At 46.5% G+C, this 268476-nt stretch overlaps 2 protein-coding genes across 2 annotated transcripts; one reads left to right on the forward strand and one right to left on the reverse strand.

Moving 5' to 3' along the window:
* Nucleotides 1–2366: 2366 nt before the first annotated feature.
* On the reverse strand, nucleotides 2367–31346 carry LOC128981071 (zinc finger CCCH-type antiviral protein 1-like). Its single transcript, XM_054399720.1, has 14 exons — nucleotides 31054–31346; nucleotides 28039–28171; nucleotides 23165–23417; nucleotides 22211–22339; nucleotides 21394–21855; nucleotides 19313–19414; nucleotides 15803–15926; nucleotides 13960–14125; nucleotides 11714–11834; nucleotides 11081–11177; nucleotides 9961–10039; nucleotides 4462–4592; nucleotides 3836–3987; nucleotides 2367–2650 (listed from the first exon to the last, which is right to left on the reverse strand). Exons 1-14 carry the CDS (start codon nucleotides 31344–31346, stop codon nucleotides 2367–2369), a joined length of 2526 nt encoding a protein of 841 aa, XP_054255695.1.
* Nucleotides 31347–62871: 31525 nt separating this feature from the next.
* ETV6 (ETS variant transcription factor 6) lies at nucleotides 62872–209258 on the forward strand. The gene is made up of 8 exons (XM_054399537.1): nucleotides 62872–62894; nucleotides 110100–110229; nucleotides 175923–176087; nucleotides 180493–180627; nucleotides 185409–185951; nucleotides 201196–201338; nucleotides 205031–205131; nucleotides 208862–209258. The coding sequence occupies exons 2-8, from the start codon at nucleotides 110193–110195 to the stop codon at nucleotides 208965–208967; spliced, it is 1230 nt and encodes a 409-aa protein (XP_054255512.1). The 5' UTR covers nucleotides 62872–62894; nucleotides 110100–110192; the 3' UTR covers nucleotides 208968–209258.
* The last annotated feature ends 59218 nt before the right edge of the window (nucleotides 209259–268476 follow it).

Here is a 268476-nt window from a genome sequence, read left to right on the forward strand (position 1 = left end):
CACCTTTTCAAGCATAACTGACACATGATTTACTTTAGTTCTAAGACAGTAATTTTAGTAAGATTTCCTAGTTTTATGCATTTCCCTATCCTCTTGATCACTTGCAAGCTTTGAGCAGTACAAATTCATATCAGAGAAACAAAGAATTGGGAGGTTAATTCCGTTACTGTAAAACTTATCTGAAAGCAAAACTTTGCTGCTCCTGTCCTTGGCAGCTGGTTCCCCTCTAGACAGCTTTGCACAGAGGGTCTTCAGCTCGATGAACTTACAAAGCCCCTAGTTCAGTTCAGTTCAGTAGAAGCTCTCCTAGAGTTTCTATATTTTCATCTGAGGCAATTAAAAAGGGCTGTTTGTCTTTGTCAGCGATGTACAAAGCTCCTAAAGCAAGTGTGGCAAGACACCAGGCCCAGGGAAGTTCTATCTAGGATCCCCCACAGCAACCCCAGAACACAAAGAGGAACCACACTTGCCCCTGAGCTCTCAGCAAGTTGCCCAACTCAATGTGGTCAACAAAACACGTGTATGAACTATCTTAGGACAGCACTGCTACCACTGGCCTGGAGAGAACACAACTGACCTGGAGAGAACATAACTGGCCTCTTCCAGTCATGTCCTGTTTCTGAGGACAACGAAAATTACCGTGTACAGATAGGACAGAAACTGTCAGTGCTTCTGAAGATGTTTCTCCAGTCCCTCAGCCTTTGCTAAGCAATTGTTCACGTTGAGAAAATAGGTGGCCACCTTCACTTAAAAGCCTGGCTTCTTGTGACACAGCCTGGAGAGACTTGTGGCCCTTAGTGGCAGCCAAACCACCACGTTTTTACTACTTGCTTGTGACTGTCAGGGTTTCACTCGAGCTCTACCACACCGAGTTACTGCAGATCTGCAAGAAGAATCTGATCCAACGATTTGCTGATCCAAACAGCAGCTGCCGTCGTAGAGATGAAACTTCTCTGCTGGAGAACTTACGACCTGGGCTTAAAATAAACTTTTCTCTTTGTTGCTTATTCATTTTAAACTTGAAAGGTACCATCCTTAAGAGGAAGCATTTTGAAAACTAAATCATTCTTACATACACTGACTTGGTGAGAACTGTGATAGACAAGAGGCTCAAGAACAGCTCTATTCTACACTGGAAAGAACCTGGCTACTACAAACCTGACAGCAGGCTTAAAAACCTCTGGACTGTTAATTTTTCCTCTTAATTGAACTGTTGGCAAAGAGAAATCCTCTCTACTCATTTCTAAGATGTACGTAAAATCATTTCCTCTCTACCCATTTCTAAGGTGTACTTAAAATCATTTCCTCTCTACTCTTTTCTAAGGTCTACTTGAAATTTTTTATTTCCTCTCTACTCTTTTTCTAAGGCGTACTTAAAATCATTTCCTCTCTACTCTTTTCTAAGGTCTACTTGAAATTTTTTATTTCCTCTCTACTCTTTTTCTAAGGTGTACTTAAAATCATTTCCTCTCTACTCTTTTCTAAGGTATACTTGAAATTTTTTATTTCCTCTCTACTCTTTTTCTAAGGCGTACTTAAAATCATTTCCTCTCTACTCTTTTCTAAGGTCTACTTGAAATTTTTTATTTCCTCTCTCTATTTTTTTTTCTAAGGTGTACTTAAAATCATTTCCTCTCTACTCTTTTCTAAGGTCTACTTGAAATTTTTTATTTCCTCTCTACTCTTTTTCTAAGGCATACTTAAAATCATTTCCTCTCTATTCTTTTCTAAGGTCTACTTGAAATTTTTTATTTCCTCTCTCTATTTTTTTTTCTAAGGTGTACTTAAAATCATTTCCTCTCTACTCTTTTCTAAGGTATACTTGAAATTTTTTATTTCCTCTCTACTCTTTTTCTAAGGCATACTTAAAATCATTTCCTCTCTATTCTTTTCTAAGGTCTACTTGAAATTTTTTATTTCCTCTCTCTATTTTTTTTTCTAAGGTGTACTTAAAATCATTTCCTCTCTACTCTTTTCTAAGGTCTACTTGAAATTTTTTATTTCCTCTCTACTTTTTTTCCTAAGGTGTACTTAAAATCATTTCCTCTCTACTCTTTTCTAAGGTGTACTTAAAATTATTTCCTCTCTACCCATTTCTAAGATGTACTTAAAATTGTTTGCCTATTTGATTTCCCGTCCCATTATTCTGATTTTTTTTTTCTTGCTCTAGTTATCCAACTGTCTATATGTTTCATTTAGGAGAGGAAGCAGACAAGGCAGTCAGTCTCACCTAGCTGAAACATCTGTTTTTCCAGGCCTCCTCACTCCAGAGTACCTTTGGATTAACATTCTAAAGGATTTGTCTTATAAAAGAAGTCATCAAGCATGAGAAAGTAAGATGAGGGATACAGACAGCTCTGCTCCCTTTAAGACAGGCTACATTTCTCTTCTAGTGCCCTATACTCTATGATGTACTCTGGGTAAATCTGGTACTTTTCAAAGACAACAAAGACAGAAGGGTTGAATTCGTTGTCCACACAGCTGTCATAAAACCGAAGGCTGCTAAGAGGCTTTGGTGGGGGGCGAACGTAGGCATCAGCGCCTCTGACGTAATCTCCAACCAGCACACGAGCCACGAACATGCTGCTGGTCTTCCCCACAGGCTGGCAGTACTCGTGGGAATAGGAAGCATCTCTAGCAAAGTAACTTCCTGGAAAATGGTAGGAAAAGGTAGTGATGAGGCATAATGGGTCAGGTGACAGCAAAAACTCAGCGTCCCCTGGCTTCGCAACAAGATGTTTGACTCAGCTTTCAGGTCTCCTCTTATGCAGTTCACATAATGCCATAGAGAAGGGATTTCACCACAGAAATTCCCTTTGGGATTTGCTGCATTAGGAATAATTCTTGCAAAAACCAGAACACGTGGAAACACTACAGGTAGGGGTAGTATGGTAAAGAAGAACACAGAGCTGGTGGAGCCAGACCTGAGCAGGGCCACAAGGGTGATCCAGGGACTGGAGCACCTCTGCTATGGGGCTGAGGGAGCTGGAGTTGTTTAGCCAGGAGAATAGAACACTCCAGGAGAACCTTAGAGCTGCCTTCCAGTACCTGAAAGGATCCTCCAGGAAGGCTGCAGAGGGACTTTTCCTAACGGTGTCTAGCAATAGGACAAGGGGGAATGGTTTGAAGCTGAAGGAGAGCAGGGTTAGACTGAATCTGAGGAAGTTCAATACGAGGGTGGTGAGACTCTGGAATAGGCTGTTCAAGGAGGCTGTGGCTGCCTCCTGCCTGGGGGTGTTGAGGGCCAGGTTGGATGAGGCCTTGAGCAGCTGAGTCCAGTTGAGAGGTGTCCCTGCCCATGGTGGGGAGGTTGGAGGAGATGATCTCTCAGGTCCCTTCCAACCTGAGCCATTCTAGGATTCCATGATTTCACTGCTGAATTTCCATTAAGATTTTGTATTTTAGGCATAGTTCTTTCAAAACCGAAAGCATATAAAACCCCACTACAGGTATGTCTGCTATGGTAAGAGGGACAGAGTGGAAAACATGAGGACCTGCCATGATCACACTGAGGGAATGCACACCTTTCCTGCTCATTGCCCTGATGACTAGAGGCCATTTCTCTGGCAAGTTCAAATTATGAACAGGAACCTTCAGAACACCCCACCTACAGCAAAGGAGGCTTTTCACATCCCTGCATGCTAACACCTTGTGAAAAGACTTACCCCTGCACCAAGCAAATCCTCCTCCTCTGCAGAGGGAAGGAAGATCACAATACTAACTCTAATTCCTACCTCTTCTTTTCACTCTGTATCTATATTTGAAGACTTCAAAACTTGGCTGTAGCATCAGGGGAGTTTGAGGAGATGTAATCACAGAGTCACTTCCTACATACCCTTCCCATAGTTAGTTCCATTGCTCCCACAAGTCCTCCAGTCAAAGTTGTGAAGGCAGATGGATTCCAGGAAGCTCCTCTTGGTTCCATGGAACAGGAGCTTTTCATTAACATCTTTCCCTCCATTTTCCCTCTTCATCTGCTCCTTTTGCCTAACAGAAAAATGCAGGGGAGGAGAGCATGAGGCATTGAAGCAAGAGGAGAAAGGGTTTTAAAAGCATATAACATAAATATCAGCTTAATGAGATCTCCCCTCTGCTTTCTCCCTCTCAGACTGGAAGATGAGACAGACTTAGCAGTATGATGAGCAGTCACAAGATGAGCAATATGCTGACAGCAGTGCCCAGCAATTCTAAATCCTTCTGGCTTTTGAAAGTGAATTAAGTAAGCACGGACATTCCTGCAGTCCCCACTGCATCAATCTCTTGCTGCTCTGTAGGGTCCTACTAGTGCTGCTTTAATGTCTCCTGTCTCTTTGCAGAGGTGTCCCTGCCCATGGTATAGAGGTTGGAGTAGATGAGCTCTCAGGTCCCTTCCAACTTAAGCCATTCTGTGTATCTATGAACATACAGGACACCAGCTCATGGAGACTCACTCCCCATAAGGATGAGGAAACAATTACTGACCACTGAAACACCTTCCAGAGGGATGGGTTCTGAATCCTCTCTATTTTAAGGACTTTGTAGTTTTTCATTGTTTGAAGGAAGAGCTGCTTTATTCTGTCGTATTCAGAGCTTGTATTACTGATCACCACTGCCTGTAAAAGAGAAACCAAAGCACAAAACATCAGGCTTTAGTGAGCTGGTAAGATGCAGAAGCCCAACTACAGCAGACAGACTTTCAGAAGAGTCCCCAGGTTACAGTTAGGAAGGTTAATTTAATGCTTTAGATTGTGACTCTGTGATTAGTTAGGACAGACAATATGACAAGCGGTATGCCACTCCTGCTTTGCAAGGGCACTTCACCTCTCTTTAGGAAGGATGCTGAAAGCAAAAGGATAAAGTGTTTATCCCAAGTAAGAGCTGGCACTTGTCACTTTACATCTCAAGGAAACAGGAATGTCACAAAGAAAACCTGAGTGACTGTTCCAGATAATATTAGTTTTCTATATAAAGCTGGTTAAGAACAGAAGCATCAGAATGTTAGGAAGAAGTTCTTCCCCACGAGGGTGGTGAGACACTGGAACAGGTGGCCCAGGGAGGTGGTGGAAGCCTCATCCCTGGAAGTTTTTAAGGACAGGCTGGATGTGGCTGTGAGCAACTCTGTGTCTCTGATCTTCTAGAACAAATACTTCTCTTCCATGAACTGGACTGAAAATACATAGTGCTGGTGGACTGACATCCCTTGTTACAGCTGTCTAAGCCCAGTGGGGACTCAACATCCCACCTAATCAAAGTTGTGTTAAGTAGGGGAGCTGCAGTGCTCATCCTAGGAAGGAGAAAGACACCAACACCTTAACCTGGCAAGCCAGAGCTCCACGTTCTAGAAGGCTGAGTTTAGAGAGGACATAAAACAGGATTTGTGTTTCACAGCTGCGTAGTAAGAATTGGAGTTCCACAGCCCTCTTGTGCATTAATCACAGAATCCTAGAATGGCTCAGGTTGGAAGGGACCTCAGAGATCATCTCCTCCAACCTCCCCACCATGCCCAGGGACACCTCTCAACTAGACTCAGCTGCTCAAGGCCTCATCCAACCTGGCCTTCAACACCCCCAGGCAGGAGGCAGCCACAGCCTCCCTGGGCAGCCTGTTCCAGAGTCTCACCACCCTCAGACTGAAGAACTTCTTCCTCAGATCCAGTCTAACCCTGCTCTCCCTTAGCTGCACACCATTCCCCCTTGTCCTGTCTCTAGCACCTTCAGGAAAAGTCCCTCTGCAGCCTTTCTGTAGGATCCCTTCAGCTATTGGAAGGCAGCTCTCAGGTCCCCCCCACCAGGAGTCTTCTCCAGCCTATCCAACCCCAGCTTCTCCAGCCTGTCCTCATAGCCCTTGGATCTTCTTTGTGGCCCTTAGTGATGAAGAGGCCTGTCATACAGAAGTCCCCTAAGGTTTAAGAATGAAGCCAGCTGCACAGAGAAGAATTATTTATTTGAATTTATTAAAAAAGCTCTTACAGAGTTGACATTTCCCATGTCCTATTACAAGAGTGTTTTCCAAAGCTTCTTTACAACACATAATCGGAATGGCTTCTATTATCTGCATGCTCTGTGACACCACAGCTCAAGTTGATCACCATCTCCTACAAGCTTACAATTGTGCCTCTATATCCCAGATATATTTATGCATACTCCTTTTTTTTTCTTTTCTCTTTTAAACTGAAAACATGCTTTTGTTGTCTGTTGCATGTTTTACTGAGGAGCTGTAACCTTTCTGTGTAAACCAGAGGGGCAGCCACATAGTGTAAGCCCAAATCTTCGAAGAAAGGTACTGGAGCAGCTCTGCTGTGGGGACAGGTTGAGGGAGCTGGGCTTGTTCAGCCTGAAGAAGGGAAGGCTCTGGGGGGACCTTAGAGCTGCCTCCCAGTACCTGAAGGGATTCTCCAGGAAGGCTGCAGAGGGACTTTCCATGAGGGTGTCTAGAGACAGGACAAGGGAGAATGGTTTGAAGCTGAGGGAGAGCAGGGTTAGACTGGAGCTGAGGAAGAAATTCTTCAGTACAAGGGTGGTGACACCCTGGAACAGGCTGCTCAGGGAGGCTGTGGCTGCCTACTGCCTGGGGGTGTTGAAGGCCAGGATGGATGAGGCTTTGAGCAGCTGAGTCTAGTTGAGAGGTGTCCCTGCCCATGGTGGGGAGATTAAAGGAGATGAACTCGAGGTCCCTTCCAACCTGAGCCATTCTGTGATTCAATTATTTAATCCTATGATGGTCTCCAGGCAGTAAAGCCAGCTCTCTTTTGCATGAAGACTTTGTGGGTTGCCCTTTTTTCCCCAAGGACACTTCCCTTGCTACTGAAGAGTAATGCCACATTGCTATTGCAGGTTGATACTTAGTAACAACAGAGAATCAGAGAATGGGAAGGGACCTCCAAAGCTCATCCAGTCCAACCCCCCTGCAGTCAGCAAGGACATCCTCCACTAGATGAGGTTGTTCAGAGCCTTGTCCAGCCTGACCTGGAATATCTCCAGAGGTGGAGCCTCAACTATCTCCCTGGGCAACCTGTAGCAGTGTTCCACCACCCTCATGCTAATGAAGTTTTTCTTAACAAACTTCTTTAGCATCTTTTCAGACCTGAAAAGAGAACATGAGCCTTTGCCAAGCCACTAGCAAGGGGTGGAGATTCTGAGGCAGAGAATCATCACTGTCCTGACAGCAGTCTCTGATAGCCTGAGCCTGTGCAAGAACAGCACTCTGAGATCAAACCCCTATCACGGAATCATAGAATGGTTTGGGTTGGAAGGGACCTCCAAAGGTCATCCAGTCCAATCCCATCTGCTTAGCTTTGCTTTTGGGAGGCTCCTATCAACAACAGTAACCCAACTAGAACTAATGAAGCAGAGACAGACTCCTTGCATTGCATCAGCTCCCATCCTGTTCTAGTACAGCAGCCTTTGGTGTGTGTGTGTCAGGATTCAGCATCACAGCTGCCACACAAAAACCAATTCTCTAAGCAAACCCACTGCACACATTGCTCAGCTGTACACTAAAGACACAACTGAAAACACAGCCTGAAGTTCAAGACAATTTGACAGAAAGCCCCAGGTCACTTGGTCACATCTTCCTTGGTCTAGTCAGTCACAGAAACATTCACAACTCTTTGTCAGTCCTCTTACTGCAGTGGGCCAGTGATGCCTGTATCAGGTGATAGGATGAGAGGGAAGGGCCTGAAACTGTGTCAGGGGAGGTTTAGGTTGGAGATCAGGAAAAATTTCTTTGCTGCAAGAGTGGTCAGGCATTGGAACTGACTACCCAGGGAGGTGGTGGAGTCATCATCCCTGGAGATGTTCAAGAAATGTGTGGCCATGGCACCTGGGGACAGGGTTTAGTGACTATGGTGGTGCTGGGTGGACGGTTGGACTCGATCTTAGAGAGCTTTTCCACCTGAAGCAATTCTAGGATTCTAGGTGGTGAATACAAATTCCTTTTATTTTGCCTTCCAAAGGTTTTCTGACTACTAATTCCACCTTGTCTGATACAGAAAGACTGAAGAAATCCAAATCCACTTGCCAGTTTGTTTTGCTGCTTGTCATTGTGCATTTCATACCCTCTGCTTTCTAGGGTGATTCTAAATGACTGAACAGCTTAAGACACTGCAACACTCCAAAAACAGTCCATGGTACCAAACCAGAGCTGCTCTTTGCAAGCAAAGACAACCTTCCCCCCATGTCACAGAGGGGTTCTCTTTTAAAATGGGTCACTTCCAGCGCAGCAAATTCTGCCAGGATTATTTGCCTGAAGAGAAGGGAGTTCATCGAGTCGGAACAGTCAGGTGGTCACCACATGCATGCAGAATCACAGCCAGCCTCAATATTACCTACTGCAAAAAAAGCAATCTTAGGGTCCCACAGAAATTGTTCATCTAGCCCAGGCTTCCACTTCTAGCTTCAGCTAGAGGTTACTCAGGGTTTTGTCACTTTTGAGGTACAGAATGAACTTTTCCTTTCCTATGAAAGGCACTCAGGTTAACAAGTGAGGATGGGCTGAGGGAGCTGGGGGTGTTCAGCCTGGAGAAGACTCCAGAGGAACCTTAGAGCTGCTTTCCAGTAGCTGAAGGGATCCTGCAGGAAGGCTGCAGAGGGACTTTTCCTGAGGGTGTCTAGAGACAGGACAAGGGGGAATGGTTTGAAGCTGAGGGAGAGCAGGGTTAGACTGGAGCTGAGGAAGAAGTTCTTCAGTCTGAGGGTGGTGAGACTCTGGAACAGGCTGCCCAGGGAGGCTGTGGCTGCCTCCTGCCTGGGGGTGTTGAAGGCCAGGTTGGATGAGGCCTTGAGCAGCTGAGTCTAGTTGAGAGGTGTCCCTGCCCATGGTGGGGAGGTTGGAGGAGATGAGCTCTGAGGTCCTTTCCAACCTGAGCCATTCTAGGATTCTATTTCCTTTGGTGCCAACTCAGCAAACTGAGCTCTGGGAAACAAGACAATTCTTCTGTTTCAGTACCACCAGCAACATCATGGATCTGCACATGCCATTCCAGGGCCTCTCCCACTCGTCTCATTCACTCCAGAAACACCACAACAAATGGACTCAACTGAAGTTTTCAGAGTAAATAAGGGAAGCACTTAAGTACATACAACTTGGAGGCCTATAAAGAACTCAGCTTCCTGTCTTCCTGCCCTGCTTGGGAAAAATTTAAGCTTGTCTTCATCAGTTAAGATACTGATAAGGCAAGAGCAGAGCTGATTACCCACAGCCTTTATTATTTTGACATAGCTCAAAATATACCAGGCCCAAAGCTTCAAAAGCTCTTGCTGGCAGATTCCCACACAAACTCAGAATGAGTTCATTCAGCAGGTGCTGGCTACCTGACACTTTGACAGCCTTGAAAAAGGAGGGGGTTTTGCTGATTGTGAAAGCCAGCTGTTTGTAGTGAGCCAATGTGCAGAGCAGTTTGGTTCAGTTTTTCCAACTGATTTTTTTCAGCACTGTATTTTGATGACTTTGCTGCACAGGTACTGATGTTACATGGAGCAAGGCATCACCCAGCACAAGAGGTGTAAAAGCACAACACAGACTAACTGAAACCAGCCCATGGAAGCTAAGAGACATTGTATTTCTGGTTCTCAGACTACACTAGGGGACATAAAACACAAAGAGAATGGCAATGAAAGCAGCCAGAAGGAATCCCCAGCCTGGAAATCTGGCATTACTTCTGTCCCATCTCTAGCCATCTAGGCTGGGCCAACAGAAATTGGTCAGCAGCATGCAAGATTGTGTGACAGAACTGACAAGGAATCACAGAACCACAGAATGTTAGAGGGTTGGAAGGGACCTGGGAAGATGATGCAGTCCAACACCTCTGCCAGAGCAGGATCACCTAGGGCAGCTCACACAGGAACACATCCAGGTGGGTTTTGAAATCTCTCCTGCCCCAGTGAATCCCTTCAGTTTAGTGTCATCCTACTTGGGATCATGCCTTTCCATTAGAACTACAAGAGGAGGGGCAAAAAAAGGGGAAAAAAAAAAAAAAGATACCTTGTATCCAAACTCGGGCAGTGCAGATGGATCCCAGTGGCTAGGACAGGTTTGATTTGGAATTGAAGAATCTCTCTGGCTGTTTGCAAACAGACAGGAAACAAGGTGTTAGTAACTCTGCTACTGCTCTGAACGTTCAGATTGGCAGTATCCTCTTTGACCAGATCCTATATTTGATAATAAACCACAAAAACTGGGGAACAGTCTTAGGCTGTGGGCTCTGCATGCTGCCATTCAATTGTCAAGAGTCCTCCTTCACTTGCTTTTGTAAGAAACAACTTTCCAGTGCCAGGCCTGTGGCAGTGGTACCTGCAGTAATCTGTATCCCAGACACCTGCTGATGCATAAAGCTGAGAGGCTGTGATGCAGCTTCTGATGCAGCAATATCTGTGTTCTTTCACAGGATCACAGAATGGTAGAGGTTGGAAGGGACCTCCAGAGATCATCCAGTGCAACCCCCCTGCCAGAGCAGAAGCTCCTAGAGCAGGTCACACAGGAACACATCCAGGTGGGTTTGGAATGTCTCCAGAGAAGGAGACTCCACTCCTCTCTGGGCAGCCTGCTCCAGGGCCCTGGCACCCTCACAGGGAAAAAGTTTTCCCTTCTGTTCCCGTGGCACCTCCTCTGCTCCAGCTTGCCCCCATTGCCCCTTGTCCTGTCCTTGGACATCCCTGAGCAGAGCCTGGCTCCATCCTCCCCACACTGCCCTGCACGTCTTTATCCCCAGGAATGAGGGCACCCCTCAGGCTGCTCTGCTCCAAGCTGCAGAGCCCCAGCTCCCTCAGCCTGGCCTCACAAGGAAACTGGACTCTCTCAAGCAGTTCCCTGAGGTCTTTCTTGAACTGAGGGGCCCAGAACTGGACACAATATTCCAGATGTGACCTCAGCAGGACAGAGTAGAGGGGCAAGAGAACTTCTCTCGACCTACTAACCACAGTCCTTCCAGTCCACCCCAGGCTGCCATTGGCCTTCTTGACCACAAGGGCACATGGCTGGCTCATGGGCACCCTGTTGTCCACCAGGACTCCCAGTTACTTTGCACAGTTGCTGCCAGTGCTGGCAGCCATTTTGCCTTACAACTACTTGTGAGATACAAAAGCCCACCAGGAGCATCATTTACCCTCGCTTGATCTTCTGCACATCTTCAGGAGACACAAACTTTGGCCGCCTGCAGACCTGCCTTCGGGTTTTGTAAGTGATGTTTTTCTGTGTCATCTCTTGAGGAGAAAAAAAGAAGGGAAAAGCCATTAATAGGTCTACATGATGGAGTCATTCATTAATGACATTCATTAATGAAGAGTGCATATTCATTGTCCATTTCATCTGCTGAAGAGCAGCCCCCCCAAAGTCTATGTAAGCTTCATCTCCTTCCTGTAACTGTTATTTAACTTGTACCTATCTTGCTTGCTCTCTTAAGTCATTTATGTTCTTTAAATGTTGCTCCAGCAGCACAGAAAGGTCCTCAGTTTTTCATTTTTACCATCCACAGGGTTAACTCAAAGCTTACTCTGACTTTATGTGAAGACTACGAACCTTTATTTCTGATCCAATCTAAGTCTGGATAGGGTTAAGGGATATGAGGGAAGGTTACTTTGTAAAGAACTTCCTCTGGGCCATCACTCCCTCACTTTCCCTTCCATTGAGTAAATCTGGTAGTATTAGAGAAGTCATAGCTTCTACAGGTAAGACAGCTTGCAAATGAGTCTTAGTAAAGCACTACAGAGTTGTAAAGGAGACCTTTTAAAATGAGTACCTTTAAAATTGAGCTCGTAGTGATGCAAGCCAGCCTGGAAAGATATGGCGGCATCTGGATCTGCTAGATACAAATTCTCAATAACAGCAGAAGGTGGTGATTTCACACTATCTCCTTCTCCCTTTGCAGGGGTGAGGGGAGAGGGGAAAAAAAAAGAGAAGAGTAATGAGTAAACATAGTCCGGACTAAATCCTGGAGAAGTAGTTTGGGTAGAGGGAAAGAGGCAAAGAGAAGGATGAAGAAGAATCTGCACAGAACTATAACGTGTGATTGCCAAACACTCCTAGCAGACACACAGACAGATGATTAGCAGTGATAGACACACACCAGTCCCGTTGCAATTTTTGTACTGTGCTGGGCTGAGGGAGAGTTAATTTTCTAAAGAGCAGCTGGTATAGTTCTGTGGTTTGGGTTTGTGAGGGAAACAAATGGTGGCAACCCAGGGATGTTGTTGTTATGCTGAGCGATGCTTACACTGAGTCAAGGCCTTTACTGCTGCTCACACCACCCCACCACAGTGAGTAGGCTGGGGGTGCAGAAGAAGCTGGGACAGCAGACCCCAACTGACCAAAGGATACCCTGTATCATCTTATGATCAGCACACAAAGCTGGGGTGAAAAGCAGGAAGGGGGCAGATGTTTGGAGTTACAGCATTTTGTCTTTCCAAACAACTCTCCTGTGTGACGGAACCTTGAGATGGCTAAGCACCAACTCGCTGATGTGAAGGCAGGGAAGTAGTTGTTTTGCTTTCCTTGTGTGTGCAGCTTTTGTTTTACCTATCAAACTGTCTTTATCTTGACCCACAAGTTTTCTCATTTTCACCCTTCCCATTCCCTCCCACGTCCCACGGAGGCAGCGTGAGTGAGCAGTTATGTGGTGCTTAGTTGCTGGCCAGGTGTGACAGATGCACTCAACTCCTTGACCAAACTAGGTGGTAGTTTGGTTCAGGCTTCAAAGGAAGCCTAGGCCTAAGCCATGAAGTTCTCTAGTTCTAACCTGTTCTCTGAAAGTCCACAGAGCAACTGGGTGACATGGTGAGCACTGATGCCTATCAGCCTGGGACCTGGATGATAGCTGGTGGCTCTTCCAAGCCTAATTAGTCGAGGAACAATGGAAGTGGCAAGTTGCAGGAGTCTCATGTGTACCTTTTCCATCCTATTTAATTTGACTATGAACCAATCACTTTGTTCCATAAATCACTGCACTGCCAGCCTGAGTCAGCTTTTTAGGAGCTCTCCCTGCTGAGAGGGAAGCTGCACAGCAGTGATCTCCCCTCGAGCCAGGACACTTCTCAAGGTTACTCCTTGAGACATCCCTTACTAACTGCAGATCTCCAGCACATAACCATGTGTTAAAGCACACCAAGATTTTGTATGGGCAACTCTGAATTATTCTTCTGTCCTTTGTGCAGTAAGTAATAGAGTGAAGCTAGCCAGCAGACTTCATCAAGTCTCACTCTTACAACATCCTGCTTCAGTAGAACTACTTTAGCTGCTGGCTCTGGTGGTGGTTCTTTAAACAGTCTAAAAATCTCCCTCATGACAAACTGGCACAGCTGGCAGAATCTCCATCTGCTCCACAACAGCGAAGTTAAACCACCTAGGCTGAACTCCCTAATGTACAAACCAATGTAGACTATGAGGGTATGCTGACAGAGATTCTGTCCTGCTGAAATCAAGGCCCAGCACTGCTCCATCATCTTTCCCTGTGTACTTCTCCACGTCCCTGGATCCCCTTTGTGCTCTGCAGCTATACTGGAAAGCAGGTGGGGAAAACTCATCTGCCTTGGGGGAAGGAGAGATTCCTCATTTCTTTTCCTGCATTTTTCACATTTTCTCATTAAAGAGGATTTGGCCAGCCAAGGGACATGGTAACAGATGACCTGATAGAGCGATCCTTGCACGTCCAAGGAAGCAGGACACTGCTTGGAAGAGAGACAAGACTCTGTGGCTCTGAGCAACTTGATCTAGTGTGAGGTGTCCCTGCCCATGGCAGGGAGGTTGGAACTAGATGATCCTTGAGATCCCTTCCAACCCTAACAATTCTATGATTCCATGATTCTAAGACTAATTCCTGAACAATTCCAAAGGCAATCTATCTCAAGGACAGTGGACACATGTTAAAGCTGGGCAGAAGCCATGGGCAGCCCCAAAAGGGAATTCACCTTGCTGAGTAAAGAGGGGTAGGGGGGAAGAGTCTCCAGATATTTCTTCAGAAGTGATTAGCAACACAGGGTGTGGACTCACCTCTTCTCCATATTTAATCCATTGTCCTAGGTCATTCTTCCAATACCAAATCCACTCCGTGGTCAGCACAAACGAGGGCTTTGTGACTGATGACGGTGTAGAGAGGCGGCGAAGCGAGAAGCAAGAGAGGGTCATTGTTTGGAAATTAATGCTCCTATCTGCCATGCTGCAAGGACAAATTCAGGTCATCAGAGCTCACACTGTGTATTTTATCCTCCATTCCCCAGTTCAAGCTGGTCTCGTTTTCCGTGACACAACGTGACTGCCCACACTGAATGCGGCTGGAAACAGAGGAGTGCTTCCCATAGCATGCACAGCAGCTCTCAGAGTTGTTCATCCTCAGAAGAGAACTAGGGGCTGTGAGACACCGCATGCCAGCTCAGTCCCTACTCAGAGGCTGCACTGACAGCTTAACAGAAACTTTGGAGCTACTCACACAATGTGGAAAAAGGGATTTCTGCAAGAAATAAGCACGGGCAGAGTGCTCTTGTGAGACCCCACCTCCAATCCTGCCTCCAGCTCTGGTGTCCCCAGCAGAAGAAGGACACAGAGTTGGTGGAGTGAGTCCAGAGCAGGGCCACAAAAATGATCCAAGGGCTGGAGCAGCTCTGCTATGAGGACAGGCTGAGGGAGCCGGGGGTGTTCAGCCTGGAGAAGAGGAGAAGGCACCTTAGAACTGCCTTCCAAGACCTGAAGGGATCCTACAGGAAGGCTGCAGGGGGTGTCTAGAGACAGGACAAGGGGGAATGGTTTGAAGCTGAGTGAGCAGGGTTAGACTGGAGCTGAGGAAGAAGTTCTTCGGTACAAGGGTGGTGACACTCTGGAAGAGGTTGCTCAGGGAGGCTGTGGCTGCCTCCTCCCTGGGGGTGTTCAAGGCCAGGCTGGATGAGGCCTTGATCAGCTGAGTCTAGTTGAGAGGTGTCCCTGCCCATGGTGGGAGGCTGGAGTAGATGATCTCTGAGCTCCCTTCCAACCTGAGCCATTCTAGGATTCTATGATTGTATGTGACTCAGTTTACCAGCAAGCACCTGCAGCTTATTAACTTCCTTGTTTTTCTGTAGTTCCAGAAGATGCAATCACAGCTGTCAGTCCTGAAAATAGCATTCATCTCTGGAACCACCTGGGCTCTTACTCCTGGGAGGCTTGAAAAATGAACTCTCAGAAAGACTTTGAAAGCAGCCTCTTCTTGGGAACCTTGGTCAAGATTTGTACCACCCAGCAGCCTAGTCAAGCTGCAAATCAAAATAATCTGTGTGAAGAGGCATAGGCCAAAATGATTATAGCATTTCATTGAGGCCAGACTTGGGGTCCCCTGCAAATCCAGGTGGCTTACAGAAAGGAATTAAAGGGAAAAATCAAAATAAAAAGATGGGCTGCTTACACAAAAGGCCATTCCACAACATTTTTCTAGGCACATTACAGATATTATTCTATTCTATTATTATTATCATAGATACTAGCTGTGTTAGGAAAGGAATAACCAGAGTGAAGGACCACCTGTGATTTGTTGTTAAAAGGCTCCACTTAATTATTAGTAGTAAATTACAATGCATTATCTGAAAGACTAATATTCTAAGTTTCACCCACTTCTTTTTATCATGTATAGAGCTTTAAATGAAAGATATTATTGTGTTAGTTTTAGAAGATGAAAATGGGCTGTTGCCATGCAATCACTCTGCTTTTAAAACAAGAAAAATTCCCATTTGAACATCCTCCCAGATTCTGAGAAGTGATGGAGGTCAGACATCTTTGGAAAGAAAGAGTTCTTCCTGCTTTCCTGGAAAAAAAGAAGAGTTTTTCCACAGGGGCTCAACCACATGCAAGAGGTGCAGCATCATGATACCTGCTGATGTTGGGATCACAATAGGCCTTTTCCACGTCCTCCATCATGGAAAGGTCACTCCAGGTGGTCCCATTATATATCTGCCATCGATATGGCAAATGGTAATGAACAGAGGTGCATTTATCTGTAAGGAAATCAAAGACAGTCAAGAGCTCTGCAGTAGTAAACACAGAGAGCAAGGCTGGGGGCGGGGAAGGAACAAGCATTTTTACCACTCTGGTTTTATCTCTTGGGCTTTGATATGAGCAACAAACACAGAGTGCTGAAAACACAAGTATGTTTGAACAGTAGAAGCATGTGTTTGTCTAGTCTTAACATAAACTCTCAGACTGTTAAATCTATTTCAAAGAAGCCACAACCTGCCCTCTCCTGAGACATCACACTGGCAGCTGGGAAAGCAGGGCCACAGACAGGAAGTGTGTGTCTGTGTGTTACACTTTCCCTCAATTTAAGAAGGATATTGAGATACTTGAACATGTCCAGAGAAGGGCAACGAGGCTGGGGAGAGGCCTTGAACACAAGCCCTACGAGGAGAGGCTGAAGGAGCTGGGGGTGTTTAGCCTGGAAGAGAGGAGGCTCAGGGGAGACCTCATTGCTGTCTACAACTACCTGAAATGAGGTTGTAGCCAGGTGGGGGTTGGTCTCTTCTCCCAGGCAATCAGCACCAGAACAAGAGGACACAGTCTCAAGCTGCGCCAGGGGAAGTTTAGGCTGGAGGTGAGGAGAAAGTTCTTCACAGAGAGAGTTGTTAGCCATTGGAATGTGCTGCCCAGGGAGGTGGTGGAGTCACCATCCCTGGAGGTGTTCAAGAGGGCATTGGATTTGGCACTTGGTGACATGGTTTAGTAGTCATGAGGTCTTGGGTGACAGGTTGGACTTTGATGATCCTTGAGGTCTTTTCCAACCTTATTGATTTTGTGAACACACCACCATGCTTCTCAGCTATAAAAAGTCTGGTCTACACATCACAGAAGGATGTACATATCACAGAAGGATCATGCATCTGTTGGAGAGGTGTGATGGTTTGAAACTGTCTTTTTAATTTTTCCTTGCAAAGTTCAGAACAGAGAAAGTGAAAGAATGTAAATAAGTCACTATTGGGTGTAAGAAAGCAAAATAAGGATTGTTCTAAACACTTCCATTGGATAGATAGAAATGTTTAAGAACTATTACCCAAAACAAAGTAGGCACTCTGCACATTCTGCGTTCGGCAGTGGGGGCAGTTGCTGGGCTGTCTGGCTGCTGTTTCTTCTTCTCTTCTGGCTGAAGATAACACGTACTGACCTTGGCAGCTAAGTTAACAACTTTCTGCTTAACTAACTCTGCTTCTCTGTCCAGGGGGGTCTGGGGGGAAGCTCCTGGGAGAGGGAGGCCCCTTTGGGAGTGTCCCTTTGGGGGGAAGCAAAGGGAAATTGGTTGTGCTTTTCTGTTGATTGTATATATTTGTAAATGTTGTGAATTTTGTATATTTGTACATATTCATTGCATTTCATTGTAGATTTTAGACTCTGCTTGTAAATACAGCCTTCATTTGCTTCCAGATTGGGCTAGCCTGGTTACTTGTTGGGGGGGGGGGGAATTTCAGTTCACACCGACACAAGAGGGTCCAAAACAGTGCCACAAAGATGGCTGAAGCACCCCTCCTGTGAGGACAGGCTAAGGGATTGGGTTTGTTCAGCCTGGAGAAGAGAAGGCTCTGGGGAAACATTATAGCAGCCTTCCGGTACCTGAAAGGGGCTACAGGAAAGCTGTAGGTGGTCTATAGAAACAGGTTAAGGGGGAATGGTTTGAAGCTCAGGAAGAGTAGGGTGGTGAGACTCTGGAATAGGCTGCCCAGGGAGGTTGTGGACTACTCATCCCTGGAAGTGTTTAAAACCAGGCTGGATGTGGCTTTGAGTAACCTGGTTTAGTAGGAGGTGTTCCTGTCCACGGCAAGGGTTTGGAACTAGATGATCTCTAAGGTGCCTTCCAACTCAAGGCACTCTATGACTCTAGGATAGAATTGGTTCTCTCTTTCCCTCAGTCCATTAGAACCTACAGGGTGGTTATCAAGGCCTGAATATTTCTTAGACCCAGCCCAACAAATGAGGCAGCATAAAGGACTGCAATGCTCCACAGAACATCCCCCAGAAGGGACCTAACACTCACCCCTGAACAAGCAGCTTGCTGCCTTCCTAACCAGACTGCTAGGCACTGTTGGGACTGTTGCTTTGCTTCTCACAATATGGAAAGCAGCAGCTTTTAGCTGCCTTGCATGCAAGACCTGCAACAGTGCTGTCTACCTTCCCCACAGCTAGAGGAAGGCTTTGGTGGTTTTTAAAACCACCTGTGTTTTCTATGCATGTTTGAGTTCAGACCTGCTGAGCACCCCTGCATGCGTGCATGCTGCTGGCCACAGGTAGAGGCTGACCTCCAGGCCTCCCTGCTGAGGGAAGCTGATGTACACCCCACATCCCAGTATGGACCAAACCTCTTCTTTACAACTTTTGAGCCAGATGTGGCAAAGCACTCCACCTCTCCAATCACCATTTGAGTTTAGCTATTTTGTGGTCACAGTCTGGCTGCTTCAGGCAGCAGTAGTGGTTAAAAAGTAAGCCCTGAAGTAACTTACTCATCTGCCTCTCAGAAAAGGAGCTTATGAGGGGAGGACTGCATCTTTACCAGAAGAAACCCACTACAGAAATGCTGAACACACACACACACACACCTTAGAGCAAACTTAGCTCTAAGCAAACAAAGCTTAGCAGCTTACTGCCCAGATCCTAAGCAAAAGCAAACAAACTCTGATCTGCTTTAAATGGATCTTACACCAAGACCAGGTGCTGATTAAAAAAGTAGTCCTTTAGAAAGGCCCTGGATGAGTGCATTGAAAGAAAATCTCACAGTACCTCCTCATAAGGAAGAGCCCAACCTGGGGGTTAAGCAACTGTTATGGGATAGCCTCCTAATCCAACTGTCCATGCTTTTATTTTTCTCCCAGACCTCAGTTATTGGCCACTCCTAGGTAGTTTTTGGACTGGATTATCTTTAGCTTAGCTGGTACAACTTCTGTGTTTTCTTAAGATGTTCCAACACCTCAGATCACTTTTGAAAGGACTTGCTGGAGGAGAATATGGCTTTTACCTGATGTATGTAGGATACTGCAGGAATAAAAGCTGACATCTTGTTATCAATTGTCAGTGATGACAGCACTGAGGCCAGCTCTTGAACTGATCTAATAGTTACAGAAAGTCTGACATTTAATACTGGAAGAGTTTTTGCCACAGAAACATACCCAACAGGACCAAACGAGGCCACAGATGGACTTTCTCTAGGAGAAAGGGTTTCACTCTATCCACTTGACTTTCACCTGATTATGTTTGTAATTCTGACAGTATTTGTTAGTGACTTGGAAACACAGTGAAGGAGTGGAAAGGCACCATCAGCACTGCCACTCCATGAGGCCACCACCAGCCTGAGCCACTGAGTGGGGAGCGGCTGTGCAGACCCTGCTCTCTGAAGAGAACTTACCATTATTTTTGCAGTACTTCCAAACATAGAACACACATATCTCATCACACTTTTCTTCTTTGGTGCTCTTTGAATCTTTAGCAGAGGAATCATCTTTTATATCTGCAGGAAAGAACACATCAGTCCTTATTTGTCCTTTGTACCAACACACAACCCTGTGAGAAAGACATTGGATTTGGGATTTCATCCCAGCAGTAACAAGGAGTTGACTACAGTAGCTAAGTCAAGCAGGATCTGACAATCTCCCATACAGCCCACTGCATGAGTTAGAGCTTTGTGACTGACCAGTGAACCCCTACAGAGGGAGAAGGTTCAGTGGAGGTGGCCAAGGACAAGGTCACCAAGCCCAGAAAGTAAGGCAGGGTGTGATTGACTGTGACTATTTCAAGGAGGCTGACTTTGTCTCCACACAAGGGGGACCAGAGAGTGGCCTTCATTGTAGTGTGGCAGTGTGAGCTGAGTGGATCAACCAGTGGTATAAATGTTTCTCACTCAGGTAGCCAGACCAATGTGGGGGTGAGTCAATATAGGCCTCAGCCCAGCACAGGGGTATCAAAACTAAGTATCTAACAAAAGGACTGTGAAGAGAGCAAGAGTCTTGAGCTGCTTCAACCCGCAGGCTGGGATAGAGTTAATTTTCTTCACAGCAGCTCACATGATGCTGTGTTTTAGCTTTCTGACCAAAGCACTGCTGATAACACACTAGCTTTTGCTGAGCAGTGTCTGCACAGCATCAAGGCCTTCTCTGTTTCTTAGCCTGCCTCCTGGTGAACAGACTGGGGGCTACACAATAGGATAGGAGGGGAGGATCCAAACTAACCAAAGAAATATTCCACACAAGATTATGCTCAGCAATAACATGGAAAAGAGGGAGTTTTAGGAGGGTTGGCCATCTTCTGCTCAGGGACTGGCTGGGCATCAGCCTATCCATGGGAGATGGTGAGTGATGCCTTTGTGTCACTTGATTTTCTTTGTTCTCTTCTTTCTTATTCCTCTTCCTTTTTGCTTCCCTCCTCCCCCATCCCATCTTGACCCTCAAGAGTTCTTGCATGATTTCTTTCTTTTTCCCCTGTTCTCCTAGGGACTGGGGGGAAGCAAAGCTAGTGGCTGCATGGTGCCTAGCTGCCCACCAGGGTTAACCCACAATACCTCTCAACATCAACTATTTTCAAGTAAATAAATCTGACATTATCATTACATCTGAAAGGAGCTGTTCAGGGAATATTGGACTCTTACAGGCTTTAAAGCCAAGGCCCTGCTGCCCAGGAGGACTTGGAGATCTGTGAGTTCCTGTTCCCTCATGGACAGGTACATGAGGACAACCACTTCACTGAGAGAGCTATATGCGTTCCCTGGGGAGAGAAGGCAAGGAAGGATATCACATGCACAGACACAACTCTGTCTGCTTCCCAGGAAGGAAGCATGGTCTCCAGAACAGTGCAGAGAGCAATCCCAGCTGTGCTGCACAATTCAGAGATCCATAGAATGGTTTGGGTTCAAAGGAACCTTAAAGATCATCCAGTTCCAACCCCCCTGCCACAGACAGGGACACCTTCCACTAGCCCAGGTTGCTCAAGGTGTCATCCAACCTGGCCTTCAACACCTTCGGGGAGGAGGCATCCACAACCTCCTTGGGCAACCTGTTCCAGTGTCTCACCACCCTCACTGTCAAAAATTTCTTCCTAATCTCCAGTTTAAATCTGCCCTCCTCAGGCTTCAATCCATTCCCTCTCATTCTGTCACTACAAGCCGTTGGAAAAAGTCCTTCTCCAGCTTTCTTGTAGGCCCCTTTCAGGTAATGGAAGGATGCTTTAAGGTCACCCTGGAGCCTTCTCTTCTCCAGGGTGAACAACCCCAACTCTCTGGCTGTGCCCACAGGGGAGGTTCTCCAGCCCTCTGATCATGCTTGGGCAGAAATCCCAACACTCTTCCAGAGGCCATCTAGCCCTATGGCTTTCAGCACAGGGTAAGGTAAGCACAAACTACACTCTGAACACCACAGGGAGCTTTGGGGCTGTATGAAACCAAATCCCAGTAAGAATCACTGATCTCAAGACTGGAAGGTTAGAACCAGTCCATACCTTCATCTTTAGCTCCAGCTCCTGTACCTTCATCTTTAGCTCCCGCTCCTTTACTTTCATCTTTAGCTCCCGCTCCTGTATTTTCATCTTTAGCTCCCCCTCCTGTATTTTCATCTTTAGCTCCAGCTCCTGTATTTTCATCTTTAGCTCCAGCTCCTGTACCTTCATCTTTAGCTCCAGCTCCTGTACCTTCATCTTTAGCTCCCGCTCCTTTACTTTCATCTTTAGCTCCCGCTCCTGTATTTTCATCTTTAGCTCCCCCTCCTGTATTTTCATCTTTAGCTCCAGCTCCTGTATTTTCATCTTTAGCTCCAGCTCCTGTATTTTCATCTTTAGCTCCAGCTCCTGTACCTTCATCTTTAGCTCCAGCTCCTGTCTTTACCTCAGGTAAAGCTGCATCTTTACCTCTGGCTTCTGTTGGCAACTGCTGCTGGCTCTGACGAAGTACATTGCTGTTGGGACCTGCATGAGAAGAATAAATGAAGAGCACTGCTGGAAGAGAACCTCAGCTAGCTGGCAACATCCCAATTTGTGTATTGAGGATTATGTCCATCACACAATCAATTGTACACCAGCACTCCACTGATGATACAACAGATTAGCAGTAAAGTACAAATCAGTTATCCACAGCCACGTAACAGCAGTTCTGCAATATTTTAGGCAATGGTAATGCACCTCCCCCTCCCACACAACTAGGCTTTGACTTACTCCATTTCTGAAAACAGATCACAATGGCAGAGGGAGAAAAAAAAACCCATACATGCTGTTAAAAAGGAAATAGAAAAGCTGATTGCACGTGGAAGTAGTTGTAACTTACCTAGATATTTATCTTCTGAAGGTGGCATCTGTGCTCTGGAGCTCACTGTTTGTGAAGGTAATCTCATATCTTTGCTTATTGCAGTAACTGTTTTTCTCATTACATTTGGTCTTGGTCTGTAGTTGGGTACTGAAAGTACAGCAAAGATGATTTGGTTTAGCTCTGAGATGAGGCAAGAATCACAGAATGTTAGGGGTTGGAAGGGACCTCCAGAGATCATCCAGTCCAACCCCCCTGCCAGAGCAGGAGCACCTAGAGCAGGTCACACAGGAACACATCCAGGTGGGTTTGGAATGTCTCCAGAGAAGGAGACTCCACAATCTCTCTGGGCAGCCTGCTCCAGGGCTCTGGCACCCTCACAAGGAAAATGTTTTCCCTTCTGTTCTTGTGGAACCTCTTCTGCTCCTGCTTGAAACCGTTGCCCTTTGTTCTGTCCTTGGACACCCCTGAGCAGAGCCTGGCTCCATCCTCCCCACACTGCCCTGCACATCTTTATCCCCAGGAATGAGGGCACCCCTCAGGCTCCTCTGCTCCAAGCTGCAGAGCCCCAGCTCCCTCAGCCTGGCCTCACAGGGAGATGTTCCACTGCCTTCAGGAGCTTTATTTGTGGCTCTGTGCTGGACTCTTTCAAGCAGTTCCCTGAGGTCCTTCTTGACCTGAGGGGCCCAGAACTGGGCACAATATTCCAGGTGTGGCCTCACCAGGGCAGAGCAGAGAGGCAGCAGAACTTCTTTCAATCTACTAAACAGAGTATCCACCCCAGGATGTCCTTGGCCTTCTTGGCCAGAAGGGCACATTGCTGGCTCATGGGCATCCTGTTGTCTACTGGGAGCCCCAGGTCCTTTTCCCCAGAGCTGCCCTCCAACAGTTCAGTCCCCAACCTCTACTGGTCCATGGCTTCAACCTCTACCCAACTCAAGATTCTATTTAAACCCAGCGTTTCTTCCAACTTACCTCTCTCCTTCTGCAGTTCCTTGTTGAACTCCACATGCTTGTGGTCATACACAATCTGGATCCTTGAAGCTGTGTTTGAATCAATGCCAACATCTTCCAAGAGTCTCAGTGCATGGGCATTCAAAAGGTTATGGGATCTCTTGCACATTAAAAATCTGCACTCCCCATGGAGGAAGTGTCGACAAACATGAAGCCTTTTGCAGTTGTTCTGCTGGTTGCAGGTCCCTTCCTTTCTGTTGTAAAACTGGCAGGTCTAGAAGCATGGAGGACAGGCACAACATGACATGGAAAAGCACATCAGATTCAGTCATCTTGTCATTTGCTCTATTCACATGCAGCTTTAACAGCAAACAGTGACTAGAAGAGGTGTGCTCATTTCTGGCACGGGTGAGAGGCATTTTCAGCTGACTCATGCATTCTCAGTTTTGAACTTGTGCAAGCAAAGGTGAAGGTTTGTTGTGTTCATTTTGGGTTTTTTTTCCCAAGAAAAATTAAAACCAAACCACCAAACATTCGTTATTGGCATTCCTAAGCAGGACAGTTGCATAGCAACTGAGTGTTTTGCAGTCATTCTAGGGAAAATCAAACCAAAAAGATCAAAACCCTAGCAAAGAACAAAGTGTACACACCCCATGTACACTGTGCCAGATGAGGCATTGTTTAATAGAACTGAAACTGCTTTTGCCTTTCCTGTTTGTAGAGCTTATTCTGCAATGAAGATCCAAAAATGAAACGAATGCCTTGAAATTAGAGTACTATGGAAAAAGCAAGGCACTTCTTTAGTCCTCTGCTCACCAGAAATGATGTGTGCAGTGAACTGGACCCAGAGAACAAACCCCACCCCAAAAACTCCTTCAAGTTGCTCACCAAGCACCACTGCAACACTCCTGCTCCTGCAGCACAGAGAAGCTGTAACAAGAAAGCTGCTCTGAGGAGGACATAGAGCTGTCACTGTCACTGATCCTCTCCTTATCCTATTGCAAGCATCAGAGACAGTTTTTATGTTGTGTTGCAACTGAATAGGTCCTTTCCAGCCCCTAACATTTTCTGTAGGCCTAAACAGATCTATAGATAAGAACTTCAGTATAATACCAATCACTGAAGGCTGCTGGTATCTGCCTGTTACTGGGATTAATTAAACAAGAAACAAACTTAATGTTTAGATGCAGCTGAGCAGGACAAAGATATTATTAATCCTCATTGCTCATCACCACCGTGCTTCTCAGATGTATTTTAAAACACTATGCATACCTCAAAAAATAAAATAACCAAAAAAAAAAAAAAAATCCATTTTGTCACAGCCCAGCACTGTCACAGCAGGGAAGAAGAAAACAACAGAACTGTTATGCCACAGATCAGGGGAGATCGTGACCTCCAAAAGAGAAGGATAACAGGACTCTTGTGATATCTTAACCAGGAACAACTATAGGCAGAACAGCTGAGGATATTCTTGGCCTTTAAGCAGCCAGACTCTGAAGAGAGCACTGCCTTTACAGACACACACAGGACCAGGCTGGATGATTCAGCCAAACGTAACAAAATCAATGTCTGGCATACACACCGGACAAAGGTTGCTTCAGAGAGAATAAATGGGCCAAAGTTGAGTGCCCTTTGGAAGGGGCAGATTTTGCACAAAACTGACTGCAATCATCCAGTCATTTCTCTCAGATTTGAGATCTGACCTCTCTAAACCCTCAAGCAACAAAATATGCAGGCCTATTGTCCTGCTTTCAGCTGGGAGAGAGTAAATTTTCTTCCCAGAAGCCAGGATGGTGCTGACGCTAACATCTGAGATGTTGCTAAGGAGCACTTAAGCTAAGCCAAGGCCCTTCCTATTTCATATGCTCTGCCAGAGAGGAGGAGTACAAGAAGGTGGGAGGAAGCATGGCCAGGACAGCTGATCCAAACTAGCCAAGGGGATATTCCATACCAGCATATTATGCCAGTATCTAAACTGGGGGGAGTGGGCTGGGAGGGGCAGATCACTACTCTGGGATGGCTGAGCATCCGTCAGCAGGTAGAATCATAGAATCAGTCAGGGTTGGAAGGGACCTCAAGGATCAGCCAGTTCCAACCCCCTGCCATGGGCAGGGGACACCTCACACTACAGCAGGCTGGCCAGAGCCTCATCCAGCCTGGCTGCAAACACCTCCAGGGATGGGGCCCCAACCACCTCCATGGGCAACCCATTCCAGGCTCTCACCACTCCCATGGGGAAGAACTTCTTCCTCATGTCCAGCCTGAATCTCGCTCCTTCCAGCTTTATTCCATTCCCCCCAGTCCTGTCACTACCTGAGATCCTAAAAAGTCCCTCCCCAGCTTTCTTGTAGGCCCCCTTAGGATACTGCAAAGCCACAATAAGGTCACCTCAGAGCCTTCTCTTCTCCAGACTGAACAGCCCCAACTCTCTCAGTCTGTCCTCATAGGAGAGGAGCTCCAGCCCTCTGCTCATCCTCGTGGCCCTTCTCTGGACATGTTCCAGCAAGTCCATATCCCTCTTGTAACAGGAGCTCCAGAACTGGATGCAGTACTCCAGGTGGAGTCTCAGCAGAGTGGAGCAGAGGGGGAGAATCACCTCCCTGGTAACTTCTCTTGCTGCAGCCCAGGCTCTGCTTGGCTCTCTGGGCTGCAAGTGCTCACTGCTGGCTCCTGTTGAGCTTCTCGTCTACCAGCACCCCCAAATCCCTCTCCTCAGGACTGCTCTCCAGCCAGTCCCTGCCCAGCCTGGATTTGTGCTTGGGATTGCCTTGACCCAGATGCAGGACCTTGCTCAGGTAGTGAGCAGCTGCATTGTGCATCACTTTGTGTTTCTTGGGGTTTATTTCTCTCTCTTTTTGTTACCTCCCTTTTCATTACTACAATTATTATAGTATTTCGTTTCATCATCACTACTATTATTATAGTCCAGTACAGAGCCACAAAAATGATGAAAAGAGTGGAACTTCTTCCTTACAAGGAGAGACTGAGGGAGCTGGGGCTCTTCAGCTTGGAGGAGACTGAGAGGTGACCTCATTGCTGTTGCTAAAGATGTGCAGGGGGAGTGCCCAGAGGCTGGAGCCAGGCTCTGCTGGGTGATGCCCAATGCCAGCACAAGGGGCAATGATGGAAGTTGAGGCATAGGAAGTTCCATGGAAACAGGAACAGGAGGAAGAATTATTTCCCTGTGAGGGTGACAGAACACTGGAATGGACTACCCAGGGGGGTTGTGGAGTCTCCCTCTCTGGAGATATTCAAGACTTGCCTGGATGTGTTCCTGTGTGATCTGCTCTGGGTGATCCTGCTGTGGCAGGGGGGTTGGACTGGATGATCTCTGGAGGTCCCTTCCAGCCCCTAACATTCTGTGATTACTATAGTGTTTTATTTCAATTACTGTTAGCTCAAACACACAAGTTTTACTTTCCTTTTCCTAACTCTCTTTCCATTGCCACCTGGGGCAGGGGGGAGTGAGAAGTAGAGTGAGCAGCTACGTGGTGCTTAGTGACTGGCTGTGGTTAAACCACCACATCTCTTTAGGATGAACAAGGAAATGGGCCCTCATGTACTAGTCTTTACCACTTCTTGGGGAAGAGACAGCAAATTGGGGCTTGGTCAGGCCTTTTATCCTGTAAGCATGCACAGTTACTGTGATCTTTCACTTCCCTGCTGCTTGCCTCACAGTCTGCTGAAGCTGCTGACTTCTTTTGTTTGCTTGTTTGGAGTAACTTTATGGCTCTCCTGTTGGGAAAACAGGAATGGCACACAAACAGGCTGTCAGACAGCAGGTCTTCTGCTGACAAATCACAGATGATGTGCCTTATCTAGTTGTAAGCCTTCTGGTATTTAGGTAAGCAATAAACTCCCCTGTGCTTAGCAGTTTTATTGCTTTGGATTTGTTTTGTTTTAAGTATGTGGCACTTTGTTCCCTTTGGTGCTTCCACACACAGCCATTCCCACTCACACTTAATTCAGGTTGATCTATTAGTACTGTCACATATCTGACTGGAGAGCTGGGCAGAAAAGAACCTAATGAGGTTCAACAAGGGTAAGTGCAGAGTCCTGCATCTGGGAAGGAAGAATAAACTGCACCAGTGCAGGTTGGGAGGTGATCTGCTAGAGAGCAGCCCTGTGGAGAAGAACCTGGGAGTGCTGGTGGGCAACAAGTTCTGCATGGGACAGCAATGTGCCCTGGTGGCCAAGAAGGCCAATGGGGTCCTGGGGTGCATTAGGAGGAGTGTGTCCAGCAGATCCAGGGAAGTTCTCCTCCCCCTCTACTCTGCCCTGGTGAAGCTACATCTGGAATACTGCATCTAGTTTTGGGCTCCCCAGTTCAGGAGGGAAAGAGATCTGCTGGAGAGAGTCCAATGGAGAGCTACCACAATGACGAAGGGACTGGAGCATTGCCCTATGAGGAGAGGCTGAGAGCCCTGGGGCTTTCTGGTCTGCAGAAGGGGGAGATTTAATAAATATGTATAACTATCTGAGGGCTGGGGGTCAAGAGGGAGGGGACAGGCTCTGCTCAGTCGCACCCTGTGATAGGACAAGGGGCAGTGGATAGAAACTCCAGCACAGGAGGTTCCACCTCAACATGAGGAGGAACTTCTTCACTGTGAGAGTCACAGAGCACTGGAACAGGCTGCCCAGAGAGGTTGTGGAGTCTTCTCTGGAGACTTTCAAGGCCTGTCTGGATGTGTTCCTGTGTGACCTATGCTAGCTTCTATGGTCCTGCTCTGGCAGGGGGGTTGGACTCGATGGCCTTCAGAAGTCCCTTCCAACCCCTGACATCCTGTGTTCCCGTGATCTTGACAGATTGAAATCGTGATCAGAACTCCACATTCTCTTGCCCTCTCTCATTCCTAATTAACAAAAGCTTCTCTTAAGGAATCAGTGCAACTCACATCAGGGAGGAAGAAAGGATCATTCTGGAGGAGCAGCACTCGCAGCTCATTCTCATCGAGGCCAGACAAGCCGTGGGTCTTCAGCACTTTTTTGTTCTCAGCACTGATGATGTCGTGTGAGTATTTACAAGCTCTGCAAGAAAACACACAGAAATATCAACCTTTACTTCTTCAGGCAAGTTGATTTAAAGAAGGATCTCAGATAACACGTGGAAAAATAACACAAGAACGGCAGGGAGAGTTGCAAACACACTCAAGTGTACAAAAACATACACAGCATTCAAGTTGTTGTCTGTCCTTGTGTGTTTGACAAGTAGAATATCTGTGTTCAGGTAACACAGGCCTGTGATAGACTCAGAGATGTGCTTGGGATTCCTGCCCTACTGTGGGAAAGCAAAAGTGAAATGGCTCACTACCCCTGCACAAATTCCTGAAATACAAACAGCAAGGTGCAAGCAGCAGGTTTGGTGATCCTCTAGCACAAACTGACCTTCCTGCTGCCAGCATCCTCACTTACAGAATCACAGAATTGTTAGGGTTGGAAGGGGCCTCAAGGATCATCCAGTTCCAACCCCCCTGCCATGGGCAGGGACACCTCACACTAGATCAGGTTGCCCACAGCCATATCCAGCCTGGCCTTAAAAACTTCCAAGGATGAGGGTTCTACCACTTGAGTGCCTCTGCCTGGGTGCTGCTTTAGTGATCCTCTGGTTGGCAAGGGAAGAAAAATAAATTTACTCTTTGCATTTCATCCATGGATTGTGGTTGCTCCTGCATCCTGACTGAGCCACCTCACACCATGTGCAGCTTGGGAAAAGACATAGAGAGAAAGGAAGCTTGGCAAAAGTTTCTGTAAACATTCTGTAATCAGAGAATGCACCAAAGAGCATAATAACTGTGAAATACATTCATGGTATTGTCCCCATTTTATACATTGGGATGTCCAGACCACTTCTAAGAAAGCTAATAGCACAGATGTGAAGCCAACTCTGTCTGCCCTACCTGTATCTGTTAATCCATTGGACTCAAGTCTCTGTTCCTTTTATCCTTTCAGCCTCCTTCTGTACAGACTTGTGTAGATATTCTGTCCCTGACCCCCTTAGGAATGTGTTGGACAGAGTCCTTTGTGGAACACCAGGCTGGAACACCTCTGCTATGAGGACAGGCTGAGGGAGCTGGGCTTGTTCAGCCTAGAGAAAAGAAGACTCCAGGGGGACCTTAGAGCTGCCTTCCAATACCTGGAGGGTATTCCTCCAGGTAGGCTGCAGAGGGACTTTTCCTGAGGCTGTCTAGAGACAGGACAAGGGGGGTGGTTTGAAGCTGAAGAAAAGTAGGTTTAGACTGGATCTTAAGAAGAAGTTCTTCAGCATGAGGGTGGTGAGACTCTGGAACAGGCTGCCCAGGGAGGTTGTGGCTGCCTCCTGCCTGGGGGTGTTGGAGGCCAGTTTGGATGAGGCCTTGAGTAGCTGAATCTAATTGAGAGGTGTCCCTGCCCATGGTGGGGAGGTTGGAGGAGATGATCTCTGAGGTCCCTTCCAACCTGAGCCATTCTAGGATTGTAAGCAAATAAACAAGCAGAAGTGTGCCATCTTTGATCCTGAGAAATGTCTGTCTAAGGATATTAGATTCTGTAGGCACTTGATTAATGGATATAAAGGTAAGTGAGCTACAGAGTATTCAAAATGAGAGCCAAAGTGTTCCTCCAGAGTTAACTTCAGATTCTACTGACAGTCATCTGGTGACCTACATCACTTGAGTACATCACTCTAAATCAAGGGTTGAAAGAGTCCACATACAATGATAACTAATCAGATGCATTTGCAAATACAGCAGTGAAACATTACTTGCCAGATACAAGCTAAAAATGGGTTTAACTAGTGGAGGATGTCCCTGCTCTCTGCAAGGGGGCTGGACTAGATGACCTTAGGAGGTCCCTTCCAACCCTCACCACTCCATGATTCCATGACTCCATTTCACTGGGGTAGGAGAAAGAATCTGGTCGGGTATCTGCACATTACTAACACTGCAACAGTGGGTGACATGAGGGCTTTGGGGGCTTAAACTGGTAATTCTTCTATCAGAGCTCACTGCTGCCATGAGGTTGTAGCAAGATGGGAGTCAAGTCTCTTTTCCCAAGTAACAAGCAACAGGACAAGAGGAAATGGCCTCAGGTTGCACCAAAGGAAGTTTAAGTTGGATATTAAGCCAAATTTTTTTCACCATAAAGGTTGTCACTGACAAGCTTCTAGTTTTCACTTCTGCATTTATGTTTGGTTCCTCTCATTGCTCTTTTTTTCAAACTAGGTACCACCTTGGGACAGCTTGCTCCTAGAGAGGCCACCAGGTCTATCTTTCTTGCAAGTTCTCTATAGATCCAGAAGGCAGGATTGATGGAGATGGGAAATTAAACACTGCTCCTCACAGAAATGGCTGTAAGGGGAGCAGTGGCTAACAGCAAAGTGCAATGTTTGCACTTCCTAGATTAAAACCAGACAGAATCCCAGCAGTTTGCTGGGGTTTTTTTACTACAGAAATATTTGTGAACAGTTTAATAGAATCATAGAAATTCTCTTCCTGGAGAAGGCTCTAGAGAGACCTAATAGCAGCCTTCCAGGGGCCTCCAGGATGGAGAGAGACTGTGTACAAAGGCCTGCACTGACAGGATGAGGGGCAATAGCTTCAAACTAGAGAAGGGCAGGTTTAGACTGGACGTTAGGAAGAAGTTCTGCACCATGAGGGTAATGGAACACTGGAACAGGTTGCCTGGGGAGGTGTTTGCGGCGATGTTCAGATCGCTACCCGACCTCCCCGCCACATCCCCCACCTCATACACTGGCACGATGCCACTCGGTATGGAACATCCCTTCGGCCAGTCCGGGACGGGAAGCGGCCGATGGATACCGCCGAGCCGCCCCGGGCCAGCCCCGACGGCCACCGGCTCTCGGTGCAAGCCCTGAGAGGATCGGGTGTGGATGTGGGGGGGTGTGGGGGGTACCTCCCCACGCCGGCACTCACCTGGGCCCCAGGTTGCATCTGTCCATAAGGTAGAGCTTGCAGAGGTGCAGCCGCTCGCAGCCCTCGCACTCCTTGCGGGGACACAGCCGCACGGGCGACACGGCCAGGACCCGGGCGCTGCCAGCGCCGTCGCCCCGCTGCACCAGGAAGCTCTGAGGGCCAGCCGCCGACAGAGTTTCCTCCAGCTGCTGCGCCGAGAGACCGACATGCTGCTGGAGTTCCGACAGCCCCAGCTGCCCGCCGTGGGCGCACAAGGTCTTGGTGAGGAAGCAGCACACCGCGGGGTCGCTCATCGTTGTCCCTCTGCCTCAGCGCGACGGGACGGAACGGGAAGGGAGGAGGTGGTGCGGGGCGTGACTCTGCTGCTCGAAGAGGCGCGGCGGGAATCGAAACCAAAAGGGCCGAGGCAGGCTGAGCAGCCGGTGGGGCTGCGGCGAGGGAGGACCTAGGCGTGAAGGCGGGGAGGTAGCGAGGGCGTGCCGAGGGGGGAAGGCGGGAAGGTAACGAGGGCGTGCCGAGGGGAGAAGGCGGGAAGGTAACGAGGGAGTGCCGAGGAGGGAAGGCGGGAAGGTAACGAGGGAGTGCCGAGGAGGGAAGGCCGGAAGGTAACGAGGGAGTGCCGAGGAGGGAAGATTCCTCGCTGGAAACCAGCCGCGAGACAAATGATGATAGAAGCGATTGAAAGGGAAGTGGAGCTCCCTTGTTTTAAGTGCTGCTGGAAAAGGACCTGGGAGTGTTGGCTGAGCATGAGCCAGCAGTGTGCCCCGGTGGCCAAGGCGGCCAGCACCATCCTGGCCTGGATCAGGACTGCTGTGGCCAGCAGGAGTGGGGAAGTGATCATGCACTCTACTCAGCAGTAGTGAGGCTGCAGCTTGAGTACTGGCTTCAGTTTTGGGCCCCTCACTACCAAAAAAAAAAGAAACACATTTGAGTTTGCTGAGTAGATCCAGAGAAGGACAACAGAGCTGGTGAAGAGTCTGGAGAACAGCTCTTACAAGAAGCAGCTGAAGGAACTGAGTTTAGCCTAGAAAAAAGTAGCCTGAGAAGAGACCCTAACACTCTCTACAACTACTTGAAAGGAGATTGTAGCAAGGTGGGAGTCAGCCTGTGCTCCCAAGTAACAAGCAACAGGACGAGAGGCAGCAGCAATCCAGGGTGTTCCTGGATTGCATAGATGACGACTTCCTCTTCCAAATGGTAGAGGAACCAACAAGAAAAGGTGCTGTGCTGGACCTTGTTCTCACCAACAGGGAAGGGCTGGTGACCAGTGTGAGGCTCAGGGACAGCCTTGGCTGCAGTGGCCGTGAAGCAGTTGAATTTAAGATCCTCAGGGCAACCTGGAGGATATATTCTAAGCTTACAACCCTAGACTTTAGGCATGCAGACTTTGATGGCTTCAAGGATCTGCTGGCCAAAGTGTTGTGGGATGAAGCCCTAGAGGGAAGAGGGGCCCAGGACAGCTGCTCAGTATTCAAGGACCACCTCCTCTGTGTCCAGGAGCAATGTATACCAACAAAGAGAAAAGCAGGGGAGAATGCTGGGAGACCTGCCTGGCTGAGCAAGGAGCTGCTGGACATGCTATCACTTAAAAGGAAACTACAAGGAGTGGAAGAAAGGACAGATAGAATGGGAGGTATATAAGGAATCTGCCCAAGCAGCAAGAGCCCTGGTTAGGAAAGCCAAGGCACAGTTTGAATTGAATCTAGCCAGGGAGGTCAAAGGGAACACGAAGAATTTCTACAGTTATATTAATGGTAAAAAGAAGACTAGGGAAGGTGTGGGCCCCCTCAGAAAGGAAACAGGTGAAATGGTCACAAGTGACATGGAAAAGGCTGAGGTTCTCAATGACTTCTTTACCTCAGTCTTCACTGCAAAGGCCTCCAGCTACACTCCTGGAGTCATGGAAGATAATGGCAGGGACTGAAGAACCTGAAAGTGTTCAAGTCCATGGGACCCAACGGGATACACCCACAGGTACTGAGAGAACTGGCAGGTGAGGTTGCTAAACCCCTCTCTATTATATTCCAAAGGTCATGGCAGTCTGGTGGAAGTCCCCACTGACTGGAAAAGGGGAAACAACTGCCATTTTCAAAAAGGGTAGGAAGGAAGAACCAGGGAACTACAGGCCAGTCAGTCTCACCTCTGTGCCTGGTAAGATCATGGAGCAGATTCTCCTGAAGGCACTACTGACACAGAAGAATAGTGAAGAGGTGATTTGGTACACTCAGCATGGCTTCACCAAGGGCAAATCCTGCCTGACAAACCTGGTGGCCTTCTGTGAACAGGTCACAACATTAATAGATGAGGGGAGAGCAACTGATGTCATTTACCTGGACCTGAGCAAAGCCTTCCACACTGTCCCACACCACAGCCTGGTCTCCAAACTGGTGACACATGGGTTTGATGGGTGGACCATGAGATGAATAAAGAACTGCCTTGATGGCTGCACCCAAAGAGTGGCTGTCAATGGCTCCATGTCCCAGTGGAGGCCAGGGACAAGCTGAGTCCTTCAGGGATCAGTCCTGGGACCAGTCCTGTTCGACATCTTTGTTGGTGACATGGACAGTGGCATTGAGGCACCCTCAGTAGGTTTGCTGATGACACCAAGCTGTGTGGTGCAGCAGACAGGCTGGAGGGAAGGGATCCATCCAGAGGGACCTGGACAGGCTGCAGAGCTGGGCCCATGACAACCTAATGAGGTTCAACAAGACCAAGTGCAAGGTCCTGCAGCTGGGTCAAGGCAATCCCAAGCACAAGTATAGGCTGGGCAGGGTCTGGCTGGAGAGCAGCCCTGAGGAGAGGGACATCAGGGTGCTGGTAGATGATGAAGCTCAACAGGAGCCAGCAGTGAGCACTTGCAGCTCAGAAAGCCAACCAGAGCCTGGGCTGCATCCGGAGGAGTGTGGCCAGCAGGGCCAGGGAGGGGATTCTCCCCCTCTGCTCCACTCTGCTGAGACCCCACCTGGAGTACTGCATCCAGTTCTGGAGCCTCTATTACAAGAGGGGTATGGACATGCTGGAAGGTGTCCAGAGAAGGGCCATGACGATGATCAGAGGGAGGGAGCTCCTCTCTTATGAGGAGAGACTGAAAGAGTTGGGGCTGAGAAGGCTCTGAGGTGACCTTCTTGTGGCCTTCCAGTATCTGAAGGGGGCCTACAAGAAAGCTGGGGAGGGACTTTTTAGGCTATCAGGTAGTAGCAGGACTAGGGGGAATGGAATAAAGCTGGAAGTGGGGAGATTCAGGCTGGATGTGAGGAAGAAGTTCTTCCCTATGAGAGTGGTGAGACCCTGGAGTGGGTTGCCCATGGAGGTGTATGAGGCGCCATCCCTGGAGGTGTTTGCAGCCAGGCTGGATGAGGCTCTGGCCAGCCTGCTGTAGTGTGAGGTGTCCCTGCCCATGGCAGGGGGGTTGGAACTGGATGATCCTCGTGGTCCCTTCCAACCCTGACTGACTCTATGATTCTAAGAGGAAATGGCATCAAGTCGCACTGAAGGAAGTTTAGGTTGGATATTAAGAAGAATTTCTACACTGAAAGGGTTGTCAAGCAGTCGAAAAGGCATGTCAGGACAGTGGTGGAGTTGTTATCCCTGCAGGTATTTAAAAGATGTGTAGGTGTGGTGCTTTGGGAGAGAGTTTAGTGGTGAGATAAGCAGTGTTGGGTTAATGGTTGGACTCCGTGATCTTAAAGGTCACTTCTAACCAAAACAATTCTATGATTCTTTTCTGTTTCTGATGTTGATGTTGAGCTGCTGCCTGGATGAAATTCCATGTAAAGTACTGTTACTGGATCATATATCACATATGGATCCCAGCTAGTCCCTCCCAGGGTGTCTAAATAGAGCAGAGCCCCTACATAGAGCAGAACCTCAATATCAGCTGAAGTATTTCCTCACCTCCCTGCTAACTTCTGCTCTCTCTACCTATACATAACACCGACACAAATGCAGTAGGGAGCATCAGGCCAATAATGTGAGATAAAAACTTAGCATACCCAAATAATTGTAGTATTTATGTAGCAATGACACTGATTTTCTTTCTTCCAGTTTGGAAGTCAGCTGCTAATCAATGCTGGTTGCAGCAGTGGGTGTTCTGGAGGGGGTATGAAGCAGAGAGCTTCCTGTTAATGCTGATTTAGGGCTCAAAAAAATCCGTGGGACTGTGGAGAAACACAGTGAAGGCTGAATCAGAAAGATGGGAAGAAGCCTGAGTACTAGATCCATTTGAGCTTTTTGTACTCAGGCTCACTAGCAATGCAAGCTTAAGGAGCAATTAGCGTCAGTTCCTCCTTCTGGATCAGGAAGTTAACCTCAAAAATAAAGTGAATGCCAGCCTGTGTTGCCTGATACTGACACCTGATTTGAAAGGCATGTGAAACTACACAGTCACAATCACAATTCAGGTCACAGAAAGAGAACCACGTCAAGGAAAAATACCAAGGTGGTCCTTTGGTCTGGTTTGTTGCACTTTCTTTGTTGAATGAAAGGATATGGAAGGATCTTTTCATTGGGCATGCTTCTCCATGTTTGCCCTCTTGCTATGATACTTAAAGAAATAAAGTCATTTTTATAAAAAGCAATAGGAATGGAGAGTTAGAAGGAGGAGTTTCCTGCATGAGTTCTAGCTTTAGCAAAGTAAATTGATAATTCTGGGCTAGTTTTTGTTCCAGGCAGGCATATATGCATGCTCAGATTGTCAACAGGTTGCTGAGGACAATAAAACTCAGATTCATGCTCAATGTAGTTTCAGGACTGACAGATAAGGTAGAAAATGATTCAGGCAGTTGAGTCAGCAATGTATTGCCAACTCTAAAGAGTAGATAAGAATCGTGAGTCAGGCAAACCTTTCAGTTGTTTGCTTAAAGACACTTTCCACTAGACTAGAACAAACTTCTTCAGTGAAAGGGTTCTCAAAGACTGGAATAGGCTCTCCAGGGAGGTGGTTGAATCTCCATCCCTGGGGGTGTTTAAAAGATGCATAGATAGGAGGCTAATGCATGTGGTTTAGTACCAGACTTGGCAGAGGTAGAGAATGGTTGGACTCAATGATCAAAGGTCTTTTCCAACCAAGATGATTCTCTAAGTATTGATTGGTACGAGTGAAGCACGAATGGAAATGGGCATATGTAAGCACCCCAAGAAAGACCAGAACAAAGGTTGAAAGAAAGGCTTGTGTTGATAACCAAGGACACAATATAAGGCAGTAAAAATGAGAAATATGTTTCTTCTCAAAACAGACTTGCAGTCTGTAGCACAGAAAACTCATCTGCACAGGACTCTGCTGTCTGCCAGCTGCATGTGGCAGGAAGATAGAGCATCACAAATGCCATTTCTTTTTCAGTCCTGCCAGAAGCAGACATAGCCTCAGAAACTCAAAACAAACTCACACAGAAAGTGGGCACACAATTTGCCTGAAGTGTGTGAAGGCAGGAGTATAGAATCATTAAGGTTGGAAAAGAGCTCTAAGATCATCAAATGCAACCAAGTAACCAGGCTGTGAAGCACAAGGATGACACAATAGTGACTGTTGGGTTGTATTGTCTTTCATACCCAGTTCTCAAGAGATTCCATAAGGATGAAACAGTTGGTGCCCATAGAATCACCTGGGTTAGAAGGGACCTCCCAAGGTCTTCTAGTCCAACCCCCCTGCAGTGAGCAGAGACATTCCCTACTAGATCAGGTCACCCAGAGCCCTGTCGAGCCTCACCTTCAAGATCTCCAGGGATGGGGCCTCAACTACCACTCTGGGCAACCTGTTGCCATGTTTACACCCCTCATGCTGAAGATCTTGTTCCTAACATGCAATCCAAATCTGCTCTTCTCTCATTTCAAACCGTTGCCCCTTGTCCTATCACTGCAGGCCTTTGCAAATAGTCCCTCTGCAGCCTTCTGAGATGTCCCCTTCAGGCACTGGAAGCTTACTATTAGGTCCCTCCAGAGCCTTCTCCAGGCTGAACAACCCCAGCTGCCTCATCCTGTCTTGGTAGCAGAGGTGCTCCAGCACACGCAAGCACAGGTCATGTCCAGAACTGCTGGGCACACACACTTCACTGCTTGTGATTGTGGGGTTTGACAGTGTGAATGAAGTTGAATAAATTGAAAGAGCCTTAATGAAAGTGAGTGAAAGCATGAATAGCAAAAGGCACAAGCTGGAATATAAGCAATTCCATTTAGGTATTAGGATTTATTTATTTTTTTACCAGAGTGTGGCCACTCAGGCAAACTGGACGAGAAAGGATATGAGATCTCCATCCTTGGAGGTGTTTGAGTCTCAGCTGGACACAACCCTAGGCAGCCTGAGCTGATTAGACCTGCTGTGAAAAGGCAGTTGGATTAGATACCTCTGGAGGTCATTCCAGCCAAAATTATTCTGTGACGCTATGAGGTTTTTTTAAGACCATCTTCTTTCCTGGAAGCATTAACATACACTGCATTGACTGTCAGATTTGGGGAGTGCTCATGAAAGAGGAGGGAGAGGGATTTCCCCTCCCAGGTTAGTTGTTTAACACCTTAGGTATTTATTTGCTTGTGCGTCTTGGAGGGAATTTGCTTTTGGCCACAGCCTGTTGTACAGTTCTTGTAGGCATGTCTTCTATTCTGTTATGCATTACTCATAGCAGGCAGCAGGGTCTGAATTAAGACTCCACCAGCTTAACTAAGATTTCTGTGCTGAAACTTAATAATCTCAGCACAACAAAAGGTGAGACATATAGTGAGAGATGAAGATGGATGTTAAGAACAAGTTCTTTGCCATGAGGGTGGTGGAACACTGGAACAGGTTGATTGGGGAGGTGGTTGAGGCTCCTTCCCTGGAGATATTCAAGGTGAGGCTCAACAAGGCTCTGGGCAACCTGATCTAGTTGAAGATGTCCCTGCTGACTGCAGGGGGATTGGACTAGATGACCTTTGGAGGTCCCTTCCAACCCAGACCGTTCTATGATTCTATGAAATAAAGAGACATAAGTTTAAAACAGTTCCTAATCATCAGGAAAGCTTGCATGAAGGAACAAACTTGGCAGATTTTCAAACCACTCTGTGAGATCTAAGTGGCAGGATGTATGTTGGAGCTTCCTCCTAAGGAAAGGAGATTCTCTCTTTAAGCATGTTTTGTGCATGGGCATTCGTAAGCCAAATCCAACAACTGGTTCCTTCTCAGGGTGTACTTGTCAATCTTTTTGTGTGAGAATATAGTAATAGAGGAGCATTGCACTTGCCTTACTCTATCACCATGAGCCATGGTGATGTCAAAGACTAAACCTTTAGATATCTTGGGAGATGCAGCCTGTTGTGCTGTTGCCTTTGAAGAAGACTTGATGTTGAAGCATCTCAAAACCTATTGTACAAGCTCTGCAAAGCTGACTGCTCCTGTTGTTCCATTAGAAGGGACTGCTTACCCTTCCTTACTTTAAACCATCACGTACTTGCTTTGCTCTTAGTTCAGCACCCAGCTCTACAATTTACCAATGGTAACTGTCAACTTGTCAACTGTTGGCCTCTGCAGATCCTTCAGATAAACCTCTCACACACAAAACTGCTTTCTCTTTGTGTAAGTGGTATAAGCAAGAGTATCTTACTGAATTCCCTCAACAAGGTGATCTAACCATGCCCTCCATTGTGCAGTACTCTTCCTGCAGCTGTGACTGCGGGGTTAAATGTGACCATCAGCACCCTGGCAGCATTCACTGCCCATCCCTGGGCTGCTTGGACTCTCGGCCAACACTGATAAGCAGCTGCCCAGCCTTGAACAGGGTTCTCTTAGCCAAAGCTGGGAGGTTTTTCTGTCAGGGCTGCTGCTGCTTCTCCTGGGAATTGTGTTTAAGCCAAGAGTCTCATCCCTCTCTCCTGCCTGTGCTGGGCTGCAGCTGTATTGGAGCATGCCTCTGCCTGGCTGCTGGCAAGTGGTGTGCAGCGGTGGCCACTCAGAGGGCTACAGCTTCTCTCAGTATTCGGCTGCTGCACTGCACTGCAGCTGTCAGGGAGCAGTGGGCAGCGGGCCCAGCAGCATGGCACAGCAATAAGGTGAGCCAAGCTGTGAGTGACCCTGACACAGAGTAGCGTCCAGGGAGATTCTTCTGTGGTGAAGACTGAACCTATCCTGCTGACAGCTCCCAAGCTGGATTTGGTCCATGGGTACTTCCATCAAATCCACTCCCTTTATGTCTTGAGAAAGCTTCCTATGGCCTGTCAGCCATGCTTTGGGACTTCTCCTGTGCCTCTCCACTGTACCTGTGCTAGGCTTCTAGGGCTAGAAACCATCATGGCCACCATGGCTATTCAGTGCATTCCCAGCAAGAGAAAAAGGAAGTTGTATCATATGCAATACAAAATCTTGAAGAATCCACCAACAGAGGAAAATTTAACCATATGGCCCCAAAGGAACAGGCTGATCAGGTGCTGTGGCAGTCATTCCTGTTCCTTAGTTTTCTGTTGTTGGTTTGTGGGGTTTTTTTAGGAGAAGAAGGTCTTCTTTTCAGCGATCTCAACTTTCCACAGAATTAGTAAAGCATTCAGGTTTTGAGAAGGTTATCAGAGTCAGCAACCACCAAAACAAAATTTGACATAGTTTTCAGCTGCCTCTCTGGTAGTACTAGCAGGAAACCCCAGATTCGAAGCTTATAGACCAGCCAAGTCTGTCACTAAATTGCTCCAGTGGGTGGGGGATTGCCATATGAAATCCTATCCCTTTGCTAGGGGGACCATTCCTACAGCCTCTGCAGAACCTAGAGTCACTGTAGCTAAAACTCTACTTTATCAGCATGGACTGTGCAAATGTCAGCCTACAATTCATGGGCAAGTGTATTCAGCTTGCTTTTGAACTGTTTCCAGTCACTGTTTTTGTTGTCTTCATGGTGGAAGAAAATTTTCACAGCTGTCTTTAAAGACCTTTATTTTCTGCATTGCACACCAAGTGGTCTTTTGACTCATCTGTTCAGTCCTTTCTGGACTAGCAGTTCCCTACAAGTTTTCCTAGTTCAGAAAGCTTGTGGGTTTTTTACTGTTTATTGTCATTTAGAAAATCTGAATGCCTTTGCAGTCACTAGGGATGAAAGCTCTTGGGTTTTTTTTTTTTCTGTATTGCTGTCCACTGTGGGGAGTACTTGTACCAGAGAAGCTTTTCTGGAAGGACTCACGTTGTCCAAGGCATGTATTAGTTACTCAGACAACAAACATTCTACAGCTTCAATTGATGTTCTGCTGATAGGTTTGACATGGAATGAGGCAATGTCACAGCTTATAAATATGAATCATAAAATGGTTTGGGTTGGAAGGGATCTCCAAAGTTCAATGATGCAGGAAGGCAGTGGGTCAAAGACTGATCAGAAGTTAGGGACCAAATACATGGTGATGACATAGTAAAAATTGTGTTATGTCACAGCTGCCCTGCTTCTCCTGGGTTAAAAACAGCCCATGGGTGAGGTGCAGCTGCTGGTGGATTTGTAACCACTAGATGGAACCCGAAGACTTTGCATTAATTCACCCATCAGCTGTAGGGAGTTAGTCATGGTTTTAGGTTGGGCTGGGGTTCTGGTAGCAATGTCAACACCTGTGCCTGTGCTCAGCAGCATAAGGCTTGTGTGGAAGTACAATGAGTGTTCCCAAAATACGGGTAATCCATTTACCCCAGTGAGCAGCAACACTGAATGTTTTATGTCCAAGCTGTGGAATTGGTGGTGGTTTCTGCTGCATGGCACAAAACCTTCTGATAACTTCACAAAGAGTTCTGGAATACATCTTCCATTAGACAGGCCACCAGCATGTGATTTGGGGTAAGTCATTTAAACTGCTTGTGACTTGGTTCCCACATCACTAAAGTAAGTTTTGAAACTGTCTATGTTGAAGTGTGCTGAGTGTCCAGCAGATGATTCCTGAAATAGTTTCATCCTCTCAAGTGGGGTACATTGTGCCAATTATTATTAAAGAATAACCAACATCACAAAGCTGAGAGGCCCCAGGCAAGATCAGGTCTGTGTTGCACTGTGCCTTGTACAAAGAGAGTAAGAGGAGTTCCTTCCCTTAAGCAGGTTACAGTCTTCATAGGAAGAACATACCAAGGGACAAAGAGGGCAAGCAGTGCCCTAGAAAATGCAAACAAACCATTGCTTGACATGAGAGAATTCAAAGGGAAAAGAGCAGCTGGGCAGCTAGTGTGAAGCTGACCCAGCATCACTGATGGTGTGAGCTTACAGCAATTTATACCAGCTAAGGATGTACCTAAGGTAAGTGAAGTGTGTTTCTTAATGTCATATTCAAAGCCTAGCCTGAAGTTGGAGCAGATTTTCAGAATCCTAATGACAAGGCTTTCCTTTTCATGTGCTTGTTTGCCCACCAGCCAGCCTTTTGTGAAGCCCTGATGGCTGTCACCCAGGTCCTCATTATTTTCCATGCACTTTAGCACAGTTACCAGGAGGATCATCTCCATGATCTCACCTGGCACAGAGGTGACACTGCTCTGTACTTCCCTGGGCTCTTTTTGCTCCCCTTTTTAAAAAAGGGGGTTTGTTTCCCTTTTCCAGTCTGTGGAAACTTTGCCAGACTGCCATGACTTCTCAAATATGATGGCCAGTGGCCTAGCAACCTCAGCCACCAGATCCTTCAGGACCCATGGATGTATATTTTGTCAGGTCCCACAGACTTGTGCACCTTCAGGTTCTCTAGGTGTTCTTGGACCTGATCTGCAATTACTGTGGATGGTGTTCTCCACTTTCCCAGACCCAGACATTGCCCTCTGTGACTTGAGTGGTTGAGGCACTTGAAGACTGAACCAAAGAAGCCATTAAGCACTTCAGCCTTTTCCATATCCTTGGTAACCAGGGCACCTGATTCCCTCTGGAGGGGCCCCACATTCACTCTTACTTTCCTTTTCTCCCTGACATACCTGTAAAATCCTTTTCTGTTAGCTTTCATGTCCCTGGCCAGATTTAATTCTGCCAGGGCTTTAGCTTTCCTGACCTGGTTTCTGGTTTCCTGAACAATTTCCTTGTATTTGTTCCAGGTTACCTGTCTTTGCTTCCACCCCTTGTTGATTCCCCCCCACAGGCTTTTGCAAACAGTCCCTCTCCAGCCTTCTTGTAGCCCCTTTCAGCTACTGGCAGGCTGCTCTTAGGTCTCCCTGGAGCTTTCTCTTCTCCAGGCTGAGCACCCCCAGCTCCCTCAGCCTGTCCTCATAGCAGAGGTGCTCCATCCCCCTGATCATCTTTGTGGACCCTCTCCATCAGGTCCATGTCCTTCCTGTGTTGAGGGCTTCAGAGCTGGACACAGCACTGCAGGTGAGGTCTCCCCAGAGCAGATGGGCAGAATCCCCTCTCACCATCTCTGTCCACACTGCTTTTGATGCAGCTCAGGCTGCCATTGGCCTTCTTGGCTGCAAGTGCACACTGTTGGCTCCTGTCCAGCTTTTCACCCACCAGCACCCCCAGGTCCTTTTCTGCAGGGCTGCTCTCAGTCTCATCCTCCCCCAGCCTGTGTTGATATCTAGGATTGCCCCAACCTAGGTGCAGGACCTTACACTTTGCCTTATTGAACCTCATGAGGTTCTCCTCAGCCTACCTCTGCAGCCTGTCCAAGCCCCTAACCTTGTTAGTGTAGTGATTTAACTAGGGTAATAGCTTCCCTTTCCCAGCAAGGTTAATTAGCCAGTGCAACCTTCTCTAAGGTTACCTGCAGTGCTCTGGGCATCTCTGGTTATCCCATCACAGCAGGCACTGTCCAGATGCAGACTGTTTCTGCCTGGCAGTGGGCAGGAAGCCTGCATCCAGCAGTTCCCCTCACTGGAATGCCAAGGCAGCATATTTGTTAGCATCTCATCCATGGATGAAGATGCAGAACTTTTGCAGAACTGAATGTGCACGATGTGGCTGACTGGAGTTCTTTGTGAATGAAGGAAGCCCCTTTCTGCTGTGCCTTAAGCTGCATTAGCCTTCATCTCCCAGTGAGGCTTGCCAGCTTTCTCTGCTCTCAGACAGAGCACACCAGGCTTTCGTCAGGGCTCAGACAGGAGAAATCCTGTGCTATAGACAGGCCAGCAAATTAGCCCCTAGACATCTCTCTTGGCTTTGAGCCCTTTCTAGCTTAGGAGAAACTACCAGATGTGCCCCTTTGCTGTTTTGCTCCGAGCTTATTACAGGTTTCTTGGCAGGGGAAATTAGCAAAGTCTCCTTAGCATCTGTCTTTTCCAGCCAAAGAGGAGTCACATGCAGGCAAGCTCCTCAGCCCTGGCTATCTGATCTCATTTGGACACAGATCCCTGTAAGTTCACCACTCAGACTGTTTCCCCCCTTTGCCACTTTGCCAGCCCCAGCTGGTCCTCCCAGGTGTATGTACCTTTTCTTCCACAGGGAAAACAAACTTGCTGTGTGTCAATGCCTTTGTGGCACTGCTCCAGAGAATTTGCAATGGGTTTAGATGAAGAGCCAGGGGAAAAAAAAAAAAAAAAAAAAAAAGTTAAATAGGGAAAAAAACACAAACAAACACAAAAAAACCCAAGCAAACAGCTGAAAAAAACTCTAAGGCTTTAGTTTTATTTCTTTAATGGTGGTAAAAGGAGCCATGGATATGTTGTCAGTCAGTTGCCATGGTTACTCATTTTTCTTGAAGCCTCAGGTCCTATAGCACAGTAATTACCTGAGAAACCTGGTGCTTGCTTTGAAAGAAATTATCATAACAGCTGTGGATTAAGGCATGAAATGCTCGTTCTAAGAGGATAAACAAGGTAGTTAAAAAACTAACACACATGAAACACAAAAATCCCCAACAGAATCAGATGCATGGATGTGAAGAATGACAGCTGACCAGGTCTTATCCTGGGTGGCACATTCCTATACAAGATCATTTGATCATAGAATGGTCTGGGTTGGAAGGGACCACCAAAGGTTATCTAGTCCAACTACCCCTGCAGTAAGCAGCAGCATCCTCAACTAAATCAGGCTTCCCAGAGCCCTGTCCAGCCTCACCTTGAATATAGAAGACCAATGGCATCCTGGCCTGCATCAGGAATAGTGTGGCCAGCAGGAGCAGGGAAGTCATTCTGCCCTGTGCCCAGCACTGGTTAGACTACACCTTGAGTGCTGTGTCCAGTTCTGGGCTCCTCAGTTTAAGAAAGATGTTGAGTTGCTTGAATGTGTCCAGAGAAGGGCAGCAAGGCTGGGGAGGGATCTGGAGCACAGCCCTGTGAGGAGAGGCTGAGGGAGCTGGGGGTGTTTAGCCTGGAGAAGAGGAGGCTCAGGGCAGACCTCATTGCTGTCTGCACCTACCTGAAGGGAGGTTGTAGCCAGGTGGGGGTTGGTCTCTTCTCCCAGGCAACCAGTGACAGAACAAGAGGACACAGTCTCAAGCTGCACCAGGGGAGCTTTGGGCTGGATGTGAGGAAGAAATTCTTCCCAGAAAGAGGGATTGTCCCTTGGAATGTGCTGCCCAGGGAAATGGTGGAGTCACTGTCCCTGGAAGTGTTTAAGAAAAGACTGGATGAGGTGCTTGGTGCCATGGTTTAGTTGCTTAGATGGTGTTGGGTGATAGGTTGGACTTGATGATCTCTGAGGTCTTTTCCAACCTGGTTAATTCTATGATTCTGTGATCTCCAGGGATGGGGCCCCAACCACCTCCCCGGGCAATCTCAGTGTCAATCAGTGTGACAAGAGCCCATGCCAAACCTACTCACAGAATCAACCAGATTGGAAGAGACCTCCAAGATCATCAAGTCCAATCAATCAACCAACCCTAACTAGTCAACTAGACCCTGGCACTAAGTGCCTCATCCAGGCTCTTCTTAAACACCTCCAGGGACGTGGACTCCACCCCCTTCCCAGGCAGCCCATTCCAATGGCCAATCTCTCTTTCTGTGAAGAACTCCTTTCTAAGATCAAGCCTAAACTTCCCCCTAGAGAGCTTGAGACTGTGTCCTATTTTCTGTTGCTGGTTGCCTGGGAGAAGAGATCAACACCCACCTGCCTACAACCTCCCTTCAGGTAGTTGTAAACAGCAATAAGGTCCCCCCTGAGCCTCCTCTTCTCCAGGCTAAACAACCTCAGTTACTTAAACAACAAGGAAGGGAAACCCCACCCTCTCTGCCAGGCCATGCACCAAAGGCCAAGCCATCCAGCTATGAAAAGAGGAAGGTCTTTTCCTGCTCCTCTCCCCCAGCTGCATCACTTTGGCTCCAGCACAGGCAGAAGCAGGCTGTCATGTTGGGCTTTGAACTCGAGAGTTATGAGCACTTAGAGCAGGCAAGGAGAGGTTAATCACAGATCCCTCATTTGGCAAAGCACCATCACCAAGTCAATTTTGCTGGTGATGTTTTAGAGCTTGCTGTTTAAGTGTCTACACGGGGGCAAACCCTTCATCACTGATCAGCCATTATCATGATTGATAATCACAGGGTCTCCTTACACTGTTAAACCCATTGGGTGAAAAACACATTCTGTAATGTGAGACAATGACTTTGCAGGTCTTGTTGACTTGTAGTAGCTTCGATATCGACAGTGAATTCTAGAATTCTAGAAAAAAACAACACCACTACCACTTTACATCTGTTTCTTTCACCAACAGAATATTTTTGGGACTCAAGATGTCTAACAGCAGGGTAATGAGCTATAGAAGACTTCTACCTAGGATGTGGAAGAGTTACTTCTCCCTGGAGGGACTTTGAATGAAGATAGAAGGAGAATGAGACTCTGGAACAGGTTGCCAAGGGAGGCTGTGGCTGCCTCCTCCCCGAGGGTGTTGTAGGCCAGGTTGGAGAGGCCCTTCAGCAGCTGAATCTAGTTGAGGGATGTCCCTGCCATCCCTCAGTAGATGAGCTCTGAGGTCCCTTCCAACTTAAGCCATTATAGAATTCTGTGATTTCATTTTCTGAAGAAGCTGGTCTTACTGAGGCTCACACTGTTGGAGATTGAGGCAGCAGTTATGGGAAGTCTGTACATCCTGTGAAATACATTGGAGCGGACGAGGTAATCACAATGATGTTAGATATTGAAGTTATTGGGATTTATTCCAGTTTTATGCTGATATAAATCCCATGATAAGCCACTGGCCTCATTACAACAGAAGTCAGGATCCTGTAACTGCAGCTCAGAGGGAGCCAGACAGCACCACTTCCTCTGCTGGATATAGTTTTAGCCTTGGAGCTGAGATGGACCTGCTATGGTAATCTGAAGCAAAGGCAAATACACTCCAAGCACAAATGGGATATCCTAGAATATACATTTGCATTACATTGGCTGCTATAGTCAGTGGAGACAAAGAGGTAATTCATCATGCTCTGGTATCAGAACAAACAGCTAAGAATATTAATCTGGGAACTAACCATTCAGGTTGTGTGAATGGGCAGGGATACCAATTGAAATCTTGGCAGGTAATGTTAATCAGGTAAATTTGACATGACAACAGTGATTTCTGCACTGAGTCAGGGGCTGCTCCATGCATTGTGCCACTGGCTTCTCCATATGGACTACTTTTGAAATACTAAACAGAAGGCTTTGGCCTTTCTGTGGCAAATGGAGGGGGGGAAAATCCAACCAATTGCAATTAATCAAATTATATGATAGCCAAAACAAAGAAAAGATGAAACTCCCATTTAAAATGTAATCAAAGGCCTTGTAATATGACACAGATTAATTCCTTACAATTAAGGGATGCAACATCAGTGCCCATGGGGAAAGGCAGAACAATAAATTTCTAGTGCCAGACACTCCAGAGACTGTTTATTTAAAATGCATGAAGATTTACACTCCACTAATCTCATTATGAACCCCTACATAGGAAACACGGGTTGAAGCACATCAGACAATGAAATTGGACCTTCAAAGATGATCACACTCATAAGGATCTTCTCTTAAAATAGAGAGAGCAAGACACTTGATATTGTGCAACACCTGGTCCCAGCAAGTAATCCTGTTAGAAAACATCGGTGCTGTTAGACTTGTTTAACGAGCAGCTTCTCTTCCAGGATTCCTTTTCAACTGAAAGCCATCATTAACACCTGTCAGATCCACAGAAACACATTCACCTTTCAAGTCGTGTCACCAGGTTGTGTTAGAGCTTATGTGAGTTCTGAATTTGTGTCTCTGAGGGTGGTAAATTAAAGGACAAAGTAACCCTTTTCTCCTACCAAGCAATAATATCTAGCTCCTGTGCTATCCAGCTTCCGTGCTGTCATTTCCCTCTGTATGTGTTCAGCTGCTTTACCACCACTCTCCTTTATGTTTTGTGAGAAAGCTCTAACAGAGGGCTGATAGAAAGCTCTAACATGCTCAAATTCCCCCAGCAAGCTACTAAACCCCAAGCTTTTGTGTTCTCTGGGACCCTGGAGGTAAGGATGGCACAGTGGTACCACGCTGCTGCTGCTGCTGACACCGTGAGGGTTGCAGAGCCTGGTTGCTGGGGCTGACCAATGCTTTCAGGCACATTGGACAAGTTTATGATCAGCAGTAGGCAAAGTGGCAACTTTGATTCAAAGTCATGAGCCTGTTTGAAAGGCCTGAGGAGCTGCTCTAATCTCTTTTATCAGCTGTCCGTCATGATTTGAGGACAATTGCCCAGCTGGGCACTTCATCCACTATGGCTCACTGCACTCAGGTAATAGGATTGCCAGACACATAGATCTGTCTTCATCATGCCACATCAGCACATGCTCTGCACCAGCATCTCAAACTGTTGCAGCTCCTGGAGCTCAGATCAAAGATTTGTGCTTTCCAGCTGGTGCAAAGAGGCCAGGGAGGTTCTCCCACAGCTAGGCATGTTTCAGCACAAACACTGCTGGAACACGAAGCAGGCACATGCCTGATCTATCTCCTGGTTATCTGCAGGATCAGGGTATGCATACAGCCATCATGTTGCAACCCAGTTAGGGCCTCAGCAAGTACTGAAGTTAGTGCTGGGAGAGCCAGAGCAATTCAAGGCTCTGGCCTGGTTCAAGCACACAGACGTGCCAAGCCTCAGCAGCAGAGTGTAAAATTCATGCTCCTATTTTACCAGTCCCTATTGCAGCCTTTGCTGCTGTTTCTCTGCTTTTTGCCCAGGGGCTACCTCGTTATGTTCTGGTTACCACACACCCACTGACCCACCACACATGCCCTGTGAGCTCTAAAGCTGTGCAAGGCAATTGCAGACCCACCCAGATGGCAGGATGATGAGAAACCTCCCTGGGGTCACAAACACTTTTTTAACTCTTCCAGTCCTTGCCACAGAATCACAGCATATATCTAGTTGGAAGAGACCTTCAAGATCATCCAGTCCCACCCCATAAGTTCTTGCTGCTCCTTGGGAAATGAGCTCCTGGCCTTGCTGCAACTTCTGTTGGGCAGAAGGCAAATGTCTCTGCAGGAGTCTCTGCGTTGGGAGTGTCAGTCCAGAAAGATGTGGATGGACTGCTATGCAACCTGGCATTTTTATATGGTCATGCAGTCAAAACTATTCCTGAACTCAATGTGGCATCACCCATGTGCGAGAGCTAAGAGGTGCAACGTCAGTTTTACAGCTGTACAGCTGAGGTGCTGAAAGACAAAATGCCTAGTTCAGGGGAACTGCCATTCTAACATTTTAATCTCAAGATGACACAGGAATGTCTCATCCCCCAAGAGACATCTTCAAAGTAGGAATCAGGGCCCATTCTAATACAGCTGGTGTATCATGACAGCAAGAGGAGATGACCCCACTTGGCTTCATGCACTGGACCAGCAGAGGACCAGCACGTTTGCAAGTGTCAGCCTTTGCATGTGAGGGAACTGCTTCCTTCAGTGTACCCAGGACAGACAGAGAGTGAATGACACCTCCTGATGCAGCTCTACACGGCAGCTCTTTTGTGGTGCAGCAACACCACTTTGCTTGTGTAAAGCAAGTGACCGAAGAGACTTTTTTGTCTGGGTCAGAGATGCAAAGTGTCCAAAGTAGATGATGGAGTTCAGGGCACTCCTGCAGATGGAGGACTGTGGTGTTAACGGTGGCCAGAGGGTGGTAGCACTGCACAGCTGATGTCATGGCCTTCTGTGCCAGGAGGAAAGAGAGGGTGAGGGAGCCTTTGATACACTTAAGAAGTGATGAAGTTGGAATAAATGGTGGAAAATTTAATACTAAAAGAGTGTTACTAAAAATAGCCCTTATCTTTTATAGTGCTCTTTCTTGATTCCTTCAGGAATATTGTGTCCAGTTCTGGGCCCCTCAGGTCAGGAAGGACCTCAGGGAACTGCTTGAGAGAGTCCAGCACAGAGCCACAAATAAAGCTGCTGAAGGCAGTGGAACATCTCCCTGTGAGGCCAGGCTGAGGGAGCTGGGGCTCTGCAGCTTGGAGCAGAGCAGCCTGAGGGGTGCCCTCATTCCTGGGGATAAAGATGTGCAGGGCAGTGTGGGGAGGATGGAGCCAGGCTCTGCTCAGGGATGTCCAGTGACAGGACAAGAGGCAATGGGGGCAAGCTGGAGCAGAGGAGGTGCCATGGGAACAGAAGGAGAAACTTTTCCCTGTGAGGGTGCCAGAGCCCTGGAGCAGGCTGCCCAGAGAGATTGTGGAGTCTCCTTCTCTGGAGACATTCCAAACCCACCTGGATGTGTTCCTGTGTGACCTGCTCTAGGTGCTCCTGCTCTGGCAGGGGGGTTGGACTGGATGATCTTTCAAGGTCCCTTCCAACCCCTGCCATTCTGTGATTCTGTGATTCTGTGAATGACACTGCTTTTCTCCTCTCGTTTTATACTGGAGGATGCTTCTCTTCTCTCCACAGGCTAAAAATAGCTGCAGCTTCTTCATTTCATGTGAGGAAAAGGAGGAAGCAGAGGTGAGAAAAGGTGGGGTTTGAAATTAAGAGTAACTTTTACAAAAGCATCTCACTTTCTTGGGCACTACAAACACTGTACTAACCTCAGACAGTTCAATCCTCCAGTAGTGCTGGTGGCTATTCTCTGGGCTTAGAATCAGAGAATTGTCAGGGTTGGAAGGGACGTCAAGGATCATCTAGTTCCAGCCCCCCTGCCACGGACAGGGACACCTAACACTACATCAGCTTGCTCAGAGCCACATCCAGCCTGACCTTCAAAATCTCCAGGGATGAGGCTTCTACTACCTCCCTGGGCAACCTCTTCCAGTGTTTCACCACCCTCATGGTGAAGAATTTCTTCTTTCTGCTTTTTCAGATGATGGCCCTTCTGGAGTGGCAGCCACAGGCCGTCACACACTTCCTGCCCTGTGGCACACAATGACTGCAAACAAATGACCCTACCAGGATGGTGCTCACATGCAGCTTCCAGATGATCGTAGGTACCTTCCAACTGAAATATTCCAGACTAGTCCATCTCAAAGCACTTTGAGAATCTAAGAATAGTTGAGGTTTGAAAGTCTTGTGGAGTACTGGCATCTTGTAGGTACAAACTGTTCACCTTGGTGACGCTGAAAGGAGGAAAACTGAGGAAATAACTTGTGTAAGGGCAGAGATGACACTGATGCTAGTGTTAGGACTATTGTGACACACCTATTTGTCCACGTAGTGGTGTGTTTGCCTCCTACTATTCCTTAGCTTGTAGATCAAGGCAGAGAAGATCCAAAGCTCACTACCTCCAACCTGTCATTTTACTTGGCATTGTAGGTGCCAGAGGCCTGGAGCAGGCTGCCCAGAGAGGTTGTGGAATCTCCTTCTCTGGAGACATTCCAAATCCACCTGGGTGTGTTCCTGTGTGACCTGCCTTGGGTGCTCCTGCTCTGGCAGATGGGTTTGGACTGGATGATCTTTGGAGGTCCCTTCCAACCCCTCACATCCTGTGATTCTGTGATTCTAGAGCTACAAAAAGTACATTTGGGCTGCTGACATTGGTTGTCTCTTCTCTTTTTCTCTCCTTTTACCACTGAGAGCTCTGTGTCCCTGTCTGTCCTGCCTCTGTTTCAAGTTGCATTTATTATAATACTTCAAACCAGAATAATGCGTTGGCTTTGCTGCGTGACCAGAGGCAAGGAGCTTTGCTGCTCTGAGCCTCAGTTCTCCCATAGGTGTGAAAAGGTAGCCATGCTCCCTCTGCTCTCTGGAGGGCTCTGAGATCTCCAGCTGCTGTGCAGGAGACAATAGTGTGATTGTAACTGCCCCATGGAAGACCCCATGCTCAGTGGCATTTCTTGTCTGCCTCCCAATGCAACAGCTTTCAAGTGCTGCCATGCACACTCTTGCTGGATTTTTCTCACATTCCCCATTCCCTTCTCACTACTTTTTCCTTTCTTGCTGCCTCTCTTAGGAAAATCCAACTTCCTTATTGACCCATTTTCCTCCCCTGTCATTGGGTTCTGGTGTATTGGCTCCCTTCCCTTCGCAGCTGCTTGTATCAATAGTTACTTCACCACCACCCCCTTTCCTGGTCTCCTCCTCTGAAATTCCCTCTCAGCCCTGACACTTTCTCTAGAAAGAGCCGCAGGCTATTTCTAACCTTCCTTCTCTCATCAAAGTGCTTGAGAAATCAGCTCACTTTCATCTCTCAGCAGGGAGGCTGCCACACCACCACTGTGGTTCGCAGGCTGGGCTGGGCTGGGAACTGGGAGCTTCTGGTTGGTGACGGCGGCACCGCCACTGACTCACCACCTGGCCTTTGGCAAGCCACTTCCCTCTCTCCTCTGCTGGCTCTACAACAGGAGTGATAACTATGCACTTACTTCACATGGGTGTTGTAAACTTTTAATTACCACTTGTAAGATGCTATCTGAGAGTGAAATGTCTCTTTATCTCTTGCAGTGGTAGCTGTGACCACTGCAGTCTGCGTTTAGTTCAGGCCCTGGCATATTAAAATGTCTTCCCCAGGCAGTTAAAGCCTTCGCTCCTCCTGGTCACAAAGGTCCCTGTGCCATAGTCCTCTGACAGAGTCGTTTCCTTGGCTGCAGGCTGTTTCCCCTGGATAACAAGCAGGGAGGCTGAATTCCCCTCCAGATAAGTCACCTATCCAGCTGCTCCTTCAAATATTCTCTCCCTTTCTTTTCCACTGAATTTTCAAATGAGGCCTCTCCTGAACTAAAATCCTGGTCCTTCTCTCAACTACCTTTTCCATCCTCACCCACTGCCTTACTCCTCCCTTTACAGCTGCTATGGCTGACAGGACTTGTCCAAGCCACCCTCCCTCTCTCCTCCTTCCTGGCTGCCCTCTCAACGTGTCCTGACTGGCACAACCCAAGACAGCCTCTGCTTTCCTCAGGCAGTGGTCACAAAGATGAGTCTGTCTAGTCAGATGCTTATCCACCCAAGAGGGTGGGGATGGGCAGTGGACCATGTGCCAGGCAGATGGCAGTGACAATGCTGCCATCCCACCATTGTCCAAGTGAGGAAGCATAGGTCGTGAAGAGAGCACAAGGAAGTGAACAAGATGTCCACAGACCAAAGCCTCTGTCCTCCTGTGCAGGTACATGGGGGCTTCTCAGTCTGGTCCTCCAGCACCACCCATTCCCAGCATTAAGTAGGAGCAGATGCATCCTCACATACTGCCCTGAACAGTGCTCAAGCTGAAATCAAGAGGAAGGGGCTGGGGTCCCTCTGTAGCGACCAGAGACCTGTGCAGATTTGGGCTCAATAAGGTCAGGCCTTGGCACCAAGGTCCACCTACCTCTGATGCCTCTTCTCAGTCATCTCCCAAGCTAACATTGGAGTCAGCTCAAATTTCCAGTCTTGATTCCACCACTCTGTACACACCCCAAAAGAAAATCATCAGTGACTCGAGCTGATTACCAGCTCTTCCCTGTGAGGGGATGATCAGCTTGGTCAGATGGAGACTGCAGAATATGCAGTGCCTGAAGAAGCTGCAGTTAACCCTTCTGGTTGCAGGCCTGTATTTGGAAATAGAATATAACAGAAACAAAGGCAGGGCAGTCAGAATTGTCTTGGTTATTTTTTGGTGTTCTTGGCCAAAATCTTTGTCTTTGGGGTGTCTTTGGCAGTTTCTGAGCTCAAGTTGTAAAAGGAAGTGAGGATGGAGTAAGACCTGGGAGTGGAAACTGTTTGCTGCTCAGCCACAGAGAGGCTACTGCCTATCCATAATGCATGCACTCTAAACTATATCCATAAATGTCAGGCATGAGTTAAGAGGCTCTAAAATCCTACATCATGATGCCACTGCAACTACTGGAAATAAAAGCAGATAAATCACAACTCTGTGCAACAAGCTGTGCTCACTGTGTTTTTTTCGGTTGCTGGGATTCCATTCTGTCATTTGTTGAGCATACACTACCCTCATTTAGCGTTCAGTTGAGTTTCATTTTCCTTTTTCCCATTTTGCTTTTTCCATTTTCTTTCTCTGTTTTCCTTTCCCCTTTTTCTTTTTCCCTTTTCCTCTTTTCCTTTTTCCATTTTCCTCTTTTCCTTTTTCCATTTTCCTTTTTCTATATTCCTTTCCCCTTTTCCTTTTTCCCTTTCACCTTTTCCTTTTCCCCTTTCCCCTTTCCCTTTTCCTTTTCCACCTTTCCTCTTTCCATTTTCCCTTTTCCTCTTCTCTATTCCTTTTTCCTTTCTCCCTTTTCTTTTTTTCCATTTTCCTTTCTCCTTTCCTCTTTTCTTTTCTCCCTTTTGTTTTCCTTTTTCTTTTTTCTGTTTTCTCTTTTCCTTTTTTTCCATTTCCTTTTTCCTTCTCCATTTTCCTGTTGCCTTTTTTCTCTTCCTGTTTTCCTTTTTCTCTTTCCCCCTTTTTCTGTTTTCCATTTTAACATTACCCTTTTCCCCTTTTATTTTTTCCCCTTTTCCCTATTCCTTTTCTTTGCTTGAGTTTCCCTTTCAGCCCACTGGCTTTCCAACTAAGTGGTTATTCTGCTGTAAGCACCTACCCTGATGGGTGCAGGACTGGGCAGAAAGTTGCTGGCTTTCCTCAGGCTTAGAGCAGCAGTTCCCTTCCCCCCCCCCCCCCCCCCCCCGAAATACAGGACAATTGTAAGCAGACTGACTGCTGTTGCTCTTATAATGCTACTCCTCACATGAGAATATGAGTATTAAATCTAGGAGACAGTGTTTATCTGGCAGGGAAACAATTTGTGTCACTCATTTAGTGCCAGCAAGACAGAGAGTTACGACAGGGATGACAGAGTGTGCAGCACTGCTTCCAACAGGCTCCACAGCAGCAATCCTGGCACTCCATGGAAAAACTGATGCTAAAAAAGGAGGGAGGGGGTGGTGAGCCTGTGAGAATATTACTAAGAGAGAGGACTGGGCGGGGGGGGGGGGGGGAGGGTGTGAGAAAAATTTGCTTCACCTTTGCAGCTGAGGTAAGTGAAATGGAGAAGGAAAAAGCAGTCACTACATGAAAACTAGAGATCAATTTGGATTTATCTGGCAGAGAATTTGAGCTCTGTCCCTTCAGCTTCTTTTTTTTTGTTTGTTTGTTTTAGTTTAAAATGCTTTTTGGTAACAGAATATAACTAGATGGGTTTTTTTTCAGCTTCTATCATGAGTTTCATCATATATCTTATTATTCTTTAATTTTCCTGGGGTGACTCATGCAATTATATGTGAAATAAGAAGGCAAGTGGGAAGGTGGGAAGACAGGGACAGAGGGAGAGAGAGGAAAAAAATAACAATGAAGAAAAGAAGGATGGAAAGAGAAGAAAAAAAACATTTCTAGCACTTAAAATCTGGGAGAGAATTTTGAAAACACATACAAGACAAACCATAGAGACAAGATAAGAAAATACAGACATCAAAATTACAGAATTTTCCAGAGTCATTTTTCCCCTCAAAATCACAATATGTTGAGGTGAGAAGAAACTACCTCATTGTTCTGAAGTCCTAAGACTGTCAATATTGACATGCACTTCATTGTTCCAGACTATGCAAGAACAAGTAGAGGCTGGGGGCTGATCTGTTGGAAGGCAGCTCTGGGAAAAAGGACCTGGGGTCCTGGTGGACAGCAGGATGCCCATGAGCCAGCAATGTGCCCGCAGAAGGCCAATGGCATCCTGGGGTGGATTAGAAGGGCTGTGGTTAATAAGTGAGGAGAGGTTCTCTTCCCCCTCTGCTCTGCCCTGGTGGGACCACACCTAGAATATTGTGTCCAGTTCTGGGCCCCTCAGTTCAAGAAGGACCTCAAAGAACTGCTTGAAAGAGTCCAGCACAAAGCCATAAAGATGCTGAGGGCAGTGGAACATCTCCCTGCTGAGGAAAGGCTGAGAGTTGGGTCTCTAGCTTGGAAGAGACTGAGGGGTGACCTCATTTATGTTTCTTCTCCAAAGAGCCTCCAATACAGTCTGCCTGGCCTTGCCCAACTCCAACCACAAGCAGAGGTCCCCTACTTTTAGTCCTTGGCCCTTGCATGCCTAGTGGCACTTCAGTGCTTTCTGTCAGGGCAAGGTTTTGTAGGGTCAGGGCAAGGACCAGTGCCTGGCCAAGCTCTTGTCTCTTTGATAGTGAACAAGAGGGCTACTAGCATGAGCTGATGGCAGAAGCTGCATCTGTGGCTCTGAGCAACCCCCAGATTCCAGTTATCCCTGCCAGTCTCCATCTGCTTGCACCACAGCGAGGAGAAGGAGCTAGCTCTAAACACAGGGATGCACGCACACAGACACACAGATGATACAGTGCTTGGTTACCTTGCTAACAAGCAGCTGCTGACACAACCAAAGTGGGGGGTTGTGTGACCTGCACAGCACAGCAGTGTGGGATGGGGCACTTTCACAGGGTGCTAGTCCTGCAAACGTTGCTTTCTGGCACTATAGTGCAAGCAAAACACTAGAAGAGGTAAACATGGACTTGGCTGCTACAGTCTTGTGGTGCTATGGTCTTGCTCTACCATGCTCTATGGTATGAGGGGCCTCACAGAATCACAGAACATTAGGGGTTGGAAGGGACTTTGAAAGGTCATCTAGTACAAACCCCTGCCAGAGCAGGAGCACCTAGAACAGGTCACGCAGGAACACATCCAGGCAGGTTTTGAAGTCTCCAGAGAAGGAGACTGCAGAACCTCTCTGGGCAGCCTGTTCCAGTGCAAGTTTAGCCCAGCCTGATAGTCAGGTTTAGCTATTGCCAGCTTGATGTCACTTGAGTTGGTGTGCTCAGGAGGTCTGTCAGGGCTACTCACTGCCTCATTTTTACGTGCTGCAACATGAAAGCATGCACCAGGACTAGCACTGTCAACATGTGTCTGAGCAATGCCTTGTGCAACAAAGTTTGCTTTTCAAACATGGCTATGAACTGGTCTCTCAGAAGACGCTGCACTGCTTTGAACAATGAAGAGGAATTAAATCACTACAGTCTTCAATCTCCCTCCCTCTTTCTCCTAACAGAGTAGTCACACAGCAGCAGCAGAAGAAAAGTTTCTCTTACTTACAGAAGCAATATACCAGATGATTCAAAATAATCCAGTCTGTGATGGTGTGTGAGGATGCCACTGCTTAGAGCATCAAGCCTGTTCAGGCTAGGTCTTTTTCTCCCATTTTTGCTGCTGAATGGGTGTCATAGAAGGAGCTTTGCACTTCCATTTTGATTGTTGTGGGTTTCTGAACCTAATGCCTGCAGTTTTAAGGAATGCATTAGAGTTGCTATTTTGTTAAAAACAAAGAAATAAAAAGCCAAACAAATCTTTTAGCAAAACCATTTTATTGTTGCAGATCATAGAATGGTTTGAGTTGGAAGGGAGCTTAAAGATCATCCAGTTCCAACTCCACTGCCATGGGCAGGGACACCTTCCACTAGCCCAGGTTGCTCAAGGCCTCATCAAATCTGGCCTTGACCACTTCCAGGAGGTGGAATCCACAACCTCCCTGGGCAATCTGTTCCAGTGTCTCCCCACCCTCACTGTAAAGAATTTCTTCCTAATCTCCAGTGTAAATCTCTCCTCTTTCAGCTTCAATCCATTCCCTCTCATCCTGTCAATACAAGCTCTTGTAAAAAGTCCCTCCTTAGCTCTCCTGTAGCTCCCTAAGCTGCTCCAAGGTCTCCCTGCAGCCTTCTCTTCTCCAGGCTGAACAGCCCCAACTGTCCCAACCTGTCCTCATAGGGGAGGTTCTCCAGCCTTCTGTTCATCTTCATGGCCTCCTGTGGACCTGCTCCAACTGTTCAATGTCCTTCTTGTGTTGGAGTTGCCTGCAGGAAGCCACATGAAGTCCTCATCAGTCCATGACAGCCTTAACCTGCCTTTCTGTATGTGCATCCCATAGGATTTGGGACTTCTACCACAAGAAACATTAACCTGGCTGAATCTTGGCAAAAGGATTTGCCTAAGAGTATGAAGTGAAAGCTAATCTTACTGCCAATGATCAGAAGCAGCATAACTGATGCAGACCAGGGCCATAAAATGCAATTTGGTTTCAGAAACCAGTTTGGGAAGAGAAAAAGCAGTGTAATGCTGTATGTGCAATGGGGATCACTTCCAAAGCACATCTATGCACCAATGCTCATGGATTTACTGGTGTGTCCTCAAAACTCTGTTGCACATTAACCTCAATGTATTCTTGCATATTCTTAGAGTTTACTACTGTCTCCCACTGTGTTTTGTTCCTGAAGAGCCTGATCCTGTCCCTCAATCTGGAATTCATCTCTGTTGAGGGTCAGTAATGCCAGCAGACCCATCCTATAATACCAAGTGACTGCTCCAACATTGGAAGACAAAAATAAAACTAGTAATACAAATGAAGCAAAGAAGTGAGTCAGTTAACTTCTGCTGGGGAAAGATATAAAGGGAAGGAAAAGCTAACGCTGGAGAAACAGCAAAATGAGTTAGTGACAATTGGGCACTAATGAGTGCCTTTGCAAATATTAAAAGGAAAAAAAATGCTACCATGAACAAAGTCTCCTTCATAAAAGCAAGGTGAGGTCAACAATTACTCGACAAATGTGTAAGGTACTGCTCTCTGCTGCTGAAACTAGAAAACCAGCACACAGAAGAAGAAATTAAACCTTTGGCTTTCAGCTGGATGTAGGTTTCCAAGGGTCTAACTCCCCTGGAGAAAAAAGTTCCAACATCCTTTAGGGACATGTGGACAAAAACTAGCCTAGCTGTTGAGAAAGTGCAGGTGGGAAGAGACCCAGAGGCTCATGGGTGTGAAAGAGGTCCAGATGGAAGCTGGTGTGCAGATGCTCTACTGTGGACAGAAAAGGAAGGCTCCCAATGAAAGGTTGGTTTGCCTCTGTTTCTTCTGGGCTTGCCCCGCTTTCAGGACATCACAAGGAGGAAGAACATGCTTCTACCTATGGGATTGCTCATCCTGGTGCTGTCACAGGATCACAGGATGTTAGAGGTTGGAAGGGACCTCAGGAGATCGTCTAGTCCAACCTCCCTGCCAGAGCAGGACCATAGAATCCAGCACAGGTCACACAGAAATGCATCCAGACAGGCCTTGAAAGTCTCCAGAGAAGGAGACTCCACAACCCCTCTGGGCAGCCTGTTCCAGTGCTCTGTGACCCTCCCAGTGAAGAAGTTCCTCCTCATGTTGAGGTGGAACCTCCTGTGCTGCAGTTTCTCTCCATTGCCCCTTGTTCTATCACAGGGTGCAAGTGAGCAGAGCCTGTCCCCTCCCTCTTGACACCCTCAGCCCTCAGATATTTATAAACATTTATTAAATCCCCTCTCAGTCTTCTCTTCTGCAGAATAAACAGCCCCAGGTCTCAGCCTCTCCTCATAGGGCAGTGCTCCAGTCCCTTCATCCTCCTGGTAGCTCTCCATTGGACTCTCTCTAGTAGATTCCTGTCCCTCTTGAACTGGGGAGCCCAAAACTGGGTGCAATATTCCAGGTGAGGTCTGCAGCAGGGCAGAGTAGAGGGGGAGGAGAACCTCCCCCGATCTGCTGGACACACTCCTCTTAATGCTCCCCAGGATCCCATTGACCACAAGGGCACATCGCTGTCCCAAAGGGACTTGTTATCCACCAGGACTCCCAGATCCTTCTCCACAGGGCTGCTCTCTAGCAGATCACCTTCTAACCTGTACTGGTCCAGTTTATTCTTCCTTCCCAGATGCAGGACTCTGCACTTACCCTTGTTGAACCTCATTATGTTCCTCTCTGCCCAGCTCTCCAGTCTGTCCAAGTCCCCCAACATGCCACCCATCTCCCTGGGAGAGCCCTAAGCAAGGTAGGAACTTGGCCTCACTCCAGAGGCCAGAGTACGGTTACCTTTTGCTTGCATCAGCATTGCCACCATTTAGGCAAGCAAAAAGTCAGGGGATTTCTGGGGAGGGTGTTGATGAAAGGTGGCTCTGTGGCACAGCAAATCCTGCTTTTAACTAAAGGGTCCTCCCTGGAGATAAGCTAAAGAGTAGCCTCTGGGTGAGAGGGAAGAAAACTAACTTGGGAGTCTGTTCAACGTTTAATAGGAGCTAATGGATTTCCTTTCTGCTCTGTGCAATCTCCATGTGGTGTGGATCTAAAGGGGAGCTGACAGCTAGAGGAGCTTTCTTCTTGTATTTCCAGAGCCATTGTCCTGCAACCACAGATCATCCTGCTCACCAGGAGACTTGGTAGCATTTTTCCTTTCCTGCACAGAGTGGCAGCCAGGACCACATCACATAGTCTGCGGTCTCAAGAGATGGAATTAATGAGAGGAACTGAGAGAAATCAGGTCAAAGAAACAAGGGCTGATTCAAGTTAAGAAGCTAATGCATTACAAGGAGTTTAGCTTTCCTTGTTCAAAGATGTTCTCCACTCACTGTGGCTAGCATGAGCCTGGTTGAGGCTTATCTGCTTTTGTTGGCAAGGGCAGACCAGAGAGTGGTGTGGCATGTGTTTTGTCCAGCCGTGTTTCCTTCCCCAGCTTTCTTACAGCAGCTTCAATGGGGTTGACTTCTGACTGGAAAAGTGCCTGTGGCCTTCTGTACACATTCACCTTTTGTTGGTCCCTACCTTTTCTAGTTCCTGTCCACTGCACTCACATTTAGTGGAACAGTGTTTTTAAAAAGAACGAATGGAGCTGGAAGAGAACAGCTCTAAACCAAACTGTGATCTTGGCTAGATACTTGCCACCATTCATACTGGTTGAAAAGTCTGCCAAGACAGATCAAGGCCTATGTTTGTAAGGGCTATTAATCAAAGCAGGAGGAACAGCAGATATCAGTGACCCCAGAAAGAGCAGATGTTGAAACTGCAGGCAGGAAAATAAGACTCACGACACATAGCTTCACCACAATCTCTGTGGGGAAAAACAGATTGCAGTTGTAGTACAGGAGGGAACACTGAGGAGTAACAGGACCAGATCTGATTCATGGCAACGGCAGGTGACAAATTTTGTAGAAGCTTCTGAGGCAACTTGGAGACAAATTAAACTGTGATGGGGGGTTGGCTGTGTTCACAAAGGATCAGGCAGCTACTCGTCCCTAAATGCAGGCATCTGTGGGCTGAGACAATGACTGATGGGACAGGAATCAGAGAAGAGTCATGACAATGATAAAGTGGCTGCAAGGACTGATTAATGAAAGGAGAAAAAAAAATAAATGAATGGCAATGGCTAGGAAAATGTGTGATACCTGAATGCAAGGCACAAACTGCCAGGAAGGAGAAAGAGGAGTGCAATACATGGTTATAACTCAGCTGATTATACCCAATTACTATTGAGTGAAACTGGACAAATGAAAACATTGGCCAAATATCTTCTTGACCATAGGCCTTGCCAGACTGTGAAACAGTCTCCAAAAAAAGAGATGGAAGTCCGTAAGGCATTTAAAACAAAAGCAGAGAGAGCAATCAGGCATGTCCTCTACTAGCAGGGGAGTGAGATAGGTGACCTAACAGGCCTTTCCCACCTCCAATGTCTACATTTAACACAAAGAATCACACCCCACCCCCCCAGCTTCCCATGAGATACAAAGTAATGACTCAGCACTTGGGGAGAGCCAGGAGTAGAATGGGAAAACCTAGTAGTGATGAAGCCGAGAAAACAGCAGAGAGGAGAGCAGCACTGTGAAAGTAACAGAGATGCCACAGCTCTACTCCAGCAGCTCAGCCGCACTGAGGGAAGCCAGGTAAATATGAATCTTTTATTATTCACTCAGCCCTGTAATATAAGTGCCACTGGTTGCTAGGCTGATAGGGAATAGTTCCTACCCTGTCTCTTCCATGTTTGGTTTCAGTGATTGGCCAAAACAAAGCTGTAAGTGCCTGCAGAAGGTTGTTCCTTGTTTGCACAATGGCCTACTGTAGCCTGCCAAAGGATGCCTACTGGATGTTGTCTACCTGGACTTAACTGAAGCCCTTGACACTGTCTCCCACAGCTTCCTCCTAGAGAAGCTGGTGGCTCATGGCATAGACCGGTGGACTCTTTGCTGGGTAAAAACCAGCTGGGTGGCTGAGCCCAGAGTCGTGGTGAACATAATTAAGTCCAGCTGATGGCTGGTCGCAAGCAGTGTACCCCAGGGCTCAGTTTGGGGGCAAATCTTGTTTAATATGTTTATCAGTCATGTGGATGAAGGAATTGAGCAATGCCTCAGTAAGTTTGCAAATGACACCAGACTGGGTGGGAGTGTTGATCTGCTCGAAGGTAGGAAGGGTCTGTAGTGGGATTTGGACAGGCTGGATCGATGGATAGTGGTCAGTTGTAGGAGGTTTTCCAAGGCCAAGCGCCGGGTCCTGCTCTTCGGTCACAACAACCCCGTGGAATGCTACAGGCTTGGGGCAGAGTGGCTGCAAAGTTGTCCAGCAGAAAAGGGCCTGGGGGTGCTGGAAAGTTGCCCATGGGACGGCTATCTTCCGGTTGGAGGGCGGGCGCATCGCGCTGCTCCTTCGGTGTCTTTAGTGGGAGTCCTGTGGGGCGGCGGCCGAGGCCGGGCCGAGTCGGACAGCGAATGGGGTTGGGCGGAGGAAAAACACGGGCCCGCGGTGCCTCCCCGGACTTCCCGTGCCCCGCGGTAACCCGAGCCTCATTTCCTGGTCGAGGCTCTTAAAGGGGCAGCCCCGGCGGTGGAACAAAGGGCATTGTGCTGCCCGCGGGCCGGCAATCCGCCCCCACCCCCCTCCCCACTGTGGCGTCCGCTCACCCCGCTGCCCGGCCCGGCGCTAACTGTCGGTACCGGCGAGCGGCGCTTAAAGGGCCCGCCCGACCCCGGCGCGGCACCTCGCCAAGTCAAAGGACACTCAGTAAGATGACGCGACCGCATCGCGTCCTTCCAGCCTCCTCTCCGCTGTGACCGGCCCGCATCGGCACCCGAGGGCGCCGGCAGCTCCGTCGGGCCCGCGCCTCTACCCCTGCCGCGGGGCACCGCCACCGCCGCTGGTGAGGAGGGGAGGAGCGAAGGCTGGATGGCGACGGCCGCCGTTCGTGCCGGCGGCTGCCTCCTACCGGAACGGCCCCTTTAAGGGGCGGTGCTGAGTGCCGGGAACCCACGTCAGTTTCGGCCCTGAAACTCCGGATCAATGAGAGACGCGGGGCGGGGCGCAGGTCCTGGCCAGGCCTGGCCCGGCCCCTGCCGCCTTTCGGTTTCTCTCTTCCAGGAAGGAAAACAGCGGCGGGGAGCAGGGCCGCGCCGCAGCCCCCGCCCCTGCCGCTGCCCCGCGCCGCCGCTCCCCCGCTCCCGCTTCTCTCCTCCCCTCGCCCCCCCGCCTCCGCTCCCCGTGCCGCGCGCGCGTACCGGCTCGCAGACGGGGCAGGGAGCGCGCGCGGTCACACGCGCAGAGCCACAGGCGCGTGCTGGGGGGGGGGAGGCGGGAGCGATTGCGCGGAGCAGCGGCGCTGAGGAGAGGACTCCGGTGGCGGGGCGCCTCTCCCCCCACCTCCCGGGCAGCTCTGCGGGCCGCGCCGTGCCCGCCGCCGAGCAATGGTGGCGGCAGTAACTTCCCCTTGAGAGGGACGGGCCGCGTTGAGCCACCGGGCCGGGAAACGAGCGGAAAGTGGGGAAAGCCCGAGAACTTCCCGTCCGCCCGCGCCCGCCCGCCCCGCCGGGCTTCGCCGTTTCCCTCCTGAGAGATGTCTGAGGCTCCTGCTCAGTGCTTTATCAAGGTAAAGCCCCGGTCCTCTGTCCCTTCTGTTCCTCTGTCCCTCCCTGTGTCTGGCCGTCCTCTATCAGCGCGGGACGCGCCCGCCGGCGCCTCAGGGCGGTGGGCGCTGTGTTCAGCCCAGGGTTATTTGGATGAAAAGAACTGATGAGTCCTCTTATGGTTTGGTTTTTTTTTTTTTTTCGGATTCTCTCTCTCTTTTTTTTTTTTTTTTTTTTTTTACCCGCGTGAAGGGCGGCCGTGGGCTGTGGTGGGGGTCAGGGTCCCCCTCCATGTCTGTGGGTCGAGCAGCAGCCCCTAGCCGTGGCAATCTGGAACGCGGAGCTCCCCGCGCTGGAGGGCGGCCCGGGGGAGGCGGACACGGGAACTCAGCTCCCGTCGGTTGTCAGCGCCTTGTATCTGCCCTGGGGGAACACAGCACAGCAGAACCGCCTCGTTCGTGATTTCACGGTGTGGCTCTTCACGGCGGGAGCCGGCGACGCGATGAGCGCTTTAAATGGAGCCCCGGAGCCCGGCCCGGCCTGGCCTGGGCTGCCGCAGGGCTGGCTGCTCGTCGTTCTCCGACAGTAACTTAGCAGAAAGTTTCCTGCCATCAGGGAGATGCAGCCGCTGCTGCTCCCACCAACACTGGGTTGTCGGGCTTGCGTTTTAATTGTTTTTTTCTTTTTAAAAATCACGTTATTAGTACATTTTATCCCTGCACTTAACTGGCATCACTAGCCGGTGAGCAGGGGGGGCAGTCGGGGCTGTGCAGCTTGGCCCCGCTCTGCCAGAGTTCTGGGAATGTGTTTCTTTATGGTTTGTCCTGTTGAAGAATGGGTTGCCCCGTGAAGTTTCTCCTAAGTGGAAGTGGTATGAAGCTGAGACAATGGGAACCAAACTGAGTTTCCTTTTTTGTCCAGACCCTTCCTCTCGAGGAAATTCCCGATGGAAACAGTTCTTTCCTCTCTCCTTCCCTCAACCCTTAGTTTTGTTTCAGTCATGCATTTTCTTCAGGAGTCGTTTTGCCTTGTTGCCAGCCAGAAATCTCCTGTCTGCTTGCAACTTAGAATGCTTTAGCGGTTTTCTCTCCCTGCCTGGAAGGAAAAAGTGACTTCCAGACTCTAAGGGGAAGAGTCTGGAATAAACAATTATTCAGCTTAACAGCACAACACTTTTTTGCCTGCTTGTCATACATGCGTGCATTTATAGTGGGCATCTTGCATCCTATATGGTGTGAGCACGATTTGAAAGCTTCTGTGTGTATTTTCTTTTCCTGAGTTAAATGTGTTCAGACCTGTGTTCCATGAAGTCTTGTGACTTAGAGAGTCAGGTTTGACTTTTCATGGACAAATCATGCGTGTGTTACAGTATGGCAACATACTAATGCAGGCCAAATGTGTACAATTAACTAAGCAGATCTGTGGATGTAAAATGAATTATGACTACTGCATTTTCTAGTAAACTCTGGAAACCCTGTGGAAAGGTAGGTTGTGTCCTCTGGACAGGAGAACACAGATGAATGTCACAAAGTAGTGTCATGTGGGTTGTCTTTCCTTATTTTCAAGGTGTCGTTTTGAAAACAGGAGGTTTACTTCTGCTCTTACTGAAGTCAGCAACAGCACTAGTGTTGATTTCAGGATCCTTAAAACTTCCCTACCCTCAGTAAGATGTATTACAGAATCATACTGTAAGGGATGAGCTCCATAGCAGGAGAGATGCAATCAAACTTCTGTTTGAACCTTGAAATTATGAAAACGCAACTTTCCCGTGCATTTAGACAGAAATTGGGAAACTGAATTTATTTTTTTTTAATAAATTGATTCTAAACATCATGGTCTGAAATTGCTTTTATTTTTTAATGTGTAGTTTGTGTACATGCTTGCTGCCCCTTGCACTTACCTTTGTCTGAGGACAGGCGCTACTGTTACTGGTTTATCTGGTGATGAATAGTTTAAAATACAGAAAGTATGTCTTTTCAGACAGAAAAAGACAGAGTTTTAAATAATAGCATTTATTCACCAGTAAAACCGTCCTGGCTTTCTCTTCAGCTTTTCTAACAACCAGCCAGGCAAAGGGGGTTGTCATCAGCAGCTGGATTCAACAGGAGTCGTTTAAAATGGTTGTGTGGTCATACAAGTAGGATTGCTTATTTCTTCCCCCTACCAGGCTGGCTTGCAGCATGGAGCATGAGGTCAGGGCAGAGGAGCAAGCTTCCCACCCTGCTCCAACTTCACTGTTCTGAAAAGCAGACAAATGTTGGGCTGCAAAAGTGTCTCTGAGTTTCATTAGGAGCCTGTGAACTGGAAGTGGTGGTGCTAGTAGATGTATTTTGTGTTTTTCTTTCCTTTCCTCCCCCAACACAGGGCAAGGGTGCATGCAGTAAATGCCACAGCAGCTGAGGTGATAAACCATGGAAGGCTTCAGTAGGAGGAAGTGAAGGCTAGAGCTTTGTTTATGTCCCAACTCCTCAGTGCACTGTACCCCTTATCTCATCTTGTTAGAGATCTGTAATAAGGTTTAGGAAAACCTGGGAGGAAGTGAAGTTTTGACATATATTTAACAACTGGTAATTAATATAAACTTGCAATAATATCTCAGTTCATGTCAAGTACTTATCAGTAGGTATGTGTGATTGTGTATTGATGCGTGATTGCTTTGTGGCAAGTATGTGTGCTTACTCACATTAATTCTTTCTCCAAGAGAGGAGAAATACAACACCTAATATCCTGATCTTGCCAACACTTGGGTGTGTGCTTGCTGGGCTGATGGCAAGGAAGTTAAGTGGCTTTAAAACTAAGGAGAGAAGTCATTGCTAGGGTCCACAAATCAGCGTTCACTACAACTTAGAGCATCAGTGTACTCTGTATGAAGTGATAGGCCTTGCGCTTGTGGCAGACTCCAGCCTGAGATGGCCTGAGGGCTTTGACTTTGAGATGAGTTAGGAAGGGATACATGGTGCGGTTTTCTCATGTGGACATGTTGAGATGTCTATGCTGGTAGTGAACTTGTTCTTCTGATCCTGGGCCATAGTAGTTAGCTGATATTGTCATCATTAATTGTGCCATGATGTTGGCACTTCCTTCTAACACTATTGGCAAGTGATGCTTAGAGCTTCACCTCTCCTCCCTCATATGGGAGAACTGAGACACAGGGAGGGTATAAACATCTTGTCAAAGGCTCACGTGAGAGCAAAAGCACAAAGGGAAACAGGACTGAAGGTATGGACACAGATGATGTTTTCATGATTAAGTTCCATGTGGTGATGAGTTCTGTTTAAAAACTCACCTGGAAGTTTCCGATTGTGAGGATCTCTCTCTTTTAATACCTGGAGAATTACCACCATGGTGTCATATGGAGGCTTAAAATTCAACAAGCCAAGTAGAAAGATCCCACAGGGCACAGTTCAATTTGTTTTTCAAGTATTTATGGACCTGGCACTTTCAGTTGCTTAGTTTGATTTACCATGCGACGCTACAAACAATTGCACTGCACAAATGTGGAGTTGTGGTGGGACTAAAACTGGGAATGTGGAAGGGGATCAGCTGCTTCAGATCTCCTAGATCAGTGCTTCTCCAAACCCAGGCTCCCTTGCCTGTGCCTGGCTGATGTTTGAGCAGAGCACTCCCTGTGAGTTAAGTTTCACAGCTGACTCCAGTGGAGATTTTATGCAGCTTTCTCTTGCAGCCAGCTCTATAGACTGGCCCTTGTGATTGCATGGACATGGCCGAAGTCAACCCAGTATCCTGTGGCTTGAGGACTTGTCTCACTGGTGCTCATTTTGGATTCAAGGATGTACTTTGTAATCATTTAAAAAAAAGGAAGGAAGGAAGGAGTGAAAAAGACTGAATATGTAAGATGAAGGGCAAAGAATCAGCTGTTTGAGCTTTCAATCTTAACTGGCTTCCTCTGATTTACTTGACTTCTAAGTAGTGCTTTATGTCTCCTAATGCTTCATTGATGCAGTATTTGCAAAGAGCTGTCTCCCACTGAAGTCTTTCTCTGCTGAGTGACTGTTCAGCACTGCATATCCAGAATCCTGGTGCCCTTAACCAAGGCTGAGAATCTGTTAAAGTGGGGTATGTTCCTTAATATTTATTAGCAAACTCGTGTCCTAGGAGGAGGATCCTTCCGTTAGTGTCAATGACAAAACTCTCATTAAGTTCAGTGCCTTTAGGATTGAATGGGAGAAGGCCAGTGTTTAGAAGTACCTATTATTTAACACCTGATTAATCACTTAACTCCTTGGCATCAGCTAAATTTAATCTCTCTGAAGCAAAATTTTACTAACAGTGCCCCAATTAAGCACTGGTCATTACTATTCACTGTGTCATTACCAGATAAGTCAGTTTCCTGGGAGGTAACCCATTAAAACGGCAGCACCAATCTGAAATGCCCCAATTAAGCAGAGGATACTTTAAGGATAATTTACATGCATATTGCACCTTACATCTCCAAGTGCCTTTTGGAGGGAGGTGGCTGATAGAAATGATAATAAGCAGGAGAGGAAGTCCTCTGCAGGTACACAGAAATAAGCTTGGTGCTTTTCAGAAGAGTTATCTGGGTCCTTGAGTGTTTTCCTTCTGAAATCTTCTGACAGAAGCTTTCCTCAATACTGTGTGAAAAAAGACCTAAAGCAACCTGTATTTTTGGCCAGTAGTGTGGTTCTGACCTATAATCCAAACTTTTGGTGGATTTGAGGGGATTTATGCATGCCTTTGTTTTGAGAGTTGTGGTTCAGTGCCTTCAGATGGGCATCCCGAGAGAGACAGCAACTCCAAAGCCAGTGTTTCTGAAAATGTTTGCTTTGGCCTTTGCTTTTCCAGTCTGTGAAACAGGCTTAAAATGATAATGAACTTGCCTCTGCAGGGCAGTAGTGAGGCTTAGTATTTGTAATGCAGCATGTGCTTATTACAGAAACCAGTGACGGAGTGATCTGATTTGTTCCTGGCTTTTTAGTTCATGCAGTGTTTGAGGGCAGGGGGTGCAGCTGTTGTTGACCTTTTGGCTTTTTTGGTAGAGGTTCCTTACCTTTGCTAAGCAGTTGGAGAGAGCAAGGTATTGTGGCTTCACTGTGACACAATCATCTGTGGGCAGGGTAGTCTGCTCACACTGGATGTGGCTTTGGGAAAGCTGGGTGCGTGGTTCATGTATAGCTGTTCTGCCACAATCCTGCTCCTGGCCCAGGGCAGGAGCGTGTGGGAGGGATGGCAGCCAGATGTGGCTGCCAGAGGAATCCCCATTGCCTTCCACTGACCACCATCCTTGTCAGGGCTCCCTGCAGCTGAGCACAGAGCAGGCTGCTACTCAGTTGTACAAGGTGTCATTTTTCCTTGAGGGTAGGAGGGCATTCCTCTGTTAGATCAGGTATGCCTTCATCATCTGACAAGGGAGGACCCACTGGCAAGGCTAGTGGCTGGTGGTCAGCTGCTAGTGTTGTCACAACAAATAATTTTTTATGTCTCAATGTGTGTTTTGAGGGGAGGAGGCCACCCAGGGCAGCCCATGGGTGGGATGTTCCTCTAGGCCAGACCAAGCCCAGGTGTGTGCTCAGGGTCAGTCTGAGCAAAGAGACCAGACAGGTCACCAAAACTCCTGTGCCTTTAACAGCAAAGTTGTGGCAACTGATTGCTGCTGTTGTGGGTTATTTTTCAGGTCTACAACCCAAGCGAAATTTAGACCATATTGGTTCTGGTGTTGCTGACTTGTCTTCAGGCAGTATTTTGTTGAGAGCACAGAGGATAGCTACTTTCTTTATCCTCTTCTTTAGTAACATATGGAACTCAAGGCAAGATTCTGTGATTATACTGATTTTTTTTTTCCTCTCCAAAAATGCCACTGCTGGCAGGAGAATAAATGCAGAAAACTCCAGCTGAAGTTTCCCTTCTTTATGGAATGTCTGGAGCAGCAGTAAATAAAAGATTTTGAAAGGAGTTAAGGTTTTCACTGATAGATGGTATTGTATCCTCTTCTGTAATACCACAGAGCTCCAAAGTGAACTGGGTACAGCAGTTAAGGAAAGCTATAAAGGATTCTTCATCTAGATGATTTTCCAAAGGTTATTCCACATCCAGTTTCTTTGCTTCAGTGTTGTTTTTGTACAGTTAGCAAACACTGTCCTGATTAAGACAATCTGGAGAGAAAATGGGTCTGAAAGAGAGAGAGATTCTTATTGCTGGTTTTTGATGGCTCCTTTGCACGCAGAAATACACAGCACTGTAAATCATTTTAAAGATGTCTAATGCCAAGAACAGCATTGGGTGTGATTGCAAGAGTTAAGTGTCAGTACAACTCCACAAAAAGACTTTGGATGTGACAACCAGACTTTACATGTTAAACTGTTAACAGATGGGCAATATTAAATCCAGAGTTTGGATGTTTAACTTTAAAATACAATTAAATGTGGTTATAAATAGGAGCAATGACTGATTTTCTTGGTGTTAGGGGATTTTTTTTTTTTGCTTTGTTTTGGCGTTGTTGTTTGTTTGTTTTGTAAGGTTTTTGTTTGCTTTGTGGTGGGTTTTTTTGTGTTTTGTTTTAATTTTCTAGCTAGCTCAGGTATGGTCTTATCAATCTTAGAAATTGTTTTGAAACAATTGAGAGTTTCATCTGGAGGAAATCAGCTTCTATCCAGTAAGGAGCATCCTTTAAACTGATGGAATGCAGCAAAGAGAGATCTTTGTATAGTTTGAGTTTCAACAGAGTATAGCTGAAATAATTTTTCCATTTTGTGTTCAGTGTGATCCTCTGACACATCTATGAACAGAAACTAGGAATGTTTTCTAAATGTTATGGAATTCTGTGGAAATCCAGGAGCTTGGAGTTCTACCAGATAAATGAAATAGATAAAAATGCCAGAGATAGTAGTACTAGAATTGGGAGGCAGATTTAACCACTTATAGGGCTATTGCAAGGCATTCAGTATTGGCAAACCACATTTTCCTTCTCCTTACCCATTTTTTCTTAAAAGGTCTTCATGTAAAAATGGTTTCTGTCATTGATGGACCACTGTGAAGGTCTGATGACGTGCTTGGAGGTCAACTGAAACCAACCCAGCATTACAGCTCCCTCCTGCTTTCTAGGAACTCCTTTGAGGTCTGTGTTGGAATTCTTCCCTATGACACAAGTAACCCTTTTTTCTACCTGTGGATTAGGTCTGGCAATTGTTTCACCATGTTGCCTCTTGAACAGCAAGTTCTCATCTCCTTGCCTGCCCTGTGCTTTAAAACATGGGCAAAGCAAAGCCTTCTTAGACCTGTCCAGGAGTTGAGATTACAGATGGAAGAGTGCAAGGAACTGAAGGCGCTGTTGGTGAAGGTGGTGTTCTCAGACATCATTGAAGGCTACCAGAAATATCATTCCCTGGCAGATGGATCCTCCTTGCCACATCTGTCAGAAGCTGCTTGGCTATTTCCAGCAGGCACCACTTTGTGAGACTGGCTGTAACTTGAAGCCTGCAGAGAGGTGGGGGTGGTGCTGATGGGCCATTGTTATCTGTGCCACTGCTTTTCTGCTCTGATCTCAGCAGCCTCACCCCATCTGCAGAGAATCAGCTCCCTCCAGTTTAAAGCAGCACTATGCTGGGTCAGGCAGCCTGGTGTAGGCACATGTAGGTGCCAGGTTCCCAACTGGGGCTGTGCTGTGAGGGCGGAGTGATGGACCCACCATCTGCCTGGAGGTGAGGAAATGAAGGGCTGAACTGTTTTCACAGAGAGCTGAGGATGCCATTCATTCCTGATAAGTCCCAGGGTGCCAGGAAGAGCATCAAGCTGCAGTAACAGGAGTGCTGATGGGTGTAAAAGATACTTCTCAGCTGGCAGTCTGAGTGGTTGTGTCACTGTAAAATGGCTTGAGCAAATGGGCTCTATGGAAGAGGGCTTGGGAAGGCTCTGGGAAGTGGCTTCCAGGGGAAGAAGGTTATGGGCTGTAAAATGTTTTGTGACATGTGGCCTGAGATGTGTATCTCACACTGCACAGTAAACAGTGGGCTCAGACACACTGCAGATAGTGTCTTAGCAAGCTACCTCACACCAGCTGAGTCATCAGAGCCATCCATGTGCTGCCTTTTTTGCTTCCCAAGTGGGACAAATGACAACTTCTTTGGAATCTCAGAGTAAGAACAGAGTGAATTAATAGCATGTGCACAGCCAATTAGTACAACCAGCTGAACCATGTTGATGGGCAGTGGAACTCACTGCTGCAGGATGCTGTGGAGGCTAAAGATGTAAAGAGGGAAGATATTAAACCTAGCATCCGGTGTGGTGGAGCAGCACCCCTGTAATTACACAGGAGAAAGATTACTTTTTCTGTCTCTTAAGCCTTTCCTGAAACAGAGACTTCTTATCTTTTGAGAATGTGATCCAGGCAAAATAAATTTGCACTGATGTATAGGCATCCAGATGCTTCAGTGTAAAATCTTGCACCCTGGAAGGCTCATCTGAAGTGCTTGTTAGTCTCCTCCAAATTGTTTCCTAGGTCTCAGCCCCAGCAGCCTTGATTTTGAGAACACTAGTTAATTGTAAGTGGGAAGAGAGCAAAGGAAGTATTTGTGTCTGTGGCTCAGGTTACTGAAGTCTGGATTGCTAGGACCAGCAAGAGATGGGCTTTGTTGCCTTAATTACCCAGATTCAAACGAGAGAGGGAAAATCCTCCAGAGAACACATGGAAGAGGAATTGCAGATCAGCATTTGAAAAGGGCAAGTTTTCTGGTTATGGAGAAGAGAGGTTGTTTGCTCCTAGGAGCCAAATGTGAGTTGACCTATGCTTTTCCAAAGGTCTCCCAGTTCCCATTATCACCCATGTGAAATGTGTTCCCCAAGCATTAACTCTTTTTCACAGATGTGACAAATGATGTTCCAACCAGAGCTTGCAGCCATGGCCACAAGAGTTGCTGCCTTCACTGCCTGGCCAAATGCTGCAAGCAGTCACAGAACTGGCTCACTTGCTAAGAAATGCTGTCACTGGTGCATCACACTTTGATTTGGATCACTTTGTTCCTTCTCTTTTTTATTTTCTTTTCTTTATTTTTTCTTTTTTTTTTTTCCTTTTCCCTCTTCTTTTTTCCTTATTTTTTCTTCCTTCCCCCCCTTCTTTTTCTTCTACCCCCCTCCTTTTCTCTCCCCTTATTTTTCTTTTTTCCTTCTTTCTTTTTTTTTAATTTTAGCAGAAGAATCGATACACAAAATCAGTTCCAATATTATTTTGCGAGTATTCTTTCACTATTTAAGTGATCAGATAGCCTCATACAGGCTTAGTTAGGTTTTTATTTTGGAAAATAACAAATTACTTCGTTTCCTAGATAATTGATTTTTATTTTACTTTTTTTTATCCTTACATTTTCCATGCTCTTTGTGATAGACTGCAGTTGGCTTTGCAAGTGCAGCCTCTTCCATCAAAACCCTGAGCATTAAAAGCAGTTCTAAAATCAAAAGTTTTGCTAACTGTACAGGAAAATGAAGAATCTAGTGTTTTTGGAGGTAATACTACTTAATAATGAGAAGCATTTTTATTAAGGAAATGAACTGTTTTGTTGTTTGGTTTTTTGTTTTTCATTGCACTGATTGTTTCTTGTCATGCTGAATCCAGTATTAGATTTTGCTCCCTCATCTCTGATTTTCATTTGTTGACTGGAGGAAGAAAACAAGCTTCCAGTTTCTGTAACTCTAAAGCATTTTCCTACTTTGGGGAAACTGGTCATGGGAATGAGCTAAGTGACTAAACTGAAAGAGGAAAATATTCTCTCTTTATCTGTTGCCAAAAGCTGGCTTCAGTCTTTGGCAGACTTAGGCTTGTTCAGGACTTACGTGCTTTGGCACAAAGTTTTACACTTGGGATTTACCTTTAGTATTATTTTTTGCTGTAACAGTTATGATTTGATCTCAATATACTTTTTTGTAATTGACATTCCCCCCTCCAATCTTGAAATATTAGAAGTGACTTAGAAAACCTTCACATATATAGGCATAATGCCTTGGTGGATCTTGAATGCAGTACTTGTCAGAACCTCCTTCTGTCCTCTGCATGTTATCCTCTATACTCAGTTTGCGTTTCATAGAATCATAGAATGGTCTAGGCTGAAAGGGACCTCCAAAGCTCATGTAGTCCAACCCCCTCTGCAGTCAGCAGGGACATCCTCCATTAAATCAGGTTGCCCAAAGCCCTGTCAAGCCTCATGTTGAATATCATCAGGGATGGAGCCTCAACTACTTCCCTGGGCAACCTGTTGCAGTGTTCCACTACCCACTAGAACTTGTTCCATTAGAACTTATTCCTAACATCCTTTAATGCTTTAGTGGTGAGACCTATGTTCTTCAGCTGTGGAGGGCTGAAATAATGGAAAATCAGCTGACTTGAGGGTTATTTCTCTAGTGTAGCTTGAAGGTTTGGCTTTGCAAATGAGGGGAAGCAGTTGTGGATGCAGAAAAAGCTTCCTGGTTTCCAATGAAACCAAAACCCTTACAGTGTTAGTGGTCCTGGTAAGAAAAAGCTCTGAAAAAAACAGGTTTTCACTTGTCCTGTAACAGAGTTGTCTGTATGCTTTCTAAGTTATTTGGAAGTCTCCCTTCACTCAATGTTTTATGTTTGTTGTCACAGCCAGTTTCCTGTGAGGGAGGGAACTGCTATTGCCCCACTTTATGGATGGGGAGTGGAGTAGCTTCATGTAGCCTCTCTGTACCTATAACTGCAGCAAAATACTGCTGAGCTCTCCAGCTCTAGTCTTCTTGGTCCTTTTGCCTTCTGCCTGCCTGGTACTCCCTCTCACTGTTTCCTTGGCAGATGATGTTGTACTTAGGCTGGCCTGTCCAATCACTCATGCTTGCCCTTCTCACCCTAGCAGGGTGAGAACGGCAAGCATGAGTGATTGGACAGGCCAGCACCCTCACTCTAGCAGGGTGAGAACCTCACAGCCCTACTTTGTGTCCCAAGCATGTGAAGAGTTAAGTGGCCTTGTTGAAATGGTGACATATAATGGTGAACTTAAATACTGATGAAAGAGAGGGCTACTTTCCTTCAGTCTGGACTTTCCTAATTCCCTGTTTTCTATCCGTGGCCCACAGAGCACACTGTCATATGCAAAGTACTCATTCAACTGTATGGGCTGTGGCTTCCTTTTTCTTGAAAAGAGGAAAACTCTCTCCCCTGAACAACAACTGAAGTTCTATAGCTTCCTTAGTTAAAAAAATAAATGTAGGTAGACCCAGGTTGGTACAGCAGTGAAGACAGTGTGAAAGCTGTGGATAGAAGACATTGAGATAGCTCCTTTGATGGTTTTCATACAGAGGAAGCTGAGCAGCTGGCCTGGAGTAGGGCTTGGAGCATGTTTAAATGTAAGCATTGCAGTGAGTATATGCGCATTTCAATTGTCATTCAAAGGAAAAAACCCAACAGATAACAGAAACCAACAAACTTGGATAATTAATTAAGGGAATTAATTAGTAGAGCTTGTTAGAATGACAACTTCTGGGGATAGAGGAAGTTTTATTTTTGGGGGGTTGCTTTCCATACAATACATGAGAGGCAGAGAGCCTGAACAGTTTTGAGTGGTCAGCACAATTTTTCTTGCCCACTATTCAGATGATTTGCTCCAAAAATAAATGGCTTGGTTAGTATTTATGCTTCTGGAAAGAAAATGTTTACATATACTTAACATTCTTTGTTCACAATTTGGCCCTTTGTTTTTTCTGAGGAACAAACTATTGTAGTTTAGAAAGCTCCACCACATGCTGGTGGTGATAAGAGCTGAGGTGAGCAGTCCTGCACTTCAGGGTGGGAGCTTCTGTCTTGATTTCCACCAGAGCTCCCTGAGTGTACCTCTCTCAGCCCAGCCAGGCACACAACTTGGAAGATAATCAGCACTGATGCAAGATGTGAGCTTTGATATAGGGTGGCTCTCCATGCCTATGTAGATAGGGAACTGTTTGAACCAAACAGAGATCTGGTATCTAGGTTTCTATATATCTGCTCTAAGCTGTGGGATGGGAGCTTAGTGGAGGAAGAAAAACAGGAGCCAGGGAAATAGAATGGGATTGACAGTAAAGGAATGAAGAAGAGAGGAGTTTGCTGTGGCAGCAACTGCAGGCAGCTGGGCCACAAACTCTTGTGGAAGTCACAAAGACTTGCTTTAGAAGGTCATGAGAGGCAGAGGCAAGGAGAAGCTGAAATGGAAAGGGTAATTTCTCATTAGTTGGGAGCAGGGAGGATCAGATGGAAGCAGCCAGCAATGTTAAAGTGGGAGATGTTTTCACACAACATACAGGGAGGTTATCAAACCAAGCCAAGAGCTGTGATACAAGCAATTGATTTCAAAAGACAGTTCATGGTAGGTAGACCTATTTGGGCCCATTAATTGCACACATACAGCTGTAGTCCTTGCCTCAAAAAGACTCTACCTATGGGTTGCTGGGGGAGTGTGCAAGGGAGGGTTTATTCCTGAGCATTTCCTGTTGGGTGTTGTTGGAGGTGTTACTAGCTTAGACAGACCTTTGGGCTGAGCAGAACTCCTCTGCTTTGCCATTTTCATTGAGGGCTTTCACACTTTGGTGCTAGACTCCACAGGTGCCTCTGAGAAGTAGAAGAATAACGGCTGAGAGATCCTCGTATGTGAATCAGGGCTTCTGGTCTGTTTCTTGATTTGTTGTGATGTAACCTGACCATCTGAAATTCATGAGGCAAACATTCTTCAGTTACGAAGTTCACTCTGGGGAAAATTCTTGGGGATTTTCCTGTCCTTGAATCTCCTCTTGGGCAGTGATACCATTTATTGGCATACAGTGCCATGACCTGGTTTACTTCTCCAGGTTTTTCCCAAGATTGGGCTGACAGAAGGTGGAAAAAATAATTAGATTCTTAGACAAATCAAATGCTACGTGCTGTGGCAGCCACACCCCTTCTGATGGCAGATAAGGGACAAGTGAACACAGTTCCTTGCAGGATGAGGATGAGTTTGCTGGGATGGCACAAACACGTCACCGCATGACTGTGTGGCTGTTGAACAAGTGTTATACAATATGGGGACAGTTCCAGCACTTCCATTAATTTATTCCATGAGCATGCCTGAAACCTGCTTTGGAGTGACTGTCTTGGTTTGATAGTTTTATCTCTTTGCCTTTCAGTACTTGACTCTTCAAGTTCCTAGTAGCTGAGAAAATTGAGCAGGAAGTGTTGTTTACTGAGTACCTGGATTTGATTTTTCTACACATAACAATTAAGAAATTAGTAAGCCTGTGGACAAGACCTTCTTGTGATGCCCTCTCTACATCAGATCTTTTCCTTCAGTGCAAGCTGGGCTGTTCTCTAAACTCTGCTTATCCTGTGCTTTTTAGGATATCAGGTAGTGACAGGACTAGGGGGAATGGAACAAAGCTGGAAGTGGGTAGATTCAAACTGGAAATAAGGAAGAAGTTCTTCCCCATGAGAGTGGTGAAACCCTGGAATGGGTTGCCCAGGGAGGTGGTTGAGGCCCCATCCCTGGAGGTGTTTAAGGCCAGGCTGGATGAGGCTCTGGCCAGCCTGATCCAGCGTGAGGTATCCCTGCCCATGGCAGGGGTTTTGGAACTAGATGATCCTTGACTTCCAACCCTGACTGATTTTATGATGAAGTTAGTGGGCAGTTAGAGCTAGAAAGGTGAGTTGACTAAAAGGAAAAAGGCAAACCTGTAAATGCTCATGTGTCCTTCTTTACCAAGCCCCACACCTAGAATGGTGTCCTGCAGCAGGCAGGTACCATAGCAGCTTGCTGTCACCTGCCTGTCTCTTGGCTGAACTTAACTGTGATGTCTGTGCTGCACAACCTTCTCACTTTTAACTGTCCCTCAAGTCCTGTGCCACCACACTGGCTTGGATGGTTCCTCTGGGGACAGGCTCTTCCTTTGCTGTTCCCAAGTGCTGCCTATAGCACCTTAACACCTGAAGCTGTTATACCCCTTATCAATGCAGTAAAACAGAGCTGGAAATTCCCAGGTGATGCTGATAGCTGAAAGAAATTAATTTTATGATTCCATACAAAAGTGAATTAAAGTATGTCTGTATACCACATGCAGTCAGGACATGCACTTTCCTAGCCCAGTGGGAAGTGCTGGATTAGTTGCCCAGGTTTTGTAGATCATCTTTAATTTCTAACTGATGTGCTGTCTTTTTGTACTCTACTACTTAATTCCTGTATTTTTCACTCAGGCTTTGGGTTATTGGTAGGGTTTATGGTGCTACAGGAATAGGTGCTGGAATGCCACCTGTGGAAAATGAACAGTGAGCACTGTTAGCACTTTTGAATGCAGAAGCAGGGCTAAATTTTCATGCCTGCCTTTTGTAGTGCTCAGCCTGATCCCTTCTCCCTTTTCCAAATGGATTCATGTCACCATGCTGTGCTTTCCTTCAGGTTTATATCTCAAGTTTTACCTCACCTTCCATGTGCTTGAAGCTGCAGTCCTTAAAAGTGGTGGTGACAAGGCTACTGGGAAAAAAACCCCAGCCCTTGGAGATTGCAAAGTCTGTTTGTTCTTTCAGACACTTGAAATAGGAGCTAAATGATGTGCTTGGTTTTAGAAAGCAGCAGTATTCTATCTGATCTTGTCCTTCCAATGGAAAAAACAGGTGGGGGTTTGATAATCTTTATCAAAGTACAGTGGTAAACTCAGAGTGATTTAGATTGTTAATGGAAAGTCCTTTAACTTTGATTTCTTACCAGTGTGTCAGATGAAGGGAGAAACTTAGCCCGTCTGCTTTCCCACTGCCACTTGCCTTGGATCTGCCTAAACCAAAAAGGCAGTGTACAGATCCCAGCATGCAGAAGTAGCAGGCTGCTTGTGTGGCCAGGTCATTAACTTCCTTCCCTCCATTTTCCATTTCAGGTCCTGCTGCTGTCCATTGTCAATTATTCTGGCCATGGGCTCATTAAGAAGCCCTAAACACCAAGCATTTTCCAGGCACGAGTCATTTGTGGCGAGATGTTTATTTTTTCCCCTGGCTAACTAGAGTGGAGCCTTCTCCTGGTTTGCTCCTTTGTCTGCTTTGTCATTTCCCTTCTCACAGGGTGAGAGTACTCTCCCTAAACCCTGCTCTATTTGTTGCTGGGAGGTGCATGCAGTAGGTCATGGGCTATAAGGTCAGCTGTGCTGTAACCTCTTTTCTTTTGAAGTACAGTGGGATTTGGCACCATAAGAGGCGAGGTTCTTTAAGCAGGTATATGCTCAAGTTGTGGTGAGGCAAGTGAAAACTGTGACTTGAGCAGGGAGCCTGGGTCTTCATCCCAAGTTAAGCGTCCCGTTTCCTGAATTTTTCTATGGTGTGGCTGTATGATATTTTCATACTGTCCTTCCCTGCCTTCAGCAGTATCTCTGTGAAGGAGTATTTGCCCAAGTCTGACTTTGGGGTGCTGTGAAGCTCATTACTTCTCCCTGGGCTTTTAAAGGCGCTACAAAAGCTCACCATCGGCATTTTGCTGAAGTAGTTCAGCGAGGCTCTTAATTCAAGATAAGGTGGTGGCACCCTGAAAGATCTTGTGCCACCCTTCCCTTTCCTCTTCCTGTGGGCTGGCACAAATGTTTGGGCGGATGTGCATTTGATAGGGCAGAGATCTGAATTAAAATGGACAGCTTGTGCTAGCACAAGGCAGGGCATGGTGTGGAGGTGGGAACGAGGAGCTGGGAACATGAGGAGGGCAGGGCACGTTTTTTAGTGGCAGTGCCAGTTGATCTGGGATTAAAGCACTGATGAAACTGAATAAAACTTTGGCCAGATCCGTGTTACCTGACATCAAAACCCAAAGCTGTTCAAGATTAACACCCACTTTCTTTACAAGAATTGTCCCTTCAGGCTAGATAGAGTAGCTACAGGAAAAGTGGTCACTGGTTCAGCAAAACATGGTGGGTCCTGGGCCAAGAAGCTTTCTCTGGCTTTTTTTATGCCAGTAGACAACAAGGATCTGAAGAAACAAGGTTTGCTCTTCTAGTGTGAAGAATAGAGCTGTCGCCAGGAGGTATGAGTGAGCCTTCTGGTATCAGTGTGAGACCCCACTGCTGTCACCTGCAGCCTTCAAACCATACTGTGACTTGCTTTGCAGTTTTGAACATAATTCGGTTGTGCCATTTAGGTTTGACTGTAGGAAAACACTGCTTATGTTGTACACTTGCATGTATTGAGTCTTCTGAGATAGACTGGCTGGATGCCACCCCCCCCACTTCCATTGCAAATTTATGCTGTTCAGTTCTGCTGATGCAGACGGAAGGTCTGGACCTGTTTAACCATGCAGCAAAGCATGAAGGCTTTCTGGGTCAGGGGAGGAAGTTCATCCCGAGTGCCTAATCTAGGGGTCATTTCAGAGTTTCAATTATCTATTAAAATGATGTCCTCAAGACATACAAATATGGAAATGATCCATCCAGTCCATAAATTCCAGCTCTTTATGAGCCATGTTTACCACATCTTTTCTGGGAACTTGGTATACATGCCCTCTATATGGTGTGAAAGGTATCTGTGGCATCCTTCTGTAGCAAACTAGGTCAGGTCATAGATCTTGTTTTTATTTTTCTTGTATCTTCTATGGTGGCCTTGCAACGTGGTTATAAAAATATACCAGCCTGGCACAAGAACCCTGAAGAGGGATGATAGGTTTGGGCTAAAGGTAGTGTATGGAGATACTAGAGGTTGTAGTTCAGTCCCTGCTTTGCCACTGCATTCTCTGTGACCTTGAAGTCATTTAATGTGATTGCCCCTCCATAAAGCATTAACACCTAGCAAAATGGGAGTCAGATCATAGGTGAAAACTGCTTGTGCCTCTTTAGTACAAATAATAATGATCTTGCCCTAGCCCCTTGCTAGGATGGTGAATGTTGTGGGATTATTTGCAGTAGGATGCTGAGTTGAACAGTACTGAGGTATGATTTTTGTGTAGTTGGCCTTTTTTTTTTTTTTTTTGCCTTTTCTCCCCCCTTCTGTTTTAAATCTTATCTGAAGAACTCCTGAAAATACCACTGTGTTGGTTGATGCATGAGCCTGAACCATGGCTAGGATAATTTACTTAAAATGTAAAGAAAATTCATATTAATATCTGCACAGTTATAGAACTGCCAAGCTATCAGTTTGATATCATCCCCATATTGGTGATTTTAGTGAAATGATTCCTTCCAGCTGATAGCAACTTAGATGATTGTTGTACTGAAGACTTGAAAAATTCTCCCCTCTCCAACATGACTTGAAAACTAAAACTTCTGCAGCTAAAAGAGGGAAGAAGTCACTCTTCAAGACATAAGTATTTACTAGACATTAGAAGGCAATCTTGTTGTATTGGGCCATATATCTGTGTGTTCCACTGAGGATTTGTCTGAAGCCTGCAGTAACAAATGAGCAAGAGATTACTGATGAAGGAGAACTCTATTAGTCAGTGGCACTGACCATAATGAAAGCTAGTCAAGAGGCATTTTGTCATACAGTTAGCACCACTGCTTTGAATTCATTTTTGAAAGTTTGAACATGAGGGGGAAAAATGTCTTTGGTTTAAAAAAAACCAACAACAACAACAACTAACCTCTTCTATGTCCGGTCAGGGATTTGTTAACTATCAGTGTTGGTTTTTTTCTAATTACTATTAGCTTTTATTCTGAGGTATTCTCTTACAAAGCAGAATGATTTAGCATTTCAGAACTACATACTTCATTTGTCTTTTCCTGACTCAGCCTGAGGAATTTGGCTGAAACAATACTTTCCCCTCAGAATACAGATATGTTTTCTAACAAGGACGATTTCTGTTCAGCAGATGATGGAACCAACAGCAACAAAAATAGGAAATGATGGTACAAAGCAGCAGCAGTGCCTTCCTGCCTTCCTGCCTTCCTGCCTTCCTGCCTTCCTGCCTTCCTGCCTTCCTGCCTTCCTGCCTTCCTGCCTTCCTTGGTCAGAAGCCATGAGCAGAGTCCATTGCATGTCATTAACCTGTGTTTTATTTACACCTTATCTGTGACACCTGCATGGCAGGCATATAATAGACCCTCCAAATTTTTTTGTCCTTGACCCACCCACTCAACTACCTCTCCATATTGCCTGTCCAGTCTCCAGTAACACTGGTGACTGTCTAAAGCTGTGTAGATGCTGTATTGTTTGAGCCTGTGTGATGTCTCTGTCTGACAGGTGGCCTGGTTGGGGAGGGAGGTGACTCCTTGACCATTCTCACTCCCAACCAGTGGGTAGCACTGATGCTGTTGCTCCTTTGCAGCTGCAAGAAGTGACTTGCTGTCTGATTTCCAGTATCCTCCCCTGCTCTGGCTCAAGAGTTTGCATCTTGAGGCTCAACAGATTCTAAGGCTGACCTTGCCTGGATGAGTCATCTTGTCTTTTTGATGTGTGTGCACTACTGATGAGCAAGAAAGGAACCAGGGATACTTGCTGGCTGTGATACAAGGCTGCTTTCCACTGCCCTGTCTCAGTGCATCAGATGGACTCATCTTCTTCCTCTCAAACCTCTGCATTGCCTGTAAGTTGGAAAACTAACTGGGCTCACATACTGAGGAAGAGTTTATGTCCCACTCACCCCCTGCAAAATGTAAACCATTCAGAATATCTCTGACAAGTATGACATTGATGCAGGAACTGCTTCATTAGTTTGGTCCACTGCTATCCACATGTTGTCCAGGCATTTGGCTATTAGTTTATTACCATTTCCTTCTATGTACTATGTTTGGAAGAAATCTCCATTTGTTGTAAAATCCCTTTCAGATTTATTTGAAGTGCTTGTCTGCTTTTTTTTTGTCTCTTGTTCTATCTTAGATTGCCTCTTTCTTCTATCACCCCTTGCTGAACACTCTGCACCATACAAATGTACTTAGGTGCCAAAGCAGAATCATAGAATCATCAGGGTTGGAAGGGACCTCAAGGATCATCTAGTTCCAACCCCTCTGACATGGGCAGGGACACTTCCCAGTAGATCAGGTTGCCCAGAGCCACATCCAGCCTGGCCTTAAAAACTTTCAAGGATGGGGTTTCCACCACCTCTTTGGACAGCCTATTTCAGTGTCTCACCACCCTTATGGTGAAGAACTTCTTCCTAATGTTTAAGTAGACTGGTAGTACTAGTAGAGGAACTGTTCAGCATGGACTGAATGGATGTCAGAGAGTGAAGAGGTCCAATGCTGAATATTTTAGTTTTGTTTAATTTGAAAAAGGAAAGAAGCCTTAGCTAGAACAGTTCCCTATGAATCGATAGCCACCAGCTCTTGGAACACTCTAATTACCAGAGAGAACTCCTAAATATCTGAAAGTGAAATTTAAGATTTGTGTGAAAGTAAATGACTTAAGAATGGAAATCCTTGATTTAGAAATGCAGCTTTCCTACTAGTTTTGCTGAATGACTGCCCACTGCCCTTCCTGGTTCTCTGAACTGAAGTCCTGCTAGTGTGGTTTCTCAGCTCTGGTAAGGGAGAGCAGCTCTGACCTGACAGTCACCTCCCAGGCATTAGTCCTTTCCTTTTCCTTTACTAGATTCAAATGGTCAATGTTTGCCACCCTGTTTGAGGACAGGCACTTTCCAAGCTGCAGCAGCTGTTGGTACAGAATCTACAACCTTCTTAGTTTGTTTGAGCAGTTGGGTAGAAGATTTTGGAGGTGCTCCTGGTGGGCTTACTGAAGTTTGAGTGTCTTTTTTTTTTTATTGTTGTTATTATTTGATCCATCCTTAAATGAGATCAGCTCAAGCAATGTTATTGTGCAATTTTTACTTGAGACCAGTAGAGCAGACAGGGAGAGGTGTGTGTTTGTGTGGGAGGATGTTTTCAGCCCTGTAAATAGTAATCTCCAACTCCTTGCAGGTCACTCATTTCTTTCTTCTCCCAAAGACTGTTCCTGCATGTTTCACTGGTGAGATGAGGTTTTCTTTGGAAGTTAGGTGCCAATTTCGGCTTCGCTTGGAAGCTTTATGAAAAGGTGGTTGAAATGCTGGGGAGGAAGCTCTATTTGAGCATCTTCCCCTGCTTGTGGAGTGTCACTGTGAGGAACTGCAGGTTCTTAAATGCATTGAGGAAGGGCAGGGGATTAAGTTCCTGGAAGAGTTTTCTTTCCCTGGGAGACTCCTGAGGAATTTTGCTTGCACTTGTAGCCACTTTGTGGTGAGTACAAACGCACCTCTCTCTGCACTTCTTGGAACTGGGGCTTGTTCACTACTTAAACCTCAAGTAGTGGTGTTGTGTGTTTTTGTGTACCCCTCCTGACTCCCACGATCCTGTGGTTATGGTGGATTTTTGGCCACCTATGGTCTGAAGCACAGTTGCTGAGGACTCTGTGTGTGTGTAAGAATAGCAGATTAGAAAATGAGAGGTTGAGAGGCTCAAAGAGCTTCCTGAAAGTGTGGGAGTACAGGCCAGAGAAAGGAAGAGAAGTCTTTTTGAAGCTGTATCAGTGCTTTACAGGGACAAGAATAGCAGGCAGAGCGTATTGACATAGGAGCCTGAGGATAGATGTGGTTGTGTAGCACAGCCTTAATGCTGTAAAAATCACCACCATCCACTAATGAAACATTCTTCCAGCATGAGTGCAGTGTGACCAGTATGGCTGTGTCCACAGTCCTCACTTCTGGTGGCACAGCTGCATTAGTCAGACCTGATGGGTCTGGGTAGCCTGCACGTGTCTGTGCTGTACGTGCAGCCCTTCCAAATGCCATGGAAGAGGTGTGGGGAGCAGCTCAGAGCACGTCCTGGGATGAGCACTGCCCCTGTCAGGAGACAGCAGACAGCTGGGTGTTCTCTTGCAGATCTGTCATAGGTATGGTTCATGCTTAGGTACTGGTCCATTGGTGCATGGATCCTTCCTCCAGCTCCTGCAAGGTTCTTCCCAAGAAGGATTAACTGTAGTGGGTGGTAACTAGGACTTGAGTCCTTGGTGGAGTGAGGCCTAGCTTTTGTTTTATGTTTCAGCCTCAGTTTCCAAATGCTTTATGAAGCAAATCAGTGTAATTTGCTGGTTTTCTGATGGATAAACTGAGGCAGAGAGGAGCAGTGATGAAAGAGAAACAGCTTATTTAGCATCTGCCATCCTGAGATAGAAGTAGCAACCTGGTTTGTTGTAGCTCACTGCTTTGGGCACTTGTTCAGCAATACGTTTAAGCACAGCTTAGTAATAAGCTCTGCAGTAGCTACCTTACCATTCCCTCTTTGCAGAGCATCATAAGCAGTACTGCCCACTGTACCTGAAGTGCAGGGCTGTTCCCCCTGAACCAACCTGTTAGCATCACCCAAGCTGTCAGCTGGGAGAAAACTCTCTTTGCGGGTGTAAAGGATGGCAACATCTGGCCTGTAGAACCCATCTTATCATTAAAAATGCAGGAGATGGAGCAAAGAGTCATCTTTACAGTGTCAAAGTGTTACCAGTTGGGTTGCAGGAGATGTCAGGACAAGTTTGTTTCTCTCCAGTTGGCTCTTGGAGCCAGCTGACTTCAAAAGGAACTCCTGAGCCTCCAGGTGGGCTCAGCACAATGACACAATGGCAGCACAGGGGCACCAAGCAAACATTTTCATACAGCAGTGTAAGGACCCCTGTAAGTCATGCCTTGAGCATTTAAATGATGTAGTACCTCTGTTTAAAAAAAAAAAAAAACAAAAAACCAACCAACCAACAACCTAAACCAACAACAAGCCCCAAACCAAAGGAGCAACGACTGTTCCAATATATCCACTTGCCTGTTTTCAAAGGGAGCTTCAGTCTTAGCAATTGGCCTGACAAAAAGTGTTTCATGATTATGCTAAGAGGCAGACTTGGGTCAGCACTGGAAGCTGCTTTAATGAAGAGCAGCAATTTATTGTTGCAAGAAAATCACCTTTTCCAGCACTTCAGCTCAGGAACTGTCTGTAGAGTAGTGGGATTATTGTGCCTAGGAAGAGTGTTACAGCTCCATTTGCTGCTTGAGTTCTCCTCATACATCATGTGAGACACCATTCTTTTGTTTTCCTCTATGGGCCAGCCTCAGTTCAGTATGTCCCTGTGGGCATTTTGATCATCTTAAGGACTTTGCTGCTAATTCTGGAAGGATATGATTCAGAACTTTCACCTGGGTTGGATTTTCTCAATAAGATTGTTTATGAGACAATGAATTTCAGGATGATATCTCAGGAATTTATATGCTTTAGTTTCTTTCCATCTATAGGTCCAGGATTTTTTTGTGAGTGTTGCAGCCTTAGCATCAGGACTTGATCCATTCTGCTTAGAACTAATGGGGGTTTCCATTACTAATTGCCACTGACATAAATTCCAGCTAATAAATTTGGGAACAACGTGTTGCATTTGTTATTGTTAGCTGCTACATTAAGTGTATATACCATAGTGTTATGTGCAATGTATGCTGTTGCCTGGCACATTTGCCTTGAAGTAATGTTATCTTCTAAAATTGGAGACTACTGTGTGAATTATAGAACCATAGAATGGTTTGGGTCCTCCAAAGGTCATCTAGCCCAACTTGAATATCTCCAGGGATGAGGCCTCAACCACCTCCCTGGGCAGCCTGTTGCAGTGTTCCACCACCCTCATGATGCAGAACTTGTTCCTCACATCCAATCTAAATCTGCTCTGCTCTTGTTTCAAACCATTGCCCCTCGTCCTGTCACTGCAGGCTTTTGCAGACACTCCCTCAGCAGCTGCCTTGTAGCCCCCTTCAGGTACTGGCAGGCTGCTCTTAGGTCTCCCTGGAGCTTTCTCTTCTCCAGGCTGAACAACTCCATCTCCCTCAGCCTGTCCTTGTAGCACCCAATCATTTTGGTGGCCCTTCTCTGGACCCTGCTCCATCAGGTCCATGTGCTTCCTGTGCTGGATACAGTGCTCCAGGTGAGAATTTGGTCTCTAGAGAGTTAGTCTGAAGGAGACTTTTTCTCTTTTTTTGGGCCAGTCCTGCAGACAGCTGGATTTTCTTATGGGTGACTCCAGAGCTCTGTGTGTTCTTTCTCTGCCTCTATATCCCCTGCTTTTAGGAAAAAAGGAGGGGGAGGGAAGAGAGAGAAAAGAAACAACTCCCAAAAAGGCAAAACAAAACAAACCAATCCCCCAAAAGAGAAACAAAAGGAAGCAGGTGGGGGGAAATGCTGCTCTGTTGTCTTGTAGTGCTAGAAGGCTTTTAACTCTGCTGTTGCCTGTCCTCAACACACCTTGTTGCACAGAATGAGAGTCCAAGCTTGGATGGTGTCCTCTGTGCTGTTTGAAACATGTAGATAACTTAGTTTCCATGGAGGAGAACCAGTTGCTGTGAAGCGCTCTGGGGAGTGAACTGAAGGTGAGTGCAGGGTAAAAGAGATAGAGGGAAGAAGAGAGCTTAATCACTGCCATAAAGGTACTACCCAGTTGGGAAGTATGAGGTTAATACTCCCTTCTGTAGCCAAAGGGTTAAGGATTATTTACATAACATCTGCATAATGATTTATTAGAAGACTAAATTACATTTATTATCCTGTTAGAAGTCTAGAGCCATAAAACAAGGAGTATTTTCTATTTGTTCTCTTATTTTGGGCTATTCAGAGGGCAGATGAAACTGATAGTTCAGGAAGGGATTGCTCATCTCTGCAACATACCAGGAGGTCAGCATTAGCAACTAACTGAGCCCAGCTGAAAAAAGAGAAAGGAGAAAGGAATATATTCCCCCCTCTTAGGAACCTGCAATTTGTCAGACAAATTTTGAGACTTGTTTTTAACTCAGGTCATTGCCATACACAATATTGTAGTAAAAAATTCTGCTAAACTTTAATAACCAAATCAGATTTGTGCTAAACCTGTGTGATTTTTGTGATTTAGGCCTGGGTCCTTTAAATATCTACAGAAACTTTCTGGGCCTGCACTTGGTTTTGGCCAAATATAGGTTGAATATCTTAATGGTTTGAGGGTGAAATAATTGGAAACATTTATGTTTACAGTGATGATTGTGGCTAAAAGACAGCTCTCGATCTGAACATTCCCAAATTTGGAAGTCTGAAATCCACATCTGGATAGAATTTTTAGATGGAAAGATTTTTATTCTTTAAACAAAAAAAATAAAAAGAAAAAAAAATCACTGATATATAAACAACCACAAAGTAAATCCCTCAGGAAAGACAGAACATGGTGTGGAGTGAAATCCTGTTTTTTGGGGGGGGGGTGTGTTTGTTGTTGTTTTTGTTTTTTAAGAAATTGTAGTGCTTCTCATCTTGGTGTCCTTAATTCACACCACTGATTTCAGATTGCTTCAGTACAAAAAGAGAGTAGTATTTTCAAAGCAAAGTATAGATCATGGCTGAACATGCTTTGAAACTTGGACAGCCTCTCAATGAGAAAGTTAAGGGTTAAAAATTTCCTCTGTCTGCTTGTGATGCATAGATCATAGAATAGACTCATAGAATGGTTTGGGTTGAAAGGGACCTCCAAAGGTCATCTAGCCCAACCCCCCTGCAGTCAGCAGGGACATCTTCCACTAGAGCAGGTTGCTCAGAGCCTTGTCCAGCCTCACCTTCAGGGTCTCCAGGGATGAGGCCTCAACTTCCTCCCTGGGCAACCCATTCCACCACCCTCACGATGCAGAACTTGTTCCTCACATCCAATCTAAATCTCCTCTTCTCTCGTTTCAAACCATTGCCCCTCATCCTGTCACTGAAGGCCTTTACAAACAGTCCCTCTGCAGCCTTCTTGTAGCCTCCTTCAGGCACTGGATGGCAGCTTGTAGGTCTTCCCAGAGCCTTTACTTCTTCAGAGGGTGGTTGAGCACTGGAACAGGTTGCACAGAGAGGTAGTTGAGGTCCCATCCCTGGAGATATTCAAGGTGAGGCTTGATGGGGCTCTGGGCAACCTGATCTAGTTGAGCATGTCCCTGCTGGCTGGAGAGGGATTGGACTAGGTGACCTTTAGAGGTCCCTTCCAACCTGGGTGATTCTAGGATTCTTGTGTGTTTAGGTGTTCCTTTACCACCCTAACTTTCCTGTGCTGGTTCATACACCACACGTTTGCACCTTGACAGCATTCATTCCAGGCAGTGCACAGGACAGCTTTTAGAAACCCACATGATCATGTATTAACTTTAAAGCATGCACATCAGAAATGAAGCAACAACAAAACAGTTAAACTGAGGCTTATTCTTTCCCACACAAATTCATGCACAAATACGGAATTTTCAGGAAGAAATGAATTAGTGTTTGTCTGCCTTTTATTTATTTATTTAATTAATTAACTTAATACCCTGGATATGGTATGTGTTCTTACACGTGTAGGGCCTTCATTACATTGAACTAGAACTAATATTAAGTGGTACTTCCTGTGAAAACATCAAAAGAAATTGTTTTTTAATAGATTTTTCCTTTGTAATAATAATAAAAAAGTTCTTTTCTAATCCATTTTCAGCAGAAACACATTTTTCCATAGCTACAAGGACTTGTTTTGTTAATCAGAAACAGAAGATCAGCCCCTTCTCTGTATTACTTCCCTTCTTAATAGCTTTGCTCTGTATATCTGGCCTAAAAGCTGTATTGTGTCCTCAGCTTTCATCAGTTAAGGTAGATATGGAAGCCTAGCAACAGGTGACTGGATTGGAGTCAGAGAAATCTGTTGAAGACCTGGTTAGAGGTGATGTTCTGGCTGCAATTAATCCAGACTGAAGAGGTGCTGCTTTAAGTACTTATCACCATATTATTTCTCCTTTCCACTTTCACCCCACATCTGCCTACAAAAGGCTCAACTTTGCCTCTGTAATTGCTTTCTGATCCAGTGGTATCAAAATTACCAGTTGGGGTTGCTGTGTGTGTTTGTTTAGGGCTTTTTGGTGGTGGTGGTTTTTTTTGTTTTTGTCTTAATATATTCTGTGTATCAGATTTTTTTTTTTAGTTTAAAAGTTATTTTCTCTAAATGGTGAAATTAGGAAGCTGAGGTTCCCTTCTCAGTGGGATTTACCACCCACTGGTCCTAGGGTCTGTCATGGTTTCCTGAGCCAGATTTTCTCTGTATCTAAAGCCTAATTTCTTAGTGGCATCTATGTAGTGCGCTAAGGATGTTGATGAAAAAGCGAAGAAGTTAAGACTGCAAGCTAACTCTGTTTTTAAAATAGCAGAAAATTTATTTTTCCATTATACTAAAATATGGAAAGCAGATGGTAAGAATTTTTGGAAATGGGAGTTACTTTATTTGTTGGTGGAACAGGGTTTGTTCTGGAGAGGGTATATGGGTGGGAGATGGACTTGATTCATAACCTCTGGTGCTAAGGGAGCCATCCCAGATATGTCTGAACCCACACTGCAGCCCAAGCTCAAAGGAGTTCACAGAAACTGCCTTAGATGAGGTGTGTTGTCCTACCTAAGTAAAAGCCATTCCAGAGTTTGCTCTCTGGAGCCTCTTTCTCTTTGTATATCCTTTAGAAGTGCCAGTCCCTTCACTGTTCAGCTCCTTGAGTTGTGGCACCTTGAAGTGGCAGCCAATGCTGCCACAGGTTGGGTGAGTATCCCTCCTCCCAGATGTGCCTACCATGCTTCAGTGTCCCTACACATGGCATTGGCTGTGCAGGGGTGGTGGTGAAAGGGAGCTGGGCCACTTCCTTTGACTCTGCTGCTGGCCAGAGGTGAACTTGGAAAGACTCTTCTCTTGCTTATGAGCTAATAAGGTAGGGGTAAGATGCCTTTGAAAGGCTCTGCTAACACGATGCGTTGTGACTGGCCGTGTGTGTGCACCTCAGATCAGCCCAGGACTATCCAAACCTAGTTGATGTTAGAGGGACATTTTGCCAAGAGGCCACACTTTCTCACATCCGTGGAGGGGAGGAATGTGCCCAAGCTGAAGCCAGCATAACAAGTGCAGCTGCTGGTTGCCATCCTTCCATTGGCTGGGTGTGGGGCAATTCCGTATGCCTGGCCTCACCCCATCCCAGGCCTTGCTGGTGCAAACTCTCACCATTTCTAGCACAGGGTTTGCTTTGTGGCAGAGCCCTGTTCTGAGGGTAGATGGGGATGAAGAGATTGCTCTCTGTTGTAGCCTGAACTGTGGTATTAACTTACTTGTGGCATACAGCATGGTTTAGGAGCTCTATAGCTGATGTGCCATTCCTGTCTGCCTGTAGGCAGGGTTTCAGGTTCAGGTAATTGAAATTCTCCCCTAGCAGCTTTAATCAGTGGGTAGTTCATTGTCATGCTGTATCTGTGATCCCAGCATGGCTTGGGATGACCTGTCTGCTGGCTTGGTTGGGCAGAATTACTACCCGAGCTAAGGAGGTCTTCCTTTAAAGCCCAGGCTCCTCTGCCTCTCCAGCTATTGCATGTGTACTCTGTATGCTAATATTCATCAGCCTCATCATCAGCTTTGCAACATCTGCTCAGCTTCGGTTTTTGTCCCCCTGCTAGCTACCGAGGAAGTGACTGTGCTTTCCAAAAGGGCAGGGGAAGGAAGGGAGGAAAAGAGCTAAAGCTAAAGGGCTTGTCAGCCTGGTGGTGCAGTGTCTCTTCTTTCAGGCCCCTTCTTTTGTACTAAATTTAACTGTTCTTGCACTACATAGCAGCATGTAGTCTGGAAACTGTCTCTGTTTCCTGCTGATTTAATGTTTTTGCTAGGAAGAACATGTCACAGGACTTGAGATAGGGTTAGGCACTGAGCATGGGGATTAATGGAATAACCATGGTGAGAGACAGGCTTGTTCTGTCTCTCAGCTCTGGCTGAAGGGAGGTAGCTGTGACCTATCTTGTAGCAACAGGCTTTTCCTTCAGTGCTAGAGCCCTTGCACCACAGTTTAGCTGCCTTCCAAAACTGTCTCGCACTGAACATTTATTAGGGGCTCTGTGATAAGATGCTTGCAATTTGACAGAAGCAGGTGGCACTGGTTTCAAAGGAAATAATTGGAAAACTTGAGACAAGGTTTTTACTTGACAGAATTCTGCATTGGCATAGCTGAGAGAGGTAGGAGAGGTCTTTGGTGGCTTTTCTTTACAAATGGTGTCATCATGAGAGCAGTATCTTTTCACATCTTGAGAGCCTGCCTGTCCTTGCTGCTAATGCCCCACCTGAAATCCTAACCTACTCATGGGTGACATTAGACACACTTCAGCAGAAGCAAGCTGTGAGGAGAAGTGTGAACAGCCATCCCCATGGTAAAGAGATTAAGAAGAGTCCAAGTTTGTTTAATCTGTGGTTCAAGTACTTTTAAGGGGCAAAACCATGTCCCTGTTGTCTGGAATCCCATTTTCTGCATGAAGCTTGAAGAAAATGAGGCCAAAGTTCAAGCAGACTTTGGGGTTTTACCATGGGGAAGTAGATCTGTTGCATCAGTGTAACTAAAATTTAACTGAAGAAATAATCTGCACCTTTTTTTTTTTTTTCTTCTGTAAGATTCCCCCCCCATTGGTCACAGAGTCTTTGAATAGAGATTTATGTTTCTACATCCTAACTGAATGACAGCAACAAAACAGCGTTATGACAGCTGCTGTATTTACAACCGTCCTTATAGTGCTCATACATCACATGGAATAATCAAGGATGGACTTTTTTCTTACATAATCCTGCAGATTTCTGAAGACTGAGATGGCACTTTGTCTTTAGAAAGAGTTTTTATAGATGCAACAGAGAATTGTGACCTCAAGAGCCATGCAAGAGCAGAGAGGCTCCATGTGGCCTTAAGCATTTTGCTCTCCTCAGCAATCACAGCTGATTTTTAGGCTTTTGTTATCTACACCAGCGTGGCAGATAATACTATGGACAGCTATGGTTTTATAAGCTGGGGTTGTTTAGTCTGGAGAGGAGAAGGCTGAGGGGAGATCTTAACTGCTCCCTACAGCTGCCTGCCAGGAGGTTGGAGTGAGGCTGGTGTTGGTCTTTTGTCCCAGGTAGCCAGGGACAGGATGAGAGGAAATGAGTTTGAGTTATGCCAGGGGAGGTTTAGGTTGGACATGAAGAAAAACTTGAGTGAGAGAGTGGTGAGGGGTTGGAACAGGCTGCCTAGGGAGGTGATGGAGTTGTCATCCCTGGGAGGTGTTTAAGAAGCTGTAGATGTGGTGCTTCCAGAGATGGTTTAGTGGTCATGGGAGTCGGGTTATGGTTGGACGTGATGGACTTGGAGGTCTTTTCCAGCCTTTGTGATTCTATATATATGTTTAGAAGTTAGGCCCATCTTTCAGAGTGCTGATGAGTTACCTACTCTAGGACTAGATTTGATGTCAGTGTGCATAAATGAACAGAGCTTTCTCTCCACCACGCTTTGTTTGCTGAAATTCCCGCCTCTGAAATGGATAGGTAGGAAAAGCTACAAAGAAAAAGGCAAACAGTCATGTAGATGTTAATGTCCTTTAAAGATACAAATTACCCACATAAATCTGTGTCAGGGAACAAAGCACTTGCACCTGGGATTACCGTCATTGCTGCCTGGAGTTTAGGAATAACCTCCTGGGGAAAGGGGAGGGCTAGGTATTTTAAATGTATACATAATATGTGAGAACACAGATTGCACCGTTTGTGCCAGATTTTTTGGCTTTGGAGAGTGTGGTGTGGGTGGTTTTTGGGTGAATATTGGTGTAGATTGCATGCCTTACATAGCATCATGTAGTAGAAAAAACCCAAAACAGCTTGAAAGAGTGACCACTAAAGATTTGTCCTCACTGCTCTGGCAGTATGCCCTGTAACTCTGGTTTACTCTCTGCCCCTTCTCCTGTTTCTATGCACATCCTTACCTCCACAAGAGTCTCGCTTTCTCCTTAAGTGGTTGCAACTCCTTGTCACCAAAGCTCAAGTTAGGAAAACAGTAGTGAGCAAGCCTAGTTACATGAACTCTCCAGGTGCAGATGCAATCACTGTGTTGAGCTAATCAAATGTCTGTTTAACCTGAGGGTCGCTTTTTCTTGAGTTTGATCCCCCAGTGGTTTCAAGTACCTGGACTTTGCTCTGGAGCAGATAAAGAGCACTCATGCATTTCCTTCTGCCTAGCCTGCTTTGGGATTGTAACTCCTGGTGGCAGGGTGGTAAGGGATGACAATTAAATTGCTGCAGTTGTTTATTAAACCTTGAGCTTCGACTGGACAGAATTTTGTGGTCCAGTATGAATGGAAATGAAGAGATTATGACTGACTCCCATTAACTAACAGTTGTAAAATTTACTAGCCAACATTTGCTTCAGGACAACTGCTCTGAGTGATTTTCCTAGGCTGTTGGACCACTTTTGAGACTGATGGCATGCCTTATGTTTGGTGTAGGGTCTTGTGTAGTGCCTGTTCTCATGAGTACTGAGATTAGTTGGAATTAATACAGGACAAATGACCTCTAGTATAGCAATGAGTTTTATCAGAGAATTCCTATTGAGTTGTGTCTCTGTGAAGAATGGGTGTCAGCTTTGTCTAAGTAATTGCTCCAGATGCAGCTAATGTTAATGGCTCCATAGTGGCCAAAATAAATGTTTCCAGTTTGGTTTAATCACAAGGACTAATTTTGCTAGGAATAAAAGGGTTTTCTGGCAGAAGGAATACTTGCCTCCTTCATTGTATTCATAGGCACCTGTAGGTATTCTGCATAGTGAACCTGCACTCATGCTTTGGTGTCTGTTCTGAAGGGCTTGCTGAGGTACAGGGATTTGCAGCTGTGTCTGAAATCTGCACATCTAGTGCCTTTAGAACTTTTTATTTTCATGGGGGGGGAACCCCACTGCCTTTAATAAAAAAGGTATTTGTGCTTTTTCTGACTTCATAGTTTTTACAGTTAAGCCTTGAAGATATTTCCTGCTTTACAGACTAGGGGGCTTGTGATGCTTTTTCCCTCTTGCTGTCATGGGTGTCTTTTGTTTCCTTTCTGTCCTCATCAGTGAGATCTGTTTCTTCTCCATGTTCTCTTCTATATCTGGAGCTGTCAGTGCTTCCCATTTTTCTTTACTCCCATGCACTAGAGAATTCATGCCCCTAAATTCTCAACTGTCTCTTAGTAACAAGCTTCCTCATTCTCTCCCCAAACGAGGAGCTCTGTGTACACCTAATAACGATTTCTGTTGTGCCCAGAGTGCTAGATGCATCTCCCAATGGGGCTGATGCTTCTTTGTTTCTTTGATCCGTTTTGTAATTATGATCTTAACTATGGCAAGGGGTACTGTCCTGCTGCAATGTACCACAACCTACATCAGCATCCAGCTATTGCAAGTAATAGGAGTAGGTATTTTGCTCACTACAGATGCCATTGTCTCCATTTCCCACTTCTGCTGTTTCCAATGTTCAGCAGAACTTGTGATTCCCTGTGTCAGTGGCAATGCACATGCGAGCTCCCAGTCTTTTTAAGATCAGTTCATGCAACAAAGGTGAAGGTGCTGCATTTATTTTTGCACTCTTGCAGGCTGAGATGAGTTTCAGCACAGGTTCTTGATTATTACTGTGGATTTTGACATGGAGGTTGAAGTTGTAATGGTGAGAGGTAACATAAGTGTACATGCACACATGTTGAAAGACAGCAGAGCTTTGCCTGGAAGCCTGGACACTCTTCCACCTACATCAACTAATCCAAGAAAAAGTCCTATGTTTCCATGCAAGCCAGGCTGCTCTGCATTGAAATGTGTCAGTAGCTTTAGCATTTCCAGTCTGGGGCCTTGGATTATTGTGTTTTTGTTGGAACCCTAGCAATCTGGAGAATAAGAAGAGGAGAAGTTTTCTAGGTAAATCTAGCTGTTTGTGACAGTTCACAGTTCTGTAATTTAGCACTGACTTAGCAGGCAGGAGGCAAGTGGAATGGGTGCTATCTGGAAGATCAGTGCAGTTTGTAGCATGGATTATCATCCTGCTGCCCATACAGTGTGCACTGCTCTGTCCCATGTGGATTGGCTTAGCCTGGAACCAAGAACCATGCCTAGCATCAGTGGCATGGCTGTGTGTCTGAGCCTGAAAGTGTCTGGTGGGTGCATGCTGTAGTGGAGGAATCTGTGTAGGATGGCTGCAGCCAGAGGAGTGTGGGCAGCAGGGCAAGAGAGGGGATTCTGCCCCTTGATTCTGCTCTGCTGAGACCCCACCTCCAATCCTGCCTCCAGTTCTGGTGTCCCCAGCAGAAGGACAACACAGAGCAGTTGGAGTCCAGAGGAGGGTCACAAAGATGATCCAAGGGCTGGAGCACCTCTGCTGGGAGGGCAGGCTGTGGGAGCTGGGGTTGTTCAGCCTGGAGAAGAGAAGACTCGGGGGGGGACTTGCCTTCCAATATTTGAAGGGATCCTCCAGGAAGGCTGCAGAGGGACTTTTTTTTGAGGGTGTCTAGAGATAGGACAAGGGGGAATGGTTTGAAGCTGAGGGAGAGCAGGGTTAGACTGGAGCTGAGGATGGTGAGACTCTGGAACAGGCTGCCCAGGGAGGCTGTGGCTGCCTCCTGCCTGGGGGTGTTGAAGGCCAGGCTGGATGAAGCCTTGAGCAGCTGAGTCTGGTTGAGAAATGTCCCTGCCCATGGTGGGGAGGTTGGAGTAGATGATCTCTGAGGTCCCTTCCAACCTGAGCCATTCTAGAATTATGTCCATAAGGTCTGATGCACAAAAGTTTTAAGCATCCAGGCTGTTAGGAGGGATCCTTTCTCGTACTGCTATGTGGTTATGAATGTAGATATTATGGATGCCTTCCAGTTGTTGCCACAGAGGGAGCTGGACCACATGAAGACACCTTACAAGCCATGAGGATGGTGTTTCTGTGGGGCTGGCTGTTCTGACGGAAGCTGTTTTAAGGGGTCCCAAACAACTTCTTCTCTCATGTAGCTGGAACCTGGGGATTTTTTTTTTTCTCTGCTTGCAGATGTGTAAAGCTGTGGTGCCCGTTCACTTGTTGTGCAGTGAGCTTGTAAATCCCTCATAAACTGTAAATCACTTTGGGATCCTCACAGCTGACAGGCAGATCCTGTATAAGCTCATCACCCAGCCTGCTGAGGCAGCCCTGCAAAGCCCAAGCCTTCAGGAGCAAAACCAGTTGCCAAAGAAGCAGGTGTGTCAGCTTTAAAAGCAGCCCGTGAGGAGCAGCTGTAAGCTTGAACTTTGCCCATTTATTTGCTCAGGGTTTTATCTCATCCCTTTATTATACAGCCCAGTGAAAATGAATATTTACCATGTCAGTTAAACTGAGGCCATCTGAGTGGCAGGCTCTGTGAGTGCTAAGTGGCCTCATGGGTGAGAGAGCAGAGTGATAGGAAAGTGTTGGAAGGGAAGGCCATGATTTCTGTGCCATCAGAGAAGATAGGGACACCTGAGTCAACAGTGGGCACCCAGGGCTGTGTGGGTAGGGTGACTAGTTTGGCACACTTGATTGGTTTTTCTTTATTTGAGTTTTTTTGTTTGTTTCTTTTTAATTTCTCCCACCCCCCTTTTTTTTTTCTTTAATTTTTTCCTCACACCCATAGCATTTTCATCCTGACATCAGAGCAAGACAAGGATGCTCTGGCCAGAAAGCTAAACTCAGATGTTGTTTTTCATTCTGCTTCAGGATTTTGAATGTGGATAGCAAAAAACTAATATCAAAACAGAAATTTCTTCTGAATCAAAGACCAAATGTTCCACTTGGAAAGCTCTACAGTGTGCTGCTGCTGTTCTTGAGAGAAGTTATTCTGAAAAAAAAAAAAAAACAAACCCAACAAACCTCAATGTGTTCAAAGACCCCTCCATGTAGTAACTGAAAAAGATATTTTTGGTAGAATGTTTTGATTTTTAGCAAGATTGCATGTATTGAGGGAAACGTTTACCGTCAAATTGGTTACCATTTCTGGTCTTCAGATCCCTGGCAATGGACTTAGAGCCAGGCAGCTGCAATTGCTGCATTATCCTTTTTTGTCCAATGCATTATAGGAGGGTAAAGAAGCTAATTTTCTAGGATTAGGAGCTGTTTGGTGCTGGAGGTAAGGAATCCATATTCACATGCAGCAGCCCAGCCTTGGTTGGGAAGCAAGCACATGTACATAGTGGAAGAGACATGACCTTAAACATGTCCAGAGAAGGGCCATGAGGATAATCAGAGGGCTGGAGCTCCTCCCCTGTGAGGACAGGCTGAGAGAGCTGGGGTTGTTCAGTTTGGAGAAGAGAAGACTTTATTGTGGCCTTCCTGTATCTGAAGGGGACCTACAAGAAAGCTGGGGAGGGACTTTTTAGGGTGTCAGGCAGTGATAGGACTGGGGGTAATGAAACAAAACTAGAAATTGGTAGATTCAGATTGGATGTTAGGAAGAAATTCTTCACCATGAGGTGGTGACACACTGGAACAGGTTGCCTAAGGAGACTGTAAAAGCCTCATCCCTGGAGGTTTGTAAGGCCAGGCTGGATGTGGCTGTGAGCAACCTGCTGTAGTGTGAGGTGTCCCTGCCCATGGCAGGGGAGTTGGAACTGGCTGATCCTTGAGGTCCCTTCCAACCCTGGAAATTTTGTGATTCTAATATGCAGGGAGCCAGCTGGATTCTCAGACCTGCTTTCTGTCCATGGCTCTGCCTGCCTTGAGCAGTTTGACTGCTCTGTGCCTTCAATTCTTGTTTCATCTGTGCAGAACTTATTTCTTTAGATTTAAAAACAATGTGAAGTGGGACTGCCCCTCGCTATTCAAAACTGCTCTACTTCAACACAGTCTTAATAGCAAACATAACCATGGGCTGTGGATATTCACAATAAATTTAGGGTAGTTTTTGATTTTTTTTTTTTTTCAACTACAATACCAAGGGCTGATCCTTGGGCCTATATAACCAAACGTTTTCCTTATTTGCTTTCTGTTATTCTGCCTTTCGAAGGACTTTGTGGAAAAGAAAGCAGCATAAAAATCACACAACCGGTTTGGCAGGTCCTGTATAAACAGGAGGAATGCCAGGAAAAGGCTCGAGTCTTTGTTGCCAGCTTTAAAAAAAAAAAAAAAAAAGGAGGAAAATGTGATTATTTTTTTTCCTAATGTAAATCTCAGCCATTCCTATGTGTGAGCAGGGCTGTGTGGAAGGGCATGTGGTGGCGGGGGCTTGAGGGATGCTTGGTAGGAGGAACATGTGTGTCCTCAAATGCTAGGAATGTTCCTTTTCCTGGGCAATTGTCCCAGTCACCTCCTTGGCTGTAGGAACAGAAGAAGTGTTTTGTCATGCTTCTTGTAAGTAGGTTTGCTTTTTTTTTTTTTTTTTTTTTTTTTTTTCTCTTCATCCCCCACCTTCTCTGACAGTCTCACAGCTCAGCTCCGGTGTTAAACACACCCAGCTTGATTAGATGGGGGTGATTGATGCCCCCCTTGGTTTGCTTTGCCTGTGCCAGCAGAAAGCTGGTGCTGGTTTGTAAGGCTGTTTAAGCTGCGAGCTGGGTTGGGTAAGGAGACCCTGCCTTCCTAACTGGATCTGTGCTGTTGTGTAACTGTGGGAAGGGTTGGAGTGCCCTCTGTCCTGATTCTTGTGGCAGAGGAGGGACGGGCTCACAATTCTCTTCAGATGCAGGCCATCTCTGTTACCACTTGGGAGCTGAAAGATTTCAGTCAGTGCTTTGACAAGGAGGAGCATTAGAAATCAGAAGTATTTAAAATCAATGCTAAACTGCAAGGTGAAATCCTTCTCAGAGCTTTTGCTCATCACTTCTCATTTGTCTTCATCTTTCTGTTTCCAGAGTGAAACATGGCCATGTGTGTGGAGGGTCACCATAGGGTTTGGGCAACCTGCTGCTGCTTCCTGCACCTCTGTTCCTAGTTGTAAAGTGCGGTTCAAAAAGATCCTTCCTCTGGTATTTCTCTGTCTTGACTACTTTGTCTGTGAGCTGTTTAGGGCTGTTTTCTGCTTGGTGTTTCTGCAGTGCCTCAGTTTGCCTCCGAGTGCTGTCACTCTATAAATGTCAGGCCCTAACAATTGGATTCAGGTCCCAGGAGAGTTCTTAGGACAGAATATTGTTTTCTGAGGTCTCAAAGATGGTTTTTGCTTGGTGCCTGTGTTCCTGATGAACTGTCCACCTAGTCTGCATATGCTTTGTTCCCTCCACGTGTCAAGGTGGGTGTAATAACACTGCTCTTCAGTGCAAGAAAGGGGTAAAGGTATTACAGGACATAGTTAAGCAGTGTAATAGTGAGCACCATGGACAAGCCTTCAGACTGAGTCAAAATGGGCCCAGGACTAGCACTTGACTCTTTTTCTTCCAGATGGCTGAAATTTACCCCATTTCAGCTGTCTGAGTCCCCAAGCTTGTCATTTACGTAGTCAGGCAATATCTGCAGTTCATGAGCAGTCTATGGTAAGGGTGGAGTGGCTCTCGCTTCAGTGTCAATTCAGTCATGAACCAGCAATGCTTGGCTATGAAAACAAGCCAAAGATAACCTGAGTGAAACCTCAACACTTTTCATCTGCCAGGAGCAACATCATAACCAATGCTTTGGGATTATGAGGTGAAACAAAATAATAATTTAAGGAAGAACAAAAAGCAATGCAAAGGTTGAAAGGAACAATTAAAACGGTTGGGAAACTTAACGAACAGGAAAAGCTATGGCAGAAGGAAAGCAGCTAAAGTGAGATATTTTTCTTCATAGCCATCCCAGAGCTTGACAGACCTGTGGACTCAGCGTTCTCCTATTGCCCTGCTGGCACATGGGCAATGAGGACTGCAGTAATGCCACAGCTTGTTTTGGAGAGTCAGTAGCAGCTCTAGGAACAGGCTCCTGCCCTTCTCAGAGGTTTCTCTTTAAACCTCTTCAGTGGAGCTTGTGTTTTGCAGTGTGACATCTGCTTCCTAGCCCCATACAGCACCAATATGCAGGGAGTGATCCACTTCTTGTTCCCCTTCTGAGTGCTGGGAGTGCCACTGGAATTTACGGAGTGAAGGAGTAAGGGCTGTGTGTGGGGCGTACCCTGTCACATGGACAGGTCGTACCTGGAAGGCATCTCTTGTTTTCAGAGCAGTTTGGAAAGGATTGCTAATAGCTCTCCTTACACAACAGAATATTCACCCACTTAGTTCATTACTTATTAGCTTCAGGCAGGGACATTGCAGATTTGTTAATGGTAATGGCCAAATCATTAGAGTGTACAGCATTAATGGAGGAGAAAGCATTTAATAAAGAGCCATCACTGGACCCTGTCATTGTCCCTGGAACACAGACTAAATTGTTGAATTCAGGCTCTTCTTTCATTCTGCCATCTGCACCTTCTTAAAAGGATGGCTTGCTCAGGAGCTTCACCTTCTTTCACACACATGTGAAAGTTCACCTCTTCTTTTGAATCAGGTATATTGTACCATGCACAGCTGCTTCTGTACAAACAGACTTAAAAAGTCTCCTTAAAGTTCTGCCAGTCCAAATAGTTCTGTGCTGGAAGGACCATGCTGGAAAGGAAATAAAAGATTTTGTTGTGTCTCAAATTATCTCCCAGGTGGTTTACTTTTTTCTGAGTAATATCCTGTGACTGATGCATTGATCAGCAAGGGTTTAATTTCTTCTCATTTGCAGTCTCATGCCCATAGACTGCCTTCTGGTGGAACTTTCCAAAAGCTGCTGAAGAGCTTGTTAAACTGTGAAAAAATAACCTCATTCTTGTACAGGTTGACCTGCCTGCAGGTGTTCCTTGATTTTATGTAACTCAGCTTCCTTCAGTGGTCTCTCACTGCATCTTAATGTTTTAAACACAGCTTCTCATTAGCTCATCCTTCTGCAATATGTCTTCCAGATTATTTTCCCTTTTCTCCATTTTTATTTCCTTTTGGCTGTTGAGCTGTTATCTGTCATATCTCTGTTTCTGTAGTTCATTTATTCCTTCCTTACAAGCTAGGCCTTCTGACTGTTGTAAAATTGTCTATCTCACATAGACACCTCTGAGTGTCTGTGTTTATATATATGATGCAGAATGAAGAGCCTGCAGATGTGCAGGATGCAATGTTCTAAGTGAAATCCTACCAGCTGTTTTTTATATACTGTGTCAGACAGAGCTGATCTTGTGGTGTTCATGTTCAAATGGCTAGAATAAGTGAAAGAGTGGGAGAGGAAGATTGTAATTGATATTTTTTTCATATCCAGTTTCTGTACAGTCAGAAGGTCAGTGCAAGTATGGTCCTTTTTAGGAACTCCTTCTGCATTTAATATGCTAGGAGTCAAATAATCAGAATCACAGAATGTTAGGGGTTGGAAGGGACCTCCAGAGATCATCCAGTCCAAGCCCCCTGCCAGAGCAGAATCATCCAGGGCAAGTCACACAGGAACACATGCAGGTGGGTTTGGAATGTCTCTGGAGAAGGAAGCTCCACGACCTCTCTGGGGCAGCCTGCTCCAAGGCTCTGTTACCCTCTCAGGGATAAAGTTTTCCCTTCTGTTCCTGTGGAGCCTCTTCTGCTCTGGCTTGCACTCATTGCCCCTTGTCCTGTAAGTGTTCTTCTGATACTTAATAGTGGCAATCATCCATTGCCACTTGTTTCAGGACTAGCTTATTAAGACAGTCTTTGAGTATTTTATTTGGCTGTATTTCTGTCTCTGTGGATTCTGTTCAGTTTTCCTGAGCACGCAAGTGGATCTGCCCATTTTTTCCCCAGCAGCCCTTACTATAGCTGTCCTCTTCCTGAGCTGGCCTAGATTCCCTCCGGAAAGTTGCTTTTGCTTGCTTAAAGGTGGTGTTGAACATGGAGATGTAGCACATTCCCTGTCATACTCTGTATACTGAGTTACTTTTGCAGTACTTCAGCCTTTAGGAGAAGCAACTGTAGGGTATTAGGGTTAGACCAGGTTTCTCTATATATTTGGTGTGTCCTTTCTCAGGGAAAGTCTGCCAGAAGTCTGAAGAGTGATGAAATGCTGTCATGGAAATGTGATAGTGCTGGGTATGCTCACAGTGTTTTCTTTGCTCGTGAGGAAAGTTGTAAAGATGTCAGCCTTGCAAGGTTAAACTGTTGTTGCACACCATAGTAAGTAGGTGCAACAAGTTCTGTGGTCTGAAAGGGTTTTTCAGTGCCAGAACCCAAGCTTGCAGTCAGGGTTGTGTTCTCAGTGCCTCCAGCAGTAGATGGGAGAGACATTCTCATGCTCACCAGAGTAGGCACCTCCGTGATCACACATAAACAACTTTTTTGGAGTCTGTTGTAGTAGCTGATTTTGGGGTGTGCCCATACTTTCAAATGGTAACAGAGGATAATTATAGCACGTGATGATGCAATTTGTTTCCAAACAGCCATAGATACACATTGTTCACCCCCAGGTTCACACTCATTTCATAGAGTTAAGGAGAGAGAGCAAACTGAAGTGACTGAACTGAAGAAGATAAAGATTGAGGCCCATATGTGGACTTTACTTCCACTACTGTAAATCAGAACTGGAATAATAGTTTCAAAAACACTTGAGAATTTTGCAGATACAGATGGGAGCAAATTCCAGCCATACAATGGGACCAAGAAGGGGCATTTCTTTTTTTTTTTATTTTTAATTCTATTTCTATAATGTGTATTTCAGAGTGTTGTAGCTTCTCAGTAATTTTGTTTCCATCAGTGACTGAGGACTAAAAGAAGATCTGACTTTTATGTGAATTACTCTGCCTTGATTTTTCCACTACTTGCCTGATGGGCATGTAGATAATCCATGGCGGTGAATGAGGTGACCTTGCCCATGTGATGGTTCTGACCTGTGGTTCATCCTATGGCGATATTTGATATCCCCTGGTGTGAAGGATCCTCCTGTTCACAGTAAAAATGATCAGAAAGCACCACTCACCCTGTGCAGAAAGTGCAGAAATGATGCTTGTGCTGGAGATGTTTGAATTCACAGCAGCGTTGCAGCTTACCACTGCAGTGACAGCTCCCTAGTGCAACTCTTGCACTGCTGTGCCAGCCCTCAGACATTGCAGAATGGCTTCAGGATTCTCCTTTCCCATAACACGTGAGAGGGCAGCTCCCTGTTCACAATATGTCTCCCCTTAGTTTTCCCATCTCGGTTTCATGGCCTGCAGAAATTTTGCATTGAAATGAGAGCATGACTCCAGTCACGGGTGTTGAGGGTGTGAATTCCCACGTGTACAGGCAGGGTTGTACAACCACCGTACGCTGCTGAGACGAGGTTCCCTTAGCGCTCCCTGCTTTAGAAAAGAGAACGTGAAAATCTCGTAGCACACAACTATCTAAGCCTGCTAAAGGCTCTTTGTTGCCCTCCCTGCTTCCCTGCTGCTTACTCCCTGGCCACAGTACTTCAAAGCTTCATGTGAGTGGCTTTTTTCCCAGCTGTGCAGTAAACACTTTCCTTTCTTGGAGCTTTCCGAGGTGCTTTCCGCTAAGGGACTGTGCTAGCAAAATCATGGTGTAGGTGCAAAAGGAGTTGTCCCGTGGATCAGAGCAGTGGTCCTCCTTTCTCTATGCCCTATTTAAACAGAGGTCAGCAGCAAGTTCTTTGGAGGAATGATCCAGGGACACCCCAGTAACACAAATTTTGGAGTTGCACGTGGAAAGGAGCTGGGGGCAGGTAGTTTCTTAATGTCAGACAGCTGAACCTACGAGTGATTTCTGCCTTGAAGTTGTAGGTCAGGTGGGCTAAGACCCAGCTTTACTGCATCTTCTTGGAGCCTCACTGCAGAAGGGCGGGTGCAAGGGTCTCCCACTTAGGTAGGGCTTTACAGCTCTTTTTTGATGATTTCACCTCCAAATTCTGAACCAGAAGCTGTCTGCCATGTAGATTTGTGCTGCCTAGCTGGGGTATCTATGGATAACACTGTTTGTTATTCACATAAATGAATAATCTTTCCCTGACTCTTGTTGAGCTTTTTGCCTTATTGCTGTTTTTTTAGTCTTACCTGAAACTATCTTCCCCAGCCTCTTTCTACTCTTCATTCCACCATTCTAGCAGTGACCTCAGTGAAGAAATGCTTTTGGAGCATGTGGTTCATTTAGTTGGGTTTTTTGCTTAATTTATATTTGCTAATTTGAGCTATTTTGCAGTTGCTTAGACAATAACACAGCCATATCATGGCGTTTTCAACAACATTGACCTCTGCAAGCTGCCTTTTCACAATATTGGAGTGCATCAATAGTGCTGTCTGTACGATTTTCATTTAATTAGAACAGTGCCTATAATTTGGAGAGAAGCATGAGCTTCACCACTGTCTCCTTTCCCCTTCCCTTTCATGATGAACTGTTGTACCTCTGTGGTTCGTGGTTTGTTTTGTTGTTTTTGGTTTTTTTTTTTTTTTTTTAATTTGCTTGAGTAAGGATTGAGACATGAGAAGGTAGCCATCTCCTGCCCCTCTGTTCTGGGAGGTTTGTCAGAGACAGGCTGAAGGGAAGAGGCAGAGAGGAACTGAGCTTCGCAGAATCGCTAAGGTCACGGAGACAATCTCTGCTCTGTGTGCAGGAAATGAGATGTTAATCTTTTCCCAGTGCTGCTTTGCATAAGGTCCATTCCAGAGAGCTGTGTTTGTTTTAATTTCTCTAATTACTGATAGTGTGCTGATTATACTGCCAGAGATTTGACGTGAATTGCTATATTAATGGGATCAAAAATGAGGAGAAGTCTGCCATGGAAATTAAGAAGATGACAGCAACAGGGGGAAGGGAGAGAAATGGAGAGTTTAATTTATACCCTAGTACTGCACAGCTCTACTTTGCTGTTTCTGGAGCACGATCCTTTGTCTCTGGCAGAAGTTGCAATATGCAAGCTATGACCAAAATTCCCAAATATTTTAATTTTCTACCTGGTGCCATGTGGTCTCTTAGGGGATTTGATTTCTCCCCTCCTTTCTATGTTAAACCCATCTCCCATGTAAGCCCATGTAACTCATCTGATAGTAGTCTCTGGGACTTTTGTATCCAGCTATAGTGTTGCGTACAAAACATCAGTGAACCCTGCTTCTGTCTTCCTTCCCTTTCCTCTTCCCCTCACTTGCTTCCATAGTGATTGATTTACTTTAATCTGTTGCTGTCATTCCCTGTGCTACTCTGCAGCTGGTTTGCTATCATTGCCTTGCTGAGTGCCTAGATGTGCAGGATCTTCTGAATCTTCTTTGCAAGCACCTCATTCCTCCTCAACAATCATTTTCTCTAACGCCACTTACTCCTTTCTTTTGTATCCAAAGCACCTGCTCCTAGGAGGATCCACAATAGCAAACCCAGAGTCTGGGTTTTTTGTACCCTCTTGACTTGGGGTATACCATGCTGTGTCCAAAACACCAGCTTTCACCATAGGTTTCAAAGCTGGATTATAACAAGCTATAAGGGCGTGTTACTCAGGAGTTTTTAAGCCTAGGGCTTCTCCAGAAATTAGAGGGCACCAGAACATCTGCACACCTGCTAGTGCTGCCTTCTCTGAGCTGGAAGCTTCCCTTAAAGCAGTGTCCTGCAAACTCTGTCCTGCAAGTAAGCAAGGATGGCCTATGAGGACATTACAGGTACCTAGGTACATTCTCTTTTACTTCTAGTCTGTTAGTTACCTCAGTATGAATCACTCTGTCTTCACCTGCCTGCTTCTCTGGGGAGAAGGGGGAGTCTGTGCTGTTTGGAGAGGAGGAGATAAATATCAAATGCAACAAGACAGGCACAGAGTGGCACAGGTACACCAGCAACCTGCAGGGCAAATGTGTGTCAACTTTCACTCTTGGTTAATCTTGCCCTGTCTAGTATCATCACAGGCAGTATGGGAGTAAGTTTTTACTTATTGGTAAGAGTCATCTGCCTTTTCTGTCTAGCACAGGGTATTTGCAGACTGCATGAACTGTTTTGGTTTCCTGAAAGCTGCTGCATAGCTCATGCATTTCTTTGCTTTATCAATTAAAAGAAGGTGGTTTAGTGCATCACCTTCTCAGCTGCTGAAGTAGTGATGTCACTGGGACAGCCTGAGAGCTTGCTTAGCGTGCCTCTTGCGTGTTTTCTTTTTATTTTCTGCCAAAAACTTGACTGTACATTGTGCCTGCCATCTGAGTGAAATTAATAAAGGGGAAAAAAGACTATTGGACTGCAAGCTGGAGAACACTGGTGATGAAAACTGCTGTTTGGATTTTTAGAAGGGCCTAACTTTAGCAATAACATGAAGCTATTTTTACCTTGAAGCCTTACTCAGCCTCAAATATTAGACATTTTTTAAAAGATAACTACAATTTTAGTTTTTCATTCTTTCATTTTTTTTATTATTATTTTACCAATATGAATGATTTGTGTTCCTGGTAGAATTTTCTAACTGCTCATGTAGATTTTTTTTTTTTTTTTTTTCTCCTGCAAGGGATTTACCCCAATTCTTCAAACTGAAATCTGATGGCTTTGGGAGTCCAGTCAACTGTTACGTGCTCTCCTACTAGATAGTAGTAATCAATTATAGCTTTGGAGTGACCTTCCTTTCTCAGTTCTGGAATATTTAGTGGTTTGTGCTTTTTTAGTACAGAGAAAACAAAACCATAACTTGTCTGGATTCTTTCCAATGTGTTTCAATCTATCCCTGCTAGATTAGGCAGGTGAAAACAGGACCTTGCTCTCAGCAGATCTGCCTGTTTTCTGGGTGGCACTGTTGGAGCACCAGCCACTAGAGTTAACCTCAAGGAGGTTCTCCACAGAGGTTGACTTAATGCATCTCTTGAGTTACTTGCAGTCAAGGTGAAATTTCATGGTGAAAGTTTCCTGACTCACTCTGAGCTGAAGAAGACTTTAAAAAGTGATGACAGCAAGCAATAAGCCAACTGTTTTATCCACCTCATTGTGGCTACTGGGAAAATACTTGGGAGATGCTGTTTTCAGGTTGTTTGGGGCTGACTGGTCACTTGTGGGTTTAAGTGTTTATAGAGTCCCCTGGCAGGTGGTGAATCTGGAAACTGGCAGTGCCAAGGTTTCTCCTAGCACTCAAGAACAGCAATCTCAAAGGACCACACCAAATTACATTGATTTAGGTTCTTTTACCAGCAGAAGAAGCTGCATGCAAGGCTTTTTGCTGAAGTACATAACAAGGTTCATACTGATTCTTCTATCAGCACTACCTGTCCTTCCAAGCTGTTGCATGAATAACCCTACCACTGACCCTTTACTCTTGGCCTTAATGCAAAGGGAAATATTAAACTGACTGGTTAAGAAACTTGGCAAAAATCCTAAGATTGAATAACCTTAGAAATGTGAGATACCAGCCATGGTTTTGTTTGATGAATCCCACAGGGAGAAGCACCAGGCAGTTCTGAAGCTGTGAAGATGAAAGCAAATCTAATCTCAGTCTTGTGAGCACAACAGGTACCTCCTGGAAGCATGACTCTAAAAGGCCTCTAAAAGCCTGGAGGAGCCAACATGAGCTTTTGCAGCTGTGTGGGCAGGAGTTGCATGTGGCTAAAGCACAGAGCTGCAGCAGGTTGCAGAACTGGACTGATTTTTGCAGTTCTGCATCCAGCCATGTTACTGACTCATGCTGCAAACAGAGATGAAGCTCATTTTTCCACAAGCCCAGTGCCTTGACCTGCCTGTGACATTGCCATTCCACACCTTTTATAAGTCTGGCCCAGATAGTTCCAAGGGCTGCTCTTTCAGGATGCACTTGTTAAATGTATTGCTACTGAGAGTCACATGCTGTCCCTTTTCAAGACAGCTTAACTCAGAAATTACTTAGCTCATTTGAGCTTTGCTCTGTCTGTAACTCAGGTTGGCTGTGTGTCTAATAAAAAGAAAAAGACTTACCTAATGTCTGTAAATTGCTTTGATATTTGGGTTAAAGGTGCTGGAAGAAATGCAGGATTAGTAAGAGAGGGCATTTCAAAGGCACTAACAAGAGTCAGAGAGCTAACTCCTCTTGGTGCCTTGTAAAACGTGTCTGCAAATTCCCACACTACTGTGGACATTCAAGGGGTGCAGAGAAAAATAATAACTGTATTTCCACAACTCTGGGGGGTTTAACTATTGCCTTCTTAGGAATACTAGGAAACAATGAATCAAGTGTATTTATAAGGGTAAACCTCAGGGCAGCTGGCTTGGAATAAATGAGGTTACCATATACACCTTTAGGAGGTTAATCAGTGTAGAAAGGAAGGCAGCAGGTACTGAAAGCTTAACATCTTAGTTTGATAGAGCACCTCCTGAGTGCTGAGGGAAGTGCATGGGCTTCTAGATTTGTGTCCTCTGCTTGCACTTTCCTCCTGCTGTGGGCCAGTGAGAAGGCCCTTCAAAACCACTTAGCCCTTGTCTTTGAAGCTGTGATTCAGTGTTTCTGTGAGCATGAAATGGCACCTGAGGGTGGATCCTGTGTTCCTCAGGAGGGAGGAAAGGACTTTAGGTCTCCTATCTATCCTCTAGTGCCTGTTTGCAGAGGCAAATATCCATGTGGCTATGTTTCAGCAAGTGTAAATACCTAATTCAATAAACAAAACTATCAGCTGCAACGTGGTTCAATTATCTGAGCTGTGGATCGCAGCAGGAAGCATTAGGAAGTGGCTGATCTGGTTGTGAATTGTTGCTGGTGTGTGCACCAGTGATGAGAAGGTGCAGTGAGGCTGAAGAATGGACAGAGAGCTGCACCTTGCAGGAACACGAAGCACAGTGTCAGCAGGGAAGGAGTTGCGTAAGTGGAAAGCAGAAGAATGTTTTGTGGCTCCACAGGTGTGTCTGTCACCTCATCTCAATAAACATCCCAGTTAGTTAACTAAGAAAAGCAAAATTCCTATGATCTCATGGATTTCTGTGGCTTGGACAGTGATGGGTAGACAGGAGCTGAGTAGACACAGTAAGATGTCAAAGGATTTTGTGGGAGACTGAACTAATTGCAGTTTAAAAAGTACTGAGCTGAAAGCCCCAGGAGCTGTACCTGCAGAAGTAACATGGTGATGGCAGAGCGAGCCCATCCTGGCTTCCCCACTCCATCTAAACCCAGAATCTTCAGCATAGTTTATTCTCTGCCATGACAGTCAGCAGTGGTGGCCATAGTGTAGGGGTGGGACTGCAGACATGAAGGTGAAACTTCTGGTTCTGCATGAGCTCCTGTGCAGCAAGCTGACAGCAGCCCCTTGCACCAGAATGGTCTGGGCTTGCTTTGAAATGGTGGCTGAGAGAGACAAGACTTTCGAGGTGCTCTGTGTCCCATCCCATTTCTTTTTGGACATGTCACCTCATCTGTCTGAAGGGTTTTCTGCTTTGGTACATTTAGTTATTTATTCCTGTTGTACAAACCTCTCCTTCCCTCGGTGGGGAGGGTGCTACTGTTCTGTCCATCACCCTCACTCGAGTTCCCTGCCATACACTTGTGATAATGGTGTGGTTTGCAGTGGAAGTTGTTGCCTCCTCTTGTTCCAGCACCAAGTTTGTATTTTCCATTGGCCAGAAATCAGGGTCAGGGTGGGGAGCTGCAAGCATATTCTCTTGTAGCTGCCCAGAAATGAAAGTAGCTCCTTTTATTTCCCATCTGGATGTGTATGGATGAAAATCTAGGCTGTTTGCACTGCCATCATAAAGTGCCAGCCACACTGCTCTGGGCATTGCCTTCCAGGAAGCACATGGTAATGATTTTAATTTTTTTTAATGCTCCTGTAAAATTATGGCTATGTTTATTTGCAAAGGGTATGATTTGTGCTGTTATTGGAGTACAGGATTAGAATATGGAGGAATTTTCCCATCAGATCAGATGAAATTTCAGCCTCAAATTTCTTGGCAGGCATTTTCAGAAATAACACCCTAAGAGTGACAACTATGAAATTAATCCTACGTTTGCAGGTTGCTCTTCAACTCTGTTTGACTTCTTCATATAGCTGCTTTCTGTGTGCTGACTTTGCTTACTTGGTTACAAGTTAAAGTACTTCAAAGAAAGTGCTAATAACTAGTTTAGGCAAGAAAAAAAAAAAAAAGTGGTGCTTTGCTCAGTGGTAAATGAAGTAGTTTTTAGTGAGGGAGTATGGCTTTCTTCAGCAGCGACAAAACTAGTTGCTTAAGGTTTTTTGAACTGCCACGAAGGAATAAAGTGTTAAATACTTACTAAAGTTGCTTGGGTTGTGACTGGTTTGTCAGCACAAGATGAAGTGGTTTTGGCACTGTCTGCAAACGATACTCACCCATGCATCAGGCAGTTGCTGCCAGCTTTTTCACCCGTGTAAAACCCTCAGTCTCCTCACTTGCGTGTCACTTCCCTTTCCTCCCTTGGCAAATTTCTGAGAAGATCCTTGGAAACTTCACAGCCCTTTTTAAAAATTAAACTGCTTGCCTTACAAGCAGTTAGGAGCCCAGTTGGGTAGCAGGCAACCTGCACAGTGCTTGCCCACAAGCGTGCTGTGCTCCGTGGCTGCCTGGGCAGCTGGGTGCATCACCAGTGCTGCTCACCCCCACACCATGCATACTTCCTTCCTTCCTTCCACCCACTTCCCCCCCTGCCTTGGTTTCACACCTCTGTTCCAAAGTTCACGTTGTCCTCTCTTCTCTCTTCCCCCCCACCCCACACCCCCGCTTTCTTTTTAACAGCAGGAAAGAATTTCGTACACCCCTCCAGCGAGCCCGGTTCCAAATTACACCTCCTCGTCACCACTACATGTCCCAGTGCCTCGAGCCATCAGGATGGAGGAAGACCCGATCCGACTGCCCGCACACCTGCGTGAGTGTCAGCACTGAGCCTTCTCCTCTGCGGGGGGTTGAGCAGGGCATGGGGCAGGCTGAGAAGGTGTTTCTGGTTTTATGGAAGACAGCAAGGAAGCCCCCTGGCTTTAGGCTTCTTTCAAAGCTCTGCCTGGTTTGATTTTTCTAAATATTCCATTTAGCCAAAGGAAATGGCTCTTAAATAAATCCACTACCACCCCCGGCCCCCCAGTGTCAAGAATTTGTCTCATTTCTCATGGGGCAGGCACAAAAGTGGAAGTTTAATTTTGGCAGGAAGTGCTGTGTTTCCTTCCACAGTAAGGGAATTGCTCAGCCGTGTACTGCAACCCAAGGTAAGGGTTTCACAAACTGCAGCAAGTGGAGAATATTTCTGCTGTGGCTGTTTCTCAGGTTGTTACAGATCGCAGTATTCAATGCTCCTGGTGTCCATTCTCTCTACTACAGTGTGTGCTGACAGAGGTGGTGGTAGAGGGGGAGGAAGGAGCTTAGCTGTCATGCACAAAAGGATGCTGCAAAAGAGGAAGGGCTATCACTGACACTGGGACTAGAGCTTGGGGCAAAACAAGAGCCAGACGCTTCCTTGCTGAGGTGATTTAATGTTTGAGGAATAGGAAAGGCCAAGGGCTTTTGGCCAGCGAGAGGTGAATTAGTAAGATAGGATGGAGACAAGGAAGAGTGGAATTTTCCTTTTTGGAGGGGAAGCAGTTCTGATGTAAATTGAGAGGCTTTGAGTAAACTTCTGTCAGGTGTTACTTTTCTGGGGTACTGGAGCTGAGCAACAAGGCCAGGAGCAGACCTAACCTTGTGTATCGTCATCTGACAAATGGCTTTGGGATTTCAAGGCAGGGCAAGAAGTCATACTCATTCCTGTCCTCATCTGTCTCCCAGGCACACTCCTTTTCTTGATGCAGACTGTGCTCCCAGCACTTCCGTAATCCTGTGCTCACTCCCTTGCTCTGCCCCACTCATTGCCCGTGCTGCCTTCTGCATGGTCCTGTTATTGCCTACCACTGCTTCTTACTTTCCTGCCCCTGCTACAACATTGCCCAGGCTGTACCTGTTCTGTGCTTTCAGACTGGGAGCAGGAGCTAGTGCTGCGGCATGTCTGACTGTGTCTGGTCACTGCCCAAGTAACCATGAACTCCCAGACCCTGCTTGCCTGTGGCCTTCTGCCTGGTCCTCCAGCCCAGGGAGGACTTGCTACCACACTTACAAGGCATTTCTATGCTTAGCTCAAAGCTTAGACACAGGAGAACAAACACAAGCAGTTCTTCTTCAGGAATTTTCTTTCTCACTGGTGTTTTTAATCCCCAAGATATTTTCATTTCTCATTGCCTTGGTTGTTATTATTTACTTTTCCTGTGGGAGCCACTGCCTGTTCTCTCCACAGTTAGGTCCATGGCTGGCTTTCCAGTTACTTCTGCCTTCCACTGTGCAACTGGGAAATGCACAAGGCAGGAAGGCAGAGACCCTTGACACTGAAAAGGGTGAGGCTCATTGTTTACTACCTGCTTCCTTCCTGTCAGCATGCCAGCATACTAGGTGGTGTAGAGCTTGTAAGGCTTCCTCTCAGTGAAGACTTTTCATCCAGTATTGTCAGGTGTGATTCAACCTTTCATCTTGATTTTTGTTTTGGTTTTTCTTTTCTTTTGATTGGCACATTTTTAAACTTGAAAGGAGGCTTCTTTCCCATTAGTGTTTCCACACCAGTATGACTTGTTGTAGTGTAAAAACACAGACAATTAATCATTAAATATCTGTGGAATATTATTGCACAAAGTTAGTGGCTCGGGTCACAAACAACATGGAGCACATTTACATAGCTTTACTAGTTCATCATCATCATCATCACAGAATGGTTCAGGTTGGAAGGAATCTCAGAGCTCATCTAATCCAACCTCCCCCACCATGGGCAGGGACACCTCTCAACCAGACTTGTCTGCTCAAGGCCTCATCCAGCCTGGCCTTCAGCACCACCAGGGTGGAGGTGGCATCCACAATCCCCTTGGGCAGCCAACTCCAGAGTCTCACCATTCTCATACTGAAGAAGTTCTTCCAAAGATCCAGTCTAACCCTGCTCTTTCTCAGCTTCAAACCATTCCCCCTTGTCCTGTCTCTAGACACCCTGATGGAAAGTTCCTCTGCAGCCTTCTTAGAGGATCCCTCCAGGGACTGGAAGGCAGCTCTAAGGTGCCCCCAAGTCTTCTCTAGGCTGAACAACCACAGCTCCCTCAGCCTATTTTGTAGCTAAGTATGCAGTCATTATTGATCCACTTCTACCAACCACCAGATCCAAACACAGTTGGAACCATTGTATAAAGTATAGAGATGAAGAGCTACAGCAGAAGGGAACATTGCTCGTTCCCAAAACAATCTCTGCTGTCAGCTGAGTTACAGAGCATCACTAACACACTCCTGTGTTCAGGTCCAGCAGCTATTTGAGCTGCAGCATGTTACGCAGAAAGATTTTTGCTCTTCATATAAAGATTTCAGTGACGGAGAGAATATAAGGTCTCAAGACGTTCTTTCATTGCTTAATTAGCCTTCTTATTTGCCTTTTTTTTTTTTTGAGTGCCCTATTTATAGTTTGGATTAGTCAAGCTTCAGTTTCCAACTATTAGATCTCATTATCTCCTTTCCTGCTAAATATTGTCAAAAGACTACTCCTGATAGAGGTGCTTTTAGATAAAGTCACTTCTTAACCTTTTCTTGGCTAAAGTTGATAGGAAGAGAAGTTCTTAAGGCTGCCAATCTTCCTGTAAAGCTTCCAGATTTCAGATTCTGTTTGTATCATGTCTGCCAACTGTTTCCTACTTCAGACATCCTTCTGAAAGTGAGGACAACAGAACTGAAGAACATATTCCAATAGTCTTCCTAATACCAGGTATAGATATAACTAAGCATGTCTTGGATCTCAGATCATGAGGTTTAAAAGGTATTAACATGAGATTTTGCAATTCCTGCATCAGTTCCTCTCATTTTATGTTTTTTTCGTTTGTTTTAGAGATGTCTGTGAGACATCCATCTCAATCCAAACTGCCTTAGAAGTCAGGCAAAGTAGTTAATTTCTAGTTCAGGCTGTGATATACTGTGTGTGAAGATTTGGGTTAGGTTGACAAAGACCAAGGGTGTTCTAGGCATGCAGTTTGGTTTGGTACCAGCTTTGTTGTTGTTTTTGTTGATTAGGTGTAGGGTAATAACTTCTTTCCACCCTCACTGGTTCTAGTGCAACAGGGAGATAATGATAAGTTCTTCCAGTCACATACAGAGCTGATAGCTTGTCAGGCTCCACTTAATGCCATCAGAATGTCATGGAAGTTACTGAAATAAAGGCAGAGTTAAGTCCTATCCCATAAAACTTCATTTCTGCCAGCTTTCAAGTTCAAGAGCTGCTACAGATGCCACTGAAAACAGCAGCTGGCCCAAGCGAAGGTAAAACTGGAGACAAACATTCCAGATGGAATGTGAAAAGCACTGTGTGGATTCTGACAGTGTTTTATGTCTTCCTATTAGAAATTTCACTGTTTCTAATTTTTAAGAGCACTCTGAAGGTGGTGACAGCCAATAGAATCATGATAATTAGTAGAGCAATTTCCTTTGGTGCAATAAATTATTTCTCACTGTTTGGTGAGCAAATGGGTCCCAGTTATGCTGAGCTGATTTGATCCAGAGACTGGAAGAGGGAGAAGTGCAAATTTTAGAAGGCTGGGATGCAGATCTCTCTTTGTTACGAGCATGTAAAGGATCAACACAGCTAGAAATACAGAAAACCCTCTTTTCCTGAGGGTATTGTGAAGGCACTTTCCCCTACTCACATTTTCTTGTTCTAATGAGCTGCTTTCTTCCTAGCCTGTCCTATTCCTACAGTGGAAAGGTCTAATGTGTTTGATCCTGACTTTAAATCTCTGGGAGAGTGAGAATAATTTTCTGGTAAAATACACCCTTCTCTCATGCTGGAAGAGACTTCCCTGTAAGGGATTTGTGACCCGTGCTTTTAAACATACTTGTTTGGCTAACATTTACCTAGTAACTGAGGATTGGGGGTGTTGTAAAGAAACTGAGTAGGGAGCTGGAGGATTTGCTTTCCTCTGTTTTAGGGACAGTGATCTGCAGTTTGCTCTTTGTCCCTCATCGCATGCTGTGGTAGCTTTGTAGCACACCCAATCCCCACTAGACTGCACTGAAGATGGAAGGAGTCTTTGGAAAACAAAGATGTTCATCAAGGGTTCAAGAGAAGGAAGTTCAGCTCTCGCATAAAGCTCTGCCCTTGGTGCCTCCTGCAACCTTGGGCATCTTGTTTTAGTTTCCCTACTGTAAAATCAAAAAGCCATGAGTGCAAAGACTCAAAGTTTTGAATATTAGTACAATGACTGTCCAGATATTGTGATGATGAAGAATGCTAAGATATAGGTAGAAGTCATCTGAAACTATTTACACACCCCTTATCTGTGAGGAAACCTACTCCATATTACCACAGAGAAAAAGTTAGTTTTTTTTCTTTTTTTTTTCTTTGAATTCAAACCAATCATTTTGTCTTCTGTGGTACAGTGTCATTAGTTACTAATTTTGTGCTGTGGCAAATACTTTGTGATAAAAAGTTCTTGGAACTGGGTAAGGGATACAGCATTTAAGAGACTGGTAAGAGAAACCTTCACTGTGCCTGTTAACATGTTCTGAATCAGAGAAAATGGCTTTTCCCTTTTGTGTAACATGCAAGATGAAAATAAGGTGGTTTTCATTCTACAACAGCACCCCTAAATATGTGCTGAAGGTTTCATGGTTTTCTTTGTCTCCTTCAAGATAAAACTTCAGCAAGAGACACAGAAATGCCAGTGCTGAAAAAGGACTTTTGCTTGCTCTGATGCTGTGCAGCAGCATTCCCTCCTTGCACATTTTGTACAGTCTGATTTTTATCTCTGAAGGGCATCTTCCCTTGGGAAATGCTTGTGTGTTTGTTTATGGAGATGGACTTCATGGGCAAAGATTCCACAGTGTTTTCTATTGATACAAGCATGAACAAGAGTTCACTTCTTCCTCTGAACTAATTACTCTTGTTGAGTGTTGGCATCCCTCAGACGCCTGCAGCCCATTGTCAGAGCAAGGCACATACTTTGGTCTGCTTTTCTGTACATATGAAGCAATTCTTGGCAGCAACTAATTTTTCTTGATGTTGCCTTTTTTTTCCTGAACCTCCCAGCAGTCTGCATGATGTTGAGAGTAAAATGACACATTCTAGAGGTACTCTTGTGCAACCCGATCCAGACAAACCTTCCTTAGCAGGGCAGCTGGGCTGAAAGATCTCTAGAGGACACTTATCAACTGCTGCCATTCTGTACCTGCATCACCTCTTGGCTGCCCTCACTTTCCAAGATGGGTCATGGTGATGGGGAAGCTGCAGACTTATTTGTAAAATCATTTGAGTACTTTTTGTTTCAGATTTAGGCTTTAGGTGTCTTTGCTTTTCCACTGCACAGTATGTTCCATGCTGCAGAATTTTCTGAACTTCAGAATATTCCAGACCTGGTTGCATGCAGTTAGTGAGACCATGATTTTTAATTTATTTCAGTGTCTCTGTGTTGCTGGTAGTTACTCTCTGGTTTACTACCCTCGTTAAGGAGGACAGAAGGGAAATTTGTTTAGTTTTCTACAGTGGTTATATTAAAGCCTTCAGGTGTTAGACAAATGCTACATGGGAATCTTTCTGCTTGCCTATTTGTATTGGTATTTGATACTCTGATTCAGAGCTTCTTTCTCCTAATCACACAGTGTTGTTTACATGCATCATTTGTGCTTTAAGGGCACCACTTTTCCTTCTTTCTTTTTTTTTTTCTTTTAAAGGAATGCAGGAAACAATTAAGCGAAGGAGGAGGAAACAACAATGCTGTCAGGGTTGCCAAGGATCCATTTTTTCTGTTTAGTGTCTATTAATTATGCTGCTCCTTTTATTAATCCTTTGGCACCTGTTAATTATTCTACAATTTTGGCTAGCAGCTGGAAAGCCACTTTGAAGCATTAAGCATATTGTTATTTAGTTAATAGAATATTCAATGCATTGAACTGAATGTATGTAGTGAGACAGGGAGAAAAAAATTCCCTTCACCCTAAGCCACATTTAGAGTAGCATGCAATAAAAATATTTACTTTGGAAGGAACTTTGTGGAACAAAACTGAGTGATGCACATACAGGGAAAAGAAAATAAAAGCTGCATAAGACAAAAGGACTGTGGGAGGTGGCCAGAATGTCAAATTAATGACTCTGAGACTAATGCTGGTCACACTGAAACGAATGTTTAAATTCCCACTGATTTTTAGTGGGATCTGGACTGGCTTCTTTCTCAGATGACTGACTTTTTCCAGCCCTCTCTTTGCTCCTCTCTGACATTATGGCCACTTTACTTTGTTCCTCCCACTTATTGTCCTTTATGTACTTGCCTTTCCTCCTCATCTGCCTTCCACCTTCATTCTCTGTCTGGGTAGCTAGTACTTGCCTAACCAATCCCACCCCCCTACAATAAAATAGATCAAATAAAATGAAGCCAGGACAGTGGCCCTGCTTGCTACCAGCTGACTGTTGTCAGTGTTTAATCTTCTTGATGTTGCATCGTCTTCCACCACAAGTGTTTCTTGCACATTTATATTGTGAGATGTGCAGGGCAGAGCCCATCTGCTTCCTCCGCTCAGCAGTGCCTCCTGGTCATCCAATTCATAGCTCCTAATCATCTGCTGACAGGCTGACTGGGCTGTGGCAATCCCAGCCACCCATTGTGTCAGCTTCAGTGACCATTACTTTGGTCAGCCCTAATAAAGTGACTGGACCTGATTCCTTCACCATTTTGAGTTACATCCAGTTGTTAGGCAAATGGGATGAAAATTACAAGCCAGGGAGATGTAATTTATGCCTGCCTCTTTCCTGAGGTGGCTGCTTCCACAGGCTGCCTCAGGTGCCCATCTAAATTCATTACTCCAGCCTGCCTCCTGGGTGTTTCTTACAGTGAATCTCAGGCCAGCTTCGAAGCAATCATATGGCCAGGCAGTTTGGATGGGTGGGAAGCCCAGGTTCAGCCCTGCATCATGGCTGGGAGGAGTGAAACTTCGTTACTGATCCAGCTGGGAAAGCGGTGGCATCTGGATCAGGAAAATCCTGCTTTACGCTTTTCTGGCACTGTTTTTGTTCATTGCTTGTGGGAAACAGAGCCCTTTGTCACCAGGTTTGCATCAGGGTGACTCAGGGCCACTTCAGTTGTCACCCTTGATGTAAACAGCTGGTGAGTTGAACCCTAAATGTGTTAGCTCCTTACTACTGCCTGGTGACTGTGGCAGAGATATCCAGGTTAAGTGTGAAAAAAGTTGTCATAACAGCCCAGTGCTGTGAGCTGGCTTCTGCTTCTTGAGAGAGACGAGTGGGATTTTTGTCATTTGTTTGTTTGTTGCTTTTTTATGTACCTGGAAGTAAGCAGACAGAATTAACACAGTGGTTTTGTGCACTGACAGCCCCCAGTGGGAGTATGTGGAGGGAAGAGATCCTTCCTGTCCCAGTGGGAACTTGCAGAGGAGGGCAAGAGACTTGTGTGGGAGTGGCAGCAGTGCTAAGCCAGTCTTTTGCTCTCCTGGAAAGCATCACTTCAAGGTTTAAAATGTCCAAAACACAGACTCACCTCCATTCAGAAGGAAAGGGATCCCTGTTGCTTTAATCTGGGATTCAAGCCGATCCCTTCTGGAATTCCCCTGGAAAGTGTGGGGAGGAATAAGAAGCAAAAGCAGCAGCAGGACATTTATGGTATTGCTGGGTTTGAGGCATTTTTAGCTTTGTCTTAAAGGGACACCATTGAGATCAGTGAACCTAAAATTAGCTTGCTTTCTCTTTCCATTCCAAATGTGTCTTTATTTATGTTATGTTATAAATGCATCCATGGTTTTTTGTTGTTTATTGGTTTGGCTTTTTGTTTTTAAGGAAATAAAATTAGCATAAAGAACCCAGCACTCATAAATAGCTCTACAATTAAAGAAGAGAAACTGCTTGTAAGCCATGACTAACAGCTCCACAATAACAAACCATTCTGTGGTGAGAGCCTTGCAACAAAACCCAAGAGTGGTAGGAAAAACCCTGTGGAAACAACATAGCAAGTATGCCATGGCCACTGCCCTAATAAAGAACAGAGCTGAGCCTCTGGATGGTGAAAGAGAGCACCACTGTCCACCACTGGGAGGTTGGGGCACATCATATATGAGGAGAAACCTTCTTAGCTTCAAGGTGCCAGGGATTGATGTAGTAGGCCAAGTGTGTACACCTCTGCTATGAGGAGAGGCTGAGGGAGCTGGAATTGTTCAACCTGGAGAAGAGAAGACTCTGGGGGCACCTTAGAGCTGCCTTCCAGTATCTGAAGGGATCCTACAGGAAGGCTGCAGAGGGACTTTCCATCAGGGTGTCTAGAGACAGGACAAGGGGGAATGATTTGAAGCTGAGAAAGAGCAGGGTTAGACTGGATCTTAAGAAGAACTTCTTCAGTATGAGGATGGTGAGACTCTGGAGTTGGCTGCCACCTCCACTCTGGGGGTGTTGAAGGCCAGGTTGGATGAGGCCTTGAGCAGCTGAGTCTAGTTGAGAAGTGGAGTGGGGGAGGTTGGATTAGATGAGCTCTGAGATCCCTTCCAACCTGAGCCATTCTGTGGTGAATAGTTGTAGGGTTAGTGATGTTGTGAGTTAATAATCACCATGGATTAGCTTTCCAGAGGCCAAGCATTAGGACACTTGCTCAGCCCCAAATCTTTGCTAACAAGCCTATACGCATAAAAATCATAGTCTGGGAAGAACCCTAAGCACCCTGTGTGTGCCTGTCTGCTTTTGATCTCCATGTGCTTTTGTATTCCATTGAATAAAAGTGTCCATTCTGCACTGACAGCAGGGTCAAATAGCTCTGGCAGTGGTGCACACCAGAAGTTGAAAATGTTAAATCACACCTTGACAAGTTACAGTGAAATTATCTCTAGTGATTAACCAACTTATCCTTCCTGCCTTTAGAGTCCACAGCCACAGTATGGGGTGCTCTGTAGTCACTGGATAGGTAAAGCTAGGAGCTCTCAGGCAGAAGTCTCAGTTCTGGGAGTTGGTTTGGAGACAACACAAGCTTCCCATTGGAGCGTTTACTGAGTGGATCCTTGTAGCCAGAGGAAGACTATCCAAGTCCCAGGGTTACTTGTAGCACAAAATCCCATTTGTTGCAAAATACTGAACCTTCTCTGCAGGCAAGAAATATTGTACACATGTCCTACGTGGCTTTTGCCCTCTCCTGGTGCTCTGACATGCAGCAGGAGATGGTATCTCTGCATGGCCTTTTGTCATGACATAGTCCCTTCCCAAAGGGAGAGTGGTAGTTTCAGTGGCTTTTGGACTGGGCATGCTGTGGGGTGGAGGAGGAAGCAGTTAACTGGGTGATGGAAATTAAGTTGGGAGAGTCTGACAACTACATTGGCCACTGGGAAGACCTGGTCTGAACAAGGCAAGTTGTAGTCAACAGCACAAGAGTGAGCTCCATGCCAGAGTGATACATTTTACAAATGCTTTCTGGTAAGGATGAGCTCTAGCAACACACTCACATACTGTAATGCTGGTAGTGAAATTGCACTCTCTCAGCATCCTGCAAGAAAAGATTTATTTTCTTAACTTGCTGATGTGTTCTGTGCATTCTCCCTCTTTCAGTTCTCTAGAGGCATTTTTGTTTGTTTGTTTGTTTTCATAAAGTACTTTAAAGATTTTTGTTTGCAGAACAAACCTCCTGAAGGGGCTGTGACCTGGTCAGAGCGCTGACATTTTGGCTTTAACCCACCAGAACCAAAAAACCCACCAAATACTATCGAAGGGAAATTTCCTTTTTGGGTTTTTGTATCTGTGAAAGAATTTCCCGTGTAGGCAGGCAGTAATTCCTAGCTACATACTTCCTGATAAGGAAACAGCTCCAATGAAAATGCAGCTATAAATAGCTACCTTTCTATTTCTATAAAATGTAGGGAGATTTGTGTAGCCTTTATTTCAAAGTGGAGGTAGAAAGGGACACTGTAGGATAAGAGGCTTAGGTTTGGCACCCATTGACTTTCCAGATCAACAAATGAAGATGTTTAATCTGCATCTGTACATTTAATTCTATCAACTTCAGATGTCTGATTGTTTCTGTTCGTCCTCGCAGTGGTGTAAAAGGGAAAAAAAAAAAAGAAATCTTTTTAGATGGTGAACATAAATTGCATTTTTACTTCCTCATGAAAGAAAAGTATTTCCTGCTTTAAGCAGCATTCGTGATGCTTTGCTATATTGCTGTATTTTAGTGCTTCTCTTTCTATATAGTTTCTAAGGTGCTTTGTCATCCCAGAGTAAGTAGCAGGATTGTCAGCTGCATTATTCATGTTTGCTATGGATGTGCTGTGGCAAATTTGTAGTTAGACATAAATCCCCCTTTTTTCCCAAAGTAACTTGCTGGGACAGTTTTGTGCTGGGGCAATTCTGATTTTTCTACATTTTTCTCCCGCTTTTTAATGGCTCTTTTTCACATGTATTTTTTTAATGTCTTTTACTTTGCTTTTCTTTGTTCTTTTAACAAGACCAAATGACAGTTATCTTCAGGGAAAAAAACAAAACAAATCATTGATTGCCTACACAAAAAATTACAGAGAGAAATACATTTGGTACAAGAGTTAGTGTGGAAATAGTTTTACAGGTTAGATTTCAGGACAGCTGTGCCTGGAATTCAGCTGTGCCTGGAATTCAGCTGTACCTGTTGCTGTTGGGAGAGCTCTCCCTAGTTTTTCTGGGGGGACTGAGGTGCCCTTGGTGGGCTCCTGGCCATATGGTGCCAATTACACCATGCCCAAATCCCCTGTAAGGGTGAAGGTGCAGCTTTCTCAGTGCCAGGAGTCAGTGAAGGGTGGAGACTCAGCACAGTGCAGAGGAATGTCCCTTTTCCTCCTCTTCCTCTCCCTTTGTCTTTCCAGCGATTTCACAGAGTCTTAGGATTTGTGGCCAAATCCTACCTGTGAGGGCATTCAGCTGCTGTGGGTCCCTGCTCTTGGGCTGCTGGTTGTGCTCCCAGCTGGCCTCTGGGCTCTGTCCCAGCAGTTTGCACAAGGGTGCAGCTGGTGGAAGATCTGCCTTGTCCTTATCCTTCAGTATTTGCTTGAAGGCCCTGACAGGGCTCAGCCTGTGTCCCTCTTCAAATGTTGCTCTCCTAGCCTGTGAGCAGATCACTTGTGCTCAGTTTTCCTTTGTAAGTACCTGAAAGTGTTTGACCTTCCTCCTCCTGTGCTCCTCTCTTGGCTGCCCCAAGAAGGTTGATCTGTGTGTGCAGGCCTTGCCACATCTTCTCAACAGGCCTGTGGAACAGGCACAATTAATACGGTGTTAATTAACTATGGGGAGAACTTGCTGCTGGCACAAGAACCAAGGCTTGCAGCTTATAAAGTGAGCTTTGATGCTGAGCTTTAAAGAAGGTTTCCATCAACTGAAGCCAGCAGAGTGCTTGGGTGATATTTAAACCCTCCCTCTGTAGTTTCCAGAGCTCACAGGTCTGCTACCCTGTGCTCTAACAAAGCAGCGGTGGCAAAGGAGGGTTCAGAAAGCACAACCATGGATTGACCCGCAGGAGTCCTAGGTGGAAACATTGGGACTGAACCAGAAATGGTTTGCCAAGGCAGCTTAGCAGATGCTTGCAGCATGAAAAGAGAGTTACTGTGTGGACCCAGAAGTGGGAGAAATATGGCTGACCTCAGCAACTCCCATGGCTTTTTATCCAGAATACGTGTGTGTGTGTGTGTGTGTGAGTAAATGTGTAGGTTTGCACTGTACTTCTACTTGCTTGGCCAGTGTCTGGGAGAAGAGAGCTGCAGGAATGACTCTGCCTCTTTGTTTTTATGCAATACTGAGAATTTCTCCCTTTCTACTTCCTCCTTCTGGCTAGTGCAGAAGGAAGTAGTCCCTGTCCCTGCCAGTCCACAAACCAGTTACTCATTTCAGTTCTGCCGCTCAGGTGAGTCGTGGTGTATTTCCTACTGGGGGAAATCTCCCTTTATGTCTAAAAGTTCCTCCTAGCTATTCTCTCTTTTGTTCTTGTTTCTTCCAAGCTAATCTGCCTCCTTCATTGTTTAATCTCCTCGCTGGCTTTCGCTTCCTCTCTGTGCTTCAGCAAAGGCATTTTGTCAGAACCCCCTCCCTGTACACAGATCCTTCTTTGTTCCCTTCTCCCCAACCCCTTTTTTTTTTTATGTTGTTGTTCTTTGTATTTTTCTTCCTTGGAAACTTCCTTAGTAGTCTTACCACCTCTGAACGTTCAGCTGTACTACTCTGGGTTGCTGGGTGTGTAATTGTTTAAGGCACCTTGATGTTTTTATTAGAGGTTGGTTGTTTTTTTACTGCTCTTTAAATCCTAATAAGCAGTGGTGACAAATACTGTTATTAAATACAGGAGGTTTGTTTCATCACTGCTCTCTACAGTTTGCTTGAGGGTTTTCACTTGTTGAAAGTGAGTGTAACCAAATCACAGGAATCATTCTCTACTTCCACTTGGTGGTGTTCTCAGTGATGCAATGCAGGGTGGAGGGTGGTAGAGAATAGGCCACAAGCAGTAGTAGTAGTAGTAGTTCAAAGTGTGGTGCAAAAGTTGCAGCCTTAGAGCTCAGCAAAATAGGAACAAGGGATAGTGTTCCATGTCTGTAAAAGCTGGAACATTTACAGTCCTCATCCAATTTTTTACACCCTCTCTCAGTTTTAAAATCGAGCAGAGGGACTAAGAGGAATAGCAGGGTTAACAGTGACAGCGAGCTGGGTTTGTGATAGGCAGACCTGAAGCAGCTGGGTTGCTTTTGGCCTCCTGCCACACAACGATCAGTGTGTGCAACAGTGAAGGCAAAAATCTCAGAAAGGTTGGTGCCTGATTCAGTTCAACAGAACACCCAGAAGTCAATCCAGATGTCTTTCAGATTGCTTGTGGTAAGTTCTCCGTAATGATGATTTTCTTGTGGAGGTTCTGGCACAACCCAGCTAGTCCAGAATGGTTATCCTGAGAGGACAGCTTCTCACCAGTGGCCTTTCTCATGCTCCATCATTGCAGTACAAAAATCCCACTTAAACTCAGGAAAGAGTTAACAATCAGAAATTGTTTCAAAGCTGAGAAGTTTTGATTTATTATTTTTAAAGTCTGACAAAGTTCAGGTATCTTTGTGTAGATGGATTTAGATCCTGCAGAAAGAAGGCTTGCTCAAGGACTTAAGTTTTATGCACAGAGGCTATTGCTCTCCCTTTTTCTCTTGGAGCTAATAAACACCTGCAGTGTCTTACAACCATTTATTTTAGGCAAAGTTGTAAAATTAGGGCCTATGATCAGAAAAAAGTGGCTGCAGAAGATGGTGGAAGGAGCCTTTTGTGCCACAATCCCAGCCCAGCAGGCTCGCAATGCTGTCCTCCCCGCATATCTGCTGAGTCAAGAAAGCACCAGAGGCCCAGGTTTGAACTGGTTTTTCAATCCATTTTTATTGGATTGAGTATAGAGAATCATCAGTGTTGCATATGGTTTGACATTTCTTCAGTTGGCTTACATTTGTAGATCATAGAATCCTACAGTGGCTCAGGCTGGAAGGGACCTCAGAGCTCATCTCCTCCAACCTCCCCACCATGGCCAGGGACACCTCTCAACTAGACTCAGCTGCTCAAAGCCTCATCCAGCCTGGCCTTCAACACCCCCAGGCAGGAGGCAGCCACAGCCTCCCTGGGCAGCCTGTTCCAGAGTCTCACCACCCTCAGACTGAAGAACTTCTTCCTCAGCTCCAGTCTAACCCTGCTCTCCCTCAGCTTCAAACCATCCCCCCTTGTCCTGTCTCTAGACACCCTCATGAAAAGTCCCTCTGAGGTTCCTTCCAGCTTAAGCTATTCTATGATTCTGTGGTAATTCATACAGGACCACAGTGTAGAGAAATGTCATCCAGAAGGATGTTGTGGCCAGAAGGATGTTGTGGTTGTTCAGCAGAAAACAATTGTTGATGTGAGTAGCTCATTACTTTTTTTGTGTGTGTGGTTTTACAGTGAAACCTGTGAATCTACATTGAATGTAGAATTAAGCAAAGATACTTGTCAAAAATCAGTCACCAGTCTTGTTTAGCAACTCTATATTGAATTGCACCAGCATTGTTAGGAAGTAGAAGTTTTAGCACAGTCACACTGTAGCTCATGAACCTTTAGGGAGGTTTCTTAACACCTTGAGTTTGTTCAAAGTCAAGCATGCTCAGCGTGTGCTGGGTCATTTTTAATATGAAAGAGGACCTAGCTAGACTAATTCCCCAGGTTTCTCATTCCCAAGAAACTAAAGGGAGGAACAGGACTTTGCAGTTTGAGGAAAAGGAACGGGTTGGCAGGGAGAATGTTGCCATGTGGCTATGAAATCATACTTGATGTGGAGAAGGTGACCAGGGAATGGTTACTGGCAGTTCCTCACAGAAGAGCAAATCCTTTATTCCTTACTTTTTCTCTTTTTTTTTTTGCTTATGCAGCCACAACTGAAGACATTTGGTGAGATGGGTTTGTGATCTTTTCTAGTATGGCAGTTTTTGTATTCTACCCCATCTCATAAGCATCTCCAGTGATTTGACAGCATTGTGGATGCCATCCAAGCAGATCTGTATTCAGTATGCATATGCTATGCCAGAGGGCTCTTTGAGGTGATAACTAACTCATCAGCTAGAGGCCACGGATAAAAGTTAAGTGGGGGGGATTTGCCTTTAAGCAGTTCTGACAAAAGTCTCTTTACACACCAGCTGACTGAATCACTGAATGTAATGCCAAGGGCAGCAGTAGGAAAAAAAGTCATGTAAATTAGCTGGCAAGAGAACAGGGCAAAGCTATCTGGTGAAGGAGGGAATGGGAGAGGAGGGCAGGCAGCCACCTGCTGGAGCTTGGGCTTCAAGGACCAGATCTCCCCCATCAAGGGTTTGAAAGATAAATTTTGAAGTTGAGACTGAGGGGAAAACATGGAGAGTCTCTCTCCCTAGCATACAGGCCTCCAGTGGACTGTGTTCACCCCCCTGTGTGATTCTTTTATTCCTAGCTCTGTCTTCCCCACAGGTCCTCAAAGCGCTTCTTTCGTTTTCCTGCTCTTGCACAGCCCAAGATCCAGTTCAGCCTGTGCCCCCCTGTCTCATCCATGCAATACAAGTTTCAGTTCTGCTTCCTCTCTCTTGCCCCAAATGACAGTTTGGGTTTCTGGGCATAGTTATTAGTCAGTATTACTTATGATTTGAAATGGGAAATGAAAAACTAACTGGAAGTTTGGCAGTGCTTCTGGTCGGTGTCCCCTCTCCTAAGGTGCTTCATATGTTGTTATTCACTCTGGCCTGGATGTCCTTGGCTTTGTCTCACTTAATGATTCAGAAGATACCTGTGAGTTTCATTTTCCCTGCCCATTCTCTCTGTATATTTTCACCTCCTTTCTACTTTGCTTGCAAGTCTTTACTGCGAAAGTTCATTAAATAAACCCCACAGTATGTGTAAGGGACAGAGTGAAGTCTCTGCTGTGTCTCCTCCCTGTGAGGAAAGGCTGAGGGAGCTGGGGGTATTTAGCCTGGAGAAGAGGAGGCTCAGGGGAGACCTCATTGCTCTCTACAACTACCTGAAGGGAGGTTGTAGCCAGGTGGGGGTTGGTCTCTTCTCCCAGGCAGCAACCAGCAACAGAACAAGAGGACACAGTCTCAAGCTGTGCCAGGGGAGGTTTAGGCTTGGGGTGAGGAGAAAGTTCTTCCCAGAAAAAGTAATTGTCCCTTGGAATGTGCTGCCCAGGGAGGTGGTGGAGTCAGCATCCCTGAAGGTGTTCAAAAAAAGCTTGGCTGTGGCACTTGGAGCCATGGTTTAGTTGTCAGGAGGTGTTAGGAATGATAGGTTGGACTTGATGATCTCTGAGGTCTTTTCCAACCTGATTGATTCTGTGAGTTCTGGTGCAGATTTCCCCTCTGATTTCCAAGTAGAGGATTAGAGTACTTTGAGAAGCTTTCTTTACAGGTTTCCCTTCTCTTTCCCTGCTTGTTCTCTCTCTGTGTCCTGTGCCTCTCTCCTGAATAGAAAGAATTTTTACTACTGAAACCTCAGCAACCTGACAGTCTTTGGGGAGGGAGGAGCAGGAGAAAAGCTGGGTGCAGTGGGGTCTCTGCATGCCTCTGCAAGGGCAGAGCTGCTGATCCCTGCATGCTGGCTGCAGTAAGCAGCCAGGGTGTTTGCAGGGCTTGCATGCCAGAGTCTCTTCAAACAGCTCTGCTCAAAGGCATGAGCTGGGCTCACTTCTGAGGGAAATTTCCTTTTTGGGGAAGTTGCTGCAAAGGAATTTCCTGTGTGGGCAGACAGAGCTTCCTGACTTGAAGGCTTCTTGGAAGGGAAACCGTTTCATAATGAAATGATAAATTAAAGACATACCAGCCTGGTTCGCTTCAAAACAGCTATTGAGAGAGCTCAGGCAGTGCACCATTATCCTCCCGCGCAGAGGGAAAATAAATTGCATCCTGACAGGATTCTCTGTAGTGGAGCATATCCTTCCCCACAGCCTTTCTCCCTCTATGTCTTGCTTTCCTTTCCTACCCTCCCCATTTTTCCCCTCCTCTTTTCCCCCTCCCCCACTATTTGCTGCCTCCTTATGTATCTTCTGCAGCTCCCACTAATCAACAGGCAGATGAGCTTGATGTTGGAGGTGGTTTGCTAGATGCACTCCTTTCCCCATGGAAAAGCTTTGCCTCCAGCCCTGGAAGTCATAGAATCACAGAATTGTTAGGGTTGGAAGGGACCTCAAGGATCAGCCAGTTCCAACCCTCCTGCCATGGGCAGGGACACCTCACACTACAGCAGGTTGCTCACAGCCACATCCAGCCTGGCCTTAAACTCCTCCAGGGAAGAGGTTTCCACCACCTCCCTCAGCAACCTCTTCCAGTGTCTCACCACCCTCATGGGAAAAACTTCTTCCTAACATCCAGTCTGAATCTACCCATTTCTAGTTTTTTCCATTCTTCCTAGTCCTATCACTCCCTGACACCCTCAAAAGTCTCTCCCCAGCTTTCTTTTAGTCCCCTTCAGATACTGCAAGGCCACAAGAAGGTCTCCTGGGAGCCTTCTCTTCTCCAGACTGAACAGCCACAACTCTCTCAGTCTGTCCTCACAGGAGAGGGGCTACAGCCCTCTGATCATCCTCGTGGTCCTTCTCTGGACACACTCCAGCACATCCCTTGATGCAAGGCATGGAACTGACACATGGCTGCCCTGAAAGCTGGGTGACGTGGCTACTGGTGTGATTGTGGCAAGGAGAAATTAGGAGTATCAACAAAGTTTAATTCAGTGCCTATAATAAGGAATGTCTTAGTGTAGTCATGCAAATAGCTGGGAGGGAGGGTTTCAGATAACTATTTCCTGTTAAATAAGAGGAAAAAGGGACCTTTGCTCGTTCCCAACCAAGACAATGGAGGTGGGGCATCCCCAGAGAGCTTGGGCTGTTACAGCTGACTTTTCAGTAGGCACAAAGCAGGTAGTGTTGTTTTCCTGCTCTGCACTATCCTAATCTGTTGAAAAGTGAAGATAAAGACCTTGTGGCTCCCCATGCCCTAAGGGCTGCCTGTAGATGCAAGCTGAAGTGCTCTGGGTGAAGAGCTTCAGTTAAACTGCTTGAGCTGCTGTGTGTGTATTGAAGATACAATTTCAGGAGGCATGGACATAGGGGAAACACACAAGCAAGAGCTTCACATCACCTTTGTAGCTGTTTTGTCAGCTACAGCATCTGTAAGCTTGATGGGTGATGCTGCTCACGGTACCCAGTTCCACAAAGTGATCTGATGTATACTGCTACAGGTGTGGCATCAGCATTTTCTTTTCTCTGTTGAGAAAAGGCCTTTATTCCCTGCCTCTAATTTGGCTGCCTATTATTCTTTACAAGCTGCTTTAATTCTTTACAAGAGTCTCCTAGCTGGTGTGCATTATGTGCCTTGCTGTGCCACCAAGGTCCTACCCCTCTCCATGGCTTAGGGGAGTTTCTTGGGAATTTTGCATGTGATACATCTTTTTATCTATCTATCTATCTATCTATAAAATTTTGGCAGTTTTTACCTTCTCCTTTAATACTTGGCAATGCCATCCTGCAGCACTTGGAATGCAAATCTAATACTCTGCTGTGCCCAGGGCTAGCTTACAGTGGTCCAAAGAGATGCTGCTGCTTAAATGAGTTCTGAAGGATCTGTCCTAAGAAGGCTGTGCCAGCCTTTTAGCCACAGGAGATCCTTAGAGAAACAGACTTCTGCTCTATGGTACTAGACTCTCTTCTTCATTCAGATGGGTAACTAAGCAAGACTGAGTTGAAAACTAAATGGTTCAGAGCAGAAGGATCCTCAGCATGGCTGGCATTTTGAGGTACTTTTGTTCCTAAACCACTAGAAGTTGTATGGAAGTACTTTGCTCTGCTGAGACCCCCACCTCCAATACTGAACCCAGTACTGATGTTCTCAGCATAAGAAGGACACAGAGCTGTAGGAGTGAGTCCAGAGGAGGCCACAAAGATGATGCAAGGGCTGGAGCACCTCTGCTGGGAGGACAGGGTGAGGGAGCTGGGGGTGTTCAACCTGGAGAGGAGAAGACTCTGGGAATGTCTTAGAGCTGCCTTCCAATCCCTGAAGGGATCCTGCAGGAAGGCTGCAGAGGGACTTTACCTGAGGGTGTCTAGAGACAGGACAAGGGGGAATGGTTTGAAGCTGAAGGAGAGCAGGGTTAGACTGGATCTGAGGAAGAAGTTCTTCAGTCTGAGGGTGGTGGTAGTCTGGAATAGGCTACCCAGGGAGGCTGTGGCTGCCTCCTTCCTGGGGGTGTTCAGAGCCAGGTTGGATGAGGCCTTGATCAGCTGAGTCTAGTTGAGAGGTGTCCCTGCCCATGGTGGGGAGGTTGGAGTAGATGATCTCTGAGGTCCCTTCCAACCTGAGCCATTCTAGGATTCTATGAAATGAAAATGCTCAGTATAGTTGTAAGTGGTACTGGTCTCAAGAAGATACTTTCTTTGGTCAAAGTATAGATCAGCAGGGAACAGTGTGGAACTACCTGCTTTGTTTTAAATATATTTTGTAAGACACCTGAAAATTGTCATTAGCAGTGCTATCACTGGTAGAGGTAGATTTGGAGTTGAGGATGGTCTCTGAGAAAGAGCTTCCCTGACAATGCCTGTTCAGCTGGAGAGGGCTTGGAAAATGAATTTTTAGCCTTTGTCCAGTGTGGATGGCATGTCATGGATGGGGCCTTCTGTGGGCTATTTGACAGGCTTGGTATTCAGCCCCTTTCATGTCATGGAGCTGTGAGGCACCCAGAAGTGCACTATGCAATCTGCCTGCATAGGGTGGGTAAACACTGAGCTCAGGACTTTTATGCTGTCACCACCTTTTGATAGCATTAAATTAATGGTTCAGATCAATATGCCATGTACACTGCATAAGTTGTTCCTCTTTCTGCCCTTGCTAATGCTTTTTGTTCAGCTCATCTCCTCCTGAAGAAACTTCACTGTGTTTTCTCTGTTCCCTGCCTTTTTCTTGTGCTAGGGTGATGTGCTCCTCAATTTGTGTGCTTGGCACAGCCTCAACTCCTCCTGGTATTTGCCATCCCAAACTCTAAACATCCAATATCACACAGTCACAGAATGGGCTGGGTTTGGAGGGACATCTGCAGTCAGCATCTTCCACTAGATCGGGTTGCCCTGATCAGCCCTGACCAGCCTCACCTTGAATATCTCCAGGGATGGGTCTTCAACTACCTCCCTGGGCGACCTGTTGCAGTGTTTCAGCACCCTCCTGGTGCAGAATTTGTTCCTCAAATCCAATCTAAATCTGCTCTTCTCTCATTTCAAACCATTGCGCCTTGACTTGTCCCTGCAGGCCTTTGCAAGCAGTCCCTCTGCAGCCTTCTTGTAGCCCCCTTCAGGGACTGGCAGGCTGCTCTAAGGTCTGCCTGAGGCCTTCTCTTCTGCAGGCTGAACAACGCCAGCTGCCTCAGCCTGTCCTCATAGCAGAGGTTTTCCAGCCCCCTGATCATTCTGGTGGCTCTCCTCGGGGCCTGCTCCATCAGGTCCATGTCCTTCCTGTGCTGAGAGCTCCAGAGCTGGACACAGGACTTAGGTGAGGTCTCACCAGAGCAGCTTTCCTCCCCAAAGAACAGGGAACTCATTTCTCTTGCCTGCTTTTTTTTTGAGTGAAAACGAAACAGAACTGCTTCTAATCTGCTCAGAACTAAAACCTGTGTAACCTCTGCAGTGGCAGCAGCTGTAGCCACAGTGGGAGGAAATGTGAGTGGAAGCACAATGGTCGAGCTGCACGTAGGACAGAACAGTTCACCAAGTATTTTTTTCTGTAGCAGAAGTTTGCATTGTTAATCAGGTGCTACTCCAAGCTCACTGTTCAGCTTAATGATAGTGAGTTCCAGTAAAACACCAGGGGAAGGACACTTAATTTGTGCTGGATTTTTATTGCTTTAAATGTCCACACTATTTGTTCCTGGCATGATATCAAGAGTGCTGGAAGGAAATGAGGTAGAAAAAGGACACGAAAATCACAATTACATGGCTGATCTCTAAGGATATTGTTCCCACTTCTGCATGGGAAGACCAGAGATTCCTAGTAGATGTTCCTGCAGGGTTGGCAGAAGGTGGAAACTTTATATTTCATTTCTGACAATAGGGAGTCAATAGGGAATTATCCAATCAGCTAAAAACTATCAGTGATGGAGTTGAAATAAATTGTGGGCAATTATTGCTATCACAGGAACAGCTCTTAAAATGCCTTTGAGGATGAAGGGAAGACTGGAGAGGTGAAGTAGAATGCATCTTACTACTCTTGAGTTCTGTCCCATCATGTAGCATCCATTTCTGCTTGAAAGAGAAAACTGGAGATGCTGATGGGTATTATGCATGTCCCCACTCCAGAACACTACTTTTTGTTGCATGGTTGTCTGCTTTGGTGGAATTTCTGTGGTGTCCCTTGTGGCACAATTAAGTCTCACCTGTAGGAGGCTGGCATTCAGCCTCCGTTTTCCTCGGTGGAAGTTTCCCCCTTCTGAATTACACTGACTCAGGACCACTCAAAACATCTGCTTGTGGGATGCTTATGCCAAACATTGACAGACATTTCTCTCCTCTGCTGCCTGCTTCTCCTGGTATTGAGGAGAAGCTGCACAGAGAACGTGCAATGTTTTTGAAAGCTCAGCAGATAGCATTGGAAAAGTTGGGGGAAGAATATGTGAGTCGAAGATCAATTCAGAGTAGCCGTTCTTTGGATTCTTCTCCTGCTCTGTGCTGCAGGCTGTCTGGAGTGTAACTGGTATTTTATCAAGCTGGATCTCTCCCTCCCCATTTGAAATGCTTCCTTTTTCACCTCAGCGCAATTTACAATCACAGGGGCTATTGCAGCAAGAAATGTTAACAGGAAAGATCTGTAAACACTCCAACTGTGTTTGACTTCCTCTAAATATCTATATGTTTGTGTTGAAGGAGTTAGTCAATTCAGAGTAAAATAAAGCTTTCCAGTCAGCCCTGGGAGAGCCTGCCTGGGAGATAAGTTCATCTCCTGGGGATCTGGAGGGAGCAGAGCTGACGTGTGCAGCAGTGCTGGCTGGTGTGTTGCCCAAGCTGTCACTATGACAGCATTTCAACATGGCAGCAGCAACGGCTCTGCATCAGCTGCATTTGCTTCCCATGAGAAAGAGATTGGCGGGGAGAAACCCTGAAGTTGAAAGTGAGAATTATGGACATGAGTTTCCTCTCTTGTACAATCCCTATTTAGGAGTTTCCACTCCTGTGCCTGGTTGTGTATTAAAATGCTTTGCTTCTGAACTGCTGAAGGGAACAGAGTGATTTTCTCCAGGCTAACAGAGCTGGAGTTGCTCAGCCTAGAAGAGAAGACTCTGGGGGGACCTTAGAGCTGCCTTCCAGTACCTGAAGGGATCCTTCAGGAAGGCTGCAGAGGGACTTTTCCTGAGGCTGTTTAGAGACAGGACAAGGGGGAATGGTTTGAAGCTGAGGCAGAGCAGGGTTAGATTGGAGCTTAGGAAGAAGTTCTTCAGTACCAGGATGGTGAGACTCTGGAACAGGCTGCCCAGGGAGGTTGTGGCTGCCTCCTCTCTGTGGGTGTTGAAGGCCAGGCTGGATGAGAGCAGCCAAGTCTGTTTGAGAGGTGTCCCTGCCCATGGTGGGTAAGTTGGAGTAGATGATCTCTGAGGTCGCTTCCAACCTGAGCCATTGTAGGAGATTCACCTTTGCCTAGCTAGACTAATGTGAGCATGACTGTCTGGGTTAAATGTTTTTGGAGATGGAGAGTTAGCCTTTCTGAAGCAGGTGAAGAGAAGTGATGTCTCTTCATGCTGGCTCTTGTTGCTTGTATCTCTAAAATACTTGAAGAGACACAAAGTGGTATTTTTCTTAGGGAAATTTCCTCTCTAAGGAAATTAGTCATATAAAATAATAATTATTATTTTTCAATCCAGTAAGAGTCAAGGGAGTGCCCTGATTACACATTTCCTGGAAAAGGCCATTGGTGACGTACCATTGACTAATGAAATGTCTCTGGTTCTGTTCTGTTAACTATTTAAAAAGGCAAAAGTGTTTTAAACATACAGCTCTTCACCATTTCCTTTCTTGTTTAGCCCCCCATCATTAGCAGCTACAGATTTGTGGCTCTGATTGAAAAAACTCAAAATAAGTCAAATCAAAGCCTGCTTGCCACCAGGTTGGGGCTGTGCAGCTTAATGCCACAACCTGAAATGCAGGAAGGAAGAAGAGAAGCACAAAAGAGGCAGAACAAACATTGCAGCAATTCAGTCAGATTTCCCATGAAAACCAGGATGATGCTTTAGCTACTAGTGAGCAGCAGCCCTCAAAGAGCTTTGTAGTCCCTGCAGAGGTGTTAGGCATGGAGTTTTGTGGCTGTGTGAGAGATTCTGGGCAAGAAAGAGAGGAGCAGGCCTTTCTAGCATGCATTAAACCAGTATCCAGGAAATCTGGGAGTTGGGTGAGCCAGAACTTCTGAATACCATTTTAGCTGTTATGTCTAAGACTCTGGGAATTGTGTTGCTTATGCTCAGAAGAGCATGACTTGTGACTGCAAATTGTTCAACTCAAAATGACCTCCAAGCCTTACTGGAAGTCAACTTAAGGGGCAAAAAAAAAAAAAAAAAAAGAGAAAATCCCTCCCTACTTCTACCAAGAGACTTTTCAGTTTTCAAATCATCGTAGTGCAACGTTTTGTTTTGAGTTTAACCCCCAGCAATATCAACATGAGAGAATTATGCAAACAAGGAAATTTCCATGGGCTGAATTGCACAATATCCAGAAACAATCCGAGTTGTTAAATAAACATGAGCCCTGGTGCCTTAGCAGTGAAGGGCTCTGCACTCTCTGTAGATGTTGGAGCAGAGAGAATAAATGCACCTTTCTTTTTCCCACTTTATTGACTGAACACACAAGTGGGTATGAATAGTACCTGGCTAAGTGTTTGTGTGCAGTGCCAAACCACAGGGGTTGTTCTGAGGGCCTAATGCATGAGATTCACCCTGCAGTCAAAGAAGCAGCTCAAGGAGTGAGATAGGAGCAGTGCTGCTATGGGTGTTGAAGCTGTGCATTGAGTCTGCCATTAGTTTCCTAGTGCATTACAGCTTTTCCTTTGTGCTTCCATAGGATTCTGTGCAGTCTGTGAGGACAGCTAGCTCTAGGATAGAATAAGAGTTCCTGATTCCACCACAAAGATTTCTGTGAAGGATGCAACACAGGCACCAACCTGCCAGTGATCTGCATTTCGACTTTCAGCAATCAAATAACCTTCTCTTCTCACCCAGAAGCTTTAAGTTTGCCCACCAGTCTGTATCCCAGGTATGCTCCTACAAATGAACTGCTGGGCTGTATTTCTTTGCTGGTGTTGCCAGTGTATAAATTCACATCACCCCAGTCAGGCATGTTATGCCTGTAAGGGCAGAATGCCTTTTTCATTTCTCAGTACCATAGCTTTCATTATTACAAAAGTGTTTGACTATGGCAGGGATGAGTCTTACAGAAATTAAGATAATTAAGTGATTAAGGTAAGTAAAAACTCAGTGCCAACCTCACTTTGCATGAATGAAAACCAAACCCAGTAATGGCCAGGAACAAATTGGGCTGGGGTATGTAAAGTGTGTAGCTGTCAGAGGAGGGAGGTTCTAGAGGAGCCATCCAGCAGGATTAGTGGCTCAAGTAGTCTAAGCAGCTGATGGAGCTCGAGCTATTTTAAGTGGGATTATTACAGAGAGGATTCAACTTGGGTATGCTTTCTGGAAGGTAAGGTGGTTCAACTAGAGGTCTCTTCTACCCTAATGCCTTGTGGTCTGAAAGTTCTTGTGTGCTGCTCAAACAAATCTGGAGTTCTTGGTGAAGTACTCCAAGTCAAGATTTAGGAGGCTGCCTGAGTTGTGTGCAGAATGTGAGCTTTATTGACTTTCCTTTGGTTAGCACATGCCTCCAAACCCCTTGTTCCATGCAGAGTGTAGGTATCTGTGCTTGTGGAAGGGATTAGAGTTCAGACTGAGGAGAGAGAGGTGAGATAAGCAAAATGAGTAGGGCAGTGATGGTGCCCCTGTATTTGGCCCTGGTGAGGCCACAGCTTGAATATTTGGTTCAGTTCTGGGTGTCACAGGATAGGAAAGACATTGAGGGGCTGGAGGGTGTCCAGAGAAGAGGCTGGAGAGGAATTTGGAGGGCACCACACGAGGAGATGCTGAGGGAGCTGGGATTGTTCAAGATGGAGAAGGCTGAAGGGAGATTTTACTGCTCTCTACAGCTAACTTGAAAGGAGGCTGGAGTCAGGCTGATGTTGGTCTCTTCTCCCAAGTAAGCAGCAACAGGACAAGAGGAAATGGGTTTGAATTACGCCAGGGGAGGTTTAGGTTGGACATGGGGAAAAACTTCTTGAGTGAGAGAGTGGTGAGGGGTTGGAACAGGCTGCCCAGGGAGGTGGTGGAGTTGCCATCCCTGTTGAAGAAGCTGTAGATGAGGTGCTTCAGAACATGGTTCAGTGGTCACAGGAGTTGGGTTATGGTTGGACTTGATGATCTTAAAGGTCTTTTCCAGCCTTGGTGAGTCTGTGAGTCTCTGATTACAAATGAAGTTCAGGAATTACAAAGTGTTTTCTGTGAAACCAAGAGGGGAGGGAAGGGGAGGCAAGCTACCTCCACTCTGCTCTCTGAAAAAAGAAGAATGGGGATCCAGGCATAAGCTACCTGCATTGGCACGGAAGAGTAGCATATTTGGCATTCTGTCACTTGCAGATGTGGGCAAAAGACATTATTGCAGCAGCAGAAGTTGATTTTCTGAAGGCTCAGTCAATGAATATGAATGAATCAATATTCTCTTACATTTTATTGGGTGATAATCAGCTGGTGAGACTCCTCAGCAGAGTGAGGGATGTGGTTTCTTTATCTAACTGTCAAGCAGAGAGGTTATGTGTTATTCTTCACTTGCTTGAGTCGGTCCATGGCTCACATTATTGGTAAAAATTCTCCCATTTGATGTATTTAATGATTATCAAACCTCTGCAATCCTTTACTGCCTGTTGACAGATTATTGCAGGATGCTGCTCACTTTCCCTACCTAGGAAAAAGTCCTTTGCTAGAATAAACACATTAATTATTAGGAACTATTTTGAAGCTCACTGATGAAAGATTCTTCTTTCCACTATCTCCAGACTATTAGCAATAATTGTAGCTGAAGAGGATGGAAGAATGGGGAATATGGCTCAGAGGGAATTGACAGCAGTTAATCTAACAGTCTTGTCTGTAGTCTAAAAGAGCTGTGACCATTTGAGTAAAAGGTTCTGAATGCAGGAGCAAAACTTTGCACTGAGCAGTGCTGAGAGAAGGTGGAGTCCTGTGATTATCTCACCACAGCTGTGTTGTACGCTACAGCAGGTCTGTAGCATACAACAAGAACACTGGGCTGGAGCACCTCTGCTATGAGGACAGGCTGAGGGAGCTGGGGTTGTTCAGCCTGGAGAGGAGAAGATCCTGGGGGCACTTTGCAATCCCTGAAGGGATCCTGCAGGAAGGCTGCAGAGGGACTTTCCCTGAGGGTGTCTAGAGGCAGGACAAGGAGGAATGGTTTGAAGCTGAGGGTGAGCAGGGTTAGACTGGAGCTGAGGAAGAACTTCTGCAGTACAAGGATGGTGAGACTCTGGAATAGGCTGCCCAGGGAGGCTGTGGATGTTTCCTCCCTGGGGGTGTTGAAGGCCAGGTTGGATGAGGCCTTGAGCAGCTGAGTCAAGAGGTGTCCCTGCCCACAGTGGGGAGGTTGGAGTAGATGATCTCTGATGTCCCCTCCAACCTAAACCGTTCTATGAATCTGTGATGAACACAGGATAGCACAGAGCAAATAAAATGTGATCCAGGGAGATCTTTCATCATTTGTAGTTATCAGGACTTTGAATATGGCTACACTGTTGACAGCTTAATTGTGCTGCATGGTCCCTTCTCCAAATGATCACAAGAGGCAGTGTGCAGTGTCAGAGATGATGGCTGCATTTGGGAGATGCTCTGGACAATTGCTGTGAGTTAAGCTCCATGGATTGGGTTCTCACTGCTAGTGGTGAATGTGTGCATTGGGCAATTCAGACTGAGCAGCTCTGATGTTTCTTCCTATGTGGGATTTTGTTGCAAATTTCTCTTCAAGCACATAAAAAAAACATGCAGGTTTTGTATTTTCCTCAGGGTTTCTGTGTTATGGAAGTCAATATAATCTTTATTAATTTTAGAAGGTACTGATTTGACTGGGTTTGATGGAGAGGTGATTTCAATCTTAGCGATGTCATTTCAGAAGGTCAGCAATGGAATGGATCTGCAGCAATACAGAACCTGTGCAGAAGGAAAAGGAGAATTAATCTGGGGTGTTTGAGATCAGTACCAAAATGTATCATTTGTCTCATATTAAAGGCTTTAACATCTATACACTTAATTACTTCCCTTTTATTACCTCACACTATTGGTAGTTTACTGAGCTGTGTGGTTTCTATCAATCACAGACTTTCAGCAGGTAAATATAGAATCATAGAATTATAAATGGTTTGGGTTGAGAGGGACCTCCAAAGATCATGTAGTCCAATTCCTTCTGCAGTCAGAGGGGACCCTCTCGACTGGATCAGCCTTGTTGAGCCTCACCTTGAGTCTGTCCAGGGATGGGTCCTCAACTACCTCCCAGGACAACCTGTTCCAGTGTTCCACCACTCTCATGCTAAAGAGCTTGTTCCTAACATCCAATCTAAATCTACTCTTCTGTGGTTTGAAGCCATTGCTCCTTGTCCTATCACTGCAGGCATTTGTAAACAGTCTCTCTCTGTCCTTTTTGGAGGCCCCCTTCAGGTACTGGAAGGTCATTATTTGGTCTACCTGGAGCCTTCTCTCCAGTCATACAAAGATGACTTCTAAACACATAAAGAGATGGCTATTGAAATAAACAACAAAGAAAAGTAGCTGTCTTTGAAACCCCAAGCTCTTTGACAGTCCCATAGAAGTGCCTTCAAAAGAAGAGTTAGGAAAGGCATAAAGTTGTTGCTAGTTTAACGAAGACTCAACAGAATCAGTCCAGTGATGCACAGAAATTTGCAGCCAGGCTAAGGAAAGGCCATAAGATTTTCATAGTCTAGGTGTCTTCAGAGCTTTATAAAAGAATGAAACAATGCTGCTGGGTTTACTTCTGAGCCAGGATTTCCAGTCCATTATTTCCTGTGAGGCTCTTTGCTGTTCTTAAAGTTACAGAAATTGGGAAGTTCATTCTGAGTCTACTACTCCTATGGCCCTGGTCCTGCTTCATCACATTCCATGCTTGATAGAAACAAAGCACTTAAACTGGGTTCTCCTTTGCAGAAGTAATAAGGCAGGTGGATGAGGGCATCTGAGGCAGCACTGGAGGAACTGTCCTGGTGAGATGATCCATGTCCTTGGACTCTAAGCATCTCATGCAGCCACTAGCAATGAAAAACTTCAGTTGCATAAGCTGTAGTTACAAGGTCTGAAGCTGCTTCTTCAACAGCTTTTTCTAATTCATCACTTTCCCACTTTGCCTACCATACTCCTGAACATACTAGATTTCCAAGGTGTTTCCAAGATGGGGTCCTTATAAGAAGAGCAGAATAACAAAGTTAAAACTACCCAAACCCCAAAAGACAGTTGCTGTCTTCTGGGGTTTGGGTAGTTTTAACTTCTGCTCTTTTTACTGTGTTTAGGCTCTCCAAAACCCACAAGATGGCCTAGCAGATGGGGCCTAAAGACCATGTAATGTGCATCACAGACCCACTAAACATCAATTTTTATTCCAGTCATGGATCAGTCTAAGGGGGAAATGGGAGGTGAGGGCAGAAGGGAGAACAAGCTGGCTATGGGGAACACTAATAAATTTGGTCTGAGTCCAAATCATGCTAGCAGTGATCAGAAATAAACACTTGGTGGTGATTCAGTGGCTTCTGTTAAATGAAGGGATGGTTTCTGTCCTGGCTCCAGTGAAGAACTGTCCCTGAGCTTCCATCCCCCATCATTAAATGAAGTGTAGGTGTAGCTGAGCGCTCAGGACTATTGTCAGGCCAGGGGGACTCGGAGTAAAACAGGTTATCACAGCTCCAGCTGACCTTTCTTTGTCAGGGTTAGCCCATGGCTCAGGCAAAGGCATGTAAACTAGCTCTTCTCTCGTGGTAGAGGCCTTGTTGGTCTTCAGAGCTGGTGCTTCCTGCTTTCCCACAACACTGAAATCCCTACTGATGCAGAAGTGTCATCAAAAAGTGATAGAGAAAACTTAACTGAATGGTGCAACAGCAAAAGGGGGAGGGGAGCCAAGAGAAACCCCCACTTGTCAGCTGAACAAATTACAAAATGAGAAAAGTCAGCATTTTGTCAGTCACTCTCCCCCATCCCCCAAGCATTTCCTTCACGGCTAGGACTTTACTCACCAGTAAAACAACAATAACAAAACATGTACGAGGAGTCCAGCCATCAACTATCCTAATTCTCTTCAGCACAGCAAGACGCTCTTCAACAAATAACCATTAAGAGATTAAGCCTCTTTTATGAACAAATTGTTTGGTATGCTGAAGGCAATTTGTTTGACATTGTTTTTGCAGGATTAAGGAGTTGAAGACCTTGACAACATGCTAATTGTACCTGACAGAGAGGCAGTATTAAAGCCTTGCTTAAAACTCCATGCTGTTGACAAAAGTAGCATTCACAGAAGATAACCTGTTAATGTAGTCCTTGGTTTGGCTGCTAATAAAAGCAAGTGAGTGTGTATCATGATGATGCTTTTCATCCCAAGATTCCTAAATGCCATTTTCTCTGAGGATCTTCCAAAAGCCATACCTGTTCTTCCATCTGCACACTGACTGTTGGCAGAATTTCTTTTTCCACTGTGCAAATATACAGGCTGAGAAATTCCTCTGTGTTAAAACTAAGGTTTGGAGAAAAACACAGAATTGTCAGGGTTGGAAGAGGCCTCAAGGATCATCTACTTCCAACCCCCTTGCCATGGGCAGGGACACTTCCCACTAGATCAGATTGCCCAGAGCCACATCCAACCTGGCCTTAAATACTTCCAGGGATGAGGCTTCCACCACCTCCCTGGGCAGCCTGTTCCAGTATCTCACCACTATTATGGTGAAGAACTCCCTTCTAGAGGTCTAATCTAAATCTCCCCTCCTCAAGCTTGGATCAATTTGTCCTACTCCTAAACCTAACATCCTGACACCCTAAAAAGTCCCTCCCCAGCCTTCTTGTAGCCCACTTCACATACTGAAAGGCCACAGTAAGGTCTCCTCAGAGCCTTCTCTTCTCCAAACGGAACAGCCCCAACTCTCTCAGCCTGTCCTCATAGGAGAGGAACTCCAGTCCTCTGCTCATCCTCGTGGCCCTTGTCTGGACATGCTCCAGCATAGTGGGTTTTGTTTTTCTTTTGTATTTAATTTTACCTGGGTCCTTTTCTTGATCAGAATCTTTGTACAGCAACTTGAACACTTCAGGAGGTTTCAAGGGAGCTGTGTGGAAACTGGAATATGAGATGGCACTGATTTACTGTGGCAGTGCCGCTTTAAACCAGCCTGAAGTGCTCATAAAGCCGTGGGTCTAGGTAAAGTTTAATAGCCTGTTTAAGGGCTTGCTCACACCACTCTCATGGGCTGGTTATTGTTGGTGTGGGGGGAATTTCAGCTCACACCGACATGCTCACAGCAGCTTTAGTCTAATGAGCGAGCATGCACAGAGTCCCAGTCAAACTGAGTCTTCTGCTGCTGCGTCTGAGTTGTTGCCAGTCTGGTAAGCCCACACTGGCTGCAGCTGAAGCAGTAAGTGCAGAGCAGAGATGTTGTTGACAGTATGAGACAGAGAATCCAGTAATCCTCATCTGTGTTCTCCAAAGCAGTAACAAGCATACTGCCCACAGCCTGATAGCAGTACTTCATCTCTTAGGATGTTCTTCTCTTCTTTTTAAAGCAGCTGGTTTAGCAGCCTGAAGCCTCTGCTCCTCAAAAGGAAAAGCATGCAGGGAAAAAAGGAGCAGGGAAGCAATTTTTCCTGAAGCTTATTTCCTGGTAAGGCGCAGTTTTCAGCTACAGAAGGATGTATGGGGCAGAGAGAAATCCTGTAAACATGTTAGCATTTGCCAGAGCTCCCTGAGCTTTTGCCTTTGCCTAAATCCCATGGGACACATTTACTGTGGCTCATTGTCCTCTCAGAGGGACTTCTTAGTAAATAGTGAATTCCATACATACACGAAGAGAAAGAGAAAAGAAGTCAAAACCAAAACCAACCCTGAATCTCCATTATTTCCTCCCCCTGCTTTATGAAATACTTCTAATCTAAAAATGATGGAAGCTGAGATCATCCCAAGAAAAGTTAGAATAAACGTGACTGGGAAAAAGTCCCCTTGGGAAGTGGTTTCAATCTGCTGCTGCTGCTGTGTGAAAGCTTTCTGACTGCTCTCTGCAGCTGAACAGGTACCAATAAAATACAGCTCAGGAGAAGGAGACAACTTTTTCTTAAGAGGCATGATGGGGGGGGATCAAAAGAAGTCAAGTGGCAGTAAACTGTGTGTCAGTGATTGGCTTTACTATGTATCTGCCCAGGATCTGTTGTTTGGGTTTTTTAAGTGTAAGGAGGAAAAATCCTGCTCTGCTAACTTGCTCAAGCAAGGTCCTCACCCACAGCAGAATAAAGGCAGTGGTTGGTGGATGTCTGACTGTGTCCTGGGTTAACACAGCCCCCTCTCAGCAGCCCCAGTCCCCCAACACAGACTGGAGGGGAAGTAACACACAAAAAGCTCTCTGGGTTGAGATAAAGAGAGTTTAATGAGATGCTAAGATGCACAATAACCTCAGCCTGTTCACAGAAAAGGCAGCAAAACACAGAAGCAACATCAGAATCCAGCAATAAAATGGTTCCCCTGACCCACAGCCAGCCCAGCAGAAAAGTCCAGCACCATAAAAGCTGAAACTTGGAAGCCTCTCATGTTACAATCTGAACTTCAAGCCCCATAATACTTTGCTCCAGCCAGCACTTTGCTCTTGAAGCTGACACGGTGCTGTGCAGCAGGAGCAGGTTCAGCTGAAGCCATGGCAGGATGGTCTGTGTAGGGGGTGTGCGTGAACGTATCTAACCCTGAACCTGAGGTCTCCATGTTCTGACTTCCACTCATGACACTGAGCAGATAGTGTCACATCCCTCTGAGCTGGATGCAGAAGCAGACTCCATACACCAAGCCAGCACAGGAGATGTCCTCTGCAGCTTGTCCAAAGAAGCTCATCCAGAGTTCAACAAGAGTTCATATCCCTGGTGCTGGTCATTGCTTTACAGTCAGCATCACCCAAGCTTCTGCCATAAGGGCCATTATGGTTTTCAACTGACCCCTGGGTTTGGGTGCTGGTTTCTGGCTTTTACCCTTACTCTACTGTAAGGGGGGTGCTGCACACCTGCTCTGCTAGTGTGGTCTTTGGCCACTTTGGGGGTTAGGTAACAGTAGGTTAGGAAGCAGAGAAAAGAGAGCTGAGGTTATGACTTCGAGGTAACAGCCATGAGTTTTTTTCCACATGCCAACCTTCCATGTAAGTCATCCACTGAGAGAGGCTGGAGGTTGTGGATGTTTCTCCTGAGCCTGCCTAGGACTGTTGGAAGAGCACCATACTGAGCTCAGGTATTGCTGTGGGTGGGATGGTGTCAGGGAATAAAGAGTAGGGCAAAGAGCTCTGGCAGACACTTGCTATCAGTCTGGAGTTCACAGCAAGCCAAGGCTCCTGTTTGTCACTGGAGGACAGGTCAGGAGCTGTCTTGTCTCACCTGTCTATCTTTTCCTGTTCCTTTGCTCTAAACCCCATCCAAGTCCTTGGCAAACTGTTGTTGGAAGCAGAGAAGAAAAAGCTGTGGTATTTTCTTCCTACTGGGCCTGTTCCCTGGTGGTTTCCTTAGGAGGGCACATTTCAGTGGTCACAGGCTGTAACCTCCAAGACTGCTGTGCTCCACTCTGAGAGTGGTTCCTGCAATACAGCCCCTGCTCACATCTCTAAACGCATCTCATTGCATCTCAGCTTTTGTTTGGTCTTTTGGTTCAGGGAAATGCTCTTAGAAATGCTTCTGATTATTAATAGTAAGCTTTGACCATTAGGATTTCACCAGGAGGTTTGTTTTTCTGAAACAAGAATGAGGTGCTGAATGAGGTCACCCTACCAACAATTCTTCTGGCTTATTGATTGTCTGGGATGTGCATTTATGAGCAGCTGATAAATAAGTGAGAAGGATCTTCTTGTGCTGTAGGTCATAGCAGGTCTCAGGTCTTGTCTAGTAGGAATAAGTGAAGGGGCTAGCAGTGTATGCATCTAGTAAGTCCATGTTCTTGCTTTATAGCTGGGTGTAGTGATTGAGTTCTTTAGGTCATCTGCTTCATGAACTGTTGATGATTTGCAGAAATCCAGATTTCCTCTGTGGATTTTCAAAGATGGATCTTGATCAAGTAGCCAGTCATGGTCCTGGTATGATGCATTTCATCTGTGCTGTGCACTCCACCTATATCAGAAGCTGCAGTCACCCTCGTGCAGCTTTGTACTCTGTTTCTTTTGCTTTCCCTTTGTTTACTTGCAGCTGGGTGTGTTTAAGGATATATTTAAAATTCAGAGCCTTTATGTTTCACTGTCTGAGAATGGGAGAGGAAGACAGGGAGCTGCCAATGAGGAAACAGTGTCTGAAAGCTTGAAGAATGGAAATAGTGAGAAGTCAGGCACATTTTTAGAGAGATGTAATGGGGAAAACAAAATCCTATTGCAAATCTTAATGGCCCTAACAGTCTTGGAACCTTGAGTGGAAACTAACCCCAGGTACTTCCATATGGACAAATGATTCCAGTATCAAATTCCAAGTCCTCTACCATTAGTGCAGTGCCCACAGCAGATTTTTTACAAGTAAGGGCAATGACTTTTCCTAGGTAGGGTGTAACACTGGCACCTCCAACATAACAAACTCTCTGGTCCAGAGAGCAAAATATTCCAGTAAATGGTGTGTTTGTGTAGCCAGAGTATAATAAAGAGATTGCTGAAGCTTTCAGGGCTTGTCTTGCAGCAAGGATTGCTCTGAAGTCTCCTCATTGCCTTGGGGATTTCTTTTTTTTCTCTCTACAAATACTTTGTCCAAAGCAAATCACCTCTGAAAAATAAAATTACTTGTTCTTTATTTTCAGTGATCTGTTTTGCTAGGAGCCTAAAGAAAAGGTTTTGTCCCTGAACCTGCACATTTGAACTCTGGTGATCTTGACTGACCCGATCTAATGTTTGATAACAGAACATAACATTTCTATTGCTGGCATAGGGATGTATCACCTGTGCTGCCTCAGTCTCCCAGGCATGCCAGCAGCTCCTAGACTGCATTAGGCAGAACCTTGCAAGTAGGTTGAATGAGGAGGTCATTCCCTTCTGTGATGGTTTGAAACTGCCTTTTTAATTTTTCCTTGCAAAGTTCAGAACAGAGAAAGTGAAAGAATGTAAATAAGTCACTATTGGGTGTAAGAAAGCAAAATAAGGATTGTTCTAAACACTTCCATTGGATAGATAGAAATGTTTAAGAACTATTACCCAAAACAAAGTAGGCACTCTGCACATTCTGCGTTCGGCAGTGGGGGCAGTTGCTGGGCTGTCTGGGTGCTGTTTCTTCTTCTCTTCTGGCTGAATATAACACACTGACCTTGGCAGCTAAGTTAACAACTTTCTGCTTAACTAACTCTGCTTCTCTGTCCTGGGGGGTCTGGGGGGGAAGCTCCTGGGAGAGGGAGGCCCCTTTGGGAGGGTCCCCTTGGGGGGAAGCAAAGGGAGATCGGTTGTGCTTTTCTGTTGATTGTATATATTTGTGAATGTTGTGAATTTTGTATGTTTGTACATATTCATTGCATTTCATGGTAGATTTTAGACTTTGCTTGTGAATACAGCTTTTCGTTTGCTTCCAGACTGAGCTAGCCTGGTTATTGTTGGTGGGGGGGGAATTTCAGCTCACACCGACACACCTTCTGTGCATCCCTGGTTAGATCATATCTGGAGCACTTTGTCCTGTCCTGGGCTCCCCAGTGTGAGATAGTCTGCATTGACATCCTGGAGGAAGTCCAGTGAAGGGCCATGAGGTTGATTGAGGGACTGGAGCATCCCTGTGAGGAGAGGCTGAGAGTGCTCCAGCTGCTTATCCCCAGTAAAAGAAGGCTGGGGGGTATCTCATCAGTGTGCATAAATATTGGATGGAAGAGTCAAGACAGAGTCAACTCTTCTCTTTGGTGTGCAGTGACAGTGGGCACAAGCTGAAACACGAAATGCTCAGTTCTGGCCAGCATTGTTTTATCAGGGGCTGGGCTCAGAGGAGATCTCTGGAGACAACTTCTAACTTCAGCTGTTCTGTGATTCTGTGCAGGCTGATGAACCCTGGGAAAAGCTTATAGTAAGGAACCTCATGTTACTGCTGTTACCCTTGGTCTGCTGGGAGGCTAAAATAAACCAGGCAAAAGTAGTTGAGGAGCTAGGGAGAAGAGGACTGAAGGGGTCTGCAGTTCTAGCTGAGTTTCAGAACACAGGCATTCACTCATTATTTGGAAATGTACTCTACAGGATGCCATCTGCTCCCTTTATTTTCCTAGTTCACTCAGCTCATTCAAAAGTTCTGTCTTTTAGGTGGGATAGGAAGCTCAGCTCTCCCTTCTTGCTACTTAGGACAGATTATAGGCTGAAGTAGTGTCAAATTGAAATTTATGAGGAGAGACACATTTACGGAGATCACAGAATTCAAGTGAGAAGGGATGCCAGGAGGTCTCTACTCCAACCTCCTGATAAAAGCAGGGTCACCTACAAGGACAGGCAGTGTCCCTCAGTGCTTTATCAAGTTAGATCTTTTAAATCTCCAAGGATGGAGATTGCACAATGTCTGTGGGCAACCCTGCCTCAGTGCAAGTGTCCTAATTGTGAAATAGGTTTTCCAATCAGAATCTTTTGCTCTTAAACTTTTGTGTGTGTGTGTTTATGTGATTGAAAGCAACAAAGTAGCCTTGGGGGGTTTTCAGGAGAGTTTAAGCAATCAGGATCTCTTACACTCTCAGGTACTTCTGGAAGTACCCTAGTACCCTAGGCCCTTTCTTTATGTTGAAGCATGAAAGTGCACCTGAAAATCTTACCCACTGTCTCCCGGCCTTCATGACTTTTAGGAATTTCCAAGCTGGAACTTCGTTAACTTTCTTGCATTTGTAAGGAATGGCTTCTCTGGAGATACTCGAAACCCACCTGGATGCATTCCTGTGTGACCTGCTCTAAGTGATGCTGCTCTGGCAGGGGGGGTTGGACTGGATGATCTCAGGAGGTCCCTTCTAACCCCTAACATTCTGTGACTTAAGATTTGGAGAAGCTTTGATTGCAGCAGGGTGTGTCTAGTGAAATGTAACTGGAGCCTTTATTTATTTATTTTTGAGTCACTTTCTTCTGTTAACTTCGCTGATGATAGTAATGATGAGGTAAGATGAGAACTAGGGCCATGATTAAGGGCTGCTGTGAGGACAGGCTGAAGGAGCTGGGATTGCTCAGCCTTGAGAAGAAAAGACTCCAGGGGGACCTTAGAGCTGCATTCCAATATCTGAAGGGATCCTCCGAGAAGGCTGCAGAGGGACTTTTCCTGAGGGTGTCTAGAGACAGGACAAAGGGGAATGGTTTGAAGCTGAGGGAGTTCTTCAGTCTGAGGGTGGTGAGACTCTGGAACAGGCTGCCCAGGGAGGCTGTGGCTGCCTCCTGCCTGGGGGTGTTGAAGGCCAGGCTGGAAGAGGCCTTGAGCAGCTGAGTCAAGAGGTGTCCCTGCCCATGGTGGGGAGGTTGGAGGAGATGAGCTCTGAGGTCCCTTCCAACCTGAGCCATTCTAGGAGTCCATGATTCTATGAAAAATGAACCCTGTTGGAGTTGGGTAATGCCATAAAAGCCTTTGCAGGGATTCCTGTGATGACCTTTAAGCCTCTGGCTGGTCTCTGGTGAGATCTAATATGTCAGCTCCCATCTGCCTACATGCTAGCAAGCTTGAGGTGGCCATGGGTGTCTGAAATAAAGGACATTTCTGACACCTGACTGAAGTTGTGTGGTGAAAACCTGCCCTGGTGGAAGTCAACAGCAGAGCTCACAAGGAAGTCTTTGGGGGCAGCACTTGAGGATGGTTGCAGTGAGGGTTTCTGGTAGCTGTGGTCCCACCAGGGCTGCAGTGCATGCCTCAGCCATGCCTGGCTGGGAACACCTGCCAAGGCAGCAGTACCTGCCTCTCCTTGTCCCTTGGGGAAGTACCTTCTGTGAGACAACAAAGTCCTCAAATGTCTGAGCTCTGAGATCACTTCCAACCTGAGCCATTCTAGGATTCCATGAAGTTTGCAAAGAGAGGAAAGATTCAGAATTTCCTGCACATTGCCTTATACGCCTAGGAAATGGCATCAGTAAAATGTTTTTAAAAGCCAAAGAAAAAGTTGTGTGTGGAATCTTAAAAATATTGTGCCTGTGTGCACCAAACAGGCTTTATTTCTGCACAGTGTTTAGGGCAGAAAACCTCATGAGTCAGTTGCAGTAGCATATTTTCTATATTTTTCTATATTTTGATGTGTTCCAGAGGTTAATTTGGTCCTGCTTGTTACCCTCCCCATAACTGTTGGGGTTTGGGTTTTGGGGTTTTTTTTGTGGCAGTGTTTGCTTTTGCTCTGTCCGTTTCTTGTTGTTCTTAAGAAGAGATATTTGCCAAAACAAATGGATGTGAGTGATAAAAGCTAAGAGGAATGTCTGTTGGACCACAGGAAATTTCCTGTGCAGGAAGAGATCTTGGGAACTTCCTGTGGAGTGGGGCATTGTGGGTGTGTTGGCAGAAGTCCCTTGACCACAGCTGCAATTAAGTAGAAGAGGGTGGAAAACAGTCAGTGCTGCCTTTTGCTGTCATTGAGTTCAAGAAAGGAGCCTGAACTGGATACTTAAAACAGGCACTGCATGAGCAAACGTTAAATCAGAGCTGGGGGTGTGCAGGTGATCACTCTCATAGCCAAGCAGCCAGGCAAATGAGAATGGTGCAGAATTCCAGGTCACCTCTGCTCATGCTCCCATCCTTCATTCCCACTTACAGACTAACTGGGAGTACATGAGGGTATCCCAGAGATTGATGCTGCTAAAAGATTTCAGCAAGCTTGGTCCCACATGGCTAAGAATGAAATGTGTCCTTGGACCCTGCATTTTGTGCACCACTGTGTCCTGGTACCTTGCAGTACTTGGGAAACATTTCTAGTCAGCCTGTGCCCTCCAGCAGGCTTTTCCTATATCAGGACTGTCCCTGCATCTTCCATGAGGGTCCCCAGTGTGTCCCTCTTGCAATGGGGACACCAGAACTAGACCCTACCTTGAATACTTCATCCAGTTCTGGGGTCCCCAGCATAAGAAGGACACAGAGCTGTAGGAGTGAGTCCAGAGGAGGCCACAAAGGTGATGCAAGGGCTGGAGCAGCTCTGCTGTGAGGACAGGCTGAGGGAGCTGGGGGTGTTCAGCCTGGAGAGGAGAAGGCTCTGGGGGGCACTTCAGAGCTGCCTGCCAGTACCTGAAGGGATCCTGCAGGAAGGCTGCAGAGGGACTTTTCCTGAGGGTGTCTAGAGACAGGACAAGGGGGAATGGTTTGAAGCTGAGGGAGAGCAGGGTTAGACTGGATCTTGGGAAGAAGCTCTTCAGTATGGGTGTGGTGGCACTTTGGAACAGGCTGTGTGATTCTTTTCAGGCAAGTTCACATCTTCACGTGAGCCATATCCCATGTGCTGCATTAAATCTGTCTGCTGGCAGAAGCTTGTGTTCACTGCCAGGTGTTCAGCATGGAAGACCCTTATTTTTAGATCATCTTCATTTTTCCTTTTAGCAGATGTGCATCTCTTTCCTCTTCTCTCCAAGGTGAAACTTGCAGGGGGCAGGGGAACTGCTGTGGAGAGAGGATTTGAGGAGAAAAAAACAAAGAGGGGTATAGCATGCTGACATAGACTGGTGTATTAAAAAAGGAGAGGAGAGACAACTGGGTAATAGGAGGAAATGAGTGTAGTTCACAGGGCAGAAAGAGAGGGGAAGAGAAAGAGCGAGCCACCAGAAGTGCAGATTTTGTAGGAAGAGAAACTGGATGGTCAGCTGGAGACAAACACATTTCTTCTACCAGTATGTTGAGAGCATGATCAGATCTTACACAAGGGGGAATTTGTGGAGCAGGGAGTGTCAAACCCATTAGGTGATGGCCAAGTGAGCTCAGTATGGAGACTGTGAAGACAGTCATAGCCCTATGCCTGCATCCTGCCCTTGACCTCACTGGAGGATGACAGAATCACAGAGTATTAGGGGTTGGAAGGCACCTCCAGAGATCATCCAGTCCAACCCCCCCCTGCCAGAGCAGCATCACTTAGGGCAGGTCACACAGGAACACATCCAGGTGGGTTTTCAAAGTCTCCAGAGGAGAAGGTGCCATAGAAGAGGCCACTGAAGAAGTGGTGCTTGAGGTCTGTGCTCTCTGCAGGGAAAGGTGGCATTAAGGCTGTTGAGTCCCTTCAGAGAGGTCAAACAGCAGCTGACCATAACATTTGGACTTCAGCCTTGTGAGGCAACGCAGAGAATCATAGAATGTTTTGGCTGGAAGAGACCTTTAAGATAGCTTAAGCATAATGGTGTCATCTGGTGATTTCTAAGGGCCAGCTTCTCAGGTAGCATGACTCTCCTCACAAAACTGGGTCCTGTGACCTAGCCCCCTTGCTCATGCTGCTTCAGCAGTTGGCTGCTTTCTTCCAGCTGTCCGTGTGCACTTCTCTTTGTTTGCTCACTGAGTGCTTCCCCACAGGAAATTTCCTGTGATGGAAAACTGTGGGGAAGCTTCCTGTCAGCAGAGGTGCTGCAGGGGGCAGATAACGGAGACTGCGAAGCCCACAAACCACAGCAGCTGAGGAGGCATCGTCACCTGCTGCTTTCTGCTGAGGGAGGCTGCCTGACAGGAAGAGTCAGCTGCTTTCTTGAGTGGTGTGGGGTGATGGGACAGGGAAAACCCACGGCTGCTGTTGGCTGATGAAGGCTTTGCTGAGGCTGGGCACTGGAGGTGGTTGCTCCCAGATCCTCAGAAGCTATGCATTAATTCTTGATAGGACAGCTAGGTCAGCAGTTCTCAGGCTCTGGAGAAGGCCTGTCCCGTTGTGAGCTGGGTGGCTCTGCAGAGGAAAAAGCTTAAGGAGGGCCCCTACCTTTTGATAATGTTGCCTATCTCCTATCAGCTGCTTTCATGAAGAGGGAGGGTCCTGCAATCATACCATTTTTGAGCCAATGGCTGTACTTGGCAGCTCCTGCAGAACCACTTTATATCCCTTACTGGGATTTGCTCTTGCACTGGTACAGAATGAGTGATCTGGCTGGTAAGTAGCTGTTGCTGCTACTGACACCCCAGGCTCCAGCAGCGTCCTCTTGTCATTTGGGCAGGGGTTATGGCTTGGCAAAACTGGATCTTGGTGCCTTCCTAGGAACAGTGGCCTGCAAAGGTGCAACAGTGATGTAGTCAGTCCAAGGCTGACAGCACAAACTCTGCTTGGAGAGGGCACCCTGATGCAAGAGAGCTCTTCAGGCTAAGGCACACAATTCCATGGTCATCACATTGCCCATGTGGTTAGGTGGTACCTTGAGGAGCTCTGAGGACATTCAGGTACTTGCAAATAACCTATAATTTTCCACAGCTCTTGCCTTGCTGTGCCTCTGGTTCCTCATACACAAGACCATGATGAAAGTGCTTCTTTCTGCCCCCAGTGACATCTCTGTCCAGATCAGTGACTGGATAAGGAGGTAGAACTTCAGAGCTGTCCATCTGTCAGCACAGAGGTATGCCTGCCCCATCAACAATACCTTGAGCTTCCCTCTCACCAAACAACCCTCAGCCCTCCACAGTCTCTTTCAACTCCTCAGAATGTTTCCTCTGCCTGAGCTTTTCATTGTCTGCTGTATCCATCTCTACCATACAATGATTTTTGCATTACCCCCACAGATTTACTGGGTACTGCTAACATTCCTTAAACCTCCTCTTTGGGAGTACTCTCATGAAGAGATCTTCAGGATCACTTGCCTAAATATTGCTTATACACGATCACACAGAATCACAGAATGTTAGGGGTTGGAAAATCATCCAGTCCAACCCCCCTGCCAGAGCAGAATCATTCAGGGCAGGTCACACAGGAACACATCCAGATGGGTTTTCAAAGTCTCCAGAGAAGGAGACCTCTCTGGGCAGCCCATTACAGTGTTTTGTCACCCTCACAGTTCACATGGAACCTCCTCTGCTCCAGCTTGCCCCCATTGCCTCTTGTCCTGTCACTGGACATCCCTGAGCAGAGCCTGGCTCCATCCTCCCCACACTGCCCTGCACATCTTTATCCCCAGGAATGAGGGCACCCCTCAGGCTCCTCTGCTCCAAGCTGCAGAGCCCCAGCTCCCTCAGTCTGTCTTCAGCAGGCAGCTGTTCCACAGTGGGGTTTGTCGTTTGCATGCAGTCCTCTTCTATATGTTGATTTATACCAGGAACCTGTGAGAATTCTTATCAAAAGATGGAAAAGAGAAGAATCTTTTGCCCTGAATGTTCCTGCTTTTCTTCAGGGCTCAGCCACTTGAATCTGGTGAGGAAGGTTAGAAATTCAAGTTCAGGTCACATTAAATTGAACTATGATGTCCTTTAGGGACTTCTTTAGGGCTGCTCCCTCTGGGCTAGGGAAGGCAGGTGTTCAAAGCTTTTAGGTTTCAATGTGGCATAATTGCAGGGCAGCCTTCATTCAGCCAGCAGTAACTGCTGCAGTGTGAGCCCTGGGCTTGACTCACAAGTGTGTGCAGGCTGCCTGACTGGCCCAGCCACTCACTCACTGGGGTGGTGAGACTCATCAGCTGCCTCTTGTTTCTTCACTGATGGGGGACCCCAAATTGCAAATGCTGCTTCTCAGCTATGGGGCAGGCAGGAATGAGGCACTGCTGCTGGTCTCTTGGTAGGGCAAAGAAATGGTTTTGGGGTTATATGTAGCCATCAGTCCCAGTGTGGTGTCACCTGCCATGGATTGAAGGTGTCCAGGAAAAATGTCAAGCTCTTTTTGTGGGGTGAATGACTGCACTGCTTGTTTTTCAGGTTTCTAGACTCTTCCCATGGTTAAGAACATGATCTGGGTAGTTGTACTACTTTCTCACTTTTTTAACTGCTGTCGTTGAGAATTTCTTTGCCGGGACAGAGAACAGTACATTGGTGTTGAACTCTCAACATGTCTGGTACCCTAAGATTTGAAGGAAGAGAAACAGTCTCTGCTGTGCTCTGGGTACCTCTCTCTACTGGACTGTGTAGGTGAGAAAGGAGCCTACAAAGGCAAAAATAAGATCTCAAATTCAGGGGGCAAAGGGAGGAGGCTGGTCAAGGAGCTTTGTGCACAGGCACAATCAGAAGTGGAAAGAGAAGGACTTGCAGTCGAGCTGGGAGGATGCATTTCTTAATCTTGTCCTTCCTCTGCTGTCACATGCATCTGCTGCACATCTGCTGGCAAAATGGGTCAGGATATCTCCTGCCCTCCTGGTAGTGCTGGTCCCTGTAACAGGTGACAGCATGTTCCTGCTGCTAGCAGCTGCCACTTCAGTGGCAGAGGTCTGTAGGTTAGATCTGAAAGTGCTGGCCCTGCTGGTGACCCATGCAGGTTTCATTATGATGCCATGGTGGAATTTCTGAGGGGTGGGGTTTTTTTGATCACTTCTGGTACTTAAAGGAAAAAATTACTCTCAACATATGTATTCTGCATTGCAGCTACTAAGGTTGTGAAGGTGAGGAAATGTCAGAATTAATGTTGCCTGTGTGTACACTGATCCCTCAGTCACTTGGGCTTTGCCTATGCATCAGCACAGGCAGAGGTTAGCAAAGTGTGGGCTCCAGAGGCTGTGTGAGTAGCTCCACTGATACAAGAGGAAAGGAGATAAACCTATAGTCAGTAGAGAGGATAATTGTAGGAGAAAGCAGGGACTCCTGGTCTGCTCACTGCCATCTCAGCATGAAAAGTGTTTTTGCAGCTTGCAGGTTGTCCATAACCACATCAGCTTTGGTTACTACAGCTGAGCTGGAAGGATTGTCTTGGAGAGTGTGAGAGTTTCTTCCTGGCTGCATTCAGCATGTGTGCGTTTGCCAGGTCAGAAGTGGTTTGTCCCAAGTCACCTATGAAGCCTGCAGTTCATAGATTCATAGATTTATAGAATAGTTTGGGTTGGAAGGGACCTTAGAGATCATCCAGTTCCAACCTCCTGCTATGGGCAGGGACACCTCCCACCAGCCCAGGTTGCTCAAGGCCTCATCCAGCCTGGCCTTGAACACCTCCAGGGAGGGGGCATCCACAATCTCCCTGGGCAACCTGTTCCAGTGTCTCACCACCCTCACTGGAAAGAATTTCTTCCTAATCTCCAGTCTAAATCTTCAATCTTTCAGCTCAAAGCCATTGCCCCTGGTCCTATCACTACAAGCCCTTCCCAGCACTCCTGTAGTGCCCTTCAGGTACAGGAAGGCTGCTCTAAGGTCTCCCTGGAGTTGAACTTGGCTTTTCCCAGTCCCTTGACCGATATCTTCCTTGCTATAAGATTCTTCCTTTTCCAACAATGCACAGACCTACCTTCTCTTCCATTCATATTCCATATCCCTGTGGCAAATAACTCAGTCATTTGCATGGGAGTGTAAGAGTAGGAAAAGTATTGACTATCTTTTTAGCAGTCTGTAATGTAATTGAGCAGATGGAAAAAATGAGGAGGAGAGAGCCAGCTTTCTGCAGACCACCACCATGTGCTTTGCAGGCTGGAGCTGGAGTGTTGGTAAGATAAAAACTAAGTGAAACAGTGCAAAGCTTGCTGCACAGATGTGCTTGCTCTCAAGCTGGACATGCACTCATGAGAGAACCTGCAGTCAAAACCACTCATATCAAGAGTGAGCTCTTCCATTGACTGTATTAGGCTTTGGCTTAAACCTTGTTGTGTCCTAAGATGTTTGGCTCAGAGATCTTCCTAGTATGGTGTTTGTCAAGTGTGTTTGTGGTGCTGGGGAGGTGATACATAAACCTCAGCACCATGAGCTTGGACAGACTGAGTCAGTGTGCTGTGGAAAGTGCAGGACAAAGCACTGCATTGTTCATTCCAAAGGAGTAATGTGGTTTCAATCATTTCTAATGCTTAAATAATACACTAGAAAATCTTCTTGATGTGTTGTGTAAACAGAATAAAGTATTAAGAAAATTAGAGTTTGCTAAGGATTGGCTATTAAATGTTTTCAGCTCAAGGCTGCAAGAAATGATCCTAACTGGCAGATTAGTAAACTGAGAATTTGCAGTGTTGGTATTTGTAAATACAACTGGTGAGGTTCAGAAGTGAAGTCATTCATAGAGCTCATCTGTCAGTAAACCTTCTTGACATTAATCTTTAATACTATAAAAGCTGTCTTTGAAACAAGATTCTTCTTAGAAGAGGTCACACTACAACATTTTTACTTTTATTCCAACATATTCAAGGTTGGGGGGATGGGGGGATAATAAAAGTGCTTTTAGCAATGATTCTCAAACCAATTCTCCTAACAGTATGGAAAACCTTGCTTACCCCAAAACCTGGCTTACCCCCAAACTCAAAGCAGACATTCCAGTTAGGAAAGCAGAGCACCAAAAGGTGGTTGCCTCTTGAATGCAGTGGATTAATGGCAGCCTGGAAATGTCACCCTTTTTTGCCTTTGTAGTTTATTCAGTGGATCTTATTTTGTGCACTCAAACATTTGTTAGCTCACCAGTCTCCTGACTACCCCATCAACTCCTCTTTTTTCCTCTTTACACCCATGGAGACCAAGGTGCTGGCTCCTATAGCAAGATGTGTGATGTTCACCCATCCTAGCTGTTTTATTTAGCTTCCATGAACTGGAGATTTGGAGAAAATGCCAATAAACTCCATCCTCTCAATAGCTCTGCATAGAGATTGCAGTCTAAGGACAACAATATCATTGCTCTCCTCTTTGTCTGCATTACCAAGCACACTGGGGTCCTGCTTTATGATTGCAACTGAGACACTACAGTTCTGCAGAATAATAGTGCAGGCCTATTGAATTAGATGATGAAGATCATTTGATTTCAAGGACCAGGGCCTCACTGTGTGAGCTGCTGCGCTTGGTGTAGTAATTGTGTTCTGCCTGTCTGTACAAACAAGGCATCAGGCCCACAGACTTACAGACACTAGACAGTTTTAAACTGCAATGACCAACAAGGCAAGAGCTTGTGTTGTTAGTGAGATTTTAGAATGTTTAGAAATTTCAGCATAATCCTTTCCAGCAGAAGAAACATGGAATTAAAGAGACATTTCCCTCCCCTCCACCCCCCCAAGTCAATAATATGTATTCAAAACAAAAGAAAACAACTTAATTTAACACATCTAAGTGCAGGGTTCTACACATTGGCCACAACAACCCCATGCAGTGCTACATCCTGGGGACAGAGTGGCTGGAGAGCAGCCAGGCAGAAAGGGACCTGGGGGTGCTGGTTGACAGCAGCTGAACAGGAGCCAGCAGTGTGCCCAGGTGGCCAAGAAGGCCAATGGCATCCTGGCCTGCATCAGGAAGAGTGTGGCCAGCAGGAGCAGGGAAGTCATTCTGCCCTGTGCTCAGCACTGGTCAGGCCACACCTTGAGTGCTGTGTCCAGTTCTGGGCTCCTCAGTTTAAGAAAGATGTTGAGATGCTGGAACATGTCCAGAGAAGGGCAATGAGGCTGGGGAGGGGTCTGGAGCAGAGCCCTGTGAGGAGAGGCTGAGGGAGCTGGGGGTGTTTAGCCTGGAGAAGAGGAGGCTCAGGGGAGACCTCATTGCTCTCTACAGCTACCTGAAGGGAGGTTGTAGCCAGGTGGGGGTTGGTCTCTTCTCCCAGGCAACCAGCAGCAGAACAAGAGGACACAGTCTCAGGCTGTGCAGGGGGAAGTTTAGGCTTGATCTTAGAAAGAAGTTCTTCCCAGAAATAGAGATTGGCCATTGGAATGGGCTGCCCAGGGAGGGGGTAGGGTTAGCATCCCTAGAGATGTTTAAGAAGAGAGTGGATGAGGCACGGTCTAGTGCCATGGTCTAGTTGATTAGTTAGGGTTTGGGTGATCATTTGGACTTGATCATCTCTGAGGTCTCTTCCAACCTGATTGATTCTGTGATTCCGTAACTGCATCCAGTTCTGGTGTTCCCATGAAGAAGCTGTTGGTCCTCCCTGGGCAACCTATTCCAGAGTCTCACCACCATTGTTCTGAAGAACTTCTTCCTCAGATCCAGTCTAACCCTGCTCTGCCTTAGCTTCAGACCATTCTCCCTTGTTCTGTCTCTAGACACCCACAAGAAAAGTCCCTCTGCAGCCTTCCTGGAGGATCCCTTCAGGGACTGCAAGGCAGCTCTAAGGTCCCCCCAGAGTTTTCTCTTCTCCAAGCTGAACGCCCCCAGCTCCCTCAGCCTGTCCTCACAGCAGAGCTGCTCCAGCCCTTGCATCATCTTTGTGGCCTCCTCTGGACTCACTCCAACAGCTCTGTGTCCTTCTTCTGCTGGGGACACCAGAACTGGAGGCAGGATTGGAGGTGGGGTCTCAGCAGAGCAGAGTCAAGGGGCAGAATCCCCTCTCTTGCCCTGCTGCCCACACTCCTCTGGATGCAGCCTGGGGTACAGCCCAGGTAAGGTTTTCCTAGGATGTATCCTAGGTAAAGTTTTTCTAGGGCTTCTCTGAGACATGGAGAAATGCTTGATAACTGATGAAATGGAGAGAGAAAGAAAAAGAAGAGAAAAAAAATATGGCAAAGGGTAGAGTTATGCAAATAACCTTATCAGGGCAAGCAAAAGGCTTCTCTGTCGTGTCTGCCAATTAGGAAATAGCAGCTCTGGACATACTCAACTCCATCTTCCTGAGGAGATGCAGCTTTAGCCTGTGATGTTGGCAACCACACTGTGAAAGGAGAGTAAAAATTGTCTCCACTTCTGTGTCTTTTTAAGCAGTTGGCAGAGACACCAAATGAATTCTGGACAGGGCAGGTACCCTAATAGTTATCCCAGTACCACTTTTGCAATTTCATCTGGGTTCTAGCAACCCAAGAGAGCAAAGCAACCACTAGGCTGTGACAGGGATACAGAAATAGTCCCAGATTTCTTTGCAGGCCCTGTTGTCCCTCCATCCTGACTCTCATTGTGGAGAGAGAAGTGATGTGGAAACGCTTGCTGCTGTTCCGCCCAGCTCAGCCTGCCTGGTCCAGGTGTGCTTCTTTCTTCTTTTTTTTTAACCTCCTAGGATTCAATCCACCCTCAGTGTTGGTCAGGCTGAATGGAAGCACAGGAAAGCAGCAGGTCTTCTTCTGCAGCCTTTTCCAAGTGTGCCAAGATTTGTGAAGTGTTTTGATAACACAAAAGGAAGACACTGTGTTGAGAATTAGTAACTCAACCTGCTGATAGTCTGAGAAATGTTTCTCTCCCTGTTGGTGCCTTACCCACTACTCTCAGCCCTGCAGGTAAATTACCAAGATTGCCTCAGATTTCCACAGGAGCTTTTCAGGGTTGAAAGGCAGCATTTTGAAAACTTGAGCAGGTATTCACAGATTGCTCTGGGTTGGGAGGGACCCTCAAAGGTCATGTTGTCCAGCCCCCCTGCAGTCAGCAGGGACACTGCTCACTCGTTTAGCTTTCAGCTGAGTGAAGTCAGTCCGTGGTCAGTGTTGTGTGCTCCTGAGGATTTCTCACAGCTAGAGCTTGACTGTGCCCAAACGGTCTGGGGACAGCCAGAGGCTATGGTCAGATGAATGGGGCAGCTGAAATGTGATGCTCTGGATTGAGTGCACACCCTGGCAGTGCATCAAGTGTGTAAGTGCTGCTTCATTCGAGTTGTTGCTTCTCAGGCAATACCTGTGAGCAGCATTACTTAAGGGCAGAGACTGAAAAAGCAGTGTGAGCTCTCTGCATGTTGAAGCAGAGCAGCATGCAGAAATAAGAATCCAAACATTTTGTCTTTCTCTCCTTATTCCTGTAGTAAGAGAGAGAACGTCCTGGGTGGAAGAACAGGGTTTAGTGGAGGATAATAGAGCGGGCAGAAACATGTGCATGAAACATGCCAGGGTGCAGGGCTGTGGGACCAGCACCCAGTGGGATGCTGCAGAGAGAGGCATTCCTTAGTGCCCAACAAAGCTCTGAGCCTTAAAGCCTCTTCTTGTTGCATGGAGGTGCAGGCTGTGCCAAAAAAAATCAACGTGGGTGTTCAGAATAATCACTAAACTGAACTAGAGAGAGAACCTGAAAGCTTGGTGCAGAGGAGCTGTGTTCCTTCTGTCCCAGTTGGGGTCAACTCTCCTTCCTCTGTGAAGGGTAGGGTCTGAGGGCTGTAGTCATGTCTGTGTCTTTGGAAAAACCAAAACCAGCAGGAAAACCACTGTCACAAGAGATGCTGGTACTTAATGGGCAGCTTGGGGCTGAATTCTCTGCTGATTTGCCTTCTGCTGTGAAGATCATAGACTCGTAGAATGGTTCAAGTTGGAAGGGACCTCCAAAGGTCATCTAGGCCAACACTGCTGCAGTCAGGTTGGACTGGAGCAGGTTGCTCAAAGCCTTGTCCAGCCTCACCTTGAATATCTCCAGTGCTGGGGCTTCAACTACCTCCCTGGGCACCCTGTTGCAGTATTCCTCCACCCTCATGCTAAACAACTAATCTAAATCTGCTCTGCTCTCATTTCAAACCATTGCCCCTTGTCCTGTCCCTGCAGGCCTTTGCAAACAGTCCCTCTGCAGCCTTCTTGGAGCCCCCTTCAGCTACTGGCAGGCTGCTATTAGGTCCCCCTAGAGTCTTCTCTTCTCCAGGCTGAACATTCCCAGCTCCCTCACCCTGTCCTCATAGCAGAGGTGTTCCAGCCTCCTGAACATTTTCATGGCCCTCCTCTGGACTTGCTCCATCAGGTCCATGTCCTTCCTGTGTTGAGGGCTCTGGAGCTGGATGCAGCACTGCAGGTGAGATCTCAGCAGAGCAAAGTGGCAGAATCCCCTCTCTCCATCTCTGCTTTTGCTGCAGCTCAGGCTGCCATTGACCTTCCTTGTGTGCTCTAAGTGTCTTCTCTGGACACAGAACTGAAGCAAGCAGTGTGCCCAGATGCACAGAACAGGAGCGCTTCTTCAGGCTAGCAGTTGTCAGAACTGCTGCAAGGATGCTGTTTAGCGATGAAGGGGAGGCAGTGAAGTGACCCCTGTCTGTGCACCTGCCCTTCTCTTAAACACCTAGAGTTCAGGGAGAGAAGGGGAAAAGCAGAGTCACAGTGCTGTGATTGTTCTTGTTGGATGCATGCTGCTCACTGCTTGTTTTCTTTCTGATAACATCGAGGTGTTTACATGCAAAGAAAAGCCTCCCCTTGCCGAATCAGCCCCCGCCTCCTCCTCCTCCTACCTGATTCCATCAGCAGAGTTGCAAAATCAAGACTGTGACAGCACTGAATGAAAAGGGGTGAGGCTGAGCCGACAAAAGGAATCTCCTCTTCACACAGGGTGCACACCTCCTGGGTAGTAGAGTGAAGAGGAAATCTAGAAAGAAATCAAAACAAGCCATCAGCAAGACGTCTTTTTCAGGATTAATTACAATGGGCTTGTTCAGTCTGGAGAGCAGGAGGCTTGAGGGGAGACCTCATCCCTCTACAACTCCCTGAAAGGAGGTTGGAATGAGGAGGGGACATCCTCTTCTCCTTGATGACAAGCAACAGGAGTAGAGGAAGCTGCACCAGGGTAGGTTCAGGATGGATGTTAGAAAATACTTCTTCATTGGAAGGGTTCTCAAACATTGGAATGGTCTGCCCGGGGCAGTGCTGGAGTCACCATCCCTGGGAGTGTTCAAGTGCCATGTGGACCTGGTGCTTAGGGACATGGTTTAGTGCTGGGTTAAGGTTTGGACTGGGTGATCTTGGAGGTCTCTTCCCACCAGATATATTTTGTGATTCTGTTTTCATTTGAGGATAATCATCAAGTGTTTCAGGACCTAGATTAACAAACTTGGTCAGACCAGGGAAGAGACTATTGAACAGGAGCAACCCAACAGTTGCACATTCCAGCTGATTCAGAGGAAAGTGTAAGGAAGAAACACTCTAATTTCCTGAGCACACACAATCTGAATCCATATGCTTTATGTTTATTATCTGCCAGAGTGGTGTGAGACATGTAGAGTCTGTTTTTTAGGGCTTCATGGGAAAATTTTTGGCACTTTGTGCTCCCTAATGTCATTTGGTGTGAAATTGCTGGAGAAGACTTCTCCCCCCATTCAATCTGACAATGTGCCCGTGTCTGCATTTCTGTACCATGCTGTCAGTGCTAAGCCAGCTGACCCCAGTAATGTGAAAAAATCAAAATCATGTTCAGAAGTAAAGCATTTCAGAAAAGTAATTTTCCCCTTGTAGTTTGTTAAGAAGAAAAGCAAGGCCTGGAGCGTCAGCTTGCTCTGCATTGACGGCCTGGATTAACTTAGGGATTTCTGTACTGCAGGAGCTATGACAGCAGGCACGAAGGGAAGAGTTAGGGCAGAAGATAGCCTTTCCTGAAAGCACAGCTCACTCTCTTGCCCTGCTGTGCATGCTTGCTTCCTGCCTTTTCACTTCCCAAGTCTGTCTGTCTTCTTGCACCATTCCCTTCCATCTCCCACCCAAACCCAAGTACACTTGGAGCCATAGCCTGAGAGCCTCTGCAGTCAAGTCCAGTCTGGACTTGACTCTTGTGCTCTACTTAACCAAGAAGATTCCCCTCCTCTGATCTAATACTGAACAGCATTTCCAAAAATTGCTGTTGCTGGTACAGTTGGCAAAAGCAGAAGTGATGGTGCCCCTGTACTTGGCCCTGCACAGCTTGAGCACTGGATTCAGTTCTGGGTACCACAGGATAGGAAAGGGGGGCTGGAGGGTGTCCAGAGAAGAGCAGTGAGACTGGGGAGGGATTTGGTGGGCATCATACGAGAAGAGGCTGAGGGAGCTGGGGTTGTTCAGTCTGGAGAAGAAAAGGTTGAGGGGAGACCTCATTGCTCTCTGCAGCTACCTGCCAAGGAGGTTGGAGTGAGGCTGGTGTTGGTCTGTTCTCCCAGGTAACCAGCAACAGGATGAGAGGAAATGGGTTTGAGTTGTGCCTGGGGAGGTTTAGGTTGGACATGAGGAAAAACTTTAGTGAGCGAGTGGTGAGGGGTTGGAACAGGCTGCCCAGGGAGGTGGTGGAGTCACCATCTCTGGAGGTGTTGAAGAAGCTGTGGTGCTTCAGGACATGGTTTAGTGGTCATGGGAGTTGGGTTGCAGTTGGACTCTGTGATCTTAAATGTGTCTTCCAGCCTTGGTGATTCTGTGATTCTCTGATTCATGTGTGACACAATCATTTTAACCAAAGAGGGGATATTTAGGCAAGTGTCTCTTAGTAGGACAAAAGGTACAAGTCCAGGTCCATGAGCAGTAGGTCCAGATGGTGGGGTTTTAAAAGGATATTCCATCTTGTGCAGGTTGGTTGTGTGAGAGCAGAAACTTAAGATGATTTGAAAGGTATGATACAAGAGCATGAAGCTCAACTGCTTTGGACTTTGTAAACCACGCAACTCTTGAAGCATTGGAAGAACAGGAAAGAAGTTACTACTTTAGACACCCCTGTGGCTTTCCTGACTTCAGCATGGTTGTGACTGGCTGAGGTTCTGTGACTAGGAGTGTTGTGTGAACAGACCCACCTATGAATCTGGCTTCCTGCAACAGATGAGATGTAATTTGACAAGTGTCTTTCACAGAGCTGGCTGAAATATGGGGGAGCACTGCTAGGGAAATGTTAGTTAGACAAGTTGAAGAAAAATTATTTCAACTCCATTTTCACAATATCCTCTTAGGAAAGAGTGTTTGGGGATTCCAGCAGTTTCTATCGGTTCCCAGGGGGTTCAGCATTGTTTGCACCATCAAGCTGTTCACTTTGCTTGTGCTGTGCATTCAATCACTTCCCTCTCTGTTTACAGTGTCCTCCAAGCAGGGCCTCCTCCTTACTCAACGTTTTTCACTCCCTGGCACAACTCTCAGCCATGTACATAAGCCATGAGATGTTACTAAATATTTCTGAAGTGCTATCATTGGCTTCTTTCACAAGACTTAAACTAAGAAAAATAAGGTTGCTGCCCCTCACCCTTTCAAAAGAGAGGGCTCTGTTAGTGGGTCTGAGAGGGGTAACTTTCTCACCCCTCCCTGCTGATCCCACCTCAGCTGTGGTACTCCCAGCTGCAGCACACAACACCCCTCTCAAGAGACAGGGGCCCCTTTTCCCCCAGCACATCTGCAGCAGTTTGTTGGCAATAGGAAGCACAGGGCTGGCCACCCTTCCTGTGCCAGTCACAGCCTGGGCTGCAGCAAAAGCAGTGTGGCCAGAGATGGAGAGAGGGGATGCTGCCACTTTGCTCTGGTGAGACCTCACCTGCCGTGCTGCATCCAGCTCTGGAGCCCTCAACACAGGAAGGACATGGACCTGATGGAGCAGGCCCAGAGGAGGGCCATGAAAATGTTCAGGAGGTTGGAGCAGCTCTGCTATGAGGACAGGGTGAGGGAGCTGGGGGTGTTCAGCCTGGAGAACAGACTCTAAGGGGACCTAATAGCAGCCTGCCAATAGCTGAAGGGGGCTCCAAGAAGGCTGCAGAGGGACTGTTTGCAAAGGCCTGCAAGGACAGGACAAGGGGCAGTGGTTTGAAATGAGAGAAGAGCAATTCTTTCATTTCTTCTGCAAGTTCTTTGCAGCGATGGTGGCTGTGCACTGCAACAGGTTGCTGAGAGAGGTGATTGAGGCCCCGTCCCTGGAGATATTCAAGGTGAGGCTCTGGGTGACCTGATCTAGTAGAGGATGCTGACTGCAGAGAGGGGTTGGACTAGATGATCTTTCAAGGTCCCTTCCAACCCAGGTGATTCTGTGAGTCTATGAAATGAGGAGTGGTGAGAAGGACAGCCCAGGACAGCTCCACTGCTGGCAGAGTCTCTAGATGTTTAGCAGAGTAGGTTCACTGAGTATTGTGAATCTGGAGTGGTATCAGTTACCTACCATTTCTTGGTATGCAGCCTCTCTCACAGCACCTTTACCTTTGCAAGCAACCTGAAAAGCAGGATGAGACAGACCTTGTGGATTATCTCATCCATTTGTTTCTGTTCTATTCAAAGCTTGATCCTCTGCGTAGGTAAATTACTTACCTCTGTTGACACTGCAATCATTTTTTCAACCCCAGAAGCAAGCCTTTCTTGGTGACATCAGCAAGACTAACCCCAATAAGACATCAGTGACATGACATGTTCTACAATTGCAGCTGAAGCATTTCCTCCCTTCTCTGTCACCACATCCAGCTGTTGTTCTGTTTTGCAATTTGCCACCTCCCTGCCTGTTACTGCAGTGATGCTCTCAGAAAGCTGACTAGCAGAAACCAACATGCATTTATACTGGGGATCCTCAGTGACAGGACATAAAGTTGAACATAGGAAGTCCCATGTAAACCTGAGAGGGGACTTCTTTACTTTGAGGGTGACCAACCACTGGCACAGCCTGCCTGGAGACGTGGAGTCTCTTGTCTCTGGAGACTTTCAAGGCCCACTGGGATGTGTTCCTGTGTGATCCGCTTTAGCTGACCCTGCTTTGGCAGAGAGGTTGGACTTGATCTTCAGAGGTCACTTCCAACCCCTGCCATTCTGTGATTCCTCCCCCCATTGCACTTGCACACCAAGGGGGGTGGCCAGAAAACACTACCAAGACAGCTCAGCCACTGAACACATCTTGTATGATCTGTGGCCTGGAAGGAGCTAACTGGAAGGACAGCAGAGTGGTTGCAGACATCCCAGCTGGCCCCTTTCTTACCAGACAGAGTAACAGAAAGGAATATTGATGCACTGAGTTCAGGAGAGCTGGTATCTCCCTCAAGCACAGGACTCCAGCAAGACCTGTAGGAAGTCAGAGTGGAGAAACTGAAGGTGTGTGTTTCTGAGATCTGAGGCTGTCACAGAGTGGTAGCCATAGCTCAGACAGTGTCTCTCTCTGCTGCAGTGAGAGGTGAGTTGGTGTCACAGCTGTCCAGGAATCTGCTGATGCCATAATACCCACAGTGCCCATGTGTAGTACCCATGCATGACCTAGCCACCATAGTCAGGCAGGCTGTGCTGAAGAGGCATCCTGTGCTCAAGCCCTTGTTATGGTTGGCACCTCAGGGAGCTAGCTCCCCAGGGATGACTGCAAGTGCTGCATCCATGCCTCTGAGTACAGGAGGCACACGGCCATGAGACACAAAGCACAGCATCCTAGCTCCAATCTGAGAGGCTCCTGATTAGGTTCTTGCCTGCCATCCTAATTAATAAAGTTGGTTTCTGATTCCTTGGGCAATATTTGGTAGTGACCCCATACAAAAGAATGCCTCAACTTTGGAAGACTTGCCCAGGAATGCTAAGTGAAAGCCAGTTTTTTGGGGGGGGCTACTATGAGAGTAGGTGTGCTACTAACTGTGCTGACTAACTTCAGAGCAAGCAGGAGTTAAACTCTGGAGAGGAAGCAATTCTGAAGCTGCAGCGAAGATAATCATGATAATTTATCACCTGATAATCAAAGAGCAGGCACTTAATTTGTACTCATTATCAATGTATTTCAAGCACAAGTACCTCAGTACCAGAAGCTTTTCTGTGGATGTGTTGCAGTGGAAGGGTAGAGATAAAGGGCTCCATGCAGTGCAGTTCCTTCTCCTGTCTGGATGATATGGAGCAGAGGAGTTTGGAGTCCCATCTCAGTGGCCTCCTCATCTCCCTGGAGTGGAAGAGGACTCCTGGAATTCAGAACTATTGTTTTAAGCACTTGACCTTTCTCTAGGACAGCAGAAATGACTGACCAAGAATGACTTGCAGAAATGACTGACCGAGAGCTACAGGGATTTGGTTCATTAAGGAACCACCAAGAACTGAAGCTGAATCTGGAGGTTTGAACCATGTCATATGCTGAGACCTGGCTTTTACCTCCAAAGCCCAAGATGTGGCTCAGAGCTGAGAACAGCATGCAGTCTCCAGAGCTGTCATTTGCCCCATTTCCCCCAGGTGTTTAACATTTAATGCCACCTGAAGGCAGGCCTTTGCATAAAGCACGGAAGGACTCATCTACTGGTGACCTGAAGCTTTTGTAACCCTCCTGGATTAGGAGTCTGAAGGAGAAGGCCTGCATAAGCCAAGAGATGGAGGTCCAGAAGTGCATTCAGTTCCAGCAGAAGCATGCCCTGCTTTTACCACATGCTGGTGGTAAGATTTTCTCTGCACTGATTTGCTTAATGGTTAGAGGCAAAGTAAGGCTGGGTGCTGGCTGTGCTGCCAAAATCTGCTTTTACAGTAGCAGCACAAAGTGCAGCTGCAGCTCACAAGGCCTGGAGCCTCCAGGCTGAGGAAGCCAACAGATGACATCTTGCTGTCACGGCGTAGCCTGCTCTGTGCTGGAGCTGGCCTCACGTTCCCTGGAAACATCCTGGCAAACATGCTCCTTGTATGCACCCCTCTCCCCTCCCCAGCTCTCACAATCACAGCTGAGCAAGGAAACAAAGTCCTAGCCAAAATTCCTCGAGGGAAAGGGACCCAACTTCTTCAGGATGTGAAGCTCTGAGAACAAAATCTCCTTATGAGAAGAAAGCAGCTCCTTAATACAGGAGGATTACAATGCCTTGCTGTGTTGGTGGTGGCGTTTTGCTGGCACGTGAAACTGAGGTTTCAAAACTTTCCACTTGGTTCAGCTGTGCAAAAAGGACTTCCACAGCCTCTCCCTTCTGAAACAGTCACCTCTAAGCTTGCAGCCACTGGAAGAGCAAGGTGACCTAGTTGATGATAGGTTGAATTGATAAATTGCTGAAAGGAGCCATCTTCATTTTAGCAGCTGTATTCAGTGCAGGTAGCAGCTAATACTTCTGTTTCCCCCATCCTTCTGGAGTGTTGATGAAGTACCTAAACTTGGCACTTTCTGTCCAGCAGCAGCCTCACTGCTGCACACTGTAAGCATGGTAATGATGGCAGCAGCCCTCTCTGCTCTGCAGTAGTCAGGCAGCAGGCAAAAGGCTGAGGTAAAACCATCTGTAACTCAATAGTCTGCTATGAGGACAGGTTGAGGGAAATGGGCTTGTTCAGCCTGGAGAAGAGAAGACTCTGGGGGGACCTTAGAGCTGCCCTGCAGTCCCTGAAGGGATCCTCCAGGAAGGCTGCAGAGGGACTTTTCCTGAGGGTGTCTAGAGACAGGACAAGAAGGAATGGTTTGCAACTGAGGGGGAGCAGGGTTAGACTGGAGCTTAGGAAGTTCTTCAGTCTGAGGGTGGTGAGACTCTGGAACAGGCTGCCCAGGGAGGCTGTGGCTGCCTCCTCCCTGGGGGTGTTGAAGGCCAGGTTGGATGAGGCCTTGAGCAGCTGAGTCTAGTGGAGAGGTGTCCCTGGGCATGGTGGGGAGGTTGGAGGAGATGAGCTCTGAGGTCCTTTCCAAACTAAGTCATTCTAGGATTCTGTGACTACCAAGATCAATTTATTTCTAATTATTTACAAATCTTCACCACCCCAGCCAGGGATTGAGGCCATATTGTGTCAAAAGAAAGAAACAGCAGGTTTCTAAATACAGATTTCATTTTTTTACCTTAAATTACTGTTGCCAGGGTGCACCAAGTGATACCAGTGGGGAGGAAAAGTAGATGTTAAGGATGTAAAGGTACTCTGCATTTGTGCACTAGTAAAGAGGAGCAGAACAGGATTTAGTCCCTCTTAGAACAGATTTGGTGTCCAATGACTTTTTGCTTCACATCCACAGACCAGATGTAACAACCTGATCTGCCTGCAGTTGGAAGCTGCTGTGTAGTGTAGGTACAGGAGTTACTAAAAGTAGCACCAGCAGTGGCTGTTATCCACTACAGGAAAACTGTAAGGAATATTTTTTTAGATCTGAAGTTTACCCTGGGTTCAGACAAATTGGTTTGAAACAATGAAGCGTTGCTGAGAAGAAAACTAAAGTTTTTATGACCTCCTTGACCTCTGCTTGCTCCTGGCAGCATGGTCTTCTGAACTAGCTAACCCATGCCATCATGGGGCTGAGCTCCTTTTGTTTAGGAGATAGTTTTTGCACATACAAGGGAAAAAAGCAACAGAGGACATTTCTTTCAGCTCCTTTTGGAAGGGAGCCTTAGGAAAGCAGTGTCTGCTCCATGGAAAACAGCCAAAAATTGGTTGAGCAGGAGTCAGGAGTGGATTAAGACTATAAACTGGGAGCACATCCAAACCACCATTTCCCCATTCCCCATCCCCCTGCCAGATGCTTGTGTTGCACAAGGCACTCTGATAGGGGTACAGTGGTCATCTTCACTCTCTGCCTGTGGGCACAATGTGAGCAAGGAGAGAGAGGTCATCTGGGACCCAAGCAAATTCTTTGCCAAGTGTGTTGTCCACAGTAGCAGCTGAATGGCTGTAGGCAGCCAAAGAGCATTGTACTATCCATGGCTCAGACCCACTCTTCTGCTCTGGCCTTCTCTAAATGTGGTGCACAGGTGCAAAATGACAGCCTTCATCCTGCCCTGGAAGGAGAGCTCTTCTCAGACTTCAAGGAAGGTGTTGCTAACACCATGAAAGGAAGCTGAAGTCATTCTGCACAGCTCTTGGAAGTTCTTGGACATGGCTCATGGAATGAGCACCCAGAAAACAGGCTGATCTTTTCATCACTGCATTAGCTCGTAGCTTTTCCCTTCCAGAACTTCAGACCCTTCAAATTCCAGTATCTAGCATGGTTTGCCCCACCTTGGGTGAATTCTCTTTCCAGGCTGCAAACTGCCTGTCATCAGCAGGTAAAGTGCCCCAGCACTGTAACATTTTCTGTGAGTGATCCCAAAGTGGGGCAGCTCACAGAGGAAAGAGGGCTACATCCCAGCTGCTTTTTCTGCAAGATACTCATGGTGATGCAGGTGGAAACAGAAAGGAGAGGGGTGTCTGGTAAGGGTGAGGTACTGATTTAATTTGCCAGAAATACAGCACAACTGTCAGGTTAAGTTACTGAGGTTGCATTTGAGACTTTGTTCTGTAATCAGGTTCAGCTCTGAGGACTTCAGGAGTTGATTTCCAGTGTTCAGGGACTTTTCTGACTGTTGCTGGGACACGGGGTCTTAGGCATGGCAGAGTGATTTTGTGTCAGAGAGTTACTTCATTCAAAGAAAAGGGTTTGGCTATAGAGTGAGAGAAAATATGTGCTTGGTCTTTAATGCTGTAGAGTGTGGCCTTTCCCCCCCTCCTTTCCTGCTTATACAGGCTGTGGATTTTGTGGGGGTTTTGTTCTGGTGACTTCATCTGCCACCATTAATCAGTGAGCTCCCTCAGCCCAGCAAGCTAATTTACAGTCCTGCTCGTGCATTTGATCAGCAAATGCAAACCATGTGTAATGTCAGCAGGTCAGGGGAGGTGATGGAACGTGGGATTTTCACCTCAGTTCCAGAAAGGGCCCTAGCTGCTTCCAGGAAGCTGAGCTTGGCACTGGGTGTGGGGAATTGAAAAGATTTATTTCCCTCTGCGAGAGCTTAGAGCTTGATCATTCTAATCAAGCATTTTCCAATCAATATGTTTCTTACAGGCCTTCCAAAGGCTGCATTAGAAAAGCAATTTTATTTATTTTATGGCCCTGAAGCCCTGAGGCATCTGGGTGCAGCAACTTTCCAAGGTCTCTGTACAGACTGTGAGAAGGGAAGGGCTGGGTCACAGGGCACCATGCTAGAAAAACCTGGGCTGGTGCTTCACGAGGCTTGTTTCTGTGCAGGCCCCAGGGAAGACACTTGTACTTGTTCAACAGGACAGCAGGAGCCTCTGCCTTTTAGTTCAGATTACTACAGAGAAAAACTGTTTCACCCTGTTTCCAGCAGTGTAGGAAGCTTCCTAGAGCCTTGTCATTCTGATTCCAGGCAGTTTCAGACCTTTTTAAAGGACTTGCAAGCCTCACTGGGGTCTCCCTTCCTCCCCATCACATGACTCCCCTGTTCCCTATCCAATTTCCTTAACAGGACCTGTAAAGGTGGATTTTCATCTGCTGCCATCTATTTCTGTTGTACCAGTTTGTACTCAACTCCCAGATCATTTGCTGAGGATTAGCCAGGATTAACCTTTTCTTCCTTTTCTACCTTTACTTACCTCTGGGCCTTGAAACTGCAGAGCTCAGTCCCTGCAGGCCAGCAGCAATGAATGGCCACTGCTTCTCCACTACCTGGGTCAAGTGGCACCTGCTGGAAAGAGCAAGTGGTCAGGCACATCACCGTACACCAGACCTCTGTCCCCTACTCATAACAGCAAGTGCAGGGGCCACCAGCAATACAGGATTTATCCTGTGGTAGGGCTGCATCTTCAACATGCATGCCAACTCCAGAGCAGGTCCAGAAGGCAGGAATTTAGGCTGTCCCTCTTCATGGAGGTAGCTAAGCACACCACAACTCTCTGTTGCCAGCCGAGGAGTTAGGCTTCCTGAGAAAGCAAGGGCCTTAATCTTCCTACCTTCCCCTTCCATAGCTGAGGTAGTCCTGAATAGCTGCTGAGTACCCTGTGGGTGGGAGCCTGCCAGTGCTGGTAGCTCAAGGGAAGACACAGTGGTAAGAAATTGGTGCAGCAGTTCCAGGAGAGCTAGTGTCAAATTCCTGCTTCAGCATCCAGCTTGGGCTTCTGTTTGAAAGCTCCTTCAGTGTGTTCAGCACAGTGCTGCTGAGCTGCAGGGAGCAGCACTAGTGGTTTGTGCTGTCTGGTCTGAGCCTGATACCAGAACAGGGCCCCTGGTTCTGCAAGCAGCAATCAGCAGCTCTGAGCAGAGACCCAGAGAGCAGCATGGACAGCACAGTGGGACTATTGGACTGTAGCTGGGCAGCATTTCACACTTTGGAAGCATTTCATACATTAACTGGCCCATGACACCTCTTAGCATTTCCCTCAATCTAGCTTTCTAAATGAACAAGTGAGACAGAAGGAAGGGACATTTGCCAGTGGAATGTGCTGCCCAGGGAGGTGGTGGAGTCACCATCCCTGGAGGTGGTCAAAAAAGGATTGGATGTGGCACTGGAAGCCAGGGTTTAGTTAGTCATGAGGTGCTGAGTGATAGGCTGGACTTGATGATCTCTGAGGTCTTTTCCAACCTTGTTGATTCTATGATTCAAAGACATGAGAGAAGTTGCTTTGGCAGAGCCTAGAAAGACTTCTGAATCTAATCCTCTGTTTTTCCTCCAGACTTTGTTACCTTTACCAAAAAATGAAGAGGAAAGCACAACCTCATGCCCCTCTCCTGCTTGACACACACTACCATATGCAGAACCAGGCATTATGCTTTATGGGTAACGTGGAAGAATTTGGTTAATTAATGACAAAAAAAGAGAGATCACTTCCTCAGGAGCCAGCTGGTAGCAGATAGGCAAGTCTCTTGAACTTCTCCAGCTACAGTCAGAGCTGTCCTGCCTGATGCTGCCAATGATGATGCATCTGTTTGTAGGATGAGAGGAAATGGCCTCAAATTGCACCAGGGGAGCTTTAAGTTGAGTATTAGAAGAAACTTCCTCACTGAAAAGGTTCATAGACACTGGAAATAAGCTCTCCAGGGAGGTGGTTGAATCACCATGCCTGGAGGTGTTTAAAAGACAAATGGATGTGGTGCTAGGGGACATGGTTTAACACTTGGTAGAGTTAGATACTGGTTGGACTTGATGATCTTAAAGGTTTTTTCCAATCCAAACAATTTTATGATCTGTCCCTGGCTGTTTGGAAACCAGCTTCCCATTTGCACACGTTGGCCCCTTTGCCCAGCTCTACCAGTCAGTTTTTGGCATGGGAGCAAGACCAATTCTGTCTGCCCTGCAAAAAAGAGGAGTAAATGAGATCTCTATCTTTGTCCTCTTCTTGTCTCTTCACCCTGCTGTAAGGATGGTGTGCCCTGCTGAAGTGGAACAAGAAGTTGGATGGTACTTGCCGTGAATGCTGTTTCTGTCATGCTTGCTTCTTGCCTGGCTCCATCCTCATAGTGAAACTAAAATGGAGCAGCAGCTCTGAGGGGTGCTGTGCATCACACTTTGCATCAGATTTGTGTCTTCAGAGTGTTCCACAATGAGTCAAGGTGAAAACAGCCCACGGGACACAATACTTCATGGGTTTGCTGTGCCTGTTACCTACACTGTAGTGTAAGGCACATCCCCTGCCTTCCAAAGCAAAGGAGGAGGTGCTGAACTGGGGTCCTTTGCAAGATTCAACATCAGCCACATCTCTGCAAAAAAACAAAGCTGTAACCCCACTAGAAGTTTGTGGTCAGGCACAAATAGTGCTGGCTTTATAGTTCTATGTATGAAAGGTTATACTAGGTGAACAGAGCACACTGCTTTTCCAACCTCAAAGCCTGACCATGCTTAAGTTTCCTGAAAGGCTCACCATCAAAAGGAGTGAGCTCTAGAGACCATCCTAGAATGGCTCAGGTTGGAAGGGACCTCATAGCTCAACTCCTCCAACCTCCCCAACATGGGCATGGACACCTCTCAACTAGACTCAGCTGCTCAAGGCCTCATCCAACCTGGCCTTCAACACCCCCAGGCATCAGGCAGCCACAACCTCCCTGGACACAATATTCCAGAGTCTCACCACCCTTGTACTGAAGAACTTCTTCCTAAGCCCCAGTCTAACTCTGTTCTCCCTCAGCTCAAACCATTCCCCCTTGTCCTGTCACCAGACCAATGCATTCTGCTGTGTGTGTGCATGTGTGCAACTGCCTGGACATATGTAGAGTTGGACTTGCAGAAGCAGGTGTGAATTACCCCACTGACCTCTCTTCATTGTACTTGGTTTGGCTGCCCAAGAACAGAAAGGAAGGGAGAGTGGATTTCTTTTGCAGCCCAGATGGTTAGCAGCCTGTGCCCTGGAGCATGAGAATCCATCACAGGTAGCTGTTGTGCAACAGGTGCTACAAACAGGACTTGGGGTGAGGAATAACCAACAGAAGTGGGTGATCTATTAAGACACAACTGCTCCAGCCTGCAGCATTAGAAAGGTGAGCATGAATTTTGCTCCCTGTTTAATGCATGTCAGACTGTCAGATTCTAAAGGTGTCCATAAATTGTTGTGTTTCACTCTGCTGGAGGTGGTGCTTGGAAGCTGAAAGAAGACAGCCTAAAGAATATGCTGGGTGTCACAAAGCCAGGTTCTGATGGGTGACCTTTGTTTGTCTAACCTGCTTTCAGCTATTGACTTCAACAAGTTCTTGTTGTTTATTTTCACACTGCACAGATAGGAAGATCCAGGTGGGGGATGCTTGCCAGATTTCAGCCAGTGGAGCAGTGGCAGGGGTGGGAGCAGAGCCAGCTCTGACTCTAAGGTCAAAACTCACTCTCTGAAGTCTGTGATGACGCTGACCACTGGGAGAAAGGCAACATCCCCTGTGTCTGATCCACACCTAATGAAAGCAGCAAAGCACAGTTGGTTCAGCAGGCAAAACTCTGTCCTCGTTTCCTAGCCCAGCACTGATTTTCCTCACTGTTTTCTGCCTGGTCAATATCCTTGTTAGCTGTTAGCTTTCACAGAGACTAAAACTGGGGAGATAAAAAGAGCCTGTTTTCCTTTACCATAAGCATGACAATAAAAGAGAAGATGGAGAGAGGAAAATAACAGCATCTAGACAAGAAAACTGTCTGAGCAGGATTAGTTTTTCTTTCACAGAGAGTACAGGAAAGCTTTTTCAGGACCTACTGATAGCTGTGGATGCTGTGCTGTAAAATCCTTCAGCTGCAAAGCCAACACTCTGGTGCCCTTGTTTTCACAGAACCAACTGCTTCTTCTTATGAAAGGGTAAAGAAGGGGGGATCCAAGTTTATTCAATGCTGTACTACACATAAAAGAATTATTTTTTTTATAGCAGCTTCTGAAGCACTTCAGCAACACTGCTCAGCACCCACAGAAAAGCCTCATGGGGCTGATCTGCTTCAGGCTCACAAGGCAGGTGGGTATGCAGTGGAGGCAGGCAACTAGAGATGGGATCTAGGTGATCCTGTTCTAGCAGGGGGATTGGACTAGATGATCTTCAGAGGTCCCCTCCAACCCCTACCATTCTGTGGTCATGTTTTTCAGAAGAAACTGGCTTCCCAGGAAAGTGGCAGGGCAGGGAGGGAAGGAGATGAGAGAAGAGGCAGTCCAACTAGGGAAAAGGAGGTAGCTTGTTTTATGGCACTTTATGTCTTCCAAACACAGTGTAATGATTGAATTACGGTATCACCCAGTGAGTGGAGAGATGTGGCACATCCACCTGCTGATTTTACTGACAGCCAGCCTGACTTAGAAGGGCTGCTTGCTGATTCTCAGCAACTAGAAGCCCTAGGTCATAGAATCACAGAGATCATCTACTCCAACCCCCCTGCCATGGCCAGGGACCCCCCCCCCCCCAGCTAAACTTGGCTGCTCAAGCCCTCAGAGTTGTGTGAGAGAGGTCATACAACTCTAGGATTTTCCTCACAAGCTTTGGAGATGCTGCTGAAACTCAGCAGAGATCTGATTTGCAGTGTGAAGCATTGGGCCTGCTTCAGGTTTGCCAGCACAGCACACGTGGCTTGTCCCAGGCTGTGTGGCTTATTTGGCTGTTCTGGATCTAGTGCTGATGGATCTAAACATCTCTTCAACCATGGTGCTTTTGTATGAGTTGAGTGGAGGGCAAAAATCCCCTGTTACCAGAACTTAGGGAACATTGCTCTGTGTTTGTATGGGGAGGGCTTCAATTGTGATATTGTTATCTTTACTGGAGCCAGCACCTCATGGGAAGCTATCACAGAGCTCTGTCCATGTTGCCCTGATTTTTCCACTGCTGTGTTACTTTGCTTCGTGCCTCTTGTTGGGAAGTCCACATCAGCAGCCAGTTAGATTTCCGCATGGCAGTGCTGCTTTAGGAAATTCATTGTTGGCAAGGCAAAGGAAGAGGCAGAAGCAGCCATGCAGGAGTATTTCAAGCGTTCCTGGGGTGGTCTTTTGAACTCTTTCCTACATTTTGGTCTGGCTGCATCATGCCTGGCTTCTTGCTTTTTGAGCTGCAGTCAGTGTGCTCATGCATGCTGCCAAACAGTGGCCTGGGGGCTGGGTTTCTGCAGAAACAGCCAGGAGATGAACCTCAGACTGGCATTTGGGATGGCAGTTGCTGTGTCTCTGAGCAGATCTACAGCTCACCCCAGGCCCCAGAAAAAAGAAAGGTCCTGCAAAAAACTCTGACCCCAGTAAGCAGACCTTAATTCAACAGGGGGAAGAGAACTGAAGTCCTTCATCAATAAATAAATGCTACTGCTTGTGTCTGTGTGGCACATAACAGTGCTTCAGGGGTGGCTGGAAGCCAGTGGAAATTCTTGTTACTGCCTTGCAGACATCTCTTCCTAAGGTCAGCTCTAACCCTTTCTCAGGCTCCATCTCAATTCCTTCTCCAGCTGAGATTTAGTACTGTGTGCAGCTGTGGCTCTGGGACTTTCCAAAGCCACTGTCTAGGAATCTGGCAGAGTGCAGCTCTCTGCATGGGACCTTTTGCTAGAACAGAAAAACAAGTAAAAACCAAACTGAAACAGAGCAGGAAAACTCTCCCAGGTTTCTTTTAGTGCTTGCAGGAGGAGAGTAATCAGCTCTCAGGGCATGGTGTGCCAGGAAGGAAATTTCTTCCCATGTGCAGCATACAATCAGCCAGGTGGCGTATGAGGAAGGGAGGTTCATCTTCCTCTGAAGCGTGAGGCATTACCCCATGCCAGAGGCTCTGTACCAGAGATCTGACCAGATACAGCAAATTTTATGTTCTAGGCACAGTGTGAAGCTTTCATTTCTGTGTAACACATTGTAGCAAGTCAAACAATGAGTCATCTCAAGGGGAAAAGAGGAAGGAAGGCTTTTATCTCCCAGTGGACTGGAGATAATCTCTCTACCTGGGTATAAAAAGCTCTTTACCGCACTGCCTCCTCTCCAGGGGAGGAGAGTTGGTTTACATTTGTCTGTAAAACAGGTATTGAATTGTGTCACCTCCCAAGCCTCTGCCAGGGCCTAGTGAAGGTATTGGGCAAAAGGTCTTTTGATGGTAACTTGGTTTGGCCCCTGTGGGTTAACGCAGTAGTTTTGACTGTTTGTGCTGTACAAACAGCTGGCTGGGAGAAAGGGAGTGCCAGATAGTCTTTACCATGAGGGTGGTGGAACACTGGTACAGGTTGCCCAGGGAGGTAGCTGAGGCCCCATGCCTGGAGATATTCAAGGTGAGGCTTGACAAGGCTCTGGGCAACCTGCTCTAGGGAAGGATGTCCCTACTGACTGCAGGGGGGTTGGACTGGATGAGCTTAGGAGATCCCTTCCAACCCAAACCGTTCTATGATTCTCCTTGGAGCCCTGGAAACTCTGTGGCCAGACCAAACATACCTGCTGTTTTGCTACCAAATGGCACACCACCCTTCTGTGGGCAGAGGGCATTGCTAAGATGTTCTCACTGCACAGGAGCCACAAGCTAAAGTAGTGCCAAAGGTGCCACAGCCTCAGTGCTTGCTTTCCCCTCCAGTGCGGGGTTAGCATCTGCTAGTGTGATGGCATCTGGGGTCTGAGCACACCTTGCTTAGCCATACCTGCACGGAGCACCACTCAACAGAGCTTGTGTCTAGCAGCCCCTCTTTACAGACCTCAGCCTCCTGGAGGGGGAGGTATGGCCACAGCTCTTCTGCAGCTGGCCATGTTTCATTAGCCTTGGTCGATGACTTTAGGAGAGAGCCTGGCTCTCCTCTGTGACAGGATACACACCGAGGGTGCATGGGACCAAGGACTTTAGCCTCCTGCTTCTGCACCCCAGAAGGAGCTGGAGAAAAATTCCATTTCTCAGTAGAAATCTGTAATGAAATAATGTCCTAGAAGGTTTTCTCAGTTCTTGTTTCTTAACATGTCACAGACAAACCAAGGTGCCTAAACTAATGAAGTATTTCACAGTCCAGTGCTTAAAGCAATTCAGTGTCAAGCTGGTTCTCCTCTCCTACACCTTCCTCTGAGACTTTGCACATGATGGTCTGGGGTCAGAGGGGGATTCACTGATGGCTGCCAGTTTTCCCATGCCTTGTCTTAGTTTGGTAACACAATCACTGTCTTCTCCTGCCACAGGTTTGCAGCCCATTTACTGGAGCAGGGAGGATGTGGCACAGTGGCTCAGGTGGGCGGAGAAGGAGTTCTCCTTGAGGCCGATCGAGAGCAGCACTTTCGAGATGAACGGCAAGGCTCTGCTGCTCCTCACCAAAGAGGACTTTCGATACAGGTCTCCTCATTCAGGTGAGGCTCATTCACAGGGGCTGTGACTGGGAAGAGAGAGAAAGCTGGCATGAAATCTGGAGAGGGTCAGAGGACAAAACAGTCACATTTGTTGTGGTTGGCTGGGCAAGAGGAGGAGACTGGGTACAGAGACACTTGCATGAGGCAAGGACAAAAAGGACAAGGAGGAAATGAAGTCCTGGTACACCTGAATGGTAGGCAAATTGGAATGCAAATCCAGCCCCAAACATGCAGTGTTTTCCCAGCTGAAACTCCCTGCAGAACTCCCAGAAAAGAAGCTTCTGTGGCAGCACTGTGTGACTTACAGCTCTTCCCTGCAAAGGCTTATCTTTCACAGCCCCAGCTACAGCAGCAAGTTAATCAAGTGCTCCAGCCTCTTTAACAGTCTCATATTAGCATTTTGCCTCACAGTTGCCTTGGCTGACGTGCTGCTTAAAAGTGATTGCAAAACTCCTCCCTGGGGGACCTTTCTTCTATTCAACAGCCCCTGTGGGCTTTGCTTTATTTTGCCATATTCTCTCATGTGCTGGAGTTGAGTCCAGCCCAAGACAGAGCACAGACAGGTGTGTGAATCAGTCTTCCTATTGATCAAATTATGTCTTCATTTATTCACAAAGAAGATTTAGAAATGTGTCTGTTGCCTGCATTTCTATCCCCTGTGGTGCGTCTGCTCCAGTTTTACAGTCAAAGTAAGCCCCTGCCCTCCTTTGTCAGAGATGTTTAACTGAATGTGAGTTGTGAGCTTTTCCTTCGTGACCACACGAGGTGCTCCTGGTAAAAATAAAGGCTGTAACTCAGTCAGCACAGGTGAGTGAAGAGTCTGGACCACGTGGTGACAGAACTGCTGTGAGGAGGCTTCCAGTGCAAGGCTCACGAGGTGCAGAAGCACAGCTGGTACTGCTTGCATCCAGCTGATACATACGCTGTGGCACCGACTCTGCATCAGGCTGCTTGGTGACTACCTTGAACACACCCCCAGAACCATCCTCCTGCAGAATCTGCCTCACTAACTGGGACTTGTTTGGTGTACACCAAGCTTTCTAAGCACAGGACTAATGTTGTGTGGAAGGAGATGCCACACATGAACAGTGTAATACAGCAGTGAAAAGTGATGCCTGGAAACAGCTTTTTTTTTTTTTTCTTTCTGGTACACTACTTTGAGTCATTACATTAACAAATGAGCCCTGCTTAAGGCAAGAGGAATATTGAAAGTGGGGATGTGGACAGGGACTGTAAGGGACACTTGAGTGCAACTGCCCTTATCACCCCAGTGCCTCACTGCCTACAAGTTATGCCCCTGCTCTGTGTGCTCTGAGGGCACTTGAAATGAGTAGGATTCAAATGTTTGTGGGCTGGAACAGGAGCATTCCCAGAGAGAAGCCTTGGGCTCGCATGCAGAAGGTTAAGCTCTTACTTACCTAAATTTGGAATGAAACAACCAAAGGAAAGGCTTCCTCCCTCACTTTTTTTCTCTCTTCCTTCACTCTAGGTATTCCCCACTGATAATAAACCTTTAAGAGGATATCTCAGTCAGTTGCTAAAAATTTAGATGACTGAGGTAAAGGGACATTAAGTCAACACTTCCCAGAAATGAACCGTGTGTGACATTTAAGAAGTATAGAATGATGTTTGCCATAGAGGCATTGAGTTGATTTCAAGATTGCAGCTGCATCAAAGCTTTGTCCTTTCCCCTCCTGGTTAAAGCAGGAGAGCCACATCTACTCCCTTGCAGTGCTCCTTGCAGTAAATGGACCCACAGCCCCACAGCTGTATTTCTGTTTAGGGCTGGCCAGGGAAAGGAGACAGCAGAGAGGGGAGACCATGAAAAACACTTTGCACCTTCTTGACTAGCATTGCTGCACGTGGGTGATTGAAGAAGCAGAGCTGTTTTATCAGGTACAAAAAACCACCCAGCTTTCTGAGCATTTTCACCAGTCTGTCAGGCCAAATCAAAAGAGGTACAAATTTTCTACCTTAGAGCTGGGAGTGTTGCAGCACTAGCTGTGATTATGCCACTTTTGCATTCAAAAATGCAAATGATGTGGTAAAATCACTCTTTAGCCTTTCAGGTAGTAAACAAGGCAAAGGTAACTTGGATCTTGAGGCTTTGTTTTTAATTAGAGCTTCAGGTATTGCAATCATCTCTTAAAAATGCCCTAAAGTCACTGCTGAGACAGTAAAAGCAGCCAGAATGGTAAAAATAAAGGAAGCTGAGCTATGGAAAGCAGAATGGCTTTGACTGTTTCACACTAAGACACTAACAAATAGAGCCCTGGAAGTTTATGGAGACAAAGGACAAATGGTGCAGAGTTTACAATCTCGTAGCAACAGCTACTGGAAAACCCACACACACCTGAGAAAGCTCTGCCAGAAAATGCAAGGGTCCTAACTGCAACTTCACTGAGTTCTTTTCAAAATAATCTGTGATTGCTGCAGCCTGTTCCTCTGTAATGTCAGCAGTGACAAACAAAAGCCGCAGAATTTAAAAGATGAGAGAATTCCTACCCTGTGTGGTGCATCTCACTTGGGCATGTGCAACCAGTTACATCAGACAGAATGTGCAAGGTCCTGCAGCTGGGTTGGGCCAGTCCCAGGCACAAATTCAGGATGGGTGCAGAGCTGGTTTAGGGCAGCTCTGAAGAAAGAGACTTGTGGGTGTTGGTTGCTGAGAAGCTCCCCAGGAGCCAGCAGTGCCCTCATGCAGCCCAGAAGGCAGCTGTGTGCTGGGCTGCAGCCAGAGGAGTGTGGGCAGCAGGGCAAGAGAGGGGATTCTGCCCCTTGACTCTGCTCTGCTGAGACCCCACCTCCAATCCTGCCTCCAGGTCTGGTGTCCCCAGCAGAAGAAGGACACAGAGCTGTTGGAGTGAGTCCAGAGGAGGCCACAAAGATGATGCAAGGGCTGGAGCAGCTCTGCTGGGAGGACAGGCTGAGGGAGCTGCAGGGGGACCTTAGAGTAGCTTGGCAATCCCTGAAGGGATCCTCCAGGAAGGCTGCAGAGGGACTTTTCCTATGGGTGTCTAGAGACAGGAGAAGGGGGAATGGTTGGAAGCTGAGGGAGAGCAGGGTTAGACTGGAGTTCAGGAAGAAGTTCTTCAGTGAGACTCTGTGGTGAGACTCTGGAATAGGCTGCACAGGGGAGGTTCAAGACCAGGTTGGATGAGGCCTTGGGCAGCCAAGTCTAGCTAAGAGACATCCCTTCCCATGGTGGGGAGGTTGGAGCAGATGATCTGTGAGGTCCTTTCCAACCTGAGCCATTCTGTGATTCTTTGTGTTTGATGCAGATGTTGGAGGGCCATCAGTACCAGATTTACATCAAAAGCCACAAAATAAGCAGTTAGTACATTAGTGTCCTAGGCATGGTGGTGACATACATGTACCACTGAGGAAAGACACAACAATTCTGGGGCCAGGGGCCTGTCTGCAGCCCCAAAAGAAGCAGGCATCTGGATCACTTCATGCAAGAATGTGTCAGCTTGGTGCAGGAAGTTCTTGCAGTGGTAACCCAGCACCTCACAGGGTTTATTTGCCCATCCAGAGCACCAGGTCTGCTGTGTTTGGTTCCTTATTCTGCATCATGTCCATAGTCCAATACTGCATGTCACAGTGAGCTCCTTACAGATTCCAGCAGCTAGACATACTTGGCTTTGGGATCCTATTTGGGCTTTTCAGCAGCCCAAGCCATGACACCAGAAGTGATGGACAGAAGTTCCTAAGGCATCTCTAGCACTTAAGCAACTCCAGGAGTTGTTAGCACAGCAAGGTTGGTTGGAATCCTTAAATCTCTCCTTAAATCTCTTTAGAGTCTTTGAGTCCATCCCAAAGTAACTTGTCAAAGTGAGAGTGGGTTCCTGGAGTGGAGTTTCTTAGTGGCAGACTGGCTCTGGCCTTCAGAGTGTTGCACAGAGTGTTTTTACAGTGCCTTCTGCCTCTCCCCCCATGAAGCCTGAACTGTTCAGTATCTAAAGCAAAGCACCAGCTTTGCTCCCAGCAACTCTCTGCATCAACCCCAGGCTCTGCATTTAAGATTTCCATGTCCTGATGCAGCTATATAAAACCCAAGCCTATGATAAGGTAAGACACTGAACTGACTACCACTTGTGAAGTTTGAGAGCTCTTGAATGGGCAGTCACAGCCTGAAAAAACCCTTTGCATTAGAGTAAGAAAAGCCATGCCATGTCCTTCTCCCATTTTTCCAGTCACACCATGTGGAGCTTTGCTTTTGTTTTTGTTTTTTCCCATTCAGGGAAGAACCTGGCAAAACAGTGAAATGTAGGATTTTATTGCAAGCATTTTGGGGTCTGAAAGGAGCACCCAGGAGCCCTGAATTCCTGCATCAGATGGCTAAATGAGTCTTCTCAGCAGTATGTAGGTTTTCATTTCCTTTTTCCTGCTGTGTGTTTTCCAGGTGATGTTTTGTATGAACTCCTGCAGCATATCCTGAAGCAAAGGAAAGCTCGTATGCTCTTCACACCATTCTTCCACCCTGGGAACTCCATCCATGCTCAGCCAGAGGTTGTATTACACCAGAACCATGATGAAGGTAACTGTCTTGTTTTTAGAGGAGCTGCCATTATGGAGACAAGTAGGGTAAAGCTGTGAGGAATTATAGAATTACAGAATGGCTCAGGTTGGAAGGGACCTCAGAGCTCATGTCCAACCTCCCCACCATGCATAGGAACACTTCTCAACTGAACTTAGCTGCTCGAGGCCTAATCCAGCCTGGTCTTCAGCACCCCCAGGGAGGAGTCATGCATAGCCTCCTAAAAAAATATAGAGCCCAAGCATTTTAAAATATCCTTTCCATGACAGCATTGTGCAGAAGTCTTTTTTTTTTTTTAATTAAAAAAAAAAATCAGGCAAAGGTAGTGTCATTCTAAGTAAACAGGGCAAGAGACTAGAAGTGAGTAAGGATATCACCCTAATCCCTGCTAACTGGAGAAAAGATGCACAAATGGTTTCAAGATTCAACACTGAGATTGCAAGAGAAGGTTGAGGGGTGCTGTCAGACCTGTCCAGGTTGCACATGGCCAAGCTGAGCAGGCCAGAATCAAACACTCTGTAGTGTTTCCACACAGCTGTGTAAATATTGCAGATTAGAAGAGGGTGCTGCAGGTCAGGCTGAAGTTGAATTGGCCAATGTTGCCCTAGTGTAGGAAGATAGACACTTCCTAGAGGCCATTTTTTCCTGAAGCTTGGCATTCATGCACGAGTGTCCCATTTCCAAATCTCACACAGAAATGCCAGCTGCCCTCCCAAACACCCCTGCAGCAAAGATCTGGGGCAGCTTTCACTCCAGAGAGGATTTCACAAGGAGGTTTAGTTGGCTTCATGTGTGTCACTTAGAAGTTCCTTGCAATCCAGTCCAACTCCTGTCAGAGCAAGGATGATTCAGAAAGAACTTTGCTCTCTTTCTCCCAATGCTGTGGCTGCTGGTGGCAGTACTGGTTTTACTTAGAGAGCTCTGTACTGTTACTCAAAACTTTCCTTTATAAGAGCAAAAATTAACTCTTGCTTTTCTGTGAGAGGGAACTTTTAAAAGAGCAGAAAAAACTCCAGCTTGCCTGCCATAATGCTCTGAGCAATCAGAAAACCTCTGCCAAGAATTTATGGGCAGAGTAATTTATTCATTTACGTACTGTGACATTCCTTTCTCCTTCCTGTCCCACAGTCACTTGGCAGAAACCAGCACAGTGAAGTTTACCATTCTGCCTCAGCAGAATGCAGCTTAGTGAAAAAGGAGAATGAATGTGAGAAGCAGAGTTTAACCCTGCCTGACTCACAAACTGCAAACTGTTACTTTGGCACAGTTTTCAGTGACTGAAGTTCATAAGCAATGGATCTCTGTTAGGATCCTTCCTGACCCCAGTGATCTTTCTCCATTTTCTCCTTCCAGTTCTCTTGCCCATTTCCCAAGAGATTACATATTTGTGATCCTCCTCCTAAATGCTTTCACTTTAAGGTAGTTAATCCATAATCAGATGAGACCAAGCTCCACATCTAGTGTAGTTAGTCAAAGTGGGTTTGACTGTTGGAAATCAGCTGATTGATAGCAGTTCAGGGGATCTCCAGGATGCACTGGCTTGGAACCTGCCCTGTGGGCATCAGTCCCTGTCCCTGCAGAGGGGTAAGCATTGAAGAGTGAATGACCTACATCTCCAGTGGTCCTTCTGACTCAGCACTGAGTCACTTGATGGGATGACATACAGGAAGCTTGCACTGTCATTCCCTGCACTGCTTTTATGGGCAAGCAAAGAGTGCCAGTCGTTGTGACTGTCACACTGGCGATTGCTCACTGCCAGCCCCACCCATCCCTACATGGATCTGACAGGTCTGCAGTTTTCCTGGGAGCTGAATTCCCTTTCACACCTTTCCCTTCAAGAAAAGAGTGTTGGTCACTCAGAATTAAGAGCCAGACTGATAATGTGGGTCTGTTCCCACAGGAAATTATATACCATATGTTGCTCAACTTACAGTCATCAGAGCTGGCAGGGAGCGGTGAATGTGATGAGGATTTGATTCTGTTCTGGGTCATTCATGGCAGTAGAACAACTTGGAGTTGAGATTGAATTGTTTTATGGTAAACTTCAGTCATTAAGGGGTTCCTTAGTTAATTATTGAAAGAGAAAGCTCCTGGAGGGAAGTGAACCCTGGTGTGTATCCATTTGTGCTTTTTCCTCTTTCTGCTTTTAAAAGAGTTCCTTGGTCCCTACCTTCTCTCCAGCCTGTCCTGGTTCAGGATCACCGTAGTTTGGGAGCAGGTAGATAGGTTCTGCTTGGAGCTTGTCAGAGCCAGCTGATGTTTGCAGGGGGCTTGGTGGAAATCATAGCAGGGCATTCATTTGTGCTTTCAGGATAGCTGCTCCACACAGCCAGGGCACTTTAAGTAAGACAAAGGTTACAAGCTTCTGGTCTGTATTTACAGGCCAAGAATGAGAACAGAGCATGTGACTGTACAGTGATGGGGGTGGATGATATATAGAAGATAGGACAATGAATCTGGGGAGTTGGTTTTCTTTCTGTTGTGCAAAGAAAGGAGACTTTAAGGGAAAACAGCCACAGAAGCAGGAATAGCTGTAAATGAATTCCTCTTTGGTCTTCACATCACTTGGGCTAGTCCATGTTAGCTGGCCACATGGTATTTAAAACTGTTTGGGTTTAAACAAGAACAGTTCCACATCCTCCAGCTGTTTCATTGTGAGTACCTTAAACAGCTCTACAAATGCATTTTTCTGGGACCACAAGTGTGTGAAATAGGAGCTCTGGAGCCAGGTAGTTTCTGCCTGGTTTTCCTGTAGACTTAGCATCCTGAGTAGGCAAAAGGATTGTCACTGCCTGCCACTGTATTTTCTCAGGACTAGAGCTTATTCTGACCAGGCCTTTCCCTAGATAAGTGCTGATCCCTCTCCTGATGCCTGCCCGGGTTCCAGGGCAATGGGAGTCCCTGGGTCTTCACCTGCACAGGATCTTTAGCAAGTATCCCTGCCTTGAAAAGAGAGCAAGAGAATCAGAGCAAATGGAGTGAGCAAAGGGGCAGCCACAAACAGGCAGCTGCTTGTTTCACTTGTTGACATGGACCCAGGAGTTTCCTTCTCTTATCATCCAAGGCTTTCAACAAACAGAAATTTGAGCTTGCTTTTTCAGATAAAAACCTGTTAGTCACTGCACTCTGGGGGTTTTTGTCCTCTTTCTTAGTAATTTCCCAAGTCCAAGTCAATGGCCTGAGCTGAGCTGGAACTTTGCACTGTTTGTGTCAAGCATTTCCTTTTGTGGGTGGATAGTTGGTACCTAAAGACACTGACCCAGAGCTGTGGTTTCTCTTGGCTCTACTGTGAGGGATCACAGCTGGGGAAGTATGCTCCTGCAAAAGTGATGCTAGAAATCCTCCTGCTGAAGAAATGGACATGCAGGTATGGGGCAACCCATCAGCAGACAGCACGGGCAAAAGAAAACAAGGGGGAAAAACCCTTCTGAATATGTTACATGCTCTTAAATGTGGGATAAAATTTAAATCCCAGAATGGCTCAGGCTGGAAGGGACCTCAGAGCTCAACTCCTCCAACCTCCCCACCATGGGCAGGGACACCTCTCAACTAGACTCAGCTGCTCAAGGCCTCATCCAGCCTGGCCTTCAACACCCCCAGGCAGGAGGCAGCCACAGCCTCCCTGGGCAGCCGATTCCAGAGTCCTATCACTGAAGAACTTCTTCCTAAGATCCAGTCTAATCTTCCCAAGATCCAGCCTAAACTTCAGCCACTGTTTCTCAAAGAGCTTCCTCCTTCTGGTTTTGTTTAGATAACCCCATCCATATTTCAGACTAAAATATTCTTTCCCTTGACCCATGCCTCTACCAGCTAAAAATTAGTACTCAATATTTTGCTGGAGATATTTTCCTTGCCTTACAGTGCTGATCTTGGTACAATAACCAGAACCACTTGTAGAGACATGGATGGCAGGAGATAAGTTTCAAAGCATTTGCACAGAAGCCCAGTTAGTGCAGCTGAATCAGATCTTGCTTTCTTCATGTGTGTTCCAGGCAGCTTCTCAAAATGGGATTTCCACATTTCCCCAGGAACAGCCCTCACATGGTGGTGCAGTGAGAACGTTTTTAGTTCTGATTTCATTCTGTTTAGGACTCTGCATTCAAATGGCATTTTATTGGGCAACTCTAGGTCACACTAAAACATTTCCAAGCTGACAGCAGTATCATAGAAACAGAATAGCTTAGGTTGGAAGGGACCTCAGAGCTCATCTCCAAGCTCCCCACCATGACGAGGGCTACCTCTCAACTAGACTCAGCTGACCAAGGCCTCATCCAACCTGGCCTTCAACACCCCCAGGCAGGAGGCAGCCACAGCCTCCCTGGGCAGCCTATTCCAGAGCCTCACCACCCTGGTACTGAAGAACTTCCTAAGATCCAGTCTGACCCTGCTCTCCCTCAGCTTCAAACCATTCCCCCTTGTCCTGTCTCTAGACACCCTCAGGAAAAGTCCCTCTGCAGCCTTCCTGCAGGATCCCTTCAGGTACTGGAAAGCAGCTCTCAGGTCCCCCTGGACTCTCCTCTTCTCCAGGCTGAACAACCCCAGCTCCCTCACCCTGCCCTCCCAGTAGAGATGCTTTAGCCCTTGCATCATCTTTGTTGCCTCCTCTGGACTCTCTCCAACAGTTCTGTGCCTTCTTTATGCTGGAGACACCAGAACTGGAGGCAGGATTGGAGGTGGGGTCGAGGTGGGGTATCCAGTAAGCCAAGCTACCAGTGTGAGTCAGATCCTACTCCGTGATCACAACAATCTGTATTTTTTGTGGTTTGTTTTTTTCTCCACAGATAACTTTGTCCAGAGACCTTCAAGACCATCCACAGAATCAGTCCACCACAACCCCCCCACCATTGAACTGTTGCACCGTTCTAGGTCACCCATCACCAACAATCACCGTCCATCACCAGACCCCGATCAGTGTCCGCTCAAGTCCCCTATGGACAACACTATCCGTCACCTCTCCCCAGCTGACAGGGTGCCAGGAGCCAGGCATCAGCAAGAGAACAACCACCAGGAGTCCTATCCTCTCTCAGTGTCCCCCATAGAAAACAACCACTGCCCACCTCCTTCGGAGGTGCTTCAGAAGCCCTCCAGCCCTCGCCAGGAGAACACCAGGGTCATCCAGCTGATGCCCAGCCCCATCATGCATCCTTTGATACTGAACCCCAGGCACTCCGACTTCAAACCACCCAGGTTCCCTGAGGATGGGCTGCACAGGGATGTAAAGCCAATCAACCTGTCCCACCGGGAAGAGTTAGCTTATATGAACCACATCATGGTGTCTGTGTCTCCTCCCGAGGACCACGCCATGCCCATTGGAAGAATAGCAGGTAAGTGGCATTCTCCAGGCTGCACCAAAGCTATTCATTCACAAGTGTGCTGTGCTCCATGTCTCCTTCTGCTCTGTCACCTCAGGAGTTCACTGGCACTCTGCAGGTTCCAGCACTTGTGTGGTTCAGAGAGTTAAATGGGAGTAAAGCAGTTTCAGGAGAGGCAGGCAGAGGGGCAGAAGTGACTTGCTTCTGACCACAGAATGCGTAATGGGTACTGAAACTTTTGTCTTGACGCTCTCTGCCTCCCTGTCCACTAGCAAGCCACTTGTTTCCCAAGATAAGGATCTCCAAAGCCTTGTCCTGCAGAGAGGTGGTTTTCCAAGAGCTGCATTCACATTGATGTCCAGTCCTATGGAAAGCAAAAAACCTTCTTGACCTTTGAGATAACACAGTCTCAAGCTCACTATTCTGGGGATGGTTGGACTGTTAAAATACCACCTCTGAGTCCTACATTGAAGGCTTTCCTGTGCTTCTCACACCAGGATTGTCCCTTCTTACAGGAACAAGGTTGCCTTTGTCCCACACAAACCACAGGCACTGTCTCATCTTTGTGATCATAAATAACTGACATCACAACAGCTGAGTCAGGAAGCTGAGCCTACAGAAAATGGGGGTTTGTGTTTGAAAGGCAGCTGTAAATAGACAGGGAGAGGTCGGAAGAAAAGGGGAATCCACCTTCAGGAATATGCTGGATGCCCCAAGAAGCAATTTCTTTAGAGAGCTGTAAATGCACACCACACTCAAATCCATCCCATGCATTTGTGTCAGCAGTGAGCTAAGGTGAGACCCAGCTGCTGTGTCCACAGAAGGACCTTTCAACAGACCTTGTCCTGTTTTGTGCTTAGTGCCTGAAATTTGTTCCAGGTGTGGTGCTGCCAGAGCCTTAATGAGCAAGAGTTTTTGTTTTCTTCAGACCTAACACTTTAAATTCAGAGAGTAGACATCTCACCATCTAGGGCTACACCAAGCACAGGGGCCATGCTCCTTTCCCATCAGGGAGATGGGTTACAGGAATTCATATTTTGACACTTTTGCCCTCCTGCTATTTGTATTTCTCCTTTTGGTTTTTACTTCCCACACTATTCCCAGCCAGTAAAGAAATAAATGTCATGGCACAGAAGATGCTTTACTGGTTGCATCACTGGAGATCTCCTTCCCATAAGGCACTCCTGGAAGATCAGGCAGCTTCTTCATTTTTATTTTTCTGAAGGAAAGGTTCTCTAAAAATGAAGCCTAGACTAAAAAGAATACAGGAAGGAATCTGGAGAGCAGGTGGTGATGTAAGTTTTCTCATTAGGCCCAGAAATTTTCTTACATGCTTTGGAACCTTTGGTTTCTGTAGGTTGTGCACTGGGTCCAGTGACACCAGCCCTGTAACAGTTACAGGCAGTACCTGTAACTGGTACTGCCATGGCCTTGCCATCTCTGCTGTTCGCAGGACACCAGAGCCTAAGCCTGTGGATACTTGGGCCTAACAGAGTTGCTTGGCAAGTGTGGAGCAGTTGGGAGTGCTGGACACAGGCTGCATTTGCACACTTAGCTGCTTTCACTTGTGCTCTTGTGGTGTTGGTTAGATCCACCAGCATGGGTGGGTCATCTGAAAGCGCTGCTGAAGTATTTCATGCCAGAAAGACCCAAAGTGTACTCAGGCATTCAGCTCAGGTGAAAGGCAGTGCTTTCTGGCCAGGGATCAGGGCATTTCACAGCTGGTAGTTGGCAGCATCTTAGACTTCTGCTGAATTTCACAGAATCATAGAATTGTCTGGCTTGGAAGGGACCTCAAGGATCATCTAGTTCAAAATCCGCCCCCCATTGGCAGGGACACTTGTCATTAGACCAGGTTGCCCAGAGCCACGTCCAGCCTGGCCTTAAAATCCTCCAGGGATGGGGCTTCTACCACCTGCCTGGGCAACCTGTTCCAGTGTCTCACCACCCTCATGGGGAAGAACTTCCTGTCTAGTCTAAATGTCTAATCTAAATCTGCCCTGCTCTAGCTTGGATCCATTGCCCCCCCCCCCAAGTCCTATCACTCCCTGACACCCTCAAAAGTCCCTCCCCAGCTTTCTTGTAGCCCCCTTCAGATACTGGAAGGCCACAAGAAGGTCTTCTCAGAGCCTTTTCTTCTCCAAACTGAACTGAATTTGCCACTGTTCTTCCATCAGTACCCCATATCCTCTACTTATAAATGCCCACATGCCTCACTTGCTGTACAGGCCCGGGCTGCTGCTGTTCTCCTTGGGTTGTGACAGCTCCTGAATTGTAGCTGGACCCTGTAAAGAGCTCACAGCCATTTAAAGGTGACAAAACCTGGGTTACCACCAAAAATGTAGAGAGCCTGTGTTTCATACCTGAAGCCAACTTCATCAGTGCTACTGAACTCAATAGCATTCAGTTCAAATCCAAACCTGCTTCCCACCCATTTCACCACCTCCAATTCAGAGCTATTACTATTATGTCATTTCATTTTAAGATCCTTTCTTTTTATGTCAGCATTTCTTTTAGGGTGTCAGGTAATGATAGGACTAGGGAGAATGGAGCAAAAATAGAAATGGGTAGATTCAGATTGGATGTTAGGAAGAAGTTTTACACCATGAGGGTGGTGAGACACTGGAACAGGTTGCCCAGGGAGGTGGTGGAAGCCTCACCCCTGGAGGGTTTTAACTCCAGGCTGGATGTGGCTGTGAGCCACCTGACCTGATGGAAAGCATCCCTGCCTATGGCAGGGGGACTGGAAATGGCTGATCCTTGAGGTCCCTTCCAACCCTAACAATTCTATGATTCTATTTCCCACCTGGCTGTGATTATCTCCCCTGACACTGCTATAGTTAACAGGGAGGCTTTTGACTATCAGTGGCTTGCCACTTGGATTTGAGGGAGACCATGAAAATCACACCACTTAGCTCTTGAACTGCACACACACATCAATTAAAGAGAGCTTCTTAAAAGCCCCTGCCATTAGTTCTGTGTTATGGATGAGGAACACTGATGGGTTGCGTGATGAAAAGATTTACCAACAGTCCGGTGCCAGAGCTAAGCACTTAGCACAGGATCACAGAATAGCAGAGGTTGGAAGGGACCTCCAGAGATCATCCAGTCCAACCCCCCTGCCAGAGCAGCAGCACCCAGGGCAGGTCACACAGGAGCACACCCAGGTGGGTTTGGAATGTCTGCAGAGAAGGAGACTCCACAATCTCTCTGGGCAGCCTGCTCCAGGGCTCTGGCACCCTCACAGGGAAAAAGTTTTCCCTTCTGTTCCCATGGCACCTCCTCTGCTCCAGCTTGCCCCCATTGCCCCTTGCCCCCATTGCCCCTTGTCCTGTCCTTGGACATCCCTGAGCAGAGCCTGGCTCCATCCTCCCCACACTGCCCTGCACATCTTTATCCCCAGGAATGAGGGCACCCCTCAGGCTCCTCTGCTCCAAGCTGCAGAGCCCCAGCTCCCTCAGCCTGGCCTCACAGGGAGATGTTCCACTGCCTTCAGCAGCTTTGTGGCTCTGTGCTGGACTCTCTCAAGCAGTTCCCTGAGGTCCTTCCTGACCTGAGGGGCCCAGAACTGGACAAAATATTCCAGATGTGGCCTCAGCAGGGCAGAGCAGAGGGGCAGGAGAACATCTCTTGACCCTACTAGCCACACCCTGATCAGAGTGGTGAGGAGAGAGCAGTAACTTTCTGCTGGCTGAACCATTAGCATGCAGGTGATTTCCAGGAGGGATAATGAAGAGGAACAGCTACCAGGGAAGTACTGTGGGCTGCTGACTGAAACATTGGGCTGTGTCCCAAAACGTGTTTTATTGCCAGCTCTTCCTGGATGGAAGAGTCCTCCCAGCCTCATGAACCTGTTCACTGGTAGGCAGAGCCTGCTTTTCCATGCAGCATTCAGTTGCTTGGTGCTGAGAAAGAAACCAAAGGTTGTGCTTGCTCTGTTTTCAGGAGGCTGATCAGTGGAGCGCTGGGATTCCAGTCAGACAAAATAATGACCTCTGCACACTGGCTTGACTAATCTTTCCTACCTTTTAATGTAATATGGTTTCTCAAAATATTAGTTTTACTGGTAAAGCACTTTCCCTCTTATAGCAAGGAACTTCAGTTTGAAGGTCTTTTCCTCTAATGCCATTTTATGCTCTTCTAGCAAAGCAGGAGGCATGAAGTATCTTTAGTTGCTCATTAAGGTCCATATATTATTCATCAATGGCTGGAGCTGATTTTTAGAATGATGTTGAACTCTCTTCTCAGCACAGTATGCATGAGTCTGGTCTGGAACTTTGGCAGGACTAGAGGTCATTGAGACACTGAGGTGCTGGAGGGTGTGCAGAGAAGAGCAGTGAGGCTGGGGAGGGGTTGGGAGGGCATCATACAAAGAGAGGCTGAGGGAGCTGGGGTTTAGTCTGGAGAGGAGAAGGTTGAGGGAAGACCTTATTGCTCTTTACAGGTGCCTGAGAGGAGGTTGGAGTGAGGCTGGTGTTGGTCTCTTCTCCCAAGTAAGGAGTGACAGGATGAGAAGAAATGGGTTTGAGTTGTTCCAGGGGAGGTTTAGGGACATGAGGAAAAACTTCTTGAGTTGAGAGGGTGGTGAGGGGTTGGAACAGGCTGCCCAAGGAGGTGGTGGAGTTGCCATCCCTGGGAGGTGTTCAAGAAGCTGTAGATGGATGTGATGCTTGGTGGTCATGGTGGTCACGGTAGCTGGGATGTGGTTGGACTTGATGATCTTAAAGGTCTTTTCCAGCCTTCATGATTCTATGATTGTGTTGGGATGATCCAAAGGCAGACTTGCAGGACCTTGTAGATACAGCAGACAATGGTGAAACTAAGTCACTCAGGCAGCAATAATCATCTCACTACTTTAAAATATTGAAGTATTAAAAACCCCTCAGAAGTGGAGTTTAGCAGGGTGGGGTTTTGGACAGTTTCCTGCACTGGAACTGCTAATTCAAAGCAGCAACAGTGTTTGGTGGTAGTCACTCCTACCTTGAACTCTAGCAAGCAGGCAGGCTGGCTGGCTGATTGTTAGCTCTAAGAGTCCATCTTGGTTCTCCCCAAATAGTCTCCAAGGATTTCACTCTGGGAGGGAATTTTTTTTTTTTTTAATGCAGTTGCAGTTTCAGTCAGGAGAGGTGTCTGAAATTAGCTCTTCCACAGAATGGAAATTCCACTCCCCATCCAGCTCTGAGTGGGAGGGGTTTGTTATCAGACATTTGAGGACTTTGTTGTCTCACAGAAGGTACTTCCCCAAGGGACAAGGAGAGGCAGGTACTGCTGCCTTGGCAGGTGTTCCCAGCCAGGCATGGCTGAGGCATGCACTGCAGCCCTGGTGGGACCACAGCTACCAGAAAACCTCACTGCAACCATCCTCAAGTGCTGCCCCCAAAGACTTCCTTGTGAGCTCTGCTGTTGACTTCCACCAGGGCAGGTTTTCACCACACAACTTCAGTCAGGTGTCAGAAATGTCCTTTATTTCAGACACCCATGGCCACCTCAAGCTTGCTAGCATGTAGGCAGATGGGAGCTGACATATTAGATCTCACCAGAGACCAGCCAGAGGCTTAAAGGTCATCACAGGAATCCCTGCAAAGGCTTTTATGGCATTACCCAACTCCAACAGGGTTCATTTTTCATAGAATCATGGACTCCTAGAATGGCTCAGGTTGGAAGGGACCTCAGAGCTCATCTCCTCCAACCTCCCCACCATGGGCAGGGACACCTCTCAACTAGACTCAGCTGCTCAAGGCCTCTTCCAGCCCAGCCTTCAACACCCCCAGGCAGGAGGCAGCCACAGCCTCCCTGGGCAGCCTGTTCCAGAGTCTCACCACCCTCCTGCTGAAGAACTTCTTCCTCAGCTCCAGTCTAACCCTGCTCTTCCTCAGCTTCAAACCATTCCCTTTTGTCCTGTCTCTAGACACCCTCAGGAAAAGTCCCTCTGCAGCCTTCCTGCAGGATCCCTTCAGCTATTGGAAGGCAGTTCTAAGGTTCCCCTGGAGTCTTCCCTTCTCCAGGCTGAACAAGCCCAGCCCCCTCAGCCTGTCCTCCCAGCAGAGGTGCTCCAGCCCTTGGATCATCTTTGTGGCCTCCTCTGGACTCACTCCAGCACCTCTCTATCCTTACGATTTTTGTTGTTTTGTCACAGAAGTTGACTGACAAACATCCGACTGGACCTGATGACATTCTGGTATTTACCTCACTTTTGATTCAGTCACTTAGAACTCACTGATACACTTCAGGATGTTTCTTGTGAGGATACACTGCTGGGCAGGTTCCTGGGATGTCCATCTCCCAGTTTCCTTTTCTCTACCTGCTTTGGGACTGAAAGGCTTCTTCATTACTGCTTGGCACTGAAACCTTGGGCACAACAAGCTCTTTTCTTGAGCATCACCCAGTACAGATGCTAATCAAACAGGTGTGTAGGTGTGAAATGCAAAGTGCTGTAGAGCAGTGCTGGGTGCTACTGGACCTTCCCTCAGGGGCCTTCTGGAGTTGGGACCCGATAAACCCCATGAAGCTCCAGGTTCACTCTGTGCTGCAGCCCTCTCCCCGTTCCTACAAGCAGTGTAGAAGGGTGGTGTTGCTATGCCCTGCCTGCCCCACCCTGCCATCACTTTGGATCCTGTTCTGCACTTGGGGGGAAGTCTGCAGGCAGGGCAGTCTTGTGCCTGTTGCCTGCTGACTGTTCTTAGCAGCTGGGTTCCCCTAGCAGCTGGGCTCTATCTGACTTTATGAGCTGCCTGATTTGTTTCTTCCCCTTCAGGAGCCTGAGGAGAAGCCAGGTAATGTTTAAACTGCTCTGAGGCACTGAATTGGTTTGACCCACAAAGCTATTGACTGCTGTTGCAATGAGGACAGGCAAGATTCTTACCCTGCCAAAGCCATGCAAGAGATCTGACTGCAGCTTGGCTTCTGGCTTGCCTCAGCCTCTCAGCCTGCCACCCATGGAAGAGTACAGGGGTGCAGCATGAACCCTGCATGTGTGTAAGCAACCTGTCAGTAAAAAACAGTCTGACAGTTGAGACTGAAAATGCTGTCCCTGCTAGGAGTGCATCAGCTAGGAGTGACTCATGTTGTACTCGCAGCTACAAACAGCACTTAGGCTGGGCGTGGGCTGTGTGTTAGCTCTGAGCACAGAGAGGTCTTCCCATAGCTCTGTAGGGATGGTAGCTTGGTTGTTTCCTGTTGGAAAGGGAACAGGCTGAAGGATTCTCCTACCCTTTTGTTTGAAAAACTTCCATCACTTCTCATAACTTGCAGGAGAGGGGAAGGAGAGGTTAGCTGAGTGAGTCTTTCACAAACATACTGCTGAAAAAAGACCTGCTATTCGATTAAGACTTTTGATTGTCTTTACTTTGGAGTTGAGCTGGAAAGCTTCTTTCAAAGAAGGAGAAGAACACAAACTCAACTGCTGGAGTTCTTAGATTCATAACACTGGAAATGCAGAGCTAAAACATCACAAGTCACCACACTTCAAAACGTGGCACCTTGCTCATCACAGTGTCCTCAACTTCTGTAGTAGGACCAGAGCCCCTGCAACTGCATTTGCTCCAGAAGTATCCATGTGACATTTATGACAGCAAAACCCTTTGTGTAGATGCAGCTACACCACATTTGTTTATTTTCCTCTCTGTACAGCATAGCTCTATAGGCACAGACACAGTTACTACACAATGGACATGCTGAGTGGAGGGTGGGAAAAGGGGCACAGAATTGTTACACCTTTGGAGTAAATGGGATAAACCCAAAGAAATCTCGCTGTGAGGATAGGCTGAGAGAGCTGGAGAAGTCTGGAGAAGAGAAGACTCCGGGGGGAACTTAGAGCTGCCTTCCAGTCCCTGAAGGGATCCTACAGGGAGGCTGCAGAGGGACTTTTCCTGAGGGTGTCTGAAGGCAGGACAAGGGGGAATGGTTTGAAGCTGAGGAAGAGCAGGGTTAGACTGGAGCTGAGGAAGAAGTTCTTCAGTAGGAGGGTGGTGAGACTCTGGAATAGGCTGCCCAGGGAGGTTGTGGCTGCCTCCTGCCTGGGAGTGTTGAAGGCCAGGTTGGATGAGGCCTTGATCAGCTGAGTCTAGTTGAGAGGTGTCCCTGCCCATGGTGGGAGGTTGGAGGAGATGAGCTCTGAGGTCCCTTCCAAATGGAGCCATCCTAGGATTCTATGGTTCTATGATACAGTCACTTGGTGGCTGGTGACTTTATCCCGGAATCAGAGTGCTGCTTTGTAAACAGAAACCTTCTACCAGAAAGTCACTTCCATGGACAGACATGTCCACATGACCTGCTGTGGCACTTGATACTGGGATGAGGCTGTGCCAGCCAGGTCTGTGACGTGTCTTGTTTTACAGCCACCTCCATCCTACCTGCAGAGGTACAGGAGCAAGAATTGCAGTCAGGACTTGTTCTGGTCCCCACAGAAGCTAGGACTTCCCAAGCCACTGGAAGGCTCTATCATTTAGATTTCTTCCTTCGTGTTGCTGTAGTGCAGCACCTACATGCCATGGTTAGAGACACATGCTAAGTGGGCTCAGAGCACCCTCAGTCTCCACTAGCGTCAGCCCCATGCTAAACACCTGGTGAAGAAACTATCCTGTGACTGAGAACATGCCCCCTGTTTTCCTTGGGGATTGCACACTTCCTTCAGGCTGAGCTGAGCAAAAACCACAGGAGGTTTCCTTAGCAAGATAGATGGAGGAGTGCTCTCCAGCACTGTGGTGAGGCAGGAAAAGAACACCACTTTACTAACACTGGAGACGCTGTCTGTCTGGTGGAGGCAGGAGCATGGAATGGGAGAACAGGGCAAAAAAATCAGTCATGATTTCATGCTTCAGCTTTCAGAGTTCAGCTTGCAAATTCTCCATCTATCAAGCTGTTCACATATCCTTTGTGATCCGAGTGCTCTGTTCTACAGTCTCATGAGGGATAAGAACCTTTCGGATCCTCCTTCCCCTTACAAGATTTTAGTGCCAAAGACAGAGCTTGGCCTCATCTTGCTGTGTTACTTCTGCAAGCTCACAGCACAACTGCTTGCAGGATGGCAGCCTCAGGTTCCTGCTCTCCCACTCGGCGCTGGGTACGAGGCAGAAGCGGTGCACAACTGTTGCATTGTGAGATCTGGCATCCTCTCTCCTCAGCCCCAGCTTGAATTTACTGAGCTGAACAAACAGTTGTCTGTCAAGAGGTTTCTCCACATAGAAACATTGGCTGTACTGTACCAGCTTCCCATCCTGCTTCCCACAGCAGCAAGCATCCCCAGAAAGAATTCTCTTTTCCCTCAATAACCTGGACAGGGATCAGCATACAGGGATGAGTAGGACTGCTCCCATCTCAGGATCAGTGTTCCCCCAATCCTCAGTGCCATTTAACCACTTCATCATGAGACTTGGCTACTTTTTTGGCTTCATGTTGTCTATTCAGATAAGTGTGCAGCTACTGAGGATGGGTTATCTCCACACAGCAGTAATCCTACTGCAGCAGGCCCTTCTGTCTTAGTTTGCTGTCAGTTGTTCTCCCAGGATTTCTTTTGCTATGGAAGAGGCTTCCAGCAAGAACAGAAGAGCTGATTTGATAAGATCCAGCCATGTGTCTTCTTTCTCCTTGGCACCAGCTTTGTCTTATCTCCCTCCATTTGTTTGATGAGAGCAAGTTCTCACTGGAGTAGTCCTAACCATACTCCTCTAACAAACAAGAGTCCCAGCCAGCCTGATGAGCTTCGTGTGCCAGTTAGACAGCTCCAAGGTCCACTTGGGTCATGCAGAAAGCTGTGCCTGCTGCACTGTACAGGATGTGGTTAAAGTGCAGCTGGAGTTCACCTCCATGGCAAGCCTAAACCTGAACTCAGGAGCTGTCTTCCTTTGTGATTTGCTGGTTCTGGCTTAAACAAGTAGCAATGGTCTTCTCTGAGACTTACTGATCTTCTCCAGTAAGGGGGATGATCACAGGCTGAGGGTCCATGGGGCCTTCTAAGCATCTCCCTCTTTCTTCCCTGCCCTCACCTTCTCTTCCAGTGTAGTCTTGCCAGCTTCTTCGTGCAGCCTGCAGCATTCTGTAGATCATCTGGCAAGCAGATTCAGCTCTGATACAGCAGAAAGCCAGCTGGTGTTTTCTGCAGGGCTTTTGTCTTCTGTTTAAGTGATTTAAGTCAGCTCACAGCAAAATCTTCCATGGAGCCAGCACAAGGTAAGCAGCAGGAGAAAGGGAGGACTAAATGGAAGGGAGGTCATGACCTTCTCACAGCACCTGTGGACAGCTGAATTTGACCAGTTCATCACTTTGGTAGCCTGAGCATCACCTTGTTAGCTCTCCTAACCACACTTCAGGTGTGCTTCAGGAAACCTGAGCAGCAGTGAACAGCGTTTGCTTGCTTCACTGTACACAAATGCAGCCTTAGCACAAATCACCTTGTAAAATAAAGGGGCCTGGGCTTGGGAGAGCTCCTCAGCTGGTAGAAATCCCAGAATCATTTCATTCAGATGATGTCATGCTGGAGAAATTTTAGGCTAAGCTACTCAGCATGGGGTAAGGCCACAGCTGGTGCCAGAGGAAGCATGACAACGTGACTTTGGCAGGGTCTCTTCCTCCCTGAAGTCATGTTAGTGTCCAGCATGACTCTGTGCAGGTCAGCCATCAGCCAGACCCAGTGCATTTTCTGTAATGAATGATGTGGGTGAGTCCCCTGAAACTTCTCTGTAATGCAGAGAGGGTTTTGGTAGCTGGCACGTGAAGAGGGCCAGCACTGCTCCTGACCTGAGGGCATCACTTAAACCAGAGGGGTCTCAGTTGTGTGTAGCAGATACTGCAGGGCAAGGCAATGTTAGGTTCCAAACCAAAGAGGCCTCCAGCACGTGTATGCCTGTGCATGATGTGGTCTAAGGGAGCACAGACACAAGACTCCCAGTACTGCAGCATCAAGAGTACTCAGCTTGTGCCTGCTACAGCCAGGTGACTCCAGAGCATTCATCACGACTGCACAAGTGTCAAAAGACTAAGAACCTAAGGTCATAGAATCATAGAATGGTTTGGTTGGAAGAGGGCTCCTAAGGCCATCTACTCCAACCCCCCTGCAGTCAGCAGGGGCATCTTCCACTAGATCAGGTTGCCCAGTCTTGTAGAGCCTCACCTTGAATATCTCCAGGAATAGGGCCTCAACTACCTCCCTGGGCAACCTGTTGTAGTGTTCCAGCACCCTCCTGGTGCAGAACTTGTTCCTCACATCCAATCTAAATCTGCTCTGCTCTCATTTCAAACCATTGCCCCTCATCCTGTCTCTGCAGGTCTTTGCAAACAGTCTCTCTGCAGCCTTTTTATAGCCCCCTTCAGCTACTGGAAGGCTGCTCTTAGGTCACCCTGGAGCCTTCTCTTCTGCAGGCTGAACACCCCCAACTCCCTCAGCCTGTCCTCATAGCAGAGGTGCTGCAGCCCCCTGATCAATTTCATGTCCTTCCTCTGGACTTGCTCCATCAGGTCCATGTCTTTTCTGTGTTGAGGGCTTCCAGAACTGGAGCTCCAGGTGAGGTCTCAGCAGAGCAGAGTGGCAGAATCCCCTCTCTCCATCTGCTGGCCATGCTGCTTGTGCTGCAGCCCAAGATGCATCATGCTGAGATGCCATTTGAGTTGGAAGGGATGGATGTACTGCTATCATGTAGCCATTAGGAAGTTTTGTTGTCTGTGGGGAAGGTTTTGCCTGTGGACTCAGAAGGATATTTGAAATGAAGGGTCTGTAATGCAGGCTTCCTCTCACAGTGTCTGTTTGTTTGACTGTCACAAGGGATTTTTAATGACAGTATTACTGCAGAAAGCTGCACCATGCCTCTCCACTTGAAGGTAGAGTTTGCCCTCGTTCCCAGCCACACAGTTGAGCCTTGCCCAGTAGCACAGCTGAGAAGGTGGTGGGAGCTGGAAATCTCAGCTTCCAGGAGCCCTGCAACACTGCTGGACCTGTTAACCACCCTGCCACTGGGTGTGCTAGGGGGAAATGTTTCCTTGTCCTACAGAGAGAGTTACTTTCTAAGCAAGCTTATTTTAGCCAAAAGGCAGGAAATTGCAACATGCTCAAACCATTGAGGTACCAGCCCTGACTCTCCCCTTTTGAAAGTGTGACTCAACTACCAGTGGCCTCAGCAGCATCCCTGTGCTTTCTTGCCATTGCTCACCAGCCAGCATACCCCCTGTGGAGAGTACCCCCCTGTGATTGCTCCTTTGGAGGCCCTTCTGACAGCTAAGGAAGTGATTTAGTCTTCATGGAGTCCTTCACACTGCCCAGACTTTGCTCAAACAACTGATTTGCACTGACAAAACAACTCTCTATACACAAGCCCTTCTCTCCATTTCTCTGTCCTTCCTGACAATGCATGGAACACTTCTGACCTTCCTGGAGGATGTGACTTTCTGTGTTGTCTTCACCAGCCTCTTTTCCCAGGGGAGAAGCTCCTTTCAATAGCATTTTCTAGCACTGCCCCTTCTTGGGTTTCCACCAGTTTCAAATGCTTGCAATCCACTCCAAAAGGGCTCTGGTCTTCTCTAGATTCATTACACTTGCTAAGAGTTCATAGAATCATAGAATGGTCTGGGTTAGAAGGGACCTCTGAAAATCATCTAGTCCAACCCCCCTCTGCAGTCAGTTGACAGTGTTTGACCTAGAGCTTCTATTCTCCTATTAAAGATGGCCTCTACTAGCCTAATAATTATTTAGCTGCTGCTCCTCTGTCAGTCAGGGAGACCCCTCCAGAACCTCCTGGGTTTTTACTGGGCATTCTGGGGAGAAAGACACCCATGTGTAGTTAGAAACAAACAAACCCTGAGCGCCTGTGCTCTAATTCCTCAAGGTCTCCCATGTGACATCTGAAAATAAGGCAAACTGATTTAGGTCCTCTGCAAACAGAGCTCAGACATCTCCTAAATTGTGCTGCCAAGCATCAGCTGGTTCCTAATGACTTCAGTGTGCATGCTCCTAGCTCTCAGCAGAGGTGAGAAGAAATGAAGTGAGCCTAAAGCTTTCCTACTGGTGTTTAGATCTAATGCTTTTGTTTTCCTCTTTGCAGTGGCTGGAGACACAGTTGCCACGGTTGCACTGATGCATGCCAGCTCAGTCAGATACCTCAAGTTGCTGACAGAGAAGTGCAGTTTTTGCAGACATGTTTTTTAAGTGGTTGTAGGAGCCAAGCAGAATTTTCAGGAGGTTTTTGTTTTCTTTTTGAAGCAAACAAGAGGTCCAAGACACTTGGGTGGTTGGTTTGGTTTTTTTGTGTGAATTCCATCAGCCTACTAAATACCTCTGCAAGTCTGAGCAGCTCAGTCAGTTTAGAATATGAGATGGGGCCCTTGATCACTCAGGACTTCTCTTGTGAAGATCTCAAGATGCAGATCTGAGGGTTTTTTTCTCATGTGAGGAATATTTATATTCAAGCTTAGCCTGAACCCACTCTAAAAATTAAAAGAACAACAAAAAACAAATCTCCATTTTAATGCTACCTCTTCTTCAAGTCTGAAGCTCAGTTGTTAGTCCAGTAATTTGCCACCCAGACATCTCAGGCTGAATTTTATTGTGTTTTCTTGCTTTTGTGAAGGAGGGTGCACAGTGCAGGCAGGGTAGGCAATGGATAATCACTAGCACCATTAGATTCAACCAGCTTCAAGGTGAAATGTGCAGCCCTGGCACAATGCACAGGGCTGCTGTTAAGGAGCCATCAGCTCCTTGAAACTGCTCCAGGAGCCAGTGTAGAGAGGCTATTAGGGGTCTGCCATCCCCACCAGTAGGAGCTCTATTTATACACTTGCAAGTGTCTTTGGTTGCCTGCTCTTTAACCACTCTAATAAGCCCTCTCTCAAAGGCTAGTTTGGCTTTCAAAGTAGAATGCAACTTCACAGCCATCTTAGGGCTCTGGAGAGCTGAGCTATACAGCCCCTGTTGTTTCTGCCAGCAGCAGAAGCCCCAGCTTTGTGCAGCTCACTTGCCATATTTCACAGCTGCCAGTTACTACACTGTGCTGTGCACACACACATTGCAAGCAGGAAGTAGGAGCAGCTCAGTTCTTGGCTTCCTCTGTCTCAAGAGACTGCCATGAAACTGAAAAACACTAAAGTAAAACCTAAGTATCTGTTAGACCTTTAATTAGCGACCTGAGGAGTGTTTGCCAAGAGGAAATTTGAATTCAATTATCCAAATAGAAAGTATTTAACCTCTCAATAGCACTCAAGTAATTATAATACTTGGATTGTTTTTGGGGGGTTGTGTGTTGTTTTTTTTTTTTTTAAGAAACCTTAAAGAAATAAAACAAAAAGCAAACCGAAAACTGTCAGAAGGTGTCAATTTCCTAAGACATGAAGTGTCCCAAGGCAAGCTGTGACATTGCCCATGCTTTAGACTCTTCATGCTGCACAGGAAGGAGCAGCTTTGAGCAGGAAGAGCAGGTTGCAGGTCCCCAGTGAAGCAGTGAGCAACAGCAGCAGGCTGGCAGAGGTGGGTTTGTGTGCAGCAGCCCAACAGTGAACACAGCTAAGGGCAGCAGGTCACCTCACGCAGCTCGTCATCTCCTAAGGGTCTTGGCCAGCGTTAGGTCAGGCAGGGAAAAGGAGGGCAAAGGGCTCACAGGCTTGTGGGGCCTGGCCTGCAGAAGGAACCCCAGCTGGAGCTGTGTCCAGAGAGTGCAACAAAGCTTGTGGTCTGGAGAACAGGGCTGGGAGGAGCAGCTGAGGGATCTGGGGTTGTTCAGCCTGGAGAAGAGGAGGCTGAGGGGAGACCTTCTGGCTCTCTACAACCCTCTGAAAGTAGGTTTTAGCCAGGTGGGATTGGTCTATTCTCCCAAGGAACAAGTGACAGGACAAGAGGAAATGCCCTCAAGTTGTACCAGGGGAGGTTTAGGTTGGACATCAGAAGAAACTCCTTCACTGAAAAGAGTTCTCAAAGACTGGCACAGGCTCCTCAGGGAGGTAGTTGAATCCCCATCCCTGGAGGTGTTTCAGAGCTTCAGAGATGTGGTGCAGAGGGACACGGTTTAGCACCAGCCTTGGTCAAGTTAGAGCATGGTTGGAAGGATGATCTTAAAGGTCTTTTCCAACCATACTGATTCTATTCTATGGCTACAACACATCAGAAGGGGCTGAATCCTCTAGGATATTTTGCAGACATTGGTCCCTATGAACCACACCATCTGCCATTCAGATTGCAGAAGCTGTTTCAGCCCTGCTCCCAACTGTCCTTTCACCACACATCTACCCAGAGGTGAATCCCAAGGCAGAAGTCATTATTGTCTTGCTTCTCTCTCCACAGACTGTAGGTTGCTCTGGGACTATGTTTATCAGCTGCTTTCTGACAGCCGGTACGAGAATTTCATCCGATGGGAGGACAAGGAATCCAAAATCTTTCGGATAGTGGATCCCAACGGGCTGGCCCGGCTGTGGGGAAACCACAAGGTAAGGAAGCAAAGCCCCTTCACCCTTTGTGTTCTCACAGGGTGCACTCATGAACAGAGGGAGAAGGAAGAAAGCATCTGCACATAAACTGCTGCTGGAAAATTGTGATCTTTCATGCTATACATGTGAGAAATAGAAATCATCCAGCCTTAAACCCACCTTTCATCTAGAGAACCTGCTGGGTTGGTTTTTAAGTCACTTAGTTGTAAACAGATTTGATTACAAAGAGTCCAACAATCAAGGGTCCTTCTCTCTCAAGGCAGCTCATTTCTTCCTGAAACCCCATGCAAAGTAAGTTCAGGTGAGATGTGGTCTGCCACATCTGGCCACAAAGATGATCCAAGGGCTGGAGCAGCTCTGCTATGAGCATAGGCTGAGGGAGCTGGGGGTGTTCAGCCTGGAGAAGGGAAGACTCTGGGGAGACCTTAAAGCTGCATTCCAATAGCTGAAGGGATCCTGCAGGAAGGCTGCAGAGGGATTTTTCCTGAGGGTGTCTAGAGACAGGACAAGGGGGAATGGTTTGAAGCTGAGGGAGAGCAGGGCTAGACTGGAGCTTAGGAAAAAGTTCTTCAGTGCTAGATGGTAAGACTCTGGAACAGGCTGCCCAGGGAGGCTGTGGCTGCCTCCTGCCTGGGGGTGTTGAAGGCCAGGTTGGATGAGGCCTTGAGCAGCTGAGTCTAGTTGAGAGGTGTCCCTGGCCATGGTGGGGAGGTTGGAGGAGATGAGCTCTGAGGTCCCTTCCAGACTGAGCCATTCTAGGATTCAGTTTTTGCAGACTGTCCGGTGGCACTCCCCAGATGTTACAGGGCTATGGATTTCCCTGTCAGAGGGTAACTCTGCTTTGTTCTCGGGGAAGCAGTTACTGATTTTTGCCGTTTAGGGCCGAGTATGTACAGCTATGTACAGCTATCTCGGTGGGTTTGTGATGAATACAGGAGTGGTCAGCATGAATTTCCAAAAGGGAAGTCATGCTTGACCACTGTGATACCCATCTGCAATGAAATAATGAGCTCAGTGGACACAGGGAGCATAGTGGTTGTAGCTTATCTTGATTTTACAAAGCCTTTTTAGACTGTCTCTCAAAATGTCCTCACACAGTAGGAAAAAACATGACCCAGACAAGAATATAGTGAGGTAAATGGAGAACTGGCTGGACCACTGGGCTGAGTCACAGAATGGTAGGGTTTGGAAGGGACCTCTGGGGATCATCATCTAGTCCAATCCCCCTGCTAAAACATGTTCACCTAAAGCAGGTTGCACAGCATTGTGTCTCGGTGGGTTTTGAAAGTCTCCAGAGAAGGAGACTCCACAACCTCTCTGGCAACCTGCTCCAATAGTCAATCACCCTCAAAATGAAGGTTTTTTTCCTTAAGTTCAAGAGACACCTCCTGTGCTCTAATTTGTACCCATTGCCGCTTGTCCTGTCACTGGGCAGCACTCAAAATAGGCCAGCCCCATCCTCATGGACTCCACCCTTTAGATACGGTAAGCATTGATCAGAACCCTTCTCAGTCTTGTCTGTTCCAGGCTAAAGAGCCTCTCAGCCTCACTTTGTAAGAGGGATGCTCCAGTGCCCTAATCATCTTCCTGGCCCTCCATTGGACTCTCTCCTGTATTTCCCTGTCCCTCTTGAACTGGGGAGTCCAGAACTGAACACAATACTTCACATGCAGAGTAGAGGAGGAGGAAAACCTCCCTTGATCTGCTGGCCACACTTAATGTACCCCAGAAGACCATTGGCCTTCTTGGCCATGAGGGCACATTGCTGGCTCATGGTGAACTTGTTGCCCACTAGCACTGCCAGGTCCTTCACAGAGTTGCTTTCCAGCAGGTCACTTCCTAACCTGTCCTGCTGCAGGGGCTTGTTCCTCCCCAGGTGCAGGAGGAGTCCCTATGCTTGCCCTTGTTGAACTTCATGTGGTTCACCTCTGCAGCAATCCAGCCAGGTCCAGGCAGCACACTCTGGCAGGGTGTCAGCCACTCCTCCCAGTTGTGTGTCATCAGCAAACTTGCTGAGAGTACACTTGCACTCTGCTCCTTCATCCAGGCCCTTGATGAAGATGTTGAACATGACTGACCCTGGGGGCCTCCAACTTGACCTGTACCATTGGTCACAACCCTCTGAGCTCTGTCATTCACCACAAAATCCAGTCACTAGTGATGTGACCCCAGGGACTGATTCAGGGCCAATGCCCTTTAGCATCTGCATTAATGACCTGGATGATGGGACAGAGCACAGCATCAGCAAGGTCTTGGACAATACTGGGAAGGGAAGAATTGCCTGTTCCACCAGAGGGTTGTGCTGCCATCCAGAGGGACCTGGACAGAATGGAGAAATGGACTAGGGAATTTCATGAAACTTAACAAGGGACAATGTAAAGTCGTCCACCTGGGGAGGGATGACCTGGGGAAGTGTGGGACTTTACATTACCCCAAGTGGAGGCTGCCCACATACAGCTCCACCAGTGGCTGTCACTTCTGCCTTTTGACACTCAGCTTCAGCAGGGCCATGCCTTAGTCCCCCTGCAGTGCCCTGGCCATGGCCCTTAGGGTTAGCAGCTCCCAGAATGAAGGGGAGGCTCTGTCACAGAAGCAAATGTACAACCTAATGGGCTTCTTGATTTACACCCATCTACCAAGGGGAGGAACAGCTGGGTCTCCACAGTGCTCTGTAAGCATTAACTGGTTAATGGAGGGGAATCCCAGAGGAGCAGTGCTCTCAGCAGGGATGGCTGACAGGCTCAATCTGTTAACCATTGTTCTTAGGCTCCTACCAAAGGTGGTTCTCCCCCTGTACTCTGCCCTGGTGAAACCTCACCTGGAATATTGCATCCAGTTCTGGGCTCCCCAGTTCAAAAGGGACAGGGATCTGCTGGAGAGAGTCCAACAGAGAGCTACCAGGATGATGAAGGGATGGAGCACTGCCGTGTGAGGAGAGGCTGAGACCTGGGGCTGTTTAGTCTGCAGAAGAGAAGACTGAGAGAAGATTTAATAAAAGTTTATAAGTATCTGAGGGCTGGGGGTCAAGAGGGAGGGGACAGGCTCTGCTCAGTTGTACCCTGGGACAGGACAAGAGGCAATGGATAGAAACTACAGCACAGGAGGTTCCACCTCAACATGAGGAGGAACTTCTTCACTGGGAGGGTCACAGAGCACTGGAACAGGCTGCCCAGAGAGGTTGTGGAGTCTCCTTCTCTGGAGACTTTCAAGCCCCATCTGGATGTGTTCCTGTGCAACCTGTGCTAAATTCTATGGTCCTACTCTGGTGGGGGGGGGGGGGTGTTGGACTTGATGATCTCCTGAGGTCCCTTCCAACCCCTAACATCCTTTGGTCCTGTGAAGAACAGGCCTGTCACATCCCACTTGGCATGAACATCTCCCTCCACCTACTGTCTCCTCTCGTGGCTGATGAAGCCTTTTGTTACCTGCGATGCAAGAGACTGCACAAAACCTCACTCTGACTTTTTGTTAGACTTTCTTGCTTCAATTGCCCTGAGTGAAAAGAGGCCCATAAAATTTGGTGATGAGGGCTGGAGGGGCAGGATGGGCCTGCGAACTGCAGAAGTATGGAACATGTAATTTCTTGAACCAACTCGGTTACTTCAGCGATAGTTCTGCAACTCCTTTTGAGGCTTGGGAAGCTTTTCATGAATCATCTCACCCTGTTTTCCATTTTCTTTTGAAAAAAACAGAACAGAACAAATATGACTTATGAGAAGATGTCCAGAGCCCTACGCCACTACTACAAACTAAATATCATCCGGAAGGAGCCAGGACAAAGGCTTTTGTTCAGGTAATTTGTTCTTTTCTTTGCCATCCCTGTCTACAGACAGCTCAGGTGTTGAAGATGGGGAAGGGAATTGTGTGTGTGATGCTTCGTTGTGACAGCTGTAACACAGGTGACAATGGGCATCCATTTGTGGAAGCTGCCTAGAGCAGTGCTTCCAAGCTTTCAGAGCAACTGCAGCGGTTTAGGCAAACAGGACCCTGTGGCAGTGGTCAGTGGAGTCAGAGAATCCTTTTCACTGGCTTCAAGCAGGCTGTGCCATTGTTTAAGACCTTGGCTAAATGATTCATGATCTCAGCCAAACTGCTAGAAAACTTGCTCCAAATTGACTTCTCCAACACAGCTGCCAGCGAAAGCTAAGCAGGGAGCAGGCATTTCCTCAAGTGCATCAGCATAACAGAAGTGCTGATGACCATGTTTTCACTGGTGCTGCCCCGGAGGAAGAGAGGGACCTGCAAGAGCTGTTCATCAAATGCATGGGATGGGAGGATACAACCATGAATTTAGGAAACAGAGCCTGAAACAGCATTAAAACAGGGAATTGCTTGTACAGACTTGAGTGTGGCTGGCAGAGGGCAAGGGCACTCCAGTTCTCTTTAGGCAAGACCAGTGAATGTAGTGCATACACCTGACCTGCAGAGCACTGAACTCACACCAAGGGCTGCTTTGATGTCAGTGGTCTGGGTCCAGTATGTGCTTGGAAATGGTATGTGGTGGGTTGACATTACCCCCCAAAATAAAATTGCCAGGTCAGCTCAGTTGGAAAGCAAATGAAGCAATATTTACAAGCACACTAAAATCTAGAAATATGGAATGCAATGAAAAATGTACAAAATATACAATATTTACATATATTTACAATTCATAAACAACACAAGAACCCCCCTGGACAAAACCAGCTTCCCCTTCTCCACTCCCTTCCCCCCTGTACAATGTAAAAGAGAGAGAAGAGTAGAAAGTAGCTTGTTAGTACTTAACCACAACAAAGAAACACAGCCAAGGTCAGCAAGCCAGCAGAAGCTACCAGCTGGTATCTATCTGCTAGAGCGACAAAGCTGAAAAGAACAAGAGTTAGTTTATACAACTAACTTTATGTTAGTTATCAGACCAATGGCATTATTTAGACCTTATAATTATTTTCCCTTTTACATTCTACCACTTTCTACTCAATCTGTGGAAAATTTTCCTAGGCATCAGCCTAAAACTGCCACATGGTATCAGTCAGGAGGCACTGGGTTGGAGTTTGTGTTCTTAACCAGCTAACCCAACTGCATTAGCACTGCAGCTATCTACAGCTGGAAAGGTTTCTATGGAGTATCTTATGTCAGCTCTTAAAGAGGGAGGAGAGTGAAGGGAAGAAGGAATCAAAGGCAGAATCAACTGCACAATTTTACTAAATTTTTGTGTTAAAGTAAAATGTATTTTTTAAGATAAAAGAAGGTTGCCCTATCAGCAGCAGTACCAAGAGAACCTGGATCGGTGTGGCTTTGTGTGAAGACTGCACAGCCCTGGGGGAATTCTGTCATGCTGAACAGTGAATGTGCTTGGAGGCTGTCCCTTCAGTGGGGGCACAAACGTAACAGGAGTCCATCCCTTCTCAGGCTGCCTCTTTTCTCAAAACTGTAGCAATTAAATACCCTTGGAGACCTCACTTCCTCTGTCAGACTTGGCCAAAATTGACCAACAGATTGAAAGGTCACCAGGAAGCAAAAAACATGAGCATACAAACCTCATTTCCTTTGGAAACTGGAAAAAAAAAACACCAAAAAAACCAAAGCATTTTTCTGCACAATTCCCAATAAAAACTTATTGATGTTTTCTTAGACCTATTTATATCTGAAGAGAAAAAGAACAGCTGCAAAAAATCAAGCCATTAATGTGCCTTTCTTGGCTATTTCTCACAAGCACAGAAATCATCACAACTGTGGCTTCATAAGTAACATGTAAGCAGTTGTCATCGGCAGATATGTGCAGAGCTTTAAGGAAAATGGAGTCAGAGAAGGATTTCTTCTAGGTTGCCAGAGTGTCTTGGCAACAAAAGAGGTCACAGATCCTCTTGCCTCAGTAGCTTGTAATTCTGTAAAAGTCATCAGTTTTAAAATGTAATTTATTACAAATAAATGCCCATGCTTTGAGTTCTTTGACATGACTTAAAACACAGATCAGAAAGAATACCTGAAGTACTGTGGTTCACAGCAGCCCATTTCCCACATGGCTTAGGAAAGAGAGCAGACAGAAGGTAGTGAGGGCTGTGGGACCACTCTTTGGTTTGATTTCATCCTGATGTGAGGTGAAGAAAATGAGCAGAGGGTTTGAATCAGGGCACGGCCTGGCCCCTAGGCCTTGGTGCATTGTCACTGATTCACCACTCCTGAATGCCAGTTTTTCACCACCGTAACACCATTGGTGTCAGCAGCACTCCTCTAGCATACAAATGGGAGTGACATAGCAGTGACTCACAGCCCCCTCCCCCCCCCTTTTTTTTTCCCCTTTTTCCCTAAATGCATATGTGCACATGATTTCCAAAATTGGAAGGGGTGGAGAAAGGTTAGTTCCAGGCTGTGCTATGCATTTGTTGAGAGACTTCCCATTTTTCCAATGGCAAGCCCTCGGCTTTATAACCTCAGAGGCAGAGGAGGAGACAAATCTTGCCCATGAGCTTCAGCAGTGATTTTTTTTTTTTTTCTGGGTCAGTGATAGTAACAAGGCTCCTGTTACTAGGCTCCTGGGTTTGTTTTCACTGAGGCCAGGGATACTGAGCGTATCATCAACCTGAAATAAAATTAGCTCCCCTGATTAACACGTTTTGTACTGCTGAATGTCAGCCAGTACATCGTTAATGAAAGGCTGTGAAATGTTGTAACACTTCCAGCACAAATATCTTTCCTCCTAAGTTCTCCAGAAGTACATCTAAGATTTAACTGGTGTTTAAACTGGTATCTCATCCTTCCTGTGCTGCACTCTCTTCCTACACCACTGAATTCAGAAAGCAAGCCCAGAGCTTTTCTCATGTACACAAAAGCATGCTGGCAAAAATCAAGACTGCATACTTGATCTGCAGGCTGGTGGATGTCCTTTCCCACTTCCTACTGCTGCCATGCTGCCCCCCTGCAGACCTTCTGCATCAGGACATCAGTGCTGGGAGCCATGGCATTCATTTAGGACGGATGCTGCTTCCTTACAGTGACACTTGCTGCAGTCACACAGGAAGAGACTGTCTTTGCTCACAGTTCTCTAGCCCAGAAGCTTTTTCTTTCCCATTTCCCAGAACTTGTTCTGACTTAGTCCTTGGCTTTTTCCATCACTGGTCCCTTGGTGTTTCTCATTCCTCTTCACTCACCTGCACAAACCAGGCCTCTCCATTCCTTGTGAGTGCTTTTGCTTTGAAATGTGCTGGCCCTAAAGTTCTTTCTTTAATGTTCCTGTCACCAGACACCACAAAGGAGTGCACCTGTGGCATGCTACCATCTTATGTGACAACAGCAAACAGTATGTGGGAGCAGTAAATATCATTCTTTGGAAAAGACTGGGAGGGGCATGGAGGGAGTGGTGCAAATGTGGCTTTTCACTGTGCCTGTGATTTTGTTTGTTTGTTTCCAAGGGATTGAACAGGGCAGAAGCAGTAGTCTGGGAAGAAGCTCAGAAATATTAAGGCATTGGGAGGCTACAGCAAAGATGTCTTGGTGAATGTAAAAGCTGAGCCCACTGAAGATCTGCTTGGTTCTCTGCTTTGCAGGTTCATGAAGACCCCAGATGAGATTATGAGTGGCCGAACGGACCGCCTTGAGCACCTTGAATCCCAGGAACTGGATGAACAAATATACCAAGAAGATGAGTGCTGAAGGGGGCCACGGCATGGCTGGCACTGTTCGGGAGGGGAAGCAACAACAGTACTTGGGGTCGCCGCTTAGCTTGAAGACCACGCAGGACCTGAAGCACCTTAACAAAAGAAACTAACAGGCAGAAGTGGTGCTGGCAGAAAAGTAAAAGGGAGAAAGCCTGGACTTATGCACTACTTCACTGTTCCTACAAAGTCTCCCTTGAGTTCTTTCTTTCTTTTTGGTTTGTTTCAGTTTAGGAGGGGGGGTTGTTGGTTTTGTTTTTTTTCCCTAATAAACAGGCAGTTTGACTTTCCTTATCTCATATAGGACAAGACATCAGATTATGCTTTTTTGGGTTTTGGTTTTTTTTTTTTTTTGGAAGGCTTTCCTATGGAAACAGAGCACTGTTATTTTCTGTGCAAGTCTCATGACATAACACTGCATAAAACAATAGCATCACAGAAGGGATTTGCTCAAGGGTTCCAGTTTGCTCGGCTCAGTTTACATGTGCTGCCACTGGGAAATGCGTTGAAGTAACCAAAACGACTCACCACACATATCTGTCAAGTGAAGAGGAGTCACCCTGCATGTGTTGGCTGGGATACCATCCCAGCAGAGCTTGGGCTCACAATGAGTCCTGCGAGTGGCTATTAACTGCTGGAACGTGGACCAAAACCAATCACCTAAGTGCTCCAGAGAGGAGAAAAATAAATGTGACAAATCTCTGCCATAGACTGATGTTGATGGTTTCCCTCCCTCTAGCAAAGAAGTGAAAGAATGGAGTGGGGTGGCAGTCAGGAAGGGAAAAATACATATATATAGGTGTATATATATATATGTATGTGTATATATGGCAAAGGTTCGTACATATATTTATATCTATGTAACCCCCGCAGTGCAGAATTGCAGCGCAAAGGGTGCTGTAAAAAAGCAAAGGCTGAAGCATCTGTAATTACAAAAGGGAGGGGTGTTTGATAGCAGTTTTGGGGTGGAAGGTGAAGGACTGTTCCTTACATTGAAGGAAGAGAGCAAAGGGACCGATCACATGGTTTGCATTACTCAGAAGCCTCTCCAGGATCGTTTTGTGCTGCTGGAGAGGTAGGTGATTCACCAATCTGAAAGCTGATGGTAAAAACTAGAGACCAAATAGACTTGTAATGGATATAAGCTTTGTTTGGAGATTTGTTTTGGGTTGTTTGTTTTGGGTTTGGTTTTTTTTTTTAATGCCTCCCACTACCTTCCCCCACCCCATAGCTCTGCCATCAAAAGAGCTTGTCTCAGCTCGCCCATTTTGAACACGATTCAAAAGACAAGGAGAAAAAAAAAAAAAAAGAAACCCTACAGCCGTGGTGCTTTCTTGGGGTTGGGGTTTGTTCTGGCTGTAAGGTGCCTGTTTTTACACCCCCAGTTTGGTTTGCTGCACTGTATGAGGCAAAGAGCTATACCTACTTGGTCACTGGAAGCTCAGCTGTCCTTGATGCCCGATAGAAGAGCAACTGCTGTCTCTTTTCATTGCACATTGCTTGGGCCACCGTGACAGGCAAGTCTGTAGTGTCCAGTGATACACCAGCAGAGATTCTTTTAAGGGAAGGAAGATCTGGGAGCAGACATGTTGCTTGTTAAGGGAGAAGATGTGTAAAGAAACTGTGCAGGAATCACATGGTTGGAGGAAAGCACATCAACACCAGTTCGTTACAAAGAGAAAGCTTCTTTTATGGGAACTTGAATACTAGAAATGGGAAAAAAAATGGGCCAATCTAATCCCTTTCAACCAAAACCCATGCCCAATTCAGAGCCTTTGCCAGCTATTAAAGCCACACACCATTGGGTCTCACTCCATGTTTAACAAGAAGGTTCATCTAACCAGGCAAAAAATGGCATTTGGCGATGCATAGTGACTTCTGTGCTTAAACAGAGTTAGTCTAGGCTCACAAAAGATTTCAGAGTGAGTCACAGGTCATAGAAGGAGCAGCATGCTTAAGGGTGTAGGTAGGCATCTTCCAAAGAGGAGAGATTTTCCTAAAGTCAGTACCTGAGGAGGAGCTTTTCCCAGCCCCATCCTTTTTGTTAACTCATGTTACAGGTCCAGCACACCACATACTGGACTTTTTCTGCCTCAAAACAAGCTAGGGGAGTGTGTATCAGAGATGAGCAAACCTGCAACCTGGCATCTGTTGCTGCTCTGATTCTGAAGTCCTTGGAGTTCAGGAGAAAGGAGATGGGCAGCCACGGGGAGACACTGAGAGACTTCAGAGGTTATAGAGCTGAAAGCAAAGGTCCCTTGAAGCTGAAGGGCCAAGGAATTACTGTGCTCTGTCACCCTGCTCAAGGGCACCCAAGTTGTGGCCATATCTCAGGAGCAGGGGTGAAGAGGTGAGTACAACAGATGAAGGGTGATCAGAAGTATCAATGTAAAGAATGTTTCTTGCTGGTTTCTTCAGGGTGTCCAAGTGGCAGAAAATGCCTATGAATACTTAAAGGGTGGGTGTTAGGAGGATGGAGCTTTTCTCCATCCACTTTTCTCAGTGGTGCCCAGCAATAGGATAAGGGGTAGTGGTCACAAACTCTTAACACAAGAATTTTCTATCTTCAGGAGTACAATATTTCCCCTGGGAAATCCTGTTTCCCGTGGGAAATTTTGTACAGGAAATGTTCACCTTTACCAAAAACGGAATCACTTTCACCTACAGAATCTAAATCATAGGGTAAATATATTTGGTGGCTGTTAGAAACTCTTCCAGTTCCAGCTTCTAGTTCACAGGTAAAAGACATCTTAAGACAACTTCTGCACCACAACCACAGAGTTTTCTCAAGGCTGATGATAGAATGAAAACAGCCTTTGAACTCGGAGCAGGTCAATCCCACAGGGATCCTTCCTGGCTGGTGCTGTCCCCCTGTCTCCTGTCAGGTGTGTGTGTGCTGCAGCAGGGGCTTGGGACCTGTTGTGGGAGCTGCAGGATCTGAACTGCCCTTTGGGTCTTGGAAGCAAGTTTATTAGGTATGAGTAAAGAACCATGAAACCAGGCTAGAGCAGCTGCAGCAGACAGATTCCCATCTACCTCACATCCAACTGGCAGATACATGGAGCACAAGCTCAGCATTAACACAGCGAGCTCCAGAACCGCTTGGTGGCCTGGCTGGGCTAGTGAAGGGGATGCTGCCTTTCCACTGACCCTAACCCCCATCTTCCTGCCCCAGCTCCTGATTTCCCAGGGTAGAAGTTGCCAGCAGCAAACCATCCAGACTTTCTGCCTTTACCATCAAAACACTCCACAAGGGAGTCTCATCCTTGGAGATGTGCAAAAAGACATCAGGACTCAATCCTGGGCAGCTGGCTTAAGGAAGGGGGTGGAGGGGTGGATCAGATGTCCTCTACTGGTCCCTTCCAGCCTCAACACCCAACAGAAGATCTTCACACTGTATGGTTACGTGGGACCTTCATTGCCATCAACTTGCTACAAGTCTGAACAAGCCACAGGCCGGTCAAGCAGGACATGCTGCAGTTCCCCAGCAGAACCTTTTCTTAAGGGTGAAAACTTCTGACTGCCTCTTCATCCAAAGAACACTACAGGGGCCCTTTCCATCACCATTAAGTTGCTGCCATCCTCCACTTCAAACTCCAGATCTCTGTCAGACTGCAGCTGTGTGCAAATCCAGAATGCTTCAGTTTTGAGGTCTTTTTTCTGTTTGTTTTAAATAAAGTTCCAGTCTGTTTTTATGGATGATGGCTTTTTGGTTTTTTGAGGTGTGGGGCTAAGAGACCGAATCAAATGAATGTAACAAAAACAAAATCAAAAAGCCTATTCTCAGGGCCAGTGAGTTGCAAATAATTTTTAAAATGCCTGTAATTACATCATCTCAATAAAAAAAAAACATTTAATACAAAAGTGGGAATGCCAAATTTTGTTGGTGCAGTCATTGCTACAAGGTCCTTTCTTTTTAAAGCCCATGGTACCCCAGTATCTATAGAGCACACAGCAGCTGTCTACAATTGGGAAAAGGAACTTGTAGGCTTCCCACACCCAAACATGTATGAACAGTGCGCAGCTCTTCACTGGGAGGTTCAGAGAAGTTAAGGCTGTCTCTTGGAATGTTTACTTTGCTGCCTGCTCTGAGTAACAAGCAGAGCACCCCACTAGTGCCCAGATGAATCTACCTGGTTCTCTTTGCTTCTCCTGGAGAGGCTGTAGAAGCAGAAAAAAAAAAACAATAAAAATGCTGTGGCACGATGACTTGTTGCATCGTTTTTATGCTACCAAAAAGGCCAGGTCAAGGACAGCAAGAGATTTTCCTGTAGCATTCATCACTGCAAACCAGTCTAGAAACCCTGCCACCAACATGCTGCCCTTCCAGCACAAGGGGACCTTATTTATCCTCTCTTCACTCCTAGCCAGGGATTCTGAGTGCTTAGGGAACAGCAAGGTGTGGTGGCACAAACTGCTGCAGCTGTCTGTCACTGCTCACAGCAGTCCTCTCCTGCAGAGTGGGATTTACTGGTGCCTGTGGCACCCCTGGAGGGTTTCTTCACAGTGCTGCTCCAGATAGGTGCCACCAAACGCGATGGCAAACACAGCTGGTTGCTGGCACACAGGAAATATCTACAGCTCTATTGTGGGAGTGCTTCATGGTTGGGTAAATCATTTGAATTCCAGCTATGGCTCAGGATGACCCTATGATAATCTGGCTGATCTCTGGGTTAGCCACTCAGCTGCTCCTTGCTCAGTATTTGTTCTTGTTGATTTCAAACCACAAGGCAAAGGAGTAATCACTAAACAAACTGCTCACTGAACCAAGACATCAAGCAAGAAGGAAACAAAGCGTGTTGCCCCTCAATTCAACCAGTGTGCTCCAGCACTGAACCAGGCTGACATACCCAGAGCACCACCAGTGTGCTCCAGCACAGAACCAGGCTGACACCCCCAGAGTACCAGTGTGTTCCAGCACTGAACCAGGCTGATACCCAAAGCACCAGTATGCTCCAGCACAGAACCAGGCTGACACCCCCAGAGTACCAGTGTGCTCCAGCACTGAACCAGGCTGATACCCAAAGCACCAGTATGCTCCAGCACTGAACCAGGCTGATACCCAAAGCACCAGAATGCTCCAGCACAGAACCAGGCTGACACCCCCAGAGTACCAGTGTGCTCCAGCACTGAACCAGGCTGATACCCAAAGCACCAGTATGCTCCAGCACAGAACCAGGCTGATACCCAAAGCACCAGTATGCTCCAGGACAGAACCAGGCTGACACCCCCAGAGTACCAGTGTGTTCCAGCACTGAACCAGGCTGATACCCAAAGCACCAGTATGCTCCAGCACAGAACCAGGCTGACACCCCCAGCGTACCAGTGTGTTCCAGCACTGAACCAGGCTGATACCCAAAGCACCAGTATGCTCCAGCACAAACCAGAGTGACATATCCATTCGACACCAAACAGACTTTCTTTCTGTGACCACACCAAGCTGGCTCCCACAGACTGCAACCAACGTTTAGGGGGGAAAAAAGCAAAGCCCCTCCCACAAGACAAAAGAGGTTGTTCTGACCGATGCGATCAGTTGTAAAAGCTGCAGGGACACATCAATCTTTCTGCCTCCTGCAAACACCTGTGCACAAAGCTTCTCAGCATCTCCAAGCGCGCTGCAAAGCAGCCGCAACAGGAAGAGCTCTAACTGCTCAGGAATTAGAATTGATCTCCTGCCGCCCGGCCGATAAACGCTCTTAGCCTGGGGTTGTTGACTCCAAGCCAAGCTCTGCTAAATGGACAAAGGTTTCAAGTCAGCTCTTCCCGGTGTTTGACAAGGTAAAGGGAAGGAAATTGAGTGAGGAGAGCTCAAACAAAGCAGGTATTGTGTCCCCTGAGCTCTGCAAAGACGAGAGCACATGACCTCAGAAGTGAGGAGAAGAGGCAGAGATGGCAGGAAAGCTGAGGCAAGTCAAGAGCCCCTTTGGATGCTGACAAAGACAAAAGCTGGGAGCGTTCACCACATGCCTCTGACTTTCCTTCCCATGGGCAGAGCCAAGGTCGGCTTGGCCAAGGCATGCTTACAGGATATGAAAACCAGGCTCAGTCCAGACACCTGCAGAATGACTCCACCTTCTCTGCACCAAAGGCTGATCATCCCCTGTATTAAAACCTGTCCTCCTTCCTTTCTAATTCTGAATTCCACTTCCAGTCATTAGCTCTCATTATGCTTTTGTTCAGTAAATTCTGCAGACCATAGTATTCCGACCCATATGTGAAGATCCTGCCTGACCTCAGCCAGTACAACTCACACTCTGCTGGGGTTTTTCCAGCTAAATAAGCGCCATACAAGGGAGAAAACTGAAGCTCCATTGTACAATGGCTTCCTAGAGGGGCTGTTCCCAGCTTGGAGAGCAGTGGAACACAGCCACACTTTCTTCTTGGGGTGCTGTCTGGGATGCTTCTACAGAAAAGGCTCCAGACAGCACATCAGTCTCTTGGGAACTTGGAAGAAACCCACATGTAAGTGCCACTGTAGTGACATGAGAGCTCAGGTGAGGTGATAACTGTGCTTCTTCCACCCCTCCAGCTAGGGTGGGAGGTTTTCTCCCCACCTGGGAACCACCCTGGAAGACTGTCTGCAAATACAGTAGCTAATACATCAGCAAAAGAGGCTGTCTGTTCCCTTATTTCTTTTCAGAACATTCTTAGTGTTGGTGAATGCTCTTGGGAACATGCTGTCTCACACATAAAGGCTTCTTCCTCTTTACATGCCTCCCTGACTCACATCCAGTTCACTCCTTAAAATTCAGTGGAATCAACAAGCAAGAACAATTAACAGGCAACCAAATTTCACCCAGGCAGGACTTCACCCAGCATTCAAATGACACAGTGCAACCCACTGCTGCTGAAATTTCCTCAGCGTTACACAGCAGAGGAGGAAAACAGGCCAGACAGATCTGCTGTGCCAGTGCTAACAATTTCATGCATGAAATGACACCTTGGCTCTGCTAAAGCCAATGGAAATTAGGGCTGTATAAAATCTGTTCAACACAGAGATCTGAGTGGTGTCCACCAAAAATATCCCACCCAAGAAAAACTGAGGGTTTGCTACAAGACAAAAACTCAACCCCCACAGCAACCTCCTCAACCAAGCCGATTCCCACCCCAGAGTGATAAGCATAGCCATTTGTTTTGATGCTGCTTTGCAAAGACCTGGTTTGAGTGCTGACATCTATCAGCTCCCAATACAGATGAACTGACAGCACAGAAGCAGCCTCAGACCCAGGTATGGAGGACTCAGACACCCAGGAGTGTCAGCTCATGTGTTTTCCAATTAGAAGAGCTTCACTGGAAATGTTTTCCTGCCAAATGAAAAGTCTGGTGTACAAAACCCCACATCCACTTCTCCACAGCAAGCCAAGCCCATCTCAAGACAGGAGAACATACAGCCCAGTTCCCAAGAGGATTGATTAACCCACAGTTTTCACTAAAGTCAACAGAAATCAGTGGGTTTGCATTTGGAAACTGGCCTCTCCTTTAGGGTCCTGCATCCATTGATTCTTTATTTGTGCACATATTAAGGGTACCTTTCATAGCTCTTTCTAAATGTCTCAGATCTAGCACCTCTGCAGAAGTTTCCCTTGCCTAATGTGAAAAGCCCTGCCACATCTGCACGCTTGGCCACCCTCTTTGCTGCCTTGCACCTTTGCAGAAGGCCTGGCTGAGGAAGTGGTGCTCAGCAAGGCCTGGGCAAGCAACACCCCTTGAAGAACTTCCAGTAGAAGGACTGGTCTCCATGGAGGCAGGCCAGGAACAAAGCACAAGTGCTATTTCAGGTACCCAAGATGGGGTGGGTTGAAATTACCCCCCAAATAATCTGAAGAATTACTCCCAAAATAAAATTGCTTAGACCAGTTCAGTTTAGGATGGAACCAAAGGAAGCTCTATTCACAAGCAAACTGCAATCTAGAAATATGAAATGCAATGAATGTGTACAAAATATACAATATAGGTTATATATATATATAAATAAATATATATATATATATATATATATATTTACAATTTATAAACAACACAGAAACTCCTCAGACCCTCCCTGGATCTACCCAGGGGGACAATTCACTTCCTTCCCCACTCCCTCTCTCCTTCCCATTACCTCACACAGTAGTCAAAACAGAGGTACCCCTGGCAAGACCACAGAAGAGAGTGAGAGAAGTTGCAAGCTGAAGTGACAGAAAAATAAAAGAGAAAAAGAACTGTTTATGCCTCTTCTCTATATCCCATTAGAAAGCCAATGAACTATATAGACCTTATCATTATTTTCCTTTTGCATCTAATGGTAATTTAATTTACTTTCAGTCTTTGCCTTCAGGATCTAGGCTAAAGTTCCTCCTTCAAACTGTAACACAAGATATCTGCATGGGCCATAGTGGGACATGCATCTGGTTTGGGAAATACAGATGGCAAGGACACACCAGAAAAGGGCAATAAATTAGGAAGAAATTCTTTCCAGTGAGGGTGGTGAGACACTGGAACAGGTCACCCTCCCTGGAGGTGTTCAAGGCCAGGCTAGATGAGGTCTTGAGCAACCTGCTCTAGTGGAAGGTAACCCTGCCTGTGGTGGGGCAGGAGTTGAGGGGGTGGTGGTGTTTGAACTAGATCATCTTTAAGGTCCCTTCCAACCAAAACCATTCCATGAATCTTTTACCTTCATAGCAGTTGACCCAACAGAGACCTTTTACGTGATGTTTGAGAGAAAAGCCATCAAGTTGCCTTGGGATGAACTCAGTTTGTGTGCTCTAGACCATCAGCAAAGGGTTGGAGGAGTGCCCTAAGTGCAGTGTTCGTGGCTGAAGCAAACATGGACAGCACGGGGAGGGAAAGAGAGGGAGATGCAGGGTCCCTGCTGCAAAGCAAGCAAGAGAGCACAGCTAAGAGTGCAAGAAGCTGCTGCAGAAGGGTCAATGTTTATCCCAAAGAGTTTTAAAAAGAAGGAAACATTTTTCATTTGGTCATAAGTCTTTCAGGACATTATTCCTTTCTCCAATGAAAACATTTTCTTTAAATTCAAAACAACTGTTTTTCTCCTGGGTTTTGTTTACAAAAGAAGGAAGAGTTTCAGTTCTGCCCTTTTTCAGCTATCCTCCACAAAATGTCAACCAAGCCTCATGTCTGGAGCTGAGGAGTCATTTCTTGTAAAGAAAACAAAAAAACAAAACCAAAGCAAACCAAACCAGAAAGTGCCCTGAGGCTTTGCTGAGCACCTGTGGCTATTGCTGGGGAGAGGAGGAGAGAACCATCCTGCTCCTCTCCACGGGCTGGTGATGGGCACGAGGTTACTTGTAATGAACTCATTAGAGCCAAAGGCTGACTGCCAGAAAAGCAAAGGGGAAAACCAACTGATTCACCTCTTCAAGAGCTGTGTAAGCAGTCAGAAACTGCACATCTTCTGTCTCCAGCTCACTCCTGCTTTTTCCACTTTGATACTTTTTGTGTAAGATAGGTGCCTCTTGTGTCTTGCAGCCACATGGGGTTTGTGTGTAACGACTGAGCAATTTCCAGTCCACAAAATAACCATCCTGTCATCTTGTACTCTTTTACCTCCCATTTCACAGCAGTATTGCCACAAAAGACCCTCACAGGCCTCCTGCTATGACTGAGGGCTGGTAACCTGGTCTACTTGTAAGCCCAGCTTCCCCAAGGAGTTTGTTCCTTAAAGGAGCCCCTAACCTCCACTGGGACTCAAACCAAGAGGCTTCACAGATTATCTCAGCTGCTGTGATAATAACATGACCAACCAGGCAAACTATTTGGTTGTAATCTAAATCTTGTAAGTGCTGAAACAAACCAAATCTGAATGCAAATCACATGCTACAGACACTGGAACTGCCCCTGAGCATGGAGGCCACCTTTGACATCTACAAAAACTAAATGTCTTAATGTATAGCCACACTGAATACCTACCACAGTGAATCCTACAGGAGAGTGAAAGAAGAGTTGTTAGCCCAGCAACAAGCAGGAGACAACACACTGCCTCCAGAAGCATCTGCAGAAACAAGAGGTGCACATAGCTGTGACTGAGGCTAACAAGGAGGATAGAAAGAACAAAAATAAGGTTTAGAACCAGCTTCCTAGCTCTAACAGCTCCTGTGACCCATCCACAGGAACAGCCAACGGAACCTGGCTTACCCTGATTGACAGCAAGGAGCCTTTCTCCCACATCTTCAGTCACAAACGTGGCCCAGGTCCTCCCACATGTTCCCACCACCGTCCCAGTGCCAGCATCAGCCCTTTGGCAAACAGCACACACACTGACCTAGGTGAAAATAACCTGGACAGAAAGAAGAGGTCAGTTTTCAGCTTCTTCAGCTCCACAATCTGACTGACCCATCCCACTGTGCAAACAGCAGCACTGCTGCAAGACGGACATCCCAAACTGGGGAGAGAAGACGACTTTGGTCTGCTTAAAGCAACTGAGAAAGTGCAGCCTAGACAGGTCCCCACTTGGGCCAACTCTCTATACCCATCTGCTTCCCACAGAGCTCCAAGCTGCCATTGTGCTTCCTGTCTAACCACCTGTCCCTACCCAACACAGATCCACAGCAATTCACTTTAAGCAAACCAGGCTGCAAAACCAACTTCCTGGGGCATGGCATGGTGTTTGCACAATGCAGAACAGCAAAGCTAGTAGCTGTCCTCCTATCTGAGCAGGTGTGGGCAGCTGACTGATGTGCTTCAAAACAGCTCATACATGCACAGCTCTCTGAGGCTTTAAGCTGCAGCCCTCACCATTTAAGTGTTCCCTTTCAGTTATGCCTCACTGCAATTGCTCTTTGCAACCATCTGAGAGCAGCCAACAAAGCCAGCTCTGCTTCAGAAAAGCCTGTAGCTCCTCTCTCTGGGTATTAATGCCTTTTGTGGCTGGGCAGCACGACACTGAAGACACAAGCAGCAGCACAGGACACTCCCATGGCTTGTATGGGGAGCTCCAGTTCCCATGGCCAGCCCCTGCCATCTTTCACAGTTGCTGCCTCTTGACTCATCAGGGAGCACTATCTCTCCCCAGACAACACTGTTGCCCTCCACTGGTGGTCTCTTGTGGCAAGACCACCCTATGTGTAGGCTTTAGAGAGAAGCCTCATCCTTTTCAAGATAAAATTCCACCAGAAAGAGAGTTCAGTTCAGTACAAGTTAGATCTGATTATCTGAAACACATCACAGTCTCCCGGCTGCTTCCTTGGCACTGCACCATGCACTTCCAGCTCCCTCCATAAAACAGTCTTTTGTGTCTTGACTAAGGAGTTGGCCACAGAAGTAACCACCTCCACACAAGACTACTGTAATTCCCAGGCTCTGAAATCCCCAGGATATTTACTTGCCAGCTCCCACCACTATTTTGATCTTCACAGCCTCAGTGAAGATGGGCTGGGGGAAGATGATGGCTGGTGCAAGCTGAAAGGGTGCTGCTCTGCTCACAGAGGCAGCAGGCACTTTCCTAATGTGCCTAATCACCACTAAGTAATTCCCCCCTCCCCTTGCACCCTTCTGGTCCTTTGCTGTGTGGTGAAGTCCAAGAAAAACACTGAGGGGATTTTGAAGGGTTCAGTTTTGTCATCTAGCATCATGTGAGGAGCTCCCATCGCCACAACCACGTGTGATAGCTGCCTCCAGATATCCCCTAAGTGCAACCACTTGCTTGTGCAGGCAGCAGAGCCACACTGTGCTGAGGCCTGGCCACTTCTCCTGGTGTGCTCCCCAGCACCCTCCTGATTTGACTCATTCAAGCACACGATGAAACCAAACACAATGCAACCAAATAGTCCTGGCTCCTGGTCCTTCTGCTCTGTTTCTTCCCCTACGTTTGTACCACATTCATTAATTTCATGTAGCCCTGCAGGCTGCTTAGGAGTTTTTGCACTTTTGCACAGATAGTACAGCAAGTGTGCAGCCCTCTGCTTGTGTGGATAGTCAACAACTTCAGCCTCCTCTGCTGAGCCCTACAGTATAGCACAAGTGTTTGCCAAAGACAAATTGTTTTCCTTCTCTTCCCTCCCCCTACAAGGAGGTGAGAAGGATATTGCAATAGGTGTTGTACTCCCCACCCACATTTTTTTCTCGCTGCCAAACACATTGCATCAGGAACAATTAGAAAATGTTTCTTTGTGTGGGCCCTTAGACTGTATACAAAAAAGCAGAAACATTCCTCTTCTTAAAAACAAACCAACCCCAAACCAGCTCCTGCATGATCTCTGGACTAGCTTTCAGGGAACCAGTTCAGCTGATGAGGCAAGGAATGTGGGATGGCTACTGCCACGGATGCAGAGCTGATCTCCCAACTTTGGGAAAGGGGAAAAGGATGCTCAGGAGCTGTTTATTCCATCAAGGAGACGACAATAGAAGGAGAAAGAGCTTTTTGAGAGTTACAGCTGCACACACTCACCGCAGAGGAGCTTGTGGGAAATCACAGCCTAGGTCTGCAACAGCTTCTGCTTCTGACAACGCTGGCACGTTGTTCCCAAAGCACCTTCCCAGGAAGCAGGGCCCTACAGCTCAGTGATAAACTGGCACAGCAGGAATGAAACCAGACTGACGTTAATCAAACACCTGGTGTAAGGTGAAGCAGCCATTACCACCCCTGCATGCAGGAGGACAAACTTGGCAGAAATCAGCATGAGAGCCCAGCTAAGATCTGTGCGTGGTGCTTATCAGACAGACTGAAAGCAGTAAGTGACAGGTGACACTCAAACAGACAGGAGCAGGCAGTACCCTTCCAAAACAACATCCTCAGCTAGAAGAGGTGCTTAGTCTGCAACCTGAGCTGTGTCTTGGGATACATGGTCCAGTACATGCATAATACTCTATAAGCACATGAAGTAAGTATCATACAACCAGAGAATCGTTTTGGTTGGAAGAGACCTTTAAGAGGCTCCCAAGTCCAACTCCATGGAGTCACTCTAATGCTGTTTGTGCTCAAACCTGCTCTGTACACCTGTATAAAGTACATGCCAGCTGCCAGCGCCACTCTGACCACATCTTGCAGGACTTCACAGGACTTTCAATTACCAGTAGCTGAACTGCCAGGCTAGAAGTTTGTACTCTTGGGGTCTTACTGGAGTTTGTCTCTCCAGTGGCATGGGCCATGGTCTGCCAGGAACTGGGATGGTCCAGCTGGAGGTGAGGCCAAAGAGGCAAATTTAAGTCCCAGCTTTGTATCTAGGACCTCCCAGGAGACTGGCATCTGATGTCCTGACCTTTGGGTTTCGTTTGGGATCAAATACATGCAAGATCTTTGCTTCAGAGGTTTGACTGTGATGAGGCAGACTTGAGCAGAGCAGAAGCCCTTGCTTACTGCTCATGCACCTCCACCTGCAGCCCCTGAACAAAGGCTGGGCCCAGTAGCCTTCACCCACAAGCTACTGTGCCTATGCCAGACTGTCACCACCTTGCCAAGGGGCCTTGGGGTCCTGTGCTTCACCAGCTCCAGTGCAGCCTCACCCAGCACTGCTAGCATCAACAGCGGTGGTGGTGGCTCCAACGAGCAGCAGGCATGAAATTATCACAGTGAGTTATCACTTTCACTCCCCTGACACAAAGTAAAACGCTCCCCACCTTGCTGCCAGCAACCCTAACCACATCACAAAGAAGGAGGAAGCTACAGAAGTATTCAAAACATCTGGATGTTGTGCCACCTCAGCAATTAAATCCACATTCACTTTCTCACACAGTGCCAGGAGGGAAACAGACTGCACGGTGGGGCAGAGGAGGACACGGGGTGGTAACCTTGGCTTCCTTGTAGCCCAGCTCTATGTTGCAATTTCTGAAACCATCCACAGCAGCAGGACTTGCCCCAGGAGCCTGGTCCACTCTCTCTGGGGTGAGGTCCCTCTCTTTGGTGGACAAGCCATGCCAGACAACGTCCCTGCGCTCGCAAGAGCCTGCAATGCCTGGGGCTGCTTCTCCTCAATCCAGCCTTTAGCTGCCTTTTTGTGGCTGAGATGGAGCTGCGACTGAGAAGGGCTGGGGAGAGAGGGCTGTGGCACACCAGGCTGCTCCCCTCTGTCTGGCTGAGCCACCTGCTCCAGACCTGTGGCTGCTGCCTGGAGGAGGCCCAGGGAGCCATCCCCCTCTGGGCAAGTCAGGACATTGGTACAGCTGAGGTACTTGCAAGCACTCTTCTCCTTGAAGCCTGCCAACACAGCTCCATCAGCTCCTGCCTTCCTCGTGCATACTGCAGAGCAGGGCTCTCCAGCTGCCTGGACTGAGAGGGAACTTATGGATGCTTAGAAATATCTAATGGGCAGATGGCACTACTCTTTTCAGTAGTGTCTAGTGACAGGATAAGGTGCAACAGGCACAAACTAGAACACAAGAAGGACATCAGGAAAAACTTCTCGGAGGGTGACAGAGCACTGGATGGAACTGGCTGCCCAGAGAGGTCATGGAATTTCCTTCTCTACAGATATTCCAAACCCTCCTGGATGTGATTCTGGGTAGCCTGCTCTAGGTGAACCTACCTTAGCAGAGGGGTGGAACTAGAAGATCCCCAGAGGTCACTTCCAACTCCTATCTATGACTTTCCAGCCCACAGAAAAGGCTCATGCCTTGAATTGGCCCCAAAAAACCCACTTGGAAATTCCTCATCACCAATCATTTCAACATTTAATCTTTTCTACCACCAGGACCAAATTTCCAATGAGGGACTCGAGGAGAAGAATTCTGCCTTCGTGAAGCCAGGGAAGAGATTCCTGCCACAGGGCTGCACAGACACTTCCCAGCACACTTGCTGTCTGTAATCCATGAACAAAATGCCAAGCCAGCATCCAAACACAGCTTGCATTACCACTTAGTCCATCACTCTTAGGGTCATGCTGCATTCAATACCTTTGGACAAGGCAAATACTCTCTTGATTATCTTTGCAGCAGAACCTTCCACTTTATTTGCAGTCCACAAATACCTTTTTGTTCCACCTGATTTCCTCACTTGGTAGAAATATGCTCTTTGCAGCACAGGTAAGCTTGGCTTTATGTGGATATGTGGTGCCTAATAAAACAGGGCCCTGCTTACTCACTGCACTTCCTAGAAGTAATTTAGTAGAAATAAAGAACAATTTGGCAACTTGAACCAGCTAAACAGGCTGCCAGCCAGTTTACAAACCAGTAACCAGCTAGATGCAGCCTAGATGTGCCTGGGTTCAGCTGGCTGAACTATTTTTGAGAATACTGTGTCTTCTGAGGAAATGACATTTCAGATGGACTGAAAAGAACTGCAAGTTCAGGTCAAGTGAAGCAAATAGTTCCAGCAGAAAGGGGGAGAAAAAAGGCAAGAAAAAAAATATAGCATTGAAAAAGTTTAGTCTGGCATAATTGAAAATTATTTCTTCCAGAAATACCAAATGGAAACGTTCTGACTTTTTCACTTGGGGATGGAAATTTTCATTTAAAAATTGACTTGCATTTCTAAAAGGAATATGTTAAATAACAGGAGTAAGAAGGAGACCATCCCACTCTGGATCACTTTCAAGAGCATTTCAAGATAGTAAGAAATACTTGGGCTGGTTTTTTTTTTCTTTCATTTTTCTAGGGGGGGGGGAAATCTGATCTTCTTAGCACTTCTCCCCAAAACATTCATAGAATCATAGAATCATTCACCTTAGCCACTGAGCAAAAACATCATCACCTCTCCACTGGGTTTTGCAAGCACCAAGAACAGCTTGTAGCACGTCTTCAACATTAGAACTTTTTGTGTGGACAAGAAGGGACTCAGAGAAATGACTCAGTATGTTCAGGAACAGAGGACAGGCAAGAAGAGTCAGAAGGAAACTGTAGGCCTTTTGATCTGCACTTTCCTATCAATGCATAGAGTAAGTGTGGATGTCACTGACTGGGATGCCTTTTTTTCCTGCTAAATGATCCCTTCACTCTCTTCCCAGGGTCTGTTGGGAGAAATGTTTTAGAATCACAGCATTATCAACATGGGAAAACGAAATGCAGAGAGATTTGTGAGCTGCGTTTACATAATAAGCAGCCAGCAAATTTGGGGTGTCTGTGTTTTTGGCTGCCTGACTTCAGATACCCACAGCCTGATTTGCATGACTATTATGTACCCAGAACTCCTACTGAGATCAAAAACCCCACTCAGTGCCTCTGCAAAAACAGGTTGCTGGCATCCAAAAACAGACACACAAACTCAGCACATTTTTTTCAAAAACTGGGTCCACACCCCTCGTCTGAGGTGGCCATTGAGCAGCTCCTGGTGGAACTCAATTTCTACTTCTACAAAATCCAGCAGAACGGTTATAGTTGCAATTTTGGAAGCAGACTGCCCTCTGCTTTTTTTATATCACCCTGATTTGAGGCATCTCAGCTCAAAGGAAAGTTGTAATTCCTCCTGTAGGGTGGTGAGCCTCTGGACCAGGCTGCCCAGGGAGGTCGTGGATGCCTTCTCCCCAGGGAGTGTTGAAGGCCAGGTTGGATGAGGCCTTGAGCAGCTGAGTCTAGTTGAGAGGTGTCCCTGCCTGTGGTGGGGAGGCTGGAGGAGATGAGCTCTGAGATTCCCTCCAAGCCTGAGCCATTCTGTGATTTCTTCCAGAGCTTAGAATTACTAACATTGCTCCACACTCTCTATGGGCCACCTCCATGTGGCCATAATATACACACAAGCACAAAAGCAGTCGGTTTAGTGCGAGCACCCTGAGGCTTTGCTGAAGAGCAGATACACATCAAAGTTGAACAAGGAGCCTATTTTGTCCATGGGCTTTCATCATGCTGTGAAGTGGCTGCTGACCATGCTCAGCAGCCCTGGGCTGACGAGCACACAGTCTGTGTGTTCACCACCCTTCTGTCAGGAAGCTGCAGCAAACAGGTAAAGGTAGACAAGGTGGCATTGGACTGTGGCCAAAAGGAAAAAGAAAGAAGATTTAGCAACGCTTCCTTCTTTTCTGGGAGCAAGGTGGACTCCAGGAGGTTGTACACTGTCTGCAACACCAACCTGCAGAGTTCTGCTTACTGGTGTGTTTTTTTCAAGTGGATGGAGGCATCTGTAAGCTGCTCAGAGAAGGGGCATACATTGCCAGAGATTGGCAAGGGCAATGTCATGCCCACGTAGCCTAAGGACTGGCTGCTGTCCAGCTGTGGCAGGACTGCTGGGTGATTGCTTTCATGTGCTTTTCATTTCATGTTCATCACTCTGGCATCTGAGCAATTTGCATCTTGGTTCAGCAAAGGTTTAACCACAAGATCTCTCTCCTTGTGAGGGGGAAGGGTAAGAAGCTGAATGCTTTATAGGAGGGTGGGGTACAGAAAGGAGCTGAGCAGATTTCATCTAGTCTTGTTTTCAACTCAGATCTTCATCAAATGCATCTCGATAGGCAGGCAAATCTGCTGCAGTCCATGGAAAGGCAGTGGCAGGGTCATCACCCTGGATTGTGGTGCCTGGGGGAGCTGCTCCAAGCTGGGCTCCTGCTGCAGCTGCTGACAGTGCTGCAGGGGGACCATTTCTGAAGATGCTCAGCAGCTTTGCATCCTTTGCCTTTGTCACAGGCAGTGTTAATTGCCATGCTTCTCTGTGGAAGGGGAACAACAGAGAGAAAGGCAGGAGAGGCTGTTAAAAGAAATCTAATAATTTCTAAAAAGCAGCTTGGCCCAGGTGGCCATAGGTACTTGGACAATCTGTTCTGGGGAGGAATTGTATTTCTGTGAGCTCTTTCACTAGTGGCAGTCTGTGTTTCAAATCAGCTTTGACACAACCTCAGTGGCAAAGGCTTTGAAGTCTGAACTAAATGTGCTACAGAGATCATTATTCATAACCACTCAGACGGAGAGAGAATATTTTCCTTTTGAAAGGTCCTGCCAAACCTGTCCTGTGCTTTGTTTGCTTTCAGAGGCACTGTGGTCACTCTTTGGGAGGAAAGAGGATGGAGGAAAAAAAGGGTGATAACAGCCTGGCAGGGAACAGCCTTCAGAAATCACTGATGAAAAATTCACTAAGAAAGCACAGGGACCATCCCAGAAACCACTGCTTCACAGGGACTCCAGCTAGAGGACCTTTGAGCAGAACCTTCCCCAGGGAGCAGTCTTGGGCCCAAATCTGTGACATCTTGATTTGCATCTATTTTACTGAGACTTCAGCTGCTGTACTTTGCAGGCCAGTGGTTCTATTTGCAGGGACAAGGTGCAGCCCAAACAGTGAGTGTTTACATACTTGGAGAGCACAAGCCAGTCCCCAAGGAGAGCAGCAATCATCTAGGGCTTTTACCGTACAGGGATTGGCAGGGTTGGGGCTGCACACATACATCTCCAGAATGGCTTTGAAGATAAGTAATTTTTACATAGGAGTTATGAGAATGAGTTTTGGCTAAAGTTCTGTGTAATAGTCATTTTGAATGCCCTGGGGCCCAACCTGCTCCTGTTAAAGTCCCTGGAAAGAATCCAAGGAGCAAGCCGAGCCCCTTGCTCTCTCTGCTGACTTTTCTTTTAATGCCTTTCCTCTGTTTCTTTGTCCTCCACTTTCTGCTGGTTTGTTGTTGTTGTTGGGGTTTTGTATTGTTTTGGTTTTCCTCTCTTTTCTGAACATTTCTGTTGCTGAGTTCAACTAAACCTTACTCTGGCACAGAGGCATTCTTTAACACATGGTCAGTGTTTGTTTCCTGAAGCCATCCACTTCTCTCCCTGGATTTGTCTTTATGGGCTTTTCCTCAAGGCTTTCAGTACTGCTGCTAGCCCTTCTCTCACAGACTCTTGTTTGGTATCACTTCAAATGCACCCTTCCTTCACAGTGGCTTTCACCTTGCCTGCCCATTTGCAAACACTTCTCTGATAAACATCATATTGACTCCTGCTTTTCCTTCAGTGTTTCTTCTGTATTTATCTTTCCTCCACTTCCACTTAAGTTCATCTCTGCCTCAGGATCTCTGCATTCTTCCCACTACCTCATCTCCTGTTTTTCCTTTTCTAACCACATCACTCCAGCCTCCTCATCTTCATCTCCCATCAGGTTCTCTTCTCCTTGCCCCCTTCCTATCAGTGCCTGTCTTTCTTTCTCTGCTACACACGTAATAACCCAACGCTTTCCTTCAGAGCTGGACACAGAAAAGAAGGGGAAGGAGCCTCGAGGGAGATGTTTGTATTACCTAAGTTAGATAAATAAGCTACCTATGCAGTTGGTGAAGAAGCACAGGACAACTTAGGAGGTTTATTGGATGTCATCTCCTTTATTGACTCTGTAGGGAGCCTGACTCACTCCACCTAATTTGGTAGCCTGAAATTAATGAAGCCATGTGAATACCCTCTGCACAATCTCACCTTTGTTTAGGCCCACACAAAGGAGAGTGGGAAGGACGAAGTATCACTAACACAAGGAAGCTGTTTGCCAGTGACCAGACAGCCTGAGCTCATGGAGTACCTGGTAGGCAGTGGTAGGGCACGGGGAGTGGCAGCTTTTCAGAATCAAAGGAGAGAAAAATGGTTTTGCAGATGTCTGGGTGAGTCTCTCCCAGTGAGAACAGGGCTTTGGGCTGTGAGAGACAAGTCACCTTTAAAAAAGGGCTGTGGGGGACTGATCTGTTGGATAAGCGCAGTATTAGTCAACTCCTGAGGGACCTGAAAAGCAGAAGTGGGAAGGAATCATCCAGCAGAAGGAAGCAAAAAAAGATGAGCAATGCGCTGGTCAAAGCAGCAAGTCAAAACAGAAGGTTTTTAGCACCTTGTTGTTTAGGAGACTTGAGAGGATCAGTGTCACAGGTAGGCAGGCTACTGGTGAAGGAAGGGTGGCAACACTGAAGGCCCATGTCTAGGTTTTCATTGTCATGGCTGACAGATAAGGAGATGCCGGAGTTCAGGGACAACGCAGGCAGAAGCCTCAGGAATGGAAAACAGCCTGGATGCTAAGAGTCCAGCAAGACAGCTGAACCAGAGATGAACAGATTGCTACTTTAATTCCCCACTCTGGGGACCTCCCCAGACCATCTGCACACCTGGGCACACCTCTGATATTTCCTCTGCTTTATTTCCTATGTCCACACCAGGCTGTGGGCTACAGCTGCTCTTATAACACTCAGTATGTGCTCACCAAGGACAGAGCTGAATGGAGTTAAGAAATTGCATCGGCTTCAGGGTCATGAAACATTGCTCCAAACAGGATGCTAGTTGGGAATCTATTTTCTTGCTTCCCATATTTTTCACATTGCCTTGCCCACTGAAAGCCTCCAAACATTTAGGTGAGTGAAAAGGAATATTGATCTGGGACAACACAAAGGCTAGAGAGAGAGGGGCAGGAATCTCAGAGCCTGTGCACCCTTTCTCAGATGATGTCTTTGTTCTTACTGCCAGTTCTGTAGATTAATTCCAAGGATATTAGATAATATTCTCTTGCCAAAGCCAAATAACCTGTTCTGAACTGGCCAAACCCACACATATCCTTTACTGAGAACCACTTGCAGCTCTTTTCACTTCACCTGTGTAGAAGTGGAAGCATTAGATTTTTTCTTTTCCTTTTAATGAAGGAGAACTCCCCAAGTCTGGCTTTTCCCCAAGATCTGACAAAAAAAGGTAGTGGAAGGGCTCTCAGCACTCCACTAGTCAATAAACATACAAATTTTCCAAACCAATTAAAAGCCAAGAGGTGTAAGAAGACAAATACAATGGAAACTATGGACATTTCAAAAGACTATCAGCCTCTGCTCTGAGGAAAGAAAACACAACCCAGATTGTTAAAGGTTTCCCAGGGGTAAGGAGTTTTTCCTCCCACCTTGCTGTTTTCCCTCCCACCTTGCTGTTTTCCCTCTCCCTCAGCAACGGTATGCAAGCACCTGTCAAAAACACCAAACTAAGAAACATTTGTGAGAAAAAAAATGCATCCAAAATGACTCCAGAACAAAACAAGAAAAACCTTTCAGCACAAGGACTTGTGGAGGTGGGGGCAGAACAAAAGCACAAACACCCTGTGAGAGATTGGAGGAGAAGCTGCTTTGAATGCCCTCACCCTTTATGAGGCTTTCTCGATGTAGCCACAAAGCTCCTCTCTGACTTCCAGCCCTGCGAATTTCCACTCCAGCCTTGCTGTTTATAACCAGTACACAAAGCCCTTATCTTCCAAGCACAGCTTTAGATTACAGAGAGGGCATGCTGTCAAGAGAGCCTGTCAAGGCTAATGAGCATAGGGTTAAACCAGTGCTGCAGCAATGGGACACTGCTGGAGGAGCTGCCTGGCAGACAGGCTGGGTTTTCACTCTGTTTTCCCCCTCTCCCTGGTTGACTCCTGTTGCTCCGAAGCTATAGCTTGACCACCTGGTCTCTGAATACCCAGGCAACAAGCCTTTGGAGCCCTCAGGAAGGCAGTGCTTGCTGTACCCCCGAAGCACTCCCAGGGGCAGGAAGGTGCATGCTTTTCCAGAGGGTTTTTGGAGGGGGGGTGGGGTGTGTACTCTCTGCGTGGATACCAGGACCTTCAAGCATTCCAGTTAAACAACCATGGCAATGCACATAGTCCACTTGGAAACTCCTAAAAGCCATGTGCCTCCATGGAGAGCACCCAACTTCTTCCCAATGCAGGAAAGAGATGACACCCACAAATCCAATAGGACTGCTTCTGCCCTATGTTTTGGTATTAGCCCACTACGAAGCAAGGATTTCCAACAAAACTACTGCTTCCTTCTGAGAGAAAGCCTCCCATTCCTCTCTGCACCAGGGCTACTGCTTCACAGCACAAATCAGGAAAGGTAAAGTTGGAAGAATGGAAGAAAAAGAGTGACCTGGGAATAAATCACTCTATCATCACTATAAATGGAAGACAGCTGAAGACTGTTGAGCGTGGAAATTGCAAACATCCTGGGACATATTTTTCCATTCATATCATACATTCAGATAAATTGAAAGTGATCTTTTGTATCATACTTCCTCTGCCTATCCAATGCAGTCATTTCCTCTAATAAACTTCCTAGTGCTTTGTGTGGTCAACTGTTAGCTGTCCCCAAGGAATGAAGTTTCCACCACTTCCTTGCAGGGCATTGCACATCTCTCCATCAAGGAGATTCTTGATAGTTAAATATTCTTTTTCTTGGTGCACTTCTGTTGCTCCTGATTATCCCCTTGCACACAGCCTTAAGTAAATCTGCTTAGTATTTACTTCTTTCCAACACTGGCAAGAGCTACTATGTTCCCTCTTTTCCATTTTTTGACTCCTTCATGTAGAACAATTATGGGATAGCACATTCACAGACAAACTCCCCCCTGGTTTTTTGGTTGCTGTTTTTTAATCCCCTCCAGCAAGCCTCTGTCTGCCTAGAAGTGCAGTACTCAGGGCACTATTCCACATGCTCTGCCTTCCCACATGTAAGAGGGTACCTTCCCACACATCACCCACTCCTGCAGCTTGAGAAATATCACTAGCAATCAGTTAGCCGTTATCATTCCTAGATCTCCCCAACATGAGTTGCTGCATATTTGAGTTTCAAGTTGTTTTTTCTCCAGTTTGCATCTTTCCAAGTTGGAACTTGCACTGTTGTTTTCCAACCATTCTTTAATCTCTCCTGAATTGTTTCATGTGACTTTCCTGACTATAAGGGTGTTCACAGCCTTTCCCAGGGCAGCACTGATGTGTCTTGTACTTTTACTGATGTGCCTTTTACTACTTCTTGTAGTAAAAAAAATTAAGCCATCAGAACACCTAGATACCTGCAGCGAGTGACAACACTTGCACAACAGACAAGACTTAGCTGTATTCTTCTTCTACTATTGTACTGCTTGTTTTCTAAAATTCAAACCACCACAAACTGTTGAAAGAATGCATCCCAACCACAAGTCACAGTAGTCATCACCCACGGATTGCACTGAAGTGCTGCTGACTCTGTTCTGCACGGGGAAGCCACCACCATCCCCAGTAAGGCTGCTGTTGTAACAGCGTGAGGACACTGGTGTGGATAGAGCTCATGTTCATGCATTTACAGTGCAAAGCTTAGGAACAAAAACTGGGTGCTCCACACAGAACATGTGAAGCCAACCTGAATTTATCACTGGGACCTGTGGCATTTGGTAACACACACACATACACTCCATGCCAGCCTGCTGCCAGAACACCACTTCACCACAGTGACCATCTGGGGATAATCTGACTGGGAATGGTGTGAATTTCATAGAATCAACCAGGTTGGAAGAGACCTCCAAGCTCATCCAGTCCAACCGATCACCCAGCCCTATCCAATCAACCAGACCATGGCACTAAGTGCCTCATCCAGGCTTCTCTTGAACATCTCCAGGGACAGTGACTCCACCACCTCCCTGGGCAGCACATCCCAATGGCCAATCTCTCTCTCTGGGAAGAACTTCCTCCTAACATCCAGCCTGGACCTCCCCTGGCACAACTTGAGACTGTCTCCCCTTGTTCTGCTGCTGGTTGAATGGGAGAAGAGACCAACCCCCACCTGGCTACAACCTCCCTTCAGGGAGTTGTAGACAGCAATGAGGTCTCCCCTGAGCCTCCTCTTCTCCAGGCTAAACACCCCCAGCTCCCTCAGCCTCTCCTCACAGGGCTGTGCTCCAGACCCCTCCCCAGCTTTGTGGCCCTTCTCTGGACACCTTCCAGTCCCTCAACATCTCTCTTGAACTGAGGAGCCCAGAACTGGACACAGTCCTCAAGGTGTGGCCTGACCAGTGCTGAGTACAGGGGCAGAATAACCTCCCTTGTCCTGCTGGCCACACTATTCCTGATGCAGGCCAGGATGCCATTGGCTCTCTTGGCCACCTGGCCATACTGCTGGCTCATGTTCAGCCTACTCTCAACCAGCACCCCCAGGTCCCTCTCTGCCTGGCTGCTCTCAGCCACTCTGTCCCCAGCCTGTAGCACTGCTTGGGGTTGTTGTGGCCAAAGTGTAGAATCCTGCACTTAGCCTTGTGAAATCTCATCCCATTGGCCTCTGCCCACCCAGCCAGCCTGTCAAGGTCCCTCTGCAGAGCCCTCCTACCCTCCAACAGATCAACTCCTGCTCCCAGCTTGGTGCCATCTGCAAACTTACTGACGATGGACTCAATCCCCTTATCCAGATCATCAATCAAGATATTGCACAGGATTTGGCCCAGCACTGATCCCTGGGGGACACCACCAGTGACTGGCCACCAATTGGATGTGGCACCATTCACCACCACTCTCTGGGCCCGGCCCTCCAGCCAGTTCTTGACCCATTTCAGAGTGAATCTGTCCAAGCCACGAGCTGCCAGGCTTGCCAGGAGCTTGTTGTGGCAGGTGGTGTCAAAGGCTTTGCTGAAGTCCAGGTAGACTAACCACAGGAGCTGAGACTCTCCAAAGGAGAGGTGACCTGTGTGGCTGTACAGAGCCTGCATACTAAACCATCCTCTGTGCATGTGTGTGACAGTCATGCAAAGTACTCAAGGCAGAAGCATATCAGCTTACTTTCCACCCCTCTCCCCAAAATGTGTTTCCAGCTCTTACAACATACAGGCAACTTTGGCATTGTCAGAATTCTTCTGAGATCAGTATGTTGAGGTCTTCTGAGCACCTCTGCCAAGAGATGACAACTACTAAAGCACTCAGTGAAACAGACTGCATATCCATTTCTGCCTTTCTTCCCAGTTCATGAATAAAAGGACTTCTTGCACATGTAAGCAGAGGACTCAGCCAGGCTGGCACACCTTTGTACTCAGCACCTCAGCTGTAGAGACCATGCCTCAGATAATTACACCACCAGGAATCCAGCCTGAAAACTTTTCACTATCACTTCACTTCACACAAACAAGTGGTACCTTTAAAGTGAAATTATACATAGGCACAGAGCAAAGCACATGCTCAGTGTGTCTGTGGTGCAGTATGTCCATTCTATGCACAGACTAAATCCAGCTTTACATTCAGTTCCTGCTGGCAGTGCAGAAGTGGCAATGCAGTGCTGAGATGCTAATGAAATACCTGGGTGGCAGGGAGATCCATGCAGCCACACACCAGTCTCTTCAGACCACCCCTGAAACTGCTCCAACCTGCAGCCCCAGCAGCATACAAGTACCCTACCTCTGTGGCTACTGTCCAGCTGAGGCTGAGGGAACTCCATGGGTAGCTTCAGAGTGGTCCAGGAGAAGCATCTCAGTTTTAGTGTTCACAGCAATACACATCCAGTAGACAATACCCGAATGCTCACCCATCTAATTTAAAACCACTGCCTGAAACAGATCTGTCCTTGTGTCATAGACTACAGCAAGAAAACTTAGTTAGAAGAACAAAGCAAGAGTTTTCTGAGCACACAGTTTTAGAGGTAGCTGCTTCTCCAGCTAGCATGCACAGGGATTTTTCTGCTACTTTCCCTTGCAGTGGCCTATCTGATGAGCACCACTACTCATAGCTTGCCACCTGCCTTGTCTTTATCACCTACCAGGGTCCTGTGAACATCACCTTGGCAATTTTCTTCAGAAGGAAGCACAAAGTAGTTTCTTTATCAATTCTTATTATTTTTCTTTCCTTTCTTCTCCCTGTGGGAAGAGAGGTCCATGTTTAAAAGAAAGCTACTGATTAAAACACATGTATTCCCTTCCCTTTAGTGGTGCAAGTCTTGAAGCCCGGAGAAGGCTGGGCTTGTGTGAGGTTCTCACATGCTCCCCCACAGCCAGATGAACAGCTTTTTGCAGTGAGATGGCCACTGCCAGCAGCGAGTTCAGAAATGGCGCCACTTTTGGTTCAGCCAAAGAACCATGTTATAAAAAAGTCAGGAGCCACAGTTGAGAAGAAATATGTTGCCCATCAGTAAGAAAGGAGGTTGGAACAAGGTGGGTGTTGGTCTCTCCTGTCTAGTAACAAGAGGAAAAGGCCTCAAGTTGTAGCAGGGGAGGTTTAGATTGGATATTCAAAGAAACTTCTTCACTGAAAAGGCTCTCAAACACTGGAAAAGGCTCCCCATGGAGGTGGTTGAAGGTGTTTAAAAGAGGCAGAGATGTGGTGTAAAGGGACACGGTTTAGCACCAGGCTTGGTAGAGAACGGTTTGCCACAATGATCTTAAAGGTCTTTTCCAGCCAAAACAACTCCGTGATTCTGAGAATCATATGGAAGCAAACTAAATACAGACACCCAGCCTGAGCCTCAGCCAGGACAGTACCTTTGGACTTGCAACACTGCAGGTCTTCCATTTTTTTTCAGTCAAATTGTCAGGAAATGTTTTATTACCACACATGGGCAAAGCAACAACAGCTTGCACCCAGGCAGGGAAACCTTCAGCACCTCAGCATCTGTCCTGCACAGTGCTCTGGCAGTGCTGGCAAGAAAGCACAGTACCACCTATTGCTTAATGGGATCACTGCCTGAAACGGCTTCGGCAGCCTGTCCTTGGAGGCTTCCTGTCCATGCTCTGATCCAGCCCAGCGCAGCCTAACTTCTGACAGGATCACAGCACCAGGACGCACACACCCGCAGGCAAACAATCACAGCAGAGGCCGCAACGCGACGGTGCCGAGAATTAACCTAACCACCAAGCCTACTTGGGTGCAGCTCTCTGTCATCTTGTGGCTCCCAGAATTAATGAACTTAGCAGGGCGACACGATGGGCACGTCAGCGGCAGCATTCACACCCACCTCACATCCGCAGCGAGAGGGATCAAAGCCACACGCTGTGCGGAGCTGCCTGTGCCCATCTGCCAGCCTACCTGCCACAGGCAGCATGGAGACTGGCAGCACAACGTAAAGGGACCCAGTGCGGGCCAGGAGACCCAGGCCACAGCAAAACGGAAGGTGGTACGTTAACAATGCAGCACTGATCTTCCCCAGCAGCCTTTGCTGCTGATCTACAAAGCCAGCACGATTCACTTATCCAGGCTACCTTCACTTGGTTGTTATTAATTGTTAGGAGATTTTTTTTTTTTTTTTTTTTTGGCAGGGACAGGGAAGCTTGTCTGATTAAAAATAGCTTTGGGGACAGCAGCTGGCAGAGTCACAATGAGAGAGGGATTCAGCTGCAGATCTTTTTTCAAAGAATGTGTTCTTAGCAAGTAATTGGGTGCAATCAAGTGCAGAGATAAAGAGTAGGACTTCCCAAGGTGTAGCTCAAGTCTCTGATCCTGCCAGCCTCTCTTTGCTGGCACACATTCAGAAAGGCCAAAGATCTGCTCAGATCTCTGCAGACTTTCTGGCAGGACCAGTGCCCAACTGCTTTGCAAGGCTCGAGAGATTTTTTGCATAGACCAGGATGCCTTAGTGGGGTGGCCTTTTGGATGTACAAAATACATCACGACAGTATCAAACCCATTCAGCACTAAGGTCTGAGAATCTGGTTCCAAGAATGCTCGTGTATCTTTGTGGCTGATCCACATGTGCTTTTGTAGAGCCCTCAGCCACACGCTCCAAGTAGCTTCCACAGCTTTCTCATTTTGCATTCTGCATTCAGGCAAGTTTCCACAACCAAAATGGAAAATGAGCAGCAGGCTAAGCTGAGTGTGATGAGAGCAGAACTATGCTGTTAGCCTTTTAACCATGTGGATGTCCGCTGACCATTTTACTGTTGATCTTTACTCCCCATTTCCAGTTCATGCCAGTACACATCAGACCCCCTCATGAACACAAACATTTTGATTTCCTCTGCCTCATCTACCAGTGTGATGCTGCAAGGATGGCTCACAAGCAGTTTGAGCAAGGCAGTACTTAAACTACAGGAGGGCTGTGCTCATAGGTTTTGGCTAGTGAGATTCAAGATCCTTGCTGTGGGACTGAGCAAGGCAGCTTTCCAGCATCCAAGTGCTCACCCCATCATCCCACTTCACTTCCAGCCAAGCCAGAGAGCAGTAGGACTTCTGGAGAGCTGCCCTCATCTGTAGCCTTTGAACTTCCCATGGAGGTCTCTGCTGCCACCACAGCCCACCAGCTCTCTCACTTCTCGCAGCTCTTAGGTGAATGAAAATCACATTATGCAGATCAGGAGGCCTGGCCTACCTTTAATACTGCTTTCTAATGCATTGCTGTGCTCACTTCCAGGAAAGATTTGGCAATCTGTGAAGCATTTTCTTTGGAAAACGTCTCCCACTGTGTCATTAGGTGAAAATGGCCTCCAGAACAGCTAAAAACCCCCAAGCATTTGCCCACATATCCTGTTTGCAGGAGGAAAGTGCCTCACTGCTGCTTTTTGTTTCCTGCCCACTCCCCCAAATACATATGACGAAAACATATGAAACTGTTGGGATTATATAGGCAGATTTGGCAACCTTTTGAGATTTAGTTGGACTGTGACATCCAATTTAATTTTGGAGTTTGCTGGCTTCCTAAATATGCACTCTGTAATCAGGAGAAGTTTCAGCAGCTTGGAGAGAAAGATGACCACTGTGGTTAGCTTGTGCTGACACCAGACAGGTGCTCGTTGCTGTAACCCAATGCAGCTAACACTGAAATCAATCAACCACAACAACTTATACTTGCTAAAGTTCCGGCCTCCTATTTTGATGGGTTTGGTGGGGTTTTTTTCCTGTTTATTTTGGGGTTTGTTTTTTTTTTTCCCCTTTGCCTCTTTAGCACATTTGCTCGCGATTGTCTCGACCAAACAGCGCGTCCTGCCAGGGACGGGCTGAGCCCTGAGTCAGAGCGGCGAGTGCCACCTACTGAAACCTGGATTTTCCATGACCGGTTCCTGCCCCCGCCCCGCATCCCCCAGCGGCTTCCTCCAGGGCCTGCGATACACTTCCAAGAGACACAAAAGAGCAGGAAAGAGGATTTAAGTTATTTATATGGCCATCAGCCCTATTTTAACAGGCAAAACCTGGGGGAGGGGAGGAAGAAGCAGACCCGTTTTCCAGCTTTTTAGCCTGCCTTAAGCCGAAAGGTACACAAAAAGAGAAAAAAGCCCTGGCTCAAAAAACCATTTCCTTTCAAATGGCATGATATGCCTTTAAGGGGAAGGTAGCAGGCAACGATCCATCTTCACCACATACAGACTTGCCTTGTTCTTCCATTTCTGGCTGAGTGATAAAATGTTAAATGTCATTTCCTGTATCAGTGGTTAACCACTAGACGCTGGATCAGAGATTTACCAGAAGTGCAATATTCAAAAGTGGACCTGCTGCTTTCAATAACCCTTTCTTGCACCCTGTGGGAACCATTTAACCTTTGAGAGAGAAAGAACACAGAACCAAAACAAACAAAAATACCCTGGATCTGAGCAGGGGGCTAAGTCTTGAGCTTTGTGCCAGTGGCTTGCACCTCATACAGGCAGTCATAGGGGTAAACCCTTCACTAGCACCAGTCTGGAACAACCCCAGACTTGTGAGAAAGTGAAGTAACTACATTAGTTGTTTCTGAGCCCTCAGCTCTGTCGTCAGCAACTGGAGATCAGGCACCAGGGGACACAGCTGTTCGGTTTGCACTGATTTCCTTCTACTAAAAGGCAGTGTGTTTAGCAAACAGACCGACACTGAAATCCAAAACACGTACTCCCTACCAGCCCTTTCTTTCCATTCATGCTACACTGCAGAGGAAAGCAGTTTACCTGCCCATGCTGTATTCATTTTATTGCCATCAGCACAGTCAGTTACAGGGTTGCAGGGATTAAAAATCATTCTGGGAAGAGCAGCTGGGGGAGTTAGGAGCAGACAGGGAAACTTCAGTTGAGGCTACGTTTCCAAAGGCTGAATTTTGAACACGTGGTTGTACAACTGCCTGCGTAAATAGGGAGTTATTTTCCTAATTATGTAATATTTGTAAAGCACTCAAAACATACAATGGCTAAGCACACATCAAACAATACTCGTTAAGAGAAAGTTGTGGCCAAATGGTGGTGGCAAGCATCTAGGAGTAATAGAAGCAGGACATATACCTGATGCCTACGCTGCCTGTGCATTGCTGTTGCTTGCAGCAAAGACCCTCGCTTTGCCTTCTGGCCCTGGGATCGTCACAGTGTCCCTGCTCTCAAACTGCTCAAACAGCCCAGCTCAGCTGGAGAACACCCTTGTGCAGCGTGGGGAGCGGCTCTGCCTCGGCTGCCCGCACGTGCCTTGTGCGACAGAGCTCTCGCCCCTGAAGGCAGCCTGCAGGCAGCATTGCAAGTCAAATAACAAACAGTAACAGCCTCCGAGGTGAGGTACCTCACTCCTTTCTTCCTCAGCCAACAGGAAACCCCCACATCTCTTCTGTCATTACCAGTCACTCATTTACACTGCAGCAACATCCAGCTGACTCAGTCGTGAACCCGACCTCAGTCATGCTAGATGCTGTGCAAAACACTCCGTGGCCACGTAATCTGACCCTCACAGAGGTGAGGCTTCCAGACATGAAAGGGAAACACTCCCAGCACCCTCTGTCAGGCACACCTTGCCCACTGATGCTTGCACCCCACACAGAGTTTAGTTGCCAAAGCACACACAAGAAGACAACAGAAATTGTATGGTGCAGATCCTGGGCTTCCTGGGTTAGTAAGGGCGAAGGACAGTATTTGCAGAGAGCAGCTCCCACTACTCCCAGGTAGTATCCACCAGCTGCTGAGCCCTGATAAACAAAGCAGTGCTGAGTCCAGAGGTGAGGCCTTCTGTGCTGCTGAGGGGATGGTGGAAGATCCAAGAAGATTTCCCCAAAAGGCAACCTGGGTTTTTTTTTCCTTCATTCCGAAATTCACAGGAAATCTCCAGATTACTCATCCTTTCCCAGGAACCCTGGCTGGAAAAAAATCAAGGGGCCTCACTATTTTCCTACAAACACATACACACACAAAGGAACCCTGCAAAGACCTTAACACCAGCTGTGCTTGCCCTTGCCAGAACTTCCTGAATCCACCCCCGTTTACCCTCGCTTGCCAAGCAATGCAAATATTTGAGAGGCCACCTTGTTTCCGCAGTGTCTGATGTAAAAATCCGCATCAAATCCAAGCGCTAAAGGCTGTGACTCACAGCTACTCAGCAGCCAGAAGTCCTGTCAGGCAGGCCAAGCTTTTATATAGCAAGAGGTCACTGGAACACACTCTGGCTCACCTCTCTCATCGATCAAAAGAGTGCAACCACTTAAAACCATCTTCTCCCTGCCTTCCCTTTTTAAAGTCAAATGCTAAGAAGCTTCTTCCTAGCAGGCAGAGAACAGGATGGCACAGATATGCTATCTTGGGGAAAGAAAAGGAAGTTTTCTCTCAGCAACTGTTGAAACTCAGAGCACAAATGAGTTCTCCCATATAACCCAGAGACTGCAGTCGAAAGAAACTTGAGTCAGAAGCCCTGATTTCAGCTCCTGCCTCCCTCCGCTACTGCCTTGCTGTTTGATCTTGGGTTAGTCACTAACCACCCCTGGAAATAAAGTCCTCCTTTGATGACTACTGCTTGGGAACAGCTTGGACACCTTGGGAAGAGTCAGGTGACATCTGCAGCTGAGTCCCAGACCAGGGAGAAAGTAACAGCCTGTTGCTGCAAGGTCCGTAGGGAAGACGGGTGATGAGGAAGGAGTGAGGTAGAAACCAGAGCTTTGATAGCTATTGAGATGTGTCCCCATTTATCTTAATTCTTTTTTAACCTCTCCCCCCACCACACACACATTGGGAACACTGAGCTCCTGGGCTCCCAATATGCTGCACAAGCAAGATATGCCTCATCACAGAGTCCTCCAGGAGGTGACTTGCTTTTCATCTTGTAAAGGTCAAACCTTTGACCATGTTAGCAATCCCACACACTCAGGAACCATGAATCAAGGCTTCAGAAGCTGCAAGTCTGACTTTGACTTCCCAGAGTTTCCAAACCATGTCCCTAAATAAATAATTTAATTATTATTTATTGATTTTTATTATGAGCACCTAGATTATTTTCCATATTTAATTGACTCCAGAAGCCGGAACTAATGATCTGATTGTCAGGGACAGAATACCCAGGACAGTATGGCCCCCATGCAGTTTTCATATCTGAAAAGCCTTTCCTGCTGCACTGAGAAAATAATTCCTGACTAATTAACGACTAAGAAGAGAAATCATCTATTGTCTTTTTTTGTTTTCTTTTTCTAGGTCTAATTTAGATTTCAGGATTGTACGGCGTTAAAATTGATTCCTGGCACACTGAGGACACACAAATTCATTAAACCATGTCAAATCAAATGTCTCAAATTTAGGAACATCTTAAAATGCATTTAGCCTTGACCAGCAAGTGGCAAATGGAGCCCTGGACGCCTACATTTTCATACATAACCTTTCAAGGTGGTTTCTCCACCCTTCAAAAGTACACCTTGCTTACTTGCACACAGCTCCAGGCTTAAGCTTTAAGCTTGATTTCCCTCTCTGCACATCAAAACAAACTACACAGATGTGTCTCACTGTGTGAATGTGCTGAAACTGGTTCAGGTTGTCTTGCAGCAGCTCACCTGACTTCTGATCAGCCACTTTTCTCCATACTTTCCTACCCATCTTTCCCTCACAGCTGCAGGAAGGGGTTGTGTTGCCATGCAAAAGCATATGGAGGCTGAGGCCAAGGAACCTACAAGAAACACGAGGTGAGGCTGCCACACCCCTGTGGCTATCACAGGTAAACATCTCTTCGAGCTGGCTGTAAGTGGTGAATAAAGGAAAGAAATGCCTCCCTGTACAGAGGCTGCTTCCACAAGCATAGTCATAACAATCTCCTGAAGAAGAGCAGGGAAAATCTGGCAACCTCATGTTTATTCATGAAGATTCACCCTTGTGTGGATGTTCTGCAAGGCTTCAAGCTGAGCTAAGGTGCTTTTCTGTCCAGCAAAAAGGAGAAGCGGTAAGCAGCCTGGTGCAATGCTCCTCCCTTATGCACTGCTATAGTCAGGTATCCTGCTACAGCATGGAAGCTTTAGGACTGCACTGTCTGGATAGTCAAGATTTCAACATGTGACAAACATCTCCATGGCAAAACATGGTTTTAAAAAGACCCATCTCTGCAGGTCTGCAGGAAGTCTGAAATATAGTCATGGTCATCCCTGGAACAGAAGTTAGTTTCTCGATCAATGGTTTCTGACATAAATAGCTTTTAGCATTAAAAGATTACAGGTTTGGCTGTCTTGAAGGTATTAAACTACAGGACTGAAATAAGTGGTATCTCCCTGAATGAGGTACTGCTGAGTTATGCTTGAAAAGCACATCAGGAATTTTTTGACCTTGCTGATGGAAGGTAACGAGGGGAAACACAGAGCTAGGTATTTCTTCAGAAAAATGTCTCACAGAACAGACTCAGAATTAAGAGCTTAGACTTACAGAGATTCTGAGCATTTCAATTTCCCATGATACTCTCAACATGATTGGCAGTTTATTCTTTTCAATCCAGCTTTTCCTTCACTGCTGCAGACCATGCTTTGCAGCAAGTCCGTTCTTACCACGGAGCATGTATCTATTCAACTAGTAGTTTGTAGAGCAGTATAGGCTGTGACCTAAGCTGGAAAAAATGTGCTGAAATGTAAACTAACATATTTGGTAGGGATGTAACACAAAGAGTTACAGTGGTTATTAGAGTTTTGCAGATGCAGATACAACAGAGAAGCAACTCCTTCCATGGTGCTGCAGATCCTTAGGGCTTACATATTATGAATTGGCTCCATAAGCTAAGAGGCAGGAATAATTCCCATAATATTTCCTTCTTTTATTGCCTTCTACAGTTTACATTTTCAAGATTTTCTCTTTAGGCACAAAGGTTAGGAATTTCCATTAAAAATATAGTGGAAGTTTAATCAGGTGATTTCAGGAACAAGGGTTTCATGGGGAAAACCCTTACAGATTCTCAGGAACGTAGCTCCTACAGGATAACCACCAACACTTTAAAAGTAGTGCTGCTTGCATGCAAATCCTGCAATAACCTAGACACAGAATCACAGAACTAATTTTTTTTTCTATTTTGGCAAAGCCTTTAAGATCACTGAATCCAACCATCAACATGACACCACCATGGCCATTAAACCATGTCCCCAAGTGCCATGTCTACACTTTTTTTTTTTAACACCCCCAGGGATGGCGACTCCACCACCTCCCTGTGCAGCCTGTTCCAACCCCTCACAACTCTCTCAGTAAAGAAATCTTTCATAACATCCAACCTAAACCTCCCCTAGCACAACTTAAGGCCGTTGCCTCTTGTTCTGTCACTCAATACTAGGGAGAAGAGATCAACACCCACTTCTCTACACAACCTGCTTTTAAATAGCTGTAGAGAGTAACAAAGTCTCCCCTCAGTCTCCTCTTCTCCAGACTAAAATAATGCCAGTTCCCTCAGACACTCCTCAGAAGACTTATTCTTCAGGCCCCTCACCAACTTTGTTGTCCATCTCTGGACATGCTCCAGCACCTCAATGTCCTTTTTGTAGAGAGTGGTCCAGAAGTGAACACAACACTTAAGATGCAGCCTCACCAGTGCTGAGTACAGGGGCACCCCACTTCCCTACTCCAGCAGGCCACAGTATTCTTGATACAGATCAGGATGCTGACCCAGGTCCTTTTCTGCTGGACAACTTTCCAGCCACCCTGCTCCAAGCTTGGAGCACTGTGTGGGGTTGTTGTGACCTAAGTGCCTGACCCAGACCTTGGCCTTGTTAAACTTTATATAACTGACCTTGACCCATCAATCTAGCCTGTCCAGGTCCCTTTGCAGAGCCTTTCTCCCTTTGAGCAGGTCAACACTCCTGCCCAGTTCAGGGTCACTCCCACCCAGTTTGGTGTCATCTACAAACTTATTAAGGGTGCACCCAATCCCCTTGTCCAGATCATTGATAAAGATATTAAACAAGACTGGCCCCAAAACTGAGCCCTGGGGAACACCACTAGTGACCAGCTGCTAACTGAATGCCAGCAGTGCATGCCAGGTGATGGGCAGGGCAGACTAAAAGGAGGTAAGTGGGGAAAACCTGGCAGGTTTTGGGAAAAGGAGGTGTACTGGGCAAATGGAAGGGTTTCAGTGGCAAAGGCTGAGGGGGTGACCCCATGAACTGCCCTGAAGCGATCATAGCTGGCTCCTGTGGCTTTGAAACAGATGGGATCAGCCCACAGTGAACCAAAACTCCAACCAAAGGAGCATGTGGTGCCTCCACTCAAACTTATTTGTGAGTGAATGGCAGCCATTAGGAGAGTTAAGTGAGGAGATGTGTTTGGAGACAGGTGAAGAGATACAGGAAAAACATGGAGGACAGGTGAGGAAATATGTGAAGAGAACCATTATAGGAGAACATGGAGGCCTACGATGTTGGTGTGGCTGAAGACACTCATCATGAAGGCGACCCACACTGGGGCAGGAAAACCTCTGGGGACTGCAGCCTGTGAAGGTCTCACACCATGGCAGCAACACTGGGAAGCTGGCAGGAACTCTCAGTAGTTAGCAAAGAGCAGCAGCTAAAAAACATCAAGCACACAACTCCAACATCCTATGCCAACCATCACTTCACCAAAAGGATTGGGAGGGACTGCTTGTAATCTGAGGTTGAAAACAAGGGGAGTTGAGCCTCAGAATCAGGGAGAAAAGATGTTTGACAGAAGATGAACCTGGGGAAGGGGGAGGAAAGATGAATGCTGTCATCCTGCCAGTGAATAAGGGGGGACTTCTTTTTTTCCATTCCTTAAAAAAACTCAAATAATACATTTTTTTCCACCTCGTATCTTATTACAAGAACTGAAAATTTGTTTCATCCTGCTTCCTGCCTCAAGCTGGTGTAAAACAGTCATCTGGTATGCCTTTCTAGGTCTAGTCCTCTGGCATGCCTTTCTAGGTCTAGTCCTCTAAATTTGGTGAGGCCAAGCAGCTATTCCCTTATAAGGTTCATTTTGCAACTACCCACTTCTTGTGATGCTTCCCTGCCTTCCAGCTGTTTTATTTTCCCCAAACTTTCCTTACTTATTTCCAGTAAACAGGGTAGCTTTGTTTCTTTAAATTTGTCACTCATTCCCTCATAGACCTGAAATTATAAACAGCTGTCTACAAAAACAATTGCTGCTAGAGTAACCAACACTAAAGATGCCGGGAGAGGGTTGTGACTTCAGCCTGCAGACAGGGAGAGAGGCAAGGGTGCCGGAAACAAAGATCCTGTTTCAATTAATATTATCTCAGCATGAACAATAGAGGGCTATATGGGATGTACAGCCAATTCCTCGTAAAGAAGACACCTCCCAGTTTATTCAGAAAGCTCCACAAAGCCAAAAGAAAAGAAAAAAACCCAGGAAAGCAGGTCCCTCGCTGCACCCTTAGGTACTTGGCCATGTGACAGAAAGCAAAGCTGTGCAGATCCACCTATGCAGATGCCCACAGAGCCTGCCAAGGAGCAGATGCCTTGGGCAGTGACTTAGCCTCTAGGGTTTGGACTCTTGGGATGTAAGACTGCCATCCAAAAATGCCAAGACGAGGGGAGAGAGTCACTGCCACCAAGCACTAGTCAGAGTAGCACCTGGCCACTATCAGTGTTTGGGTAAGAAAAGTTACTGCATTAACCCATCTGGTGCTCAGGAGTCAAGAGTTTCCAGACCTACACTAAAGCAAAAAAAAAAAAAAAAGGCATAAAGGCTATTTTTGTTAGCAAAAAATTAGCTCTAAATAAAGGCAAAGCTATTTCCCTGCAAACTTTCAGGAACGTCCTGTGGAGAAACACAACTGCTAAATGAGAAACACGATTGACTGTTTGTGTGAATGCTTTCCATGTTTAATTTCTGCCTAACTGTTTAAATGACAGTATTCGTTTGGACTTGGATTTTTCCTGCCAGTGCACTGATGACTCTGGCCAAGTGATACTGTTTTCCATCTGCCAATATCTATGTGTCCTCCCCATTCCTACTCACAAACCCAGTGCCCACTCTGGTACTCCCTGCCTGCCAAGGCCACCTCTTCCCTATGTCAGGGAGTCACAATTTCTATATTATAAACTTGAAAACAGAGGATTGCAATAAAAAACAGAATCACAGAGGCTGAAAAAGACCTCTGAGATCATCAAGGCCAGCCTATGACCTAACACCATGACATCAGCTAAACCATGCCACCAAGTGCCACATCCAAGCTTTTCTTCAAGACCTCCAGTGATGGCAACTCCACCACCTCCCTGGGCAGTCCATCCCAGTGCCCTATCAGCATTCCTGTGAGGAAGTGCTTCCTAATATCCAACCTAAGCCTCCCCTGGCACAGCTTCACTCTGTGCCCTCTTGTCCTGTCACTGGTTGCCTGGGAGAACAGCCTGACCCCCACCTGACTACAGCTTCCTTTCAGGTAGTTGTAGAGAGTGATGAGGTCCCCTCTAAGTCTCCTCTTCTCCAGGCTGAGCACCCCCAGCTCCCTCAGCCTTTCCTCATCAGACTTTCCCTCCAGCCCCCTCTCCAGTCTGGTCACTCTCCTCTGGACCTGCTCCAGCACCTCAATATCCTTCCTGAAGTGAGGGGCCCAGAGGTGCACACAGTGCTCCAGGTGAGGCCTCACCAGTGCTGAGCACAGGGCAGAATTCCATCCCTAATGGTCACACCATTCCTGACACAGGCCAGGATGCCATTGGCCTTCTGTGCCCCCTGGGCACACAGCTGGCTCATGTTCAGCTGCTGTCCCCCAGCACTCCCAGGTCCCTCTCAGCCAGGCTGCTCTCCAGCCACTCATCCCCTACTCTGTAGCACTGCATGAGGTTACTGTGGCCAAAGTGCAGGACCCTGCACTTGGCCTTGTTGAATCCCATACCATCGGCCTCAGCCCACTGACCCAGCCATTGCCTGGATGAAAGAGCGAGGTCTGTTTTATGCTTTTACTCTTTAAAAACTCTGTATTTCCACTCACAAGATAAGGCAACAGAATCTTCTGCAAAAGCTATTCCCTACATATTCACAGCTGGCTGGTAGATAGATCTCTAGTAAACCATTTATCTCAAAGAAAACATTAGTTTTGCATGCAGGAAGGACAGGCAGACAGATGAACGTACAGGTCCCCTACCCCTTTTTTTACACCCATTCATGCAAAAATTTTAGAGAATCTTGGAAATTATATGTTTCTAATGGAAACAGATGCCAACTAAAGACTGAACTGTGATGTTGCAAGACTTCGGATGCAGGTTTCATCAAAGTATCTGTCACAATACAACTGCCTCATGATAGAGATTACTTCACAGTGCTGGGATAAAACGTTGCACTGCCTGCAGAAGTGCTGTTTTCGTTATGCTTAGACAGGCCATATAGTGCATTGTAAAGAGAAGAAACATCTGTTTTCATCCTATAATCTAGTAACAAAGAAAGAACAAAAGCAGCATCTTCACAGGAATCAATAGGGCACCTTTTCCCACTCTTTCTCTTTAAGGTTCATCTGTATATTGTCACAGGAAGGGGAGAGAGGAAAGGGAAGTGGAAAAGACTTCTCCATTTAATGGTGTACTAGAAAAACAATCCAGGAATAGAATGGCCATATTTTTAAAAACTGACATGTTTGGGAGTTTTGGTTTGGGGTGGTTGGGGTTTTTATTTCTGTCAGAAGAGTTGGGAGCACGGAAAAATCCCCACTTTGTGAACGTGTGTTGCTGTCGCCACAAACAGCTCCTCCACTTCCAGCTCACTGGGTTAAGTCCAGAAATGTCTAGGTGTGGAAGGCTCTGTCTCAACAACTTTCATGTCAAGAGCCCTCGGGGTATCTTTTGACACACAAGTTTCCAGTGGCAGTTTTAGCTGATGTGGACACTCTGTTCCTTCCATACCCACGCTGTTTGTTCCCGTGCCCAGGCCAAGTCCTCTGTTTTGCTTATTCAAGCATTTGGAGCAAGGAATTGATTCCACTGAAAGCTAACATCATCCCCTCCTCCTCGTTTTTCTGGCTCTCAGCTGCAGGGTGGAGTGTGAGGGACGGGTATGAGGAAGGCAACATTTGGTCCTCGAAAATGTGTGGCGTGAAGCTTTAAAGTAAAACGAACAAAGTGCAAGGCGTGTACGAATAGCAAGCAGGTGATGGTGGCCATGACCAAGGTGTGAGAGAGCAGGAGCGGAGGGGCTGGAAAAGTCACACCGTAAAGGAGGTGAAGCTTTCTTTGCAACGACACAAAACCCCAAGGGAAGCACCTGTTCTCCCCTCTCCCTGCTCTCTCTCAATAGCAAACAGCATCGAAGTCTGTTTCCCTCCAGCAGACTCACCGCACGGTTTCTCCCACCCATCGTCTGCAGGGTTTGAACTGAGGCGGGACAGTTGGAGAGGCACACGCTGCCTTTCGCAGGGGGCTCCGAAGGGAGGGGCGGGAAGGGGCTGAGGGAACAAGGCCGGGGCAGGGCCCGTCTGAGGGAGCACGAGGCGGGTGCGCGCTCCCCTGAGGAACTCAAAGGCACCAAAAAGACTCTGGCACCGAACGTCACTTACAAGCACTTCAGCTCCTCCAGGGCCCTTCCCTCGTCCGTCGGCCACCGCCGTGCCGGCACAGCGAACGCGGCCCTGACCCCCGCCGCTGCCGCCAGGGCCGCCGGGTCATGCCCAGCCAAGCCTCGAGGGCGGTGGATTACGCCGCTATGGCGCCACCTGGCTGCCGCTTGGGGAAGCGGAGGCCTCGCGGGGGTCCTCTCCGGAGCACACGCAAGTTTGAAAACGCAACATTCCAAAAGAGAAATAAATAAGCACGTAAGTAAGTATACAAATCCTTGTAAGCCTAAGTCCCAGCTACCTCAGTGAGCCAGCGAAGTGGCTGTTGTCATCTTTGTCAAAGCGGTGTCGGTCTTTTGAAGGATTTTACCAGTCACGACATTAAAGAAACAGTGCTGTCAGATGAGGCTGCCAGGGGAACACCCTCAGCTTGACAGGGTAATGCCCCAAAGAAAGGGTCTGCTCCTCCAGACCCGAGAGGCCTTCCCATCCCAGTCCTCACCCCACATGTGAGGGCACAGAGGGCTGGGGTGGCCAGCGGGGAGAGGGCTCCCTGCAAGGCAATGCTGAGCTACTGCCTTGAAAAGGAAAAAGGACACATGGGTGTCACTGATACCCAAAGTGAAGCCAAAGATCCTGATGATTTAAATTTTAAAATGTGCATTTTTGGATGTGCCTAAATTCCAGGATAATTTCTTTCCACCCTTCAGCTTTTCCAAAGCACTTGCATTCTTACCACCCATCTTGAAGTGTTGAGCCTTTCAGGAACAACTCCGCTGTTTTCTTCTGTTTCCCATCCTCTCTTCCTCAGGAATCTCCACCTAGCTTTACCTGGTAAGCTGTGTGTGGAGCAGTGAAATGTTGTCCATGTTATTTCTTTCAATCAAGAATTTCATTTTTTCTAGAATGTGATTTTTAAACCATGGTACTTAAAGCTTGGTATCTCTTTGGAACCATCTGTACCCAGCTAGAGAGTTTCCTAAGCTGAGTTCTAGGCTAGAGGTGAGACTTCAGCAGAGGAAAGAATTTTTGCCCATGGTGGTACCTAAATAAACACACCAGACTTGAGGGTGACAAGAGCACTTGCAGCTCCCATGTAAATAACATAGGGAGCTTCTGCAGGTCTAAGAGCAAGGCACCAGGGGAAATGCTGTCATTAGGAAGCCACTGCTATCAGCCCTACTGGCACAAAAATGTCTGTTGATGGAGCATGAAAGCAGCAGCTGGGGCTGTGTTTGGATGCGAGGAACCAGGTGCTGTTCCTCATCCTGAAAAGAAGAAATGCAATAGAAGATCTCAGTCAGGCTGCAATGACTACAGTCCAGATAAGAACTAGCAGCAAGCTGCTCTTTTCTCTCTGCTGTGGTACAAGCACAAGAATAAGTCTGCTGCTAGCTCCAGAGTGAAGATATTGATCTTTAAAAACAAAAGGCTCAGGGACTGTGGGGAAGGGGGCCTGTGTCTTTAAAGCCAGGTATGGAGGAAGCTACAGCTCATTACTTTATTTTTATAGCCATTATTATTTGCTGGATTGTTTAACAGCATGCAGATGTTTGAAGGGGCTATTTAGCCTTCAGCAAATAAAATCCTTTTTGCTTTGCCAGTGGCTACAAGATTTTCAGGAAAGGACAAGTGTGTGGACAGCATTCCACACACTTCCTTGAATGTAAATGCTTGGCATGAAAGCTGGTAGCAGCCTGATTTGATTAACAGCATTGTTCTTAATGACAAATTGTAGATACTCTTGATCTAAGAAATTAATTTTAAATATTTAACAGTGAATCTTTGAACTTTATTTCTTTAATATCCAAAGCTAGACTGAACTGGATTCAGGGTAAATTGCTTCAACCATAAATGCAAGATTTATTATTATTTTTTTTTAATCTAAAGAATATATTATAAAGCTAACCTCAAGATTTTTTTTTTATCTAAAGAATACATTATAAAGCTAATCTCAAGGTTTTTTTTTTTTAATCTAAAGAATATATGATAAAGCTAACCTCAAGATTTTTTTTAATCTAAAGAATATATTATAAAGCTAACCTCAAGATTTTTTTTTATCTAAAGAATACATTATAAAGCTAATCTCAAGGTGTTTTTTTTAATCTAAAGAATATATTATAAAGCTAACCTCAAGATTTTTTTTAATCTAAAGAATATATTATAAAGCTAATCTCAAGGTTTGTTTTTTTTTTTTTATCTAAAGGATCCATTATAAAATTAATCTCAAGCAGCTTTCAGAAAATCTCTTCAACATTTTCAGCATCTCTATTCAGTGAGCAAAACTTCTTGCATGACTCCTTTTCTGGGTTTGGGGTTTTTTGTTTGTTTGTTTTTGTTTTTTGGGGGTTTTTTTTGGACCACCTCTTAGGAAAACAAAACCCCACCAAAACTGTTTGACCCCCTGAGAAAGTGACACCTGGAAATCCTGGGAGCTGTCACCTACTAAAAAGTTGAAAATATAATGCTCTCCTTACGTGTAGACACACAAATTTGTGTTTAAAATAACTTGAAAGTCACTTTGAAATTCAAATAGTTCCCACCATATCTATCAAGAGGTTTGAGGCTTCAGCAGAGAATTGGCTAACACCTGATATTCTACTAATTAAGTCAATTAGAAAGTCTTCTCCTAATAACTAATTAGGAACCTAATTTCTGTTTTCAGTTTGTTGGGCACAGCAGACTGTGAGTTAGTTCTGAAAGCGAGACTCAGTGTCTTGAACACTTAGAAATGTAAACAGTCAACATCCTTTCTCACAAAAAGCCCCTTGATCTCCAGGGTACCTCTTCTCCCTCTTCACCCTGCAGATGAAATGTAATTAATGTTGGACCAAAAAAGACAGAAGCAGCAAGGCCCAGCACCTTTGGGCATAGAACAGGGACTGGGACAACTGAAAAACAGCTTCTGTTTGTGGGAAATTCTTCTATTTCAGTGTCTTGCTTTCTCCCAGCTTAGGATGAAGAGTGAAGATAATGTTTCATTGAATGAAGTATTTTGGGTCAAGGCAAAGTGAAGTGTTTTACTGAAGTGCAGTTCTGCATTGCTATGCATTGCCCCATACAAATCCCCATGGATCTCCCAAACAGCTCAGCCAGAGGCTGTTCCCTGGGGAACCAAATACAGGGTACAGAATTGGACCTAAGCTACAGCTCCTGCAAAGCAAAGCAACACCAAGCAAGGCAGTTATGCATCAGTGTAATTGAAAACATGTCTGAGCATACCTTAGTCCAGAGAGATAAAACAATTAGAAATATCTTTATCTCATAAATTTCTAAAGGGCAGGTGTCAAGAAGATGAGGCCAGTCTCTTTTCAGTGGTGCCCATCAACAGGATGAGGGGCAGCAGGCACAAACTGGACGGAGGTTCCATCTGAATGTGAAGGAAAACTTCTTTACTTTGAGAGCCCTGGAACAGGCTGCCCAGAGAGGTTGTGGAGTGAGTCTTCTTCTCTGGAGACTTTTGAAACCGATCTGAACTCATTCCTGTGAAAACCACTCTAGGCAAACCTGCTTTAGCAGATGGGTTGGACTAGATGATCCCCAGAGGTCCCTTCCAAACCCTACCATTCTGTGATTCTGTTTTTTGGGTTGTGGGGGAAAAGACATCTAATTTCAGTCCTGTGTTCCCCTTCAAAGATTTTCTCAGGTATTCAGCAAATCTGGAATAATTTTAGTGGGAAACCCCTTACCACCTTTTCTGAGGAACAAGGTGCTACAAGTCTTCTGAGCTGGTACCTAGGTAAATAATGTCATTAAAAAGTCCTCACAAAGAGCCTCTAAAGAACAGTGAACCAAGGTATAACACTCAGTAAAGGCTCCCTTTTTCCTTCTCAAGCAACCAGAGATTCCAGGTATCACACATGTAGGCTCTTCCTTGCTATCATCTACATCTTAAGAGTTTCCAGCTGGAGAAAGTGTAGAGGACAAGATTGTTACCAGGAGGGACTGCACCTTGGGCCTCAGTCCTACTTAGATTTTTCAGAAGGCTCTGCTGTTTTCTGCAAGGCTCTGCCCAAGTTCAGTGATTAACTCACTTAAATTCATTTCCAAAATGAAGGCTCTCATGGTAGCAGGGAGTTTGGGATATTTACAGCACTACAGGGGTGCTAAGTCTCATGATTTATGGATGAACAAGTGCCAGAGAAGTAGGAAGATTCAAAAGCCAGTATCTCTGTCTCAGAGGAAAGGACCCTTATACACACAGATGGTTGGGTTTAACTTAAATGAAAAAATGAAAAAAGCAGCTTTTATTGTTAGTGTTAAAAAAAAAAAGGTAGTAATCCCCAAAGGACTGCATAGAATGGATATCCCAACATTCAAACCCCATGCTTCTTCCTCAGGAAGTCAAGAATTTTATTCTAAGTATTCCTTGAGAATTCTTACCCTGACACCAAATGATAATTTTTTTAATATTTTAATTATTGAGGCTTATAGATCTGCCAGCTGTGTTATCCACCCAGGCATTTGCCACCCACCCTCTATTAGCTGTGCAAAGCACAGCAGTGTGGCTCATTTTGGGGTGCTTTTTATTCTGATACAGTGTTTTTCTCTGACTGGCGGTGTTGCTAAAATACCACTCTTCTGGGGCAATCCTGATCAAAAACTGTATCCCATTTGAGCTGTGAGGATAACCAACCAACACAAACAGTAACTGTTACTGTGGCAGCCCCTGAGCCCCTCCATTCCTACGGTGTCATCCAGCTTGCACTTTCCAGTCCCATGCTTTCCACTCAAACATTTTTTTTGCCTTTAAAGCCATTAGTTGCAGTGAGTCATGTGTAAGAATGCTGCTGCACAGATTTTCTCCCTGAAACTCATGAAAGTTCTCCATTCTACAAAGAGGAAAGAAGAAAAACTATGCATGCACACAAGGACATGCTCATACTGCTTCAAATCTCAGTCACAGAATCCTAGAATGGCTCAGGCTGGAAGGAACCTCAGAGCTCATCTATTCCAATCTGCCCACCATGGGCAGGGTCACCTCTCAACTAGGCTCAGCTGATCAAGGCCTCATCCAACCTGGCTCTGAACACCCCCAGGCAGGAGGCAGCCACAGCCTCCCTGTGAAGCCTATTTCAGTCTCACCACCCTCCAGGAGGAATTGCAGCCAGCGAGTTTGCCTCTGCCAGCTGAGCTCTGGTAACCACACATCCATCTCAGCTGGACATCTAAGCAAATCTTTTTATCTACATATGTGAGGAACACACTGAGAAAGTTACTGCAACTCCTTCAATGCACATGAAGTAATTAGCTATTCAATAGAATCTCAGAATGGTTTGGGTTGGAAGGAGCCTTTAAAGGTGATCTAGTCCAATCCTCCAGCCATGGGCAGGGACACCTTCCACTAGAAGAGGCTACTCAAAGCCCATCCAGCCTGACCTTGAACACTTCCAATGATGGGACACACAAATTCTGGCAGTTCCAGTGCAGGCTGTTCCAGTGTCCCACCATCCTCACCATGCAAAATGTCTTCCTTATGTCCAGTCTAATCTACTCTCTTTCAGTTTAAACCCATTGTTTCTTGTGCTGTCACTACAGGCCCTGGTGGAAAGGCTCTCTCCAGCTCTCTGACAAGCCCCTTCTATATATTGAAAGGCCACAATAAGGTCTCCCAAACTCTCTAAACCTTTCTTCACAGGAGAGGTGGTGTTCCAGCTCTCCGACCATTTTTGTGACTCTCCTCTGGACCCACTCCAACAGGTCCATGTCTTTCCTGTGCTGGCTTTCCTTTCCTGGCTCAGTGCAGGGGTCTCACCAGAGCAGAGTAGAGGGGGAGAATCACCTCCTTCAACCTTCTGACCACATAATGTAAAAACACAGAAGAATGCACCAAAGGAATGGATAGTTGCAGATAATACAAGCATCTGAAACAGCTCAGTGACATCAGGAAAATGCTCTCTTGTGGGTGGGAGCTTTGTGGCAGCACTGGTATGGTACAATATGTGCATCCCCAGATGTGTGTAGTGATTCTCTGGTTTGCCAGAACCACAAAACTGCTGAGGGAATAAATCCACCCATCTGGTGAAGAATCTGTGTGCCACTTGATTTCCATGCAGGCCTATAGGTTTTGCAGTGGCCCTTCCCAAGCTGAATTTCACCCTTATGCAAGGCTGTGCACACATCTGGAACAAGCCATGAGTTCTGTTTACAAAGGCCTGCAGTGACAGGATGAGGGACAATGGCTTCAAACTAGAGAAGGGCAGGTTTAGATTGGATATCAGGAAGAAGTTCTTCGCTATGAAGGTGGTGGAACACTGGAACAGGTTGCCCAGGAAGGTGGTTGAGGCCCCTTCCCTGCTAATATTCATGGTGAGGCTCAACAGGGCCCTAGGCAGCCTGATCTAGTTGTGGATGTCCCTGCTGACTGCAGAGAGGTCAGACTGGATGACCTTTGGAGGTCCCTTCTGGCCTGGACCATTCTATGATTCACCATAGGGCATAGCCACTCCACCACAGGCTTCCAGGGTTATCAAGGGTATGGTCAGTTGTATCACAATGTTGTCCTGAAGGAGGTACAGCAGTGGCTGGTTTGTACTGATTCACCCCCTTAAAAGAGTCTTTGGGTTTATTAGATACTGGCCTTTATTCTCCACAGTTGATGCCAAAGGCATTATCCAATGATAGTTCAAGTATGAAAATAGTTTCCACAGACAGCTGTATATGATTTTTGTCTTAGCCAAGCCTATCTCATATTTCACTACCAATCCAGAAATGTAAACACTTTGTGGTTGTGTTTTTTTTTTCTTATATAAAATAAAGGGATTGAGAAAAACTTGCTTGGAGGAATTTTTGGCCCAGTGGCTCTGAAGCAAGCTCTGGTTACTATCTTATTGAAAAAGCTGGGAGAAAAGAGAACAATGCTCAAGAGAACAGGCTCAAGAGCAGATCCTTGTCACTCTGGGCAGGTCACAGCTTACAGCATCCTAAATCAAACTGACTTAAGGACAAGGTAGTGGGAGACTGGAAAGAGTGTCTTTACTTTATACCACCTAAAGTGTGCTAAGCTGCCAGTCAGGAACTGGACTAGAAATGACTGCAAATAACAAGAAAAATTGAAGGACATGGATTTTCCTCACCCAGTATGCCAAAATAAATACAGCCCAGAGTTACTTTACTACTGACAGACTCAGGGCACGACTTGAACATCTATAGTGTGCCTGTGAGCCTCCAGAGCAGACTGCATCGTAGGGAAAAGGGAGCTGGGAGCTGAGGGTGACAGCAAGCAGCCCAAAGCAGCACCCTCCTGGGCACACAGCAGCCCCACGTTACCTGTGCAAGGAGAGCAGAGCATGTTCCATGGTCCTAACAAAGCTCAGCCAGGAGTCTTGTGTTTCCCAGAGATCTGTGGGATGAGGAAGCTGGCGTGAGGCAAAGTCAGCAGCTTGGGGGCTGGATTGGCAGGCATGTGGCCAGGCACAGGCAGAGCTGCAAAACCAAGGATGGGGGTCTGGGCTGAGATGCAACCCCTCAACAAGGTGGGGAGGGCTCCTGGCAAGGCCTTCCACTATGGCTCTTTCCCTGGCACTGGATGTCAGAGCTGGCCTGGAGCACCAGTACTGACCCCCATGAAAGAGCAGGGCAAAGCCTGAGGTTTAAAAGGGGAGGACAGCAGCACCTCTGTGATCAGAAGCTCTTCCATGGCTCCCACGACTCAGTCCATGGCAATACACAATAATCAGAGACAGAACTCTTGGCAAAAGCTGCCTGATTTGATAACTTCTAGCAGAAATTCTCCTGCTTCTAAACTGAGCAAGTGAGGGGAGCAGCACTGCTCAGAAACAGACCTTCACTCTGAGCACAATTTTGTGCAGGGTCCCTCTCCACGTTTCATTTCTGGGTTTGCACAGCAATAGTGGTAGGAATGAACTGTGGCCATTCTCCCGTTCCTCAGCCTCCTCTAAAGCTCAGGCTCTGCCCTACACGCACAAGCATCAGCTCGGTCACCTCAGGCAGGAGAGCCAAGGACCTTTACGCCCCGTCCCTGGCGCTGTTCTCCAGCGGTGCCCTCATCATGGCAATCATTCCTCATCCCGGCCTGGCGTGGGCACAGGCTTTTACCGGGACTTTAAGGGCACCGGTCCCAAGCCACCGTCACCACCGGGTGTCGCTGCCCGACGCCTTTTCCCTGCCCGTTCAAGCAGCGCGGGAGGAGCTACCCGCACCGCACCCCGCCGCAAGCCCGCGGGTCCCAACAGCCCCCACCTCCACCTGCCCCAGGCGCAGTGCTTCAGGTGCACTGCTGGCCAGGGCACCTTGTCTCAGCTGTAACCATTTCCGCACTGGAAGGCGATTTCGCTGGTCCCTGCTGCTGCAAGCACCCTCGTTGCTCTGATGCTCCAGACTTGAGCAGCCAGGAAGTCCTTGGAGGTGCCCTTTGATATCAAAAACGGATGGGGGCATTTGTTAACAGATGCTGCATGGATGCACCGCTGACCCACCTGGAACTGGTCCCCTGCTGTGCCCAGCTTGTGCAGGCTTCCAGCCAAAATCTCCTTTAATTCATTACTGCCTCCTGAAGCCTGGCTGATGATGGGTGCATCTGTCTGCCTTCTTTGAGGAGTCTGGTTTCTTTCCTCCCACCCTTCTTTGATGGAAGGATCCCGTGTCTAGAACTCACAGTCAGGAAAAGCTCCTTTAGGTAGAATGACCTGGATGTGTTATTCTTGGCTGTCTCAAGCCTGCAAGGAAAGAACCAATTAAATACTGAAATCGTTTTAGATTTTTCAATTTGGAATGGACAAATGCTTGTTGCGTCTGACTGGAAAAAAAGGGAAGAAAAAAGAGGAGAGGAGAAAAAGGAGAGGAGAAAAAAGAGAGGAGAGGAGAGGAGAGGAGAAAAAGGAGAGGAGAGAAAAAGAAAAGAAAAAAAAGAAAAAGACAACCTCCCCAGCCAAAACTCTAAGCCTTTCCATCTCTCAAAATAATTTTCTTTCTTTGATTTGTTTCTCCCTCTTGGAAACAACCAGTTTCTCTCACCAGAGACTGCAAACTCTTCCCAGTTTTTGAGGGGAATCTTATACTTTTGGCTTCATACATATAGTAAAAGTCAGTCTTCACAGGCACTCTGAAAGTCCATGGAAACAATGATTTTATTTTCAAGTGGCCTTTTACAGACTGTGCAAATCAAAGGTTGGGATCTCAAGGATTTTAGGCTGGAAAGTAAGTAGAAACAAAACCAAAACTAGCTTATGACTGACCTAAATTTGCCCAAGGTGGAAATGAAAAAACCCAACCCTGAAAGCAGCTTATAATCTATGGATAACTGCATGAATCAACATAAAGTGTTTGGCTCCTTTAGCTAAAGGTAAATGAGACTGTTAGAAAAGGGCTGGAGGATTTAGATAAGAGAGATGGCAACAGAAAAGGTAAGAAACCTAAGAAGACATCAGAAAGGTTTTCCAGGAAATTTAAATCCATAATACAAAATCCATAATACAAGGAAGACAGAGAACCTAGCTTGGGTCTTAATGTGAGAAACACCATGAAGGGACTGAGAACTGAAAAAGAAACCAAATGTGAACCTTCGGTAAAGCAGGGAATTATCCTGCCATTATTCACAATGTTTGCTTTCCTATCCATTTTCAGGAAAGGCTATAAAAATAAATCCTCCTTGGCAGACAGACCAGCGGGAGGAAAACAGAGAAGCACAATGAAGCAAAAATAAATAAGGAGCATTAAAAAAATATTATAGTCCATCTAGGAGAGTTTCCCTTTGACATCCATCTTGCCTTCTCTGGGACAGTTTCCAGTTCTGTTTATTTGAAAAAGCTACCACCAAAACGAAAAAAAAAAAAAAGGAATCCTGGTCAGAATGAGCCTTCACTTACACCCACATCTGCCCAGGCTGGCTCTACCACACTTAGAAATACTCCTATTCCTAATATTGCTCCATAATGGACAAAGCCAGATCCCTCCACCCAGTGGTTTTAGGAACCCAGAGCTTCAGCCAAGGCAGAAAACTGGCTACAGCTTTTCCTGTGTGCAGCCAAAGTTGGCAATTTGCAAACAGGGATTGCCACACTCTTCCCTAATTACCACCAAGGATTTAAAAGATTCCAGATATTTTCATTTCTCTGCAGTTTAAAATCATGCCCAGAACGGCTACTCTCAACCATATAGGGATATGCTGGGTCTGAGGTGGAAAGCAGCAGAAACTGATGGAAGCAATGGGCTGGGTGAGCAGCTCTGTGTCAGAGGAGGGCATTGCTCCATGGGTAGTGATGCTGCCTCAACCAAATCAAATCAAATCAAATCAAAATTTATCTTTGCCAGTATATTTTGAAAATGATGCAGGTCTGCAGCACAAGTGTTGAATGGAAAATGGCCAATTTTTGCCCATTTTGTCATGATGCAACACAGAACAACAATGCAATCACTTCTACATGTTACTGTTTGAAGGGGGAACTTTAGCCTAGACCCTGACTGCAAAGACTGAGAGCAAAAATAAATTACCATTGGATGCAAAAGGAAAATAATTATAAGGTCTACATAATTAATTGGCTTGCTAATGGAGATACAGAGCAGAGGCATAAACAGCTTTCTCTCTTTTCTTCTTCTGTTGCTTCTTCTTGCAACTTCTCTCTCTCTCTTCTAAAGCCTTGCAGGGTTATCTCTGTTTTGACCACTGTGTAAAGTAATGGGAAGGAGAGAGGGAGTGGGGGAGGAGGTGAACAGTCCCCCTGGAGCTGTCCTGGGGGGTCTGAAGAGTTTCTGCATTGTTTATAAATTGTAAACATATATATATAGTACCTATATTTTATATTTTGATATTTTATACACATTCATTGCATTTCATATTTCTAGATTGTAGTTTGCTTATAAATAGAGCTTCATTTGCTTCCATCCCAAGCTGAGCTAGTCTGACAATTTTATTTTGGGGGGGAGTTTCTCCAAATTAGTTGGGGGTTAATTTCAACCCACCACGCTACAGGAATAGAATACAGCAAGGAAAAGGGAGCAGAGTCAATGTTAGTTTGTGTTTTCTCAGCCTTCTCCCTTTCTGGCTGGTGCTATAAAATGTACTTTTAAAGGAGTGGTTGTTTAGGTCTTTTTTCAATGCTTCCAGCAGGCTAGCCTTCCCTTTTCTGGGCCTCAAATACAGTGGGTTTTTTTTTCCCCCTCTTAGTACTGAAGAAAGTATGTTCTGCACTGGGGTATGGTGTATGTTTGAAAAGAAAATGAAAGCTGAGGTCCAAGAAACGACAGATCATTAATAATCTGTAAGGCACAGGCTTTCCATCTGCTATTATTGCTCTCAGGTCAGCTGGCCCTAGGAAAGCAGGAAGGAAATGGAAAGCCTCAGTGAACACGAACAAAAAAGCTTCTATAAGCCTGCAACATATACGTGAACTCCAGGCAGCTATTCCCTGGAAATGCAAAAGTTGGCCCTGCTCATGTTTCTCTTTCTACCAGTAAATTCCTCCCTTTGCAGGAAAGGCACCAGGCAGACCCTTTCCATACAAAGGTCTCAGACAAAGGCACAGCCCCCAGTGCTTTTGTTGCTGAAATCTCCTCCCAATCAGAAACCACTTTGTCCTGCCTAAACCTATGTCTCTGCCACAGATAAATGCAAATCTTTCCCCCTCATGTGTGCTTCAGGCCCCTCCTAAGTTGCAGCTTCATGGGCGAGCTTGTTTCAAAAGCCAAACATCATGGTGAACAGCCCTCTAAAAATGGATGCCTGCTTCTGACCTGACTTCCTCAGGTTAGCTCTCAGGGGTAACAAAACAGAGTTCTGCTCCAGCAGTTACAAGAGCGATGCTGCATGGCTGTTGCAAGTGGTTTAACGACCTTATCTAATTAATGTTCAGTGTGGTTAAAAAAATAATAATAAATAATGTGACCACATATGAAAAAGCAGAGACTGGTTCACAGTTGTTTAGAGAGAAAGAAGTCTAAATGTTTTCAAACCACTTAGAAAAACCTTCCAGCATCATAAGGATGACAGGACAAAGGGCAATGGGTGGAAGATAAGGCATAGGGAGTTCCATGGAAACAGGAGGAAGAATTATTTCCCTGTGAGGGTGACAGAACACTGGAACAGGCTGCCCAGGGGGGCTGTGGAATCTCCCTCTCTGGAGATATTCAAGACCTGCCTGGATGAGTTCCTGTGTGATCTGCTCTGGCAGGGGGCTTGGACCCTCAACCCACCACAATGATCTCTCAAGGTCCCTTCCAGCCCCTAACATTCTGTGATTCTCTGATTCAACCTGTACCCTGGAGAAGAAAAAAAATGAACAAACAAACTAAAACTAAGGGGCTGTAAGGAAATAGAAAAGTGTTTGGCAAGAAGTCCAAAGAGCCAGGGACTCCTTTCTCCTTGCCTAGTGTACTGCTGAGCACAAGTCACATGCAGAAGGGGCCGGCCCTTACCCTTCTGCTTTTCATAAGCAGCTGACGTGTTTGAAGGTTGTTCTCAGAAGGAAGTACACGGGGGCACCTTTTTATTGCCAGCTCAACACTTGCCAGAGTGAAAGCTGGTGAGCATGTTTTGATGAAAGGCTGAAAATGTTAACTAAAACCAGGGAACTTCAAGTTCCTGAAGGGAAGTGGTGTGCTTGAGAGGCTGGCTCTAATAAAACCAACCTAGCCACTGGAAGAGGAGGAGAAAGAACTGAGATCAGCAGGCACCTAGAGTTGCTGATACAAAAGACCTGGAAGGTAATATCCTCCCTTTTCTTCTCTGAACTTGGTTTCTCTTGTATAATGTTTTGCTATCTGTATTCCAGCAGTCTTAGTTGTATTCACCAGCTATATTTATCATTATTAATTCAGGTATCAAAACAGTATATGTTCAAGGTTTAGCTGTGGTGTCAAAAAGGAAAGGAGATGCCCTGGGTCTTTCTGAGCTGCCACGCAAGCTTTGCTGCTGTGGGCTGTACGTCTTGGAAAGAAGAGATTGACATTCTAGCCAAGGAGAGCAAGGCCCTTTTCTGCCAGACACACTACAGTTAGTTGTGGAAAGTTGAACTTAGAATTTAAGACAACCTCAGTGAATTCATTCAGACTTACCTCCTTACCATCTGGTTCTTCTAGGTCAGTTGGGTTCAAGCTAGGCTACCTCTTACTGGTAAAATCCCTTCATTTACAACTGAAAGAGACTCTAAGCCAAGCAAGTAAATGGTGGAGGGGATTCTGCAGGTGATATGCTCTCCTGAAATCACCAGTAACCACATCTGTTCCTCCCTTGTTGCTCCCAGACTTTTGCCGCACAGTGACATCTTCTTTAGTCTCCTGGAGGACATACATAAGTGTCTTAATGCTTCTGTTGGTGCTGGAAGCCAAGCAGTGCTTCACTTCTGGTGCTTTGAATCTTCAGGTATTTGTGTAGATGTTGTTTTAAGAAAGTACCATGTCTAGCAGAACCAGTTGCTCAAGGTCAGAGGAGAGATCACACTGGGATGAAGAATCTTCAGAGCAATGGGGTCCTCACAGATAAGATGTCACAGGATGGTGAAGCTTGGGTGATAAAGGGATGTCTCTCAGGAGGTTGCTCAAAACCTGGTAGATGAGAACAGAAATTATCAAACAGGGAAGAAGATACAGAGTTCATCCAGAGGACAACTGCAAAAAGTTGCAGGGGTCTCTGCGGCCCCTCAAAGACCACCAGAGACCCCTCAGAGACCACAACAGAGCTGCACTGCACAGGTGTAGTAGATATGCAAATATGGTGATCAGTTCAGGGAAATCTAATGAGTGTGCAAGTGCTTAAGAAACAAAAAGCTGCTACTTTGGGCAAGATCCTAAGATCACACAAGTCTCCTTTCACCCAGAGTTGAGCAACTTTGTATAAAGAAAGTCTGCCTTGTGAAAACTAAAACTGGAATCCTAGTGAGTGTCCTTATATCATAGAATCATGGAATTGTTAGGGTTGGAAGGGACCTCAAGGATCATCCAGTTCCCTGCCATTGGCAGGGACACTTCACACTACATCAGGTTGCTCAGAGCCACATCCAGCCTGGCCTCCAGGGATGAGGCTTCTACCACCTCCCTGGGCAACCTGTTCCAGTGTCTCACCACCCTCATGCTGTAAAACTTCTTCCTAACATCCAATCTGAATCTACCCACTTCCAGTTTTGCTCCATTCCCCCTAGTCCTATCGCTACCTGACATCCTAAAAAGTCCCTCACCAGCTTTCCTGTAGCTCCCCTGTTAAGATACTGGAATTTACAGCCATGAAGATGATCAGAGGGCTGGAGCACCTCCACTATGGGGACAGGCTGGGAGAGTTGGAGCTGTTCAGCCTGGAGAAGAGAAGGCTGCAGGGAGACCTTAGAGCAGCCTTCCAGTACCTAAAGGGAGCCTACAAGAAAGCTGGGAAGGGACTTTTGACAAGGGTTTGTAGTGATAGGATGAGAAGGAATGGATTGAAGCTTGAGGAGGGCAGATTTAGACTGGAGATTAGGAAGAAATTCTTTACAGTGAGGGTGGTGAGACACTGGAACAGGTTTCCCAGGGAGGTTGTGGATGCCCCCTTCCTGGAGGTGTTCAAGACCAGGTTGAATGAGGCCTTGAGCAACCTGGGCTGGTGGGAGGTGTTCCTGCCCACAGCAGGGGGTTTGAACTAGATGACCTTTAAGGTCCCTTCCAACCCAAACCATTCTATGAATCTAAGAATAATGTTACTAATGTGGGTATGTTACACTGGACTGAAATGTTACTGATGGTAAAGCTGAAGTTGGTAATTCCTGGGTAACACCCAACAGGATGTCACCCAGGGCGACAATGACGTATGGTAGCAATAAAAATGCAGGCCATGTGTCAAACACGTCTTAAACTGTCTTGTGAGGAGTGTAGGGGGTGCACAGTCCCTTGACTGTCCTCTCTCTTCTGTCTTCAGACTTTCATGGGGTTTGTTTGTCTGGTTGGGTGTTTTGTTGCTGTTATTTTGTTTGGTTTGGTTTTGGTTGGTTTGGTTTTCTGTACTCTGTTCCAGCTCTCTCTGCTTTCTATTAGATGTCTGGTGTGATCTGAGGACTGAGTAGTATGGGATTGTAAACTTTGGCATTTGTTTTGCAGTTATTTAGGCAAAGGTCTTTGCTCAGGCACTACAGTCTGTAAAATCTGCTTTGAAGCTATGTGGGTTTGTTGCTTTAGCCTTGCTTCAGCAGTTTTGGCCAAAACAGGGCTTCTTTCAACTTCTTTCCTCCCTGAGACAGATAGAATTAAAATCTTCTAGTGAGGAGGAAACTGAAGCTGCCAGTCTGGTGTCTAGCAGAACTTGGGGAGAAAGCCCTGTGTGATTCAAACCCCTCTCAGACAGGCTGTAGGACCTGAGAGAAAAGCAGGGTACATGCATACACAGTACTGCTAACACTGTAATGATGACTTCCAGTCTGAGCTGGGGAGATACACAGGCTCTGCTGGAATCTCTTTCTGGGACAAGGCAGCAGAGAGAGTGGTTCAGAAGCACTACATTATACCTCCCCAAGTAGGATATGAAATGGAATCACAGAATGGTTTAGGAGTCTAGTTGAGAGGCATCCCTGCCATGGCAGGGAGGTTAGAGTAGATGATCTCTAAGGCCCCTTCCAACCCAAGTCATTCTAGGATTCTATGACTGAAGACCACAACCAACAATTCCTTAAAACATGGACTATTACAGGCATGCCAATCAGAATGTGGTGCTCCAGTTTTGCCTGTCAAGAAGCCACATTCTCAGGAAGTCTTAGAAGGTTTCCTTTTCTAGCTGAATTTTAGGGTATCACTAGAGGTTGAGTCTTTGGTAGCCTCTCACATTTGAGAGAAATATGGGAAATATTTCTACACAGCCACAGACTAGCAGACAACTTCTCTTCCAAATGTACCAGCCAAGACCTTTCTATACAGCAGGCGTTGGAGCTGTTGCACAACACTGCTCACGAAAAATCTGTTGCCACTAGGGATGTTTTCCTAATGCAACTCTGCCTTCACTAATTATCTTGTATCCTCTATAGTTAAGATTTAACAAGGGGCACATAATCCTTCAGCCTACAAGTTATTGCTTTCCATCCTAGAGGCAACTATATTATGGTACTATGTGGATAAAGACTTTCTGGTGGGCTCCTACCTAAAACCAGCTTTATACAGCATCTGTAGAGTTTCAAATGGTTCAGCCTCTCTGGCACAGACAACATCCTTCCATGAAGGGGTTTAAGAGAATGACTGACTCAATATATACAAAAAACGTCTTCAGTGAAGTGTGTTGCTTGCATGCTAGTGAAATATGGAGCCCAATAGTGCTTCAGTAAGTTAGGGTCATCCATCCAGAGAAAAGGATCAAAGGATCATAGAATGGCTTCGGTTGGAAGGGACCTCCCCACCATGGGCAGGGACACCTCTCAACTAGACTTGGCTGCTCAAGGCCTCATCCAACCAGGGAGAAGGCATCCACAGCCTCCCTGGGCAAACTATTCTAGAGCCTCACCAAATTCCAGAGTGTCTCTAGGTTGAAGAGCTGCAGAAGGAATCCTGCCTCATGCTTCTCCTTGCATGGGAGTCTCCACTACCATGTGCCCCAGTCTGATCCTCTGTATGGGAAAGCAGAGCTGAAGCACCAGTTCCTGGGATGATTCTGTAAGGCTAACAACAGTGTTTTTATTGTTAGCACCTTTCTCCAGCACTGCCTCAGAAAGAAAGTGTTTCATTCAGAACTGATGGTACAGGCAAGGAACTGCAATTCTCTCTGCTGCTTGTAAGAGAAGCACCAGATGAGACCTGAACAGCTTGGATGAGGGGAAATAGCCCCAAGTTGTACCAGGAGAAGTTTAGATTGGATTTTAGGAAAAATTTCTTCTTTAAAGGTGTTATCAAGCTTTGGAACAAGCTACTGAGGGAAGTGACTGAGTCACATTCCTTGGAGGGATATGGCACTCAGGGACATGTTTAGTGATAGACTTGGCAGTGTTACCTTTACAGTTGGACTCAATGAGCTTAAAGGTCTTTTCCAACTTAAATTATTTAATGATTCTATGACCATTTTTCAAGGGCCTCTTTCACTTCTCATCTCTGCTTTGCCTATTCAGCCTTTCAGGGCATGCACTGCCTCTTGCTGCAGAGCCAACTTAGCTCCCTGTGCTTCCCTGGGGTTTGCCAGTGCTGGAGAGTGTACATGACGAGGAATCAAGCCAAGCGGCAGGATCAGCACTGATATTGCCTCTGCTTGTTCAAGGTCACTGAACCTTTTGGAGGTAAATTCCAGAGCTGTGCAGGAGGCAGGGAGATGAACCATTTCTTCTGTGGAAGAAATAGTGGTAGAGCTTGCCTGTGCTCTGTGGGCATGTGAGGAGGATGGCCAGCAGCGTTAGGAGGAGAGGAGGGGCTGGGGAAGCCTGAGTGCAGCACCCAGTTGGGCTCAGGAGGACTCTCTGGTGAGCACAGACCAAGAGGGTTTGTAGAGTTAGCCACCATTGGGGTTTGCAGCTACACATGCATACATATTAATAAATAACACCAATGCAACAGCTGTTGAGGAATGGCACAGCTAGGCCATCACTTAGTCCACTTTCACCAAATACAGGCCTGTGGCTGAACATCCTCCAAATCAAAGTTGTTTCATGTGTGCTTCCGAACTGCACTTTCCCCTGACAAATACTGAGCAATCACATTGCAAGTTCTCTTCTCTATGGTCTTCCTTTCATATCCCACCCACTCAGCCTTGTACAGTAGGATTCTCAAAGTTTTAGTTGACCATCATTGATACTGGTCCAGGTGGTGTTCAAGTGCTATGCATTTGGGGGTATTTTCATGGACTTGTGCAAGTTTAGCAAGTTTTGGCTCTCAGAGACTCCACAAGAAAGCAGATTTTCTTGGTCATGCTGCTCAAAGCCTACCTGGGCATGTTCCTGTGTGGCCTGCCCTAGGTGATCCTGCTCTGGCAGGGGGTTGAACTGGATGATCTCTGGAGGTCCTTTCCAACCCCTAATGTTCTGTGATTCTATGATCTGTGTTTTTGCCAAATTTCTCAATCCTGGCAGATAATTCCTGAAGGGGATGGAGTGTTCTAGCTAAATGTACCACTGTGATTGTTGGCAGCTCAGCATGTGGATGTGACATTTAGAAAAGGTCTGGAGGAGGGTAAAGAAGGAGGGGGCAACACTGTTCCCTCAGAGCCTGCAAGCTCCAGAAAATAAATAATTTAGAGCAGAGTTTTTAAGTAGACAGAATGAGACCGTGCTGCTACTCTCCGTAATTTGATCCTCTGAATTTCTTTTAATCATCCTAGGAAGTAATATGCAGATTTGGATTTTAGCAGGACTTGTCAAACCAAATCAATTCTTGCACTAAAAGAGGCTCTTTACAGGAACTAATTTCTGAAAGAAAGTTCATGCAGAGAGTGCTGCTCCTGCAAAGGGCCTGGCTCATCTCTGCCCCACACCAGAGGGATACTGGAAAAATAACCTGGTTACAATATAAAGAAATAAGTCTAACAAGAGACATAAGTCACCAATTAAGAGTTCAAACTTTCAAATTACCTGAAGAACAAGTCAGCTGCTGGCAGTCTCCATTATAAGCTCTTTCCAGCACGTGATGATGCCTCCTTTTCATGCTATCTGTAAGTAACAGCAAACTGTGACTCCTTGTTCTGTTTCTACGCTCCTCTGGCCTTGCTGAATATACTGGGGTGAGATTTCTTACTGAGATTCCAGTGCTCAGGGAAGTCACAGTAAGGAAGCTCCTACACCATATTTTTACCAACACAACTTGTTCCATTTCTTAGAAGTTCCCCACCAGTGTGAGGTGAAGGTTTAGCTGTAGAGCTGCATCTGATTTGCAAGTGCTCATTTGATATTGTGTACTAGCAGGCTATGATAACCACCCTGCCTCCTGCTATCAGTCTGCACTTGGCCTTGTTTAAGAGACCAACCTTTGACTCTTATTTGAGTTTTATTTGTACAGCCAGCTTGGGCAGGACTCTCCTCAATGAGTGTCATTGCAACATACAACAATACCTCAGTGTATAGGGCTGGAAGCATCTGTTTTAATGCTACTACTGGCAATTCCTCTTGCTGTCTGTGAATGAAGTTTTCTATTATTTGATAGAATTAGTTCACAATTTTAATATCTATATATAGTTTGTCTATTTTAGGTTGGTGTTTATATTTTTATATCAGTGAAAAACGAGTATATGTGAACGTTACACAACTTATTTTGGAGCTCTGAGGAGTACCCATGGTGGGGAAGGCTGTGCTGCTCCAAGTAGCCTCAGTGTCTGATCTGGAGGGTGAGGTTTCAAGGAGAAACCTCAGTTTGAAGAAAAGCATTAAATAATTAATAAGATTGGTGTAACCTTTAAAATATGATCTCTGTTTCTGGACAAATTTCAAAATAAAATAAATGCTTGGTCTGGGCATTTTCCAGGGCAAAGGGAAGGTACCAGTTCCTAGGCTCACTGGCTAGTGGCAGGGCCTTGCTTTCTGTGTAGTGGAGACACTGAGAGGTGTAGTGCAACTTAGAACACTCTAAAGAGCTGCTCTGGTTTGCACTGGCAGATTGGCTAAAGAATCACAGGGCACAGAAGAGGTCTTACCTTTGCTCCCCTGCATCCTGAAGGTGGTAAGAACATCACTGATCCCTTCCTAGGCACAGGCACAAAGAAGCAGCAACCTCATGCCCATCTTGCATCCATTCAGCTCGCCTTTTTTTCCTTTGTATTTCTAGCTCCCACTTCTTTTTCTCCACTGGGTTTCTCTCTTGTAATAGTCTCTTGCTGACTTCTGCTGGGCTTTCAGTTTCCCTTGCAGGTTCATTAAAGCTACCTGCATGAATGCTGTTAGAAGATGTCAAGCTCCTGCTGACACATTGAATACCTCCAGGCAGCAACTAGCAAGAGCAGGGAAGCTTGCACCCTCTCCCCCCCAGCCTCCAAACTGCCTCAGCCATGTCCAGCAAACAGGGCCTTGCTTTGGTGTGGTCTTGTGAACAAGAGGTCTCAGTGCAGGGCTGGGGACAGCGCTTTGGAGTATTCACAGACAACAGAGGTGCATGGACCTGGGGTGCTACTGGTTTAAGTTCTCATACAAGCACAGTGAAATGTTTTGCAACATGAAGTTAAGTACAGGTTAAGTTACAGCATGCTACCAGCAGAAAACTGAGCAAGGAGACACTCAGGACAGCACAGGAAGAAAATTTCAGAGAGGCTCTTTCCTTGTCTTTGAGATAGGCTGCTGCAGGCTTGGGATGGAGGGGTGCAAACAGCTTCACTTGAGCACAACTAGGAAACTGCATTTCAGCTCACTCATGGAGTGACTGAACACAGCAGCTTCCTGAGAGATAAACAAGCAATCTCTCCTTTCTCTACCAGAGGATGTGCCACTATACCATCCACTGCACACCATCAAATGTGCTAAGGGAAGAGTGGCTGGAA

The sequence above is a fragment of the Indicator indicator genome, chromosome 3, assembly GCF_027791375.1.
Source record: "Indicator indicator isolate 239-I01 chromosome 3, UM_Iind_1.1, whole genome shotgun sequence".
NCBI classification, from domain to species: Eukaryota; Metazoa; Chordata; class Aves; order Piciformes; family Indicatoridae; genus Indicator; species Indicator indicator.

Bases quoted from the DNA above. Each gene is read 5' to 3' on its own strand.
- ETV6 (XM_054399537.1), top strand. From the start codon at position 110,193: ATGGAGGAAGACCCGATCCGACTGCCCGCACACCTGC. The intron at 176,088-180,492 runs GTGAGGCTCATT...TGTGTTTTCCAG, and splicing joins ATACAGGTCTCCTCATTCAG to GTGATGTTTTGTATGAACTC. The intron at 180,628-185,408 runs GTAACTGTCTTG...TTTTCTCCACAG, and splicing joins ACACCAGAACCATGATGAAG to ATAACTTTGTCCAGAGACCT.
- LOC128981071 (XM_054399720.1), bottom strand. From the start codon at position 31,346: ATGAGCGACCCCGCGGTGTGCTGCTTCCTCACCAAGACCTTGTGCGCC. The intron at 21,856-22,210 runs GTAAGTTACAAC...CTTCTCATGCAG, and splicing joins TTCAGAAGATAAATATCTAG to GTCCCAACAGCAATGTACTT. The intron at 19,415-21,393 runs GTATGGACTGGT...TCTTTCCTGCAG, and splicing joins AGCTGGAGCTAAAGATGAAG to ATATAAAAGATGATTCCTCT.